The sequence below is a fragment of the Eulemur rufifrons genome, chromosome 9 (assembly GCF_041146395.1).
Source record: "Eulemur rufifrons isolate Redbay chromosome 9, OSU_ERuf_1, whole genome shotgun sequence".
NCBI classification, from domain to species: domain Eukaryota; kingdom Metazoa; phylum Chordata; class Mammalia; order Primates; family Lemuridae; genus Eulemur; species Eulemur rufifrons.
The window spans coordinates 12039200-12327557 of record NC_090991.1 but is presented as its reverse complement, the minus strand read 5'-3'; the positions used below and the strand labels follow the sequence as shown (position 1 = coordinate 12327557).

Genomic DNA, 288358 nt, shown 5'->3' with positions numbered 1-288358 from the left:
GAGAGGAGGGCCAGACAGGGAGGAGGGGGAACCCAGAGAGGGCTGGGGCGAGGGGTTCTTCTTTACAGGCCTCTCAAGCCTTCACGCCACATCACGAGAGCCTTTCTGTAAATAGTGGCCACCTGTGTGTAACTGGTGGGGCAGCTTCTCGGGAACACAACACTGTGGCTCCCTCCCCTCCCTCCCCTCCCAGCTCAGGCAACACCCACTCCCACCAAGGAGCTACAAAGCCCTCGGGGAGCATGAGGGTGAAGCTCCAGAGGCCAAAGTGCCTGGCAGATGGGACTCGAGGTGCGATGGCCATGGGGAGGCCGCCAGGGGAGGATGCCCTCTCTCCAGGGAGGAGCAGGAAGAACTAAAACCTGTAACTTACGCCCCGTCTGCATGCGTTTGGGGAGCAGCAGCTGTAACCAGTCACTGAGGGACAATGGGGACATACAAACAAAATTCACTAGGGGGAGGAAAGTGGGGGAAAGAGCTTGGAAAGTGGGATCAGAAGCTCCGGATTCGAGTCCCAACCCCAACACTTAATGCCTGCGTGTCCTGGGGCAAGTCATGGGACTTCTCTGGGCTCTGCTTTCTTATCAAGTGGGTCAGTCTGTGAAATGAGATAGTGAAAACCGTGCAAATGATGAATGTCTGTGCAAAGGTGAAGACAAGCTAATGACACTATTTTGGAGAATGTTCTGTGTGTTGTACTCTATATTTTTACCCATCTCGTTTAGTCCTTCCAATGGCCCCAGGTGGAGGCTGTTACTAACCATCCCCTTTGAAGCTGAGAGAGAACCGAGACACAAAGAGGGTAGTGACTCAACTGAGTTGCCCTGGCTAATAACAGCAGAGACTTAAAGGAGCAGCTGTCTCTGAGTCACTGTCCCGCACTCTTTCTACCCCATGAGCCTCTCTCCCAAAGGCTGGGGAACATCTGGTTATTGGGAAACTCCCGGGTGTTCAGCACTGAATAGACAAAGCAGTGCCTTTGTTTTCCATGTCTCATTCGGATGTTTTGTTGCCGGGTACACGTGGTCTTCATTTCCAGTGCTAAATTCTGTGCTAAAGGGCACCATCTGGGGAAATAATTTAGCTTGCCTGGGCCTTGGTTGCCCTAATAATTCTCACGGCCTCCCTTCTCTGGGCTCGCAAGAGTAATTACAAGGCCTCTTTGGGAACACAAAGCTCACCTACGGGGTCACAGAGCCTCCGACAGGATAAAGAACTGCTTAACCTCCAACACAGTGGCTCAGAGCTGATGGGAAGTATAGAATCACCTATTCCACTCGTCTCCCCTCTCAGGTGGGAAAACTGAGGCTCAGAGAGCGGAAGCAACCTGCTTAAAGTCACCCAGCAACAAAAACCAGACCAGAACTCAGTGAGGACACATCCCCCACCTCCCCACAGGACTGTCACCTGTGCATCTTTGGTTAAGATCATGGCATTAGATCTTTGGAGGTGACTGCAGCTTCGCAGTTCTCATGGTTAAAAAGGGCAGGTAACTCTTTTCTGTCAAGGGAGAGAGACTAAACAATTTAGATTTGCAGGCTATGAAATCTCTGTCATAGCGACTCATCTCTGCCCTTACTGTGCAAAAGAAGCCATAGCCAAAATGGAAATGAATGGGCACGACTCTGTGTCAATAAAACTTTATTTACAAAGACAACCAGTGGGCTAATGTGGCTGGCAGGCCATAGTTGGCCTATCCTCAGTTTAAAGATTAGAATTTTTCCTGGATCTGGAGCATCTGAAATGTTCACCTTTTGCCAAAATGGCAGGACCATGACTAGGCAATCAGGGGTGACAGAACCTCTGCCAAGAGAACCAGAGTCAATTTGTAAAGTGCTAGCCCATGCTGGGGCTGCCTTTGGCTACTTTGGGGCTTGCTTTTTATCGAGAGGACCCTTCATAGCATTAATTCTGCACAATGTGCATAGCAGGGAATCTATGGCAAAAGCAGGAGCAGGGCAGGGCTTCTCTGCTTGCCCACTCACTGCCAGGAGTTCCCTCAGTGCCCCACAGCCCCCTGGGCTTCCCCCTCTTAGACCCTGTCATGCCACCTTGGAATTGGCCATTTTCCTGTTCATCTCCATGGCTGGGCTGGGAGCCACTTGAGGGCTAAAGTGTTGTTGAATGAATGAACCAATGAATGAGTTAGTGAATTCCAGCCAGAGTAAGGAGGAGTCTAGAGGATCCAGGGTCCAATCTTTTGGTTGAAAGAGGTAGAAGTTTGCAGAGGTGACACTTGGCAGTGGAGAATCAGAAAGTCCGACAGCTGAAAACTTCTTCACCCAAAGCTCCTTGTTGCTGGGTTGTCTGGAGGGGTGTCGAGGAATTGGTGCCATTTGGATGCATAATGGCCAGGGATTGGGAGGCTTGAACCTGCCCTGACTGTCACCCCTCCTACCTGAGTGCTTCTGGAACACTGACAAGGAACACAACCAGAATGGGAATTAAAGACTGTTGTGGGCTGGAAAAAAAAAAAAAAAAAATATATATATATATATATATATATATATATATGTTTGTTGGAGTACTCTCTCCTAACCACCAGTACTTCAGAATATGACTTTATTTGAAATAGGCTCTTTATGGATGTAATGAAGTTAAAATGAGGTCATTAGGGAGGGCCCTAATCCAGTATTCCTGGTGTCCTTATAAAAAGGGGAACTATAACAGACACAGAGATGTGCATACAGAGTGAAGACACAAAGAGAAGACGGCATCACCAAGCCAAGGAGAGAGGCCTAAACACACCCTTCCCTCCCAGCCCTTAGTAGGAACCGGCCCTCTGACACCTTGATTTCAGACTTCGAGCCTCCAGAACTGAGACAATAAACGTCTGTTGTTTAAGCCATCCACTCCGGGGCACTTTGACATGGAAGCCCCAGCAAGCTAATACAAAGCCCTTACCATAAAAGTAGCAGCACGAGCAGCTCATATCCCATGCCCTGATGCAGAGCTCTGGCAAAGTTGGAGCACAGCACCAGGCTTGTATTGCTCTGCTGTTAAGGTATTCATTAGAAAAGAGTCTTCAAAGCACTGCCTGAAAGTGAAAGCGTGGCTCCATCTCTGTCAATGGTGAACCTACTCAGTGAGCTTTTGTTGCTTTTTTTTTTGTTCTGTCCCAGGTGCTGAAACTTCCTGGAGAGTGATGGGGTGAGGGGAGCCCAGAGGCTGGGAGCCCAGGGAAGGGGGCTGCGGCAAGGGCTCGCTGAGATGACAAGAGCTAGACCAGGGTGGGCTGTGTGGTGGAGAGGTTGGGGTGGAGGCAGGACACGTGGGAGAGGACAAGCCTCTCCCCTTTAACCTGGAGCCTGGCACTCCCCTTCCTTCCCTTCCTTCCTAATTAAAAGGAGGTGGCGCCGGCTTCATGTGCATTTCAGTCACAGTTATATTAATTTCACTGAGTTCCTAGGCCATGATGGCTCTATGAATCCTGCTTTTCCCGAGCTAATGGGGTGGCATAAATAACTCCGGGGAAGCATGCAGCCTGGCAGCTCCTAAGTCAGGCTGGAGTTAATCAATCCTCCGCTCGATGTGTGGCTGAAGGCTCCGATGTGAGGTCAGAGGTTGTGCCTGTCTAGGGCTAATTTCCTCCTAACAGATGCCACTCCAGGGAGCCTAGGTGCCCTTCTGGCAGAAGAAGGCAACCCTGGGAAGTGAGGGACCTGTCCTCTGATGTTCCCCTTGGCCCAGAGACAGAAGCAAGCCCAGCCAGCACACTAGTGAGCTGCGGAGGCCCTGACTCTGCACAGGTGGACCCACCAGTCTCCTGGGAGAGGCTGGTTCATCCTCCCATGGCAAGGGGGCCCTGCCAGAGGAGCACCTGTGCCGCCCATCTGTCCAGTGTCTGCGTGTCTCCCCAGGCGACAGCTCAGCTCCTCTAGCCTGTGTCTCTCCTGGGAAACCAGACACACAGGGTTTAGATCACGCCCCTGCAGCCAGACTGCTTCAGCTCAGATCTCGGCTCCATCTCTTAGTTACTCTGAGACCTTGAGCAAGTTACCCAACCCCTCTCATTCTCTGCTTCCTCACTGATAAGATGGGTGGGGAATGACGAGGGCAGTGATCTAGCCTGACCCTGTCCGACCATGGGGCTTCTGGTAAGGACTCAGTGAGTGACCTCATGGAAGGTCTGGGGCAGCACATGGCCCATCAGAAGTGCTCACTATTAGCTGTTATTAGATCTCTGTCCCTGGGGACTCCTCTGTCCTGGTTTCTTGAGAAGCACCCACGGAAGCTCATGGATGCCCTAGCCTTCCTCACGGCATCCTAAGGGAAGGGCAGGACTGAGAATTAGGGGCACAGGGACCCCACTGCTGGGGCCCTGAGGCTCCTCCAGCTTGACCGGTAATTTTCCAGGTCCCAGCACAGGGAGGGGGTCTACATTCAGCTCCTCAGATGCTCTGCTGACTGTGGGCCTCTGCCATCCTGCACAGTGGCAGGCAACGGCTTGAGCCATGGGGCCAGGTCATCTCTCAAACTGCCTGCTGGGCTCCATGCTTAGAGCACTCTGAAGACAGCAGAGAGGGGGTTGAAGCACTTCCTCATTGGTGCACAGCACTTTACAGTCTACAAAGCCCCCTTCCCCTTTTTTGAAATCTCTTTTGAACCTCTCAGAGCCCAGGGAGACTGGCGTTTCACAGATGGAGATGCCAAGATTTGTGGAGGCGTGTGGCTTGCCCAAGGGCACACAACGAGGGTAGCGGGACAGCCTGGCAGCTGCTCAGTTTAGGAGTGTCTCAGCTCTGGAGTGATGTGGCCCTGGACACTGCCTCCTAACCAGCCAGCTTCTCCCAGTGTGTGTGGTGTCTGCTCAGCCCCGGAGAGCTGGGCTCAGGCTGCTTGCTGGGGACGGGGAGCAGGAGACCCCTCCACAGACCGAGACGCAGTGTGCCCTCTCCCCCTAGCAGCTCCAAGTGGGAGCGGGAAGTCTGGTTCCAAAAGGCCCCATCACATATTTACTTTCAGAAGTCATTGGGATAAACCCAACTCCCAGAGATAGAGGCTCAATTCATTATGCTTAGATGATTAATTACAGGGCAATTAAATATTTGATTAAATTAATGCTAAGGTGTTTAAACATTGTTTTGCAAAGAATGTTTGCTCATTAATTAGAATGGCTAAATGCACGAATGAAGCCGGGATGGCGGCCGCAAGGGAGACGAGGAAGCCTGGAGCTCGCCCCGTCCGGGCTCTCCCCTGGAGAGGCAGCGTCGTCTCTGCCTGCAGCCTGCACACCTGCCCTTGGCGCCTCTCTGCTCTCGTCTGCCAGTGTGTCCGGGGAGGAGGGACTCTTGGAAGGGGCCGCGGCAGTGCTGGGTCAGCAAGAGCGAGATCTAGTCCTGACTCTTTCACTGGAACCCCGAGTGCCCTTGGGGGAGCCCCTGCCCTCTCAGTCTCTGGGTCTCCATCAGCACAGTTGGTGAGAGCAACCACTCTCTAGGGTTTCTTCTGGGTCTGCCCCTTGAGGATTTTTTCCCAGCTGGGTGGCCATTTCCATTGCTAACCAGGGAGGAGACAATAGGGCAGGAGAACATCTGCTCTGCTCCTGGTCTTTGTCTTTGTCACTTCCGTGCCATCTTCAGTGTGACCTCTCCCTCCAGTGGATGCTCAGCTCTGACGGAGCATCATGTGGCCTTCAAGCCTCCAGGTACCTTAGGACGCATTGCGTTTGATGCATGAACGCTCCCTCCCTCCCAAGTGGCCACCATTATTCACTTAGTAAACACTGATGCAACCCCTGCTACGTGCTGCGCTATCATGGGGATGAGGGGTGAACAGACTCGACATGTCTCCACCCTTGGGAGGTTAATGTCCAGGAGGGGAGATTGACATTGAACAGATAATTCCCCAGGGTCTTCTGTAATGGATATTACTTACACTGTCCCACACTTGGATGTGCAAACAGGAATTTTCTTAATTTCCAGGAATAAGTATAATCTCTGACTCTGTGCAGTCTGCGTGGTTACAGATGCCATATTCTACTTTATTACTGAGGGGACCCCAGAGAACAGTGCCCCCTAGAAGCTCTTTGGCCATGACGCAGGGAGGCAGCAGGGCTGACAGTCCTCAGCAAGCAGCCCAAACACCAGCTGACCCACCCATTCTTGGGTGGCATCAGAAAGGATTCCTTCCCCACACTCCTGCAGCCCTTGGGTTAGGCCCCTGAGTTTCAGGAGCTGGGGTGTCCAGCACTGAGCCATCATCTCCATGGCCTGGGGCAAAGAGATGCTGGACCAGAGAGATACAGCATGATGCTGCCCCGTCAAGGGACAGGTGTGAGGCTCGGCTACCCTATAGTGGAGTCAGATATGGCAGAAAGAACTGGGGTGGGGTCTGAGTCAACAGGGGGACATCGTGGATCTTCCTCCTTAGGGCAGTCCTAGGCTCTGCCTGGGCTGCAGCACCAGGTGACAAGTGACAGCAGGGGCTGCCAGCAGAGGGCCCCAGGACCAGGTGGGGAAGCTCCCCCAACCACCCACGGCTCAGGCATAGAAATGGGTCCTCCTTCCCCTGTGGAGGGGGCCAACGGCGGCTGGGCGCTGTTGAGAGGGCAGGAGGGGCGTTCCCAGACTGAATCGTTCATCTTGAATTGAGCTATGAAATCACTGGGCAGGGTGGGAAGAAAGCCCAGTGTAGACTTACCTGGGTGTGGGGGAGGCAGGACAGGGAGGGAAAAAGCCAGACAGGGGTCAGATTCCAGGTCCCAGCCTCAGCTGATCCCGCGGGGAGCTCCGGGGCATACACCACACTCAGAGCTGGCCTCTCTGCACAGCTGGGCTTTCTCACTCCTGCACCGGGGTTGCCTGCAGGCTGTCCCGGCAGGGCCGCAGACTCCCAGCCCATCTTCCTGTGCAGGCAGCGCTGCAGCCCCAGTAGTAGCCCGAGGGCAGGTCTTGGAAGAGTCTCGGCAGCTGGGGAGGACACAGCGTGGTGAAGGGCCCCGTCTACAGATCCTAACTTCGTCTCCCCCTCATTCCGAGCCACAGTATCTCCCTTGGTGTGAAGGAGAATCTTTGCAACTTGGAGTCTGGGTCTTCAGTTCCTTAAGTGCAGAGATGTATTGTTATCTTTTTGCCGCTGGATTCCCATACTTCCAGCATAGGATGGGGCGGTGCACACAGCTGGTGCTCAATGAACGCCAACTCCTGTCTGTTAAATTGCACAGCTGGGAAGACCCTGGGGCCTCGGCTGATGTGGTGGGTGCTGGCCTGTGTCTTGTTCCCATCCCAGTCTAGACAAGAGCAGGCTGCTCCAGGACACTGTTCTGCAGAGGTATCAGCTGGGATTTGTCCCCTGAACCACCTCTGGACCAGAGGTGTGTCTCCTATTTTGCAAAATCTGGCCCTGTGGCCCTGAGCCAGCCTGAGCCCATAAAGTCCCTGGTGAGGACCAGCAGGCCTGCCTCTGGCCTCCACACCTGTTGGAGTGCGTCCAGGCACCCAGAACGAGGACGTCCCCTTCTGCTAAGCCCCATGCTGCAGTTCCTGGTGGGCTTTAGACACAGGTGACTGAGAGACGCCACAGTCTACAACCATCCCAGCTCCTGAGAAAGGGGTCTGTGCATGGGCTGGAGGCTGAACTGTGGATGGTGACCCCTTCCCTGGGCCCGTGCAGGATGGGCCTGCTCAGGGAGCCCCTCCTCTCTCATTTGCAGCTCCCCTCACTCCCAGGCCCTCTGTTCTTCCGGTCTACTGAGAACAGAGGTAACCAGAAGTGGCCCCTGCCTTAGGGGTCTCTACTGGTGTGGGCAGAGGCAGGCACGTAAAGCAGCGGTGAAGCACTGCCCATGTTCGTTTATTTGGTTATTTATTGAGTGTCAGCTGGGTACGGAGAAAGCACAGCCCTTGCCTTCCCGGAACTTCCATTGGAGGAGACAGAATAAACAAGCACACAACTGCTAATGCGCATAAAGTGCAGATGCTTGTTAGCATCGTGGAGGTACACAGGGTACCATTTGCACAGGGTCAGGGAGGGCCTCTCTGGGAAGGTGACCTCTGAGAGCTGATGGAAGCCAGGGGACCAGAGGAAGGTCTGGAGCAGCCAGTGCAGAGGCCCTGGAAGGAGCTTGGTGTGGCCCAGGCCAAGGCGAGCAGGGCGAGGGAGCCCAGAGGCACGCCATGCCCACCAAGGAGCCGGGGAAGCAGCTGGAGCCAGACCCTGCAGGGCCTCCGCGGCCCGGAGAGGGAGCTTGGGTTTAATTCTGGGTGCAATGGGAAGGCACTGAAGCATTTTAAGCAGAGTTCGGTTTGTAATTATAAAATATGTTTTCTGGAAGGCATATTGAGAAGGGCTGACAATGACATGTGTGCGAGTAGGAACAGTTAGGAGGCAACTGGAACAGTTCCGGTGAGAGATTCTGGTTGGGGTGAGAGATTCTGGTTGGGGGCACGGGGAAAGAGAAGCACACAGGTAAGTCCTTATTTTGGAATTACTGATGGGAAAGAAAACCAAAGGTGAAAGGAGAACTCCCAGGTTTCTGGTTTATAATGGGGGCCATGGCGGAGCCATTCACGTGTGCATCATGGTGAAGAAGGGCCCAGAGTCTGGGGTTATAAGAGTTCACATCGGGCTTGGCGTGTCCATTAGACGTCCTCATAGAAATGTCAGGCCAACCTCAGGTGTGCAAACTGGGGGCTCAGAAGGGTGATATAATCATTAGAGAGCTGTCAACATAGATGCCAGGAAAGCCACAGGGAGGGGTGGGACCACCTGGAGAGAAAGCAGAGATGGCACAGGGGCTCCAACTCTGGGAGGGAAGCAGAGGGGAAAGCCAGGAGACAAACGTGGCAGGAGAAGGGCCAGAGGACGGGCGACAGCAGGAAGGAAGGGGGGCATTTCAGGCAGGAGGGTAACTGTGCCCACTGCTGTTGAGAGGTGGTGGCCATTGCATTGGACAACATGCTCATTACTTGGTGACCATGACACCAGGTAGAAAGGAAGACGATTGCAATAGGGAGAACACTCTGATCTCAGAAACCCGCGAGCGTCTCAAAGTCACACCGAAGGGTTTCTTTCACAGGGTGAAGGAGGGGCAAACAGAGACAGGGTCTTTAGTGGGGAAGCCGGACAAACCACAGGTCCCTCCCAGTGGGTCTGGGAAGTGTCCCATGTGCTCCGTGACTCCCAGGAGAGGCTGATGAGGGAGCTGGTGATGTTCACTTTCCTGTGCTCGCTCAGGCTTGGGGGCAAGCAGAGCTCAGGGGCCTTTTGGAGAGGGAGGAGCCTGAACAAGGCTTGGCGGAGCAAGGCAGAGGCCAGCACGGGCACCTGTGCACACTTGGTCAAGGGCACAGCGGTGTCAGTGGGGGTGGGGGTGGAAGCCCGGCCAGGTAGGCCAACGTGTGAGTGGGGGTGAGGAGTGGGGGCAGCCAGTGCAAGCTGCTCTTGTAAGTTTTATTGGGGGAGGGAGCAGGGGCATGCGCTGGTGGCTAGAGGGAGAGGTGGGGCCAAATTTATCTTTAAGATGAGAAACCATGGAGCGATTTTTATGCCGTGGCTAATGAGCCATCAGAGAGCAAGGCTGGGGCTCTGTCTGTAGGTGCTGGTGCAGTCTCTGCTTGCTTCTGTCTGTTGGATCCTCCTCCAGGGTACTTCCTCCTTTCTTGGGGTCCCTGGACAGCACCCACCCCAGGATGGGGACATCTGCAGGACTCTGGGGTGGGCATCCCTGGACTTGCTGAGCCTTTCAGAGGAGTCGCAGGGCACAATATTTCAGCCACTGAGGTGATGGAAAGAGCCTTGGGCTGGCGCCCTGGAGCACTGGGTCTTGTCCCCATGTGACCTGGGGCTGGTCACTTCTCCACTCTGGGCAGCAGCTTCCCCACAGGGAGGGAGCATCTCTGCACTGACATCTTGTGAACTAGCCCCCTCAGGGCCCGACTCTTCCTACTCCACCCGCTATAGTGTAATCCCCCACCCCCAACCATGCCCACAGCCCTCTGGCCTTCTTAATCCTCCCTCTGTGAAATCCTTCCCTTCCCTCCCCTAAGTCCAGCTTAGGTCCATGTCCCCCAGAGCTTCCCTGACAAGCTTCCAGGATGGCCCCACTCTGTGCCTACCCTTGACTCAGAATGAGCTCAGCGGGCATTTTCCTCTCCCCTCCTCACCTCCTCACCTGGTGAGGGACACTGAGCCCCGTTTTCCTTCTGGGCAGAGTTTGCACCTGGGTACCTGGGGTAGAGGGTGGGCCCAGAGTCCTTTCTGTATGGCTCATGGGTATAGGAACCTACATGCAAACTCCAGGCTTCCCCTGAGCATCCTGGGGACAGGGGAACAAATAAGCTTCAAAAGCCAATAGTTTCTACCTGTAGCACCAAAGCCTCCCACAAAGGCAAGCCTTGGTCATCCCTCCCCTCTCCTCCTCTGCCCCCCCTCTCCCCCGGCTCTGCTCAGCATTTGGGTCGCCAAGAGGATCAGAATGTTCAATCCGCTTTGTGAGAATTAAAACAGCTGGGCCAGCGACGGATTCCCTGTCCTCCCCCGCCCCCCACCTGCAGCAGCCTCTGCAAATTCCACATGCCTGGAAGCTTCCAGTTATTTAAAACAAATGCACACTTAACTCCCTCAATCGTAGATGTTTGAATTCTCTATTTCAAGCCTGAGAGGAGAGCGGATGGCCTCGCAGGAAGACGGTGCGCTGTGGTAGAAGGAACATGGGGTCTGGAATCACACCGGCCTTGACATTTTCCAGCTGTGTGAGTTCTAGGCAGTTCACTCATCCCCCCCGTGCCTCAGTTTCCATCTGTAAAATGGGGAATGTCAGTAACATCTGCCTACCTGCCTCACAGGTTTGAGATCGAAACCAGGTGAGATGTTTGTGGGACTGTCTGGGAACTGTGGCCCAGGGGACGGTGGGAGCGAGGTCACCATCTCCCGGAGCTGCTGCTGGCTTACTCGGGAGGTGGCGCCGCGCTGTGCAGGGGGGCTCGCTTTCCAGCCTGGATCCCAGCGAGGCGGTAGCTGTTCTGGCTAATTGGAGCAGAATAAAAGTGTCCCCCAGCGCAGCAGAAAGCAAGCAGCGAGGAGAGGAAGCGCCGCCGGTGGGGACGCACGGCCGTGGATGCGCAGAGGACCCGTGGTGAGGGGGCGGGGAGAGCGGACAGAGAGCCCCAAGGACCTGGGACAGGCTCTGAGGTTTTGCCGTGTTGGCCACAGGGAGAAAGTACTGGCAACGGATACCCACACGGGGGATTTACTTTGGCACGTGTACTTGGGTCTCAGATACATTTTAGTCAAAAGCATTTAGTTCTCTTTTCAAAGGGAGGTTTCAATCATTTCCAGTTAATCTTCCATTCTTTATAAGTTTTTAAAATTTGAGTCCCTCTCGCAGATGCTTGGTACTGCCTACTTCACGAATGCCATTAAAACCCAGGTGCCCTGAGAAGGGTTCGAGACAAATAATTCTGTCTAAACACACCTTTTATCTGCCTGTGTTTGTGGGTCGTCACACAACACTAAGCCACGTTCAAGTCTTTGGAAACTAAAACATATCTTCCAAAATGCCAGCTTCGTCAAGTAAGGTGACATTTGGAATTCCTACTCTGTCACTAGGGGGAAATTTGATTATTGATTCAGCGTTCATTGCACGTAGGATTGTGGACAGAAATGAAGACCAAAGTGAAAGGTGTTAAAGTCATCTTAATAATTACCCTGAAATAATTTTATAAAATTCAACCATTTTTTTAAAAATCGTAACTTACAAATTCAAGGATTCTCCAGCAAGATAAAGCATATCTATTTTAGACCAAAAATTCACAGTGGTGAAACACAAGTCCCTTTAAAATTAGGAACAAAAAGAAAGCCTGTTATCGCACTGATGAATAATTAAGGAGTTAACTTACACCCTACCAGGTTGCTGAAAAGATTTAAGGTAGTGCAACTTCATCTTGTCTGGACATCCCAGTCAATTCGGTAAGGCAAGATAAAATAAACTGGGGAAAAAAGGGGACGCTACGAGAACATTCATAGGCATAGTCCATACAAAAGAATCAGTAAAAATTCACAAATTAAAGAGTTTGAGGGAGAAAATGAATGCAAACTACTTACTTAAAAATTGATGTTCCTCCTAAACACCAGCAACAGCTAGAAAATGTAATGAAAGAAATCTATTTGTAACAGAAACAAGTGACTAACATACTTAGGAATAAACATACGCCTGACCTTTGTGAGGACAGTTGCAAACCCACCTGGGGTTGGGGCCGGGAGGGACAAGATGAGCGCACTTGGCGTTGTGCAAATGTCTCACGCACTTGGCGTTGTGCAAATGTCTCACGCACTTGGCGTTGTGCAAATGTCTCACGCACTTGGCGTTGTGCAAATGTCTCACGCACTTGGCGTTGTGCAAATGTCTCACGCACTTGGCGTTGTGCAAATGTCTCACGCACTTGGCGTTGTGCAAATGTCTCACGCACTTGGCATTGTGCAAATGTCTCACGCCTTAGGTTAATTGACAAACATAGCCGACTTCAGGTCCCTCCCCGCGGTATTCTTCCAAACACAACAGATTCTGGAAAAACACACAGATGAAGATTTCAAAGGACAGTCTAAGAAAAAAGAGTAAGTCACAAGGCCTAATCTGTGACACATTAGAATGTTTTATGAAATAATGATTTTAAAAAGTAGTTAAAAATGCATGACGTTGGGAGACTGGATAGCATGGAGGAATTTTAATTGCGAGCTCCCTCTTCCACCAACGTAGACGCTAGATGGATTAAAGAGATCAATATATTTTTAAAAATAGAAAAGGTGGCAGAAAATGAAATATTTATTATCTTTACAAAGAAAAGCCACTGTCAGCTTGGAAGCGAGAGAAGAAACCACAAAGGATAAGACTGACTGAAGATAGCAAAAACAAAATAAAAACTCCCATACTTAAAAAAAAAAAAAAGGCAACGAAGCAAGAAAATGCTAGAGGGAAACAGGTAGTCTCACCAACTTTGATATGCAAAGAGTTGATAGCTATGCCACAAAAAGAGCTCATTAAAATTTATAGGAGAAAAAAATTGCGACCCAATAGATAAGTAGGGAACACATTAAGCAGGGAATTCACACGAGGGACATCCAGTACGTTGACAAACACCTGGGAAAATGTTTAGCCTTGCTAGTAATCAGAGCAATTAAAATGAAGAAGTCTCGAGGTGCATCTGATACTTAACAAGCCATCAAAAAGCACCTCCCCAAAAATACTCACTTCTAATAATCCACCCTGGCAAGACTGGGGGGTGGGATATGGGTGAGGCACAAACTGGGGGACTCTGAGGTGAGTCCCCTCTTTAAGTGAGCAGAATGTGAAAATACTATGTCCTTTGTCCCTACTAGTTCATCTCTGGAAAGAAAAAAATCATCCCTTTGGAGATGTTCGATGCGGCACTATTCAGTAACAAAAATGTGGGAGTAACCTCTATACCCAGTAACAGGGGAATTGTTTAGTAAAGTATGGGGCATCTACACTATTTCATTTTATGCAGCTATTAAATTTGATTATAAAAGCCGTGTGGAAACATGAAAAATGTTAAGTGGACAAAAAAGCCCCACCTGTACACCAAATCACATACATATTAACATTGCAGCGAAAATGTGTGTTTCTGGGGACAAGGGCAGGAAGGAGATACATCAAAATGAAAGTAGCTTTGTTAGGGTGGGGATTTTCCAGTGCCTTGTTTTTATTGTTGTGTTAGTTTTAAAAATTGGGGGGAAAATCCCCAAGGCTTGTGGGATCCACATCATAAGTACTTTCCCAACCACAGTCCCTGCCCTGGCTGAAATGCACGTCCCCTGGTACATCCTGGGTGCCCAGTTCTCTGGGTCTGGGCTCTGCCTACTGCTATGAAACAAGGGCATGTCTGTACCCCTCTGAATGTGGACAACCGGGCCAGGAGCCTCCCAGGAGCCCCAGACACCAGCATTAGCCTCTGCCTTTGAGACCTTCGAGCTGGCCACTCCTGCAGCACCAGCCCCCAAGTAGCAGGACCTGACTGTCCTCCCAGATTAATTATTACTGCAGCACCCAAATTGACCAGTCTAGTTCCTGGGGCTGCTGGGACAGACATTTCAGCCATGGAGACTGAGACTGAACCCTAGAGCCAGCAGAGGAGCTTCCAGGACCCAGCCTAGAGTTTCTGACCCAGGCTGAGCTCCAGGCTGGGCTCTGAGGCCCCTCCACACTCCCACCCATCTTGAGAGCAGCTTAACTGTGTGTGCATGCATGTGAGTGTGTGTGCATTGGTACATGAGGATATGTGTGTGCATTGAATGTGCGTGTGAGTGTGCGTGCATGTGTACATGCGAATGTGTGTGTGCATGTGAGTGTGATGTGAGTGTGTGTGCACATAGATGGACTCCTCTTATTCCTTCTCTTCTGCACTTAGGGATTGTCTCCTCTGCTCTGGTTCCTGTGGGGACTGCCTTTGGGCCTTGACCATTAATCAGAGCTTGTGGCTCTTGTTATTCCTTCTCTGCAAGTCTGTTTACAGGACCTGAGCCCCCACTGTTATGAAGAATAATCATAAAGATAAGATAAGAGCCACCAGCGGTGGACGGCACTGGGCAGAATGCTTCTACGCAAGCTTGCCAGCTGTGGTCTCCTTCATTCCCGCAGGACAACCTCAGCGCTAAGCCCGTCTTACCGATGGAATCTGATCTGTCTCTGGTTGCCACAAAAAATTTTACCCCACCAATTATGTCATGATTTTTATAGGATTCCTAAAGATTTGCAAGAACATAGGAAGGAGTCACGCGGTATGGGGCATGGTATTTTGCTGGAAATTTCCCAGTAGACACATTTCTTTGTCCATAGCTCTTCTCTCTTCAGGCCTGAAGGGCCACTTCCACTCGGGTGCATGAATCAAAGCATTCGCCCTACCAAGGAGGGTCTCTTCCTGGCTGGGGTTCTTATGTCCCCTGCCAGGGCAATGTGGTTTGTTATCCCAGAAGCAAGGGGACATCATTTCATTTATACTGTCATAAAACTCCTATTGATTTTAATAAAATTGAAAAATCTCTTTGTGAATGGAAACCCTGGGGCCTCACCCCGTACCTGCTGACTCGCTGCATTTCCCCACGCCGCAGACACTGTGATTCATGTCTGGGCACCGTCGCGGTCAAGGGCTGATTTTCCCGGCAGAATAAATGTGAACTATAAAAAGTTGCACATTTGAGTACCTCCCAGGGGCTTTTGGTGAGTCCTCACTGGGAGGGAGGAGAGTTTTCCAGTGGGGTGATCAGAGCCGCCAGAACAGTGAGCAGACTGCTCAGGAAAGGTGCAGAGAGAGACGGTCATCACTCCATCCAGGACACCTCGGTCCCCAGCCCCTCTGTTTCTGCTCGAGCTCCATGTAGCTCATTCCACACCATCAATGACTTGTCGGGATCGCAGACTGCCTGTCTCAAACTGAACTCTTGGTCCCCGCAATCAGAACACCCCCTAGCAAGGTGCTCAAACTAAAAACCAACTGTCCTCCTCGACTGCCATTCCCAGTCTTTGAAGGAGCCACCATGCTGTCTGTCTCCCTGTGTCCCTTTGCGCTGCTGCGGCTTCTGTGCAAAATTGGGCAGCCCACCCTCTGTTCTCTCTACTCACTCCATTCACCCACCAGCTCCCTCTGCAAACAGGGCTCAGCCCTGGCGTTCACTGCTTCCTGCTCCGTGCGCTCCTGGGCCCCATGCAGACCTCTCTTTCTAGTTTGCAAAGTACCACTTACATCACAGGGACTGTGCATCTGCACGGTTTTAAGCACTTTATGCATTAACTCACTTAATCCTCCTAACACTATTGAGTAGGTACTCTTATTATGGCCTCTTTTATAGATAAGGAACAGGCCCAGAGAGGTTAAGGGATGTGCCAAAGGTCACACAGTGAGCAAGTGGCAGAGGCAGGGTTGGAACCCAGGCAGCCTGGCTTGAGTCTGGGCTGGCACCCACTCTGCCTCCATCAGAACCTTATCCTGCTCATTCCCTAGATGTGCGGTTGCCGGGGCCTGGGGTCCTCCAATCTCCTATCAACAGTGTCTACCCCAGGGTGGGGGTGCCGCAGGCTCTCAGCAGCCGGGGTGGGGCTGATGCCTTGCTTGGTCACATCCCGCCTTAGGGAGAATATTAACACTGTCCATGGGTTTCTCACCCATCACTGCCTGGAGGGGCAGGAGGGCTGGTGAAGAGCCAGGCACTTTGCCTACATTATTGGGTTGATCCTACGACACAGACAGGGTTTGTCCTGCGGGGCACAGAGAGGTGAGGACAGTGGAGTCACTGGTGTTCAGCACTGGGCAGCCCGGCTCCAAGGCTGAGGGTCTTGCCCCAGTGCCCGGCCGCCTCTCAGACCCGTCCTTTCTGTCCCCAGTCCGGGGCTGCTTCTAAACAGCAGCCTCCACCGGCAAAGGGTTTCCTTGAGAGAGGAAGGAAATAAAAAGTTATTTTCAAATCCCTCTCCTTCAGCAGGACGTAACACTCAGGCTGGATAAAAATAGTAGCGCAGGACCCAGTGCTGTTGTCACCAGGCTAGAGGTGGGGGTGGGGCTGCTGGACTGTGGTGGCGTCACTGTTGGTGTGGGTGCTCGGCCCATACCCCTTCTTGGTACACCCCCGCCTTGCCCAACATTCACAGGTGTGGGCTCTGGGCGGTCCTGTCCCATGTGGCTGCCTTCCTGCCCCAGTCACCTGGTCAAGGCTGGACCAGTCAGATGGTCTCCCAGGAAGGGGAACATTGCAGAGACGGTGGCCTGCCAGGCTGGGCCCCTGGGGTAACGTAAGGCCAAGGCTCAAGCAGACTGGAGATGAGAAGAGGTCGGGGGCTAGGGGGTGGCAGGGACAAAGAAGAGGGGAGGGAGGGGAGGGAGACACATCACACGTGCAGAAGGAAGCAGAGACCCTGGAGGGAGGGGGCAAGAGTGACCTCAACTCCAGGCAGCTCTTTGCTTCTTGGCTGTAGTTCCTTTTGGGGCCTCTGTGTTCCCTCTTATTTTGTATTCCAAGAGACGTCCCTGTATCTTTCCAATCACCCCCGCTTTTATTTGTATAAATCAGTTGCTGTGCATTTTTTTTAAATCTGCCACCAGGAGAACCTTGACTAAGACATTCGATTTCTGAATTGTCTTCCTTATGAATTCAGGCCTGGGAACAGCAGCACGTCGGAGCCTAGGAGCACTGAGAGAGGAATTTGCACCCTCCTCTCCCCTGGCTGGAGGCAGCGAAGGCGCCGGAGCCCATGGGGCACTGACTGATTTGCTCTTCATTTGAAGGAGAGGTACCCCAAGCTTCAGGCACCAGGGCGCGTGGCCGGTGTCCCTGCGTATCTGAGGGCTTTGTGGGATGTCTCGCAGGCCCTGGAAGGGTCAGAGGGAGAGGGTCTCTGCGTGAGAGATCTGCAAGAGGAAAGGTTAGCCCGTCAGCTCGGTCCCGGGAGGAGATGGGCTGCTTCGGGAGGCCTGGCAGAGCGGCCGCCAGCAGGGGTGGGCTGGGTCGTGTTTAAGCTCTCTTCGGGCTTGAGTGTCTCTGAGCTGGTGACTGCTTGCGGTATGACTTGGTCATTGGCGCTCTAATGACAGGCAGGTCAATTCTAGATGCTGGAGTCGGGGGTGTCAAGGGAGCACATGAATGACAGAAGCCTGAGCGAGGCTGGGCCAGTCAGATTCTCCCCCAGGAAAAGGACTGATACAGAGCCGATTGTCAGTTTCAACAGGGTCCTTGAATGGGTGGGACTTCAGGGAGCCCTCACTCCCACCCTCATGAACCCTCAGAGGCCCTCCCAAGACTGAGGAGCCCCTCTGTTGCCCACCCTGTGGCCCAGCACTGTGGAAGCCACTCACCACCCAAAGCTGGTGAAGGAAACCCGTGGCTGGGCCAGCACACACCGTGCTGTGGCCTGAGCCCTGCTCCTGGCACATGTCCTCTGTCATTCCCTACCTACCCCAGGGGAGACTAGGCCGAGGGGAGATGGCTTCCTTGGAATGCTGAGGGGTGGGCTGGGAGCTCTGGTGGAGTGAGCACTGGGTTTGGCCGGTTGCTAGAGAAATCCTCTCTTGGGCTGGCACCCAGTAGGAAGCCAGATATCCAGTGAGCCCTGGATTCATGTTCCAGAGGGGGCCGCTCTGCCCTTCCGGATCCCTCCAAGCATTGAGTGCAGGTGAATTGGGGAGGTGAAGCCCCACACCTCCTCCTGCCTGGCAGGTAGCTCTAGGTCAGTGGTCCCCAACTGGTTTCATGGAAGACAATTTTTCTACCAACTGGGTTGGGGGGATGATTTTGGGTTGATTCAAGTGCATTAAATTCATTGCATACTTTATTTCTATTATTATCATTAATACATTGTAATATATAATGAAATAATCATGCAACTCATCATAATGCAGAGACTAATGCCGCTGCTGACCTGACAGGAGGCAGAGCTCAGGTGGTGATGCGAGCGATGGGGAGCAGCTGTAAATGCAGATGAGGCTTTGCTCCCTTGCTCACCTGCCACTCACCTCCTGCTGTGCCACCCAGTTCCTAACAGGTCATGGTCTGGTCCAAGGCCCAGGGGTTGGGGACTGCAGTTCTAGGTAACACTGGGAGTTTGTCCTCTACAAAGCTTTTGGACGGTGGCCCTCTCCATCTGTCCTGCTCACCGTGTCCTGGAAGTCTCCCTCCCGAGGTCCAGGGCTACCCTGTCCTAGCTAATCCTGCTCACACGGCCACTCCCTGTCTGCTGCTCTTACTTTGACAATGACCCTCCTCACATTCCCCTTTCTGTTTCCCCCAAACCGCAGGGCCTCCCCTTCACCTACCCTCCTCTTGCACATCCCGCTCCCTCTGGAGTCCTCTCCTCTGTGCCACGCCTGCCTCGTGTATGTATGTGAGGCTGTATCTGCGTTGTGTGCAACCTCACCAGCCGGGTGCTTCCTGCATCCTCAGCTCAGGACAGCCCTGGGGGGGATTTGGAGGATGCTGGGACCTTCTTGAGGGTATTCACGCCCACGTTCACTGACTGCTGTCCCCTGCAAGCTCTGGGGGAGAGGGGTAATTACCACCTCTTTCCTGCTGTGATTTATAGGCTGCTGGGGCTTTGCGAGCTGAGGACATTTTAGAGTGTCCTGGCAGCGTTTCTCAGGAAGTGCCAGCTAACCTGGGAGTCTGTGGAAGGGGAATTGAAGGTCCTGGGCTTCAGACCAGATCTGGTCTCACATCTAGGACCTCCGACGAAACCCGGGGCTGTGGCTGAGTCTGGACTTAGGACTTGGGCCAAGAGCGGATCTGTGAGCCTGGCCTCTGCGGGACACTCAGTATCTGTTCATTATTCATTCAATGACCCCTTGCTTCATCTGCTCATCATTAATCTCTAATTTATTCATTATTCACTCATTTATTCCTCAGTTGTTAATTTTTAAATGTATACATCCATTCTTAATTTGTTTACTCGTTCATGTACTCTTTCATTTATTCTTTTTATCTCTGGCTTTATGGGGGTACAATGAGCAGCACACATTACAGAGCACAATTTCATAACTTTGAGATCTATCTATATCTATTAATATAATCTATATCTAATCATCTATTTTTGTGAGACCATCACCAGAATCAAGGTATTGAACACAGTCCTTGCCCCAGAAGTTCCCGCCTTCCCCTTCACGTGCTCCCGTCCCCAGGTAACCACTGAGCTGCTTTTTTTCACTGCGGACTAGTTAGCATTTTCTAGAGTCTTGTAGAAATGGAACATACAGCATGCACTCTTTTCTCCTCTGGCTTCTTTCATTTAGCATAAAAATCCCTCCATTCTGCAGCGTGTGTCAGTACTTCATTCCTTTTCGTGGTTGGGTACTTGTCTGTGGTACGGATGGACCACGGTTTGCCTATCCGTTCACCTGCTGATGGCCACTGGGACTGGTTCCAGTTTGGGGCTGTTACAGATAAAGCTGCTGTGAACAGCCACGCACAAGTCATGCCGGGGACGTGGCCTTCATTTCCCCGGGTAAATACTGAGGAGTAGAACAGCCAAACCTTACGGTAGGTGTATGCTTGTCTTTTTGTTTATTGAAATTTTCATTCAGATAATTGTAGCTTCACATGAAGTCTTACGAAATCATGCAGAGATCCTGTGTATCTTTTTTTTTTTTTAAAAAAAAGTTTCCTCCACATAATAACATTTTGCAAGGCTATGGTACAATATCACAAGCTGGATGGTGACACTGATACAACCTATCACTTATTCAGGTGTTTTACTTCTCCTGATTTGTGTGTGTGTGTTTAGTTATATATAATTTTATCACGTGGAGATTTGAGCATTCACCACTATAGTCTAGATACTGCACAGTTCTATCAGAATGACAATCTCTGTGTTTCCCTTTTATAACTATACATGTCCCCCTGCCGTCCTTGCCCCCATTCCTAACCCCAGGCAATCATGAATTTTTTTCTGCCTTCCTAAAACTTTGTCATTTCGAAAATGTCATATAAATGGAACCGTATAGTATGTACCCTCTGAGAAGCGGCTTTTTTCATTTGCCTTAATTTCCTGGAGATTCTTCCAAGGTGTTGCATATGTCAATTGTTCACTCCTTTTTGTTGTTGAGTGGCATTTCATGTTATAAATGCACCAGTTTGTGTAACCATTTCTCAGTTGAAGACCATGTGGTTCTGATTACAGTTTGGGGCTATTATGGATAAGGCTGCTATGAACACATGTGTACAGATTTCTGTGTGAACCACAAGTTTTCATTTCTCTGGAGTAAATGTCTAAGAGTGAGATTTCTAGGTTGTATGGTAATTGCATGTTTAGTTTTATAAGAAACTGCTAAACTGGTTTCTGGAGTGGCTATACTATTTTACTTTCCCACTAGCAATGTGTGAGTGATCTAGTTTCTTCACCCCCTTGCCAGCATTGGTGTTGTCATTATTTTTTTAAGAGATTAAAAAAATTAAAAAAAAATATTTATCTATCTATCTATCCACCTATTTATTTATTTATTTATTTATAGAGATGCGTCTCACTATGTTGTCCAGGCTGGTCTCAAACTTTTGGGCTCAAGGGATCTTCCTGCCTCAGCCTTTCACGTAGCTGGGACTTCAGGCATGTACCAGTGTGTCTGGCCTCTCTATTTTATTTTAACCATTTTGACGGATGTGTGATGATATGTCAATGTGGGTTTAATTTTTGTTTCCCTAATGGCTAATGCTGTTGGAACATCTCTTCACATGTTTATTTGCCATCTATATATCTTCTTTGATGAAATGTCTAATAATGTCTTTTGCTCATTTTCTAATTGGATTATTTGCTTTTTACAGTAGTTTTGAGAGGTCTTTACATATTATTATATATGTGTGTGTACATATATATAAAGATACCAGTCCTTTATCAAATATATGGTTTGAAAAATTTTCTCCCAGTATATAACTTGCCTTTTCTTCCTTTAAACAAAGTCTTTTGCAAAGCAAAAGTTTTCAATTTTGATGCAGTTCAACTTATCAGTTCTTCCTTTTGTGTATCTTCCTTTGGTATCAACTCTAAGAACTCTTTGCCTAGCCTTAGATTCTGAAGATTGTCTCCTGCATTGTTTTCTAAAAATCTAGTTGTTTTGCATTTTACAGTTAAGTCCATGGTCCCTTTTGAGTTTATTTTTGTATATTGTGAAGTCTAGGTTGAGGTTCAGTTTTTTTTGTCAATGGTTGTCTTTCCTTCACTGAATTGCTTTTGCACTTTTGTCGAAAATCAGCTGAGCATATCTTTTGTGCTTCTATTTCTATGTTCTCTGTTCTGTTCCATTGGTCTACGTGTCTATCCCCTCACCCATACCACATTGTCTTTATTATTATAACAATAATGTTGAAGAGTGATTTCTCCCACTCTATTCTTCTTCAACAATACTGTTTTAATTATTCTAGCATCTGTGCCTTCTCATATAAATTTTAGAATAAGCTTGTCCATGTCTACAAAAACCTTGCTGGGATTGTGATGGAAATTGCATTACACCTGTTGATCAGTCTGGGTGGGGAGAATTGATACCTTTAAGATTTTGAATCTTAAAGGTTTCAATGAACACAACATATCTCTCTCTTTATTTAGGTTTTCTTTGATGTCTTTCTTTAACAGTTTGTAATTTTCAACATACAGGTCCTGTGCATGTTTTGTTAAATATATACGTAAGCATTTCATTATCTTTGAAGCAGTTTTAAATGACATTGTGCTTTTAATTTCCATCTCTGCATGTTCATCGTTAATATGTGACAATCCTATCGATCTTTGTGTTGATCTTGTATCTTGCAAACATGCTGGATTCTTTTATTAGTTCTAGGAGTATTTTTTTGATTCCTTATGATTTTATCATCTCATTTGCAAACAGAGGCAGTTTTACTTCTTCCTTTCTAATCTGTATGCCTCTTATATATTTGTCCTGTTTTATTGTAGTATCTAGAACTTCTACTACTATGCTGAATCGGAGTACTAAGAACAGACATTCTTGTGTTGTTCCCAGTATTAGGGAGAAAGTATAATGTCTTTAACCATTAAGTATGTTAGCTGTAGTGTTTCTTTGTCCATGTTTTCATTAAGTTGAAGTAATTCCCTTCTACTCCTAACTTGCTGGGTTTTAAAATAATTATCAAGAGGTGTTGGATTTTATCAAATGCATTTTTCTGAATTAATTGATATGATTATATGATTTTTTCTTCTTTATCTTGTCAATATGGTAGATTATATTGATTAATATTCTGACTGTTGAACCAGTCTTGCATACGTGGAATAAATCCCACTTGGTCATGATATATAATGCCCCTTATACATCATTATTTTCACCTTGCTAATATTTTGTTGAAAATATTTTCATCTAAATTCATGAGAGGTATTAATTTCTCTCTCTCTTTTGTACTCTTTTTGCCTGGTTTTGGTGTCAGGGCAATACTGGCTTTATAAAATGAGTTGGCAAATTTCTCTTCTATTTTCTGGAAGAGAATGTGTAAAATTGAAGTAAATTATTAATAGTTTTTAAATGTTTGGTAGAATTCTTCAGTAAAACCATGTGGGCCTGGAGATTTCATTTATGGGAGTATTAAATTATGAATTAAATTTCTTTAATGGTTACAGGGCTATTCAGATTATGTATTTCATCTTGGTTGAGTTTTGGTAGTTTTTGGTTTTCTAGAAATTGGTCCATTTCTTCTAAGTTGTACTATGAGTGTAAGTTTGTGTGTAGTGTTCCCTTATTGTCCTTTTACTGGCTGCAGTATCTGTAGTGATATCCCCTATTTTTTAAAAAAAGCATTTAGTTATTTTTAATAAGTTCTATTTTTATTGATACATAATAATTGTATATATTTATGACATACATGTGATATTTTGATACATGCATGCAATGATCAAATCAGGGTAATTAGGATATCCATCACCTCAAATATTTATTATTTCTTTGTGTTGGGAACATTTCAAATTTTCTCTGCTAGTTATTTTGAAATATATAATAAATTACTGTTAACTGTAGTCACCCAACTATACTAGCAAACACTAGAACTTATTCCTTCTATATAACTATACGTTTGCACCCATTAACCAACCTCTATTCATCCATCCCATACCCTTCCCAGCCCCTGGTAACCATCATTTCTACTCTTTACTTCCATGAGATCAACTTTTTTAGCTCCAACATGTGAGCAAGAACATGCAGATATCCATATTTCATTCTTGATATTGGTGATTTGTGTCTTCTCTCTTTTTATTTTTGTCAGTCTTTCTAAAAGTTTTATTGATTATTTTTGTAGAACAAAATTTTTGTTTCATTGTTTTTCTCTTACCATTTTCCTATTTTTAATTTTATTGGTTTCTGCTCTAATCTTTCTTATTTCCTTCCTTCTCCCTGCTTTGAGTTTATTTTGCTCTTTTTTTTTTTTTGTTCCTAGTTTCTTGGAGTTGCAACCTATATTACTGATTTGAGACTTTTTTCTCATTTATAATGTAAGCATTTAGTGTTATAAAGTTTCGTCTCAGTGCTGCTTTAGCTGTATCCTACAAGTTTTGATAAGTTGTATTTTTATTTTCATTTAGTTCTATTATTTTTATTTCCCTTGAGATTCCTTTTTTGTACTAAATAGATTATTGAAGAGTTTATTTAATTTACATCTTCTTTAGAGATTTTCCTATTGCAATTTTCTTATTGATTTCTGGTTTGATTCCATTATGGTCTGAGAACATACTTTGTATGACTTCAATATTTTAAAAATTGTTGAGGTTTATTTCATGGTTCATCTTGATGAATGGTCTATCTTGGTGAATATTCTATAGGAACTTGAAAAAAAAATGTTTTTGGGTCTACATATGTCAATTGGAGCCTGTGGTTGACTGTATTGTTCAGATATTATACATCCTTACTAATTCTCTGTCCTGCAGTTCCTTCAGTTGCTTAGAGGTGCAGGACAAAGTCCTCAACTATAATGTAGATTTGTTATTTCTTCTTTCAGATCTGTTTTGGTTTCATGTATTTTAAGGCTCTGTTGTTTGTTGCACACATATTTAGAATCATTATGTCTTCCTGGTAGATCGATCCTTTTACCCATTATGTGATGCCCCTCTTTGGCTCTAGGAATTTTCTTTGCCCTGGAGTCTACTTTATTATCAGATATTAATAATAACCACTCCTACTTCTTCTTGATTAATGTTTGAATGGCATATCTTTTTCCATCCTTTTACTTTCAACCTACATATGTTGTTTAACTTATGTATTTCTTGTAAAACAGCATATAGTTGAGTACTTTTTTTTATATTATTTCAGCATATTATGGGGGTACAAAAGTTTAGGTTACGTATATTGCCCTTGCCCCCCCTGCCCACCTGAGTCAGAGCTTCAAGCATGTCCATTCCCCAGACAGTGCGCATCGCACTCATTATGTAAGTATACACCCTTCCCCTCCCCACCGCCACATCTGCCCGACGCCCAATTAGTGTTATTCCCAAATGTGCTCTTAGGTGATGATCAGTGAAACTAATTTGATGGTGAGTACATGTGGTGCTTATTTTTCCATTCTTGGGATACTTCACTTAGTAGAATGGGTTCCAACTCTAAAGATAAGATATTGAGTACTTTCTTTTACCCCACTTTGTTCATTGATATATTTAGACTGTTCATGCAACAGACTGTTTGTGTCCCCCCAAAATTCATATGCTGAATGTCCTAACACCTATAGGATAATATTAGAAGGCATTTGGGAAGAAATTAGATCACGAATGCCTGCACAGAGCCAATTGCCTTGTCGGGGACACAGACGTGCATCATGTATTTAAATACATGAATATAAGCTGCACAGACTGGGATGTTATGGGAAAATGGTCCATGATGCTTTAAGAGAATATAACCTGAGGGCCTGGCCTGATTTGTGGGTTCATAGAGTGACACTGAGCTGAGAAAGCAAGGAGGAACAGATGTGGGGTGTGGAAAAGGAGAAAACAACAAGTAGAGGAAACGGCAGGTGCAAAGGCCTTGTGGTCAAAGAAACAGAACAGCATGGCTAGTACACAGAGTGAGATTGAGACTGGACAAGTAGGCAGGGCCCAGACCACACAAGGTCCTGTTGGTCACAATAAAGATTTTATTCTTCATCTTAATGATTTTGAGAAGGAGAAGGTGACATGATCACATTTGTGTCTTGAAGGTGCCTGTGTGGAGAAAGGTTAGAGCAGGTAAGAGTGAAACTGCAAAGATAGGTTCGCAGGCTCATGCAGAAGCCTGGGTAAGATAGAAATATAATGCAGATACGTTCAATATAAGCTATATATCATAAAAATGAACCTATTTATGTGATTTAGGTATATTAGGTTTATGAATGTAGAATGGTGGTCACTAAATGCTTGACAGTGGTTTCTCGGGAGGAAGAAGTAGGAATGTGGGTGGTATGTAGAAGGAGATTCAAATTTTGCTCTGGAAACCTCTGCATTGTTTGAATCAGTCATAACAAGAATGTATTTTTGCATTAGCTGTGTAATAAAAAAATTCCAAAAACAAACAAACAAAAAAACCCAGAAAAGAGTTATCCAGCAATGGCTTCCATAAAAAGGCGGCCAGAGGAGACTGGCCACCTCTGCCCTGCCCCTCCTAGAGGTCATCCTGGGGACCAGCTGCTACACTCGGCTCCCATGTGCCCCTAATCCTGGTGGCCACAGGCTGTTCCCCACGGGGCGGGGTGGGAGCTGACAGCCTGCTGCGGGGGAGCTACCCGAGGGGCAGGTGCCCGGCATGTTTGCAGGCTCTGACCTCCTGTGTAAAAGCATGTTGACTCCCCCATTCATTCACATACCCTGGCAGAATATTCTGGAATAAATCATGAGCATGGCAGTTACATTCTCTAAACCACACTGGAAAAAGGATTATGGTATTTACTGTGGGGACAGCAAGATTGATTCTCACCTAGAAAATTCTGCCAGGTTCTTGATTTAGGGAGCTGGGGATCAGCACAGGTTAGCTCTGATTTATATTGGCTCGCCTCTCCCAGAGGTTCCTCTCCTGCTTCAGGGGACATTTTGGGTGGGATGGGTCTGGAGTAGCTACTGTCCTGCCAGTCCCTTCCAAGGTGGCCCATCACGGCCACAGATAAAGCAGAGCTCAATGCCCAGCAGCTGCCTCCTGCCACCCACTCAACCTTGTCCCTCCCAACCCAGACCCTGCTACTTGCTGCGTAAAGACCAGCTCCTTAGCCTAGAATTGCAAGACGTCCCCAACAAAGCCTCTGCTACCTCCCCGCCCATCACTTCCTGCTCATAGTGCACCTTGTACAAGGCCGACTCTTCCTGACGCCTGCAGAGAAAGCAGAGAGGGTCCCCCAGAAAGGATCCCCATCCTTGGGCAGCTCAGTGTCTGGTGCAGGACACGGATGCAGAGACCCTCAGTCCTGTGTGCCAAGTTCCCTGACGGGGTGGGCCAAGGGGGCAGGAAAGAGGGGGTACCCACACTGTTCCCCCAGCTCTCACCTCTGCTGAGCAGACTTCTGCACATTCTGTGGGCCAACAGTGTCCCTGGGTCACCTTTATCAAAACCCTTATCTCCCCTTCTCATCCTTGTCACCCTGCTCATCCTTCACTTATGCTGTTGCTATGTTTCCTCCATGCCTAGCACGAGGCCTGGGACGGCCTTGGACTCAATGAGCCTGGACTGAATTACCAGTTGTCTTTGTGCTAGACTCAGCCCATTCTTGGGTGTGAGCACTTAGCTAACTAGGGGCCACCAGGTACTTCTTGCAGGGCTCACTGAGGATCAGTGGGTGGTGTGATCAAGGCCACTCATCCTACAGGTCAGTGGGGTTGCAACTAGACAAGGCTATGCTCAGTGTTGCTCAGACACCAGCCTGCGACGTAGCCCGAGCACAGCCCCAACCTTCCCAATCTCCTCTTGGAACCCGCACTTCCAAAGCCACTTCCAGGCCTAGCTTCCCTAATCAGAGTCCATGCAGTTTGGACTTGATCTCTGGCTGCTTAGCCTTCCCCTCTCCCAATCACGGGGTGCTCTCAGTTCTGCTCCCGGTTCCCTGCTGCTTTTCTCCAGGCTCCACTCTGACTGTGGTCTCTCTTCTGCGGTAGATGTTGCCTGGATCTGCCGTAACCGCAGCTGGTAGCAAAGGCACTGCGGCACACTGAGAAGACAGTGCGGTTTGAGTCTTGCAGTAAAGTCTCATATCCTAACTCTACTACTTTCTGGCAGGGTGAGCTCGAGTCAATCCATTTACATCTCAAGTTTAGACGATAATAGCTCACCTCATAGGGTTGTTGTGAAGTAACCCGTGTCAAGGTACCTTGTGTGTCCTTGATGACAAGCTAAAGTCACACCTTGATTAAATACTCAGTCACCAGTGGCTGCAGACCCCTTCCTGCTGGAGCCCTGCTGTGTCTCGGAGTCCCTGCGATGCTAATTCACCGGCTTCCAAAGTCAGTTTCCTTGATTGTGCTGCAAACGCCTTGCCCCGCTATCTGCCCACTGCCCCCGTCTTCAAGCAAAACCCTAATCCACAGGCGTCTTCATCCGAAATGGCTCCATTCTAAGGGTGCTGATAATCCACCCAGTTCCCTTGTCCCACATGAGGTGAAACAGGTAACATCAGCATGTTCTCTCTGGGGTCAGTTTTTCCTCTCCCGTAAAGAACTCCCCAGAAAAGGACTCCCATTTCCCCGGGCCCAGCACCAGTTTGCAGCAAACTTTATACGGAAGCAAGTGGCGTTTCTGTGTAGCTTCTGCATCTACCTAAACGAGCGAGGGGACGAGGAAGTCTCAGCGCTGCCTGCCTGTGTGCACCAGTCCCCAACTTGTGCTGCCAGACAGAACTCTTAAGTTCTTAATTTAAAAGATTTGCATTCCGGTTAATGGTCATTTCACAGTTTTCTCCAAGAACAACTGGTGAGTCTTTGTGTTACTAAAAAGCACATCATGGTAATTTTCCTAAAATTAAGGAAGTGTTTACTCTCTAAGATGGATGTAAGATTCTTGGGAGGAATTATTAATGTGGAGACATTGCGACTTTTTCAATAGCAGCGTCCCCGCTCCCTGGCCCGGTGTGCTAAGTGTTCATGAATGTTTGTGCCCAGTGGCAAGAAGCCGGTGTGCTTCCTCCATTACCTCTCAGCCACCTTAGGAATGACAGATGCCCAGGTAGCAAGCGACCCTGGAATTGCCCCATCTGTCCCCAGGGGTCATTATCAGACGACCTCCCGGGTCTGGCTGTGTGCCTCTCATGACCGGAGCTCCCTCCCTGCTGGACGGGTCCATCAGCAGCCAGCTCCAGTGGTAGGACTGTCTTCCTTGGCTTCTGCCACTGGCTCCGTCCCAGCCCTGGGAGCCACACAGAAGTCTGCTGCTCTTCCCAGGACGTCACCCCACTGAGGTGCACGCTAAGAACATAGCCCTTGATCTGAGCTTCCCGGGGCCGAGCACTCTGGCTCCCAGCCCCACACTCCCGCCCTTCGGCCGCCAAGCCCAGGTCCACTGTGTTCTGTGATAGGAGGTCTCCAGTCCCTTCCCCACTCTGGCCTTCTCTGGGGGACATGGCCCATCTGCCTGGCTCCTTCCCATCGCCTGCCTCATGGGGACAGAGCATCAGAGCTGCTGCCCCAGTTCTGGAAAATACATTTCCAACTACAACAGATTTCCTTCTCATTAGCAATTTTTGGCACTTGTGTTAGGGGCTGGCTCGGCTAGACCTGAGAGGGGATAGATGCAGGGCTTGCAGCTACAGGTGTGAATATAGAGAAACGCTCTCACTTATGCCTTTGAGTCCACGAGTACAGTTCACCTGGTTTAAAACAGAAGCAGAAGGGCTCCAAAGACAACACAGAGAGAACTCTGGGAAGACGGCGGACCGAGCATCCGCCCCCACCTCCCCGTGTGCCAGCTGCCTCTCAGCGCCCTCTCCAGGGCAAGGCGGGGAAGGGCCTTGGTGAGCATCCTGGCAAAACTGGATTGCCAGCACTTTCTCGAGGGAGCAAACCAATTTGCCACAACAATTATGTCAACAGTGGTCAATTTGCCACACCATCCATTTGGCCGATGACCCATTTGCAAGCGATCTTTTAAATTTCGCTACGGCCATTTTGCCACGTTTTTCTTTGCCACTTGAAGCTGAGTGGTGCCCAGGTGTTGAGTGTGGGAGAGGGCTACCCCTGGCACAGATTCCCCTGGGAGCAGAGAGGCACCACCAGGTCCGTCCCTGCCAGCCAGAGCAACAGAAGCCTTGTCCCTCCCCACCCCCAGTTGGGCTGTGACAGCTGCCAAGGGTGCAGGATCCACGGGCAGGCAAAGAAAATAACCACAGCTGAAGACCCAGGACAGGGGTCTCCGTCTGAAATAGACCTGAGCAAGAGCCAGGAGACAACTTGGACAGAAGAAAAGGAGTGAGAGCTCTTAAAGAGATGCAAGAGATCCAAGCGGAGCAGAGTAAAGATTTTCCAAAACTTAAAAACACAGTAGTTCTTGAATTTCGAAGTATAGACATGAATTAGAAGATTGTCTCTACTGAGACTTAAAATAACGAAGAAGATCAGGGATTGAAGTATCTCAAAAACACTCTGGCTCGGCCCTGCCTCCTCTGCCTCATAAGGACAGAGGAAGATGATTCGGACTCACGCCTGTCGAACCCTGACAGCCACAATCAATGGTTTTTTTCTTCCTATGGGACTCACGAGGGCTTCTAGGGCCATCATGACTTCCTCACATCAAAAACATCCATAAGGAAGTGAGGCTCAACATGATTATAATAATCTAGTTCATAGGAGCCGGCGTCAAGGTAATGATAAAGTAATTCAATTCATTAAAAGTAAAACGCAGTTAAGCGAAAGGGATTTTGCAGCAGTTCATCGATAGCTCGGCTTAGCCGAGATGATGTATTAGACTAGATTTCTGCTTCTGGTAACAGTGTGTGAAGCTGAAATAAACTGAGCATTCTCTACTATCCACGGTAGTTCATACTTCTGATTTCATCACATCTAATACTTGTTGGTTTGTTAGGCGCGTTGTCCTGAATAAGCAATAACTATTGCCACCAAAAGAGGGTAGGGGCTCCCTGGCAGAGATGTACTGCAGATTCAAAAAGCGATGACCCATGTATACAATATTTAATGTGCCCGATTGATATCTAATTATCTTGATATTGAATTACTAATAAAACCTGAAAGGCTTTAAATATCTGATATTGATAAGAAAATCATTATCACTAAGCATTTCCTTACTTGCACCAATTTCAGTCAATTATATGACAATGAGATTTATTGCTTTTGAAACCCTCGGTCCTCTTCTAACCATTAATTGATATGTAATCAACACAGGTCACCTAGTTCAACTCCTCTGAAGGCCTTAGTCGGGAGATGGGGTTGGAGGTCCTCCACCCCACAGCGTTGCTTTCGTGTACCCAGGGGTACTTTATCCTAAGACTGGAGAGAAACTATGAATCACAGTGGTTCTCAAACTGGGCTGCCTAGTAGATAATCGCTCAGGGAGCTTTTAAAGATACATATATCCAGGCCAGGCTCAGTGGCTCACACCTGTAATCCCAGCACTTTGGGAGGCTGAGGTGGGAGGAACACTTGAGGCCAGGAGTTTGAGACCAGCCTGGACAACACAGTGAGACCCAGACTCTATAAAAAATAAAAAATTAGCCAGGCATGGTGGTGTGCCTGTAGTCCCAGCTACTCAGGAGGCTGAGGCTGAGCCAGGAGGATTGCTTGAGTTCAGGAGTTTAAGGTTAGCTGGCTCACTAGCTATGATCATGTCACTGCACTCCAGCCTGGGTGACAGAGCGAGACCTTGTTTCAAAAGCAACAAGAAATCCATCTGTGCAGGTTAGACGCAACCTACCCGTTCCTCCCCCCCCCCCCCAAAATTAAGACAGATTGTCTGGGAGTGGAACCCAGGGCTCGGTGTTATTTTAAACTCCGGGAGTAACTCCAGTGTGCATCCAGGTTGGCAGCAGGGGAGTTAGAGTTGAGATACAAGCTGGGCATCACCCCCCACCTCTGCCCTAAAGGGACTGTGGGGTGGGTGGTGCAAATCCCCTCTGCTGTCCCATAAGGGCTGAGGGTCAGCCGTGAGCACTGGCCCACACTCCTCACACTGGAGCTCTGCTCGGTCCCTCCCTACCCGCTGTCTCCACTCAGCATCTTGTGAGCATCTTCAGGGGCCACCCATGAAGGAAGACGCCTCCTCTCCCGCCCAGCCACGCCTGTCTGAGCCTGGTCTGGGGCTCCTCTCTGCTCTTCTCCCCACACCTCTCCTTTCCACATCGCCTTCCTTATTCTCCTACTTTCTCCACTGTGAGTGGGTGACTCGGTTCTTCACCCAGACCGGTAGTGCCTGAGGGCTTCCCCCTGGCCAGCCCCATAGCACAGGGCCAGCCCCCACCCTGGCTTGGGAGGGGATTCAGCTGCCCAGAGGCGGGGCCTGTGACTGCTTGGTCACCGCTGAGTTGGCAGTGCCCAGGAGAGTGGGCACTTCCTAAAGATTCATCGATTCATCAGATGAGCAAAGCTTTCGAGAATTGAGCAGGGTCTATGTGCTGAGGACCATGGGGACGCAGTCGCCTGTCATGTGGACTTTGAAAAGAGAAAGAGCTGCGTTGCTTTGCTGGAAGACTGTTGGGAGTCCATTCCACTGCTTAATGAACAAAATTACCCCGGAGGAGCAGCATGGACCGAGAGATCCAGGGAAGGGTGGGGGCGCACGAATGTCTTTGTGCGTGGGGGGAGGAGGGGCGTGGGGGGTCTGTGCGGGGGAAGGTGTGCGTGGGGGTGCGTGTTGGCGAGGACTTGCCGACATTGTGCGTGCACGTGTGAGTACCTCCAAATACCTCTTCCTTGTCTCCGTGGGATGACCCTACAGCGCGGTCGTCATGAGTGTTGCTTCTGTGGGCACGAGAGAGAACATACGGTGTGACTCCATTTACGTGAAATTCTAGACAGGGAAACCGCTCAGGAAGCAGAAGCGGAGATGCTCAGGGATCGGGGCAGAAGGGAGAGATTGTCAAGGGGCCCACGAGAACTTTTGGGGGTGCTAGATGTGCTCATTATGTCAATGGCACATATCAAAACTCATCCAACTGGACACCTTCAATGTGTGAAGTTTAGTATATGTTGATTATATATCAATAAAACTGTAAAAAAATTAATGAAATATGGTCAAAAAATAAAAAAGAATAAGGCTTCTGTCATCACTGTGGCTTCTATCCCTGGCTTCCCTGCTTCCTGGCTGGGGTGACCTTGGGTAAGTTACTTTAGAGGTCCATGCCTCAGTTTCTTCATCTATAAAATGGGGATAATAACCTGCTTACCTCAGACAGCTGTTGTGCAAATGAATAAGGTCATAGTTGAGATAAAAATATGCTAAGATTTTATGACAGTGCCTGACACATTTTCATGGCTCCATGAATGGTCCCTGTTATTATTGTTAGTGGACAGGCCTGGGGGCATGTGTACATGTTTGTGTGCACAGGTCTGTGTACTTCCGTGTCTTTGTGTGTCTGTGCCTGTTTACGCATGCAGGAGGGCGGGGTGCGAATTCGTGTGTCCACCTGTGTCTGGGCCGTGGGTTCGTGCTGGGCGTGGGTGGTGAGTGCAGGCCCGAGGCCTCCCTCCTCCTCGCCAGCCACCGCAGCCTTCTCCTCCCCCCACAACCAGATTGCAGGGGGATTGCTTTTTTTTTTTTTTACCAGTTACTAAACTGCGCCATTTACTGAGTCACTCAGTTTTTTATCATATCCAATAACACAGTGCGTTTTGGAAATCACGTTGCCTCGGTTCCTTCATGGCTTCTGCAAATCAAATTTATTTTATCATTGAAAATGTCAAAAGGATACAGCCAAAGGGAACCTGGAGCTTTCTGGGGTGTGGGACCCTGAAGCTGGCTCTCGGGCTGCAGGGAAGGAGGCTAAAGCTCCCCCTTTCCAAGTGGATGGGATTTGTGTGATTTCCCTAAAGTTAGGAGGGAGCCTCCAGGGGGAATAGAGCCTTCAGTCCTCTCTGGAGTGGGCTCACGTGGGAGGGGAGAGTTAGTGGAGGCCTTGGAGGGTCAACGTGGTGTCACCAGTTTGCACTTCCCTGAGCTGGGAGCAGGGTAAGAGGAGCCTCGGAGTCCTGGCCCTTGGGGAGGTCACAGATGAGAGGGGCAGAGGCCCAGACCTGCCCCTGGGCTCACAGGATGGCTCTGCAGGCCAGGTTTGCACACATGGAGCAGTGACTTGAGGACAGTGTTCACAGGGTGGACTTTGAGACTCCACTGCTCTGGGATTGAGTCCCAGCTCTGCCGCTCACCGGCTGTGCAGCCTTGTTTAGGGCACTCGACTTCTCTGAGCATCTCATCTGTGAAGTGGAGACGAGGGTATCTCACGCTGGGCTCCCACGGCGAGGTCTTCTATGATATATATGTTAAGTCTGAATTTGAATCTAGACCTAGTCAGGAGATTTGGACATTCTTTTTTCTTGTTGCTGTTTATTGATGTATAATAATTGTACATGTTCATGTGTGAGATTTCAGTGTATACATTGTATAGTGACCAAATCAGGGTGGTTAAAAAATACGGAACGCTTCACGAATTTGCTTGTTATCCTTGCACAGGGGCCGTGCTAACCTCCTCTGTCTTGTTCTAATTTTGGTATATGTGCTGCCAAAGCAAGCACTTGAGCATCGTATACAAGAACCATAGGTGTACAAGGCCATATGTCTCAGGTGCCAGAGGTGTTGGTTTTCCAGGTTTTCAGAGGAGAGAGGCATCTGTGTAGGGAGGATAAAGCTCAGAGTACCCTTATGGAGCACCTACTGTGTGCCAGGGCCTGTCCTCAAGACGCAAATGCGAATAGTCAAGTCCCTGACTTCCAGGAACTCACCACCTTATTGGGACATGGGCACGTGGGACTCTGAGGACTCCAGGGTCTGTGTTAGGGGACGGGCCAAGTGGGACAGAGCGTGAGGTAGAAACATCTGAGTTCCTGTAGAAGACGTCCCCCAGGGGGGCGTCCTGAGACGGGCACTGGCGAATGGATCACAGGTGCATACAGTGGTCGGTAATAGAGGCAGGAGTGTAGTCGGGCGTGGGCTGGGAGGTGGAGAACAGGAAAGGTGAGGCCGAGATGTCAGCCAGAGACAGCTCATGATGCTCCTGATGTCAAGCGAGGACGCGGGCTTTGCCCTGGAAGGATACCTGTGGGTGTTTTGAGCAGGGTGCATCTGGAGTCCCCAAGACTGTGCCTTGCAATGATTTGCCAGGAGGACTCATGGGGCTTAGCATGTAGTCGTGTTCACAGCTAAGATTTGTCACAGCGAAAGGATACACAGTACGAACAGCAGAGAGAAAAGGGGGCACAGGCGAAGCCTGGGGAAGACCAGGTGCAAGTTTGCAAGGGTCCTGTGTGGAGTCACACAGGACATGCTCAATGGTGGTGACCAGCCGTGGCTGGTGACAGCACAGGTGCGATGTTGTCTCCCAGGGAGGCTCATAAGAGACTCAGCGCCCAGGGATCTTACTGGGGGGCTGGTCATGTAGACAACTTTGGTCTAACACTTACCGAAATTCCAGACTCCCGAAAGCAAAGCAGGTGTTTGGCATAAACCATGTTGTTTGCACAGTTTAAGCACAGTAAGCCCTTCTCATCAGTTAGGGATGGGACCCTTCTGTCATCTCAGTCCCCAGACACCAGCCGAAAGCTAACTTGCAAGCAGGCCCTTTAAGGGTAGCAGTCGCAGGCCTGCTCTGCCAACCCCTCTCTGCACGCAGGGGACTAACGCAGTGAGGCCGGCGGGACGCACATGGGAAAGCTGGACTGGGGAGGGATCCAGGTCCCACGCAGGCGGGGGGACCAGTGAGACAGCCTAGGCAAACGTCTTCTAGAAAGAAGATGAGGCCTGGCCTAGGGAAGCTGTCTTAATTAGACTTTTGGTGGTAAGAACCCTTGTCAGAGTGGCTCAAGAAAATAAAGGAATATTTAGCACATGGAGTCACAAGTGTCTTGCAGAACTAACTCAAGGGCAAAACATTCCACTGAGCCACTCAGGAGACCAGAATTGGCACCTGCCACACCGCCGGGGAGGAGCACAGGCTTCTCTTGGCTTTCTCTCTCTGGGACCGGGGGATTTCTCTTTCTGCTCCTCTCAGGCGCAGCCTCTTCTGTCCCCTGTCCCTGCAGACTGACTTTCTTTTTGTCTTTGCACATTGCAAAGGCCTCGTGCCTCTCATATTTACATATTCTCTGTTCTTGTGAGTGCCTGGGACTGACACAAGCCTCTCTTAACTGCAACTGCGGTTTCCTGGGAGAGGGAATCTGACCGATGCACCTGGGGTCAGGTGTCCTCTCACTGCACTTAACCACGACTGGGGACAGGGCTGGCAGGGCTGCCCCGTGAGTGGGTACAGGAGGCGAGAAAGAGAATGGTCTCACGGTTCCTGGATCCCAAGTGGGGGCCAGTCATTTGAGACAAATCTGATGGCTCTGAATCCAGTTGGGGAGATACATAACAGAACTGGCAAACTGAGAGGGTGTGAATTTGACATCACATTAGTGGGAAAATTTTAGAAACATTTTCTTGTGCAGTGATCATAAAATCAAAGGTCGTTGTAACTGTGGTAGTGGGTTCTGCTGTCCAGGGAAACTCATTCTGCTACTTCTGTTCTGGTATCCCCCTCGCCATCACTGCATGACGCTTGTCTTAGTCTGTTTTGTGTTGCTACAAAGGAATACTTGAGGCTGGGTGATTTATAAAGAGAAGGGGTTTATCTGGCTCGAGGTTCTGCGGGCTGTACAGGCAGCATGGCACAGGAGTCTACCTCTGGTCGGGACTTCAGGGAGCTTCCACTCATGGCAAAAGGTGAAGGGAACAGGCACCCATGGGAGAGGAAGGAAGGGGGGAGGGAGGTGCCAGGTTCTTGTGAACAATCAGGTCTGTGGGAACTAAGGGAGGGAGAACTCACTCATCACCATGAGGATGGCAGCCAACCATCAGTAAAAATGGATCTAAGAAAAGACACAGGTGTGTAAATGGGATGATAACGGACTTAACAGAGGAGCATCAGTTAGGGTTTTTCAGTCGCAAGCAACAGAAATGAACTTTGGGTTACGTAAGCAAGAAAAAAAAGGAGTTAATTGGAAAGATATGGGGCAACTCATAGACTCAACGAGAAACTACAGGACCAGGCTTTGGACAGCTCGGGAAAGTGAGCAGCTCCGAGGATCCAGTGAGCAGGAGACAGTGGATGTTTCTTTAGGGCTCCAGTGTCAGAACAAGGATGGAGATGTCCCAACAGGATTGAGTGTCTACGTGTGTGTTTGTGTATGAGTCCCTGTGTGTGTGTGTGTGTGTGTGTGTGTGTAACCAGAGAGCACCATGGAAGTGTATCTTCAGCCTGATCGTTTTTGCCAAAACACAGAGCAATATTTTTGTTGTCAGTTAATTTAATTTCTTTTAGGTGAGAAGACATTATGCTCAATACCCTGGTGGCAGTTTCTGACAGGAAGAGGCTGTGCCAGACCTGGCCCTGTGGCTGGCGGCTCTATTCCCGGTGCCTTGGGACCCACCCAGCTGCTCACAGGGGAGTCACAACGTGTGTGAAGTTGGGTGAGGCCGTGGTTCCGGGGCTGCCTGGGGACCGTTCCACCTGCACTGGGAGGGGTCATCTGGTGGCGAATCGGTTCTGTGCTTGTCCACTGCTCTCGACTCCTTGGCTCGGTCTCCATCAGCCTCCTCTAGGGCTGTGAAAAGGCAGGACCTGGTCTGAGAACCTTACAATTACTATCTCCGTGCCCCGGGCATGCAAGCCAAGCCACTAGCAGATTCCTGGGAACATATTTCTAGTTCTAGGTTCAACCTTTCATCTCCTAGGATGAAGGGCATGGCTGAGACTAGGCCTGCCTGAGTGAGGACTCCTGTGTTTAGGCTGAAGTGGGAGGTACGTGAGTCTTTCTTGCAACAAAAGGAGCCCTCCAGGCAGCTGATAGGCAGGCCTGGCTGGATCTGGGCTCCAGGGGCGGAGCAGTCAGGAAGGAGGCTGCACACTCTCTGCCTTTGCCAGGCACTGCAAGGACCCATTGTGTGAATTCAACTCAATTCAACCAGCATTCAGTAACTCCGGCTCTCAGACTGCGGTTAGATGAGAGCCACATCCCACCTTCCCCATGTGCGTGTCCGCCAGCCAGAGACCACCAGAAACACACAGGGAGCTTAACAAAGTTGGGTTTGATTTCCCAACTGCAGGAAGGGACAACATCCATCCCAGGGAACTAGGAGACATCCCAGTAAGAGGGGTTAGGGAGGACTCTCAGGATTTGGGCTCATGATAGGTGATTTTCGGCAGGGTTCGAGGAAGTGGAGCTTTGCTCTGGGTTGGACGCTGGTGATGGTATTCTTTTATTTGGTATCTTAGTCATCCTTTTCTATAAGGTGAGAAGAACAGATGGTGGCTCAGGCTGTGATGGATAAAGAAGTAGTAGTCACTCACAGTAGCCAGGATTGGGCGGTATTTGGTGATTTTCATGGTTTGGACAAGGTTCACGCTCTGCCTGTGCTCAGACATGATTGCGAGGGGTCTGGTTTATGTCTGGGGGCATCTCCACGTCTAATGCTGATGCTCTGTGAACCGTCCATGCTCAGCAGGAAAGCACCAGGGCCTCTCTGAGAATGCCGGGCCAGCTCCGGGCTGCTGGGGCTGCTGTCCTCTTTCTCACCCTGGAAGCTTCCCTGACGTTTCACTTTGTCCTCTCTGTGCCATGTCCTGAGCACTGGGAGTCCAGGGAGGAAACAGCCAGAGTCACCACCCCAGAGAAGCTCTCAGTCTTAGAACAGAGTCAGACACATCTCTCTAGTACTGGTAATATTCTCAGTTCAGAAAATCAGCAGTCCCCAAAAATAAAATTCTATTTTTCTATAATTCAACCCAATTTCTGTTTTAAGCTTCCCATTCATCTGGGTGGTAGAAACTCACTATCAAGTGCTGTGGTCTGAATGTTTGTGTCCCCCCAAATTCATATGTTGAAATCCTAACCCCCAAGGCGATGGTATGAGGAGGTGATTAGGGTGGAGCCCTCTGAATGGGATTAGTGCCCTATAACAGAGGCCCAAAGAGCTGCCTGGCCCTTCCACCACGTGAAGACACAGCAAGAAGGCGCCATCTATTCAAATTAACCAGGAAGCAGGCCCTCACCGCACACGGAATCTTCCAGTGCTTTGATCTGGGACTTCCCAGCCTTCAGACTTGGGAGAAATAAATTTCTGTTGTTCATAAGCCACCCAGTTGATGGTAATTTGTTATGGAAGCCTGAGCAGACTAAGAAATCAGCCATTGTCTTCCTGGCTTTGTCCAGGGCTACATCTCTATGTTCAAGAAGATTGAGATAGTGGTGGGGTCAGGGCTGACAATTTGAAGTAAATATTCTAGGTGATGCTATCAAGGTGGGGAAGGGGGGAAAGAGGGTGGACAGTTAGAGGAAGTAAAATTATGCTGAGGTCTGGTCTTAGTCAAGCAGAGAGGTGTATTTACAGATTTATGCTGGGAAGTACTTTTAAAAGATATGTTTACTGATAATTTAAAGATATAGAAGCTAAAAATAGAAAATGTAACTTTCAGTCTAGTAAAGAGAAAAACATATCTACCATAACAACAAAAAACCTGATGAAGCCAATGGAAAACAAAGAAAGAAAAATTTAAAAAAAAATTATATTTAAAAAAAAAGAAAGTTGGGAAAACAAAATAAAATAGGAGGAATAAGTATAACTACATTATCAGTTATAATAATGCAAACATATTAAATTTAAAGAGAGTCAAATCAAAAGAGAATCTTAAATGTGAGTTTTAAAAAAGCAGCCATATACTATTTAAGAACAAAAGCACTAAAAGTAAATGATGCTAAAATAGTAACAATAAGGAGATCAAAACCAATAAAAGGCCTGTGAAAGAAACACAGTCATCTGTCACTTAACAGTAGGGATACATTTTGAGAAATGCATCGATTCCGTTCTGTCACTGTGTGAACATCATAGCATATACTCACACACAGCTAGATGGGGTGGCCAACTGACTATACACCTAGACCATGTAGTATATGGCCTATTGCTCCAGGATGCAAACCTGTATAGACCGTTAATGTGCTCAATACTGTAGGCAATTGTAACACAATGGTAAGTGTCTGTGTATCTAAACATACCTAAACATGGAAAAGGTGCAGCAAAAATACTGTAGAAGGATGGTACACCTGTGCAGGCACTTACCATGAATGAAGATTTCAATGAGGTTGCTCTGGGTGAGTCAGGGAGTGAGTGGTGAGTGAGTATGAAGCTCTAAGACATCACTGTACACTACTGTAGACTTCGTATCAGTGTATACTTAGGCTGCACTAAATGCATAAACTTTTTTTCTTAAATGATGAATTAACTTGAGCTTATTGTAACCTCTTTATCAACTTTAATTTTTTTTAACTTTTTGACTATTTCACAATAACACTTAACTTACGTTGTACAGCCATATAAAAATATTTTCTTTTTTTGTATCCTTATTCTATAAGTTTTTTTCTACTTTCAATTGTTTTTTAATGTTGTACTTTTTAAGGTTTTTTTCTTTTGAGACAGAGTCTCGCTCTGTTGTCCGGGCTAGAGTGAGTGCCGTGGCATCGGCCTAGCTCACAGCAACCTCAAACTCCTGGGCTTAAGCGATCCTTCTGCCTCAGCCTCCCGAGTAGCTGGGACTACAGGCATGCGCCACCATGCCTGGCTAATATTTTTTTCTATATATATTTTTAGTTGGTCAGATAATTTCTTTCTATTTTTAGTAGAGATGGGGGTCTCACTCTTGCTCAGGCTGGTCTCGAACTCTTGACCTCGAGCTATCCACCCGCCTCGGCCTCCCAGAGTACTAGGATTACAGGCGTGAGCCACCACGCTTGGCCTTAAGGTTTTTTTTAAACTAAGACATGAACACAGGGTCAGGATCATCCGTATCACTGTCTTCCACCTCCACATCTTGTCCCTCTGGAAGGTCTTCCGGGGCAGTAACAAGCATGGAGCTGTCATCTCCCAACAACGATGCCTTCTTCTGGAATAGCTCCTGAAGGACCTGCCTGAGGCTGCTTTATAGTCAACTTTTTTTTTTCTTAATATAAACAGAAAAGTACACTCTAAAATAATGATAAAAGCATAGTATAGTAAGTACATAAACCAGTCACATAGTTGTTCACTGTCATTACCAAGTATTATGTCCTATACATAACTGTATGTGCTAGACTTTTAAAGGACTGGCAGAGCAGTAGGTTTGTTTACGCCATCATCCCCACAAACACAGGAGTAATGTGTTGTGCTGTGACATTATGATGGCTATGATGTCACTAGGCAATAGGAATTTTTTAGCTTTATTACAATCTTATGGGACCACTGTCATATATGTGGTTTACTGTTGACCAAAATGTCATTATGCAGTGCATGACTTCGCTAATATTAGACAAAGCTGAATTTAAGGTGAAAGATGTTAAAAGTATCAGTGACAGGCATTTCCTTGTATGCACCCAACAACAGTAGCTCTGAAATATATAAAGCAAAAACTGAAATAATTAGATGGAAAGGTTAAGAAATCAGCAAGCATTGTGGGTGATTTTAACACATCTTTCTCAGAAGCTGATAGAAAAAAAATAATGTAGGATTATGTACATGTAAATATCACTTTGAATTTGACAAATAGATAATACATGTGGAAAAATGGGCTATGTACAGACCACAAAAGAAGTCTCGATGAATTCCAAGGAAACTTCATTAGTGACAGGATGCAATAAAATTAGCAATCAACAACAAAAAGATGGTCCAAGTATATGTTTGGAAATTAAAAAGCACGCTTCTAAATCATCTATGGGTTAAAAAAGAAAATCATAACAAAAATTAACAAGTATTTTGAATTGAAAATAAAGAAGGTACTATGTAGCCGAGCTTGTCTGATGCAGTTTCACTGGTTCTTAAGGGAGCAATTTACAGTCTTGAATGCATTTGTTCGGAAATTAGAACAGCTGCACCTACCCCACAGTCCAAGCAATCGACTCAAGAATCTAGAGAAAGAATAAAAGAAACTGGGAAGGAGGGAATAATAAAGGCAATGATTGAAATGAATAAACAATAAAATAAATGACAGAACATCCTCATAAAGAAAAGACATCAACAAAACTAAATGGAAGTTGCTTAGAAAGGGCGATACTGTGACAAAACTCGGTAAGACTGATCCAGAAAAAGACAGAGAAGGCACGGATGAACGATATTCAGAATAAAAAGAGAAAAGTCCACAGACAGACTAGAGATTTTTACCATTCGTGAATGCCAGGAACGGCCCTGTGCCAGTCTGTCTGGAAGTCTGGAGGGCCTGTCTCTTGCTCCATTTAGACTCTCAGGGCACATGGCACAGAGCTTCGAACAGCACAGGCTCTCGGCAGAGACTTGTCGCCTTGCAGAGCTGGATTAAAACTCCAGGGAAGAGCAGGCTTTTGTTATGTTGAGTCCCTCTGCTTCATTTTGGAAATGGAATTCAACCACGTGGCATTTGTTCCGACGTGATTCATGGAGCCAGGGGAGTCTGATCAGAGGAGGGGAGGTTAGAAGTAAGAGCGGGAAGAGGTTCCCAGGGCTCTGAAGCTAGAGATCAGCAGACGAGGAAGGTGGAGAACGTCACCCACTGCTGGGAGAACTGCAGTCAGCCAGACAAAGACCCAGGATGGGGACTGCTGGCCACTAGTACCTGTGTAACTTTTAGCAGGTCCCTTAACTGAGCTAAGACAAAGTATCCTCATCTTCAAGCTGAGGATAATCCTAGCGCCTGCCTCATGGAATTATGAAGACGAAACAAGGTAATGAATGTAAGGTTCCCGGTCCAGGGCCTGCCAGAGAGGCAGCACCCAGGAAATACAAGTGACAGTGGTGGCAGTGATGACAATGCTGAGTGTTAGCAGTACGGCAGCACAGGATGTGCGGGGCTGGAAGAGGAACGTGAGAAGACAAAAAGAAAGGCAAGTTCAAGTCAGATGCTGAAGAGCCGTAAATGCCACCCCAAAAGAGAGACCTCATTCCCCATCTGCCCAGGAGTCATCACAGGCTTTTGAGTTGGGACTTGCTGTATAAAATAGGGCACAGCCCAGGCAAAGGGGGGCGTACGTGAGAGTCAGCCACAGACAGGGAAGGAAACACTTTGAGGGGTCCCAATATATCATGGGTCTTACCACCACCTAAATCCCCACTTTTTAAAAATATTTCTGTCCCTTTTCAATGTCCCCAGCTGTGCGGCATCAGAGCGTGTGTGCATGTAAATATTGGAAGCCACTAAAAGCAGAAGAGTAGCTATACACAAATTCAACCTACGGCCGTGTTCATTAGCATCCATCTGTCCTCCACACAAGAGCCTGGTGGAAGAGTATTTGTCTAACTCGACTCATTAGAAAAGATCTTTCCCCGCGTGGCTAGAAGGCCAGGACAGGAGCGTATCTGGTGCTCTCCGGCATGTGCACTGAGGAGCTGGCTGGCCTTGGCTGCTTAAAAAGGCTTCCAAGTCTGCAGCTGCTGCCCTGAATTTCCCTGTCACTCTGCCTCCCGAACACACCGGCCGAACACATCAGAGGATGCAGAGACCTCCAGTCCTGATGAGTCTTAATAAAACGTGCTACAGAAAGTCAATACCCGGTAGAATAAGACCTGCCTGCTTCCTTCTGTTAAAATAACTTTTTTCAAAAAGCTAATTTGTAGCAAAATAGAGGGGCTGGTGGATGAGTCAGAACTGCAGCATCCACTGATCCACACCTTTGTCCACACTGCAGACCCTGCCGGCCTCCATGTTTGTGCTGGAGCCTCTCTTGCACGTACCCCTTTCCTCTTTCTGTGCCTGCCTGCATGCTTGGTGAGATGGGGCTGAATTAATTTATTTAACAAACACTGATGGAGCACTTGTGATGCTCCGGGTCTAACGCTGACCATGAATAATCTGTTGGTGGCTAAGATAGGGTCCTCAAGGGTCGGGTGGGGAAGGTAGGGGAACCCGAGTGCCGGTAGATTGTGATGTGTGCTTTCTAGATGGGTGAGAATATCCCGGGCAGAAAGGACGGCATGATCCAAGGCAGCGGCGCGAGGGGCCCTGGTGCCATTGGGTGACTTCAAGGAGGCCGTGACAGGAAAGACCCATTGCTCAGCCAAGAGTCTGCGTGGACCAGCTAGCCTGGAAGATGCCAGAACCATGAGCTGGAAGGTGTTTCCCTGGGGAAGCTGCTGGTGGGAAGCATCAGTGTCACCACCACTACCCACATCCTTGTCACCATCACCACCACCACCACCATGTCACCACCAGGACTACTCCAGCAGGAGCCACTTTCTCTCTCTCCCTACATTCTGCCAAGGCCCATTAAAGATGAAAACTAGAATTCAGCCTTCCTGGAAGTGCAGGCGAGTGGTTTTTGCCTCTTCCCCGGGGGAGAAGTGTCTTGAGTGGTGTGAGTTTCGGTTAAAGGACTCAGTCTGAGCAGCTTGGTTCCTCTGGACGTTTCTTTCTTGACTGGTGTTCTCTGGCTGCAGGCTGCCTTCTTCCTCCTCTCTATGTGATAATCTCACCCGGGTGGTCCTGGGTGGGTATTTTCCCTTTGGGTAGAAAGCCAGGTTTGGTTATAAGTTTCAAGTAGCATTTTCCAACCCAGTCTCACCAGGAAAAAAAAAAAAGATGTTTTGTTACCTGTCCTTTTCCTGTCTATATTACTCAATTGATTCAGAACCCCGAGGAGTATATCTATTATTTATTGCCACATAATACTGCATAACGTCACTACAAATCCTCAGTGGCTTACAACCATTGCATTTATTGCTCCTGGGTCTGAGGTCAGCTGCAGCAGGCCAGGCAGCTCTGTGGATCGTGGCTGGGCTGGTGCACGTGTTCGCCAGCAGGTGGGCTGCTGGCCCATCTGGAACGGCCTTGGCTTTCCTTCGTGTGAAACTCATTCTCCGCAGGCAAGCCCAGGCATGTTCTCAGGGTCACGGCGGAGTAGCAAGAAGAAAGTAGCAAGAAGCAAGGTCTGCCGAGCCCTTAGAACCTAGGAAGGTACATCTTGCTTCTGCTGCATTCTATTGAACACAGCAAGCTGCAAGCCCTGTTCGAATTCAGTGGGGGAATATAGACTCACGGTCTTTAGGAAGAGGAGCTTCAAAGGGCATGGATCCAGGAGGAGTGAAGAACCAGGAGAGTGGGCGTGCCCAGTATCTCAGAAACACACCGTTATCAACGGAAAAGAAGACCAACTCTGTAAAATAATTTAAGGAGGTTTATTTTGAGGACCATGGCCCGGAGCCACGCCCAAGAAGCCTTGAGCAAGTGGACCCACTGTGGCTGGGTTACAGTTTGGTTTTATACATCTCGGGGAGACAGGAATTACAGGTAAAGTCACAAATCAATACATGGAAGGCATACACTAGTTTGACCCAAAAAGGTGGGCTATCCCACAGTGGGGGCTTACAAGTCACAGGTGGGTTTCTTTAGTTGACAATTGGCTGAAAGAGTCAGGCTTTGTCCAGAAGACCAGGAATCAGAGGAAAGGAAGACTTGAGTTAAGATAAGGGTCTTCTATCCTTCGTGTGATGCTACACCAGAATCAGGTCAGGAAGTAAACCACATCATAAAATCCTGTTTACGGAGATTTTATCATTTGTAGGTGTGACTCACCAGACCCCCTTAGAAAGGAATTTTGGGGGGCAAAGAAAAGATCAGGGTTCAGTCCTCACCATGATGAACGTGGTGCTGTCACTGAGGTCAGCAGGCCCACCTCCATCACAGACCCTCTGTCCGTGAGACATTCGTCTCACAGTACGCCTGGTTCTTCCTCTGATGGATGTGAGCATGGCTCACAGACTCTCCATCTGGAATCTAATGTCAGATCTCGAGACAGGAAGGGACAGCATCACTTTTATATTCTCCATGAGGAAGCTAAAGCCCAGAGGTCGGCTGATCCAAGGTCGCACCGCTGGGCCGCAGGGAGGCCAGGCCCCTGTCCTCGCCGCACTGCTGAGTGAGAGACGTGCGTCCCCACCTGCATCAGCAGGATTGGGGGGGGGGGTCTGTCTTTTGCTTTCTCTTCATCTGCAAAACCAGAGGCTTCCTAAGGCAAAGCCTGTTCCAAGATCCGGCTGCTCCCTCGATCCCAGAGGCTGCCTGTCTCACCCCTAAAGCTTAATTAAAACGAAGATGAAGTGCTCTCCGTGACGGGTCACGCCCGGTGGCTCGGTGGCAGTCACTGTGCCAAGGACCCGGTGGGCCCGCTGATGTTGAGAATTCTTCTCCAGCTTCCGCTCCGGCAGCGGCTTCCTCCGGGAGCCTCATTATAATTCCTTTGGTAATTAAAACAACAGATGTTATAATTAAAAGTCTCCTCATTAAATCACAAATAACTGAAGCTTGAGGTGGGTCCTCACTGAACAGTGTCATCAAGTCACCTTTGGAAGGAATAAAAAGCCCGTGGAAGGGGAGGTGGCAGCCCAGCTTGGCCCTGCAAAAGGCGGCCAGGCCGGGGGCGTGTGTGAGGCGCTGGCAGCTGCAGCGGGACTGCCCGTGGGCCCGGGTCTGAGCGAAGGGATGTGTGGTGGGAGAGTGGAGAGACCCCCCAAAGGGCTCCAGGGGGCTGGTGTGCAGGAAACAGCCCAGGGGACGGGCCCCGGCGATGCCTTGTCTCGTTCTGTTGTACTCAGTGGCCAGGTCCACAGGGAGCTCCCAGGACCACGGAGACACTGAGAACCTGGCACATGGAAGGGCGGGAAAGCACAGACAAGGCCTCAGGAGACTCGGTCTCGTCCTGGCCGGGCCACCTGCTTCCTCCCAGTCCCAGAGCAAGCTGATCTCCGAGCCTCAGTGCCTTCGTCTGGGATGGGGACGGAATAGCACCTGGTTCTGAGCTCCCGGGCACGAGATGTTTGTGCATCCTCCAGCTCAGGGTCTGGGGTGGGGGGACCTGGAGGTGGGACCTGCAGGGGCCACTGTGAGGTGTTTCGGAAAGGTGCTTCCCCAAGGAGCTCCCGGACACGGCTGCGGCTGACGGCTGACCTGTGGCTTGCGTCCATGCAGGGGTGTGTGGGGAGCTGTCCAGGGAGGACTTTTCAGGAGTGTGGGTTGTGTGTGGGTGGCTGGGGTACTATGGCTGGGTCAGACCCCCATGGGGGGGAGCACTGCTATCTTCAGCCCCTCCCCCGCCACCCCGGCCATGCCGCTGAACTGCCGGGAGCTATGAACAGCCAGGGCGGTAACAGCATGTTGTTACTGAAAGAGCCGACCCCAGTCCTTCACCGCAGTGAGGAGGGGTGTGGCCCTGCCAGTCCTACGTGGCTTTCCATCCCTCCCACCTCTTCCCGACGTCCTCGGGCATCTCTCTCTCGGCCTGTTTCCTCGACTGTAAACCGAGGGCAACGATGCCCCCACACAAACCACCTTGAGCATTAAAGGATACAGTGGTGAAAGTAAATGCTCCTGCAGCGCCTACTGCATGCCAGGAACATTCTAGAACTTTACCTTCATTTACATTCAATTCATTGAATCCTCACAACAGCCCTGTGCGAGGGCAGGTGGCAGCGTGGTCAGATCAGCTGGGTGGGGTATAGAATTGCGGTGGCAGGTGAGTGGGGCCAGGCAGGGTGGGGCCGTGCAGGTGCCGCAGTAGAGCCTCCCCTGGCTCCGGCCCTGCCCAGCACCATCTTGAGCTTTCTTTGCTATCTCCGAGGCACCAGCTGCAGAGGGAGACAATGCTCTTCCTCCAGGTGGCCTGAGCCGGCTCAGAGAAGCGCCAGGTTAGGGCACAGTTGGGGAGGTGAGAAGGAAACAAGGCCGCAACTTCAAATATCAGAGCAGGAGAGGGAGAGCTATCTTGTCCCGAGAGCTCACTACTACGTCTCGAGTCTAGCAGTACGTCCAGCACATGGAAAACACTCAGTTAATATTGGATGATGGATGGAAGGAAGGATGGATGGATGGAGGGGCAGATGGACAGATAGAGAGATGGGTGCCCCCTGTAGCTACCATTTAGGAAGTACCTACTGTATGCTGGACACTACTTATTTCTTCTATTTCTCACAGCAACTTTGCAATGTAAGCTTACTAATTCCCATTTTACAGACAGAAAAATGCAGTTAAGTGGCTTGCCTAAGTGCACACTCCCAGAGAGTGACAGTGCCACCCTTGGAACCCTGATGCAAACATCTTCCCACTCTACCACTTAGGGCTTGTGGGGCCAGAGTTAAGGTACGTTCGCCAGCCTCATTTAGGTGGGTTCTGGCCCTCTCTCTACGTGTCCACACGATGCAGCCAAGCGGCATCCAGATGCCCCCCGCGCCAGGTCCTGTGCTGAGCACAGTGGGGAGTGCTGGGCTTGGGGGTGTGCAGGGACCCGGGGGCCCCGATGGAGGGGCAGATTGATTCCACCTGGCACTTCCCAGAGACTTTGGTATTTGAACTTGGTTTTGAAGGTAAAGTAGGAGTCAGACAGATTAAGGACAGAGGAGGAGAAAGGCACTCCAGGTAGCAAGAACAGCATTTGCAAAATCAAAGAGGCATGAAGGAAACTTAAAGTGTAGCCTTCTTGCTGGTGGAGGTGAAGGGGTGGGGTGACAGGGATAGGAGGCGAGGCAGAAAGGGGAGGTTGAGGCTAAACTAGGAAGGGCTTTGAATGTCAGGCCAGGAAATGAAAATCCATAGAGGTTTAAAGCTGGAGAATGTGGTGCTCACACATGCTGTATGAAAGTTCAATCAGCATTACGGATGAGGATGAGCAGAGGCTGGGAGACCTAACGCATAGGTGATTGCAGTTACTGTTATGAATCATAAAATTATGGTGGATTGGAGTGAAATGACTCTTGGAGACCATCTCCTCCCCTTCGCCCCGCATTGCATAGATGGTGAACCTGATGCCCAGAGAGGGATAGCAACTGGCTCAAGATCACACAGCAAGTTGGTAGCTGACCAGGACTGGAAGCTGTGGTTTGAGGAGAGCTGGATGTTCTTTCCCTTTGTCTTTTGCGACTCCAGCTGTTGAGCAGAAACTGAGTCGGTGGCTTCGTGAATTGCAGAATCCCAGCACGTCCGGGAGGTTTGTGTAAAATGATGCCGGCAATACATTTTTTCCCCTTGAGGACAATGAAATACAAAAAGAGGGGCGAGTGCTTGACAAGGGCTCTGATTAAAGCCAAATACAGACATTCTCAACAATAAAGGCCGCTGGTGCCACCAAGAAATGAATGACACAAAAGACAACAGCTCAAGGCCAGGCTGGGGAGAAGAGGGCCTCCGGGGCCACTGAGTCTGAGGCTGAGCTGGGGGCAAGGAAGACACCTGTGGCTGCGGGTCTCACATCTACCCTCTGAAGGAGAAATTCTGCCCCTCATACCCAGGCAGGCCCCCCACCCCGATGCCTACACCCCACACTCCTCTTGCCGGGCAATCCCGTGGCTTCCTGCATACCAGACAGCGTGACTATATTACAGATTGTGATCAAGGTATTTTTTGTATACAAATTTATTTTTAAAAAGTAACTCATTAAATTATCTTGCAGTGGTGTGTTTTTTCTTTTATTTTTTTAGACTGGCTTTAGCATTGTACTCTTCGAAAATAAATAAGAAATAGACACAATCCCACAGCCCAAAGGTGCAGCTCTCCCCTGGCTGCTCAGGTGACCCTCAAGCAGGGGGGTGAGTCCCGCCCTGGAGTGTTTTGTGCACACTTCCCGGCTGCTCCCAGCCTGCCCTGTACGCCGCATGCTTTCTTTGTACATGTCTTACACTCCAGGGGAAGAGGCCCGGTACCCCCTCCCTCTGCAACATGGCCATGCACAGTGTGCTCAGGAGAAGCCGGGCTCTCGTTACTCACAGCAGGGTGTCTGGGCCCTCGCTTCCATGGGCCTCAGTTTCCCTATCTGTCAAATAAAGGATTCTTCTGTATCACCTTTGAGTTTGCCTGAAGCACCAAAGACGGCTCTAGCAGTGACTTCTGCCAGTGACTCAGACGGGGTCTGACCCAGGGTACGCGTAGAGCCTGGTGCCTCTTGGAGGGGTACCTTAGTCCATTTGGGCTGCTATAACAAAAATGCCACAGACTGAGTGGCTTAAACAACAGGCATTTTACTTCTCTCAGTTCTGGAGGCTGGGAAGTACAAGACCAAGATGCCAGCCTGTTCGATTCCTGGTGAGGGCTCTCTTCCTGCTTTGCTGACAGCCGCCTTTTTGCTATATCCTCTCACACGTAGGAGGCAGAAATCAACTCTCTTGTGTCTCTTCTCAGAAGGGCACTAATCCCATTCATGGTGGCTCCACCCTCATAACCTAATTGCCTCCTAAAGGCCCCACCTCCAAATACTACCACACTGGGGACTGGGGCTTCAACAGGTGAATTTTGGAAGGGCACATTCAGTCCATAGGAGGGGTGGGGGGATCTTGAGCCTGCAGATGTATGGTCTGAGCACTGGCATGGAAGGGCCCTCACTGGGTTGGGTCCTGGGTCTGTCCTCCCCCCACAGGCACTGGCCATGGCATGCCCTGGTGACAGAGCACCCAGGGGCCCAGGAACCCAGTGGCCGTGGGCCCAGACACAGCCACTGACAAGCTGCCAACCCCTGCACAAGCCAGTTCCCCTCTCTGGGCTTCAGGTTTTTTACCTGCAAAGTGGAAACATGTACTGCCTTCCAGGCTGCTGCGAATAGAGAATGACATCACGTGTGGGCAAATGATTTTTTCTTTGTCTTTTATTATTATCATTAGTATTCAAAATTATACAAATCATATATGAATATACTGTTACTGTGAACATTGGGACAATGACATAAGAATGTAAGTAGAGCTTTACCATCTACCCCCTGCCCCAGACCTAGGCCCCTCATTGGAGGTAACTGCTGTTATCGTTTAATGTCTATTTATCTATGCCTTTTGTATTTACATTCATTTACAAGCACATGTGTAGGCACTTACAAAGATAAAGTTTTACTTTGCACTCTTTTCTTCTTTTTACATAACAAGATTGCACTAGCTGGGTCTTCTGCTCCGGGTCTCACAAGATTGCCATCAGGGTGTCCACCAGGCTGTGCTTGAATTGGGAAAAGTCCAAGCCAAGTTCATTAAGCTGCTGGCAGAATACATTCCCTTGAGGCCATATGGCTGAGGGGCCCAGATTTTTACTGGTCATTGGCTAGAGACAGGGCTTGGGTTGGGGCTAGAGGCTGCCCAAAGTCCCCTGCCACGTGGCCCTCTCCCTCTCCCTAGGCAGATGACTCATGACAGTTTGCTTTTTCAAAGCCAGTAAGAGACTCTCTCCAATCTGCTAGGGCAGAGTCTTATATAACGTAAGGTGATCATGGGAAGGACACTACATCAGCTTTGCATATTCTGTTGGTTGGAAGCAAGCCATGGGCCCCGCCCACAGCTAAGGGGAGGGGAGTGCACAAGGGTGGACTCATCCAGTTTGCCTTAGGGTATGTCTACCACAGGGCGGTAATAGCCGTCTTCCCAGCCCTGTGTTGGCACCAGAGTCCTACCGGCTCCCCCTGTACTTCCCTACTTCCACTCTTTGCCTAAATCTTTGTAAATAGTCTCTTCATTAAACTGTCCTTAAATTGCCCAGTCTGAACTTGCTAGCTATTTTTGTGTCTGAACTGTCATAGCGGCTGGTAGCCAGGGCATAGTTTTATGCACTGAATATGTGAAGGGCAAAATCCAGGGGGAAGGATGGAGGTGTGGGGAGCAAAGAGGAGCTTGCGAATTCTTTCCAAACCCAACCAGCCCACACACAGGCAGAAAGTCCAACTTTGTAAGTACGCAATAAGGAACAAACCCATCTTCCCCTGTCCTCTAGGCTCCATGAGGGAAGAGTCCCCTGAAGCACCTGCCCTTTCTCCTCACCTTCACTCCCCATCTGCTCCAGCCACAAGAGGAGTGACTTATTTCACTGGTGCATTTGGGACAAAGACCTGGGCCTCCTAACTCAGTTCCCCCTTCTGCTTCCTCTGTGAGCTCTACCTGCTGCAGAGTGTGTGTTCTGGGCTGCTGCTTCATGCTGGGAGTTTTCATGGGAAGGCCCCAGGCGAGGAGGCCAGGCAGGGTCCAGCCCTGCCTGCGACTGGTGCTAATTCTGGGGCCCAGAACATGGAAGCCCATGACTACAGGACATCCAAGCTGTTAGGGTGGGAGCTCGTATCATGGGATGAGAAAGAATTCTTTATGCAAAGGGTGAAGGGTTTGGGCTTTCTTTCTTGATCTTTTTGGCTTTTTATTGGGGTAAAGGATGGAGTGGTTACTGTTGCACAATGATAACAGAAGATGGCTGTGTTTATTTCTTTTTTCTCTGCTAGGCTGGCTTTATGAGTCTTCTCAGAATGTGTTCTGGCAGATGTGGAGGAGGGTTACACCCATGCTGTCTGCTCAGTATTATTCAAGTGCTGTAAAACAAGCTCTTAAAGACAAGTTAAGCCACAGGTGTTTAAGCAAACAATGGGGCAGTTGTGTGCTGTGATTTTTTTCCTTTTTTTCCCTCTCTGTTAGAAAGTTTATTAGCAATGCCACCCTTTCACAAGCCATATCCTCCACACCAGCTTTTAAAAGCACTGGAGCTGATATTTTTATCTTCATTTGCAAGGCTTCCTTGTGTCTGCCTATCAGATTACCACACACTAATAATAATCATAGGAATTCAAATTAAGTAAGATTTGGCATTTTACTTGTCATAATGGCAAAAAACTTAAAGTGTCAACACTCAGTGCTGGTGAAGTTGCAGTGAGATGAGCAACTCTATTGTTGTTAGGGGTATAAATTGGCACAAATATTTTGGAGTAAAATTCGGAATTGGACATGTCAGAAGCCCTAAAATGTTCATCATCAGTAATGTCATTTTAAGATTTGGATAAGAAAGTAATCTGAGATGCAAAGAAAGATTTATGCACAAAGATTAATTTCAGCATTATGAACAACAGCAAATCTTGAGGCGAGAACCGAAATGTTTATTAATTAGAAAAAGGTAAAGTCGACTATGGTACAGCCAGCTCACGAAATATTAGGTAACTGGTAAAATAATATTTTTAACAAGCATTTAATGATGGCAGAAAATGATTATGATATGGTATGAAGTGAAAAAGCAGAAGAGAAACTTCTTGAGCGTATGATGCCAACCGTAAAAATGTGGAGGAAAAGACTGGGTTGATTCTGTGTGATAGTTACGAGCTTTTCTTTCTTTTTTTCTGTTTCCCATGGATAACATACTTCTATTATAAACATGTATATTCCGCCCACCCACCCCCACACAGTTACGCAGGAAAAAAGAGACCCACGTACCATCCTCTTTCTAGGGGTCTTTGATGTCACCAAGGGGTCTTTGATTTCCAGAGCAGTGTGTGAGTTGCAAGATGTTTCTGCGAGAGCATCACTCCTCAGCTTTTCAAAACAGGATGCTGACTTCCGGGTAGGCTCCTCGCGGCTGTGTTGAAGGCGGCAGCCTGGCTGAGGAAACGCCCTCTGAATGTTCTTCCTCTGACCTCTCATCCTGTGGCTTCTCCCAAGAACTCTTGCCAGGTCTTTCTGAAGCAACGTTTCCCTCCATTCCCCGAGAGGACATTTGAAGGGCTTGTCCTCGTGCATGGACATTACACTCCTGACACCCACCGTCCCTGCACAGTCTGGCTTTAAGTGCTTCACTGGGAGGGACACACACCGGCGTGGACCTGCACACACAACCCTGGCGTTGCCCTTTGTGAACATGCAGAGTTGGGTGGCTACCCTGCCTTTTGGTCTGGTAGTGGGGCCTGCCCTGAAGAAATGACCCTGGTTTCGTGCTGTAGAGGAGTAACAGGAAGGTGCCTTAAAAATGGAGATGAAACAGACCGTCCTAAGCAGCCCCATCTGTTCAGCAGAAACTGGAAGGCTGGAATCCACAGAGAAGCTGGGTGGAGTTGCCGGGAAGAGGGAAAGCCCAAACCCTGGTCACCTTATCAGCAGGTGTCTGCCCCTGGGGCCTTGTCTGCTCGCTGCTAGGGCTGTGCTGGGCCAGGAGGTCTGGACAGACCAGGTAGAGGGAGAGTGTTTGGGCTCTTGGCCAGAGCCAGGTGGTACACTTTGGATGTTTCACCCCCCCAAAAAAATCTCATATTGAAATTTGGCCCCCAGGGTTGAAGGTGGGGCCTAATGGCAAGTGTTTGGGTCATGACGCGATCCCTCGTGAATGGCTTGTGTGATACTTGGGGTAATGAGTGAGTTCTCACTCTCTTAGCTCCTGTGGGAATTCTGAGAGAGCCAGTTGTTGGAGAGTCTATTGTTCCCCCCCAATACACACACACTCACTTCCTGTCTCGCCATGCAACACTGTGACACACCAGCCCCCCTTTGCCTTCCTCCGTGAGTAGAAGCAGCTTGAGGTCTCCCCAGATGCAGATGCCAGCACTGTGCTACTTGTGCAGCCTGCAGAACTGTGGGCCAAATAAACTTCCTTTCTTCACAAATTACCCAGCCTCAGGTATTTCTTTATAGCAACACAAAAGGGCTAAGACACTAGGCCCTACCAAGGAAGCTGTGTACTGTGAGCTTGTTATACTGTAGCCTTTTGATGAAAAGGAACACATCTCCTCTTATTTGAGACAGTCACTTTTTATTTCCACATCTTTTTAAAGTAGAAAAATTAACTCATATGGTCTGTGAGGGCAGGGAGTTGGCCAGACACTAGACAGGACCCTAATTCATTAGCAGCCGGGTGCACGGAAATGAGGGCTTGCGGAGGAGGGCACAGACCCCTGGCTGCCTCGGCAGTGGGGAGGGGTGTGCCAAGATCACACTCAATTGTGGCGCAGGCCAGGGGTCCACGCACAGGTGTTGGACTGTGTTAGAAGCTCGGTCTGGGGCTGAGATCAGCTTTAGACTTTGGCCTGGCTAGGCCTGTGTCCATGGATGGGGGGGTGGTTAATCTATGGCCATGATCACCCTCTAGTCAGTGACTGGGGTCTGTGGCCAGGTCAGTGACAGTGTCCCTCCCTTACTGTAGGAGACTCAATTGACTCAGCAGAAGAGGCACAAGGACTGGCTATCCGTGTCCTGGTTGCCACTGCCCTTCCCGCCTCCTCGTCTCCCAGGCCAGTCTCCCTTGCAGGGCCTCGTCTCCTGACGCACACTTTGTGAGCCCAGGCTTGCGTGTCACGGCAGAGTCTAGTGAGGAGGGTGTGTGATGTTTGCCAGGGGGCAGCTCACAATCTCATGGAGGACTGTACCCAGTGGGGATAAGAGCAGCTCCATAGGCTGTGGTCCTGATTAGGAGGCCCTTGTGCTCCAAGGAGGGGCAGCTCCAGGTAGCTGGAGCAGCCAGGGGAGACTTCCTGGAGGAGGTGGTGTTTGCATTGACTGGTAAGATTCTGGCAGGCAGTAAGGCCCGAACCCAATCCCATCAAGAGACATATAAAAACCTGGCAAAACTACCAAAAGCCTTTTCTAGATGTTACTTTACTTCAGACACAATATTTTGATAGTTTCCACATAAGATGAATAAGAAACATATGCATTAATTTCCTTTAAAAATATACACTGTTTTAGTTGGCAAAAGGCAGCATGGCATTTGACGAATGTAAGGCAGCTGAAGGATTGTATGGGATCCAAGACTGGGCAGTCTCAGAAGCTGGAGCATCTTGCAGCTGCTTCTCCAGTTCACATGTGGCAGGGGCCTGGGACAGTGTCACCTGGTGCCCTTCTGAGGACATCCTGGCACCTGCGAGCGTGAGCCCACAGTCAGGCCGGATTTCCACACATTCCTCTTATAGGGGATCCGGACACAAGCTGGGAAGCTCATGTCTCAGAAAAGACAATGAAGCTCAGATTCTCGGAATTTGTTTGGTAAACTTTGTTCTAATCTGACCTGCCCCTCTCCCCTCAAGTCTTTCCGATGCAGGCGGCCCTCACGTCTCACCCTGAGAGATGCTGTCTGCACCTGTGTTGATCTACATACAAAGACAGGTTTGTCACGATTAAGGTGTAGTGCTTCCTGACCCCACACTCGAGATGAAGCCAAAAACCCCTGTCACAGCTGGTGCGTCACCTTCCTTACCTTGGCATGAAGACAGTCCTTTGAGGTGGTGCCCTCAGATCTCAGTCACTCAGTGAGGGTCCTTCCCTGTGGGCAGGACAGTGCGGAGGAAGATGGTCATTCCTGCAAGCACGTGTTGGCTGAGCAATTCTCCAGAGCACAGATGCCACTAAAGTTTATTGATAAAGTGGATCTGGGGTGCAGGACGGGAGGGTTACCCCCAGCATTAGTCGCACACTGTGGATAATGAATTACTCCAAAGCTAATGACTTAGAACAACAATAAGCGTTTATGATCTGCCACAGTTTCTAGGGGTCAGGGTTTGGGAGCAGCTTGGCCGGGTGGTTTTGGCTCAGGGACTCTGCAGGGCAGGGGCTGCCGTCACCTGAAGGCTTCACTGGAGCCAGAGGTCCTGCTTCCATGTAACTCACTCACATGGCTGCAAAGTTGGTGCTTGGTACGGTCTGCATACTTGTCCCTCCCACCCCCCCCCCCCCCCCCGATCCATACGTTGAAATCCCAGCCCCCAAGATGATGGTATTAGGAAGTGGGGCTTTTGGCTCCACCCTCACGAGTGGGATTAGTGTCCTTGTAAAAGAGGCCTGAGGGAGACACCTGGTCCCTCTGCCGGGGGCGACTGCAGTGCTAGGGTGGCTGACTGTGAACCAGGAGAGGGCCCTCGCCAGACACCGCATCTGCTGACATCTTGATCTGGGACTTCCAGCCTCCAGAACTGTAGATATAAATTGCTATTTTGGCGTTTTGTTACAGCAGCCTGAATGCGCTGAGACCGCTGGCTGTGGCAGGAGGCTCTGCCGCGTCCGTGCGGCCCTGCCACGGGGCTGCTGGATCATCCTCACGCTGCGGTGGCTGATTCCCCCAGAGAGGGTGATTCAAGAGAGGGAGGTGGAAGCCACAATATCTTTTCTGACCTAGGCTTGGAAACCACATCCTGTTACCTCCGCTGGGTTCCAGTGGTCACATAGGCCAGCCCTGATGCGACGTGAGAGGGGAATACACAGGCTATGACACCAGGCAGTGGGGACCACTGGGAACCGTCTTAGAGGCAAGAGGTTCCGTTTCTAAGCCACTCACACCCATCCAGCCGGACATCCCACGGAGGCAGTAAATTGCCAAGATGCCCTCTGTCATCCCTGCTCAAGGCTTCTCTGCACGTGGCCTGCTCCACTGGGGTTGGGCGTCCACCCTGGGACCAACCCATGACTGACAGCAGGTCTTGTTACAATCACTAGTCTGAGCCTGGGTCACTAAGGGGATGCCCGAATGCTTGGTGTCAGTTGTTAATGGTCCATGATATTGAGGAGAAAAAAGGCAGAGAAGGGGCAATAGGGCAGAGTGATGGATCAGCCACTCAGGCAGCCAGTGGGCACTGCCCTTGGGCCTGCCGGAAGGGCACTCGCAGTTGGCAGGGGTCTGTGGGATGGCTAAGTAGGTGGTTCTGGAGTCAGATACCTGGTCACCTCCTCAATGACTGACTTACCATCTCTGAGCTCTGTCTCCTCGCACGGGCAGGGTGCCTGGCACACACGTGGGATTAATGAGAGCTGGCTGCGATTATTGGAGTGTTATTATTATGGTTCTACGAACCCAGCTCCCAGCTCAGGCCCTGGCCGTGTGTATTTCAGAAATTACCTTGCTAACTCTTCCAAATTTCCACTCCCACCATCATTGCCCACGGCCAGGCCACAGCTGACACAGCCGCAGCCACAGCCACAGGGACATGATCTGATTTCCATCTTTCAGAGCATGGGTATGGGTGCCAGGGGTGCAAGATTTGGTGAGGGGTGGGAACAATGCTGTCTCGTGTGGTTGCTGCTATTTTCTCTATGAATTACAGGTCAAGGTCATTAGCTGAGACAGGCTGTCCTCTGGGCCTGACAATTTGTCCTGGGCCAAGACCAGGGACAAAGGAAGCCCCCCTCTCTGGGATGTTATTTCTGTGCAAAGAACCTCTAAGGCAACACCCAAGTTGACAGTTTCATAGAAACTGCACTAGGACGGTCCCTGGGCTTCCCATGTTTTGGAACCAGGCTTGCAAAGTGCTTAGAATAGTGCCCGGTGTCTCATAAGTGCTACCTAAGGGTCCTCTGTGGTTGTCGCTGCCATTGCTGGTGTTGCTGCTGGCACCCCGACTATTCCTCTGGGCACCCCTCGGCCAAGACATGAGGACACGGTGGGGTGTGGTGAGCAGGCTGTGCCCAGCAGGTGGGGACCAACAGCAGTGGGGCTAGGAGCCACTGACCATACTTGGTCCGGCAGCAGCTTGGAAAGCCTGATCAGAGTCCCACCCTCAGCCGACAGTGCCAGGACTGTTCAGAAGCCGTCCACACAACCCAAGGTTTAGGATGTGAAACTGAGACCCAGTGAGAAGAAAGTGACTTGCCTGACACACCACACAAAGTCTGAAAGAACCAGGACTAAAACCCGGGGCACCTGACTCCCCTGACTGGGGCTTCCCTACCACTCTACACTGTTTTTTCTTCTATCTATTAACATCTATGTATTGATCTACCTACCTATCTATCTACCTATCTATCTTTCTGTATCCAGGTCGTCTTTGTGGAGCTCCCCTGACATTTAGCTTCTCCTTTGATTAATATCTTAGCTGTGGGCATGCTAGTCTGGGCCACAGCAGCCTCCATAGAAGTTGGAGTCTTATCCCTCCTTGAAGACACAATACAATCTAAGAGCTGCGCTCTGTGCTAAGTACAGGGTATTCCAAAACGAATGAGGCACCATCAGCCTTTATTTGAGAGGAGCCCGAAGAGCAGTACCTGGGACAGACAATGTTAGACAAGGTTAACAAACAAATAAATTACAACACCCAGAAATGAGGGCTGTAACAGGAGCACATATGCTGTGTGGCAGGAGCCAGGTGGGGCAGGTGATCATGCTATCTGGAGTCGGTGAAGGCTTGGCCAGGAGGTAACAACTGAGTCTTCAATGGGGAATAGACCGACCTTGTTAGATCTGTGACCTCACTTTGAGCAAGTTACCTAAGACCACAGTGCCTCAGTTTCCCTGGCTATAAAGCAAGAACTAACAACAGCATCCTCCTCCCAGTGCTATTATAAGGATTACAAAACACATATGAACTACTAAGCATGGGGCTAACACACAGTACCCACTCAACAAATTACGATTGTTGATGTTACCATTATTACGTAGATGTCAGCCACCACAGGCTCTTTCCATAGGCCAAGGGACCAATCGGAAGTGCTGGAGCAGGGAGTGCTTGGACATATTTGAGGAGAGAGGGAGCCTGATGGGTCTGAAGCGCAAAGCCAAGACCAGTGGAGGCAGAATCCATCTCAGGAAGAGCAGATTCATAATCACAGCTGGCCAGAGAGAGAACAGGGTCTCTCACAGGGTGGTGAGTTCCCTGTCATTGAAGGTATGCAAGCAGACGATGAGGAGTCACTTGGCAGAGATGTGGAATGTGAGTATGAATGTGTGAATGTGTATGTGATTTTTTCTTCCCCTGAATCTCAGCTGCTTGGGCCCCTCCATTCTTGAGGGTCTGTTGGTCTATTTCTAAGCCCCTGGGGTCTGGCACGGAAGAGCTAGGTTAAGCTGGGCTTCTGACTTTATCTCAGCCTCACACAAGAGCCACGCTCCTGCCAGCTTCACTGGGTAGGGGGCTGCAAAGCTCCGCGGGTAATCCACAGCTCTAGCTAACCAAGGGGCAGGTATTAATTAAAGTGCAGATTAACTGTCGGTCATGGCTATCAGCACCGGGGCTTAGAATTGCTTAATAAGAGGGTTTGTTACACCGTTTTGCCTTGAGAAGGCCATATTGATCAGGAATCCCTGGCCTGGAACTAATTGAATATTCACCCCCAAATTGCAGCGGCTGATGACTTAGAAGGTCATCTCTCTCGTTGTTACTTGGGAAATTGCAGATGGGATTGGGGAGCAGTGAACGAGAGAGGGAGGAAGCAGAGGAGGGAGGGAGACGGGACGAGAGGAGGGTGTGAGGGAGAGAAGGAAGAGAAAGGGAACGAGAGGGAAACAGGGACCTGGAAAATCTGATATGACAAGGCAGACAACGCCTTCATCTCGAAACTTCTTACCCCTTGGAGAGGGGCTTCCTTGTTGTCCAAGTTTACCAGGAAGTGTCGGCAGTACTGCAATGCTAATGAAGGATGCTTTCAGGATGTTAATCTTGAGAACAATCGAATATGAATTCATTCCTCTCTGAGCTGTCTTCCTCCCCATCCCCAGCGTGAGGCACGAGGATAATGTGCTTCTAATGGTGTCAGGGGAACGCTGCCGCTTCCAAGGGAGAGACGGGATCCCGGGACGACTGCAGGAGCTGAGATGGGAGGAAATGGGCCCTGAGAGTCCCAGGGCTCTGCAGTCCTCAGCTCTCGCAGTGTGGCCACGGGCAGGGCCTCTGTCTGGCTGCATGCTGGTGGCCTGCCTGCCCTCGCACCTCCAACCCAGACAAGGCTGGACACAGACTGCACATACGTGTGTGTCTTACGTGCTGGTGAGAGAATGAGGGGAGCGATGGAGAGCACACGGACCAGGTGACTCCGGCTGCAGGAGAGGTGTGCCCGATGCTCAGAGGCGATGGCTGCAAGCTCCACCCCATCTGGGCGTCGGCTCCGAGCAGGAGCATGAGGTCAGCTGGCAGAGGAGGGCGAAGGTGCTCCAGGGAGAAGGTGCACAAGAAACAGTGGTGTGTTCCAGAGACGCGAAGGCTCTGGGTGGAGCGCAGGCGGGTGTGGTTCAGCATGGAGCTGCGGGCTGGACCACAAAGAGGCTGGACGCTTAGACTTTGCCCTGAGGGCCTTGGGGAATCACCGATGCATCGCTGCAGGGGAATGATGGGGACAGACAGGTGTTATAGGAAGAGCACAGATTTGCAGGTTGGGGGAGGGATTGGAAGAAGACTCGAGCCAGGGGTACCCCCGAGAAGGTAGTTACAAGAACCCGAAGGTGAGCTGATGAAGATCTGAACCAAAGGACTGAGTTGGGGTGGCGGGAAGAGGGCTGTGCATGGAAGATTGAGTGAGTCTGAGTGGGTGGGGAGGTGAGAGGAAGGAAGAAGCCCAGGGTGACGTCCCGGACTTGGGCTACTTTACGGAGTGGATGGTGGAGCGGGGGAGGCTGGGACACAGGATCAGAAGCAAGCCTGGGGAGGAAGTGGCACGCTGAGTCTCAGCAGTGCAGCGTCTGAGATGTTGGGAGGTGCCCAGGGCAGCTGGATTCACAGCCTGGTGCTCAGGGGACAGGCGCAGACGTGGGGGTCATTGAGGCCAAGTGAGAGGAAGCCTTTGATGACCCGGGGGAGTGGGGAGAGTAGGAAGGGGACAGAAGATTGACCCCGTAGAAACAGCGACACTTAAGGCGAAGAAAAGGTCTCCGGTGACCGAAGAGCCACCACCCAAAGTCCAGGCTGCATCCAAGGAGTGCGCTTAATGAAAGACGACTCACTATTTTAACAAATTCTCGGTTCTACAGACTTAACAGCAGAGGGGAGGCCTGGATTTTAAGAGTAATTTATCTCAATGTAGGCTTTTAAACCTCAATTTATCATTGTCGCTGACAACACTCGGATTAATCTGTTGCTTGGTGTCTTTCTGGCTGCTGCGAATCCCAGAAGGATAAAAGGGAATTGATATACATAAAGAACTGAATTTCAATTAATACAAGCCCGTGCTAATTTTCCAACACATAACCCAGAAACATTCTCATTCATTACAATTTCGTTGCGGCTGATCCTCGAGGGGAAACACACTCACAGATTTATTTATTTTTCCTGGCATCGAATTCATCATCAAAGGCGTTGTGGGGGGAGGGGGTGCAGCTAGCCGGACTCCTCTCCCCTCCCCAGGAGGCCACACTTGGCTGAGGGGTGGAGAGCAGGTCCTGGAATTTGCCTGAAGTTTTTTGAGTGCTTTTAGTCGTTCTTCAACAGCTGGAAGTTTGGGTCCTGTGTGGTTGGCCGCGCGAAGGGGCTGGAGACAGAGGCAGATTCTGTTATCGTGAGACTGTCTCAGCTCCTGCCTACCCTTCAGGCTGGGGCTAGTTCCCGACTCCTCGGGGTGGGGAACCTCGGTGGTCCCCTGGTGCCTACTCTGCCCAGTGAGCTGCGCTGTGTGCACAGGTGTCTGCTGGAGGAGGGGATGCCATTTTCGTTGCCCTAAAGCACTTTGGCAACTATTGCATCCAAGGGAGTGTGTCTGCCCAGCGGGGCGGTTTTTTCTAATCTGTCCCCCCAGAGGGGTGGTCCTCATTCCAGATGACACAAAGGCACGCCGCACCCGCCTGCCCTAGGCTGCCCCAGCTGAGAACACTCCCTTACCATGACTCTGGGGGTGTGTCTGGGTGTGGGCGGCAGCCTCTGGGACGGTGCCCCCCTGCCAAGCCCAAACGCATCTCCCTCCCAGACAAGCTCATTGCAATTCCCTGCTCTCTCTGGGCCGCCCTGAGCTCTTCGGGAGCGGCAGGAACAAAGCCCTGTTCCAGTTGCCTTGGCCCAAACGCAGGTGAGAATCGAAAGGCTGACACCTGGGGCCCTCAATCTGGCCTCCCTCTCTGTGTGCACAGGAGCCTCCTGCTTAGCTCAGGGACAGCCCTGGGTCCAGCCTGACACTGGGACACTCCAGCCCAGGGGGAATCTGAGGTCCTCCCCTTCCCGGCCAGGAGGCCACTGCTCCACTCTTTGCAGAAGAACAATCCCTAGTGTTTTCCTTCCAGACAATTAAAGGGGCTGTGTTCTATGCCTGGGTCTTAATTTATAAAGGAAACTGAGAGAGGACACAGAGAGGTCAATGCCGTTGGGAGAAAAGTTTAGTGTTACTCACAGTCCCCCAGCGCAGCACGCAGGGCACAGCTTAGGGCTGGCTAGGCTGGAGAATTCTGGTGGGCTCTGGGCTCACGGGGCTCCCCGACTTGCCCAGAACTTGGCCTGGGGGCGATGTGGGACCAGGGGAGTGTTGGCTTGGTGCCTGCGAGTGAGAGGAGGCGACGGCTGGGGCTGAGGCTTGTAGATGGAAGGCATTGTCCCAGCCACACCCTCGCTCTCTCTAAGAATTGGGAGCCCTGGGAATTGGGACAGGGTAATCCGTCCCCCGATCTGTAAGATCCCCAAATGCCAGAGCATCAAGAATACAGAAAATAAGAAAATATAGCGAATATAATGGGCCCTGTGATGGATGGATGCCAAACAAACACAGGACCTAAGAATGCACAGTCAGAACAGGCTGCTCCAGTTACCTGTGGCTGTACTACAGTCTACCCCAACACTTAGTGCTTAAAACGGCACTGTTTTGTCTGCAGTTTGCACTGGGTTTGGTGGGGACGGCTTATCTCTCGCTGCCTCACAGGCTGCTGGCTGGGCTGCACGTGATGTGACTGGGCCGGGACTGCAGGAGCTTCTGGGGGTGCTGGGCCCCTCCCCCAAGTGACCTCTCCAGCAGATGGCCAGACTCCTTCCCACGGTGGCTCAGGGCTCTGTGAGGGTGACAGTGGAAGATTCCAAGTCTCTTGAGGCCCAGGCCTGGAACTGGCACTGGGTCACTTCCACAGTGTTGGCCAAAGTGAGTCACACAGCCAGCCCACGGGGAAATGGTCCACCCCTTCGCAGGAGGAGCAGCGTGTGCAGGCCGAGGTGGGAGGGACAGTTGGTGACACCTTGGCAAGCCGTGTCCCAGGAACGTTGGTCATGGGCTGCGGGGGGCAGGGTGGGGGCAGGAACACAGGAGGAGGAATTTGTGCTGTCTTCACAGGGAGCGGCGTAGTCCCACGGGCGGCAGACTCTGAAAGAGGAGCTTGTTTCTGTGTTCCCGGCACCTCAGTGGCCAGCGTGGGGGAGCAGTGTGGCCTGGCAGCAGGGGACAGCACAGGCTGCGGATACACACAGCCCTGGGCTCAAGCTCTTCTCTGCCATTTACTGGCTGTGTCATCTTGGGCCAGGGCCCTCGGCTGACATTGCATCACATTAACAATAAACGCCAAGGCCCTTATAAAGGCCTCTGGGCCGGATACCATGGGTCGCACTCCCTCACTGCCGTCACCTCCTCCAGCTGCCCTGCCTCCACCTGCTCCCCACAGTGGGCTTCCCACATCCTTCCAATGCAACTAGCCGGCACCTGCCGGGCCCTTTGAACTCACCGCAGCTTCTTCCTGGCACCTGCTTTCCCCAGACGGCCCTAGAGCTCGCTCCCCAATTCATTCAGGTCTCTTCTGCCCCCTCCTCAGACAGGGTTCCCTGGCTTCCTGGGTGAAGCCCACAGCCACACACTCACCCTGCCCCCTGCCTTTGTCTTGGTCTGTCTTTTGCTCTTGTCACCATCGGACTTTGTTCATTCATTGTCTGTCTCCACTGGGAGTAGTGGCTGGATTTGGTTTTATTTGCTGCTGTGCTCCCACAGCCTTCAAGAGTGACTGGCACATAGTAGGTGCTCGGTATTTATGTAATGAATGAATAAAAAATGAGGTTGAGCCTCAGTTTTCTTATTTATTTAATTAATTTATTTATTTATTTATTTATTTTTTGAGACAGAGTCTCTCTCTGTTGCTTGGGCTAGAGTGCCAGGGCGTCAGCCTAGCTCACAGCAACCTCAAACTCCTGGGCTCAAGTGATCCTCCTGCCTCAGCCTCCCGAGTAGCTGGGACTACAGGCATGCGTCACCATGCCCAGCTAATTTTTTCTATTTTTATTAGAGACAGGGTCTCGCTCTTGCTGAGGCTGGTCTCGAACTCCAGACCTCAAGCCATCCTCCCACCTCGGCCTCCCAGAGTGCTAGGATTACAGGCCTGAGCCACCACTCCCAGCCAAGTCTCAGTTTTCTTGCCTATAAAATGGACACAGCAACACTGACATGTCAAGACTTTTGGGAGGGATAAGTGAGGTGCTAAGCGGGAAGGCAGCTATTGCAGCTGCTGTCCCTCCAGGGCCTTCGGAGGACAGTAGCTCCCATCCCCTTGCCGACCCCTTCAGAGGACAGAAGCTCTGGTGTCGGCTCGGTTCAGCGGCTGAGTGGGGCTGTGCCGCTGGAAGCGCTCACCGCTCGAGCCGTGCCGCCCCAGCGCTGGCGTCCCACAGGTGCTGCCTTGTTTGCCTAAAACATTTCAGGGTGTAGCGGCAACACTCTGCAACGCGGGAGCACACTGTCTGCCATCTGAAGCTGAGCGTGAGCCGGGGCTTCTGAACACGTGCTCACGCAGAGAGTGTGCAGTCATTAGTATAATTATTAGTGGGTTAATGAAGCTGGGAGCAGCACATCGAGCGCACATTTAAACAGAAGCTTTTTAAAAAGTGGGTGGAAAAGTTTGCCTGCTTGACTTTCTCCTTTTTTTAGAACTGGGATTTCAGGGTTTGAACTCGACATGTTGGAAAATCAACTCACTATCTTCCCCCAACCCTCCCAACTCTTCGTCTGCAGGTGCCTGTTGGTGGCATCACCCTTCTAGGGTGAAATGCAGAATGTCTGAAATGCTCTCGCCATCTATACCCAGTCGGTGACCAAGGCTGTAATTCCACCTCCTCAGCATCTCCGGACTTGCCATCCTGTCCCCGGGCACTGCCACTGTCCAAGGCAGGGGCATCCACCTTCTCCCTGGACGACAGTGTCCCCTCCTTGCTGGCCCCCAGCCCACATCTTCCTGCCACCTTTCTCTTAGGTTTGGTTCTCCAGAAGCAGGTCCTGAGACGAAGATTCCTGTGACAGAGATGCATCGGGGGATGTTCCCAGGATAAACCAGGAGGTGAGTGGAGAAGACAGACTGGGAATGGAGGGAAAGAAAGAGAATGGGGCCAAGGAATAGACCACACCACTGGGGGTAACTTCAGTTCAGTCTAACAGGAGATTGGAGGTCATGCCCCAGTACTGTCCCCATCAGGGGGAGGGAGCTGAAGTATTTATACCCCCCGTGGCCCCAATTATGGGTTAGGCTATGGTTTCCAAACCATGTGCCAAGGTACCCCAGGTGCAGTGGAATACTTTAATTTTTCGAGACAAACACAGCAGCAGTTGCCAGACGCCACACCTGAGATAGTTCACAGTTTCAGCATGAGATTGTCCTACATTCCCTGGGGTGACAGAACGTCTTTGGGAAGCTGGGTGCTAGGCGTACTGCATGGCAATCGGGGGGAACAGGAAATGAGGGTGCGGGTGTCCATCCAATTCCAGGGATTGAGAAGCCGTGCAGTGCCCAGCAGGCTGGCTCAGCCCATGAATAAGTAATTGTGGTTATTTTTTAGTGAAATCAACATGTTCTTTCTGTTTTAATTTGTGTGTGTTGTATTTGTAAGCAGCTGCTAAGTTGTTAGAACATAAATACTAGTTAAGCTGTTTGGACCTTCCTACTTAATAATTAGTAGTAACTGTTAGGTATTGCTTTGGGTCTAGAAATGAGTGCTGTAAAAAAATTACCAAGACACCAAGGGCTCCATGGGCTGTGAAAGTTCTGGAACCTCTGGGTTAAGGGCTGCCCCCGGGGGGATGTACATTTCCAGCCCTCCGGCTCTCCATGCCCCAGGCAGAGGGGTCTGCAGCAAGCCGAGAGCAGCCCTCCAGCAAAGACCTGCAGGTGCAGGCTGCTGGGAGCATAGGTGGGGGAACCGGCAGAGGCCAGGGGACGGGTGGAGACAGGCTTTGCTTCACCAGCGCTTCTCAACCTGTCACATGCTCACTAACCACCTGGGGAATGTATTCCGTGCGGATTCTGACTCAGGGGTCCTGGGGGGGGGGGGGGGCAGAATCTGCATCCTTAACATGCCCCCGGGGGCTGCTCCTGCCGCTGGCCGGGTGCTGTCACCTGGAGCAGCCAGTGCTATACCCCGTTCTTCTCTGCTGTGGCTTGCTCAGCCTTCCGTATCCTCACATCCACTGCTTCCCTCACCGACTCTGATCTGAGCCTGATGCACGCTTCTTGGGGAGGCCCCAGACCCGGGCAGCCCTGAGCCTGGCGCAGACGGAGCAGTGCGGGCGAGCCCTGCATCCCGGCTGGAGGACTGAGCGATGGCCCGGCCCCTCCCCGCAGTCATCGTGCCTCCTAATCGCCCTGTTTTCTTTTTCCTTAGAATAGAAGTCTGAGGGCTCTGGAGATTGCGTGAAAAGGATAGATGAAGTTGGTGGTGGGGGCGGGGGGGGGGGGGGGCGGACAGAAGGCACCGCACAGCAAAACGTTGAGACTAGAGTGCCGCACTGGTGCACCGCCGGGGCAGCTGGGGGCTGCGCAGGCTCTCGGGCGTGCGCAGTAACCCAGGCCCGGAGGCGAGCACCAGAGCAGAGACTGACAACCAGGGCCTCAATCGCACACCCGGGACACTGGTTATTCCCTGTGGCTGTCACGTCCAGGGCAGGGTATCTTGAGTCCCAGATGTTGGAAGTGAACTGCCCAGATATTAACAGTAGTGTTGTCCGCACTATGGTTCCAGGTGTTGGAGTTCCCTGATCAGAGGTTGGGGTGCACTGCATAAAATATCGTGGGAACGCTGCCAGAATGTAGAAGGTACCCTGTCCCAGGTGTTAGGGCACATTCCTACCAGAAGCTGGGGGTGAGTAAGCAGTGGCAATAGCTCTGGGTGGATGAGGGCAAGTGTTGGTGCTAAATGTGGTTCCGAGGAAGGGGAGTCAGTTCCCTGCTCGGCTCCCCACCCAGTCCTCACAGGTCCCCAGCACACTCTGCCCTGCAAGCACCTGCTGGCACCGCGGGATGCACCAAGCGCCCTCGGCCCACGTGTTTTCTGAGGTCTGCTGACTCTTCCAGGCTTCTCCATGCCACCCACATCATGAGCCTGGAGCTCAGTCTGTCACCCACACAGGGTACAGAGGAAGGGAAGTGGGGTGATGGTGGGATCAGAGGGATCAGAAGGATCTTGGTTTGATCCAGGCTTCCCTTCTCACCTAGCTGTGTGTGTAAATCGTGTCCTCGCTGCCATTCGTTTACTCCTGGTATTAAAATGAGGCATCCGTGCCCTTTGCAATGAGACCCTACAAGACTTCTCAAGAGAAGGGGTGAAGTCCACTTCCCTTCCCCATCAATGAGATCCCGGCCAACAGACTGTTACGTAATTGTATGTCTGGGCTTGGAATTTTGGTCTTCTCCCATCTGCCAGGGAGGAATATGTTGGGTGACCACTGGTCCCAGGAGAATGAGGAGCATCTTGAAACAGACCAACCCACAGCCTGGAGCCACGCCCGTGGGAGCCACAGCTGTCAGTGAGAAGTAAATGCTTGGTGTCATCTCCTGAGTTCGCAGGCTATTTGTTGCACGGTGCTATTGCCACCATAACTGACTAATGGACTGTGGGACCTTTGGCTAGTTACTTATGTTCATCTCCGTGGGATGCAGTTTCCTCATCTATAAAAAATTGGGCAATAACACTTACCTTGCAGCTCTAGTGTGATGGTTTAATGGGCTATGACATAAGTAAAGCACATGGCACGGTGCCTGCTCCACAGAAGGCTCTCGATAAATGGTGGTTTGAAATAGAGGGAAGACTCATCCTATAAGAGCTTGACTTGACAACAGGGTGTTGAGTGCCCGTGATGGATGGCTCAGTGCCAGGCACCGTGGGGGATGGATTTAAACTCCTATTTCTGTTCTATGAATCATATTGGCCTCAGACAGGCTTGGGGCAGAATTCCAGACCAGACTAGGGGTGGGGCAGAGGGGGAATATGAAACCTCTCCTCCTAAATCTTGAACCTCACTACTAATAATGGAGCCTACATCCTCCCTTCCTGAGCATAGGCTGACTTTCTCTTTCATGAATTTCTTGGCAACAAAAGCAACTATACCAATCTCCTGTCACTTCCACAAGAGAGCAGTGATGACATATCATCTAAAGCAGCAGTCCCCAACCTTTTTGGCACCAGTGACCAGTTTCATGGAAGACAATTTTTCCACGGATAGGGTTGGGGATGGTTTAGGACAAATTCTCATAAGGAGTGCATGACCTTGATCCTTTGCATGAACCGTTCACCGTAGGGTTCACACTCCTAGGAGAATCTAATGCCATCGCTGATCTGACAGTAGGCAGAGCTCAGGCAGTGATGTGAGCAATGGGGAGCAGCTGTAAATACAGACGAAGGTTCGTTCGATTGCCCACCGCTCACCTTTTGCTATGCAGCCTGGTTCCTAACAGGTCACGGACCAGTACTGGTCTGTGGCCCCGAGGGTTGGGGACCACAGATCTAAAAGACACTGTACCAGGACAGTACTGCATGCACTGTGAAGAGTGTGACGTTGGCAAGTCAGAGTGCTCCCCAGGCCCCCTGGATGCTCCTCCTCCTTTCCTGTTGGGGTGTCCCACCCCTTCTCCGAAGGCCAAGGCCGTGTTCACCAGGTGATGTATGATGTTGAGCCTTGCTCCTGGGAAGTCCAGTCATTCTATGCATGGATCAGTTCAATAGTTTCTGCAAAAATGGCATGGAGAGGCCCTCCCAAAATGGCCCAGGCCCCACTCTCTGGGCCGTTGCTGGGGTTACTCTTCTAATGCCTGTGAGCAGGGGTTTGGGGGAGTCAGTTTCATTCTGACTCCTGGCAGGTCTGGGGTGGGCTGCCTGCCAGACTCGGTGACACCACAGGCTGGGACAGGTAGGAGGGTGTGGAGATGAGTCAGATCTCAGTGGGAGTGAGGTCTGGGCACTGGCTGAGCGATGCGTGGGTGGGTGTCGAATGTGGGTGTGAACTGGGAGCCAGGGGGCAGGGGGCACTTGGATCAGGCGTCCGCATCACAGAGGACATTGTCTTCCCCCAGGTGAAATTGCTTCCCCTGCTCAGACTAGGAAGCCAATATATGCTTAATTCAGAAACTTCAAATAACACAAAAATATATAAAAGAAGAAAATGCAAACAAAAAATTACCCCAAATATCATTACTCAGAAATAACCACTGTTAACAGTTTGGTGAACATAATACCAGACGGATTTTTCTTTATAGGGGGTGGGGGAGTGTGTGTGTGTGTGTGTGTGTATGTGTGTGTGTGTGTGTGTGTGTGTGTGTGTGAGCCGCACTGCTGTTTACAACCCCAGCTGCCACTGAAGGAGGGCAGGTGCTGTTCAGTGAAAGGACTGTCGGGAGCTGACCCTGAGCCCCTCGGTGGGTTTGGATACAGGCCAGAGTGGCCTAGATCCGAATTTGGGGGTGGGGCAGAAAAGAGACTGGATTGCTGTGCTTCATAAAGTGAGATGTGCTCCCAGGGCCAGTCAAGAACAGAGGGAGAGCAAGAGAGCTGAAAATAGAAAGGAAAATAAAGGAGCCCAGCACAGCCCCGCAGGAGGCTGGAGCCCCGGTACGCCAGTGGTCAAGGTACATTTGAGAAACAGGGACACCTAATTACAGAATTTCAAGTTGCTCGCTTTGCTGCTATGGAAAGCCTTCCTTGGGCTTCCACCAGCCGTGTTTACGACACACGCAGACTCAGCTCCACAGGGGACAGTAAGACACTCCTGACCTTGAGCTGATTCAGCAGAAGGGAGGGGTAGGAGGGGGTAGTGGGGAGAGGGAGAATCCAGATGTGACCCCATCAACGAAAGTCCTTTGGGAATTCATAGAGATTTGTGGATGGGAGGTTCAAGTCAACCTCTTCCAGATTTGAAGCTATAGGCTGGCCCTAGACATCTGGGGTGTGTATTTATGTATACAGGTTTTTTTTTAATCGGAATTTTATAGCACTTGCTGTTTGCTACCTCTTTTTACTCAGACCTGGGTCTTCTGCATCTTGATTTATCAGTAATGTATAACTAGCTCACTCTTCTTCATGTCTAGGTGGTAAATTATTGGAAAGGAATTAGCCATGTGCTCATAGGCATTTTGGCAATTTCCAGTACTTCTGTGGTAACATCCCTCTATTTATATCTTTGCACATTTGTTGAAATGGCCACTTTAAAACTGGTTTCAGTTTAGAATACCCCAAAGGCCCCCAAATCAACACACGTTGTTTATTTATTTTTTTATTCTATGGAGAATCAACTGTTCGAAGGCAACACCAGCATGCCCCAACGGTCCCTTCAGGTTGCAGATGGTGGTGGCGATGTTAGTGAGAGCCACTGATCCATCAGGCTGGTGATGGTGCAGCATCACACCCCTTTAGCCTGGGAGAGTCAAAGGAATGCACAACCCATCCTTCCCCTGACTTTGCAATTGGAACTGGGCCTGTTTGGGTCTTTAACACATATTCACTTTACAGTCATGACCTGTGACCCCCGCTGGGCAGAGGGCAAAGTCTACTGAAGAAAATGGATTTTGTGGCTGGCAGTGGTGGCTCAGGCCTGTAATCCTAGCACTTGAGGAAGCTGAGATAGGAGGACTGCTTAAGCCCAGGAGTTCAAGATAATAGTGGAACCCGGTCTCTACAAAAAATGAAATAAAATAAAAAATTAGCCAAGCATGGTGCTATTCACCTGTAGCCCCAGCTACTTGGGAAGCTGAAGCAGGAGGATCACTTAAACCCAGGAGTTTGAGGTTGCTATGAGCTACGATGACGCCGCGGCACTGTAGCCCAGGTGACAGAGCAAGAACCTGTCTCAAAAAAAGGAAAATGGATGTTGTGTCCCCGAGAAAACAAGTTCAGGCAAGAAGATGCCGATGGCAGGGAATGTCAGAGCTGGAAGCTTCCTTAGAGATTATTTGGTCTAGTGTCTTCATTTTACAAACAGGGGAAACTGAGGCCCATAATCACACAATTTGGAAAAAAAATAATAGAAGCCAAAGTTATTATTAGTGTTTTAAATATTTTTAAGTCTAAAATGTACCAGCCCCCCTGAGAGGTAGGCGTCTTTCTGTTCCCACTCTTCAGTGGAGGAAACAGGGAGGCGGGAGAGGGGACTTGAGACCCGGCAGTCTGGGGCCAGGGTCTGCACACTAAACCACTGCTGTCCCCTGGGACTGCAGGGGGCGGGGGTCCAGGGTCTCAGACCCCAAGTTCCCTGTTCTGCCCCCAGGATGAGGCTGCTCTTGGGCAGAGATGCCCACGCGTGGAGGGACCCACATGCCTCTCTGTCCAAGTGTCTGTCACAGCTGTAAGCCTGGGGGGACATTCTAGGTGGACGCTGCAAATGAATAATTCAATAAAAGTGAATAATTTCCATGGCAACCTTGCCAGCACGTGACCCTGCTCTGCTGCCTCCAAGGGCTGGGTTCACCCTAATAAAGAAACACATTTGTCAGACTACACAGAGTGAACTGGGATAACATTTTCTTTTAAGGAAACTGAAATAAAACTAGGTCAGCTGATGGCAGCCGGGCCAAGGCTTGTAGGAGCCTTGTTCAAACACACTGTCGGGAGGGCCGGGGGCTTGGGGAAGGCCCAGCATCCCTGCAGGGCTGGGAAAAGAACTGTCCTTTCTGGCAGGGGAGAGGCATGAAGATTGGTCCCCAAGCACTCCTCAATGTGAAACCCTACATTGTCCCACACTGTGCAAAGGACTCCCAGGCACTAGGTTGCAAAGCACTTATGTAAAAGTATTCCCTCTTGGTAAGAAAAGGAAATTGAGGTCCGGAAAAGTGCCTTTGAGGACATAGCGGGTAAGTGACAAAGCCTGGACTCAGGCCCAAGTGAAGTGGTCTTTCTACTGTGACCCTGAGGGTCTCAATAAACTGACCCCCCCCCCAGGCATACGACATGGAGGCTGAGCTCCCAGCGTGGGAGGGCTGAACTACACTGTTCACTTTCTCTGTCAGTTTTCCTGTTTAAACTAAAAATTAACATTTTCAGGCTGAATTAGGCTGAATTAGGTTGGGGGACGATCTGGGATCATTTGGGCAAATTATCCTACCTCTCTAAGCTACTATTTCTTCTGTTAAATGGGAATAATCAGAGTGCCTCCCCCAGAGAGTTATCCTGAGGTTTGATAATTCATTTGGACCCTGGAATAAATACTTAACAAATGATAATGGTGTCTGTTGTTGCTGTTACTATTATTTTCACAAAGGTGGTTTAGGCACCACCTAAAGTAACCAGAGAGTTACTAAGCTCCCTGATGAGATGTACTCCCTCAGTGTCAGCTGCCGGTTGGACACTTGGAGTCTAATGCTCCCTCGTCCTTCCAAGATGAAGATGGAAACTTGGAACTTTACTGAGGTGACCATATGTGACCAATCCTGGGAACACGGGGGCAGCAGGCAGCCTATGGACAGCAAGGTTGGATGCACCAGGCAAATGAAAGGGCTCATGACCCGGTATAAGCACGGTGTCTTTGCTCCTCCTTCCAGAGGATGAGACTCAGTGGCTGGCCCAAGGTCACCCGGCTTGCAAGTTGCAAAACCAGGATTCGAACTGGAACCTCCTGCCTCCCAGGCCTCAGTCTTTTCCTCTCCACTTGCCTGAGGCCTCTGGCAGCCGAGGGAATAAAAGCAGGAGAGGAGGAAAAGGAGGAGGGGAAGGATCGTGGAAGCTGCCTCCTCCACGGAGGGGCTTTCACTTCAGCGCTTTGGACGACAGCCACTGAAGAATAAAATGAAGTGACAATCTACAAGCGCAGTCTCTCTTTCTCCAATTCAACGACGTCTGCCCACAGCAAATATCATCATTTCAGGCTGTGGGAGGACTGCGGCTTTCGGGAACCTTTCACATCAATGTAAATCTCTCACCCTTTCCTCTGCCCTGGCGAAGACATTCCTTTAAATTACATTACACACACCCCGCCGCCCACCCGCATCCCGGGCATGTGTGCTTTACTTGACGGTGGCCATCAAGCACGCCCAGATCTGATTTGAGGTCCCTGCGGCCATTCAGAATAGATGCGTTGTGGGTCAGCTCCCCAGGCTGGGGAACAATAATAGTGAAAATAATCATAGCCGACCTTGACTGCATGCCGACCGCCCGGCACTCCGCTAATCTCTTCACATCTAATCTTTCATCTAATGCCTGTAATCACCAGATGAGTTTGATATTATTATTCCCACTTAATGGTACGGAAATGGAGACTCCGAAAATTCAATAATAGGGCTGGGACTCTCTCACGAGTGTCCTCGGCGCCAATGTCCATTCACTTACTGTGCTGCCCCCTTTCCTCCAGGGGCTGGGGGGTCTCCAAGCCTTCGCTGAGGGTCATCTGCCTGCAAGCCCCGCCCCTTCAGTCATGAAAACCAGATCTGCACCCAAACCCAGCTGCAGGCCCGGGTGTTCAGTACAGAGGCCCAGGTCCCAAAGGGCTGGCCTCGCTAGACCTAGGGCAGCAGTTCTCAACCGGGGCGATTTTGCTTCCCAGGAGACATTTGGCAATGTCTGGAGACTTTGAATTGCCATGGCTGCTGGGGCAGGGAGCAGGGAGCGGGGGTTCGGGGGGGGGCAGGTGCTATGGGCATCTAGTGAGTAGAGACCAGGGCTGTTAAATCCTGCAGAGCACAAGGCAGCCCCTAAAGCCAGGACTGTTCATTCCAAAACATCAGCAGCGTTGCAGTTGGGAAGCCCTGGCTGAGGGGAGGGAATGGGGCAGAGTGTGTGATTAGGGGAACGGGGCAACCAAATATTCTGCAGACATATGGTTATGAAAAATGCTTTCCTAGTGCTTACTGTGTTCAAGGTACTATTCTCAGTACTTTCCATACCTTCACTCATCCACCCCTTTGACTTCCAAAACAACTCAGCGTGGAAAGGACACCCCCATTTTACAGAGGCAGAGACTGAGGGCTGAGAGGTGAAGCGATTTGCCCCAATTCACACAGCTCGTGGCTGTCAGGGCTGGGTTAGAGCCCGGGCGGCCTGGCCCCCGGCTGCTGCTCTCAGCTTCCTCCCTACGCGGCTGCTGAAAGCCCAGGCTTTGGAGCCACCCACACCCTGTTCCAAGTCCTGGCTCTGACGCTTCTTATCTGCACGACTTTGACAAATTGCCCAATCGTTCTGAGACTCAGTTTCCTCAGCTGTTAATCAGGGATTTGGTACTGGTTTCCCAGGACTGCCACACAAATCACCACAAACGTGGTGGCTTAAACCAACAGAAATGTATTCTCTCCCAGGGCTGTAAGTTCAAAATCAAGGTGTTCTCAGGGTCACACTCTGTCTGGAGGCTCTAGAGGCGTTTGTTCCCGGCCTCTTCCAGTTCCTGGTGGCCCAGGTGTTCCTCGGCTGACGGCTGTGCAACTCCAACCTCTGCCTTCATCTTCACAGAGACTTCTCTGTGAATCTTACAAGGACACTTGTTATTGAATTTAGAGATACTACAGGATGATCTCATGCTGAGATCCTTAATTTAACTGCCTCTGCAAAGACTCTTTTTTTTTTTTTTTTTTCCAAATAAGGTCCCATTCACATGTTCTGGGGGTCAGGATGTGGACATACCTTTCCAGGGGCCACCATTCAACCCACCACAGATACGAATGCGCACATCTCTGAGTGGGATTATAACTGTAAAAGCCAAGCACTGCAGATCCTTAGTAAATCTTAGATGACTGTGGGAGACATAGGTCCCAGCATGTGGCAGGGCCTCGGTGATTATCTGCAGAGGAAACTGCATGAATGGCGTAGCTATGCCCCGTCCTAGGAGAGTGATGGATGCCTCGCGGTTTTGTTCTGTGCTTTGGATTCTGATCGTTTGTTTCTGTTTATGGTTCCTGGGTTCAGGCTGAGCATCTGAGCTTAGGAGCTGGTGTGGTTTCTTCCTCTTTGCCCCAGTCCCGCCTCCTCCTGCCTGAATATCCACCACATGAGCTTTTCTGGAACCCCAAGCAGGCACACACAGACCCCTCAGAGGCCAAAGGCACCAGGATTGCCTTTGGGGAGGCAGCTTTGCAGGCCTGTCTTTCAATACTATCCTTGAAAGAGGTGGTCATTGAGGCTGTTTGCCCAACAATCCAATTCTCACTGCTTGTGGGCACGCGGGAGGGCTGCACTTCTTAGTTCCTTTTGGTTGGGTTTTGCTGCATGACTGGTTGCACCCAAAGGGTTTGAATGGACATGACATGCTTCACATTGGGGTCGGAGGGTTTAAATGCTGGTGCAAGCCCCTCCAGAGCAGTCTTTCATATATGCAACGTTCCGGAAAGTGGCTGGCCCGTGAGTTTGAGGCTCAGGGGAGGAAGGTGTGGAGCAAGACGGCAAGATGAGCCCGAATGGACACAGTGCGTGAGTGAGATACACACCCTGGGGCTCCTCAGCCATTGAGGCCCCTGGGTTGCATGGCTTCACCTCTCCGGACTGAGACTTGGAGGAAGGTGCCCAGGAGTCAGCTGAGCGGAAATGCTGACCATGTAGGGACTCAGAATGAGATGTGACTCTCAGAGAAAACGCCGTGCTCTGCACCCCTCTGGGGCCTTGGTGACGCATGAAGGATTCCCAGCCCATGGGCCCAATGGAAACCTCTCCTTTGGGTCAGGGTTAGTCACAGAGGACCCCAGGGAAGGAATTGCAAAAACTGCACTAAGCATCAATTCCAAGCCCAAGGTATTGTGGATTTGATTTTGACTATTCAAGTTTCACAAATACCCTGGATTCAATCGTGGAACAGAAAATGTGAGCAGAGACATGGGAGAGCCAAATAAAAGCCTGTCGTTTAGTTAGCAGCTTTGTACCAATGTCAATGTCTCAGTTTTGGTAAATAGACCCAGATTATGTAAGGTGTTATTAATGTTAGAAAAGCTGGGTGACGGAGGCTCTCTGTTCTATCTTTACAACTGTTCTAGAAATCCCAAATGATATCAAAATGCAAAGTTTGAAAAACCATCTCTCACCGCTTAATTGATACAGAGTTTCCTTTGGTGGTGGTGCAAATGTTTTAGAAGCAGAGAGAGGGGCTGCTTGCACGACACTGCGACATGCACTAAATGCCAGTGAATCGCACACTTTGAAATGGTTGATTTTTATGTTGTGGGAATATGTCTTTGCTTTAAAAAAAATCATAAGGAGAAAAACAAGAACAAGACCAAAAATTTCTCATGGCCACAACAGAACAGCACTTAATACCACAGGTGCCTGGGGGCCGCGGGAGCCTCAGACTTGACGGCAGCTCCAAAGCCCTCTTCTTCATCCCCTGCCTTGCTCTGTTTCCCAGACACCACGCCCATCCTCCTCCCCACACCATTTCCATCCTTGGTGCAGGAGCTTTGCAAACCACCTTCCTCCTGTTCCTCTCCCTCCCAGCCCCGCCCACGTCTATCAGTCCTTCCCACAGAGTGAGGAAAATAGTAGTAAAGTCTCCACCCACCACGTCCCAGGCACTGTGCTAAGCTCTTTGCTTGTATCAGTAGATCCTTGTGAATAGCCTGTAAGTTAAGCACTGTTATTACCCCTATTTTATAGCTATAAACAGCAGGCAGGAGAGGTTAAGCCCCTTCAGGTCACCCAGGTGATGAGTGGTAGAGCTTGGTTTTGAACCCACGCCATCTCACTCTCGAGCCAGTGGTGTTACACACTGCAGGGAAATTCCGTAGAGATCACCCATGGGGGTACACATCCTCCTCCTGAAATGTTTCAGAGGTTCGGTTAGGGTCAAGCAATGACAGTTTCTCATTCACTACTTCACTCATTCATCGAGCATTTCTGGAATACTTACTGCGTTCCAGGCACTGGGGTTCCAGCGGGAACATGACCTTGTCTCTGACCTCGTGGAGCTACAGTCAAGTGGCAGAGAGTGGCAATAAGTAAACAAACTCAAGAGCATGTAGTGTAAGCTGTACTCTGTGCAAGGAAGGAAGAAATCCGGTGCTACAGTGGAGAACGATGGAGGGGACCTCATTTAGCTTAGGAGACCCGGCTGAGGAAGGGCAATGAGTTAGCCAGGTGCAGAAGGGGTGGTGGGTGGGCAGCGGGGAGTCTCAAGAAAGAGAACAGCCTGTGAGAAGGCCCCGGGATGGGCATGGGCTTGGCTCTTTTGAGGACCTGGATGAGTGGTATGGCTGGACCTGGAAAGTTCCAGAAAAAGATAGTGTTGACAGGGCAGGCAGGAGCCAGACCCTGCCTGGGAGGCTGAGATGAGCCGTCCGGACACTCCCTATCTCTGCAGCAGGTTATGGCCTGAGAGGGGTTTGGGAAGGTGAGGCTGAAGGAACTTGGAAGATGCCCAAAGACACTCCAGAGTGCCCCAGTTCATCCCCAGGGGGACACCGGCTCCCCTGCACCACCACCTTGTGGGGAGGCTCAGCACAGGGCCCGGAAGAGAGGCCCGTTATGACGGAGGCTTCAGGGGAGGAAAAGGGAGAGGAAAGGAGGAGTGGGAGGCCCAGAGGCCATCCTGGCATCTCTCCACTGCTGGGACTGGTGGTGCCATCGTGGAGACGAGCTCCAGGAGAAGGATCAGGTTCGGGAGAAGAAATGCGACTCTGGGGTGCCGGCGAGACGCCTGGTTCTGCAACCGTTGGGAGTGTGAGATCGGAGTTAGAGCAGGTCGGGATGGCAAGCAAGGAGAGGAGTCAGCGCCTAGAATGACGGCCACGCCCATGGGAATGAAGCATGGTGACGGAGTTTAGAGAAAGCGGGGAGAGCCACGAGGGTAGAAATTTGGAGAGTTTCTAGGCGCAGGTGCCTGAGGGAGAAGAGGAGCTGGTGAGGGAGGCAGAGGCAGCCCGTGAGGACAGGTGGGGAGAGGACCAGTCCTTGGTGACCTGGAATCCGAAGGCAGTGGAGGCAACCTGATGCTCTCAAACACTGCCGAGGCGTGGGGAGGGACGCGGGCAGAGAAGAGGCAACTGGACTTGCCAGTTGGATATTGGGGGGCAGATGGAGGAAGTGACGTTACTGCAGTGGTTGGGGGGACTGAGATTTCAAGGAATAGGGGAGTCAATGGGGTGCGAGGAAGAGGAGGCAGAGAAGGTGGAGCACTGTGCAAGGTGGGAGGGAGGCTGGCGAGAAAGGGCTCCTTTGGGCAGGGGCAGACCCGAGCGTGCTGGTCGGCACTAGGGGGAGGACAGAAGCAGCTGTGAGATGGGCGTGTAGGGTGCCAGTGGGGGGGCCAGGCACACTGAGGGGTCCGGGTAGCCAGTGGAGTGAACTCCTATCCAAGAGTCAAGGGCTTTGGGGCAAGGAGGGCACCTGCCAGAAACATCACCAGGCTCTGGCTGGGAGCTGGACACGAGTCGGGGGAGCGAGAGGCCTGCTCAGCCGGCGGGTTGGCAGGTGTGAGGACTGTCCCCAGCAAGGCTCTGTCACCGAGGTGTGGTTCAGGGGAAGCAGAATGTGGAGATTCTGGAACATGTGGGGATGAGGTTGTTACAGTCATTGCTGGGGGAGCCTGGCTTTGGGCATCTCCCCTCCCTGGGGAACAGCAGCCCATGCAGATCCCAGACTCTCAACCCCAGAAAGACCAAGGACTAGAGGCCCAGAGTAAAAAGAAATGGGGAGGGTTAGGAAAACCCTAATTTAGAGTTTGCTAAATTAGGCCCTGTGCTAAATATTTCCTGTAAGTCATCTCATGTTATCCTCCTAATACCTTTTTGAGGCAGATGAGAAAAAGGAGCATTAGTGAGATCAAATGGCTAAGCTGGGATTCACACCCAAGGAAGTCAGAACCCACAGCTCGTGCACATTCCCTGTGCGTGTTGCCTCCAGATCACAGACAGCTCCGGCTCGGGGAGTGTTTCAGCAGTGCCTGGTCACCTGTGAGTCTGGGTAGGACACGACATGCAGCTGACATGAAGGTGAGTTCTCTGAGGCTGGACAGGGCCAGCTTCTTACTCAGATGACCAGAAGGATAAATTAGTTCATCTCACTTTTACTGTTCTGCCTCTGGCTCCCAAAGACCAGTCAGCTTGGGGGAAACTGAGGCAGCATGGCTCTTGGTCCTTAAATCACAATGCGAACTTCTCGGAACATGCCCGAGTGTGCCATGCTGGCCAGACGGTGGTCGCCGTCTCTCCTGGCGGGAGCACCTGATGGGCCCTGGAAGCAGAAGGTGAAGCCCGACTTCAGGGCGAGTCAGCAGGGGAGTCAGTCCTCTTCCGATGGATGGATGGCATTAAACAATGAGAGCCTCATCTCCTAATCACATTACCTCACCCCAGGGGGTGTTTCCTGGCCCATTATCACATGGCGTGGTTGGCTGGATCTCCATTTGTCACAGCAAACATCAGGCATATGGTAATGGTCCCGTAAAACATGCCCTGTTGGGTCTTAATGTCTATTTAATGACACCTGCTATGAAGGCTCCCATAACGGAACTCGTAATGGGAGATGAGGGGATATTAGATTTTGGAGAAGGAGAGTTCTCTGAATGACAGGCTGCCTCTCCCCGGGAGGCCGGTGCTGGGCTAGGTTGGGTGGAGGTGGCTGGTACGAAACCACAGCGTTTAACTGCAGGAGCCACGCTCAGGGATGAGCTGGCCAGAGACCTTCTTTGTCCTAATGGGGCGGCTGAGGCCCTGAGGAAGGGGGGCAAAAATGGTTCCAGCAGGGAGACATGGAGCACCAAGCATTTCTTCTACTGCTCATGCTACATTCAAATCCCAGCCACTTCCTTCCCTCTTCAGGGTGGGGAAGAAAAACTGAGCTTGGTGGGAGCAGGAAATACCAACGTGGAGGAAGTTATTTCTCACCTTCTTAGGAGCTGGAAATCTTCCAATCCCGCTCCCTCCCCCCCCCCCCCCCCCCCCCCCCGTTGCACTTTCTGTATCTCTTGGCCTCAAGGATCATTCTCAGGTAGAGAGAGGCAGAGTGGGTCCTGGGGAAAAGGTTTTTGGAAAGCAGAGAGAAATTTCACTTTGCTTGCCTGTGAAAATCCTACCCTGGGAATGGCGACAGTTCTCAGAGCACTCAGGTCCCACCGATTCACCATACACTGGGTTAGAGGCTGAGCTGCTTACTGTGGCAGACGGCATTTTCCAAAGGGAACTGCGACAATAGCTTCCACCCCACATGCTCTTCTGTGATGTGACCCCATCGAGAGGGGGTGTCTAATCCCCACTCCTTGGCTCTGTGTTGGCCTTTGCCTCGCTTGCCACCAACAGGATGTGGCTGGGTGTGACACTGTATGACTACTGAAGCTGGGGCAGAAAAGGCCATGCAACGTCCCCCTGGTTCTCTTGGGACACTTGCTCTGGGGACAGCGGCTGCCTTAGTCAGTCTAACCAGAAAGGCTGCACATACACGCTCCAGTTGCCACACTTGAGCTCCCAGCTGCCAGCCAGCCTTTGCTGCCAGCTGTGGGCAGGAGCCGTCTGGGACTTTCCAGCCCGGTCGAGCCTTCAGACGACTGCAGCCCCCGCTGCCATGTGGCTGCAAACCGAGTGGGAGACTGCTCTGCCGAGCACTTCCTGGATTCTTGACCCACACGATTGTAAGCAAAATAAACTAATTGTTTTTCAAGCCTTTAGGTTTTGGGGTAATTTATTACACAATAGCAAATGGAAAACTTCAGTCATGAATCAAAGTCAGTCCTTGCCCCGGAAGGATTTCTTAATACAATTTAATCAGAAATTGGAGCCTCTTTTACCACTGCTCAGTCTATACCACAATGGGTGCTATAACATAGGAGCATGCGTAGGAGTTGGCCAGACAGCCAGGGAGGAAAGGTTGGCGTACGGAGAGGCAAGGAGACATCATGGGAGGCCAAGCCAGCACTGTCTTGATGCCGGGACAGGGAGCTCTGGGCTGCCCTCCGAGGTACGGAGCGGTATGCAAGAGGGTACTCAGAGCCACTGGTTAAAGATGAAGTATCTTCCTAGAACATGAATTAAGCCCATTAGGAAGTAATTCAACATTAGGAAGAAATTTAATATTTTCATATTAAAACTGGCAAGAATATATTATAAAAGAAAGACACAAAATTACATGATTTTTGAGAATTGAATTAGAAAAATTCAAATAAATTTTATGCCTTTTCAGGCCCTGCTGCAGCCTCCTCCGAGGTGCAGGTTTGCTGCTTAGGGACCCTTTGATGGGTCTGTGTAGGTGGGGGTCGCTCCCAGGAGGCTTTCCTCTGGGAGTGTGATGTGACCAGGCCTGTTAGAGGAAGATTTCCCTGGAAACAAAAATGGGACGTGGTCAGGGCAAGACTGAAGGTAGGAGGCCTGTTAGAGCTTGTTGGAGCATCCAAGGTAGAGGTTCCATGGAGTGGGAGGACCATGGAGAGGAGAAGAGGGGACAGTTTGAAAAGACCTTTCAAAGCTGGAATTGACAGTACCCCCACCCGACCTTCCAGGTCTCTGCTTTGATGTCTCTTTCTCCAAGAAGTTTTCATCTGCTATGGATTAGAATCCCTTCTAAAAGGTCTGACTGTCCCCTGTGTTTCCCTCGTCGTACCACCGACCACACTGCATGGTCACAACATCAACATCACTGACGGCATTTATTGAATGCTTTCTGTGTACCAGGCACTGACTTGTTTTCAGTTAGGAACAGATTCACACAGGTAGTACAGAACTGCCCCCACCCCAGTACCTCCTGCAAAGAGTGGCTTAAGCAAGAACTATTCCCCCCGTGACAAAGAGTCTGGCAGTTAGAGGAATGGAGCTCATGCAGGTGCCCAAGGATGTCATTTGGAAGTCAAGTTCCTTCCAGCTTCCTGCCCCACCATCCCAAGCATGTGGTTTCACCCTCACGGCCTCAAGTTGGCTAACTCTTCCATGCTTGTGTTTCTGGCAAGAATATATCAGTGTCTCTCATGAAGCTTTGTCCTTTTATTCAGGAAGGGATGTCCTCACCAAAAGTGCCATCCACTTCTCACTGGCCAGAATGGAGACATATGGCGGCCCATCCCTGGAAAGGTGAATATTTTTCAGGGTGCATTCCCACCCCAGTGAAATCTACGGCTATTGAGTAGGCAACTAGTTGTGCCTGACATAACATGTACTAACTTATTTCATTCTCCCAGCAGTCCTATGCTGTAGTTATTATTAATTTTATGGATTAGGGACTTGAAGGCAAGGATGTTAAGTACTTTTTTTTTAAGATTTCATAGTGAGTAGATAGAGGAGCTAGAGATGGCATGTTTATCTGTATCTCCTAGGAGACCATAAGCAGCCTGAGGGCAGGACCATGTATGCATATTTATTGTTTTATGTATATCCCTCTATCCCCATCACTTGGCATAGTAGGGCGAATTGGTTTGATGATTGATTGGATGGTTTATTGACAGCCTAGTAAAAATCTGTACCCATCCCATCACTGGCTTCCCTATCCTACCTACATCTCATGACAATGGAAAGAGGATCAGAAAGAGCCTCTACCCTGGCATGCCATTGCTCTTGGCTGAAGACAGCTTGGACTAAGTTCTGCCAACTGCCAGCCCAGCCATGCTTGGCTGAGCACACCAGGACTTAACAAGGTCTGAATTGTTTCAAGGAGTGTTTTTAACAAGTTGTAAACGTATTTCACCAAGTCCCTTTGCTGTTTATAATTGATGTAGCTGATGAAAAGCAATCATGATCCCGTGAATCATTTCTGCCTGTTTACAAGTGCATTTCATTCCCCGTCTTCCAGAAGGATGCACAAAGCACACTTTAAAAGAAAATATATTTGATATCGACATATGGTAAGACCGTCTTGCATTCCACTTTCACATATCACTGGCTCATGTGATATGTGAAATAGAAAAAGGCAAGCTTGTAATTACTATAGATTTTATTTTTTAAAATACCCACAGATAATTACTTTTTAAGTATAAACAAGGGCATTTACAAGAAAGATTATTTTGCCTTTACTTGATTTGCTTTAGGATGAGAAATATGGCAGGCACCTTGGGATGTAACTATTTGCACACACTTCTTTCGCTCTCACTTAAAAAGATGGGATGTGTCTCATTCCAATTTACAGACACCCCTTTCTTTCTCCAGTGCCTTTGCTAAGGCTTAGCACAAGCAGTCATTTGTTGAATGTATGAATAAATGAATGAATGAAGGAATAAGTTTTCTGGAAGAAATACAAAAAAATCTTGAAGGGGAAGTCTTCCTTGTTTATACTGATGATTGAGGTTGTCTAACAGTCTATGTGGCAGCTGAACTTAAAGGAATGAGAATACAAGACTCGAACTAGTGAGGTTGTATCAGTCAGCAGCAGTACTGATGCTGCATAACAAACCAACCCCAATCTCAGTGGTTTAAAATAATAAGTATTTATTCTCATAACTGTGGGTCTGCAGGTTGATTACAGTATGGCTGGTCTAGGCTGGGCTCAGCTGGGTGGCTGTGCTCAAAGCTACCGGATAGATTCAGGCCTATTTCACATTTCTTCCAGGGACCAGTCTGAAGTGGCAGCATCTACCTGGCACATAATCTTCACGTGGTGGATCCCTGGAGCACAGAAAGAGCAAACCCAATTGCACAAGAACATTTCCAGCCTCCAATTACATCACATTCACTAACATCTCATTGGCCCAAGCAAGTCATATGATTAACCCCAAAGTAAAGAAGGGTGGTATGTATACTCTGTAGACCATGAGGCTATGGAAAAGGCATGCCTGTAAAAATTCTATTACAAAGCAGTGAAGAGTTGGAACCAAAAATTCAGTCTTCAAAGGAAGCCATGGGATACAGAGGAGGGAACCGATAAGTGAGATGACAAATAGAATAAACAGAAACTGGGAGTGGAGAGAGAAGAGAAAGAATCCGTGCTACATCTTGGCAACTGAGTTGGGGATTTAGTCCCAGGAAAGGGCAGAAACCACCACAGGAGACTCATACGAAGGCATCACAAAGATCCTCCAGTGTAAAAGTGTCACAGTAGCCCATCAGTTACCTTATAAAAAAGAAGACAGACATAATTTCCTGGGAGTTGTCAGGTCTGTCCATGAGAGTAGAGAACACAAAGCTGAGCGGAGGTGCGGATGGCGGGCATGGACTAGGTCCCTGCACCAGCTGTGGGACTCCAGCCAGCCCGGGGCCAGCTCACACCCCACCCTCCTGCCCCCGACCTCTGGTCCCCGCTCTCACTGGTCAACAGTGACTTTCTCCAGGATAAATCCCACAGATGCTTACCAGACCTTCTCTTGTTTTATTTAGCAATTGCCTAGAGCCTGTGACACTGTCAACCTCTTCCTTCCTGAAGTTCCCCATTCTCTTGGATTCTGTTGTGCGATTCCCATCTGTATTCCCCTCCTATTTGCCTGAGCATTTCTCTCAGTCTTTTCCAGGCTCATTCAAATTTTCAAGGAGGAAAATTGTTGGCAAATGAACTAGGGAAAAGAAGTATTTGGCAGTGAGTGGTCCAAAAATCTTTTGCCTTGGAAGTGACGAGAGCCTCCTGCTAACAACGCCTGCTATGACATGGAATATGGATGATGAGCTCATCTGGGACCAGCTGCTACATTTGAACAGTGACCCTCTGCCTCCCGCCAATAAATACGGATACAAGTTCAAGCTTTTATTGGCCACATCATCATTTCTACCTCTCTTCTGAGTGGCTGGGGGTAGGCTCTGTGCCGAAATCATCTGGGTCCACTACACAACCCCAGCACGGGGGCCGGCAAGTAGCGGCTGTGCTATATTAATTGCATCCAGTTAATATTTATTGCACGTGCAGAGGGGAGGAGGGCATAGCCGTGCGCTAAAAAAATTTAAAATATGTTTTCCCCACTTCACAACAACCTTCAACCTATCTTTCCACTCCGTCTGTCACCATCCTTGCCCTGCCTGCATTCCGCTAAAATTGCTCCCATGTTAGCCTGAACGAACCTACCTCTGTGTCTTAGCTCCCCGAATGGCCATTCACTTCCCCTCCACCCATACCTTCATCATTCAAACTTCAGCTCAAAGGCCACCTCTTCCATGGAGCCTTCTCTGATTCCCCAGAAAGGAGCAACTATTTTGCCTCTGAACTCCTTTAGCTCTATCTTATGGAGCGTTTATTACTGTCCACCTTGTATCATCCTTATTTCTGCTTGCTGCTTCTATACTTCCTGACCACTGCCAGTTCCTTGCAGCAGGGAGTTTGTTTCAAGTTTTTACTTACCCCAGTAGTTAGTCGATGATTTGAATAGAGCAAGTTCTCAATAAATCAATAAACAGTTGAATAACAAACAAATTGGGGTGAGGGTAGCAAAATACGGGGAAAAATCTTATATGCTTTTAAAAACTCCTATCCCAAGTTTGTAGTTTTAGAAAATGGAAAAGTAAAATCAGTTTTTATTGAATCCATCCCCTCTTTGCAGAATTATTTTGTGGTCTCTTTGATTGGGCCAATTACATTTATGAAGATGAATTACGACAGGCAAGAACCCACTTGCATGGATTACTGTGTGCTAACTATGTAATTAGCGGCCAGCGACTACGAGGGGTGTTTATTTCCATAAGAGAAAAACACATTACGATCCATAAAAAACAATGAGCAATGATCATTTCATTTTTATTGGTCATTTAAAAACATTCACTGATAATTCTCCCCATGCTTAATAGGCATATGTTTGCTTCCTTCAAAATATACTCATAAACTTGTCGCAAAAAGCACTCTTACATAATCGTTCAGCCTCACTTCCATTATGAAAGCTAAATGAAAGACTTTCAAAGACAGAAAGTGCGGAGTTCATCAAGGGCATTGAAACAGGTGGTAGCAGTTGTCCTGAATCAGCAAATCTTTCCTGGGAACCTGGCTGGGCCAGGCCGGGTACAAACTACTGCATTGTTCTCAAGCCAAGGGACTTTCACACCTGAGAGAGTTTATTCTCTGATTTGCATTTGAATTAGAAAAGGGTGAGTCCTTGTAACCAGTATCCCATCCTTTCCATGGATAATCAAGAGGATGCTAGACGTCCTTTCAAGGGACCTGGACCCCAAGGCCAGGTCAGAGGCAGGCACACAGCAGGTGTCAATAAATTTTAACTACATGAATGACTGAATGAATGGTTAGTTGGATGGATGGATTCAGTTGGATTGGCTGGGATTTCTCACATCCTATCCCTCGAGGTTCTGGCAGAGACTACAGGCCCCAATGCCACTGGCTCTCAGCTCTTCTGGAAAGGGGACCAGATTCCTGGGCGCCTGGGGAGGTAGTTATTGCCTCCGGAGCCATCACTCAAGTTCAGAAAGGAAAACTCTTTCATGTGTTTCCAAAACCACTTTAGGAAATTATTTCAATCTTCCTAACTGGAGATTAAATTCTCTGCCTGAAATGCGTTTTCTTTTTCTCCTTGCTCCTTTTGGCTGTGTAACTCTGTTCACTGGCTCCTGACTGACCCCTGGCCCCAAAGTCTGCTTTCCTATTGTGTACAAGGCCAGAAAGCATCAAGGATGAACATAGAGATTAAGAAGCTAATGACGGCCCCTCGGAGGGAAGAGCCTAGCTCACAAGGCCTTCAGGACACACTGATTTCTTTCCAGAAACAAGATCTGTCAATTTACTTGTGCTTTGAAGAGCTTGGAAGCCTGCCTGACAAACTCTCAGTCTGGTGTTTGTGTTTATGTTTGAGACCAAAAGTGTGTGCATGTGTGTGTGTGCACACCTGTAGGTATGTGTATGCATGTGTGATTGCATGTATGTTTGTGTTTGTGTGTATATGGGAAAGTGTGTTCACACACATGTGTGTGTGTTTATGTGTGAGACCAAATGGGTGTGTATGTGCATCATGTCTGTATGTATGTGCACATGTGTACATATGTGTGTGCATGCATATGTGTGAATGTGTGTTTGTGTGTGTGTGAGAAAGTGTGTGTGCACATGTATATATATGTGTGTGTGAACGTGTGTGTGTTGTCATTGCGTGGCTGTGTGTTCCCATGTCTCCAGAATTCTCCTTGTGTGGGGCAACTGGGGAGAAGGGAGAGCAGGGCTTGCCCCTCCTTTGGAGCAGGTGGGCTGAGCCCGTGTGCTTGCCCCTGGCTGAGCCCTGGGTGATGTGGCCTCTCCCTGAGCTAAGCACCCAAGGCTTCTCTGGGACAGAGACACGGTTACCTCTCCCACATTCACATTCCTGCACCGGAGACCGTGGTTCTGCCAGCACCTGTGGTTCCCGCAGCTGCAGCCTGGCATCCGCACTGACCTGCTCACCACCTGCTCTTCCTCTTGTTTCCTACATCCCACCTGGCTTTCATCTGCTCCCCAAACGTTTCCAGCCTGTGCTGCTCCCTGACACTGAGGAGCAGCCTTACAGCCGGTATTTGTCGCAGGAGGATCATGCTGGGGGGTGTGATGAGCTGAGTCACCCAGCCCTGTTGGCCTGGATGCAACTCTAAGGTCCTGCCCTCCTGGGGATAGCCAGAGCACCATCCTGGACCCAAATGGATGGGACATTCTTCTCCACATCCCTTGGGAATGTGTTTGGAATGACACCCACTGATGTGGCTTTTGTAATAGATGTGTCTTTGGGATTTTCCCCAGCAGGTGGAGAGCAACCACTGGCTGAGAGAAGAGAACACTCACTGTCATCGCTTGGGTTCTAGGAAGTGCCTTGTTTAGTCATTGGAGTGGATGATTCTATATTTGTGTCACTTTCTCCCTTATTATTTGTTTATTCATTAATGAGTTTGCTTATTAATTCAACAAACATTTAATGAGCACTCGATGAAGCCAGTGGGTCAGAGTGATTAGCTCGGGAACTGGACACTGTGGGTTCAAATCCCAGTTCTGCCATTTCTGTGTGGCCTCTCTGAACCCCCTTTCCTTACCTGTTAAATAGGAGTCAAAATAGCACATGCCTCATGAGATTATTCTGAGCATTAAACAAAATCATGTTTTAAATCCTCTATCAATGTAGCTATTATAACTGTTGTTGATGTTGTCGTTGTTACTATTACTTTGAGCCAAGGAATGAGTGGGGTGCTGTAGAAACAGAGGTGAGTGACACGGCCCCTGCCCTATAGGAGGTCACAGTCCAGTTGCAAAGGCAGAATGAAAAAACATCAGTGATAATTAGAAACAGAATAATGGAAATGGACCAGTGGGGATTCCAGGGGAGAGACCCATTCATTCAGCCTGGGAGAACAGAGAAGGCTTCCTGAAGGAGGCAGTTTCATTCAAGTCAGACCTTGAAGGATATTTAAGACTTGAATAGTCAGAGAGGGGGAAGAGAGACATTCTCAGCAGATGTACGAGCTACCATCTAGAGTGGCTGGAACATCAATGGAAGGGATAGCAGGTGGGCTGCAGAGAGCCTTGAATGCCAAGCCAAGTGGGGCCTTTGGGTTTTACTCTCCTGGCCATGGGGAGTGGCTCCAACATCTTAAGCAAGGGAACAATTGGATCTGATCATTAGCAAGGGTAAAACTTGCCATTATAAAAGTAAATGCATTTGCCCATCAAAATATTGGCAGGAATAAGTGGCCAGATTTTAAATTCTTTGCCTGTGTGTGTTTGCTTCCTGTCACAGGCAAAGGGGCCAAGAAAAATGATGTCATAGGGGCCATGGGATGCTTCATGTCCAGAGCAGGCAGCCAACTTGCGCTTAGCAGGGACCACGAGGCAGGGGAGATGCAGAGGACATCTAGCACCACACCAAGCTTCCTCCCATCTCTACAGCTCCTGCAGGCACCTGCAGGTCTGGGGAAATTATAGACGGGAAACTGAGGCACAGAGGGACTAATAACAAAGCATGTTGGAGCCAGACGGACCTGAGTCTGAATCCTCTTTCTACCACTTAACTAGTCGTGTGACCTTGGGAACAAATTGCCTGACTTTTCTGAGGTCCCATGTCGTCCTCTGTAAAATGGGAATAATAATGGTGATTATTTCACAGGGCCACAGAGAAGACTCAGTAAAAGAATATATAGGAAGTTTCTGATAGATGCTGGGCAGGCACTAGGTGCCCACCAAATGGCAGCTGTCAGGAGAGCTCCGGAGACTTTGAAAAGGCCCGGCAGGTGGGCCTTCCTGACCTCTTGTCTCCCCTTCCTTTCCCAGTCCTTCCTACAGGTTGTACACTGACCAGACTGCCATCCACTCCAGGACTAGCTAGAGAAGAGCAGGTGCTTGCCTTGGAGAGTTTATAGTCAGAGAAACCCAGAGCATATCATGTATTTTTTACCACTTCTCCTAAGAGGGTAAGATATGCATCATACATCTTTTTTTTTTTCCCTAGGACCTTTAAAATTTTTAGCTATAAATGGTAAAACACATCAATGAATTTCCCCATGAATATTTATTGAAATGGTGCTTTTAATACAAAGCCATTTGAAAAGTGAACCTCCAAGGAAAATGCATTTTGTGCAGCCATTGATCTTAAAATATTTACTATGAATATGCTCATCCTAGAAATATTACACACTGCTTTTTATTATTTGTTCTGGATGAAATCACAGGGATTTGGCTTAGACGGTTTTTACAAGCTAAACAGCATTGGCAAGATGATCTTTTGGACCACGTTCAACTTTCTTTCTTTCCAGCCTTGATTTGTTGGTAGCTGGCAACTGTTTCAAAGATGTCTCTGGGATTCACAAACAGCTAGCGAACAGGAACTAAGCACACACCTGCACAGGTGATCTCTGCAAACAGATAATTAGAGAACCATGGATACCTGAGCCAGAAAGATCTTAGAGGTCATCTTGTCCGATTGCCCGCCCTCATACGTGACAGTGCTCTTAAGGACACTTTCAAACTGGATGCCATTCTCAACCCTCCCATTAGATTGGCAAAAGTTGAAAAGAATAATAACTCCCCAAATCTGCAAAGATGCAGGAAAATAAGCATTTTGTACTTTGTTGGTGGGAATGTGAATTGCTACAGACGTTTTGGAGAGCCGGCCACTAATATCGGTTAAAATGAAAACCCACACATAACCTTTGAGTCAGCAGTTTCACTTCTGGGAGTCTGTCCTATAGAACTAAAAGCGCCAGTGTATAAATGTCCGTGTAGAGTAACGCTCGTTGCAGCACAGTGTGTAGTGATGCTTGTTGCAGCGTCTGCAAACTGTCTGGATATCCATCGAAAGGGAAGTGTGTGAATAAATTGGCCCCTGGTTCTGTAGACTAGTGGCCTCTAAGCAGTGTTGATTGCTCCTTTAATGATAACAAGTGCCTCCAAAATATGGATATTTATTTGCATGTATGAATATCTTCAGTGTAGGATAAACAAACAGAAAATAGAAATTTTAAAGACATGAGATCAAAATAAATAGAGGTAAAAATCTGAACATTTTTTTCTCTGTGCTAGTACAGTGTAAGCACTCTGTTCTGGAGATTCCCTACTAGAGAACATTAGGTTACCTTCTAAAGGAATGAATATAATGCATCAGTTAGTGGAAAATTTTAAAAAGCACAGAAAAATCTGTATTATATTTTTGCAAAAACAAATGATGGCTCCCTAAGTTTTATATCTATATCCGTAGACATGTAGATGTAGACATAGCTATATACGTACACGCGCTTTTATGTATGTATGTGAGAAGTGAGAACAGTGTGGATAGATAATACCAGGCTGTCACTGCTATATCAGGGGGCTGAACAGGAAAGTGGGAAAAGGAGAGAAATTGGGGAAAAATAAGATACTAAAAAGAATATAGAAAAATGGGAAATTATTCATGACATAATGTTAAATAAAAAATCAAAGTCTATGTCTTAATGTTAGTTCATACAGGTAAAAATTAAATTATCAGGAAACGGACTAGAAAACAACAGACAAATGCAAGGATGGATTTGATTAGGTGTACAATTTTTATCTCGGGTTCTCGTTGTCATTGTAATATTAACAGATACCATCTCAGCCTCTCTCTGGGTCATTTACTTCCTGGTTCTCCTTTGCGCAGCGCAATGAGGCCATTCGTTGCTCTCGCTGCAGAGACCACGCGTGTGCTCACGTGCACGCTCAGTGGGGCCCACAGTCACGTGTCTCCATTTCACACACCCAGTAGACAGGCTGGGGTCTCTCAGACCCACGTTCAAGTGACCAAAAGAGAGAATCCGATTGCCCGACTGTGGTCGGGGGGCCCCCAATGGTCCCATGAGCTCTGGCCAGGAGACAAGGTCATGAGGTCAAACCCAGATGCCAGCTCCCTGGCTGCGTTGGAGTGATAGTTCTCAGGGGAGGTGACAGAGTCTCCCAAAGACGCATGGCCAGTCACAGGTAGGGCCAGCTCTAGAGCCCGAGGCCCTGGATCCCAGGTCTAGAGAGCTTTCCACTCTTTAGAGCTGCCTCATTCTCCACATCCAAACACTGGGGAGCCTGAGAAAGACTTGCTCAGTGATTTATGGGATTAGGACAAGTAAGAGGCATCAAAATGGGGCGTTTCTGTGGGAAAATGGCAGAGTGACTCACAGAGCAGAATGCAGCTTTTTAAAGGAGTGAGAATAGGTGAGGGTGTGACTGGCTTATTTCCACCTGCTGTTCTTCTGCAACTGAAGATGTGCATAAAGCAGTTTGCTTATGGTGTCCACCGGCCAGCACAGCTCTCAGACCAGAGGGTTTGCTGGCTTCCTGCATGTCAAACAGCCTCTTCCTAGACCCGTGCCTTGGTCTGACTCTGAGCAGATGAACAAGGCTCAGTTCACTGAGAGAGAAGGAAAGATAGAGAGAGAAGGGGGAGAGAGGGAGAGAGCCCTGCTGTTACCTGAGAGCTCGGGTTGGGATAAGCCCTGCTCGGTGCTCAGCAGGGAAGGAGACTGCATCAGGTCCAGGCTACTTCCTTGATCAGAGCTCAATGGTGCCAGAGATGGCCCCACTGCCCTTGGTTACTGGGCCATTTGAGGGGAAAATTGAATTATAATCCTAACACCCTTTGTACATCTAGAAATTTGTCATAGTAATTAAATGCTAATAAGGCAAGGGAGATTAAATGGATAGTTTCCTTAAAGATTACACTCCACCACCCAAGGTCAGGTAGAAATTATAAGTAATGTAGTGGTGTAGTCAGATCACTCTGGCTGAATAAGTGTCGTGACGAAAGCAAGGAGTCATTCCGTTTTCTATATTTGAACATCTCATTAGAGTCTGTGTCATGCAAAGACATATTAGGTGGCAGAAAGGTGACATTTAAGGTCTCTCATGGAAAGCCAAGCCCTTAATTATCTGATGGAGGTTAATGTGGCCGTGGAACAGGGGAAGGCTGGGCAGAACAGGGAATGATGGATCATGCTAAGAGCAGGTTTCATGGGCGGGATCATGGAGTGGGCCTTCCCACTAGGATGTCTGGCCAGAGCTTTTCTTCCTTGCTGATTCCCTACCAGGCTGAATGTGAGGACTAGGAGAGTTCTGCTTGATATGCAGAAGTGGTGGCTGTGGTTTTAAGGAAGCAGACTGCAGAAAATGATCTCTCAGCCCCAACAATGATGTAGGCAGGAGCCCAGCCAGCCTGTGGCCCTGGAGAAGTTTTACTGAGGATGCCGAAGACTGTGAGGTGGCTGTGTGCAGAGGCGAGGCCAAGTGCAGGCAGCAGCAGGGAGGCCCTCCATGGGAGTGTGACAGGCAGCTATGGAAATGGCTCCCAATGTTCCCTGTCCTCTGTAGTCCCCTCCCCTGGATGTGGGATGGACCTAGCAACTTGCTTCTAACAAATGCAATATGGTAAAGGTGATAGGATGTCACTTCCAAGATTAGGTTACAAAAGACTGTGACTTCTATCTTGCTCACACTCTCTCTAGCTCTTCTCACTTGCTCACACTGATGAAGCCAGCTGCCGTGTTGTGACCTGTGCTATGGAGAGGCCCAAATGGCAAGGAACTGAGGGTGGGCTCCTACCAACAGCCAGCAAGAGAGTGAGATGCTCAATCTGATGGCCCTCAAGGAGTTGAATCCTGTGATTATGCTACACAGTGAGCTTGGAAGTGAGTCCTCCCGGAGTTGAGCCTTCGGGTGAGACCGCAGCCCAGACCAGCTTCTCGCTTGCAGCCTCACGCGACTCACTGAGCCAGAGAGGACTCAGCCAAGCTGTGCCTTGATTCTGGACCCATAGAGACTCTGAGTTAATAAATGTTTGTTTTAAGTCATGGCTCTAAGTTGTGACTAAGTTTCGGAGTAATTTGTTACATGGCAGCAGATAAGTAACACAGTGAGCTTCAGACTTTAAGATGCTACGAGGTGGGAGGCCCTGGGTTGACCAGGGGAAGATTCTCCTTGCTGTGTCTCTGCGTTCCCACCCTTGCCCCAGCCCGTGCAGAGAAGGTTCTACCTGCACCTAACCTGGGAGGGGGATCTTTGGGTTATACCTTGGGGCCTACAATAGAAGGGAGGTTCATACTAAAAGAAGTTTTGCTATAGGTTTAGCGACTAGCTGTAGTTAATGAGCTGCAGAACTGGAGGAGGCAGAGAAGCTGCCGTTCCCCACCTGCCCCAAGGCAAACAAGAACAGACGAGACTCTAAACGGAAGCAGAGGCATGGGTTGCACCATTAGACTATCTTTCTGAGTGTCCATGAATGGGAATTTTGACAGACATCCTGCCAATTTCTTTCCCATTCTCCAAGAGTTGGTAACACACCGTTGACCAAGAGCTGGTGACGTAGCTCAGAACGACCCCCTAGCAGAATTTGGTGGCTGCCATATTTCTTCATCTTTCATACCCACAAGCACTGAACGACGATAGCTCAGCTCAGTTCCTGAGTTTCTCTACAAACAGCTGGCAGAAAAATTCAGCCAAGTATCTTTAGCAACATTTCTCCAGTGTGTAAATAGGAAAAGCAAGGTATTATTTTCCAGGGAGATATTATTTTCTTGGAAAACTCTAAAAGCCAGGTGATTTAGACTTTTCATCCATCCCTCCTTCCATTCCACTAGCATTTCCTGTGCCTCCCGCACACTAGTCCTGTGCTAGGGGCTGAGCTTACAGAGATAAATACAAAATGCGACATTGTCCCTGCCTTCACTGGCTTAAACATATATTGAGGGAAATATACAAATATAGATTTACAAGTGAATAAATAATGTTGGAGAATTGTCTATTGAATCAAAAACAAACAAACAAAAAAAAAACAAAGAATGGAAGCAATAAATAAAATTATCTGTGTGGCATTTTATTTTTCCCAGGGTATTATCCATTTTTAGGGAGAGACCTGACAAAGATTAGGAAGCCAATCTCCGTGAAGCGAGAGTTTGCTGTGATAGCATTGGTGAGGTTCGGTGTTTTCAGCAGGTACGAAAATCCTGCCTTCTCATGAGACAATGGGGGTGAGATAGACGGAATTTTAGAACGCCCAAGCTGGATGAGGATGTAGACAATTCTTATTTCAAACTTCTAACTTTTTCAGTGAAGAAATTGAGATTGAGAGAGGGGAAGATACTTGCCCAAGATCACATGTTGAGTACATTTTACTTCTAGATTAGAGCACAGGTCTTTCCTCTCAAAGTCAGCACTTTTTTATGATGCTTTTAGGTCACCTGAGAGATAGTGAGCATCAGGGACCTAGATTAAGCACCAAGGATCTGGTTTTCATGATGGTAGGTTTAGAAAGCCCTTGCTTTGTTCCCTGAACCAAACTATACAATAACATAGCCATGCTTAAAAATGGGGTACCAGAGTGGACCAAGAACAGAGCAAACTCTGAAAGACAGAAAGCAGATGGGGGAGCTTAGAAGGAAGTCAGAGCCCAGGACACAGCTGGGGATTCTGCCTCAGAAATACTGGTGCTTCCAAGGAGAGTTGGTGGAATTCGGGAGCAGGAGGAGGCCTTGGGGTAATTAACAGGGTCATTAGTTAAGGCACCTAACCTGTGACAACCAGGATGGTTGACACCTGCACAATTCTCTCCGTTCATGAACACACAATCATCAAATTTTGGTAAAAACCCAACCATGAAAGAGACAGCAAAATCCACACATAAAAAAAAATTACTTCCAAGAAAATAGAGTTCATAGAGCAAGTACAGAGCACTTATACGAGTATATTTAATGACCTCAGAGGGAGATGGAAGGGTATCATGTCCGTGAAAAAGGTTCAGGTTGTTATGAAAAATCAACTAGAGGTCTCAGGAATAAAAAACAACATAACTTTAGAAATCAACAAGGGGGTTGAAAAGCAGACTAGACACAGTGAAGAGCAAATTATATTTTTTGTCTATCAAAGCGAAGAATTCTCTCAGAACCCAGCACAATGGAACTGAGAGATGGAAAGTATGGAAAAAAGGAGCTGAGTGTGGAAACTGGATTCTTGGAGTTCCGACATCAGTGCCAGAACGAGAGATTAAAGGAGGAAACAGATGGCAATATTCAAAGAAAGAGTAGTTAATAATGTCCTAAAATTAAAGAAAGAAATCCAGACATTGAAAGGTACACTATGTGCTGAGCAGAATGAATGTCAACAACATAATATAGATCTGGCCAGTATGAATTGGGGATGTTCTTTCAGCTTCACAAATAGATGATTCTGTTAATGCCGGTGAGGCAGACTGGGGACCTTAGCTGAACTCAGTTTTATGACCTGTATCCACCTGATGCTCTTGGATGATGCTTCAAAATCTCCACTATGTTCGATACAATCCAAAAGTCAGCGGTGCGCTATTGACTATGAGGAATGCTCCGATTCTTTACTGGTGTTGGTGGACAGACCCAATGATCCCTACCTCCTGGTGCTCCTCCCTCTGTGTAATCCCCTCCCCTTGGGTGCAGCCAAGTCTTATGACTTGCTTCTAACTAGTGGATGTGGCCAAGGCGAAGGGATGTCATTCCTGTGATTATGTTGTGAACATACGGCTCTGTCTCACCCTCCGGTTGGCCTTGAAGAAACAACAGCCACGTCTTGAACTGCCTGTGGAGACGCCCGCATGTTGGGGAGCAGCCGGCAGCCCGTAGAAGCTGAGGGCCTCAGCCCTACAACCACGTGCAGCTCAGTTCTGCCAACAGTCTGAGCGAGCGTGGAAGCGACTGTTCCTCGGTTATCTCCACATGATTGCAGCCTAGTGAGATCCCGAAGCAGAGAACTCAGCTGAGCCGTGCCCAGACTCCTAACCCACAGAAGCCGCGGGATGATGAATGTGTGTTGTTTTAAGCTGTTCCGTTTGTGATCATTTGTTTCACAGGAATAGAAAACTAATACAGGTGATCCTGGTGAGGTATGATTTCAACCTTTGGCAGGTCCCAAGGCACCGCTGCATGGCTGAGGCTGTAAGTATCTGTATTAGCACCACTCCCCTGCTCTCCCGGGCTTCCCCCCAGACACCTGACATACTAAATGTGTGCCTTGCCTTCCAAAGCGGGGGTAGATCATTCTGTCATCAGGATACAGTAACTCTGACAGTGGGAGGCAGAGTTATCCAAGGGAGTTGATGCCAAAGCCCAGGTGACCAGGCTCTTGCCACTTGCAATGTTCATGTGGTGCAAAGGGGCCGTTGTCTGTCAGCAAATGGAGCTCACACCCGCTTGCACACACAAACACACACACACGCGCACACACGCGCGCGTGCGCACAACACACACACACTGCTGGGTTCAAGCCCACCAAAGCTTCTTGCTTATTAATATCTTGCATTAACAGGGATTCTCTGCTGCATGAGGTGTTTGTGAGTTAGGATGAGCACTCTGGGCTCCTATGTCATGGCAAGTTGTGGTCCAACTCTCTGACCTCCCTTCTTCAGAAAGGGATGCTTCCTTTGTGTGGCTTTTCAAGTACTAGGATTGCTTGATAAATGGCCCTTGAAAGTGAACTCAGGTGTCCACCAGACAGTATTTTGGCAAAGAATTAGCAGTGAAATTAATGAACTCACTTCCACATGAGCTGTATGTGCACACTTGTCTCATTTCTGGCAACTTCTTGAAAAACACTAGGGTTGTAACATGGGGGCCAATCTGGTGGTTTAGTGGAAAGAGCCTGCATTCCTGTTCCAGTGACACCACTCATTGTCACAGCATAACCTTGTACAAGACCCTGCCCCAGTTCCAGTCTCATTTTTCTCTTCCGTAAAAGACAGGGGTTAGACTTTGGCCAACTCAAACTCAGAAACTAAATTTTCTCTCCCCCTGCCCCCGAATCATAATGTCCACATCACAGAGGCACAGGAAAGATGATGTCTGAGGGCCTCTGTGACCCTAAGAACACTTTTTACTATTATTGATCACCATTGGCCACAGCTTCAAGCCATGGATCTGTCACAGCTGATGTCTGAACCTGAAAAAAAAAAGTCTTACGTACTGAAGACACCTTGGAAAGTTAATGAATTCAGCTCAAGCTTACACTTACAACATCAACTGGAATTCTTTTTATTTGTGCTTGACATCAAGATTCCTCTTTTGATTTTTAAGCAATTATGCTTATGATTTAGGCTGGATCTGCTCATATTTCCCGTGGCAGGGACCTGAATTTCTGCAATGTTTCCCAGGAAGGACCCCAAATCTATCTTCAGTTGCAAAGGGAGCACTGTGGAGAAACATATGCACATTGATTTCCTGGGATCCTGGCCTTTTTCTGTGTTTTGCACAGACCTCCACCGTGAAATACTGTATAACAGTCAGACATTCCAAGAGGAGCCTGAAGATAGGTGTCACAGATAACTCCCTTTGTCCCTCCAATTTCTGGCACACAGTAGGGTTAAAGAGAGGAGGACAGAGGAGGGAATTCTCTGTGGCACCACCCACTATCCTCCAACAGCAGCAATTCCGCCCTGCCTCAAGCTTGCATGTCCCACTTAGCAAAAGGGTTAACGGTACTTACCCTCCTTAGAAAGGAGTTTACAGTCTATCTGCCACTACTCAAACATGTTTCTTGGAGGGGGTCTCAGCCCCAATCCAAGTAGCTTATCAAAGAATTGCCTCCAACACCACATCGTATACTCCATGAAAGGAGTTATGGTTATCACAAAAGGGTCATACTTTACCACCATTACAAATTGGAATCTCAATCCTCTCACTTGCCAAGCAGAGATAGTAATCAAATAATAACCACACCAAAGGGTTGATTAAGGATTAACTGAGACAACTGATGGATTAGGTTGGGCACGCAAAAGTAATTATTTTCTGAGGATATGTGGGTGATCTCACCAAGTACTGACTTAAAAAATGCAACTCCTCTCGGCTGACTGAGCACAGCTTCCTACCGAGCATTTCACACTCAGCTCGATTCCTGATTCCTGTGAAAAGTCACCTCCCAGTGCTACCAGCTCATGCTGGTCTGACTTTCAGTTTTTATCTACATCAGCCACAGAGCCAGAGAATGTCAGAGCCCCAGGGCCTTTCAACCCAAGCCCTTTGCACCACGCTCTGAGTTGTAAGTAAAAGAAACCCAACTCAACCCAACTTAAACAATCAAGAGAATTTATTAGCTCATGTAACAAAAAATTCCAGAGGTAGGGCCAATCTCAGGCAAAGCTTGACCCTGTACTTGAACAGTGTCACCAAGAACCTGATGGCTTCCTACCTCTTGACTCTCCCTTCAGTGGTGTTGGATTCTCACTGAGTGATCCTAGTCGTGATCCCAGGGTGGCTGCCATCAAGCCCCACGGTTACCTCCTTTCTCCTCTACATCTATCCAGCAGGGGAGTTAAAAGAGTTTCTACTCAACATTCCCAGAAAGTCTTGAAATTCCCTCATGCTGCATTGCCTTGTCGATCATGATCACACCTGAACTGATATCAGAACTGATCTGATCTGTAGCCAGAGAGATGGAATGTGTGGTCAGCTTGGCCCAGGATGTGTGTTCCACCCCTGGGGGTGAGGACAGAGGCAGCCCTGGCAGATCATAAGAATCCCTGAACAGAAACGAGGGGCTGCTGGGAAAAGAAATCGGGGAGTGGATGTTGGGGATACAACCAAATACATCCACCACAGCTCTGATGTTATTATGGATGGGAGACCAAAATCAGAGATGGGAAAGGCCTTGCCCAAGTTGACAGCAGAGTTAGGGCCACAACTGGCTGTCCTCTGGGGACTTCATATTAGTCCTACCTCTTTCAGGCCAACACACCCAATATTGAGTGGTGATCGATGTGAGGTCAGACCAATCAATTTCTCCCTAAACCTAATTAACCCCCTTTGGAGTCGTCGAATTTCAAACACTTCCAACGAGTTTCCAAGTGAGTACAAAGAAAACAAACCTGTGCCCCAAGAATTCTTGCAGCCACAAGATCAATGTCAGCCCTTCTTCCTCCCTTCTTGGGGCTCCCTAAGAACCAAGTAGCTCTTGCTACTTTTAAGGGGAAAAATGCATTCTGATGTGCAAACATTATCGCATATTCATGCAGTCAAAATCTAATTTTAGCTGCAAGAGGCTTCATTATAAAATGTTCACATAATTAAGCAGCTTTCTTCCCAGGGTTTGGAAGCCTGTCTATTCTTCTCTCATTTACACATCACTGGGATTATCAGAATGTGTTTTAGTGTTTTAAAATTATATATTTTGGTTTTGCCAAATTGATCCACAACGGGAGATGAAATCCATGGAAATTACATGTTTTAACACAGGTTTGTGTAGCTCCATAGTCTTGCTATTGAAGTTGGAGTCCGTAGACAGCCAGGGTTCTGCTGTTCTGTTCTGACTGGTTCCTGATGCATCTGTCACACTTCTGTCCTACGTGCCGATCCACGTTCTGCGTGGCTGGTGGGGACAGGGTCCTCTTTACTGAGACGCTGTGAGCTGTGGGAGGAGACCTAACGCGGAGAGGGACAAATGGACTTTCCCCAAAGGATAGACAGACCTCCCTTCCTGTTTCTGATGAGGTCTCCTGTGTCGGCAGACCTAGGATGAGAGCTGCTGAGGACCAGTAGCCAGGCCTTTCCACCTCCTTGCCCATCCGGGAGCACCTGCCCCGTGCCAGGTGCCTCGCCATGTGGAGTGACTCGCTGTGAACCAGATGGACTCTGACTCCATTACTCTACCTGCCTGCGCTCCTAGCTAAGGTTCACAGTAATCTACAAGGCCAAGTAAGCAGGCAGCACTCCACCTGCAAGGAGATGAGGGCCCAGGGGACCTGGCGGCAGTGAATGTCCCAAACCAGCTACCAGGAGGCACAGTCTGGTGCTGTGCTCTCCCAGACCCCTGGGGAGTGGTAAGGGAAGTGCAGGGTCATGCCCTGGCTCCAGTGCAAGTCAGTCCTCTCTCCGTGGTTTTGCCCTTCCCGACCTCCATGGTTTCTGGGTCTTCACCCCTGAGGCCCGTCTGGATGGCCCCAGCAGAGCAAGGAACAGAGCTGGGGAGCCAATTGCGGGACAAGGCTGGCTTCTTCATTCTCCTTCGGTCTGGTGTCTGCTGTGTCTTTTGGGACTCTGGTTTTGCTCTGGGATGCAGGTCTGCCCTGGCCCCCCTTCCATGGCAATGTGGAAATTCCCGATAGCTCTCAACTGCTCCCACAGCTCGGGAGAAAGCTTCACCAGAGGCCTTCACACATGGGACCCTGCAGCCATCCTGAGCCAATGAATGTTTACAAAGACCTTGGTGTTTCTGCTTTGAGGTGAAATGAGTGATGCTGTGGGCAGGTTGAGAGCAGCCTCGCCTCAGTGTGGGTTTGGGGGACTCCCAGGAAGGACCTGGAGGCCACCCGGAGCACAGCTGCCTAAACCCACCCAGCGGCCAGACTGCCACTCTGAGGAAGGGCAGCAGGGCAGCTCTCCGGGGCCCTCCACCCCTGCGTGTGCTCATGGGTGGCTCTCAGCTCCCCATCACCTGGCCAGGGGGCAGAGGGTCAGGGCATTCCAACGCCTAGCTCTCCCTGACCCCTTATCCTGTTTTCTCCTCCTGATGCAGCTTGGGGAGGTCTCCCGGTCTCCCAGATGGCCACCCCAGAGTGGGAACAAGGGGTCCAGCCAGAGTTACCCCAGGCCTGGAGAAGCCACAGAAAGGCTGCCTGAATTCAGACTCACCCACCTTCACCCTGGCACGGGTCAGTGTGCACCTGATCATCCCCAAGTCCTCCTGGTGTCTGGGCCACCCTGAGCCTCGCTCCCGAGTTGCACCCCCACCCACCACACCCGAGCCTCTCAGCCTCCACAGCCTCCTTTCTGAGCCCAAGATGTGCAGCAGAGAGGACCCAAGAGGGTCAGTAGCATCAGCACCTCTCTCCATCCCCAACTAAGCACCACATAGGTCTCATGACCCCAGCATGGGATCCACAGACAGCAGGGGCCTGTCAATATTGGGGGGTGCCAGTCCCAGTGATCTCCAAGACACACCCCTTAGGGTCTCTCTACGCTGGCCCCCAATCCTTTTCCTGCTGGCATATGGACCCCTTGGGGTCCCGCACTCCCCTGGAAACCCCCCCGACCATCCTCACACCCTGCTTCTGGGGCATGGCATGAATCCCCGGCTTCCGGGGGGACAGTTGGAGGGAGAAGCCAGGCAAGGAGGCCCCACGCCGAGGAGCTCTGTTACAGGATGAGTCAGAGGGGCGGCAGGCGGTGCACAGACTTGACGCAGCTGGTCCCGAGGTTGGTGTGTGTATTGGGGTGGGGGCTCCACTCTGCCCACCATGCTGCCAGCCCACCCACAGAGAAGAGAGAGGCAGGGCTGGCGAGTCTGGGGTGCCTGGAAGCCACACCACACACATTTATGGGATGTCAGACACGTGGTCAGGGCCACACAGCCCAGCAGCAGCAGCGGTCTCTGCCCACCTCTACCCCCACGGTCCTTGCTGCTCAGAGCAGGGACACCCACCCAGCCCCGCACCCCAGAGTCTAGGACCCCGGCAAACAAGTCTATGCCAGGTGTGGACACAGGAACCCTAGGGTCTCAGAGAGCCTGGGGTGCATGTGTGTGCGAGAGACAGGCAGCGCACAACCTGGCATCTGAGTGTCGCATCTGTGCGTGGCTGCGTCTGCATCTGGGAGCGCCTGGCACACCCTGGGCGGGTGGCATAGCTGCGTCGATACAGGCGAGCGTGGAGTGGTGTCTGAGAAGGTGTGGGTGTCTGGCTAGGAATGTGTGTCCATTGCGTCTGTCCCGTGATGTGCGTGTGTCTGTGACCAGGTCCCCAGCGGCTTCCCTGCCGACTGTGCGTCCCAGCGAGGCCACAGGCCTGGGCATCGGAGTGGGTGCGCAGCCCTGCGGTGACTCTGTGCCGCTCAGCAGGGGTGGGTGGCGAGGGGCGGGGCCTATCATCTGGGCACATACTCCCGGGGCAGCCCAGTCCAGTTGTGGTCACGCAGGGCCTTGTCCACTGTCCGGATGTAGCCATTGATCAAGTCCTTCATCTCTGGGGTGAAGGGCTCGGGGTCGTGGGGGCGCCGGCCACGCCGCCGGAAGCTGCCCTCCTTGTTGTTCTCCACGCAGAGCAGCCGCTCCTCGCTCACGGACACATTGAGGAAGGCCACCATCTGGCGCAGCGTGGGCACCAGGCTGCGCCGCAGCTCCTCGTAGTGCACCACCAGCAGCCGCTTCCCGTACTTGAGCCAGTCCAGCACGTGCGAGGACCACCACGAGGAGTAGCTGTTGACGAAGTCCGGCCACTCTGGGGCGGGGAGAGAAGGGACGCAGGGTCAGGGGGTGGTCCCGTCAGCCTGCTCAGGAGAGGGAAACAGCTGGGACGTTCCACTGCCCGCCGCCTGGGGCCAACCTGCCTGGAGTCCCCACCCCCCGCCCGAAGACCTTTTCGGTGACCGTGCAGTGTGTGTGCTGTGGGCTGCTGGGCCTCCTGGAGAGATGAAGGCGCCGTGGGGGCTCCATTGCCTGGCCCGGGGGTTCCCGTAAAGCTAAGCTGACGTGGTGCTTGCTGGGTGCTTACGGTGCCCTGTGTTTGTTCAGACTCGTGAAACTGCCGCGCAGTAGGACACACGATGAAGCCACAGACAGGGGTGGCTCCGACTTTTGCAGGTGATCTACTCCACGAGATTTCTTTTCCAGAAAATTAGGAAATTATTATTTTTTTGGAGGCGGGTGGGGGTACAGAGGTCAGAAATCATCCCTACAAAAATAGTTTCCATAGTTGGGCTATTAATATACCTCAAATACCACGCAAAGGGGCTGCTTTCTCTCATCTTCACAATGGCCCTACGAGACAGGGACTGTCCTTGTTTTTAAGATGAGAAAACTGAGTCTCTGGGGGGCAGACAGCTTAGAAGAGGCAGAGGAGGGCTGTGGGCTCAGCCTGCCTGACTTGGGAGGGGGCTGGTCTGGGAGGAGGGTGACAGGGGAAGGGAAGTACTGGACGCCAGCGAGGCCACCCATAGGCCTCTGTGGATCCAGAGACACAGGCAGATGGAAGCACAGGCCTGGCCAGGAGGTCCTCAGCATCTCCTCTCACCAGCACCCTGCCGGGTCACAGCTTTACTTCTGGGTGACTTAATTTCACGTCACTCACCATCCAGACTCGCATCTCTGTTATCCATCGCCCAGAGGCCAGACTGTGTGTGCCTCCAGGACAGAGAACCCGATGCCAGTAGCCTGGGCCCCGGTGCCTTGCCCTGTACCTGGCACACAGTAGGACTTCAGTACGTGTGGGTCAGTGGACTGACTCCATGAGTAAAGCTGCGCTGGGGAACAAGCCAATCTGACCCCGAATCAGGAAATTCGGGCGTTATGGACTGAATGTTGTATTCCTGCAAAATTCATATGTTGAAGCCCTGCCCTCAATATGACGGCATTTGAGACGGGGCCTTTGGGAGGAAATTAGAGTTAGATGAGGTCAGGAGGGTGGGGCCCTCGTAAGAAGAAACACCAGAGCTTTCCACATCACGTGAGGAGACAGCGAGAAGGTGGCTGTCCGTAAGCCAAGACGAGGGCCCTCACGGGAAACCAGACACTTTGATCTTGGAATTCCAGCCCCCAGAACTACGAGAAATAAATGTCTGCTGCGTAAGCCTCCAGGCTGGTGTTTTGCTGTGGCAGCCACAACTGACTGAGACATCGGGTTTGCATCCCAGTTCTGTCACCCGCCACCTAGGCCACCTGGGCAGTCCTGCAGCCATGTTCTCTGGGCTCATGTGATTCCCCTACGGGACAGTGTGAGGGGTCAGCGAGAGGCAGCTTAGGAGGGAACTGACACGCTGAGTCCTGACCCCAGGCAGGGCACACATGTCATCCCACTGCTCCTTGAAAGCCCCATGACATGCAGGCTACCGTGTCATTTGATAAAGGAGGACCCTGGTTCTGGATGCAGAGGAGGGTGCAAACCAGGTCCACACACATCCCAAACCAGTGCTCTTCCCCCCGCTCCGTGTGAGCTCCTGGGTATGAGCAGGGATAGAAAGGAGATGTAGACTACCCTGTTATCCCACTTGTGGGGGGCAGAAGAGGTTCCTGGCAATCGAGCTGGTATCTAGGTATCCCACAATGCACGGACCTGAGCAGGCGCAGAGGAGACGGGCAGGAGGTGAGCTCAAGCCCAGGCACGGCAGCAGCAGGTCCCCACGAAGATGGGTTTGAGTGGCTACCTGTGTGTGCATACTAATCCTGCGTCCCAACGGGCAGCCTGCCCGCACGGATAAGCAGCCCCTGCCCAGCCCCGTTTACCTTTGCTCTTCCAGTTGCGGTCAGCGGCATAGCCCAGGTGCCCGGCACATTTCCTGTTGAATTCGGCTACCAGGGACCTGTACGGGTTCCGGATCAGCAGGATGGCCGAGTCGAACATCTCAATCTCCCTCCTACCGCTCTCGTGGGTTTTCACGCAGATGGTGCGCCGGCTCCGCCAGTGGTCCTTCTCGCCCTTGAACCCTGCCGGAAGAAATGAGAGGGCCCCCGTGCAGGAAGGTGTCCGTGGGGCCCCCTCCTACAGCAGCAGACAGGTCTGAACGCTAACCTGCGCTGGTATCATGGGTGGCACAGCAGAGGGCACTGGGAGGACCTACAGGTGGTGATAGGAGTGGCTGCCACAGGAGGGACCCCTGTCCAAGGGAAAGTGAGAGCAGGAGGCATCTCAGAGCAGGCCCCCAGGGAGGGAGGGCCCGAGCATGTCCTCTTTATGTGTGGAGATGTGGACATACATTTTTGGCATTTTCATGGAGATATTTTACGCGAGCGTCACAAATAACCTTGTGATTTAACCACAGCTGCAGCATAGCCAGATGAAGAGACTGAGGCTCAGAGTGAGTGTGTGACTTGCCCAAGAGCACACAGCACCATGGAAATACCAACAGGGCTCTCTGCACATGGCTTTGTGTGTCCCTGTGAGGTCCCCAGCTTCCACCCCCCTCCCCGCAGTGGGGGCAGGCTCTCCACCAACAGGCTCAATGGCTGTAAGCAGGTGCAGCCCCACCCTCTGACCTTATGCCACAGTCATACAACAGAGGCCCAGCCTTGCATACATGCACGTCCTTCACCTTGGATGCCCCCAGAGTAGCTCTGGTAAAAGTCTCAACCATGACGTTTGAGCCCAGCCTTGAAGAACTCAGGACCTCATTTTTATAAATGGAGACTTGCTCACATTGCCCAGCCTCCCTGGGGCCTGTCCCTTTCCTTGGCCCCCTGGTACAGCACTGGGGACTGAATGACTACTGGCCGAGAAGGACAGACTCCACCCCTCCATCCAGAGCCACACATTTATCAACAGAGGTTACTGTGAGCTCACTGTGTACACTTGATGTTGGGGTTAAAGGGATAAGACTCAGACCCTGTCTTTAGACTTATATTCTAATAGCGGAAGTAGCCCAAGTGCAGAGCATAGGAGCTTATGGCAACAAAGAGCAGGGGGTACCAAATAGCCGGATGTCACAGAGAACCTCCTGGAAAGATGTCTCCTGAACCTAATCTGCGGCCACACCCCAACGTAGCCATGCCATCCAGCTCTGGAACACGCTCCATACATGCTCATGGGCTCTTGGAAACAAAATGAGTCCTACCACCTGCATTTGTATCTACAGTGAGCAGTGAAAGATTCTCTGATGCCTGGAACATGCAAGTCTCTTTTGAATCTGGAAGTCTGGGTTTACCCTTTGAAACTCAACAAGCTTCAAAGTCATCCCGGCCATGGGCCAAACACCAAAAACCCTTGCTTTGATTCACTCTGTCAAATGGCTAAGAATTGCCATGAAAGGAAGAGTCAAACCGTGGACTGAATAAATGCAAAATCTGATTTTTAACAACCTTGAGACCGGGGTGCCTTTCACGCTGCCTCAGCTATTCCAATAACAGCCACTCTGTGTTGCAGCTCAGGCCACACTCACCTACCACAATGGGGTTGGCATTTCGGTGCTGGACATGCCTTGTGAGTTTTGCGTGTGTGTGTGTCATCACCTCATCCGTGCTCTGAGGCCAGTGGCTACGTCTAACAGTCCCATAAGGTTCAAAGATGCATCTAAGGCATGTTCAAGGCAGTGTCATCCCAACCTTTATGGCTGGCTATTCAATCATTGGGCCACTGAGCCACGTGTAGACCAATGAGCCAGCTGCTTGAATAAGGTAAAGGCCGTCTAGGCGAACAAGGTGGGTAACTGCAGCCTGGGCACAGTGGGCGATTCCTGGGGGCTAGGCCAGGTGGGCAGGATCACATGCTTATCTGGCCAATTCCTCCCTCATCTGAAGGTGCCCATAACACTCAAGGCTCTCAAAGATGACAGGGCTGGCATATATATATATGCACAACCTTGGCTTTTCCCCAACCAGACCGAGATTGTTGTGAGTGAGTCCAGAACTCACTGCACTGCCAAGCCCAGGAAGCTTCTGTTTCTCTAGGATGTTACTCATAGCATCATCTTTTCCCAAACCAAATTCTGGTTAAGAAACCCAGAAAAAATGTTATAACACTTGACAATGGAGAAATAAATTTTGCCAAATTTAGATGCCATTGGACTTGTTTGAAGTTCTTCATTCTTAAACAGCACACAGACTTGAGCCCTTTAATTAATTTTCTTGGCATAATGACGCCTCTTATTTTTACAAGGAGAAGATTAGAAATCATAAAACTGTTGAAGATTTTTGGACCTATTTTTCAAAAATTGCATTTTGATCAACTACCCTTTGCTTGCCTCAAAAAAAAAAAAAAAAACCCAAAACAAACAAACAAACAAACAAAAACCAGGAATAAGCAGATGATGCCTAATTATTGAGAGTTTTAAACATTAAGGAAAATTCAAGAAATGTTTATAGAGGGGAATTTCAAACTGCTAGTGTTTTCCTTTGAATCCAGAGCAGGCACTACCTCACAAAGTTCCCCTCAAAGTGAGGTTCCAGGGCTGCCTGCATCAGCATTACCTGGGGACTTGTTAGAAATGAAAATTCCCAGGCCCCACCTCAGACCACCTGCATCAGACTCGTTGCAGGTGTGGGCCGGAATCCATGTTTTAACAAGCCCTCCAAGTGATTCTTTTTTTTTTAACTTAAAAATATGTTTTATTATTATTTCTAGTTGATATGTAATAACTGTACATTTTTATAGGGTACAGTGTGATACTTTGATGCATGTATACAATGTGTAATGACCAAATCAGGGTAATTAGCATATCCATTGCATCAAACATTTATCATTTCTTTGTGTTGGAAACATTCAAAATCCTTTCTTGTGGTTATCTGAAAATATACAATAAATTATTGTAAACTATAGTTATCCTACAGTGCTGAACATGCTAGAACTTATTCCTCCTATCTAGCTGTAATTTTGTATCCGTTAACTAACCTCTCCCTATCCCCACCCCTCTACCCTTCCCGGCCCCTACTGACCACTATTCTACTCTCAACTTCTAGGAGATGAACGTTTTCAGCTTTGACACGAGTGAGAACATGTGGCATTTATCTTTTTGTGCCTGGTTTATTTCACTTAACATAACATCCTCCAGGCTCATCCGTGTTTCCATGAATGATGGGGATTTTTTTTTTTTAATGGCTGAATAGCATTCCTTTGTGTATACATGTGACATTTTCGTCATCCATTCATCTGTTGACAGACACTTAGGTTGATTCCATATCTTGACTGTTGTGAATAGTGCTGCAACAGGCCCAGGAATGCAGACACCTCTTTGACATATCAATTTCCTTTTCTTTGGATATAAACCCAGGAGTGGGATTGCTGGATCATATGGTAGTTCTATTTTTCTTTAAGGAATCTCCATACTGTTTTCCATAACAGCTTTACTAATTTACATTCCCACCAACAGTAGAGAAGAGTTCCCTTTTCTCCACATCCTTGCCAGCATTTATTTTTTGTTTTTTTTTTGATAACAGCCATTCTAACTAGGGTGTGATGATGTCTCAGTGTGATTTTGATTTGCATCTGCCTGATAATTAGTGACGATGTGCATTTTTTCATATACCTGTTGGCCCTTTGGATGTCTTCTTTTGAGAAATGTCTATTCACATCGCTTGCCAATTTTAAAATCAGACTATTTGTTTCTTGCTGTTGAGTTCCTTGTATACTCTGGATATAAATCTCTTGGCACATGAATAGCTTGAAAATATTCTCTCCCATTCTGCAGGCTGTCTCTTCACTCTGTTGATTGTTTCCTTTGCTGTGCAGGAGTTTTTTAGTTTGACATAATCTCCTTCATCTATTTTTGCTTTTGTTGCCTGTGCTTTTATGGTCTTATCCAAAAAAATCTTTACCCAGACCAATACCTTGAGGCATTTCTCTTATGTTTTCTACTAATTTCACAGATTTTGGTCTTGCATTTAAGTCTTTAATATATTTTGAATTGATTTTTTTTTTGTATATAACAGAGATAGATGTCTAGTTTCATTCTTCTGCATACGGATGTCCAGTTTTCCCAGCATCATTTATTGAAGGGACTCTGCCTCCCCCAGTGTATGTTCTTGATGCCTTGGTCAAAAATAAGTTGGCTATAAATGCATGGATTTATTTCTAGGTTCTCTGTTCCATTGGTCTCTATGTCTGTGTTTATGCCAGTATCACACTGTTTTGGTTACTAAAGCTTTGTAATATATTTTGAAGTAGTGTGGTGCCTCTAGCTTTGTTTATTTATTATTTTTTGCTCATGATTGTTTTAGCTCTTCGCTGTCTTCTGGGGTTCCATATGAATTTGGGGATTGCTTTTTCTATTTCTGTGAAGAAAGTTATTGGTATTTTTATAGGGATTGCATTGAATCTGTAGATCTCTTTTGGTAGTATGGTCATTTTCACAATATTAATTCTTCCAATCCATAAATATGGGATGTTTTCCCATTTTTTGTGTCGTTTTCAATTTCTTTCATCAGCATTTTATAATTTTCCCTGTAGAGATTTTTCACTTCCTTGGTTAAATTTGTTCCTAGGTATTTTTGTTTTGTAGCTATTGTACATGGGATTGCTTTCTTAATTTCTTTTTCAGCTAGTTCTCTATTGGTGTATAGTAATGCTACTGATTTTTTTATGTTGGTTTCGTATATTACAGCTTTACTGATAAAGTTCATTTATCAGTTCTGAGAGTTTCTGGGTGAAGTAGTTAGGTATTTCTATGTATAAGATCATGTCAGGCTGGGTGTGATGGCTCACACCTGTAATCCTAGCACTTTGGGAAGCCAAGGTGGGAGGATCACTTGAGGTCAGGAGTTTGAGAACAGCCTGAGCAAGAGTGAGACCCCATCTCTACAAAAAACAGAAAAATTTGCCAGGCATGGTGGCACATGCCTGTAGTCCTAGCTACCTGGGAGGCTGAGGCAGGAGAATTTCTTGAGCCCAGGAGTTTGAGGTTGCAGTGAGCTCTGATGATGCCACTGCACTCTAGCCTGGGCAACAGAGCAAGACTCTGACTCAAAAAAAAAAAAAAAAAAAAAAAAATCATGTCATCTGCAAACAGGGATGATTTTATTCCCTCCTTTTCAATTTAAATGCTCTTTATATCCTTCTCTTGCCTAACTGCTCTGGCTAGGACTTCCAGTACTATGTTGACTAGAAGTGGTGAAAGTGGGCATCCCTGTCCTGTTTCAGCTCTTAGAGGAAAAGTTTTCAACTTTTCCCTGTTCAATATGATGTTAGCTGTGGGTTTGTCATATATGGCATTCATTGTGTGGAGGTATATTCTTTCTACACCTAATTTGTTGAGAGCTTTTGCCATGAAGGGATGTTGAATTTTGTCAAATGCTTTTTCTCCATCTATTGAGATGATCACATGGGTTTTTGACTTTCATTCTGTTGATGTGATGTATCACATTGATTTGCATATGTTGAGCCATCCTTGCATCCCTGGGATGAATTCCCCTTGATAGTGGTATATGATCTTTTTGCTGTTAGATTTGGTTTGCTAGTATTTTGTTAAGGATTTTTGCATTTATGTTCATCAGGGATATTGGCCTATAGTTTTCTTTTTTATTGTGTCCTTGGTTTTGATATCAGGATAATACTGGCCTTATAAAATGAGTTTGGAAGAATTTCTTCCCCTTCAAATTTTTGGAATAGTTTGAGAAAAACTAGTGTTAGTTCTTCTTTAAAAGTTGTTGGAATTCAGCAGTGAAGCTGTCTGGTCCTGAGTTTTTTCTTAGTTGGGAGACTTTCTATTACTGATTCAATCTCATTATTCATTATCTTTCTGTTCAAGTTTTCTATTTTTTCCTGGTTCAATCTTGGTAGGCATGTGTCCAAGAATTTATCTATTTCCTCTAGATTTTTCAATTTGTTAATATAGAGTTGTTCATAATAGTCTCTAATGATCCTTGGTATTTTTGTGTTATCAATTGTAATGTATTCTTATTCATTTCTTATTTTATTTGAGTCTTTTATCTTTTTTTTTTTTTTTTAGTCTAGCTAATGGTTTGTCAATTTTGTTTATCTTTTCAAAAAATCAACTTTTTTCCATGGATCTTTTGTAATTTTGGTAATCTCTATTTCATTTATCTCTACTCTGATCTTTATCATTTCTTTCCTTCTACTAATTTTGGGTTGGTTTATTCTCATTTTTCTAGTTTCTTGAGGTGCATAATTAGGTTGTTTATTTGAAATCTTTCTACTTTTTTGATGTAGGCATTTATTGCTATAAATCTCACTCTTAGTACTTCTTTTACTATATCCCATACGTTTTGGTATGTTGTGTTTCTGTTTTCATTTGTTTCAAGAAATTTTTAAATTTCTTTCCTAGTTTCTTCCTTGACCCATTGGGCATTTAAAAATGTATTTTTTTAGAGACAGGGTTTCGCTATGTTCCCCAGGCTGGATTCGAACTCCTGGATTCAATTCTCCCACCTGAGTCTCCCAAATAGCTGGGACTATAGGTGTGTGCCAGCTTGCCTGGATATTTAATTTTGATGTATTTGTACAGTTTCCAAAGTTCTTCTGGTTATTGATTTCTAGTTTTATTCCATTATGGACATAAAAAATACTTGATATTATTTTTATTTTTAAAAATGTGTTGAGACACGTTTTGTGAACTCACATATCCTGGAGAATGTTCCATGTGCTGTATTCTGCACCTGTTGGATGAAATGTTCTGTAAATGTCTCTGAGGTCCATTTGGTCTATAGTGCAGTTTAATCTGATGTTTCTTTGTTGATTTTCTCTCTAAATGATCTGTATGATGTTGACAGTGGGATGCTGAAGTTCCTAACTATTATTATATTGGTGTTTATCTCTCCCTTTAGATCTAACACTATTTGCTTTACATATCTGGGTACTCTGGCGTTGCATATATGATTGTTATATCTTCTTGCTGAATTGATCCCTTTATCATTATATGCAATGACCCTTCTTTGTTTTTCTGCAGCTTTTGACTTAAATTCTATTTTCTCTGATGTAAGTATAGCTACTCCTGTTCACTTTGGGTTTCCATTTGCGTACAATATCTTTTTCCATCCCTTCACTTTCAGTCTATGTGTGTCTTTAAAGGTGAGTTGAGTTTCTTGCAGGCAGCAAATAGTTTGGTCTTGATTTTTCACCCATTCAGCCAGTTTATATTTTTTCAATTGGGTAATCTAATCAATTCAAGTTTGTTATGATAGTGAGGACTTACTTCTGTTATTTTATTAATTGTTTTCTGGTTATTTTGTATACCTTATGTTCCTTTATTCCTCTCTTATTATTTATCTTTGTGGTTTCATGGTTTTCTGTAGTGATAAACTTTAATTCCTTTCTATTTTTCACTTGTATATCTGTTTTACTACTGTATTTTATACTTTGATGTGTTTTCATGATGGTGGTTGTCATTCTTTTGCTTACAAATGTAGGACGTCCTTAAGCATTTTTTGTAAGGCCAGTCTGGTAGTGACTAATTACCTCATTTTTGCTTGTCTAGGAAAGACTTTATTTCTCTTTCATTTCTGAAGGGATAGTTTTATTGGGTATAGTATTCTTGGCTGACAGTTTTCTTCTTTCAGCTCTTTGAACGTATCTTCCCATTCTCTTATGGCCTATAAGGTTTCTGAAGAGAAATCTGCTGTTAGTCTAATGTGACTAATTATATGTGACTTAATTTCTTTTGCTGTTTTTAGAAGTCTGTCCTTGACTTTTGATGTTTGACTACATTATGCTTTGGAGAGGACCTTTTTGGGTTGAAACTATTTGGGAATCTTTGAGCTTCCTGGATCTGGATGTCTATATCTCTCCTAAGATTTGGGAAGTTTTCAGCTATTATTTATTAAATAGTTTTTCTAGGCCTCTTCCCGTCTATTTACCTTCTCAAAAGCCCACAGTGCAGATATTTGTTCACATAATGGTGCCCTATAAGTTCCATAGGTTTTCTTCATTCTTTTTAATTATTTTTTGTTGTTTTTTGTCTCACTGGATTATTTCAAAATACCTGTCTTCAAGTTCAGAAATTCCTTCTTCTACTTGATCTAGTCTATTACTGAAGCTCTCAATTGTGTGTGTGTTTTTTTATTTCATTCACTTAATTCTTCAGCTCTCAGATATGTTTGGTTCTTTTTGATATCTATCTCTGTTGAGTTGCTCATTCAGATCAGGAATTGTTTTCCTGATTTCATTGAATTCTCTATCTTTATTCTCTTGTATCTTGCTTGTATCTTGTGTCATTATTTTAAATTACTTTTCAGACATTTCACAGATTTCCTTTGCTTTGGGTCTGTTCCTGGAGAATTATTGTGTTCCTTTGGAAGTGTCGTGTTTTCTTGCTCTTTCCTGTTTCTTGTGTACCTATGTTGATATCTGTACATCTGGTGGAACAGTCACTTCTTCCAATTTTATGGAGTAGCTTTCATAGGGAAAGACTTTTTCCTGTAGATGTGTCCTATAGTGTTGGTTTGGCTTTGGTTCTGGGTGGGTGCAGTAGTGTAGTCGCCATGTAATTTCTTTAGCTGTAATAAACATCAGTGGTGTCTGCAAGTGCTTCAATAGCCCAGACAGTGGGTGTCTGTGGAGGCAGTGGCATAGGTTTGCTATGGATGGGGACCACCAGGCAGGCTGGTCCTTGGTCCCTGAGGGGTGAGTGTAGCACACAGTGGCTCCATATACAGGTGGTTTTTATGCATACTCAAGTTTAAGATATACTGCTCTAGTGCTCTGAGGAGCTCAGCTGGCAAGGTAACAGTTTGGCCACTGGGAGCTGCCTTCTACCCTCCCTTGCAGCTCTGACTTACCTTTGTTATAGAGGGTTCCATCAAAGTAGTAGCTCCCTGTATAGAAGCCAGTAGCATGCTCAATGAGGTGCCGTGCCCATGTGTTTCCAGCTCCTGGGAAGCTTGACAAAGCTACAAACACTTTGGATTTGTTGGGCAGGAACCTTCTGTCTGTGCACCGAGTGTCTGAAAGTCCAGAAGTATCAGAGGGTTACTCACTTCCATTTTGATTGACAGATTCACCACTGGATTCCCCTAGACACGGACTGATGATCCAAGACTCCCATTTAATAGGTGGGGAAACCAAGTCCCAAAGAGGGAAAGAGATTTTCCACCTGTACCTTGGCTGCAAACCCCATGACACCCCAGTGCAAGAGTGGGTGGGAATCAGGCACCCTATGGGTCTTTGACCCTCGCTCTGTCTCCATAGCCACAGCCAAAGCCTTGCTCCCAGCATAGCGTAGGTAACTCCAGATTATGCTAGGGAGGTACACAGGGGTTGTGGCTAGACTGAGCAATGCCCACACCCAGGTACAGCCAACAACAAACCAGGGTTGGACTAATTTCAGGCAAGCAACTCTGCATCTCATCCTCAGGGCTGCTGCAAGGAACACATGAAATCACCAGGGGAAAGGCCCAAAGCCTCCAGGGCTGTGCTGGGTCACAGTAGGCACTTGATAAAGGTGGTAACATCCCTCTTCACCTGCACTTCCTCTCATCAGTTCCTAAGGTCAGTCCTGATACTCATACCAAAGAGGATGCCCAGGTCCTGGAGGCACCAGAGGTCCCTGTGGCCCCTGGGAGCCCATTCTTACCATGCCTCCCAACCCCACCACCTCGCTATTGCTTCCCCTCTGGTCCCTGCCTCATTTTGCTCTTTCTCTCTTCCTCATAGCACTGTTGTTTCCAGAGAGACTCAGATAAAGAGTACGATGTTCTTCAATGTGAGTCCAGGATTTAGCCTCCAGGGAGGGTGGAGGCCTCATCCTTCCCATTATCTCCATTACCCATTAAGATGCTGGGGTCCCCAGGACTGCACACTCAGCCATGAATGGCATCTCCAAACCGTGGAAGCTCTCTGTAACCCCCAGACCAAATACCAAATGCTACAACCAGTGGTGGGTACAGAGCTCACCTTGCACAGGTGTCTGGTAGACCTCGCAGTAATCTGCCAGCCTCTGGACCTCAGGGTCCTGGTCACATAGCGAGCTGTCCATGGCATCCCGCAGGCTGAACTGAGGGGTAGGGTAAGCACAGTAGCATTTCCAGCCCCTGAGGACGGCCAAAGGGAATTCCTGCCAGGGAAGAGTAAGAAAGGATGAGAAGCACATTTGAGTGAATGTGAGAACTGTGCCTCCCACAGCTCAGGAACTGAGATGAACATGTGGGACGTACCACCAGCTGCACGGGGTCCACAGGGATGGCCACCTTCCTTCTATCACCAGGCTGTGTGCCCAAACCCAGGGGACACAAAGCTCAAAAGGATGTGATTTTTCCCTGGGCCTTTGAGATGCTGTGGCATTTGTCAGGAGTGACAGGGAGGGAAAGGTCACTCTGGGCAGTATATCCACATGAGTGGACATCTGTGTGGGACAGAGTGGGACAGACAGATTAGCTGACACAGGACAGCTCCAGGGCTCAACATGTTACACTGTCAACCAACGGACCTTGAGCCCTGAGAGAGGACTGGAATTCCTTCTGGCCCTTGTTGGCCAGCCACCTCCCTGGAAAGACACCAAAGCCAACTCTCGTGCCTGACGTCCCACTGTAGGGTGGGGACAGATTCCTGTACAGTCATTTTTCCAATGATGGACTGGCTTGGGAAGAGCAGACCTTGTTCCCACTCAAGGTGCTTAGCCTAGCGGGAGCTTCCTGAAAACGGAAGGGCCCTGCCAGGGTTAGGAGAAGGGAGGGGACTTGCTCTGTGGGCCAAGTCAGCTCCCAGTAGTCTCTTAAGTGAGCTCTTATTCTCCTTGGGGCAGGCAGCACCACGCAATGGGGAGAGCTGGGGTGCTGGCATCCTGAAGACCTGAGTGTGAATTCCAGCTCACTTACTGGGCACCCTCGAGCAAGGTGCTTAACCTCTCCGAATTTCATCATTGAAAATGGTAATAAAATCCACCTTGTATGTTTATGACAAGGGCTAGATAAGACAGGTCCAAATGGCCCAGCACTGGGCCTGGAACAGAGTAGGTTCTTCCACAGAGGTATGGGCCATCCTCAGCCTCCCTAGCCCTTAGGGCATCGGCCATGGCTTGCTCAAAAATGCATCCACCCACCTCTCTCACATGTATTTTCTGAGCACCTACTCCGTCCTGGGCACGAGGTAGGACACTTAGCCCCATGTCATCCCGGCCCTCCCTGCATCCCACAGCCAGGAGACGCAGGACTGCTGGAGCGGAGAGAGATGAGAGAGTCGTCTGCGAGTATGTGCACCGGGGAGCGAGGCAGTGGGTGGAGAAAACTTCTCCCTGCCAAGGGAAGCGCTGCACAAACCTTTTTATTTTTTGCTCACAGCAAAAATCTCATAAATAAATAAGTAAAAGAAAATCAATAGCATTTTCTGAGCACGGCCAGGTCAAGCTGAAGATCTCGGCACTCATAAAAGACAATAGACAGTGTCCAGGCCCAGGGTGGGCGACGCAGGCCGGCGGGGCGGGGGGAGATGTGGGCAGATGTTGCCCCCAGCGTCAGGCTGCTTTTGTAGGCACAGGCCGGACCCTCTCCTAGGTGCCTGGCAGTGCCCAGAGAAGACCCTCCCCGCTCCCTCGTCCGTCTTCAAGCTGAGAAGCCGCTGCGAGTGAGTGCACAGCAGGCTGACGGGCCCCGCCAGCACCTCCAGCGAGACTCCGTCGGGCCACTTCTCTATAGAATGCGAGATCTGAGGCCAGACCCTGGAGCAGAACATGGACGGCTTTTCTGGAAGCAAGTTTTCCTGCTGACGTGAGTTTGGGAAAAGTGATCCCAAGAACTGCCACCTCTGGTCTCTGCGCTCCATCCATCCTCCCTCACAGAGCACTCATCCCACTTTGTCCCATGTCAGCACCTTCATGGTGGGGAGCCGCAGAGGCCAGCAGCCGGGCATCTGCGGCCCAGCAGGGCAGCACGCGGCGGCCTGTGTCTGCAGCACACCTGTCCGCGATGACTGCGCTGGGCTGAACTTGTCCCCACAAACCCATATGTTGACGTTTCCACCACCACCTCAGAACGTGACCTTATTTGGAAGCAGGGTCTTTACAGGGATAATTAAAATGAGACTGCTAGGGTTGGGCCCTCATCCAATATGACGGAGGGTCCTTATAGGAAGAGGTTAGGACACAGACAACACACAGACCACGGACGACCACGTGCAGACACAGCAAGAAGGCTGCCGTCTGTAGGCCAAAGAGAGCGGCCTCAGGAGAAAATAAACCTGCTGACACCTTGATCTCGGACTTCCAGTCTCCAGAACTGTGAGAAAATAAACGTCTTTTGTTTAAGCACCCCAGTCTGTGGCACTCTGTCATGGCAGCCCGAGCTGACTGACACAATGCCTTCATTTCTTGCAGTTCCTTGGCCACCCTAGTTATGCTCCCACCTCAGGGCCTTTGCACGTGCTGTTCCCTCTTCCTGGAATGTCCTTTCCCCAGATACCCTCATGGCTCTCCCCCACTTTCTTCAAGTCACCTTCTCCATGGGGCCTTCCCTGGCCACCCCCTTTTCAAGCTTCAACACGCCTCTCACCGTCACCACACACCCTACTCCTATTAATTTTATTTAATGACCTACCTAGATGAAAGGCTCTGGCCCCGGCGTGCCGAGCACTCGGTGTGGACAAGTGCGTATGCAGACAAGCAGCACGCCCATGACCCCGTGCCTGCTCACAGCCATCCCACCTCCCCCAGAGCAGCCATGCTTCTGATTTCCATCACCACGGGTCAGTTTTGTCTATTCTATAATAGAACATCACATAAATAGAATCACTCAGTACACCTTTTTGCATGCCTGGTTTCTTCCGTTCAGAAAAGTATCTGTTAAAGCCAACCATATTGTTCTACGTGTCCACACACTGTTCCTTTTCATGGCTATGTAGCATTCCATGGGTGCACGTGCCAGTTTGCCGAGTCACTCCCTCACGTAGGGACATCTGGCTGTTCACGCATTTTAGGTGGTGCGAATAAAGCAGCACTGGACATTCTTGTACATGACATTTAGTCAAATACATGTTTTCATTTCTCATGGGTAAACATCTACGACTCCTGCCCCATTTTTCTCCACGGACTGATCACCATACAACATATTGTCTATTTTACTTATCCACTTGGTTGGCCGCCTGCCTCTGTCCAGGAGAAGGCCAGCAGGATTGCTGTGTGTTCCGTGCGCTTTGCTGCATCCGCAGTACCTGGAACAGTGTCTCGGACGCAGTGGATGTGCAGTAAATGTGCGACGAATGAACAGATGAATGAATGAACAGAGGAACATCCTTTCCAAATCCTGACCCCACCAAAAGCTGCTTGAAACCAACTCGGGTCTGATCTTTCTGCACGGCGGGTGTGAGGGAGGAGAAAGCCCGCTACATCTAAGCAAATCCTCCTCCCACCAGGGACCCCAGGGGGGCTCTGCTGTCCTGGGATTCCTGTTTGGAGGGAGCAAGTTCCACCAGCATGTAGACCTGCTGGGCGCGCCGGCTCTCTCTCCCTCCCTGCCCGGCGGTAACGGCGCTGCTGACGCTGATGCTCACAATCTTATATCCCAGGGCTGCAGGACGGGCTGCCCCCACTGGTGACCCGAACCTCTTTGCTTCCTTGAGTGGATTAAACTGTCAAGTTTCCGGGTGTTTGCAGAGCGACGGGAGAGCTGCAGACAGTAATGTGGTTTTATTTACAACATAACCGCTTCAGCAACATCACTGGATTCTGAAAACACAGAACAATTTTCAGCCCCTTGGGGATTTCTAGGACATGATTTCCATAAAAATTAAATATTGATGAATCTTTTCTCTCTGCCAACTTCCCTGCTTCCCCCACCCCTACCCTAAGCTTCAGTGAGAGAGAGAGAGAAAGAGGGAACAGACAGAGAGAAGGGGAGAAAAGGATCGGAGAGAGCAATGCAGAAAAAGTGAGAACAGAGATTTGGGATTGTTTCAATCAAACAGATGAGGGGTTAAACAGGCAGCCACTCAGCTGTGTCTGGGGACAGATTGGCAGGGGGTCGGGGGTCCACATCCTAGCCTGATAATTGCATCTACAGCCTGAGCCTGGGCTCAGCCTGGGCCTGCAGTGTGCATGGGCGTCCAGCCTGGAGCCAGGTCATGACACGGCTAGGGCATGGCTCTGTGGGTGGCAGGGATCCACGTGCAAAGGCCTGGTCTGTGGCCAAGGGGTCAAGGCGTGGACATTCCCCCAGGAAAGGAGCAAGGCCCCAGGCAGGACCCCTGTAAAAAACTGGCCCATCTGGACCTCATCTCCTCCACCTTCATTCCTCCTCGAACACCGGTCTCAGGATCTCCAGGATTACACAGAATCATAGAGAGGGGGAAACTGAGGCTTGGAGGCAGGCGCTGAACAGCCCAAGATGTCCACCCATCAGGTGAGCAGGAACAGACACCAGCCTTCTGGACTCCAAGTCCAGGGCTCTGCTACACACCATGGTAGGTCAGGCCTTGGAGGCAGACACACGAGTGCGATGGATTTCCCGTGAAATCCGAGACCCAATGCGGAAGTTGGCTCTGCCAGTCTCTTGCCTCCGGGGCAGTTCCCTTCACTCCAGAGGCAGATGTGGACATTCAAGATACAAAAAGGAAAGAAGACGCCCATAGAGGTGGCTTCAGGGATGGAGGATGATATGGTTGGGATGTTGGTCCCTTCCAAACCTCATGCTGAAACTTGAGCCCCAGTGTGGGAGGTGGGGCCTGGTGGTAGGTGCTTGGGTCATGAGGGAAGATCCCTTACAAACGGCTTGGTGCCCTCCCCATGGTAACAAGAGAGTTTTTGCTCTATTAGTTCAGGGGAGAGCTGGCTGTTTCAAAGAGCCCAGCCCCTCCTTCCTCTCTCACCCTGTGACACACCTGCTTCCCCCTTCACCTTCTGCCTTGATTGGAAGCTCCCTGAAGCCCTCGCCAGAGCAGATGCTGGCGTGATCCTTCTTGTACAGTCTGCAGAACCGTGAGCCACAAAAACCTCTTTTCTTTATAAATTACCCAGCCTTGGGCATTTCCTTTATAGCAATGCAAATGAACTAATTTAGAGGGCAAAGGGGCCGACTTTTGCTTTCAGGCAAATGTCAGGCTGACTGAAAACTCGTCCAATGATGCTGTAACTGAAAATAGCGGCTGTGTGACTTGAGAGGCAGGTCCTGGGAGGGGGAAGCAGCCCCAGGCTCGTGGTAAGGAACCGGCTTTGAACCCCACTTGCGGGCTGCTGGCTGGCTACTGCATCTCTGCACCTTGGTTTCCTCGTGTGAAAGCGGCACAGTTTAATGATTACGGGCTCTGGAGTCCGTAGGTATGGATTTAAATGATTGAGTCTTGGTCTCTCCATCCATATGGGGGATCTGGGGATTGAAATACTCTCGAGGGAACTTTCAGAGGGAGAGTGACAGACACTCAGCAAACCTGGATGGGCTGAGTCCAGGTGAAGCCAAATGCATGTGGGCATCACCCCTGCCCCACCCACCCCCAGCATCTCCTGTTCCCCACGTAAAGGGCCAACTCACCAGTCCCTATCTATGTATCCAGCCTTGAGGAGCTGGCAGCTCTAACACACGCTCTACAGACATTGGAATATCGTGCTTTGGACATGAGAATAAGCCAAGCATGATTGTTTGGGGCCAAAGTCAGCGTGTCTCCAGGGGACCCTATGGACTGTCTCCATGGGCATCATGGCTTTCTGAAGACTTGAGCCTCCGACAGCGACCTACCTAACCCACCAACCCACCCCCACACAACAACCCCCCTGCCAAACCTCCACCACACAGAAGAGCCTGTAAAGTGTGGCATGACTAGAACTACCAAACCAGCAGGATCTCAAGGTGCTTGGATTTTCACCAACTTGGGAAAGGACCAGCTCCTCATCTTAGATAGTTCCTCAAACACACCCCACACAGCAAGAGAACTATGGGGAAGCTGAATAATAGTGATGACCATAATCTCCATCTGGAACACTCAATGCTCTAGAGATATCCCAAAACACAAACCACAACTCTGGCCATGTCCACACAGTCGATGAATCCTCATTACAACATGGTGAGGCATTTTTACCTCCACCCCTCCCACTGAACAGATGAGAAAACTGAGGCTCAGGTCCTGTGATCCAGCCAGGACCATGAAACAAGAAAGTGGCAGAGAAGGGACATGAACCCGGGATACTATGACTCTAAAGCCTTCTTTCTACCAGCTTAAGAAGGATAAGGCTAGAAGACACACTCCCCAAAATGCATCAAAAGTCTAAAACACACAAAATGTACACACCCGTGGCCCCAGAAATTCTTTATCTCCTTTTAGCCCAGTGAAATAATTATGAATATGCTCAAAGATTTATCTTTAAGGATGTTTGTGGTGGTATTGTTTATGATAGCAAAAATGAAAAAGAAAACAAAAGGAAACGGCCTACATGTCCACCAGGAGAGGATGGATGCCAACGAGCCCTGAAAGGCACAGCACAGCAAAGGAAACCTTTGCACCATAGTAAATGAGAAAAGGGAACAAGTGTACGAAGGAAAGACTCAATGTTCATAAAACAAATGAAGTATGTATACGCCTAGAATAAAAGACCAAAAGGATGGAAAATGTCATTAGTTGTTTTCTCTGATGTGGTAAGTTACAGGTGAGTTTTTTTTTTTTTGATTTTTGCACTTCCAAATTTTCTAAAATAGATATGCATTACTTTTGTAACCCTCCATAAACAAACAATAAATGTTCTTAGAAACACACACAAAAAACAATATCAACAGGTTTACTATAGACTTCTATAAGAAATTAAAAGCAACATCACATCAGTCACTTACTGGAATGACTACAGCATTTTGACAAAGGGAAAATTCTTATTACCAAGGTTCAACAAAACCCAGACTCGTGCAGACCCAACGCAGGGTAAAGACATGAAATTGGGGACCCCACGGAGACCATGAGTCTACCTAGGGTAGATGCATCTGTCGGGATCCAAGTGCATTTAGCAAGAGCAGCTGTCCAGAGGGGATCAGAGAGGCTGCACGTGAATGCACACCTTTCCATTTCACAGACGGCCAGGTTAGCACCACCATTAACAAAAAGAAAGAAAAGAAAAAGAGAAACAATCACCTTAGAAGAAATGTCAATGGGAAAACATCCAGTGATTAATATTCTGCAGAAAGAACTTCGATACTCAAAAGAGGCTAAAACAGGGGGAAAAAGAAAGGGCAACACCTCTCCTATCCTCTCCCCTCAATTCCTGTATCAGTAGGGCCACTAGCAGCTGCTGGGGGGACAAACCTCAGATCACAAGGCATAATAGCTGGTGGAGCATCACACATTAGTGACCTATTTGCAGATGGTGTTAGACTTCATTCATCAGCCCCATTTTGGAACAGTCCCACGAATGGTCTCTCTGCTTAAGTGCAAATATCGAACTTCAAATTTAATTACCGCAGATCCAAATTGGTAGCAATGCAAATATCGAAGCTGCCACCTCATTCTCTTTCTCACCTTGCGTCTTCTCGAAGGAGGCGTAGGATCCTGCAGACTGCTGAGAGCGAGCAGGTTTCCCTCCATCTCCAATACGATCACAGGAAATTAGACAAGCTCATTTTACTGGGCTTTAAAAACACATTACATTGGTCAAGTCCCTCTTGCTGGCAGAGACTCAGATCATTGAGATGCTGATATTGCCCGAAATGTTCTTTTTCTGTCAAACTACACTCTTGGAGCTCCCCAGATCCATTTTCACTAACTAGCAAAAAACAGTAGAGATTTTTATCTGGGGCCACAAATAAGCCTCAGATGGTGCTCAAAAGTGGTGGCGCTGCAAGGAGCCTCGCCGCTTTTCCTGTTTCCAAGCCCCACCTCTCCCATCTGCTGCTCTGGCCCCACTGCCCAGCCAGCCCTCATTAAGCCCCTCGCCCCCCAGCCCCAGGCTCAGCTCTGCCCCATTTAACATTCTACTGTGAGCATTTTCCATCATAAAAGTCTTTGAAAACATTTTCAATGGCTGTATTATAGTCCACTGTACGGCTGTGGCATAATTTAACCATTCCCACATCATAGGGCATTGGAGCTTGTTTTTCAGCCAAATTAGGATGAGATAAAGCTGCCACTGGGACGGCCCTGCAGCCTCCGCACCACCCGCCTTTCCGGAGGGGACGTGCTTGGCACTTCAGAACAGGAAATTACAGCTGGGCATCCCCGAATTCACCTCTCTCACTACCCTGGCCTTCAGGAGAGAAGGGAGGAAACCATTCCCTGGTTTCCTGGGTAAGTCCCTGGGCTCTGCAGGCCGTGGCAGATGAACTTCCTGCGGATTTCACATCCTCCAGACCTCGGTGCTGGAGGCAGCATTTGCTTCTTCCTCACCAGACAGTTGGCCACCAGGATTCAGCCCCCTGGGGAATGTGGCCCCACCGGGGCATTGCTGCCTGGGCATTGCCACCCAACATATTCAGGAGGGCTCTCTAGGGTCATGGTTCTCAACCAGGGGAGATTTTGCCTTCCAGGGGACTTCTGGCAATGTCTGGGGACAGTCTGGTTACAGCTGGGTGTGGGTGGGGAGGTGCTACTGGCAACCAGTGGGTAGAAGCCAGGGATGCTGCTGAATGTACAGGCAGACCCTAAAACAAAGCACTATCCAACCCAAATGTCAACGGTTCCAAGGTTGAAAAACTCTATTCTATGGGGAAGCCGGGATTCCAGCAGAACCCCCACCAGGCACCTGCAGAGCTGAGGGGCCAACAGCACAGAAGGCCCAAGTCCAAGTTATACCAATATCCAAGGGCGAGACAAGGGTGATGGACAGACAGTCTGGGAACCAAAGGCTCACTGTCGGGCAGACGGTGGTCTTAGCCCAATGCACGGCATAGGGGCATCGCTCCTGCCCTGCTGGAATCCCTGACTCCAGAACCAGGTCACAGGTTGACTTCCCATCTCTGAGGGTGGCCTGAGGCACGCTGCCTCCCGGGAACTCCCCTCCCCCTTCTCTGCAATAGCCCCGCCCATCCCTCACCCTCACCCTCCTCCGGTGGTTCCCACTTTTCCTTCCTGTGTGTCCCCACATCCCCTCGTGTGGATTCTGTCCCTGCGTGTCTCTCACATGTGCTCCCTCCTTCATCAGCTCGCACGCTCTCCCTGCTCCCTCCCTGCAGCTACAAAGTGTCGTGCCAGCCATGCCACCCTCCCGGCCACGGAAAAGGGGCAGGCCTCCAAGGCCCTCTGCAGTTTGTCCCCACCTGACCTTTGACGACACCCCAAGTCACCCTCCACTCTGGGCCAACTGGGCTGCTTTTCCACCACCCTCTTCCTGCTAAGCAGCTGCCTCCCTTGCAGTGCACTCTTCATCCCCCTCAGCTGCCCTGCACCCTCCAGCTCCACCCCTTCCCAAAGCTGCAACCCTCTGCCCTTCTCGGCCTCCCTCCAAGCTTTCTTCGCCCTCTTCAGGCACTGACCTCACTCTGCCACGTGTCGGGGCGCCCCACACATGGCTTTACCACTGTACGTGTCAGCATACGTGTTTTGCAAATCCCACTCATTGTGTTCTGCCAAGACCCGCTTTCAACTTTACTGCCGGAGATGGTGACTGTTCTCACAGCTGCAGAATCCTGCAGCTCCCAACACGGGACTTGAGGACACGCCCCCATCCGACAATACAGGGGCGGCCAGGAGGAGGAGCAAGTGTCAGCACAGATTCCAGCTGTGAGTTCTGAGGGCAAAGGCCATTTCTGAGAACCCCGGCTGCCCTTCCTGTGTTATCTGACCTGAACGGTTCCCAGCTGCACCAGCCAGAGCCGAGCAGGTAACCTGTCCTCGAAACGCATCGTGAGGGGCCACGGGCAAGGTGCTAAGGGTGCAAAACGGCACAGATACCGAGAGCCTGCAGGGATGTTCTGGCACCTGCTCCAATGTGAAATTGCAGCAACCTGGATTTGTGCCAGTAAATATGAAGAAAGGCTGAAAATAGAAGTTGAAGAGTTTTAAATCTTTAAATTCTTGTCTGTAAGCACAAGGCAGAACTCTCTGGGCCCTAATGGGCTGCCCGGGAGGAGGCTCCGCAGAATACTGGGGCGTCAGCCTAGGATGCAGCTTTGAACCCCTCCCTCCAAAAAAGGAGGATTACAAGGGTGGCTTGTCTCTTCCCACGTCACTGAGAGGGCTACAGAATTAGTGTAATACAACCTTTGCCAAGGACGGCTGGACAAACTTTACCAAAAACGACAAAGACACATCCTCTTTGATCCAGCATTGCTGAGCTATTTTTTTCTCACAGATTCTCTCTACGAACACACAAGGGTAGTCATTGCAGCGTTGTTTGTAAAAGCAAAAGACTGGAAACAACCTGAATGCTTAGCAGTAGGGAAGTGGTTAAATAAATTATAGGACGTCTGTGCAGCGGGAAAACAAAATGATACGGCACCTTCTGCACTGACGTGGAACAATCTCTGAGATCGTCCAGCGAAGGGTTCAGGGCAGAAGCGCGTGTGTAGCTCATTACTGTCTGTGGGTTTACACGGGAGCAGACAAGGACGCAATTGCCTGAATCGTCAGAGGCTCTCTGGAAGCGGACACAAGAAGCCAGGACCATCAGCTGCCTCCAAGAAAGAAAATCGGGTGGCGAAGACATGGAGTGAGAGGAAGGCTTCCCCTCGGTGCCCTTGGTATGATTCTATTGTGCTCCATGCGTATGCATTATCCACTCAGAACTAATCTGCATCGCTAAGGGCACATGGCTGTGACAGCCGCCCCTTTCCTTTTCCCTTCTTTCTTCTCCTCTCTTCTGTCTCTCCCCTCCTCTGTCACACGACAGGCAGCAGCACGTGAAAGCACAGGCTGTAAAGCCACTCGGTCGCTCTGTGCCTGTGTGAAGGTTCCCACCTCTGCAAACCTGCTCTGCCTCTTCAGATCCCACACAGGGGATCTGAACATCTCCCCTCTGGGAGCCACCAGGAGGATGACAAAAGACAGCCTTCGGGACAGCCCCGGCCCAGCGCCCAGCACACAGCAGGACTCCCCCAGGGACCGAGGGAGGCCTGCCTACGCCTGGACCAGCGGAGTTCCTTTGATTCTGATGAGGGGTCTCTCCAGGGAACTGCTCTGAGCTGCAGGTGCGAGGGAAGCCCTGGGAAGATGGCTGCCCCCCTGCGCACACGAGTAGGGCCCGGCAGCTGAGCGGGCATCCCTGCTGCCTCTACCCAGAGCTGCTCCCACGAGGCGGAGAGAGGAAGAAGAGGTCCCCAGGCCAGATGTCTGCAAATCAATAAACTGTTTCTTGGCTCACATTCTGTCACAGGAGCCCTGACACCCAAGCATCCTTGGCAGTGGCTTTGGAAATGCTGGTGACGCAGGAGAGCCACTTCAAAGGATGCACTTGGGCGAGAAGAAAGCACATACAAAATGCTTTGTTCCCCACCCCCCTCAGAGGGCAGCATCCCAGAGCGCAGAGCAGCATGGGAAGGAGCAGGAGGGGCTGGGCAGCTGCAGAGGATGCCTGGCTCCTGCAGGTCCAACCACAGCTGCCCTCATGGAAGCCCACCCAGCCCCTGTGCCTTTCAAACCCCCTGCAGGCTATGGGGCTGGCTGAGTTCACATCCCAGTTCCACCACTCGCTGGCTGTGTGACCTCGGGCAGACTGCTCGAGCTCTCTGCCTCAGTTTCCTCACCTGCAAAATGCAGATGATCATGGTACCTCTGATTGCTATGAGGATGAAATGAGTTAACATATGTAAGGTGCTTGGGCCAGTACCTGGCATGGAATAAATGGTCAATAAATGTTAGTTTCTGTTGATATCACCACCACCACCACCACCACCACCACCACCATCATCACCATCACAAGGCCCTGCTCTCTCCTTAGCCCTGTTTTATTACATTGCCAAGTATCACAGCCAAGTCAAGGCTACTGCACCCCAGCACGTGGGCAACAGCCCCAGCCCCCAGCCTACAGCAACCGAGGGCCATTTCTAGAGCCACAGCAGCCACCTCAATCTGCAGACTGCTTCACTCTTGCCCGAGACCTTTTGGACACAGTCTTCTGAGTCACCCCACCCTTGCTTCACACTCTCCTGGCCCTGCCTTTTGCAAGCTCCATTCGGCCTTGACCAACTTCCCCACCCCAGAGCTAACAGGCAGGCAGGGACAGTGGCCTTTGGTGCCCAGCCCAGCCCTTGCACAGAGCCACACTCCACTCCTCAGCCCAGGTGGAACCAAAGGTGCAGGTGTGACTACAGCCCCTGCAGTCAGATTCACGGCTCAACACTGTCAGCGCAAATAACAGAAAATCCATCAGCTGTCCCCAGGTCCCGAGCCAGCATCTTCTTGCTTCCAAACCAAGTCAATTTAACATCTGACACTTATGCCAACAGCTCGCATCCAGAAAGCCATGCTCCTTTCAGCATTACAACCTCTGCTGACAACTCACCACCCAGCCTTGACTCGCTGATGCAGCCGTCAGGCTCGCTCCTGGCACCCTCCATAACGGCAGCGTATGGTCTACCTCGCTCCCACACCTCCACGCTCAGCTCCCACCCGGGCTTCCGGAGTGGACACGCACAGCCCGGCCCAGGCACCCAGCCCCCAGGCACCCAGTCCCCTGGGGGGACCACCACACACACAGGATTGTTCAAGGAAAGGGTTGTGAAATTGTCACGGGTCTTACTTTCTGGGAACAAAATCCTGAGCATGTCTCCACGGTCACGTTGGCCTGTGCCAGGGAGTCAGCGAAGGCGTGTGTGACGTTCTCTGGCAGTCGGAAGCACCCGCGGTAGGTGGCGGTCCGCCCTGGGGGGAGGGAAAAGGGTTTCTGGTGAGAAGAGGTGGCGCCAGTTCTGGTACCTGTCACCAGGGAAAATGCCGGTTCTGGATGCTGAGATAGGCAAATGTACTCGGAGGGGCAGATTTCACACCAGGGAGGGAAGCTGCCCTGGGTAGGGAGCAGTCAAGCCAAGCTCCAGAGGGAATCCAGGCAATGGGACCTGACCACTCGGGGTCACCAACAGGGACCACTTGGCTGAAACTGCTAAGCTCAGCTCTTGCTTCTCCTGCCAGGTCTCTGGGCGTGGTGTCCTCCCTTCCTTGCTCTCTCCCTTCCTGTGATTAATCTTACTTATGCATTTGCTACGTGCCAGATTCCCCAACAGGTGACTTGAGAGGCTGATGTTCTGGAAAATTCTATGTCCTCCCAGAGCACGTATTAAAAGAAAAGTTGACATGGAAATCTGAACTCCTGCCATGTTCCCTCTCGCTGTACCATCCGAGTCACGCCACGGCCCTGTTGCTTTGCAAGGTTCGCCTCCCTCTGATCCTGAGCTCCCACCGAGTTCCAGGGACACTCCTCAAGCCCATGGTACAAAGGCAGCCTCCTGCCAAGGTGCTCTCTAGACCTTTGGGGGGAAAGTCTAGCTCCCCGGCCGACTGCCTTGGTGCTACACAAACCTCCTGGAATGTTCTGGCACCAACTGCTCATATTTCTTCCAGACTTGCCTGAGTGTCTCTAGATGGCATTGTGTTTATATGCCCTGCTCCTTGCAACACCAGGTCTCCAGGACTCAGCTCTGCCCCGGCTCTCTCCACCTGCCATACTAGCTGGTGACAGCAGGAGCCCTCTCACCAGCCTGGGTCTGCCAAGCAGGACCAAACCCTGGATCTGGAAGCCCGTCCCGAATGGCCACAGCACCAGTGGTCCACACGTCGGGGCATGACCTATTAGGGCTGAGACACAGGAAAGCAGCTCGGTGTGGGGACACAGCTGGGGCTTGGGGTCTCAGGTGCTGGGTGCAAGTCCAGGCACTGGCAGTGACTAGCTCTGCATGTCGTGGACTCAGAGACTCCCCCTTTCCTCGCCTGCACGCAGCCTTGCTCCCAGAGCTGTAATGAGGAGCAGTGTGCACCCACGTGCCACCCCCAATGGGCTGTGTCTCCCCAGCATCACGTGCCTGCACTGGCCTCCAGTGACCAGGCCGAGGTGACGGCCAGTGCTGGGCTCACTAAACTCCTTCCTGTCCTGTGGCATGATTGGGCCCCCAAAGAGCACACGTTTGGATGGACCGGGCTCTCTCCTCAGCCAGCTCCACCGGGTGGGACAGACGCTGGAGGAGAGCAGAGGACCAATGTTCCAGTGAGTCCCAGGCCACAGGGAAGCACAGAGAGGGGCCACGAGCCCTCCAGACAGAGCTCCTGGGGGAGACTATATATGGATCAGCCCTGTGTCCCTGCACACAGTAGGTGCCCAATACGTGCTGAGTAAATGAATGAGCTGAACGAGATACAGTACATGAGGGCACTGCACAGCCTGCAACAGGTGAGCAACAGGTGAGCCGCTAGAGGAGGTGGCACCAGCTGCCTCTCGACTTCTCTGCTGCCACTGTCAGGGAACAGGTTTTTGCCGAGTGCAGTCTGTTCCACATCCTTCTCCCTGGCTCCCCAGGTGAGAGCCCGAGTGCCACTTAGGGCAGAACGACACCTCCAAGGTGAAGACATTGACAAATTGCTCAGAACCAACCTCGGATTCCGGCCTGGGGAGCACACTGTGGGTCTTACTCCTCGTGAATGTTCCTCACAAGCCAGAACCTGCAATTTGTGCCGGTGTCACCTGGTCACCTCTTGACAGAGATCCTGTCAGCTCTTCCCCTCGAGGAGGGAGCAAGAAGGCAGAGGTCACACGCACAGGGTGGGCTCCACAGCCTGCCCAAACGGTGGTGATGGCACCGTTTTCCACGCTAAGCATGACAGCAGGTCTAGTGGACTCAAGGTCTGGGGCTGGCTTGAAAGACGGGCCATCTGTCCCTTAATCAATGGGCAAACCGAAGCAAAACAACTGTCTCCAAGAATCCATCACGGAGCCGGCAGAAGGGGCTGGCAGGGCAGTCCAGAGTCCACATACAGGCCTGGGCCTGGTGGGAGCAGGGATGTTGTTTGAACCCAAAGAATAAAAGACCCAAGAAGGCAGCGCAGAGCAGTTTGGTCCTCAAGAAGCCCACCTGGGTGTCCAGGTGACAGGGCAGGACTGTGTCTGTGCACCACAGCAAACCTCTGTGCCAGGTCAGGGCCTGGTGCCGAGCAGGTGCTGATGAGTATCTGCTGAGTTAATGACCTCAGAGAATCTTTAGGCTAGAGTGTGCCGTCAGTGTCTTCACCCCGTCCCCGTTGCCCCGTCTGACCCCGGCTCCCAGACATCCTGTCTGAATGCAAGAAGTGGCTAAGAAGCCCCAGTGGGCTGGGGCTGAACACAGAGCTGCCTTCCCTGGCACTGTGGCCCCACAGACGGTGGCCAGCCAGGCTTGGCCTTTAGGCTCAACCACAGTTCTCAAGGCTGGGCTTCTGTGCTGCTTGGAAAACTCACTCACTGCTAGGACAGTCGTCCTAGAAAGCCCTCTGAAGTCTCAGAGTTGACCTGATACCTCTTTACCTGAGCTCTGCCCAATTCCGGAACTAATCCATCTCTTCTATAAAGGAGCCTTCTGTGACCAGATTAAGTAGACCTGGGCTCATTATCTCGCAATGAAGACAGACCTGAGTTTCAAACTCATCTAGCTGGGCCCCTGCAGGTGCCATCTCCATCTGACGGCACCCTTGGTTGAACTTCTTGAGGGTCCAGTCCTGCTGTCTGACGTATCCGCTTTCTCTCCCTCATGGTTGTTTATTTCCTCCGAGTTCTATCCCTGTGCACCGCAAGCTCGGCGTTCAGTGAGAATTCACCGGGGAGGGACCTTCATACCTGGGCGGAGGGCACAGCTCCCAAGGGGGATTTGGCATCTGCCTGTGTCGGGTACCTCCAGATGGCCCACAGCCACCTTTTATGTTGGAGCTTGCAGGCAGGTAACACAAATTGGAATCCCACCATTCACACAAATGCAAGCCTGCGGTTATAAGTTCTTAGGAAGATTTTTTTTTTTTCTCACCTGAAGCCTAGGTCAAAACAGACTTTGTTTCTATCTCCCTGAACTGGTGGGTTTTTAATCTAACTTTCACTGATTTGTACTTCAGTAAAATTGAAGCCCACTTTAGATAGAAGTTTCCATCAAGTCATTGCCCTGAGAGGCCCAAGGCTTCCTTTCCCATCCTGCTTGGACATTGAAACCCAAACCTAGTGGCCACCCAGACTGGCAGTGGCCCTCTGTTGACACAGGGCTGTACAGAGTCATCTCCAACTCTCCCCACTGGAGTTCTGCATTCCCTCTTCATTTCTCGGCCCAGGGATTGCCTGGCTTTCCTGACAAACATTTAGAATGATGTTTGTTAAATTTTTTCCAGCATTTCTAGGTGCTTTATAGCTAGAGAACTTTCAGATTATCTGGTCCACACCAGTGCTAGAAATCTAGGTCTGCCTCTGCAGTTTACAGAACAGACTGGAACCCAGAGAAGGAAAGTGAGCTGCCTGAGGCCACACAGCATGTCGGAGGCATACTCGGGCCTGCTACTCAGTTTCTCCCTCATGTAAGGGACAAGGAAAGATGTGGCCCAGTCATGAACTCAAGCCATGGGGTCTTTGATCGGCCCTGGCCCTCCTCACCACGCCAGGAGCCTGCCCAGTGAAGGTGGTAGGGAAGCGGGGGCACAGGTTCTGCCCCCCGTGGTTTGGACCAGGGACTGCGGATAAGGGGCAACTGGAGCACACAGGAAAGGCAGAGCTCGGGTGAGGCTGGCACACTCACGCTTCCTGGAGCCCAGCTGCAGCTCGTCCACGCGGTACACGGAGAGCCGGCCCACAGCCCCGCACACGGAGCCCTTTTCCCCCTTGCACTCCAGGTTACACTCCTCCGGCCTGATGCTCATCGCTGGGAGCCGGTTCCCGCAGTAGCACTCTGCACCGGCCTCCAGGCCGGCGTAGACATAGGACCTGCAGGGAGACAGGACTGGGTGAGTCTGGGTCTTGGCCCAGAGCAAGCTCTGGGGTCCGAACTGCAGAGTGGTCGGGTCAGGCAATGGCAGTTGGGTCTGGGACCAGGATAAAGGCTGGACTTGAAGCTGGGCTTAGGTCTGGGTGAGGAGGCAGGGGCCACAGCTGTCAGCCTCCAGCCAGACTGAACCATCATCTGGCCGAGTCCAGGGAACCATTTTTCCTTTGTGATAAATGAACCAACCCATTGGTCTCTCATCAGCCCTGAGCTTTGCCCAAAGGTGCCATCCCTGGTTACAGGTTACACTGGCTCTGACTGAGTGGTGTGCATGAGTAGTTCTCAGCATGGGATGGGGACAGCCTTGATTTGTAGCATTTGCCCATTTCTGCGGTGTAAATAGTCCTGCTGTAGATGGTTTCAAGTTACCCACGGTTTGCAATGAGCTCACGACAATCCTAAAGATGTAACCATTTGCCCTTGTCAGCCAGCACGAGCTCCAGCCACACACCCCACTGGTTGGCAGAGCCTGCCACATGTCACCTCTTGTTCAAATGCAGGGGGGCCCATCTCCACAGCCACTTCTTCACCTATTTTTACCTAGTTGTTAACACCGTAGGTAAAAAAAGATTAGAAATGGAACCTATACTGTGTCACCCAGGACTGTAATTATAAAAAGTGGTCCACGTTTTCCAACTCCCTTCTCAGTGGCTCTAGATGTAAAAAGCCCAGGCTGAAAACCCACACACAAGCTTCTAGTCCTCGTCTGGCCACTAGGAAGTGGGGCCCTGAGCATCACTTAATGTCTCTGCATCTTAGCTTCCCTGATGGCTTGAAGACTAAAATGAGACTGTGTCGCCCTGAGTTTCAGCTTTATCTAGACTATAAAGTCTGATCAAGTAAGGGCCTTGTCCTTTCTTTCTCTGGCCTCGGCTTCTCCATCTGTACAATGGGGACAATTAACTGCTAGCCAGCAGGGCGTGTGAGGATTTACATGACATAACAACGGTGAAAGAACCCAAAGCGACAGAAATGAATGCAGAGTCCGGTCTGCGATTCTGTTTTGTTCATCTGTCTCACACGCACGTGTGTGCTCCTGCACAAACACAGTCAGCTGTGACTGCCTGGGCCTTAGGGGCCCTTCCCTGGCACATGACAAGTGTCCGGGAACTACTGGGCGAGCTGGCAGTATCAGAAAAAGCAAATCTTGTTATAAACACAAGATAGAAATACTTTTCCTAATACGGCTGAAAAGGTCCTCAGAGAAATCTAAGTTAAAGCTTTTTATTTTATTTGAAACATATGCATAAACTGAGGCTCAGGGAAGGAAAAGAATGCACCAAAGTCACGCAGCATCCCTGGTATGGCTGGACTAGAAGCCACGTCTCCTGACACCCGCTGGTGCCCAGGCCACCTGCCAACAAATGTTCTTTCTTCTGGACAACTGGGATCTGATCAATGCGGGCTAATTATGCTGTGACGGCCAACTGGCAGCCAGGTGCCACCTCCTTCTGGGACTGTCTCCCGACCTTACTCAGCAGGGTCAGCAGGCCAGGGCCCCAGCACCTACCGCTCCGCACATGCGTCCTGGCAGTGGGAGACGGTCATCTTTCTCAAGTCGTAAAACACAGCTCCCTTCAGAGTCCTCTCCTGGCCATCGTCGCTGAAGCATCCAACGTACGTACCTGCAGGGAAGGACACAAGGCTGAGATCAGAGCCCTGGGAGACAGAGGGAAGGATCCCAGTCGTGGGCCCACCCTTAGGAAAAGGCAAGGGAACCTCTCCCGTCCTGGCCAAGGCCGCTCTCAGAGAAGCCCAGGGGATGAGGGCTGTGGTCCGACCTTCCCCTCAGTGTTGAGCCTCCCTCTTGTTCATTTCCTGCCCCTTTTTGTAGCTGATGACCCACTGTCCACCTGGACAGCCCTGCCAGGAGCCTGGTGTCAGCCTGACCAACTCTTTCTTCCACCACCCCCAGTGCACAAGTCTGGATGCCTGAATTATCTCCCATGGACTCCAGCCCTCCCTACCCCGCTGCCCTCCCAGGCTCATGCCCTTAGAGACAGGTTCTGTTGACTCTGTATGAGCCAGAGGGAAGACATTAGTTAGGGCAAGTCTGATTTTAGCTAATTTGAGGAAGATCTTTCAAATAGAGAGAACTATTCCAAGAAAAATATTTGCTGTCCCAGGAGGGATTAAGTCTCCATTGCTGGAGTGTGTGTGCAAAATCTGTGAGTGTAAGAGAGGTGTCCCATGCAGGAATCAACAGGACCAAGTGACTGGGGAGGCCCCTCCAGGCCAGTTACCTCGGGCGTCCCTGGAAGGGGACACTGGGGGATGTGACTCTATGAAGCAGACCTAACCAAACAGGCGCCAGTGGGGGTCTGTCACAGCCCTGCCTTGTCCCGAGGGAGGGAGATGTCTCCCAGAGATGCACGGAGAAGCTTGGAGAACACAAGCACAGTGCAGATGCGGCATCAGGCATGTAAATGTCACGCGCACCAGTGTTTTGAAGGAGCGGCTTGTTGGGAATTTGCAAACACGCCATCGCAGTCCCCAAGCTGTGAACGCACACCCACAATAGCTGTGCTGAGATCTGGATTGGGCACCTGTGATAAAGACACATCTCCCTGGGACTGTCTGCATTCAGCGCCTCAATGTCACCTGTGGAGCGTGCCGCAGCCTCTGGAGAAATTAGGCCGTCTCCGGGAAGCACCGTGCCCAAGGCCTCCCAGCAGCCTGCCGGCTCCCGAAGGAGGCGAGTCCTGACGGTCCCCAGTCCGGGAGCTTCCCGAGGGAAAGGGAGGCTCAGCCTTTACTCCTGCCGAGAGTCCGGCCCACGGCAGCAGCTCGGGCCACCTGGGTCTGCCAAGCATTCGCTTCTGGGGCCCGGATCAGGGAGTGACTTTTCTGTCTGTGAACACTACACTTCATTTCGCCTCTGACCTCAGCTAAGTCACTTCACCTGTCTGTGCCTTAATTTCCTCAGCTGTCAAATGGGTACAAGCCCACCCTCCTCTCTGCTTCACTGTGCTCAAGGTTATTTATTTTGTCCCACATTTGGAACTGTCCCTGCTCCCCACTAAGGCCACCCTCTGCCTCCTACCTGTCCTTGGAGGCTTTGATCTCTGAGCCTGATCACGCCAGCTGGCCAGGGCCTCCCCTTTCTCTGAATTCTTTTATGTTGTGCCTGAAAAACTTGTCCGTTAGCCAAACCCTTGTCATCAACTGTTGTTTAAAACCTTGTGTATCTGTGTGTCCTGTCTCTGCAACATGACTTCAGACCCCTGGAGGGCAGGGATCACATTTTCACCATAGTAGTGACCCCCCAGTGACTCCCCAGGGTTAGGCACAAGGTCAGTGTCAACACCTCACTGTGGACAGTTGGTTACAGCTCCTAAAAACCATACTGGTGTGCTTGAGGTGCAAAACGAGGAGCAGAAAGCACACATGCAAGGAGAGAATGGTCTTACGGAATCCACCAAGGTGCAATTCCCAGGGCCCTCGTTTAAGAAAGGCAGAGCGGAGAACGGCCAAGATGGTGGGAGACTGGACTTCCCACCACACCAAGACCCAGGGGACCTGGAGACCCTCAGATCACAGAACACCTGGGCTGAGGGGGGAGCAACGGCCACCTTCTTCAATGTCTGCCAAAGGGCCAGGCCCCTGCCAGGCTCTGAGCCTCTTGGGGCCACCTCCGCCCAGGGGTGCCCATCAGCACAGGTGGCCACACCAGTGTGCTGTCCACAGGCATGTGCTACACCTGCCTGCTGAGGATCGCTGCCCGGTACCCAGCCCCGCAAGCCGCCTCCCCTCTGTCAGGCTCAGGACCCCTAGGCCAGCATGGACCACGGCAGGAAGCTCCCACCCAGGTCAGGCTGCCTGCCTGCTTAGTAAAAGAGCACTAATAGCTGAGAAATTTCTGATGTGCTGCTCAACAAAGAAGAAATTCCATTCTAGCTTTCAATTGAACATCCAAAGCACAAGCTCAGGGATTGGTAAACATTTGTCACTGTAGACGGGAAATTAGCCACAAGGTTCTAAAGGTGTCCAGGCTTAAGACCTGCCAAGGCTGACACTGGCACGTACCCACATCTGGGGAAGTGGACGGAAACAGCCTTTGAGAACAGGCTGACTCAGGTTCAAATCCTGTCTCTACCACTAACTGGCAGTGCTGCCTCTCTGAGCCTCTGCTTCCGCATCTGCAAAATGGGTATACGGTGCCAATTCCATGGGGGTATTTGTGAGAATGCCGTATGATAACACACGTAAAACGCCTAAGGCAAGGCTTGGCGTGTAGTAAGTACTCAGTAGTGACTGTTTTTATTGTTAATGCATTGTTATTAATAACGAACATTTTTAAATTACTTTACTTCCCTGAAACTCAAATTCTTCATCATTAAAATGGTGATAGTACCACTTACATCATAAGCTGTTTGAAGATTAAATTAAATGAGATAACAGATGTACATCGATACAAAACAATGCGTGGCCCATAACAGATGTTCAGATAAGTAACAGCTATTATTATTCTGATCCTACACTCTAACCTGGGACATGTGATGGATGGATCAGTAAATATTAGCTGAATAACTAACACTAACTAATAAAAGAGAGAAAAAGGATGGTCTCAAGCAGTCAGGCTCCGGTTCTTCTGAAAACAAGGAGTGGCTGCCCCATGACCAGCTGGCCATTCGATGGCGCTGACCGGCGTGGACAGGAAGCCCATGCCTGGCCAGCCCCATCTCCGTGTGTGTGGCAGGGGCCTGAGACACAGATGGCCCCTCCAGTTGGGAGGAGGAGGAGATGAGCTCTTTTATCTGGAAACAGAATGAATGGCTTTTCTAACTCCCTGACAGAGGCGAGAATGTGCAGGAAAGAAAGAACTTCCGAGGGATACGCTGGGACACATTCCGAGGCGGATTTATTACTTTCGGCTGAAATGGAGGCATTGCATTATTGTCTGTGACTCCGCATCTGTTCATTTGCACATCAAAATGGACATGCCGTGAGGCTATTAACGATGGCTTTGAAGATATTGGAATGTCTTTGGAAATTACTATCAATAAAAAACAAACTGGCTATGGAGAAGTTACTATTTTTCCCCTAGTAAACTTACTGACATTTTATTCCATTATGGATGTTGTCCAAGGTATAATGAAATGCTCAGTGATTGATGGGGCCTCCTGCAGCTTCCACGCCTTGCAGGATCCCCTTTCAGGAGGATGGCGGGCTGCCCGGCCACAAAGAGACGCCTGCTTTGTCTGCAACCCCGGCAGCTGGCCCGAGGGCTGAGCTGTGGGCTACCCTCCACCAGCAAGGCCCACCTGGCCATGCAGGACCCGCGGAGCCCCAGGAGGGGAAGGGACCCCCAGGGAGCTTCCAGGCTGGCACTTGCCTTCCTCTGTCCTCTGCCAACTGACCTCCAGCCATGAGACAACACAGCCTCCCCCAGACTTGGTTTGCATATTGGGCAGGGACAGCAAATTCTTCCTTAAATCTTGGGGCACGGGTCAAAATATTTAACAATCTATGGGGGACACTGACCATTCAGAATTCCACCATTCAGCACTGGAATCATGTTAACCCTTTCCTTGCTGGGTCATGGGGAAGTTTGGGGGTCACTGGGGAGGCAAAGTGTAGAGGGCACCCCAGGGGTCCAGGGCAGGGACCATTTATCAACAGACATGGAGGCATTTCAATATTTTTAACAACTTTTAAGACCATACTGGTTTATAAAGTTGAGTATCAGTCCTGCTTACATCTAACTGGCTTCTACTACAGCGCCTTCCACTAATGCTTTAAGTCACCGGGGGTAACTTACAGTAAAAGGGTGCCCATTGGTTCTCTTAGACATAAATACTCCACACCCAGGGCTGTACCTGGGTCACCCTGAGCCCTCCCCTCTGCTGGTCACACCCCTTGCACATGCCTCTAGCACATCTCCGTCATGCTTTGTAGGAGCCACTGGGGTGCGTATGTCTGAGTCCATCACCAGCTTGAGGTCCTCAAGGGCACCGTGAAGAGCACGCAAGGAGACTCATGCAGTGGATGCTCAGTCAGTGTGGGATGATAGAAATGAAGAAAGGAATTGAGGCAGGTGAATTTACCCAAGACCACAGGGCCAGCAATTGGCAATGGCAAGATAGGCATCCATGCCTGTTTTCAAAACTTGTGCTCTTTATATAGCCTCCCCTCAAGAAATCCATGTTGACTTTCATTAGTCATCTACACTTTAGTCTAAATAAGTGGCACTGGTGTAACCTTCACAGAGATCCAGTTTCTTGGTGTGTTGGAGAGAGTTTACAGCAATCACACCTGTGTAAAATGAGCTGCAGCATCAGTTCCTCATTTCTCCCTTTTTCCATGAAAGCCTCCCTGAGGAATCCTACAGCAAGGGCTATGACCTAGATGGTTTCTAAAGAAACTTCCTTCCATGGAGACAAGAGGCCACAGCCCTCCAGTTTTCATTTTACTGGGCTACCAGTCATCCTCCTAAGGTAAGGGCAGCTTGGGCTCCTTTCTCTTCCCTGGAACCTTCTCATCATGCTCAGAATAAAGCTAAACTCCCAGGCCTGGCACTCGTGGCCCTCCCTAACCCAGGCCCTGACACCCTCTTGCTTCATCTACTTTCATATTCTGCCACTTGGTACTCTACGCTCCAACCACACTTATCACAGTCGAGAGAGCAGTTGCTCTCGTGACTTGGGGTACAGGGCCAAGCAGGGTGGCGACAGGGATGCTGAGAAGCTGACTGAGCTCAATCACCACCCAACAACTTAACACTTCCTGGGTGCTCACCAAGCACCAGTCACATTTGCTGGCCCTGCACAGAGAGTCTGCGTGATTCCGTGTAAAGAGCGCCCAGCCGGAGCCAGACGTCCCCACACTGGAACCCAGCAGTGTGACTACGGTGGATGCTGTCATGCCCCCGTCCACGTCCCCCCGGCCTGCCACTTCCAGCTTGCTCTCTGCGATGTGTGTTCCACTCCAGCTCCGAGGCCCCTGCTGGATTAAACTCCGGGTGCCGGGTGGCGACCTGCTCAATAACGCACCTTTCGTGGCTGCCCTCCTCTCCGTCCCACTTCCTGCTCCCTGACCAGGGTTCCCTGGAATCACATCCCAGACACACTTGGTACCCTTGAGTCTTTTTTCAGAGTTTGCTTCTAGGGAACTCAAGCTAAGAGAATGAGCTAGGCAATTTATTTAACTTCTCTGTGCCTCAGTTTCTTCGCCTGTAAAACTGGGATATACTAACACCTGCAAATATAGACTTACGGGTACACAGTCAATACTATATGAGTTAACCACTTCTGTTAAGTAACGCTAGGTGCCAGTTAGAGTGCCAAGTAATACACCGGGTGCCCCAGAGGTTCTCAGCTTCAGCGTGCAGCCGAAGCGCCTGGAGAGGCATCCATACACAGACCGCAGGCCCCAGCCCAGCGCGCCTGAGGTGGTAAGTCTGGGAGAACCTGAGAATCTGCACTGATAACCGGTTCCTGCACTGATGCTGACACTGCTGGTCCCGCCCCCACTCTGTGAACCGCTGCTCTATGTCACCACGCTTACTCCTCACGATAACCCTGCGGTGGGTGTCTCTACCTCCATTTCAGAGGGACCCGGGGAAGCTAAGTGACATGCCCAAGGTCACCCAACAAGGTTGTGGCTGAGCCAGGACTCAAGGCGAGGTCTGTCTAAATCCACAGCCGGAGCTCTAAGTGACCCGCTCACACATCGTGGCCTGGAGCCATGTGGAATTCCAGCTGGTCAGGGAGCAAAACTCCAAAGGCCTTGACGTCTCAGGCCCTTCCTGCCTCCTGCAGAGAAGGGGAGAAACAACCTGCGAAGGCCACGGCCCTGCAGTGCCTACTTCTCCTGCTGCTGCAGGGCCAGGGAGAACGGGGACACCAACCCGTGACCCGGAGCAGGGCGCGTGGGAGCAGCTCCCGAATACGCAGAGGAACACCTACCTCGGCTGCGGGTGGCTGGCCTGGGGGGAGCCTCGAGGACCATGGCGGGTGGCCCCGGGGGGTCAGTCATGAAGTGGTGGAACCAGCGGCGCCGCAGCTGGCGCAGCTCCGAGTTGCGGCTCCGGAGCCAGCGGGGGCCGGGCCTGGCCCTGGCCAGGGGGTTCCGCAGCACGTCCACACCGAGCAGCAGCTCTGGGCTGACGCGGGCGTCCTGCAGGGCTCTGCTGTCCAGCAGGCCCACGCCCAGCGCCACCGCGGCCACTGGCAAGGTCTGCAGGGGGCTGGGCGCCCGGGGGCCCTGTGGGAGGGCCACTCGGGCCCGCTGCAGCAGCAGCAGGCTGCCGGTCATCAAGTAGGCGGCCGTGAGGAAGAACAGCAGGAACTGCGTTCGGCGGAGAAACTTCTGGAGTCGGAAGAAAGGTTTGGCCATGCCCCTGGGCGGCAGGGCTCCCAGGTGGAGCCCGGGGATGGCTCCTAACACCCGGGTCGGGGGGAGGCCGGGGCCTCCGGAGCCGTCATCCCCGCATCCTGAATCCTGGCACCTGCCTAGGTTCTCCTGGGGTCACTGCTCCTGCTCGGCTGGCAGGGGTGTTCTGGTGGCATCATCACTCATCTCCAGCAGCCGCTGGGCCCTGCAGCTGCAGCTCCACCCGGGTGTCACAGGCTTCTCCATCCCTGGGCTTTCCCGACCCTCATCTCCCGGCTCAGAAATCTGGAAAGGTGGAGAAACAGCACTTAGATTTAATGGGAGGGTCCACCACCCCTACCCCAGGACACCCCTGGACCCCGTGCTCGATTTGTCAAAGGGGCCAGCTGTATTGTGGTAGCACTGGACAGATCTGGGCTCAAATCCCAGCTCTGCCACAGGCAGGCTGTGCGACATGTACAGGGAGTTTAACCTCCTGGGCCTCAGCTTCCTAATCTGTAAAATGGGGCTAACAGCCCTCCCGGAGTAGCAGTGAGGATCCAGTGATGACAGCAATAGAATCGAGGAGGAGAGAAAGCAGCGGCTCTGTCCTGAGTCCCTACTATGTGCCAGTCTCTCAGCTGAACACTGTACATATCATGCCATGTAACCCTCACACCAACCAAAGTGGTAGAGACTATAGTATCGCCTGTTTACAGCGGGGGAAACCGTGGCAAAAGGAGGCAAATTAATTTTCCCCAAGGCACGCAGTTGGCAAACAGAAGAGCCAAGGTTTTGACCAGGCTGTATTTGGAGATCGTACTCCCAACTACTACACGGCCCAGCCTATAATGAGACGCCACCCCACGTACGTGCACCTAGCCCAGGCAGGAGTACACAGCAGGTGCTCCATACACGCATGCAATCAGCTAACTCCCAGGGATGCACTGGGACAGTGAGCCACGTTTTGGAAGGAGCTTCTGCAGAGGGTGGTCTCTGGCTTTCACACAGGAGGAGGACGAGGAAGGGAGGGGCTCTCGTGGTCTTCCCAGGCCTCCTGGACTCGAGGAACAGGCCAGTGCCTGGGCCGTGCCCCTGAAAACGGAGGCTGGTGCGGGGAAGGCGGAAGGCGCCCTGAGCGGCCCCCCACGGGCCCCTCCGCTCCCCGGGAATCAGCTCTCACTCTGAGCTTTGGTTCCCATCGGCGGGCCTGTCAAATATGCAGTTAGGGTTGGCAGGGGGCTCTGCAGCTGCCGCGAGCCAGGCTGCTGTGCGAGGGAAGCCCTGAGCACAAGGGCAGGCTTGTCCGAGGAGAAAAAGACCCCTAGAAGCGTGACTAAGCCATTGCCCATAACTAACTTGGCGGGACCCTCGCCAGGCCTGTGCAGCCGCTCAATAGCTGCTCTGTGTGCTGGGGACAGACAGCTGGTGTGAGCGGAAAGACAATGTTTGGGCTCCGGGGGTCTGGCATGGCAGGCCCCCAGGGAGGTTCGAGAGGCTTGTGACAAAGATCCAAAGGGGTCCAGACCAGCACGACCCACTCTGATTAAATGCTGAGGGCTGCCAGGTTCCGAGGTGTTCAGGGAGGGCAGAGATCTGAAAATACTGGACCCCAGTCATTTGGGCTACAGTTGGGGGTGGCAGGCTCAGTAATTAGTAAATGAAGGTGGAATTAAACTCTGAGTCGGGAAGCCATTTCAGACGGGTCTCTTTTAGTTTCTAAGCTGCTGTTTCTGTCAACCCCCCAGCCCCGCCCCCGGCCCCAGCCTCAACAGATTTGTAAAACCACAGAGAAAATCCCAAGAAAGCCTAACTGATCTCTCTGCCTGCAGCTCTGGACCTCCAATCCACCTTCCACAGGGCTACCAGGGTGATCCTCCTAATACACAAATCTGATCACGGCGCTCCCCTGCTTAAAATCCCTTTCAATAGCTCACCGCGGCTACTGGGATAAACTCCAAGCTCCTTAGCATGACATGCAAGGCCCCTTCGTGATCCAGCCTCATCTCTTACCAGGCCCCGGCCTTCAGCTTCTCCATCTCACACGCACACACACTCTCCACGTTCCCGCAGAGCCACCTGTCGCTCGGCACATCTGCCTCAGTGCCTTTGCACATGCTACCTTTTATACCTTTTCCTCTGTCTTCACTTGGCAAATTCCTCTATATCCTCCAAAGCTCAGCCCAGGTGTCAGAGCCTCCACCGAGAAGCTCTCCCTGCCCACCAGCCACATGCTGGTGAAGATTCCTCAGTCTTCCCACAGCACGTGCTGGCCCCATCCCAGCACGCACCACCACCCTGGGCTGATCTTAATTGTCCATCCACTTGCCAGCCGTCCTTGGAGGACTGTGACCTCCTCAGGCTACAGGACACACCGGATTCATTTTCTTAACTCTGGCCCCAGCAGGAGGCCTGGCACAGTGAGCAATCTTTGTTTCCCAACACATTTTAAAAAATGAACAAGAGGACAGATAAACTGATCGGCAAATCCTGATATCAGAAACCTGCTCCCGGGGGTCAGGGAAGTGAAATCTCACATTCTACCTACCCAGAGCTATGGATGAGCCTGAAAGGCGGGAGAGATGGAGCAGTGCGCGGGCATAGGCCCCAGGCAGCCAGAGGATGCAGCTGAACAGAGTCGAGGGCTTTCCAATACACGGAAGTCAACAGGAGCACCTGGGCTTCATATGCCATCCTTTCTGTGTTGTAATTCTACAAAGAGGGGTTTCCAGGTGCTCACAAAGGGGTTCTGGTTACAGGGTTGGGATCTTATCAGTGAAAAATCCTATACAACTATAACAAAAGGAGAGAGGCCAGCACTCCTGCTGTGGAAAGAAAGTTTCTAATGAGATGGAGCAGGACGGTGGGCAATGGCTCAACAGCTCACAATCTCGAAGGCAGGATGTGGTGGGAATTCCACATACATGTTATAGGGAGGATTTGGACACATGATGCATGTAGGGGAGGAGTGGGGAGAGGTCAGGGCTAATGAATCAGGATTCAACCCATCTCACCAGGCTCCCTCCAAAGTCCTCCGAAGTGCTCTCTGGTGCTCCTCCGTTCTGGAGGGCCTCCCTCGGTCTGGGGAGGAGGGTGCTGGGTGTGGACACAGCAGACAGCCATGTGCAGCCCAGAGCTCCACGACCCAGGTCTCCTAGGAAGCAGGCTGCCACTCCCAACTTTTAAAATCACAAAGCAGATTCCCAACCCAGAACACTCATTGCAGGTGGGCTGGGGGGCATGGGGCGTGCCCAGAAGTGTCAGGAACTTGTCCCCCTGCCCTAGACTTCCACGACACTTCACTGCCAACATCGCATTTGCCAGTCATCCCCCACTTTCAGCCACGCTCACCTCTCCTCGAGGGAGGCAGTCCCTCCAGGGCATGGATCACACCTGATTCATCTCCATGGCCCCAGACCCCAACACACAGCTAGCAGGGCAGTGACGATAAATGTTTGTTGCGTCACTGAACCCGAAAGAGGCCTGCGGTGGGCTAGGAAACTGGGAGCATCTGCACAATGGCTCGCGGCTGTGCCCACTGCACCCCCGAAGCCAGCAGGCCCTCCGTTATAGCAAATCCACCTTGGGCAAAGCATTGCACAGAGCAGGGCCTCGGGCTCCTTGTCTATTAAATGGGGGTAAATGGGCCTATGGGATCCCATCGGAGCGGATGCGAAACTTCGCACCTACAGACTGCGGCGTGCGCTGGTTACGGATGCAAGCAAGGAAAGGCTGGAGCACGGGCCTGCAGCAGCTGCGCCACTGGTGAAATCAGACCCAAGGGCCCCCCTTCCTCAGCCCCCCACTCCCCAGGGTGTGCCCAGGATCACACTCTTGCGTGAAGCTAATCCTCGTGCTAAGACTGCTGTTAGCAGTTGCTTTATTTTTCAAAGCCACCATTTATTAAGCACTCCCAGCGTTAATAAATAGGTTAGACCGGGTTGTGTGCTTTACCTGCACCGTCTCATTTACTCTGCATAAGCCACCGAGCGCATGCCCTGCTTACTGCGCTTGGGAGCCGAGCTGGGTGCAGCCTGCTGCCCACAGTCAGACAAATCAGGGACAGCGCTCAGACCAGGTCACGTGCTCCCAAAGCCCACCTTGCGCCCCCTAAGCTTCCTGCCTCTCCCCACCCCCGCTCTGGCTTCACACGAGGCAAGATTTATTCTTGAAAGGAGTTTAGTGTGCCTCGGTCAGCAACCTTTTGAAGTCACGCCAGGCCTAAGCTCCTGGAGAGGATGCCACACATGGCGACCCCTGAGCCAGACCTTCCAGACGCTGCCCTGTCGGTAAGTGATCTGGCTTCCTGGAGGGGCCGGGAGGCAGCCTCAGCCCCTCCCCTCCTCTGAAATCTGGAGAATTTTCCCCAAGGCCTCCCACAGGCACCTCCTGTCTCAGAATCCTGTGAAGTGCTTTAGGGGAGCCTGGTGGGCTCCACCCCTGCCCCAGGCTCGGCTTGGCTTTCGTGGGAGGGGGCACCAGGGCTGAACAAAGGGATACACCTGCTGCCTTGCCCAGTGGCCTTCCGAGCCCTGGGGTCACCCCAGAGGAGAGGAGGGCCAGGGAGAGAGACCCTGAGCTCCCTCTCTGGAAGGAGAGCAGAATAATACAACAAAAGGGCTTCTGGAAGTCTCGGGAGAGAGCAGGAACTCTGAGCACGTGGAGCCTCAGACAACCTGAACCTTTGTCTGTTACTTGGTTGCCATCGGGGGGGCCCCCGGGGAGCAGCAGTTTGAGCCTGAAGGAGGGGTAGGGTGGGCTGGCCAGATGGCCACCTCTTGGCCAGGCTGGGGGTCCAGAGACCAAAGGGTAGCAGTGGGGAGGGCTGGGGGGGTGGTGGCAAGGGTAGAGGAGGCAGTTCCTGGGGCTGGGGCTAGAGGACAGAACTCAGAGCTGGCCCAGGCCTGACCAGAGGCCACTGGGGTTCACTCATGTGACTCTACCTCCCTACCACCCCTCCCCCCAGCCAAACAGGACAGGCAGTGGGAGCTGAAGACAGAATGACTCCAGACACCCCCAGAGGGATCTCAGCCACTGTAGCCACTGCACCAAGGGCTGCGAACCTCTGGGGACTCAGAGCTGTGAGCTCTTAGCAGAGCAAGAGCCCTAAAGACAAAAGAATAGGGCCCAGCATGTTCCTTTCCAGACAAGAAGGCAATGGGCACCTGTGTGTGTCCCAGGGACTCGGACCACAGCCCCAGGCTCAGTGACTGGCAGCTGGGGGCTCAGCCTCAGGACCCTGGCTTAGTGCATGAAGGAGCCTCCAGCTGGGTGCAGTTTCTGGATTCCCCTCCCCTGACCTTCCCTATCCTCTTCCTGCTGCCTTTGCCCTGCTCAGGCTCAGCGCTTAGCATCTGGACCCCATCCCCCTCCTAGAGGCTGTCCCCTTCCAGCAGCCTTAGAAAGTGTTCTTTCTAAATAAAGAACTCATGACACTACAGCCTGCAATGTCTCCCCAGGGCTCAGACGACCAAGGCCCAGCTCCTTAGCACGGCATTCATGGCCCTTCTTGGTGCAATCTCCCAGACCCTCTGTCTTAATAGTCCTTCCAGAGCCCTGTAACCCACCAGGCCAGTGTGAGATGCTTCACACACCCTCAAGCATGCTCTTCTGCCAGCCAGGGATGGCTGTGCCCCATCTCATGGCTTGGAAAGACTTCAGGCTACCAAGGCTCAGCTCCAAGGCCACCTCTTCCATGAAGCCTCCCTGATCCCCAGAAAGAGTTGCTTCCCAGCCCTAGACAGCGAGGCTGGATGCTGCAGAGAACTGTGCCTGAGTGGTGTGTTGTCTTGAGTCAGGGCTGCCGGCTCATGTCCCTACTTCTCCCAGGCACAGTCAGTGCCTCTGCCCACTTCTGGGTGGGCACAGGGCAGGCCCCAGGAAATGAGTGCCCGCTGGACACCCTCCCTGCTCAGGGCCTGCTGCCCTCACTCCCAGGTCCCACACCTCTGGGGTTTGGAGGCTGAGAAAGGGAGCAAGGGACCCACTAAACATAAACCTTCTGGGCCCCTGGTGAGAACAAAGTCTGGGAAATAGGAGTGGGTGGAGTCCCTGCCTTTGATCAGGCAAATCTCTTGATATTTTGAACTTCAGAGAAAAAGTTCAAAATTAAAAAAAAAACTTGCTAAAAGGCATAAAACATAACAATAAGGTAAGGTCAAAATGCTATTCAATGCAAAGAGAGGAAACCGTTCAGTAAACCCACTGTTAGGGTTCATACAACTAAGAATAATTTTTAATATCCCATGTTAGAAATTTCAAGGTACTTTCACAGCCTATCAAGTGCACTGAATGAATGACCAGATGAACAAATGAATGAGTGATTCTTCCCACAAACTTGTGAGGTTGAAATCATTATCATCCCCATTATATAGATGCAGAATTCGAGATGGAGAGAGGGCTAGTTAACTTGCACAAAGACAGACATTACTAGACCGAACTCTCTGATTCCAAGTGTGTGTCGCCTTCATATCATATGGCCTTCATTTGTTCCATACCAGAGACAGAGGTCCTTCCAAGCACCATTCCAGGGGGTGGGGCTGCAAAGACAGGACACCACCTTGGGGGCTGACATCCCCCCTTTCCAGCTGGTTAATCTGGAGTCCATCCCACTCTTGAAAGGGCCAATCACAACCTCTTCCGGGCTATCTCTGGGCTACCTCTTTTATCGAGCTCTATTTTGTTCATCTGTTTATGTGTTTTTTCCATCTAGCGGTGAACCCTTGACAGTTGTCTTGGTCCTATCTCAGAGTCTGACAGGTAAACAGGTGTTCAAACCTCAGAGTGACTTGGCTACATCTAGACGAGTAGAGTACCCAACCAAAGTCACACCTGACGTTCTCTCGCTTGATACTCGCCACTGGGATGGGGACTCAAGCTATGGGAGAGGGTCCAAGATACCCTGTGCATTTCTGTCCTCAGAACACTCATTGTCCCCTCATGCCAAGGGAGCCACCTCTGGGAGGGGGCTCAAATCCCCTGTGGCTTCCAGCTGGGGGAAGGGAAGCAGTGTGAACAGGAGGGTACTTAACAGCTACCAATAGGTGCACCGTATCTTGTAGCTTACAAAATTAATCCAGCCCATTCTTCCATCCACACCAGGAGGCCGCACACAGGTAGAGCTCCTCCCTGACCATGTTCTCCAAAAGTGGCACACTTCTGATAATTTTCCAGGCCATATGTCAACATGGTTATCATCAAAGCCACGATGAGGAGAGATTAAAGGAAGTAGTGTGAAGGCAAGACCGTGAGCCCAGGGAAAAGGCAGTGGAAGGCCACGATCACTCACTCATTCCCCAAATGAGCAGGGCAGGGCGAGCCTCCAGCCCAGCTTGGCCCCAGGTGTTAGGGCCCAGCTCTGCCTCTGCTGTGTGATTATCCCTTGCACCTGAAGGATGAAGACCTTGAAGGCCTAAACACTGAGTTGCCCCAGAGTCCCTGGCCTTGACCCCACTGTGTCTCCAGAGGAAGAGTTGGGGAGCTCGCCTCACTAAGGCTGACTGGGGTCTGAGCCGGATGGGAGTACAAAGAGAAAGAGAAACGCCTTTCCCAGAGGCCCTGCTCAAAGGTGGTTCTATCAGGGCCTGGAAACTCTGGATTCTGAGGCCCTGAGCCACCTGCTCAGGATGACTCCACAAGGAACCAGCTCTGGGACTCACTCCCCAGTGCTCCAGCTGAACTGACCAGGCTGGAGGCTCAAGCCTTAGCAGCAGACCAACTGGTGGCCCAGAACGTCCACTTCTGCCTAGTTAGGGAGACAGGAGGGAGGGACGGGAGTCGGCATACTGCCTGATCCCAGCTTCTCTTCACTTCCGACCAGACATGACACAAGCCACAGGACAGCACCACATAGGGCTCCCACACCTACTGAAGAGAGGGATCCCCTCACCCCCAAAACAAGGCTGCAGGTGAGGGCCAGGGGGCTTCTGGTGGGGGAGGTGAGGCCATCAGGCTCAGCTCACCAGACCAGTCGCCCACCCAGCCACTGTGCCCAGGAGAGCTCCTGCTCTTCCTCGTAGAAACCCTGGCTCTAGCAGCCCACCTGCCGCAGCACCTTCTCCAGGGGGATTCTGAGAGCCCCGCTAAGTGTGTGTGTGAGGGGAGCATGCTTGAGAGAAACAAACCTCATTCTTCCACACCCGCAGGAAACCCTCTCATTCCTCTCCCCAGCACTCGCAGCCTCAAGAAGGGGGTCCTGAGACAGGGCAGGTGAGCCAGCGTCATGTGTCCTCTAACTCTGTCACTCCCCACCAGCCCTCCCTGCCTGCGCCCCGCTGTGAGATAACCCAGGCAATTCAAAGGAAAAAAAGGCCCCCCATTCCTGATCCTAACCATGGGGTCCCAAAGTGGGTTGACCCAAGTACCTCCATAAACCGAAGCAACAAGAGGGATGATGGCATCTAATCTTAGAAAAGAATAGCAGAGTCCGGAGTCTGTCCATCCTGAGAGCAGCTGAGGACAGGGCGAGAGCTGTGGGGCTGGAACCCCTGTATCAGCCTTCCTACTGCTCAGCAGGGACAGAGGTCCCCTCCCCGGGGCAAGCCAACACCCAGCAGGTATCATCCTGAGCCCAGATGCCCAGGAAAATGCCCAGCCTGGGACGCTTCTGAGTATGAAAGAAAAACGCAATTGGAAGCCTCCAGTCCGGAGTGTCCGTCCACACCTAGAAAGACGCAAACATCCACTGGGGGTAATTTTCTGGACAAAATACATCCGTTTCGCTTTTGCCTCAGCCTGCGTTCAAGTTCACCAAGAGCCTGGAGAAAACCCTCCGCTGACCGGAAGCCTGGCTCGGTGGCGGAACGAGAGGGAGCTGCCTCTGGCTAAACGTCTTGGCCTCGGAGGGAGGCTGTGCGCACCCCAAACCCTGCCCTCGCCCCGTCCCCGCCCGACTGCGGCGCCCCCCCGGAAACGGACGGTCTCCCAGGACTCCGGAGGAGGACGCGGCTCCCGCAACTCCCGCCGGCGCCGAGGCGCTCCCCGCACCTGCACCCGCTCGCACTCCCCTTCCCCGGCGAGGTGCCCCCCGCACGCCCGCCCCGAAGCCGGAGCAGGTGCAGCCCCGCCGCGCGCCTAGCAGCGTCTACACAAACTTGTTTGCCCGCGGCGGGGGAAAACCCTGCTCGCAGCCCGCGCTGGGGTCCCGGCTGGGGCACCCAGGAGACAGGACTCACCCCGCGATCGCGGCCGGCTGGGGCGCCGGCGGCCACACGCCCGCCTCCCCGGGGCGCAGAGCCCGCAGCCCCGCAGTGCCCCGAGCCCCGGCGCCCCGGGCGCCCGCACGTCCCCGGCCGCCCGCGGCGAGCGGACCGACGCGCCCTGGGACAGGGCGCCGCCGCCGGGCTCCCCGGGCTGCGGACCGGCGGGCGGAGCGGCGGCGGCGGAGCGCGCGGGTGCGGAGCTGGAGGCGGGCGGCGGACGGCGGGCGGCGAGCGGGCGAGCGGGCGAGCGGGCGCCCGGCTCTGCACATGCTCACTCGCGCGGCCCGGCGACAGCGGCCGGCCGCCACCGGGTCCTAGAGGCGCCGGCGCGCGCCTCCCGCTGCCCGGGGGAGGGGTCGCGGCTTCACCCGCGAGGACCTGCACCCTGCCCTGGCCCGGGACACACGCACGCGGGGCGGGCCACGCACCACTGCCAAGCACAGACGCTGCCACCCACTCTGGGTGGCACACACACACACACACACAGCCACAGCGTTGCATCGGAGCCTCACTGGCTCTCATCACACACCATGGCGCTCACACCCCCACGCAGACACACAGACACACTGGGCACTGCCACACCGAGGAGCACGCCGCACACTCACTCTGATGCAGACACACAGTGACAGAGGCACACTGCCTGATACAAATACACACTGAGTCACCGTGTCACAGACACACTGACACCCACACTCACACACACACACTCTCTCTCTGGGCTCTGCCCCACTCACCTAGAAACACACTGGGCCACTGTGACAGGTGCACACATACACACACAGCCACACGGTTTGTAGCACTCTGATACAAATGCACGGGCACACACTGTGTCACCGTCCCATGCAGAGCTGGATACTGACAATCACACCTTCGGGCACACACACTCTCAGAGGCAAGCACGTGCTGGAACACACACACACTATCTGGGACAGTCCTACACAAATACACTGACACCGTCTCCCGTGCTTGCACACTCAGGGCTCTGCTACCAGCTCAGGGCACCTCTCCACACCGGCACACAGTGACAGACCCACGCCTCGCTGTAGTCGCCCACAGAAGCAACACCACACACCGGAGTCCACAGACACAGGCTTCTATAGAGGGGTATACTGGGCACTGACACACAGGCTGTCTCTCTCACACACACAAGCACACACACGCACCAAGGTGGACATTTGCTCAACAGTCACAAGTCTATACACAATCCCCCTGTTTAAATAAAGGCTGGATCCCAACCTAAGAATTTCCTCTCTGAGCAGCCCCGCCCCTGCTCCTCAGAAGCTCCCAAGCCACAGTGTCCACCCTGCCCTGCCAGATACACCAGTGGGCCCTGTCCTCACCCAGGGCTGGCTGCTAAGATGCTCCCGGAGGCTGAGGACAGCTGAGGCAGCAGGAGCAGGTGGCGGTGGCTCTAACCCAGTCTTCCTGAAAGGGAGTTTATGCCTCTGACTCCCACTAGGGGCAGAGCTGCCCGGCCAGGCTCAGCGGAGGTGGCTTTCAACAGGTGCAGGACGGCAGGAGGAGAATTCGGCCTGAGGACCAAGCTGAGCCTGGCTTTATGCAAATCGCTTAAGTGGCGCCCAGAGGGGGAAGGGACTTGCCGAAGTTTGCACAGCCTGTCGGAGCACGTGCAGAATTAGAACAGAGTCCAAACCCAGGAATGAAGGTTGAGTGCTCTGGAGCCCTGGGGGCCCCGGGTGAGGACACAGGGACTGAGAGGCAAGCCCCATGCTGCCTCAGCCTTCCAGCCTTCCAGAAAAGCCCCTCCACGTACAGATCCTTTACAGCATGTGAATGTTTGTGTTATTGTTATTATTAACACTAGTTACCCACTGTGTAGTTTTACAATGCATTTTGGTTTTCAAAGCCTTCTACATAATTTGAAGGGCCCCAAATGAAAATGTGGACCCCTTGTTCAAAACTTACCAAAAATTTCAAGAGATGGGAGCAGGACATTAAACCAAGTGTAGGGCCTTTCTGAGCACAGGAGGTTCATGAAGCCAGCCCTGGCCCTCTTATATGCGTTGTCCCACTTAAAACTCATGATAAATCTGTGGTGCCTTCACGTGCCCCTGGTAGCTGAGATCCAAAGGTAGACAATCACCGAGCCTCACAGTCAGCATAGCCCAGGGGACCTCCAGCCGGGGTCCTCTGGGAGGCCATGCACTGCCCTGCCGCTGCCACTCTGGAGGAGTGGCCGTCTTGAGCGACAGCCCCTTGGGACAGAGAGCTCAGCTGAGGAATTGATGTAGCTGCCACCAGGGAAGGAGAGGTGCCTCAAGGAAAGAGAAGAAAAAGCTGCTGTCCCCAATGCCACAGTGCACCTGCTCTGCAACACTGCCCCTCCCTCTCCCGGGGGAGCGTCACATGGCCTCTGTGTGGGAAGACACCTGCTGAGGCCAGGGAGAGATGCTGAGAAAGGACGTGCATGAAAGAACCAGGAAGTAGCTGAGAGGGGCTTGAGAAATGCATCTTGGTTGTCAAAATGGCCAGGAGTATTTCAGCATTGAGGCAAAGCCCTTCTCCCTAGCAATGGTGACAGACAAGAGGGGATGAGGAAGCTGCCCAGACTAGGCCTGATGACAGTCACTCCCAACCACAGTGCAACTCCCTGCCCCACAGCTCTTCTCTCCACATGGCTGGGACCATTCAGTAGTTATCTGCACATCATCCCTGCCCATATTCCAAAAGCAATTGGTCCCACAATGGTGCTGGCGTATGGCCAGTTACTGCTGAGTAATGCACTCCTCCCTGCCTCTGCTGCAAGTCTGGGACTAAGAATCAGACCAGTCTGATCTCACTTTAATCCCATCTCTGCGTGTTTGGCTCTTGACTCCATCTGCTCCTCTCTTTGCAGACCTCAATTATTGGATCCAAAGTATTTACATTGCCTCCTAACTTCATGCCATCTGCTGGCTTAGCCTTTCCTTTCACTCCCTCCCTCCCTCCCTTCCTTCCTTCCTGCCATCCTTTCATTTATTCACTGAGCAAGGCACCTATTGTGTCTTAGAATTTGTGCTGAACATTGGAGACTCTTTGACAAAAGGCTCGGTCCCCTCAAGGGGTTTCCGTTGTGAAGAATTGGACAAGAAAACAGACCCAAGTGAAAACATACCACAAAGGCAGAACTTTGCTGTATCAGTCAGGATGCCTGCAGCCTTAAGCAACAAACACCAAAGTGAAAGTGGTGTCAACTGAAGGGTTTATGATCCCAGACAGCAAGAAGCCTGGAGATGGGCAATTCCCAGGTTAAGTGATTCAGCAGCTCCATGATGCCGGGTCTGGGGTGGCCTCGCTGCCACTCCCTGGACCTCCCCCTCCTGACTGCAAGATGGCTACTGCAGCACTATTTATGACTTCCAAAAATGACAGTGCTCAAAGGCAAGAAGGAAGGGGACATTTCTCCCTATGAGTTTCCTTTTTTATTGGGGAAGAAAAACTTTCCCAGACCCTCCTCCTGGCAGGTCCCATGGGCCAGAACTGGACTCTATGTGTACCACTAAGCCAGTACCTGGCTAAGGGGAATGAGTTTGGCTAATTATGATTCAGCCTCTGGGGAAAGGCCAGTCTTCTCTGAGCACATTACCACTTAATCAAAATTGTCCCTCTGTTAGCAAAGAACAAGCAGGGCGATGGCTGTTGGGAAGGCAACTAGGCGTGTGTGCCGTATATATACATGGTGCGTTGAAAACCAGATGACTCACAACATCAGTTTGGAGGGATTCATAGAAGCCTTCATGAAGGAGATGACATGTACACTGTCTCTTAGAGGAGAAGTAGGTACCATTTGGGTCACTAGGTGCAGGGGCCATTCCAGAGAAGGATGGGGGAGGCATTCTTTGCAAAGGCAGAGAAGTGGGAAACAGGTAATGTGTTGCAGAAATTACCAGTAACTTAGTATAGCTGGTGCAAAGTCAGGGCTGGTTGGAGAGAGAGGCTGGCCAGAGACTGGCCACTGAGCCTCACTGAGATCATTGACACCAGTGCACAAGGCAGGGCTGGACCAAGCCTGGGCCATCACCACGAGGACCTCCCTTCAAACAGTGATCCCCTAGTCATCATCAGGCTTTGGAAACAGTCATTCCACAAGTTATGAATTGTCAATCCCACATTTCCGTGTGGTGTTGACAAAGACAGCCTGAACAGTCATGAGAACGGGATGACAAGCCCAGGCAGGGCATGGGAGTGGGGGTCCAAACCCAGCTCCATATCTCTCTGTCACCTTGAGCAAGTCACACTCTCTCTGAGCCTCAATGTCTTCATCTGCAAATTAGAGAAAATGCACTCATTACTGGGTACCTGTAAGGATCAAATAAAATGCCTGCCAAATGCATACGTGAAACAGAGTTTGCCACAGAATAAGCACATAACACATTTGAGTAAATATTACATGAAGGGGTTTTTCCAAGGCTTTGCTAAAATCCAGAAATGCCACACATGCAATGTTCTCCTGATCCACCAGGCCTGCGGTGCTTTCCCTTCCCACAAATGCCACCTCCCCGGAGAGGTCTGCCCTGACATTCCAGCTGCTGCACACTCCTGCCTCGCTGTCCGGTTCCCAGTCTTAAAACTCATTTCCCCATCATCTCCTTGTGTATTTATTGGTTTGTGTTGTGTCTTTTCCTCCCCAAGCCTCACAGCCCCCAGAACTAGAATTTAAGCCCCGACACAGCCAGGAAACTTTCTGTCTCATTCAGAATTGCATCCTTAGCGCCAAGCTTAATTCTTGGCACATAGGCATGCTCACTAAATATTTATTAAATAAATAATTGGTTTTTTAAAATGCGATGTGTCTAGCATGACATATTTTTAATGAACCCAAGAAGGTTCCCAATGGTCCCCACGTTTCTCCCCAAGAATTCAAGAGACTGCTCCCTCTTGCTCTGCTCACAGACTGGCCCCCATTTGTATCCAGTCGGTGGGATTCTTCTGCCCACGGGGGAGCCCCGGAGGAGAGTGTGGATGGCTCACTTCACCGCATCCTCCCGCCAGGGTCCTGGGGTGGGGTGACGAATCAGGTATCCTGTCAACGCCCAGGGCCACCTGCACCTGAGCTTTCCCTTCCTTTACCCGCGCAGCTCTTGGCTGCCGCTCCATCAATACCCTGGCCCACAGGGTGACACAGGCGTGACCATTCCAGAGCAGCCTGTGAAGGTGGCCTTTCGCTCCTGTGGAACATTGCATCATCTGAAAAAGCATCCTTCAGAGACTGAAAAAACCTTTGGCAACATCTCAAAAGGGGAGATGCAGTTTTTTTTTTCTTTCTGTGCTTCTTTTCCATAGTGCTGTGAACTATCGGATGCCCACTCCGTGCAGCCAGGCCTGAGGCTGGGTTCAGCACTTTGCTGCACTGTGTATCTACTTGCTTTCTCCTGTGCATGCCGCAGCGACTTAAATATGCCTCCGTAAAGATGCCAGTGACACAGATGGTAATGGTACCCCCTGCTGAGCTGCGCCTGCAGCCATGCGGAGTGGGGGGTGGAAGGCAGGGAGTCTGTACCTGTCTGGGAAGGGAGAAGCCTCCCTGGGCACCGGTCGGGTCTGGAAGCAGCTGGACTTCCTAGGCATTGGCCTTGGGTGCCCAGAAAGCTTTAGGAATTCAGAGATGGCAGTGAGAAAACCTCAGTTCCTTTTCCGGCCAGACCTGAAACTTACCTCTCTGTAAAATGGGCAGGTTGTCTAGTGGTGATTGAAGAGCTTTTCTTTAAGGGAGTCAGGGGAATAAGATGAGAGTGCTTTGGGCCAGTTCGGCTTTTCTAGTTGGCCAAATTACGTTATTTCTCCCAGATGTAGTTTTTTAGTCTGCAAAGCGGGGAAAGTGTTCCATTTCAGGTGCATAGTCGGCACAGGGGACATAGTCAGTAAATGACAGGTAGGATGATTCTTCCAGCTCTAGCCGGCCCTGGTGTGGGGTTTGACATGGCAGGTGCTGGAATAAGGGTTGTTGGATTGGGGTTTATAACTGCCTAAGCCCATCCCACTCTCATTACTAGCACAGAGGCAGCAGCTGGGTGAGTCTGAGGGACAGAAAGCATTGAAGGACCAGAGTGCAGAAGTTGGTAGGAGCAGATGTAGAGCCTCCGGGATGGCAAGGATGGCTGGGGTGGCAAGAAAATCCTGTTGAAAGAGGATGGAAAAAGTGACCATTGCTTTCCTCCTCCTGCCTGGCTGGTGTGTACCAGCCAGCAAATGCAATAGAGGAAGCATCTCATCTTTGTCCTATTTTTATGAATTTCCCTGTAAGTCACTCATCAAAGGCCATGAACTTGCAAGTAGTCTTCTACATTAAGCTGCTGGAGCACCTCATTCTTACAATGGCATTGATAAGAGAAGACATGGGTCCACTTTAATAAATTTATCATTTTGGAATAATTTTAAATGTAGACATGTTGGAAAGAGAACAGAGTTCTCATGTGTTCCTCACTAGTTTTCCCCATTGTTAATATCATATATTGCTATAGTCCTTTTGTCAGAATGAAGGCATGAGTTGATATTGGCACATTGCTGTTAACTAAACTTCAGACTTTATTTGGATTTCACCAGTTTTTCCATTAATGTCCTCTTTCTGTTCCCGGATCCAATCCTGGGCACCATGTTGCATTGCATCGTCCTGTCTCCCCAGTCTCTTTGGGTCTGTGTTGGTCCCTCATTCCTTCCATGCTTTTTGTGATCTTGACAGTCTTGAGTGGTACTGGCCAGGGAGAATATCCAGTGGGCTCATTTCAAACAACCAGACATCACAAACTAGAGGATTTTTTGAAGCTGGTGGCATCTGTGACCATTGATGCTGTCTTGGGGCATGAGGCCTATTGGCCATGCCCCAGTAAAGGACAGCTGGTCAATGTCCAGGGGAAAGACAGGGGCAGGAGGGGCTGCCATGGGAGAAATTCTAACAGAATTGGGGCTGGCAGGTTGCTGGTGGCTGCAATGAAATTCTGGAGGAAACATGACATCAGGTTCCGAATGCACAGCTGACAGATCCCCCGAGCACACCTGGGTCTGCAGTGTCTGCTCATTCATTCCGTGCCCCTCATCATGCCAGGTGCCCCTGCAGCAGAGGAAGGGTCACCCGAGAGGAAGAGCTGCTCCTCCCAGCCTCCACCTCCAGCCCCACCCCTTCACCCACATGGACAGATTCATCCACTGAAGCGTCTGGCCACCTCCCGCCATTACTTCAGCCTCGCAGAAAACAGCACACTGCTGTCAGGGGGTGCAAGAAATGCTCCGGAGCATCCCTTTCCCAATCCTTTGTTTAGAAATATTTTTAAGAAAGGAAATTTTTAGTCCTTTTTAATTCCTTTCCCTGCCCTCTCCTTTTTAGGACTTTCTGTTGTGGCACCTAAGAGTCAGCTGCATTGCTCTTCTCTGTGCCATCTTGGGACCATGAAGTGACAAGCCAGCCCTCTAAGGGAGAAGAGCACAAAGGAAAAAGTAGCCCAGGTCCTCTGTGGCACACCAGAGCTGCTATACCAACAGAAGACCCCTTATCTCTGAACCCATGTCAGAAAAATAAGGTCTATTTGTATAGGGGAAAAAATTCTGCTCAGTTAGGTACTTTTATGTGGTTTCTTCCCTCCAAGTTAGGAGCCCACAGCTTCCAGCATAGGATCAGTGAATTCCTAACAAATGCCTGCTGACCAAGAGAGTGGAACACTTGGAAAGTCAGGCTTCCATATTCTGAGTCTTCTACCTTGTGGAAGGATGGGTGTGCAAGCCAGTGGATGAATGGGAGATGGGTGAAGGGGCTGGAGGTGTCCAAATGGGCCAAGCGGTGATGGACAGAGCCCAGAGGTGCTATGCAGGTGAGTGGAAAGGTGTGAATATATAGACTGTATGCTCCCTGAGAGCAGGGAGCCTGTTTGTCTTCATGTTTACTGCTGTCACCCCAGCTCCTAGAAGAAGTCTGGCATGTAGCAGAGTCTCAATAAATATTTTTTGATTGAATTAAGGACTATTTAGGTTGATAGCCAAGAAGGTAGAAGTGTGGATGGTGGGTGGATGACGAGGTAAATGGTAGAGTGGGTGAAACATGGATCAGATTTGCGGGTGAATATTTGGGTGTTGTATTAATTTCCTGTTGCTGCATAAGAAATGACCACAATCTTAGTGGCTTAAAACAACATGCATTTGTTGCTTCGTAGTCTCTGTACATCAGAATTCTGGGCATGCTTAGCTGGTCTTCTGTTCAGGGGCTCGTCAGGCTGTAATCAAGGTGTCAGCGGAGCTGTGTTTTCACCTGAAGGCTCAACTGGGGAAGAATCAGCTTCCAAGTTCTTTTGGATTTTTGTAGCATTCACTTCCTTGCAGCTGTATGATTGACAGCCCTGGTTTCTTACCGCCGGGGGGCCGGGGCTGCCTTCGGTTCTTCAGTTCCTGGAGGTCATCCACAGTTCCCTACAGCCTGTGCTTTGCTTCCTTGGGGTGCAGAATCTCTCACTCCAGGAGGCTAAGACAGAATCTTATATAACGTAGCAAAATCACAAGAGTGCCTCCTACCACTTTTGCCTTATACTGGTGGTAAAAAGCAAGCACAGGCTCTTCCTGCACTCAAGGGGGATGGGGATGACATGAGGATGGGCTCACTGGGGCCACTTTAGGCTGTGCGTGACACGGGGTTTAAAGGTCCACACCAGGCTCTTGTAGAAATGCCTCACCTGATGCTGGCAGCCCCATAAAGGCTCCAGGCTCCCCGTGTGCCCCGAGTCCAGCTCAAGAGACTGGTGTTCCTCTTGTGCACCTTGGGTGTAGCCTCACAGGAGTGAGCAGAACATACAGGGGGTCACCAAACTCAAATGGGTGGCAGGAGGAATGTCCCCACCCTTCAGCCTGCCTTGTCTTTGAGGTCCAAATAACACTGAGCATCTAGCCCTCCCAGAATGTTCTGGGCTCCTCAGTTGGATGTCCGGAGTCTGCCCTGAGCAGACCCTTCCTGATGCCCACAATCTTCATCCCAGCCGATCGGCCTGGCTCTGCTCTGAATTCTGCCCGGTGTGTGTTCACATGTCAGTGTGTCACAGGCCAAGTGCCTCCCCACTCCGCTCCAATCCCCCCTCCCTGTCCTTTCCTGCAACCCGCCCCTGAGAGAAGACTGAACTTCCACGTCTCCGGTGTTACGGAAAAGGCCAGTGTGCCCAGAACTCTCCTCTGCCCTCATCTCTGTGCCTTCCGCCCTCCTGTGCCCACCCCTCTCTCAGGAAGAACCCTTCCCCTCCGCTCCCTGCGAGGCTGGACCCCACCAGTCATCTCTTTCCAGCCACTTCTGTCTTTCTCTCTCCCTCCTCTCCCCCTGCTCCTCCTTGAGTCCTCAACGGGGGAGTCTCCCCCGCCACACCTGTCCAGGTCACCCTCTCACCCCTCGCACCCCCCTCTCTCAGCACCCAGGTGTGCTCAGCCGCCTCCACCCTCCACCACCCTCGCTTTGTCTGTCGCAGTCTGTCTGCCTCTCGCCCGCACCACTTGCCTGAAAGAGTCCCCCCATCCCCAGATGTCAGCAAGACCCTCCTGACTGTCAAATCCAGGGGCTACTTCCCCATCCCCACCTGCCCTGCCCTCTGCTGCCATGGTTCCCTCCCTCTGCCGCCCCCAAGGCACCAACCTCCTGTGTTCCCTCTACCTCCTCTATCTCTTGTTCTCCTAGCTCATCCCCAGGCTCCTCTTTTCCCGCTTGCCTCTTAAGCAAAGATGTTCCTGAAAGTTCTGTCTCCAAGCTTCTTCTCTGCCTGTTTTACCCTCTGCACTCTGCTTGTTCTCTGCTCTGCCCTCTGCCCTCTGCCCCAGCTGTCTGCCCAGCCCTCCCCGTGGATGACCCGCCAGCAGCCGAGGACCACTTGTCCCCCACTGGGCCGCCCATCTCCTCTCTAATCTCCCGAGCTTCTCCTGTCCCCCGCTCCCTCCCCCGTTAATGGTGCCACCAGCCAGCCTAGACCTGAGCTAGAAATCCTGAGCTCGAAACCGGAGCATCAGCCTCAGGACTGCGCCTCTCTCACCCTGCCCCCTCTCATTGCTACGCCTCGTCCATTCCACATCCCTAAACCTTGCCCGAATGACTCTCATCTGCTCCGGCCTGACCTGCTCGTGTCTGCTCCAGGCCCTCCCCGCAGAGCCCCCCATCTGTCCTGGCACCGGCTGGTCTGACAGTGTGCATGTGGCCCTGACGCGTTCTCCTCACCACCCTTCTCGATGTTCCCACGGCCTGCAGAGTGAGCTCGAATTCTGGAGCCTGGCGTCCGAGGCCCTTCACTCCTGACCCATCCTCCTTTGCTTCCTGGCTCCTGGTGTTGCCATGTTCTTTGTCTTTCTCTCCAGTCAGCCTGCGCCAGCCCATTACTGGAGTTTGCCCATTCTGTTCCCTCTGCCTGGAACACCCTCTCCCTCTCAGCCCTTTATCTCTGAGGCTGCCATTTTTCAGGGCCCAGGACAGACTCTGCCTCCTCCCCAAAGCCTTCCCAGATTCCACATCTGAACTGTAGCTTCCCCCTCCCCACCAGGTCCCGATAGCTTTGTGCTTGGGATAAGAGCCAGGATGGAGAAAAACAGGGTCAAAGCAAGGGGAAAGGGCTGTATGTGTTTGTGGTGTAGACCTGTTGAGATCTTTACTGCCCTAGAAAGAATTTATGATTCCTGTCTGTTCCCTGCTTCAGACAGCAATGTTGCTGGGTCCTGTGCTAAGCATTCCACGTGTTATTTTGTGTAACTAACCCTCCTCACAACCTCACACAATGTGTACTGTTTTAGTCCTGTTTTGCAGATGGGAAAACTGAGGCTCAGAGGAGTTGATCACACACCTAGAAAGTGAGGAAGCTGCAGTTGGAGCCCAGGTCTACTTGGCCTCAAGGCCACGGGCACACGGGGGCAGCTGCAGCTCCTCCATTGGACAAGCCCTGGCCTCCTGCCCCCCATACAGTCATCTTGCAGCCCCCCCACACAGGCTTGTCCTCCACCTCCCAGATGAGGAGGGACATTCCATGGAGAAGGTGCCACTGGGCTCTTGCTAACAGAGGACACAGCCAATGTCACTGCCACTGCCCAGGGGACTGCGAAGGGAGGAAAGACTGCTATTCTCTTTGAGGTCCTTGAGCTGGACCAAGGGAGAGAGGGGGAGAGCATGGGACAGGAATTCCCAGCCCCCTTGTACCCCCTCCAGCGCCAGCCCCCCTGGGCCTGTTGGCTCACAGGCAGGAGAAGTCCATTCTATAACAGGACAGCAGCAGGAAGGGAGGGCGAAGTTGCTCGAATAAATACGGTGCCCATCCACCTTCTGTCTGTTTCCTTCTGTTTCCTCTTATGTGTTCTCCCCGGCAGGAGCTGAGGGACAAGGTGTGACAGGGAACAGAAGTGCAGTGGACGAAGAACTCACCAGTCCCCGGACGCCCAGCAGACCCCGGCCGACCCTGCCACTGGCCAATCACGTGACTGCGTGTCCTCCAGCAAGTCCCCGCACCTCACGGAGCCTCATCTGAAATGCGGAGATCGTGAGGGTTAAAGACGAGAAGGCCTGTTGGGTCCTTAGCACTGTGCCTCGCACCTCACAGGCACGACTTTACGTATTTCTTTTTTTCCAGATATTTTATCCCAGTTTGTAGTTATAGTCTCATAGCGTCTGCCTCCGACGCCAGCCTTACTGCAGGTGGGGGCTGCTGCCTGCCCAGAGCCCAGGACAACGTCCGCCCGGGGCAGGGCTCAGGGAAGACGTGCTCAGCGGAGGGTGCTCACTCTCCCTTCTGGGCCCACCCATCCCCTCTGTCCCTGCCCAGGACCCTGTGCTGAGCTGGGTGCCCAGAGCCGCTGGAAGTTCTTCAGAAGTGGGTGCAAGCCACGGCATGGAGAAGGGAGTGGTGGTGCGTCCTGACCATCACCCCCGGCCTGCTGTTGCCATGGTGACCAGTGGTGGGACACATGGAGAAGGGCTTTTTTATTTATGGATGAGTCTGACCCTTAGAATCTCGGGCTGAGTTTAGGACAAAGAAGTGGGGCCACCTGCTCCCTTTCAGGGTCCCCAGGTGAGGAAGCAGTTTCAGCAACTGCCGATGCTCCTGTTCCCTCTCCCAGCAAGCAGAGCCCTGGGCTGCAGGCCCAGCGCCCCTCCTGGGCCCTCACTCCTGAGGGCTGATGGGGCTCAGGTGTGCGTCAGGCTCTCTGACCAGCCTCCACCCTGTTCCCACCAAGCTGGGAAGAGCAGGGAAATGGGAAGTGACAGCAAGTGCCAGGAGTCACTAAGTCTGTGTCACCTCGATTTCCAGGCAGACGGAGCTGGCACTGAGCAAAAGCGGCACTTTAGAGACACCCCTGCCCCTGCACTATCTGGCTGGGACAGCTGTGGCCTCGCCTCCAAGCCTCCCCTGCACCTCTGGGCCCCGCCACCCCCACCCACCCCCTCTGCAGATCAGGCTGCACAGCCGCAGCCCCCAGGGGCCCGCCCTCCATGCGTGGTCAGAATCCTCTTTTATCTTTCAGGAAGGCAGGTCTGGGTCTGCCACACCTAAGCCACAGGCACCTCTCCCCAAGTGCAGGACCCGCCTCTCAGAGCAAACAGCCTCTCATGGCCTTCTCAAGATAACCCTGAAAGGTTTGCCTACAATGACATCTGAAAACGGTGGGGTCAGACTCCCAGGAATAATTAATCACTCTGTCTGTATTCAATTTCTTTGTCTCTTTTTATTTTTACCAACAGATTAAGGGGGTTTCAGGCTACCGTGACTGTCTCCAAACAGTACTGCTTTTTAAAATAATCTAGATCAGGGGTCCCCAACCTATGGTGAGTTGTATAATTATTTCATTATATATTACAATGTAATAATAATAGAAATAAAGTGCACAATACATGCAATGCACTTAAATCATCCTGAAACCATCCCCCCCTCAGTCTGTGGAAAAATTGTCTTCCATGAAAACAGCCCCCGGTGCCAAAAGGTTGGGGACCACTGATTTCCAGACAATGCCCTGTTTGTTACATGTCAGAATTTGGGAGGAATCTTTCCTGAGGGAAAAATTGGAGAAAAATAATTTCATCTCATATGCAGGCATTTATGGCATCTAAATGCAGGTCTGGCCTTGTGGTCCTTCAAGGCCCTGCAAGATCAGGTCGCAGCCCCTTAACCAGCCCCTTCTCGAACAGCCGCTCTCACCGCCCACGTCCTGCCAGCCTTGCCCGAGGCTTTACCCTCAGCCCTGGATTAAATTCTCTGACTCCCCCAGACTGAGTTAGGTGCCTCCAATCCAATCACAGACACACATATGCACACACACATATGTACACATGCACACATATGTGCATGAGCATAAATTCACATGTATACGGCACTGACATAAACACACATAAAGAACACATGTGTAATACTATATAGCACATCCACATGGACACATGGGCACATGCACACACACAGATGCATCTGTATGCACATTTGTACCACGTGTGCATAAAGATGTACATGCACACACATACACACACAAGTGCTTTCGTGTGTGTGTGTGTGTGTGTGTTTGTTTTAATCATGGCACTGATACATTGTACTTGCCAGGGTGTCTTTGGGTCCTCTGGTACCTGTCTGTCCCTCCTTGGCTCAACTGGCCCTCAGGGAGGCGGCAGTCCTGGTACCTGGTGCGAGGCCAGGCAGGAGGCTCCGGCCCTGCCCTGCTGTAGGACGGTGGACGGTCCCCTGCCCCTCTCTGAGGCTCAGTCTCCCACAGGGACAATGGGTGTGGCCTGGCTAGCCTGGGTCCTGCCGTCTCTTGGCCCACGTGGCCCAGGAGGGAGCAGGCCCCATGTCACTAGTGGGGGCAGCCGGAGACCACTCTATAATTCCCCAGCGCAGCCGGCACAGTCTCCCAGCCCAGCTTATTTACGATGCTTTTAGCTCCAAGCAGACCCATTTCTGAACTCCTCTCCGAGATATAAATTATCTTAAAGGGCTGATTTGTATCACTGTGGTTGGACAATGCCTAACCAGAAAGCACTCCTGCCTTTCAACAATTTCAAGCCAGGGAGAGCTATGGATTTTTTTTCACCCTAATTGAGCACTTCAAAAAGAGGGGTTGAAAACCTTCAATAGGTTTCATTTTTAGGGAAAGCAATTTTGACTTATTAGGCACTGTTGGCTTCAGAAATATGCTCACTAATGACTTCTATTTAAATATTTTCCTCCAGCTGAGACTTATTTTTTTAAATACTGTGTTAATGGATTCAACATCCCCTAAATGAGTATTTTCCCACTGCAGCCTCTGAACTTTCTTGGCTGGATCCGCTCACGTGAGCAAGAGGTCCCACGCAGGCTGTGCTAAGAAGGCCCCTGTCAGAATCGCCTGCAGGAATGACGACTGCGGCCCACCCAGCCCCTCTTTTTTGTGTTTCCGGGGATCTGAGACTGGAAGCACAATCTTAGGCGGGATCACTGGTTTCTCAAAACCTTTCACGGGCTCCCCAACCCCTACAGGTTTAAATTCAAACCGCCTGGTCTCGCAGAGAAGGCCCACGCTGCCCTCATCGGAAACCACAAAGCCCACCACGTTCCCTCTTGAGCCCCGTACAGGGAACAGGGGTGGCTGGTTGCCCAAACGTGGGCTGTCTGCCTGGCTGTGGGACCCGCACAGGCTCCCGGGGCCCAGCATCTGGAAAGGCCCACATCTGGTTCAACATCCTGCTGTTGCCATCTTGAAACTCTTAGGAATTCTCACTCTGCGCTGGGCCCTGCAAATTATGTAGCTGATCACGCCCAGGTCTGCCTGGGCCACGCTGTTTCCTCCACACAAAGCGTCAGCCCCAGCCCACTCCTGCCTGCCCCTTGTGCACGTGGCAAGCCGTGGGGAGGGATGCAGTGGGTGGGGGGACAGAAAAGCCCCGAGGTTGAACAACCTCAAGGGCCAGAGTGCGACTCTCAGCTCCACCACTTTTGAGCTGCATGATCTTAGGCAAGTGACTTAGTCTTTCCAAGTCTTAATCTTCCCATCTGAAAAATGGGATCACCTCATCCCTACTTCCTAGGTTGTTGCAAAGAATAATTTACAGGTTATCACTGAGCACTTAGAAGAGTATCTGGCACAGAGTGACTGGTTCATGATGTTGGTCACTATTATTTTTCCTTCTTGACTGTGATTGAATATTGATCCTTTTATGAAGGCTTCCCTCACTGGCCTGACTTCCTTTGCCTGAAGTTAGAGGTCCCCTGGTTCATGCTCCTGCAGCCTCCTCTTCTGTCTGTATTAAAGTTCTGCCAGTATATCACGACTGTCTGTCATAATAGTTGACAAACACTTTTGTTTGCAAGCGTCAGGAGCTCACCCAAGCTGGCTTTGACAAAAAGATGAGCCGGTTATGAGAATATGGGGTGTCTCACAGAAACCCGAGGGCAAGAACACCACTGGGTTTCCATAAGGCCTGGATATAAACTTGGGAAGCCTCTAGACATACAGCAAGGGCTCAAATTCCCCCTTTTACTTCTGCTTTCTGAGCATTGGCCTCATCACCCCACCCCCGCTGCAGACAAGCATCCTCCTCAACTCAGCCACAAGGTTGAAGAGTGTCACCTCACAGCCTTCTAACTGCACCTTATGGTTTTAGCCACTGGAAAGTTGGACAGTTCCTGACTCAGTTGCCAAGTGCTGCAGAATGAGGCCTGATTGGCCCCTCCAGACTCAGGTGCCCATTGGCAGAGCTCAAGCTATGGGGTGACCTTACGCTCCAGACTAGCTCCGTCCCTCTGCACCTGTCTCTTTCCCTAAAGGGCCATACAGGACCCCTACAGCATCACACACTTCTCATCTTTGCCTGTACCTGTGCCTAGCCCAGTGCCTGGAAGGTAAATTGCTGTTGAACAAAGGGAGGAATGGACGATGGAGAAGGGCTTGAGTTTCCAACCCCAGCACCTGTGGTCTCCCAGCTGTTCTGTCCCCTGCAGGAATCCAGTGAGGGAGCCTGTCCTAGAACCAAAAGCCTCCGAGGCAGCAGCTCGTCTGCAGAGTGCCCACCCCTGCGCCTTCACATTCAGGCCGGGCTTTGCTGGCCCCTCAGCCTGCATCCCCAGCAGCTCCTGTTCACCTCTCCTGCTGGCGCCCCAAACAAATCAGCGCCCAGTCTTCCTGTGTGTGCAGCGTGCAGCTTCAGGATTTAAGTTGATTTCTGCAGAAAGGAACCTGCTCACTCAACAGAATCTATACTCTCAGAAATTATTAAAGGAACAGAATTAAATTCACTGGGGTCAGAGGTCAAGGGATGCTGGAAAGGAGGCAATCCCAGCAGAACCTTAGCTAATTGCCGCAGCTGAACACGCTGGAGGAGCAGAAACGCTCCTGAATTATTTACCTGGGCCCGAATACCAAAGCAAATAACGAGAACCTGTTCCAGGCTCGTGGCATGGTGGTGGTCAGGGAGTCTCAGCACCTAAGGTGTTTTTAGAACCAGCCACTACTGACCCTTCCTGCCCCTCTCCAGCTCCTTTTCAGAGCAGGCCAGGACCAGGAGAGGATGCAAAGGAAAGAAAAGCGTGTGCCTGGTTAGAATTTCTCAGACTAAGTAAACCCAATACGCCGACTGTTGAATTTATAGCTGTCACAAAGGGCTCTGTGAGTTGGCCGGCTCCTGCCAGCAATCCAACTTAATGCTCTTCGTCCTGATCTCCCATCTCGAGGAACAGTAAGAGAAGGGAATGCCTTCTCCCCTTTCCTGGTTTCCAAGCAGAAGGCACTTCCAAAGCCCCCTTCTGGTCTCTTGTTTGTCCCTCCATCCTCTCAGGAGTGAGTGGCCACAGGACGGGAGCATCACCTTGCTCCACCCCTGCAGGGGGATGGCCTGGCCTGGTCCAGGTGGCAGAACTAAGTCAGTCCGTCTGCCTGGGCTTGATGCAGTAATGAAAGAAAATCCGGAGTCTTCTATCTTTATTTTTGGTTTGTTCAACTTGCTCAAACCCCAAGTGGGGAATAGAGGTGCTGTTTGTTGTCAAGGGTGCTTAGAGACCCCAATTTTTGCTGCATGGATCAAAAGCCACAGTCACCAACCAAAGTTAATATACCACTCAGCCTGAGGCATAACCTTCCTGCCCACATCAGAACTATTAAAAATCAACCACACCACTATAAAAGAAATGTATCCAAGCTTCTAGAAACCACAAAGGTCAAAATGCCCTGCCCAGGGTCACAGCTGCAGACTCATGCTGCACCCCCAAAATGATTCTGTGTGCAGATTTGGCTTCCTGAATTCCAGTTTTGTTTTTTATTCCCTAATGCACCAAATATTAAGTATCCATGAGGAAATCCCTAGTCAATGGCACCCTGATGCCTCTTCCAGGTTTTAAATAAGTTGTAAAATAAGAAGTAAAGATAAAGGCCAAAATATCAGGTTTATTACTGCTAGAAACCAGGTGGAAAGTGTGGCATTAGGACTATGAGACAAGTGGCTTGCTAGTGCTAACCCCCCAAACCTGGCGGAGGTGTCCATGCCGTCTCAGGCAGCGACAGACCGAGGCAGGCTTCCTGCATGGAGGTCCTGCCCAAGTGAGACTTATGTCTTAGAGGAGCAGAGGAGAACTTTTGCCCTTGGAAGTCAGACTTGACCCTAGGAAGGACAAAGCAGGACATGCAGAGTTATCTTTCCCAAGTTTACCCATCAGAGGAGTCGGTGTGGGGAAAGGTGGAGAGAAGCCATGTGTGCTCAGCGTAAATCCTTCAGTGGGAAAAAGGGGCTCCTTTCTAACAATGAGCAACTCTGTTTGCCCCATTGCCCAGACCAGAAACTAGGACATCATTCTCTCCTCTTCCCTGTCCACCTCACACATGTAAACAGTTACCAATTCCTGTTGATCCCAAATTTGCTTTCTAAGTGCACTTCAAATCTGTCAATTTCTCCCCACCACCACTGCCGACACGCTGGTCCTAGTCACGTCTCTCCTTGGCAATGGCAGTAACGTCCTATCTTGTCTCTTTGTTTCGATTCTTCCTCCTCCCCAGTCCATTCTTCCTCTGTCAGAGTAGGCCTATTAGAATGGATGTCTCGTCATGTGGATTCCCTTCTTAGAATCTGTCAGCTCGGTACATCCCTGCCTTCATCTCCAATCTTATCTCTCCCTCACTCCTCATTCTGTGTTTCCGTGATGTTGGCCATCTCTCTGTGCTGCCAGCACATCCTGCCCAGTCATGCCCCAGGGCCTTTGCACGTGCAGTTTGCACTGCTGATTTGTTCCTCTGCTCCCTCTTTACTTTTCCATCTGGATAAATTTTAATTGCCTTTTAAGTCACAAGATGTGGTTAGAGAAATACACAATGTTCATGGACAGGCAGTTTTAATATCATAAAGAGGCCCAGATCCAATAAACTTCCAATCAAAATTCCAAAGTGCTAAAATTTTAATGGCCTTTTCCAAAATGATTCTAAATTTGTATGTAGGAGTAAAGTGCCTGGAATAGCCAGGATGCTTCTGATAAAGAAGAGCTAAGAGGAATGATTTATCCTGCCAAACACCAGGACTTATTCTGATGCCAGGGTAATTCAGTCAGTTACGGAACTGTTGCAGGGACAGACAGTTCTAATGGAGTCCAGAGAGCCATACATACACAGTAGACTCTCATGTTAAGACAATAGAACAGTGAAGCAGGTTTTGTTTTGTTTTGTTTTGTCTCTTGTTTTAAAATAAATAGTGCTGTTTCAATTGGATATCCATATAGGAAGAAATACATCCTGATGCCTATACTCCATACCTTACTCAATGAGGAAAGTTACAGCTGGAAGAAGATCTAATACACACAAGGATTAGTATCAACACATAAAGAACTACAACTGCAACTTAGAGTAGGCAAATAATTTATAATTAATTAATAAATAATGCAATTAGGTCACACATGGAGTAAAGATGAAAGTGTATTATGAGCTGTATTAGTCTGCTCAGGCTGCCATAACAGAATACCAAACACTGGGTGGCTTAAACCATGGACATTTATTTTCTCACGGTTCTGGGGGCTGGAAGTCCAAGATCAAGGTGTCAGCAGGGGTGGTTTCTGAAGGGCTCTCTTCCTGGCTTGCAGATGGCTGTCATTTTGCTGTGTTTGTATGTGGCTTAGTCTCTGTGTACCAGAACTCCTGGTGACTCTTTCTCTTATTATAACAACTCTCATTTTATTGGATCAGGGCCCCACCCTTATGACCTTTATGACCTCATTTAACCTTCATTATCTCCTTAAAGGCCCCATCTCCAAATACAGTCACACTGGGGGTCAGGGATTCAACATGCGATTCGGAGGGGCAGGGGTCACAATTCAGTCTATTAACATGAATCAAGGATTGTGCCTAATCCAATTCTGTGCACCTAAAGTTAAAAAATAAAGTGAAAAGACCACATATCCAAAAGATTTGAAAATAGGGACTAAGCAGATGCTCACAATGAACACAAAGGTTCATAGCAGCATTCACAACAGCCCAAAGGTGGAAACAACCAAAGTGTTCATCAACAGACGAATGGATAAACAAAATGTGGTCTATCCATACAGTGGGATATTATTCTGCCATAACAAGGAATTAAACTCCGATACATGTAACAACACGGATGAACCTTGAAAATATTATGTTCAGTAAAAGAAGCAGTCACAAAAGGACAAATTTTGTATTGTTTCATTTACACAAAATATCTGGAGCAGGAAAATTTATAGAAACAGAAAATAGATTAGAGGCTACCATGGTTTGGGGGAGGAGGGAATAGGGAGTTATAGTTTAATGGACACAGTTTCTGTCTGGGGTGATGAAAAATTTCTGGAAATAGATAGCAATGATTGTTACACAACATTGTGAATGTAATTAATGTCACTGAATTGTATACTTAAAAATGATTAAGATGGCAAATTTTATGTTGTATACATTTTACCAGAATAATAAAATAAAATAAAAAGATCAGGGCAGGTCTCAGCCATAGGCTGCCATAGCACCTGCACACCTTCATAGTATTTATGCCGGTAGTTCCGTATTGTCTGACTTCATGCCTGGCTTACACATATTAGATGCTCAATAAATTGATAATCATTAAATAGTTGAATTAATAAACCAGAGCTACATCGGTCTTCTGCTGCATCTAAACTTCTTGCAGGATGATTGACACAATTAAATATTTCTGGATTCAATGAATTGGCATAGCAATGCATGAACGAATCAACAAAGGGCAGGGGCCTTGTCTATTGCTGGGTTTATGACCGTGTTCTTTGTTCCTAGCAAAGTGCCTGATACTCGGTCGGGACTCAGCGAATGAACATGTGAATGAATGAATGAATGAATAGATGCAGAGAGAGGCAGGTGAGAGTCCTGTCCACCCTGATATGGTCAGAGGTAACTTCCGAGTTTGGTCCACATGTTAAGAGCAAGTACGGAGGAAGTGAACATTAGATAGATTTCTATAAATGTTGAAGGCACTGGAAGAGATGTGACACTCTGTCTTTTAATGTGTCTTTAAACATCTGCCAGCCTGTCATGGGGAGGAGGAGACAGACATATTCTGGGGTCCCCAAGGGATCAGTGGAGGAAGCTTTAGTAAGGCAGATTAGGGCACCATTTAAAAATGAAACCCCGCACACTCTGTGCACCAACCACGCATTAACATACATTCAGTTACATTTCACACCTCTCTGAAGCAGGCATGATATCCCCACACTTTATACCTGAAAGATGAGGTGGCTTGCTCAAGGTTACAGTTGCCAGAGGACGAGCCAGGATGTAAACTCACGACCAGCTAACTCCATTGCCTACAGTTTAGAGCTGACTGAAAAAAGTGTAGGCTGCCTTGTAAGGTAGTGAGCTCCCCATCACTGGAGCTGGTCAAGTAGAGGCTTGGTGGATCACTCAGTTAAGATAAGAGAGCACACGATGTAGCTGAAACGACAGACTGAACTGAAATGTCCGTGGTTCCCTGGCTGTGGGTTCACCCACTCTTGCATTGAGTGCACCCAAGCATCATAATGGCTTTTGAGACAATGGCTTTGGTCTAGTGAGCTAGCTTAAACAAAATCTCCCTGTCCTCTAAGCCACACCTACATGACTTGTAGACACACCTGACTTTAGGTGCAAGGATGGCAAATAGATTTTATTTTATGCTTTGATTTGATTCAATTGTTGGTGCCTGTCTGGAGTGCTGCTTTAAAAATAATTCTAAAACTTTGTTTAGCCTCCATGGGAAACGATGCTTTAATTTATTAGTGATGTCTGTCGTGGGTGCGGGGGTAGTAGCTGGCAGACATTGCTACATATTTGCCATCCTTGCTCCAGGACATGCATTTTAACTCTGGAGAGTCCCATTGGATAATAGTGGTAAAACCACATTCATCTAAGAAAATACCAAAGTGCATCTTCTTAGAGCCAGAAAAGGGATTAGTCTTCAGCATGGAGATTTGCAGCAGTCCAGATTCCAATTCCTAAACATTACTCAAGCTGCCTCTTTGTGGGCTTGTCCTTTAATTAGAAGGCTCTGCAAACACTTCAGAGCTGAGCGGTTTCTGGCCATCCCAGCCCAGTGCCTGTCCTGCCAGCTCCCCAATCCACCCCCTCCCCCATCTCCTCCTCAAGCACCAGCCTGGGTTTTGATCAAGCAAATTGAAATGTACGTTTCCCGCTGTGAAGTAAATAGCCATCCCCCAACCACATCTTTATCCCCGAAGCCAATTAGAGGCATGGCTGCCTTCCCAAGCAGAATGGGAGAGGATCTCTGGCTCAGCCCTTCCTTGGACGTTTGGGGAATTCTGTCACCCCACATCGCAGCCTGTCTAGGCCTCCAGAAAATCTGGGAGCCTTCCTTGGACAAGTGTCCTAAGGAAGTTACTTCACCAGCCCTGCCTATCCAGTGAGCATACACCTTCTCACAGGTGCGTCAGTGGTTAAGAGTGTGGGGTTTGGAGCCTGGCAGACTTGGGTTCAAATCTTGATTCTGCCATGTACGTGCTGTGTTATTTTGGGCAAGTCACTTAAGTTCTCTGAGCTTTACTTTCCTCATTTTTGAAGTGGGAAGAATGTTATAAACTGCATGGTGCTTTATTCATTGCACTGTCACTTATGAATATCCCTTACATGCATCTGTCCCATGCCACCGCCACATTTGCATTCAAGCCTTATCTGCTCTTCCCTGGCTAAGATTTGTACCTGGTTAGGCAGAATTTATTGTTTTTTTTAAAGCCAGAGAAGCTGCTATTTGGATTTTTCAATGTCTTCTCTGCCTGTGTAGGGACATTAAGTCATCTTGGAGTAGATTTTCTCTTTCCTGGGAGCAACTCCTTGGTAACAGAATGGTGGTGGGTGGGGGCAACAAGGAGCTCACTATCCTAGAAGGGAGGAATGAAGGGAGCTCTTCTGATGTCTGACCAGGGCTGCACCTCCCAACATGCCACAGCTGGTGACTGGGAAGGAACTTTGCAAAGCAGGGACCTCTTGGGAAGAAAAGTTTCAAGAGCCCAACTTCTTCCTTGCTTCTGAGGTTCAGGGACACAGCTTGAGTTGGTTCCAAATCAGGTCTTCTGGAAGCCCAAAGAGAACATACCTTGAGGGAAGGTGGTGAGCTGGGCTCAACCTTCGAGCCTGGGCCGTGGGTTTGACTGGCGTAGACGTGGCTCCTTCCCAAGCCCCTTTTCTCAGGGGATGTGCTCTGGGGAAAATATTGCAGCTGGAGAGTGCAAACTAAGGAGCTTATCTTGAGGAACGAGAAAGAGGAATCCTTGAAGCCTGCTGGGAAGGCAGGTCTGCTCCGTTCACACAGCAGCCATTAGCCAGCCACATGTGGCTATCCAAGATTAAAATTAAATTAATCAAAATGAAATAAACTTGAAACTTTAGCTCCCAAGTCACAACTAGCCACATTTCAAGGGCTCAATTGCCACATGTGGTTAGTGGTTACATTAGACAGTGCGGAATGATAGAACATTTCCATCACTGCAAAGCGTCCTATTTGGACAGCGCTGATCCAGAAAAGGTTTCTCAACGTAGGCGCTGCTGATGTTTGGGGTCTGATAATTCCTTGCCCTGGGGGGCTTCCCTGTGCACTGTAGGATATTAGCAGCATCACTGGCCTTTACCCACTAGATGCCAGTAGTACTTCAACCTCAGTTGTGACAACCAAAATATCTCCAGACATGGCCAAATGTCCCTTAGGAGTGGGGGATTGGGGGGCAAAATTACCCCCAGTTGAGAAACACTGAGAGAAACCATATAGACTACCATGGGCATTGGTCAGGAGTAGACAAACATACAGCTGAGCTGGGTCAATTTTCTTCAGGTCCCAGGATAGTAGCAACAGGGTGCACGGCAGTTCCCATCTGGGTGAACTAAGCAAGTGTCCAGAACTTTTGGCCACTCAGAAGGCTGGAAAAGTGGGGGAGGGCTGGAAAGGAGGCCAGAAGGAACACGTGGTCCGGCAGTCACATTTGCATCCCTGCAGAGCCCCCTGCAAGGCTTCCCAGCCCCCCGTTTCTGCCCCGCAATTAGCCCTACACACTTGCTGCTAGAGGGATCATCGCAGCAGATATATTCTTGCCAGTGTTTCCCTTTGCTCATAAGATAAAATCCAGACACCTTGGCCTTGCAGCCTGGTTCCTCTGAACTTTCTCAGGTTCACCAGCACCTCTCTTTAGTTTCCTGCAGGTTACACCGTTCCCTGCCCAGCCACACCCTTCCATGCTTCTATGAGTTTGCATATGTTGTTCCCTATACCTGGAATTCCCTCTCTTTTTGCTCTGCCCATTAAAATCTCATTCTCTTTTCTGTTTTAGGGGATCCCTGAGACCACCCACATGCTCGATGACTCACTAGAACTCAGGGCACTCAGCATACCCTTGACCTCATGGACCTCATGGCTATAGTTTATAGGATACACAACAAGATCTATAAGGGGAAAAGACATCAGATGGACTCTGGAGAAATCCATGCACAGGCTTCCTATGCTCTCCTTCCCATGACACACTCGGGGAGGGACACACTGAGCATGGTCTTTTCTCCAGCAGGAAAAACTGCAGCAACATGTGTGTAATGTTTTTCTGCCTGGGGAAGCCTGTTTGAGACTCAGAGTTTAGGGTTTTTATTGGGAGTTGGTCACATAAGCACTCTTTACCTAGTAACTATCAAAATTTCAGATTCCCCTAGGGAAAACAGATGTGCTACATAAAATATGTTGTGCACACAGTATAGGCACAGCAAAATTACTTTATCAGTTAGGGAATGTTTCAAAAGCCAAGTTCCTTGACTCCAGCCAAGGGCCAACCTTGCAAGCAAACTCTTTTAAAGATAACAGCATCAAGCTTACTGTGTTCATTCTTTTCTGCACTTTTCTTTTCTAAAATCAAAGGCCACATTCTTTGTGAAGCCTTCCTTGCCTCCACAGTAAAGCTGATTTGTGGCCTCTGGGTCCTTAGTTTTCTATGACTCCCTGTATCAGGAGAGAAACTATGAGGCCCTTGCAATTGCCTGTGTGTTTTCCCCTCCAGGCAGTAAGCACGTTGAAGGCAGGGACCAGCATTGTGTCTTGGTGCTCCCAGGGCCACCACCCCAAGGGCAGGTCTGCTGGTCCATCAGACAGGAGAGCCAACAGCCCCCTGAGCCCACATTCCCCTCCCCCTGCCCCTTGCCCTGCTGTCAACTGAGGAGACCATACTCTCCCCGGGTGGCTCACTGGCTAAGAACATCAGGTGTAGAGTACTGATAGCCAAGCTGGCCATTTGGCAAAGCACCTTGAGGTGCCCGTGTGGGCCAAGTAAGGGAGAGAGATCTCACTAGGTAAAGAGTTATGCTCAGCATCAGCCTGAGAGACGGACACTAGTAAGATGCTACTGGGGACAGGTGAGGCAGCATAGGGGCTGCCCTCAAAGTTCTAGGTCCCTTTAGTTGAAAAACGGAGTCTATACCCCACTCCCTGGACTTTAGAGTCCAGGTGACCTAGGTCGGAATTCCAGCTTCACCATTTTCTGAGAGATCTGGCAAGTGCCTTAGCTTCCCTGAGCCTCAGTTGCCTCATCTGTAACCTGGGAATAATACCTCCTTCCTGAGGCTGTTGTGAGGGTCAACTGAAATACATCATATAGAGCACCTAGCATAGTGCCTGCCCAGGAGGTGGCTGTGACTGCCATCATCACTGAATGATATTGTTGGGATGTGGGGCTTGATTTGCCCTGCGCCCTTGAGTGATGAGCAGAGGACAGCCCTCCCCTGGGTGTCAGGCCCTGTCCGGCCTGGCCCATCCTTCGGGCAGTGGCTCCAGCTGCCAGGGGAGTGTTTGGCATGGACCCCACAGCTCTCCACGTTCTACAGGCCACTTTGATCAGTTTGGGTCACCCTGGGAAAACATTTACCATCTCTTGTCAAATGAGACACAGTTCCAGAGACTTTGGGAGTAACCATGGCAACTGATTTCTGAGCAGGATTATTGTTACTTTATCAGAAAGTTCTCTTTTCCTCCAGCTTTCTTGAATGCTCCAAAGTTCACTGAATTTTTAAGTGGGGTTTTATTATATCTTGGAGCTAAATCTTTATGCAATAGAAACCCTTCCCCAAATCAGTAATGAAAGCCTGCAGGAAAGAGTCTGCAAGTCTGTGCCAAAGACAACTTTCCCCCACCCCAGTTGCCCATAACCGCTGTCTGCTTTTACCCCTAGTGAACATAATCATGGTAGTCAATGTCCTCTTGCTGTGAATGACCAGTTTCCTCACTCAGGTCCCCTCCGAGCTTCTCCACCCATGCAGCCCAGGGGGAGCAGACATTGTGGGCTCTTCAGAGCAGGGACCTGCCAGATTCAGTTCTGCAGCTGAGCTCCTGGGGCAACACACGGAGATGAATGGTGAGTAGCTCAAGCCTGTCTCAGCTCTCCTGGCAATGAGGCTGTAGGTGAGACCTTTTACCCCCTGGAGCCCCCGTTTTCTTACTGTAAAAGGGCTCATGACACTCAGTCCAGCACATTGCCTTGCAGTCCAAGCGCTCTGTAACTGAATGAGTGAACAGTTTAACTAATTAATTCCTTGCTGTGCTTCTTGCAAGTTTCAAATAAAGAAATGGTTATGGAAGTTCATTATAAGCTGCGAAGTGCTCCTAAGTGCTTGGGAGCATTGCTAGGGTCGCTATGGTTAATAACGAGAACACCACCAGCAGCTGGCCCACGCTGCGGGCAGAATTACCTCCTGCAAACCCCTCGCAGCTCCGGCCGGTATCCTCACACCCTGCCTCGTAACCCGCACTCCGCACAGAGGGCAGCCCACCATCCTGGCCTTGAGCGTTGACACCCCATGGCCTGGTTCCGCCCTTTCTTCCTGGTGTCCTTCCATCTTTGGCCTGTCAGGGTTCTGACTGACCCACAGCCTTCAGGGGAGGACAAAGGAGGGAAGGTAAATGCCAAAGCCCAGATGTGGGGACTGTGGTTTGTGCCACTCTATCCTGTTGCTATCAAGGGAGAAATACGATCTTAGGGGTCTCTCTGTGAATTAACCCGTCCTCAGAAACACGCCTGTGCTGGCCCCTCAAGTTCAGGGCCTGCACAGAGGATGTTTGTTTCCCAACTGCTTTGTGGTGAGTGAGTCCTTGGACAGCTGAGGGGAGGAAGGAGGCGCCTGAGCTCAGACGGGAGGCCCGGCCTGGCCCTGGCACAGAAGCTCCACAGACTGCTCACCGTGGCCCAGGCGGCTCGGGGCCGTTTCCAGAAAACCATGGAGACAGTGGGATTCAATCGGTGTTGCTGTGCTCCACAGCTATTCGGGGGGGTTCACCCTGCCCGGAGAAGCAAGGAGCCAGCTCCTGTCCTCAGCCAGTGTCCCCCACACATGCTGCGCCCTGCCTGGCCTGGTGACCCCTCAGATGCCATCCTGAGTGCTGGGGGTTCTGGGGGCCCCTCTGGCTCTGCCCTGTCTGGAAAGCCCTTGCCAAGCTTCCAGCCCAGTCTTAGAGGAGGGCGGCTGTGGTGAAGGTCGGAGCATGCTGGGAAATGGGACGGTGCTGAAGTGGTCTGGGAAAGGCCAGGGGGTGGGTGAGGTCACCTGGGGGGTCGATGTCCAGACAGAAGAGAGCCTGGGCCGGGAACCTGGGGACGACTACTTTGGAAGCGGCACCTCCTCTGTGCTGACTCAACAAGGACAGGCTACTTACACGTACACCCTCGATGCCCAGGCCGGCAACACTCGCTCCGCCCATGAGTGACGCTCTCTTGGCCAGCGCACTTGGCAGGCAGCTCTGGTGAGGTCGCCTTCTACCCTATTATCCTGCTGGTGTTAGTGTCTAAAATTAGCTGGTTGATACTGTAAATACTGCTGGAAGGTCAGGCCTCCTGCAGCCTGTGGCAGGGAAGGTCTCAGCACTGGGTGACTTTGATGCAGCAAGAGAGTGTGCAGCTGTTTAACACTTTAGAGCTGGCCTGGGAAGACCTGGGGGTGGACTGTCTAAGAGTCCTCCCTTTCTCAGCTATCTACGACGAATGCCACCAATTTCTGCTTATTCTACCGCAGGAACGGCCCTTGTGCCGTCAGCCCACTCCCTGCCTCAGCCCTGGGCACCCCACGCCCACCCAGACGACTGCTCAGCCCCCCTGCTTCCTGGCCTCCCTGGCTCTCCATCCAGCCCTTCACATTAGCCCCATGACTCTGCCTAAAGTACACATTATTAAGTTATGTGAACATTTACTGAGGAATTAATATACACCAAGCCCAGCACCGAGCACCTTTTATGTATTAATTCACTCATTCTCAAAATGACAAGGCTGCTGTTATCTCCCTGCTATGATCTGAATGTGTCCCCCAAAACTCATGTGTGGTAGACTCAATCCCCACTGCAACAGGGCCTGGGAGTGGGGTCTTTTGAGAGGTGTTTATGTCATGAGGGGTCCCCCCTCATGAATGGGTTAAGGCCACTATGAAAAGGGCTGGCGGGAATGGCCTTGCTCTTCCGCCTTCTGCCATCTGAGGACACAGCGACAGGGCCCACACCTGACGCTGACAACTTGATCTTGGATTTCTTTACCTCCAGAGCCACAAGAGGATAAATTCCTGTTGCCCAGTAGTAAGTATTCTGTCCTAGTAGCACAAAACAGACTAAGACAATTCCCATTTTACAGATGGGGAAACCGAGGGTCAGAGCAGTTGAGCAAATTGTTTAAGGGCCACAGCTACTCAGCAGGAGATCTGGGTTCCAACCCAGACCTGTCTGGCTCACACCACAGCCCTTGCTCCTACCCTCTGTGTCACACGGAGTGCCCTTGTGCCAGAGACCAGTCAGGCACGGCCCCCTCGGGGCTCAAGGCCTGAGAGACAAACAGGCACGGAGAGAGCCTACGGTGCCACGAGGCAGAGGCTGTTCACCATGAAAAAAGTGCGGTCAGAGATGGCACATTTGCCCAGCTGGGCAGCTGGAGGGGGGCCCCCCGCCGTGCCGAGGACTTGGAGGGAGGAGTCAGGACGGGCATTTTGTGCAGAGGGAGCAGCATGGTGGGAGATTTCGGCAGATTGGGTAAAACCCAGAGTTATGGCCTGGGTGGCAGAAGAAGGAACAGAGATGAAGTCGGGACAACCGGGATGACTAATGAGCGTCTCACACTGAATCTGCCCTGAGTGCGCGCTGCCCCCACGCCAGCTCCTGCCACGGCCTTTCTTATCTCAGTTCCCGGCAGCTCCGTTGTCCAGATGCTCAGACCGAGTATCTTCAGCCTTGACCCCTTTCTTTCTCTCACGTCCCACGTCCGGCCATTGGCCAATTCACTCGACTCTCCTTTCCAACTGCATCCAGCATCAGATCACCTCTCACCACCCGCCCTGCCCACTCCTGGGCCGAGCTGAGCCCCCGTGACCTCTCGCCCGGACGATTGCTGCAGCCTCCGGACTTGTCCTCGCCCCTGCAGTCTGTTTTTCACGGTGGCCAGAGTGATCCTTTTTAAAAGTAAGTCAGATCATGTCACTTTCCTGCTCAAACCCTCCGAGGCCTCCATCAGAGTGAGTCAGAGTAAAAGCCTCACGGTGACCAGCAGGCCCACCCGGAGGCTCTGAGCTCTCCCTCCAGAGTCTTTGCTCTCGCCTCTCTGCCACACTGGCTGCCAGCTGCTCCTGGGAACTCTGGAATGTTCTCCCTCAAGTCCCTGTGTTATTGTTCCTCTTGCCTGGGAGCCACGAGACTCCCCTTCTTACTTCAAGTGGGCGTCCACTCACGCCACCTTCCCACAGGGGCTTCTCTGGCCATCCTCTCTAAGATGTCAACCTTCCCCATTACGATATTTCACATCCCTCTTCCCTGATTGATTTTTTGTTTTTGGCACTATTTCCTACCACAATTTAACATACTAGATATTTGACTGACTGCAAATTGTCTGCGTCCACCACTAAAAGGTAAACTGCATGAGAATAGGTACATTTTACTTTATTTTATTTTGTCACTCGGGGCTGACAGGGAGACAAAGAAACTAAGTTGGTGGCCAGGAATTCTGAGCCCCTTGACATTCCCAAGGGGAGCCGTTCTGGGGTGTGACGAGGCCGAGGAGGGAAGGACTAGTTGGAGCCCTGGTTCTGCCACCGACTCACCTCTCTGAGCCTCAGTTTCCCCATTGCAAAATGGGGATGAAAATGTCTAATTTGTAAGGTTCCTGTAGGAATTGAATTGCAAGAGATGCCAAAAGCAAACTGCTTAGCAGAATATACAACCCGCGCGCGGTGCTGGGCAAATGGAGGCTTTCATCACTCGCCTCCCCGCGTCTCCCTGCCTTCATCTGTAAGTTGGGTCTGGCGATGCCGAGCACGGGCTTGTCACAGGATTCAGCGAGAGCAGGCTGATGAAAATGTTTGCAAACAAATCTGGAACCATGAGAGCTACACCGTGCAACACTAATCCACCCACGCTTTCCTGAACAGACTTTCTCCCTTCATGCCCCCTGAGCCTTTGATCAGGCCGTCTCTCTGCCTGGAAGTCCTCTCTCCCCGGGTCGCTCTGCCTGGCCTGGCCTCGCTCAAGGCCCAGCTCTGCTCTCACCCTCTCCAAGAAGCCATCCCTTCGAGAGCAACCCCTGAGAGCCCTGCCCTCCGCTCAGTCTGCTTAGCGCCAGAGCCAGCTCTTAGTCTATCAGCCTTCCTCTGTTTGCCCATTAGACTGTGAGCTCTTGTGGGCACAGAGGGGGCTCCCCACACCAGGGGGGCTGCAGCTCCCTGCCCAAAGCTGCACCACGGCAGCACTTGATAAATGTCGATTTAGCTGGATTTGAGTAAAAGAATCGAGGGGAGCAGCCATCTCTCCCTCAACTCCTCTTCCAATCACATGTCTAACTGCTTCTCTAGGATAGGAATTAATCGAATCAAGGGCCATTTTCCTTGGAAAAAAGAAGCTAATTTATGATTTTAAAAATAATTGCAGTTCTGTGTTACGTCCCATTTGGGGGAGAAGAGGGGACTCGGATAAACAAACTCACAGCAAGCAGGCAGAGGTGGCACCGTTTCTTTTAATAAAGGATGCACTTCATCTCTCAGGATCACTTGCAAAGTGCCCTCCCACCAGCTGAGATGCCTCCAAATGCTTACACACCCCGACCCGCCCTGCACGGGGTTTCAGAGCGGAGCCACAGGTCCCGTGGCCTCACATCAAGTCCCGGCTGCCTGCGCACTGGTCAGCGTGGTGTCTGCCCAGCCCTCGGGGACTCCAGGCGCTGCAGGCCAGCAGCCAGTGTCCGCCCCTCCTTCAAAGTCTGTCCTCTGCAGGCCTCCGTGTCCTTCCAGCCTAGACCATTACATCAGCCACCTCGCCGGTCTCCCTGCCTCCCCAGGCCCCCTCCAACCATTAACAATCCCTATGCTCTAGTTTAAGCCGCCATCCTCCGCCTCACAGTGACTTAGAGGCCCTTTTGGAGCAGGTGATGTGACACCCTGTGTACCTACAGGAGGCCCAGAGCAGTGACTCTGGTGTCCCATCTGGGGCCTGACTTTGCCCAGCTCCGGCTGGAGGCGGCCAGCCGGGTCTGCGGGTTCCCAGAGGTGGGTTTTCGGAGCATGTCGCTGGGAAGTAGCGACACCAAATTCTGAGCAGTGATTATCTCCGGCTGATGGGCTTTCGGGAGAGTTTAACAGTCTCCCTAACATTGGCAGTATATCCAGGATATTTTAATTACCAGAAAATGCAGCGACAAACGCTGTCTGTGCGTGTAAAGAGAAATATCACGAGAGTGCTGCCGAGCCGACGTGGGGCAGCACGGTTGCTGGAAAAGACTTACGAGATGATTCGGATTCTGGAAGGCTGGCGCGAGGTGAGCGCAGGGGAAGTGCCACACACACGGCTGTCACAGAAGGGCGGGGCCCCCTGTGAAGAGCCCTGACTGCCGGGGGAGACACAGAACCTGGTCCTGTAGGAGCCCAGGTCAGTGCTGTGCCCTGATGGACCGCCCTGGTTGCAGTGACCAATGGGAAGATGGCTGTCACGGCCTGGGGGAGGTGGCAGGGGACAGGGAGCCGCAGTGGCAGGGGCTGGAGGAGACAGACAAGACAGGCAGTGCAGGATTCTGTGGGGCAAATGTTCCAAGCCTGAGAGGGGAGTCCCATTTGAAGGACTGGGATGCTCGAGAGGCAAAGTGGAGGGGTACAAGCAGGGGTAACATGTCCCCGCCGTCCTAGGTGGACCTCTCTACATCCCTCCTGCTGCAGGCGTGGTGTAAGTCCCCGTGAGTTCCCTCCTGACTGTGCCACTGTGTTCCCTGCGGCTCCCTGCCATCCATCTCCAAGAACAGCCCATGGGAACTCGGTGGAGCAGGGCCCCCCCAAATGCGGAGCTGCACCCAAGCTGCTGCAGGATCCTGTCAAGAGGCAGGTTCTGCCTCAGTGGTCCAGGGGGAGGGGGAACGTCTGCATTTCCAGCAAGCTCCCCGGTGGCGGCCATGCTAGTCCTTGGACCACACTTTGAATAGCAAGATTCCAAAACCCAAGTCTGAACACAGGACTGTCCTGCACATAATGCTTCAGTGACATCCTGTGGCCCAACTGATTGAGGCCAAAATACTTCACAAGGCTTCCAAGACCTCCGGGATACAGCTCCTGCCCACGCCCGCGGCCTCTTCCCAGACCACTCTGCTCCCAGTCTGTCTTCTCTCCAGGTGTGTGAACTTCTCTTCTGCACCCGTGAGCTATTTTCTGATCTCTAGAACCTCCTTCATGTTGTTCTTGCTGCCTGGGATACCTTGCCCCTGCCACCACCTTCACACGCACGCACACACACACACGCACACACACGTACACACATGCACACGTCTTTGCCTGTGGAAGCCTTTCTCATCCTCACCCCTCAGCCTGTGCCCACTTTGTAGCATTTACTTCTTTTGTAATTTCATGTTCCAAGTCTTTCCCCACAGTGGTCCATGGTAGGTACTCAGCACGTTTGTTGAACAGGTCTGAGCTCAATATTCAAACCTAGTCTGTGTGACTCTACGACGAGTGACGTTTCCTGAAACCACATTTCCCCTCTTTTCAAGTAGAACTCAAGAAGTCCACCCGAGCAAGGGATGCCCTCCCCCCACACACATCCAAACATCCAAACGGCCTCTAGAATCTGATTTCAGGACTCTGATCAAGGTTGGCAATCCCGCCCAGGAGTTGAAGCCACCCACAGGGTCTGCTCTGCTCCAGCCCTGGGACAGGTCCTGAGTCAGGATCTCAGGGGATGCTGCTCTTGCTCTGACCTGGCTCCTGGTGTCTTCTGAGAGTCAGCACCATCTTAACCCGCAGTTCAGTCCTCTCTGCCTACACGCTGCTTGAAGAGTCCATCGGGGCTTTGGGTCTGGGCTCTGCCATCTGTTTGCCCTGGCGCTGGAGTCTATGACTGGAGTCTTGTTCCCACCACCTCCCCGCACCCCAATCTCCTAGATACTATCACCTGAGCTCTGCCAAACACTCTGTCACCACCAGGTGGACTACCTCGGCGCTTTTTGGGCAGCAGGGTGATCACCATCTTCTCCAGAGTCAATATCAACAAGCCAGCCCCCAACTCCCCCTTTAATGACAGTTGGGCATTTCCCAGCCCTTACCCCATCCCCCAAACTATGCCTAGCTTAGGTCAAGATCCTGACCTTTTTTTATCATCTCCAATCTACTGATGCAATTTATATTTCTATGCCCAGCAGGCAGCTCACACGTGATTCTCAGCAGCTAAGTTGAGGACTCTCATCCAGACCTCTCCTATCAGGCTGTGCAACTCCCTTGTGTCATCCATGTGAGTGGGGCCCACTGGAGCTGTGCACATGGCAGCCCTGCATCCTGACCCTTGGCCAGGGATCTTCCATACTCAAAGACCAGGAGACCCATATGTGGGTCACATGGAGTCAACCCTGTGCTCTCAAGAATTCTAGTGAAAGGTCTTCAGGATAAAATATCAACCAAGGGAATTCCCTTTTGCCTCCATACATCATGGAGAGTTTTAAAGTTTTATCATTTACTGAGGCCACAGACCAAATGCAGGTGACCTATCTTGAGTCTGGGAAGGTCATGAGAAGGGAGGAGCCATCATTAGGGAAGCTGATGAGGAGCTGATTACTGCTAAACACGCTGGATTCTCCTGCTAAATTATTCATACACACAAGTTTAGATGTGTGTGTCCAGGCAGCCATCTAAAAACTAAATGAGCTGATGCAGTTAGAAACAATTGCTCTGTTGGAAACACCAAAACTGAATTTGACAACTGATTACCACTCTATGAATGAATTTATTCTGTTTTCAGTATTTCAACTAGACTTTTCCAAGCTTGTAATGGAAGAAGGGGACAGTCTGTGTTCTGTTGTGCTTTAACCCTGTGCTACTCTGACCTGCATTGTGGGCCTGCTTACTCCTATGGCTCTGAGCCTCAGCCCTTAGGATTTCCCTAAGGCTGAAGTCTTGCCCTTAAGCCATGGGGACTGGGTTCTCTGAAGCCCTATTGGTGGAATGTGCCAGAATCTTACATGAGACCCATCAAAGAGGACTTTCATAAAGTGTAGGTGAGATAAAATTGAAACATTCCAGAGTCATACTCACATTTGGGAGTTTATTCTACAGAGGTAAATCACAGGTGCAATAAGATAAAGGCAAAAGCATTATCTAAAATAGCTAATGGTCTCATAGGGTTTGGGGAACAAAATTTGGAATTCAGCTTCCTCCAAAGAGGAGAGGTCCTCATAAATATCCCAGGCTTTTAGCTGGGATATCTGAGGGCCACATTGAAAGAGCAATGGCTAACCAGAAATTGACCAGGTTTTGAATAAGGAAAGCCTGGGTTCAAACTGACATGTTAATGGGAGAAAAGTTATATCATCATCTCAATAGAGGCAAAAATGCATATAAAAATTCAATATTCATTTATGATTAAGAATTTATAGAAAAGAATAGAAAGGGATTTCCTTAATTTGATAAACCTATAGCAATATTATATTTAACAGCAAAATATTAAGTTTTCCCTAGAGTTTGGGAATAGTTTGCTATCAAATTCTTTTCTGTATTGTATTAGAGATCCTTGCCAGTGCAATAAGGAAAGACAGTTTTTACAATGTGTAGGATTAGAAAGAAAAATATTGCATTGTCATTTTTTACCAATGACATGATTGCATATATAGAAAATCTAAAACAGTCTATAGATAAATTATTAGCATAAATGTGTGAATTTAGCCAGGTCATGGAATATAATAAGATCAATATGTAAAAATCAACCATATTTCTATATGGTAGCAACAAACAAAAAAATTTTTTTTGAAGTATGCTACATACACTACCATAAAAAAACAAATACTTAGAAATAAGTCTAATAGAATATTTGTGAGACCTCTACCTGGAAAACTATAAAACACTATGGACTTAAATGAAGCCCTAAATAAATGGGGCGGAGGGGGAATATACTGTGTTTATGGACTGGAGACTCAATATTATAATATCAATTCTCCCCAAATGGATCTATAGGTTCAATGTTATACCAATTAAAATCCCAGAAGGTGCTATATGTAGAAGTTGATGATTCTAAAATTTATATAAAATGAAAACGGCTGAGAACAACCAAGATAATCTTTACCAAGTATCAAGATTTTTTTTTAATAAAGGTACAGGAATTAAGATAGCATGGTATTGGTACAAGGATAAGCAAATAGAGAAGCCATAAAATGACCCACATATGTGTGTGTATGTGTACACACACAACTGATCTCTGACATGATGGCACTGCACAAGAGTGGGGAAGGGATAGTCTTCTCATTAACTAGTGACAGGTCAACTACTGGATAACCATATATGAAAAATAAATGCTGATCTTTACCTCACACCATACATAAAAATTAATTCCAGTTGGACTATAGATTTAAATATAAAAGGCAAAACAACAAAGCTTCTAGAAAATAATAAAGGAAACTAACTTTGGGGTAAACAAACATTTCTTTTTTTTATTTTTATTTTTTTGAGACAGAGTCTCACTTTGTCACTGTGGGTAGAGTGCAGTGGTGTCATCATAGCTCTCTGCAACCTCAAACTCCTGAGATCAAGTGATCCTCTTGCCTCAGCCTCCTGAGTGGCTGGGACTATAGGCATACACCACAACATCCAGCTAATTTTTCTATTTTTAGTAGAGATGGGGTCTCACTCTTGCTGAGGCTACAAAGATTTCTTAAATAGGACACAAGAGCACTAAACTTAAAAGAAATGATAAATCGGACAACATTAACATTAAGAACTTTGTGTGTCAAATAATACCATTAAGAGAGTAAAAAGGCAAACCAATGTGGGAAAAGATATTTCCAATACATATAACTAACCAAATACTAACATATTAATAGAATATACTTAGAACACCTACACATAAATAAGAGAAAAAGATAACAGAAAACTAGGCAAAATATTTCAACAACATTTTACATAAGATGATATTTAAATGGCCAACAAACTATAAAAATATGGTCAAAACCATCGGTAATCAGGAAAACACATATGAAAACCACAATGAGATACGCTGGACCATCTAAAACAAAAAAAGACTTTAAGCATGGACAAAGATGTGGACACTGGAGCTCTCTTACTCTGTGGCAGTGTGAGTTTGTACAATCATTTTGGAAAAGAGTTTCTACCAAAAGTTGAAAAGATGCATCTCTTATGACCTGCAGTTCAAAGCCTGGGCATATGACCAACAGAGTGCCCACCTGTGTCTATAACAGACAGGTATGAACATGCCCATAACAATGCTACTTGTGATAGGCAAAAACTGGAAACAGTTCAAATGTCCATTAAAATAGAATGGGCAAATAAATTGTGGCCTATTCATAGAGTGAAATATTACACAACAAGGAAAATGAATGAGCAACGTTGAATGAAAAGCAAGACACAGAAAAGCATATACACCATGATCCCATTTATAAAAAATTTGAAATTTGGCAAAACTAACTCATGGCGATGGGAGTCAAGATAATGATCACCACTGGGGAAGATCGGCCAGGATGGGGCACAGGTGGGCTTCTAGGGGTCTGACAGTGTTATGTTTCATGATCTGGGTAGAACTTATACGTGAGGCATTTCAACAAACCGTTAACCTCTAATTGATGTACTTTCCTGACCATGTGTTAGACTTCAATAAAACAGATTTGTTCTTTAAAAAAAGAATATACTGGAGGCAAGGCAAGGAGTAGAGAAAGGAATTTTGTTGTGCTTCTCAGATATTACATTTCTTACAAATTGAAGGCTTGTGGCAACCCTGCATCGAGCAAGTCTAAGGGCAAAATTTTTCCAGCAGCACGTGCTCACTTCAAGCATGTTTTAGCAATAAGGTTTTAATTAACGTGTGTGCACTGTTTTTAGACATAATGCTACACAACGGACTACAATATAGTGCAAACATAGCTTGTATACGTCCTGGGAAACCGGAACTGTGTGTGACTCCCTCTGTCGCGGTACTCGTCTTACCGTGGCGGTTTGGAGCAGAACCTGCAGTATCCCCAGGACAGGCCTGCACCCCTGGGGGGGCTAGAAAGGGAGAGGAGGGGGAGGAGACGTTTTAGCGTCTCCCACCTTTTCCTCTAAATTCTAGGAGATGAAATTGTCAGCCAGGCTCCCACTCGACTGATATTTGCCGCGGATCCTTAATAACTTGTTCTTTGGTGAGAATAAACTTATTCGTCTCGGTGAATTGATGATGATTTTATAGCCTTGGGAGTTGAGGGGGTTGTTTCTTGTTTTCTGCTTCCTTAGCTAAATGTTTCGCCGCACTGTAGTCAAAACACAGCTACTGCTGAAGAGGAGGAAAAAAATCAATAGAGGACTTGAGTTTATTGGTTTTATCTCATGGCTTTTCCATTGTGAAATAATTTCTAAAATTGGAATCCAGAAAGTGAAGCAAATCACTGAGCACACAGAGATTTTGTAATATCTTTGCTCACCACCCCAACCCCTGACCCACCCTGCCTAGGATTCTGAACTCTGGGTCTTTGTCAACATTGTGCCAACACACGCACGGGCACTCGCGCGCGCACACACACACACACACACACACACTGGGGCTTCCTGTCCCTCAGCCCACACTCTTTCTATTATTTCTTGCTTCCTCTTGGGACATTCCTTTACAGAGTGAAAAATTGCAGCCATGATCTTGGCCTTGGTTTCCCACCTGCACAATAAAAGGGCTGGATGGGCTTATCTCTGATCCCATCTGGCTCAGACCCCGGACCGTGGTTCTCTGATTCCCCTGCCTCTTTTGGAAGCAAACACGTGGGCACAGGGCAAACACAGGAAAAGCTGAAAACCCTTTGATCCTGTTAAGCACTCAGTAAGTTGAACTCTGGGTCTAGAAGCATCGGCTTGGGCCCCTATGTGGCCCCAGTGTGGACTCACAATTTCAGCTGCATCCTACATGCAAAGTCGGGAGTTTCTCTTGTCTGCAGAAGGGGACGTGGAATGGGTCAGTCAGACCTCTGACACACCTGCTCTTCCCCATCCCCCCCACCACCAGTGCCAGGGCTGTGCACCACCCCCAAGGTGGTCTTCCTGCCTCTAGACTGCCTGCTTCATGCCCTCATTCACTCACTCATTCATTCATCTTTGATTAATTCATATATTCCATGCCACACTGACAAGTCCTGGAGCTTGAAAAGATGCCCCAAAGTCATCAGCTACACGTCCCCACCTTAGCACAAGTCTAACCATTGACCATTGGAATTTGCCATTTCCTTGGCAATATCCATGGCCCGGGAGTGCACAGTTGACCTGCAGAGCAACCCCAAATGTGAGTGCCCCCGTGGGTCAGGAAGGGCTGCCTGACCCCTGAGGTCACTGGAGTGTCCAGCACTCATGGTTGTCTAGCTCAGTAGTCACCTCTGCTGCTGCCAGTGGCTCCTACCACTCCCTCTCCCAGGAATCAGAGAAGCTGGAGTGTGAAGAGCGCACCCCCTCTGGGCCAGCCGCCAGAACGATGTAGAGCCCAATTCAGGCCTGAGGGCTCCGTGGCAGCCCAGGGGTTGGTGTGGCCGCTGCCAGCATCCACAAGATTCTCACGGCCAGCTGCATTAATGCCGCTCTTGGCCTTAGTTCATCACATTACCTGGCTTCCTTTCAGCACAGAGGCTGCTCAGTGAAGGGTGTAATTTCCTGACTCTAATGCATGACAAGGTTTCACTTAAAGGATAAAATAAAATCATCCTGGGAGGCAGACACTGGGAAGTCATAGATACCACTTGGTCTGCAGCGCTACTCAGGGCCAGGCAGGTTGGAGAGAGCACACAGGAGTCCCAGGTGCCAATAACAACACAGCTTCCCTGTGACTCTCAGTTCCTAGTTCCATGTCCAGGGTTGGGACTCAGTGGGGCCAGGGATTGGAGCATAGTCTGGCTGGAGTCAGGACTCTCTCTGTGGCCATGGAGTTGACTGTCCTGAATCTCATTGGCTTTCATTATTGGACCCAGTGACCATGGGTACTGTCACCCTGTGCTGTAACCACTGGCTCCTCAGGCCACCTTTGCTTCCAAAAGGGACCCCGCACAAAGGTTGGAAGCATCACCAGTTGTGCATATGGGCATACGGAAGCCTACGACAGCCCACTTAGTTACACAGAACAGTGTGGGGCCAAGAGCTGAGAGGGGCTGGGACTTGCTCAAGGTTATCGGGTGAGTCACTGACTAGAACAGAGTTCTTGAAGTAAGAGGACAAGGGCACCACACCGATGAGGAGGAAGGGATCCCACCTTCCACCCTGACCACCATCGCACACCATCCTGATGGATAAAGGAAGCAGAAAGGACGAGGGTGAAAGGAGTGGCAGGACCCATGAAGGCAGCTCCCGCATGAGGTGGCCCCACGTAGACACCAGCCCTCCTGGGAGACACAGCCCAGGCCAGAGCATTCCTTGGCTGCACCTGCAGAACTTTGATGAAATCTCCCTCCAGGAAGACGTGGAAGCATCCCTGCCACCCCTCTCCTGCCCTCCTTCTTGACAGAGTGACTAAAGCAAAGCTCAAGCCCAAATGTCCAAGAAGATGCTGGGAAGAACGGGACGTCCTCTGCTCCAGCCTCAGGAGAAGCTCAGCAGATCCTGCCTGAGACCCACGCACAGATACACTCCATCAGGGATGAACGAGCTCAGGCTCCCAGCCCCTCAGCCTGCAGCAGGCACCAGGAGCATTGAGGATGGCTCTTCAGCAGCCCATCTGTGCTCCAGGTCATAGCCAGAGCTCCCTTCTTCCCAGAAGAACGCAGAGGCACTAGATTCTAGGTGCCTAGAACCTTTCTCCACTTCTGTCTGAGGCTGGGGAGAGCTCAGATTTCTGGAATTTCCTTCAGGCTGGGAGTAAGGAGGATCTAGATGACAAGAGTTGGCTCTCACTGAAGGACTTCAGCCCAGGGATCCAGGTGCATTTAGCACCTTCTCCCACAAGAGCTCCCTGCAGGGCCCTCTGGCCACACTGCCACTGTCCCTCAACCACCTGACCTTGCTTTTAGGTAAGGACAGAAGCACTAATGTGCAGGGATGAGCTTTGATTAGCGGCAGGGGCCCAGTTCATACTCCGCTGACTATAAAATTGGGAGGGGTTGAGATCCACAGCAGAGAGACAGCTTGGACAGTGGGTGAGGGTCAGAAGACCCCAGCTTGGCCACAGACTCCTCGGGAAGCTATGCACGGTGTCGTTCCTCCCTCTGAACTTTCACTTGTAAAATAGAGATGACCTCCGCAAGATTTTCTTCTCCAAGACACTGGCTAAGAACCCAGTAAACACGGGCTATAAAAACAGATCTGTAGAAAATTTAGACTAACAGAATCTGTTTCCTCTACTTCCTGGCCAATTCGCCAGAGCTTCAGAGTTTTCAGGCTTTAACTGAAAGTGTCTGTTCAGAGCTGACTGGCTGCACTTGAACTATTCTGTCACTCACACACATGACAGGTCTCTTTGGGGGGACCGCAGCTTGGGCCAAGGCAGTCTTCAAATATGCAGCACCAGTTATTTTGAATATTCATGGAGAGCATTCCATTCGGGTGGGGAGGGGGGGCTCGGTGCTAAGCATAACAGCTGGACGCGCAGGTTGCAAAGAGACCTAATTTTAGAGTTGTTTTGACATTTTTCCAGGGTTTAGTCACTGGTGCCTGGGATAAGAGGAGCCAAAAAGTATGCTGCTTCTTAAAATGTGTGTCTGTCCAGTTATTTCTGAAGGAAGGAGACGTTCCTAGCTAGAAGGGGACAGGAGCCACATTGGAAAACTCCTTGCCAATTTCTTTACAAGTTTAACATACATCTCTCCTATGAACTTGATATTTCCTTCCTAGGTACTTATCCAAGAGAAATAAAAACTATGTCCACAAAAAGCCTTGTACAAGATTGTTCATAGCTTTTTCATGATAGTTAAAAATAGGAAACAACCCGGATGTCCATCCTCAGGAGCATGGAGACATTATGACAGAGCCCCACAGTGGAATACTGTTCAGCAATAGTTAAAAGGAACAAGGTCTGTTGAAACATGGTACAGCATCGATGAATCTCAAAACATAGAGTATGGAATGGAAGAACCCAAACACAAAAGGGTAGATACAGTATCATTCCATTCCTACGACATTCTGGAATAGGTAAACCCACCTGTGGAGACGGAAATCAGATCAGAGGCTGTTTTGGGGTGGGGGTGGGGCTGATGGGGAATGGGCACAGGGGAACGTCTAGGCTGAGGACAATGTCCTGCCTTGGATCCATCACACTTCCTCCCCTCCATGCCTTCTGTTCAAGTAAAACAGTGATTTCCTGTCCTTGGGCTTCCAGCCTTCTGTTTTAGTTCATGTCATTCTCTGCCCCTGGAAACCCTTCCATAGCCAATCTCTGCAGGCTCAGAACTTTCTACCACCAGGAGCTAATTAAAACATCACCTTCTCCAAGAAGCCTTCCCGGCTCTACCCCTACTTATCAGGAGTCGCCCTGTCCTTCCAAGCACTGACCCTAGAGGGTTTTTTTCCTATCTTTCTTTAAGTTCAAATTACTCTTTGAGTCTTTCGTTAACAGTTGATGGTGACTATGTATTAATTCCTTTGCTACATTTTGTCCTCACTGAGGTGAGGGCTGTGTGGATTTCAGCCACCTCAACCCCTAACAAGGGTCCCACAGTAGATGCTCAACACAGACATGGGGAATGAAAGAATGAATGAAGTGCGAACCTTCCTTTTCGTTTCTGCCAGACACTGCATTGCATTGTGCTCCAACTCCTTTGTTTTTTCAGCCATGGAAGATGCAAGCCACACTGAGCTTTGCAGGAGCATCCTCTGGGCCCCCAGAGAGGGCTGGGCTGCCAACTTCTTATGGAGTAATTAAATGACAAATTACCTGCAGGCTCTCAGCTGGAAAACCTGTAGGAGCACAGCCTTTCCATATTCATAGGGTTTAATCAAAGCTGAACGCTTGGAAGGACCTTCACAGCCTTTGTTCTAAGGGTCTTTATTTATAGGTGGGGAAACTGAGACTCAAAGCAAGACAGTGACTAATTCAAGGATGTACAGGGCTTTTGTGGGGTGGAATGTTTCCATGGTGAGAGGGAGCTTCCATTCCACTTCCCAGGAAGGAATGGGATTGGAGGAATGTTTCCCATCCTTCGTTCCAGCCCCTACCCCCAAGAGAAGAGGAAATGTTTATCTGAGGGAGAGGGTGGTGTGAAGAAAGACCAAGCATCACCCACCTTCTCTCAAGGCCCAGAGTCTCCTCCCAGGTATGCAGTGGGCTCAGGCGCAGGGTTCCCGCACCCACCAGACAGACACCCCCGGGGGGAAGCCCAGATTCTCCGGGCACTCCAGCCCTCCCTGGGTGGTAAAGCAAAATCAGGAGAAAAGGACATGTGTGCTGTATTTGGGGCTCAGTCCCTGCTGAGTTCCCCAGTCCACCTCTATTGCAATAAAGTTGATATGATCTTTGTATGATTTCTTGTGTCTGTTCTCCGAGTTGTGACCAATTATCACCTCACACTCCACATGGGGACAAGTGGCAATGCCATGGAATAGCCAGGCCTCCTGTGCCACCCCTACCAGGCAAATCCCCTAGAAGCAAGGTAGGAACTGGGGGAGAAGCCTCAGGGATGGTGCCTCAGTTTCTTGTTTGGGTGACCAGATGGATGGGGAAGTTACTCTCTTCTAAAAAAAGGATGATGGGGGAGGGAAAGGCTCAGGGAGGAGAGAGGGAGTCCAGCTTTGGCCGTGCAGTCTGAGGAGGCTGCGCAGCATCCAGGTGGAGTGTCCAGGAGGTGGGGGCAGACCTGACAACCTGGATCTCCCGGGAGAGCTGCTGGGCTGGAGACGGAGGAGCCATCAGGGCACATGGCGTGGGTATGTGCAGGTGGAGAGTGAGCAGAGCGAGACGGGGACTTAGACAGGGCCCTTGGCAGCTCCAGGTTTGAGTGGTGGATGGAGAAGGAGAAAAGCAGCAGGAGGAAGGAGCAGGAGCAGAGTTGAGCTGGGAGTGTGCAGTATCTCCGGAACGAAGGGCAGAAAGGCTTTCAAGGACTGGACATCAGAGAGTGACAGGTGCATGCTTTATAGTTCCCAGTGTCGAGCGGAGGTTCTCCAAGCGTGGTCCAAGGCCTAACAGCATCAGCATCACCTGACAAGATGTGCAAATTCTTCAGTCACACCCCAAGCCCACTGAGTCAGGAACTCTGGGCTTGAGACCCAGCAGTCTGTATTTTAATAAACTCTTTGGGTAATTCTGATGCATATTAAAGTCTAAGAATCTCTGCTGTTAGAGACTGCCTTGTTATACATCTTTAATTAGATTTATTTCTAGGTATTTTCTAGGCATTCGATGGGTTTTGATGTTATGATAAATGCTATTTTTAAATTTATTTTTTTAGTTTATTGCTAGTACATAGAAATACAATTTTTAATCCAGTAGCTTTGTAAAATTCACTTGTTAATTCTAATTCATAGAATTTCAATTAATAACATTCAGAGTTATTCCTTCGGATTTCCTAGGTGACTGGCGAAGGATACCGGATGATGGCAGAGAAGAGCCCATAGGTTTGGAGATCAATAAAACATCGGTGAACTTAATAAGAGCTGTTTTATGGGAAAAAGGGGTCCCAAGTTAGACTGAAAGGCATTTTGCTGTGTGCTGCATGAATGTGTGAACACACAGGCACAGAGAACCTTCCAGATATCATGCATGTGAGGTACAGACTGGATTGCAGACAAGACAGAATTTCCTCTTGGGTCCCATTGTGACTGTCATTCTTCTCTTAGGAACCAAAGTTGGAAGTTGGCCCAGGTTACTAAATTCAGTATATTTTCCAGGTAAGCGAAGGTGGATTTCTCAGATCTGATCAGGATCCTATGCCCACTGTGGCCAACCATCCTGGTTTTCCTGGGACTGAGGGGTTTCCTGGGATGCAGAACTTTCAGGACTAAAACCTGGACAGTCCCAGACAAGCCAGGCTGGTTGGTTACCCAATCCTCTCACTTGGCCTCCATGGAGCAGTGTGGCCTGGTGATCCAAAACACCCCAACACCACCATGAGAGTGACGCCCAACCCCAGACACTTGTGAAGATTATGTCCAAGCTACAGTCCTTCAGTTTTTTCAGTCCTACAATCTTGCAGCTTATCCAACCAAAGGGCCTGCTTCGTTGAGCTGTCCTCTCTGGATAATGGGCAGAATGGGGGTCGGGGGGTTGTCACCAGAGTTCTCCCAGAATCTTTTAGCAGTCAGTACCTTGGAGGTTTTTGGCCACTGATCATCAGCATCCAAGGAATGGGAAAATACGACATATCCAGGGCCCATCCATTGAGATGTCAGTTCTTTGTCACGTTCTGCCTTAATGCTCAAGACAGACAAATTCTCATGAGTAATTCCCATCCCACAGCCAAAAATTCACCACCTTCCACGCAAGAAAGCAAATCTTTCTTGCAAGTGAGTGAGACTATTATAGGGATAACCTTGAATTCTCTTTTTCAGTTTTTTAAAAGATGAACTCATTTGCAAATGCCAGTAATGTATTGTTAGTAACAGATTACTAGCAACGTGGCGCATATGCACACCGGCGCATTGAGATAATTCCTTGATGAGCACCATATTTGAACTAAGTCCCTTGGGGTAAAAGGACACCTGTGTGTGGACAGGCGGTGGCTGAATGTTAGAAGTGATCAAAGGTACCAGCCATGACAATAAGTTCTGATTCACCAGCCCAGACAGAAATCCAGACACTACAGTCCCAGATTCCTGCTTGTGATGGTACCATGGCCAACAGCTGTAGTGAGTCATGGACGTCACTCACCACCCCCTTGCTCCATCATTTCTCCCTATTTTACTTTTTCTTTGCAGAAGCCTATGTCCCCAGGGAGGCTTAAATCTTCACAGCCCTCTCCCAGACAGACAGGATGTTGAAGATCCAGGTGTCATGGCATCTGGTCCTGCCGGGATACTGCCGTGCCCCACCATCCACAGGTAGAGGGCTCAGAAGCAGGCTTCCTTGCAGTAGAGAGAAGTGGAAACAGTCTAAACATTGAGTCAGGAAGCCCCATGCTTGGGTCCTAGCTTATCTCCCCGAACCTTAGCGTCTTCATCTCAAATATCTCCAAATCTGCATCTCAAAATCACCATTTTGCAGCCAAGAGTGGCATAGTAAGAGCTAGGCAAAAATCATCAATGGACACTAAAACCACTGGGTGAGATGATGTTGGAGAATTGGATATTCACACGGTCTCCAAGTGTCATCCCACAGTTTCTTGGTAATTCCAAAAAAGAAAATGTACTTCTGCTATAGGGAGGGGAGTGGATACCTCCTTAACCAGGTGATGAAACTTAACATCACCTAGAGTGGGACAGACGGACAATACGCATCTCCTGAGATGGTGCAGTGGGAAGTGCATGGCATCATTTATGTGCTATTCTCGTCAAAACTTTAATCTAGATCTAATCATGAGGAAATACTTAGCATATTCTGATGGTGTGGACACTTCAAAAATGGCAATATCATTATATATGTACATATAAAGATTTAAAGTTGGCAAACTATTTTGGAGTAAAAGAGACTAAAGAGAATTGACAATCAAACGCAATGTGATTGACAAATCCTTGATTGATCCTAGATTTAAAAAATGGGGGAAGGGATATAAAGGACATAGCATTGGACACCTTTTCTGTGCCTTTAACTCTCTTGGCCCCACGTCTCTCTCAGCCACGGCTTCAGCAAGCATTCCGTGCTGGTTTTGATCAGCCATACGCAGGAGCAGCCTCACAAAGTCTCTATTCAGACTTGAGCTGCTACGGGCCCCTTGATTTCAGCCCCAGTGCTTCTCTGGCCCCCCAGTATGGAAATCCCCTGCCCAAGCTGGAAACGCAAGGCTGCTAATGCCCCTGGGGCCACCCTTGACCACAAGAGACAGGGGCCAATGCACATGTTCTCAAGCTCATTTTTTGGAGGAGCCTAGGCTAGGAGAGACAGTTTTGGTGCAGTTTAAAAACTGTTTGAATACAGTTTCAATATGGACTGTGTAGTAGATGATGTTATTGTGTGAATGATGAGTTAATTTGTTCGATAATGGTGCTGTGGCTTCGTCAGAGAAAGTTCTCGTTCTTAGGAGGCACGTGCTGAAGTGCTTAGGAGGTGAAATGTCATCATGTCTGCAATTTATTTTCAAATAAATTGGCAAAAAAAGTGTATGTGCACACTGCCCCCCCTCCCCAAAGAATGTTAAATTTGAAAGACAGGTGTACCCATGACACCTGAGGGGCAGGTGCCAGCCTCACTTTCTGTGACTGTCCAGGAGGAAGGGCTCGTGGCACCACTGCTGGCAGCCACGTGTGTGACTCAACTTTCTGTGTGTTCTTGAGTGAGCTTAGCCTGAGCCACATAGTAGCACAGGGAACAGCTATGAACCCCAAACCGGCACTCGTTTGGTGTTCCTTTGCATCAGTTACCTATTGTGACATAAAAATGACCCTAAAACTTAGTGGCAAAAACCCACAAATATTTATTTCCTCAGTTTCTGTAGGTCAGGAATCTGCAGGAGCTTCGCTGGGGTGTTCTGACTCAGTCTCTTGTAAGGCTGCAATGATGGTATCAGCTGAGCCTGACTGAGGCTGGAGGAATCTCTTCCAAATTCACGCACGTGGCTGTCGGAAGAAGCTTTCAGTTCCTCATCACGTGGGCTTCTCTATAGAGATGGCAGCTGGCTTCCCCCACAGTGAGTGATGGTGGGGGAGGGAGAGAGAGAGAGAGAGAGAGGGAGGGAGAAAGAGTGACAGAGAGCAAGATCAAAGCCTCAGTGAATCTGCAAGATTCTATTGGTCACAGACCAACCCTGGTACAACGTGAGAGGGAACTACACAAAGGTTGAATATCAGGGGGCAGAGGTCAAGGGTGCCATCCTGGAGGCTGTCTACCACATCTCTGAACAATCTCCTCTTCCCTTAATGTGTGACTTCTGAAATCTGCTAAGGCACAGTTTGGGAGGCCCCAGGAGTTCCAAAGATGCACATACCTGCATACACACACACACACACACACACACACACACACACTCCTAAAACAGATTAAAGATCCTGCCTTCCTGGGTCACCCTTGGTGTGATGATTTTGAGCAATGTTCGGTTGCCTGGGTAGAGACACCTAGAAGATGGGTGCTGGCTCAATCAGGGTTTAGGTTTCGTTAGACAAGAGGACAAGGAAAAAAGGCAAAGAGGAGATGGTTGTTATGACAGAGAAGGATGAGGAGGGAAGTGAAGTCAGGAGGAGATGAATAGTTAACAAGTGGGTCGGCACTGACTGGAGGTTTCCATGGGGCTTTAGAACTAAATTGAAACAGTTTTTAGTGTTGGGGATGACAACAATGGAGCATGAATTTGGGAATGACTGGGGTGCGGGTGGGTGGGAAATGTGGTTGTAGGACAGTTAGGTAAGGAAACTGGTTATGTTAATTTTCTCTACATCCACTGTTTTTTTTTTTTTTTTTAGACATAGCTCACTGCAACCTCAAACTCCTGGGCTCAAGTGATCCTCCTGTCTCAGCCTCCCAAGTAGCTGGGACTACAGGTGCATGCCACAAAGCCTGGATAATTTTTAAATTTTTTATAGAGATGGGGTCTTGCTATGTTCCTCAGGCTGGTCTCAAACTCCTAGGCTCAAGCAAGCCTCCCACTTTGGCCTCCCAAAGTCCTAGGATTATAGGCACGAGCCACCACGCCCAGCTCCACTGTTATTTCTATTGCCTCATCTTATCTTTGGAGATTTCTCCTACTCTCATTCCTAATTTAACGTATTTGTGGATTTCCTTTTTTTAATTTTCTTAATTAGGTTAGCTAATGGTTTCCTTGTTCCATTGCTTCCCACCCCCCCGAAGTACTAGATCTTATATTTATTTATTAGTTCCACTGTTTTTAATTCATTAATTTCTGTCCTTCTTCTCTTTGGCAGTTCCTTCTTTTATTCTGTTTAAGCTTATTTTGGTCTTCTTGTTTTCCCTAACTTTTGGAACTGAGCCCTTAATTCATTTATTTCCTTTCTTAAAATTAATAACATAAGTACTTAAGATTGTGACTTTTCTTTTCAGCACTGCTCTGGTTGTAGTCCATCAGATTAGGTAGATAGCATTTTAATTGATCTTATTTTTTAAATATTCTACAATTTTGCTTTGGATTTCCTGACATGACAGTGACAGTTTTGGGGGTTTGTTTTTTTTTGTTTGTTTAAGTAACAAGTTTTTTGTTGTGGTTAAATTTTATTGTTATTACCTGTTGCTGTCAAACTATAGAGAGCGTCTTCCTTATTTCTACTCTTTGGAATGTATTGAGATTTATTTTGTGGTCTAAACATTCTATATGGCCAATTTGATAATGTTCCAGCAGGTGCTTCAGGGGTAGAGAGAGTATGTTATCCATTGTTAAGGTGTAGTTATATAATTTTACTTTATTAATTATAATTTATTCATTTTACTTTATTAGTTACTTTATTACTTTTTAGGTCCCCTTTTTTATTTATTTGATCTATCATGGGCTGAGAAATAAAGTTAACTATTACTATTGTGTTTTTCTCTCTTTTATTATACTTTTTTTTTTTTTTAAATGAATTTGTTGCCATGTATGGATAAAAAAGTATTCAGGACAGATCATTAAAATTTGTACCCATTACAGTATAAAGGTCTATTCTTGGCCTTTTGCTTAGCGTTTTTCACCTTGAATTCAACCTTGGCAGACACTGAGACTTTGACTTCTGCTTGCCTTTCGCCGCATTTGCCGGGTATGGGCTGAACCGTCTATTTTTCCATCTCTCTTTGTCCCTTGCTTTATATGCTCTCATCTACAGCACGTAATTTGCCTTTGCTTTTTGGTGCAGTCTGAGAGCCTTTTCCTTTAGTAGGAGTGTTCATCTCATTTGAAGCTACGTACAAACACAACACTCGTGTCTGTTCTTAGTCTGATCATCTTGTTTATGTTCTTTTTTATTTTTAAGGTGTCTTTTTTGTTGACGTTTTAAAAAATGTTTCATCCTAGAGCTTGCTTTCATTCTTTTCTTCCAAATGTTTTCCTTGCGAAAATCTGAAAAGCTTATAACTTATGTTTATTTCTCTCAATAGTTACATTTTATACTTTATATGGTATGATTGTATTAGCCAACTCGTCTCTTGTTCCAGCCATCACTGGGGCGACCAGATCCGTGTCACCTCTGCATGGCCCGGTTGGAGCAGGCACAACCGGACGGGGCGTGTCTCAGGTGGGAGCCCCCCCCTCCTGCCTCCCTCCCGGGGCTGTCCTACGGAGACTGAGTCGCGGGACAGGACATAAGGGGACCCGTGCGGCATCCACACACATGCGACCTGGAAGCTCGGCGTCTGATCCCCTGTGAAGTGAGGCGTTAGCCAGGGGGAGATGGGCATTTGTGGATAAATTCTTCCCGCCTCCTCTCCGTGTACACACGGGCCTGAAGCACCGGGTACTCCCACCCACTTTTATCCTCCCCTCTTGCTTCAGCCTCTTCCTGGAGCGTTTGTACGGAGAACTCCAAACCCCTTATTTTTACCTGCTTCTTGGCATGATCTTTCTGGACCTCTTCATCTACCTCTTGGCCACTATCATCCTGCCTCCTTTTACTCTTCTGCACGGATGCTGGTTTCTTTTTGGTCATTGTTCCTCCTTCAGTTCCCGGGGTGTAGTTCTTCCTTAGTGGTCTTTGTCTGAAGGGACAGTTTGAGGCCTGGCAGCGAGCTGAGTGTCAGGCAAACTGGGGTTTGGTCGCTCTTCCACTTTCTCATAAATTCTCACCCCTGGGCTGTGGCGGTGGGTGCTCTGCGCTAACGGAGTCCCCGCAGTGCGTGTCTCCCACGTGGGTGTGGGCCTCTGTTGGTTTACTCTGTATTCCTCCACCGCTCGTCAAAACTGCTTGCCAGCCGCAGCCCCTCTGCCGTTCTGCAGCCTGCTTATTGGAAGGGTGGTGTCCCTTGCTTTCCTTGTTGGGCCCTGCCTCTGAGGTCACGTCATAGTGTAAACCAGGACACGCGAGGCTCTCACCGCCTGCCCACTGCCCTTCCTGGCCAGGCGCCATGAACTTTCACCCTTAGGGTCCTGCTTTGCCATCCTTCCACCCTGGTCAAATTTCCACTGCACTCGCAGTCAAGTCCCGCACATTGCAATTTAGGGTTATGGGCATTTCTGAATTTCATCACAAATAAAATATACTTTTCAGCTTCGAGAGAGAGGGGCAGAGATAGAATTTTTCCAGCTTTAACCAAAGCCCCACCCACTTACAGTCTTGGACCAGGAAGAAGACGTGGCTTTTTGATCCTGGAAGGGTAGAGACTGTGGCCAGCATGCCCACCCCGTGCTATGAGCATGGAGAACAAAGTCACCCACTCCTCAGCAGGGTCCATACTGCACATGAGGGCTGAAAACTCAGGAGACGTTCTTGGAGCTACCCTCTGCCATCAGAGACTTTGCAGCATAATGTGTAGTGGCACATCAAAGCACGCCACTGAGGAGGTGATTAAAGGAATTTAGATTCTGGGATCCCTGGGGCTGGGGACAGAGTGGTGCTCACTGCCCCTTGTGAAACAGCAGCTGGTGTTGAGGTCTGCGCTTGGCTTCACACCCTGGCCTGGAGAAGGGAGGAAATAATGGCTCAATCTCTTCTCTTTCTTCCTATTTCCGTGCTCCTTCTCCTTCTTCTCCTTCTCCTCCTTTCCAACTCCCATCCCCTCTATGAAACACAGGCCACAGGGAGTCAGGCAGAAGTCTGGTGGGTGCTGAGCCACAGGTGGAGGGAATGGGCATGGCCTGCAAGTCCAGGCCATGGGGACACTGTCACAGGTGACCAGCAGAAGAGGGAGGGAGGAGACATTTTTAAATTTAGGTCACAGTTTTGGGTCAGAAGTTAGGAGTGTTTTGTAGCCGGGAAAGAGAAGGAAAACCTGAATTTGGGGGACAGAGCTAACTGGACTCCATTGTCAGCTGCACTGATGACTCGGAAGGACCCAGGCAAAGTGATTCCCCTTCCTGACTCACGATTGCTTAATCGATTAAATGGAAACAATAGTACATCTATTTTAGAAAACTGTTATAAAGACTAATGGGACACTTACGGCTCTGGAAGACAGACTAAATTTATACCAAGTCCCTCCATCTACAAAGACTTAGAAATACAAAATAAATGCAAAATAATTGTTTTTAGATACAGAACTCAGGAAAAAAAAAAAAAAAAAAAAAAAGGAAAAGTCCCCGGAAACAAAAGCAGTAAATGTGTAAACTCAACAACACAACAGTCCTAGTTACACGTGCTCCCCAGAAATATAGAAGAATGTCCATAGCAGCATGTTTCTTAATGGCCCCTAAGCTGGAAACAGCCCAGATTTTCAGCATAAGTAGAATAGATAAATAGCGATGTATTCAAATAATGGACCATTGTAGACAATTACAGAAAAAGAAACTACAGTTACACACACCAGAATGTTGTTTGCAAACAGTATTAAATGAAAGAAATTGAAGAATGGAAAAATAAGCACCACATGTACTCACCATCAAATTGGATTCACTGATCATCACCTAAGAGCACATTTAGGAATAACATTGATCGGCTGCCAGGCAGATGTGGGAGGGGAGGGGATGGGTGTATACATACATAATGAGTGCAATGCCCACTGTCTAGGGGATGGACATGCTTGAAGCTCTGACTCGGGGGGGGGGGGGGAGACAAGGGCAATACACGTAACCTAAACTTTTGTACCCCCACAGTATGCTGAAATAATAAAAAAAATAAATGAAAGAAACAAGACAGAAAGGGGCACACGCAATGTGAATCTGTGTATACAAAGTTCAAACACAGATTCGAAAAAAATTGTTCTGTCTGAAACTGGGGTTGTGGGTACATAACTCTATGCATTTTTCAAAATGAATGAACTTTAATATATACAAATTTTTTTAAAAAAATCAACCAGGATTCTAGGGGATCCCAAAACATAATGAAGTCTAGTAAATAAATCTAACAGTGTCACAAATCTAACAGTGTCACAGTTTAGTCAGGCATAACCTAACTATAGGGACGTATGTGTGTGAGGAGGGTGATGTAACAGACTTTAGAAAACTATGTTTTGACTGAGAACTGTAAGGCTAAAGGCAGCAAGAACTGTACCTAGGGATTGTGATCTAGTTGGGGAATTTGTTTCTCGGAGGGGCACAAGCTCACAATTCTGAAATTACATTATATGAATCCTAGGGTTGAGCAAATCAGTTAATAATGGCAGGTCATGGTGGAGCACCTTATAGTGCCAGAAAGTGAGAAAGTGCACAAGGAAGGAAAAAAAAAGGATAGGGCACGTCAAACGGACACAGAAGTCAATTTCGAAAACTGAAAGCTCCCAGTGGTCAAAGTTGGGACAATTTGAGCAACAAAATAAATAGCGCAGTATTTGTGTAAAACCCTTGGTATAAAACAAATATGCACAAGTCCACATTGATATAAAGAAATGGTTTAACAAATAAATAAAGGGGTAGAAAAGATACATTTTGTCTACAAAAGAATTATAAATAATATAAATAGATACTCCCTTCCCAGGGTTCCCCAGCCCACCCCTTATTAGTGAGGGCTGGATTTAGTGACTTGCTTCCAAAAAGTAGAGTATGAAAAGGGAAAGATAGCAATTTAACAGGGGTGAAACGTGGCAAACATCACTTAACCGAGTGATAAAAGCTCACGTGGCCAGGGGTAAGTGGTGTGGGTGTCATCCCACCCCGACGTGGGGAGAAGGCGCTTCCCCTCTGTGGTGTTCTTTCCAAAGCCCATCACCCCTGTCTTACCAAGGAGAAAAATATCAGACAAACCCAGATTGAGGGACGTTCCACAAAATATGGGACCAGTGCTCTTCAAAACTGTCTAGGTCATTGAAAGCGAGGAAAGTCTGAGAAGCCATCCGGCACAAGAGAAGACTGAGGAGACACGATGACGGAATGTGATGTGGTGTCCCGAATGGCATCCTGGACCAGAAAAGCACATTAGAAACTCATGAAACCTAAAGCATGTCCAGAGATTAGTTAGCAAGAATGGGCTGATGCGGGTTCTCCGTTCTAACCGCCGTACTGTGGTTATGAAAGATGTTAACGGCAGGGGAAACTGGGAAAAGGGTGTGTGAGAATTCTCTGTACTGTCTTTGAAACTTTTCTGTAAATCTAAAATTATTCCCAAAAAAACTTATTAGATGTAGCAATCACCTTCCCAAGTATTTTCCCCACTGATTTAAAAACCTTATGTTCACACAAAAACCTGCACAGAAATGTTAAAAGCAACTGTATTCATAATTGGCAAAAACTGGAAGCTACAAGATGTCCTTCAATAGATACGTGAGTGCTGAGACACAGTAGTTCACCCTTATCTGTGATTTTACTTTCTCCAGTTTCAGTTACCAACAGTCAACCTCGGTCCAAAAATATTAAATGGAAAATTCCAGAAATAAACATTTCATGAGTTGTAAATTGCATGCTGTGCTACATAGTGATGAAATCTCCAGCCATTTCACTCCATCCTGCCTGGGACGTGAACCTTGCCTTTGTCCAGGGCATCCATGCTTTGTACACTCCCAGCCCCCTCGTTACTTAGCAGCTGTCTTGGTTATCAAATCGACTGTCACAGTATTGCAGTGCTTATGTTCAAGTAATCTTGGTCCCAAAGAGCAAGAGTAGCAATGCAGTCATATCATTATAGTTGTTCTATTTTATTATTAGTTATTAATAATCACTTACTGTGCCCAATTTATAAATTAAACTTTATCATAGGTATGTATGGATTAGAAAAAACATAGCACATGTAGGGTTCAGTAGTACTATTTGCAGTTTGAGGCATGCACTGCGGGGGGGCTTGGAACATATCCCCCAAGCATAAGAAGGGACTGCTGTATATCCACACATTGGAATACTAAGCTTTGAGAAAAAGAATGAGTTATCAAGCCTCACATACACACACACACACACACACACACACACACAAAAGATGAACCTTAAATGCATATTGCTAAGTCAAAGAAGCCAGTCTGGAAAGGTTATATATTGTATGATTCCAAATATATAACATTCTGGAGAAGGAAAAACTGGAGACATTCAGTAAACCAAAATCAGTGATTGCCAGGGGGAGGGTTGAATAGATGAAATACAAGGGAGTTTTTAACATAATGAAACTGCTCCCTATGATACTCTAGTGAGGAATATATGGCATTAAGCATATGTCAAAACCCATAGAACTCTACAGCACAATGAGTGAATCTTAATGTCCACAGAGTTTTTGAACAGTACATTTAGGAGGTTGGGGGATCTCAGGGTGGAATGCAGAAGATGAGAAAGATCTAATTATGTTATGGATGTATGAAGCAACCTCACCTCATAAAGGAGGTGGGGAGAGGTGCTGACCTAAGTAGCCTCGGGCATGGGTGGAGTCTGCAATACTGAAGGCCAAGGAAACTATACATGAACACTCTGCTTTAATTGATAAAGCTGTTTCCCTGGGGTGTGGGCTGTCAGTTTTGAAACCATTATGCTTGTACATGGAACCTGAACAGTGACGTGAGTAGATGTCTGGTGATGGGAACCAGTGTTCTCACTGTCAGTGGGAGGTCACAGGCGAGCAAGTGGTGGATTGGCATTGTGGACATCAGCATGGATTCATGTTCAGCTTAAGAGAGACACAGAAGTTTGCAAATAGAAATAAATACAGGTATGTTTACATACATTGGTCAGTATGCCCAGATATATTTTATTGCTCGGTTAGCTAAGAAGGCCGAGGAGCAACTACATCCCAATAGCAATGAACACACCTGGCACCCAGATCTTGGTTTCTATTACCATGCCCAGATAATAGAACCCCTTAGAGAAAGGGTTGATTCTAGGGCCAGGGCAGGAAATATACAAGATAAACCTGGAGCATCTTGTAGTGCCCGAAAGGAGGTGTTCAAAACACACACACACACACACACACACACAAACACACACACTCTCACAACGATGGGGGTGTGTCGAAGAGACAGAGAGAACCTCCAATGGCCAAAGCTGAATCAATTTTGAGCCTCAAAATAAAGAAATACTATTGGATTAAAGCACAAAGCATAAAATAAATGTCCATGTGTTCATACTGATATAAATGAATGATTAAATAAACAAATAAATTGTGGAGAAGAGATAAATCTCTCTTGCAGAAGAATTCCAAATAATTTATATAGATACTCCACCCTCAAGGAAATGGAGCACAACTCCCCACTCCTTAATATAATGATTTTGTTCCAAAGAGTACAATATTGGAAGCAAGGAGGGTAAATAGTAACTTTACAGCACAGAAACGTGGCAAACACCACCTGAAGCCAGTGATCAAGGTTGACATCAACAGTGATATGTCACATTGATAATATGTACCCTTGATGTGATTTGATGAGAATGGCACTTGGAATTTAGTGAATAATAAGGTAATAATCAATATTGGTTTGTATATTGTGACAAATGTACCATAATGATGTATGATGTTAACAATAGCAAAAACTGAGTATGAGATATACACGGATTCTCTGTACTATATTTATTATCATTCCGTAAATCCAAAACTATTCTAAAATAAATAATCAACAGAGCAAATAGACAACTTACAGAATGGGAGAAAATATTCACAAACTGCACATCCAATAAAGGGCTAATACCCAGAATCTACAAAGAACTCAAACAAATCAATAAGGAAAAATCAACCCACCCCATTAAAAAGTGGGCAAAAGATATGAACAGAAGTTTTTCAAAAGAAAATAGACAAAAGACCAACAAAATATGGAAAAACACTCAACATCACTAATCATCAGGGAAATGCAAATTAAAACCACAATGAGATATCACCTTGCTCCTTTTAGAATGGCTTTTATTAAAAAGTCTAAAAACAATAGTTGCTGGTGTGGATACAGAGAGAAAGGAATGCTTCTACTCTGTTGGTGGGACTGCAAATTAGTACCACCTTTATGGAAACAGTATGGAGATTCCTCAAAGAACTAAAAGGAGATCTACCATGTGATCCAGCAATCCCACTACTGGGCATCTACTCAAAGGAAAAGAAGTCATTTTACCAAAAAGACACCTGTACTCAAATGTTTACTGCAGTACAATTCACAATTGCAAAGATATGTAATCAACCCAAGTGCCATCAATTCATGAGTGGATTTAAAAAATGTGGTGTATGTATACCATGGAGTACTACTCAGCCATAAAAAGGATGAATTACTGCCTTTTATAGCAATTTGGAAGGAATTGGAGACCATTATCCTAAGTGAAATATCTCAAGAATGGAAAAACAAATACCACATGTACTCGCCAATAAACTGGAACTAACCAATGGGCACACAAGTGCACAGAAGGAAGTAAAAGTCATTGGAAATCAAGCAGGGAGGAGGAGAAGAAGGGGAGGGGCAAAACCCCACCTAATGGTTACAAGAACATTATTCAGGTGATGGCCACATTTATAACCCTGACTCAAGCCATGTAACAAAAACATTTGTAGCCCCTTAATATTTTGAAAATAAAAAGTTTTCTTAAAAAAACTGAATAACCCTCAAAAAAGTAACTCCCATACTAACAGTGCAGAAAAATGTTTACTAAGGAAAAAAAAAGATATTCATGATCCTGAGTTAATTGATCTTAGAGAATGACAGAATGTTGGATAAAAGGTTGTTTAGGAAAACAAAACCAAATACACACATGCAAACTGATAAAATTAAACCTTGGCATTTAGTGGTGTATCCTTGGGTGGTAAAACTATACAAAACATCCATAAGTAATTATCATACAAGTCAAGATGGTGATTAATTTTGGTGGGGAGAGGGCTTGAGTGCGGTTTCTGGGGTGCTGGCAATGCTCTATTTCTCGACCTGGGGGGTGGTTACACGGGTGATAAATTTGTGATACATTTGCAATAAATTATGGAGCTATACTTTTTTTGTTTTGTGAACCTTTCTATATGTGCACTAGAGTTCGAAACAAAGGTTGGGAAAAGAAACCAAACACACGAGAGAGAATGCCTCAGAAAATGTTCCATGATTGATGAAAAGCATGAATCCTCAAATTGAAGAATCCTGAAACTGATAAAAAGTTCTTTAAAAAGAGTAAATCCACACACAGGCATAAGATACCAAAGAGAAGAAGAAAAAGCAAATATAACAGAGTGTTAACTTTCTATTAGATCTGGGAATTGGATTCATGGGGATTGTATTATTTTCTGTGCTTTTCTGAAGATATGAAATATCTTATAATTAGCTTTTTTTAATCCAAAAGAGCTGGTGAGATAATATAGAAACATATACACGTATCTATTTAGGTAAATCAGAATAGTGGTTACCCCAAAGAAGAGATTGTGGAACTGGCCAGAAAGTAGCACAAAGTTACCTTCCGGGGGCTGGAAGTATTTCTGTCTTGATCTGGTCAGTGGTTGCATGGTGGACACACAGTCTATCTAGCTGTGCCTGTAAGATGAATGCACTTTACATACTCGAATGCATGTGTGCTAAACATCAATGGAAAAGTGTAAAGAAGCTTAAAAGCAAATTCCTATGGCAGGGCCTGGCACACAGATAGCATTAATAGAATATATGCATGTTCTGGGCCTATAGGAGTTGGATAGGATTTTTCCTTGACATGAACAAAGACCCCTGGAGGCTGAGTAAAAAGGGAGTCTATCAGAGGACACAGGAATAACCTGCAGAACACATGGGTAGGGCACATGTGGGCCTCAGGACCCAGGGATGGCTGGGAGGGGACTACTGCCTGCCTAGACTCTCCTCCCATCTCTTCTCAGGGCTCCTATCTGTCCATCTTCACGTTTCTCTGTCCCAGATGCCTTGTCTCTCTGTTCCCCAGGCCACGAGATAGAATAGGACATAGGTTGTATAACTGCTGGGTTGAATTCTGCTTTATTCAAGGGGTAGGATGTCTTCCAGATTCCAAGGGAGGGTACCTGGCTTCAGCGCCCAACCCTGAGCTAACCATGCTGATCAGGGCAGTGGACGCTGTGGATAGGACCATAACCAGTGCAGGCTGGATCAGGCACTCATCAGCTGAGGCCAAGGGGACAGTGTGAGCTCATCCAGGTTGGCTGCTGTGAGCAAGAGGAATCATGGGACAGGTGTGGGGCTGGCAATCCAATAGGTGCCCTCTACACCCTGGCAATGGACTGCACGCTCAGCAAGGACGTGACACTCACCCCTTAGGACAGCGTTTTCTACCTTTTGAGGCACTTTCACACTCCTGATTACGTTTTAGCCTTTGTATATTCTTGGGACTTTAATGTTGAACCCAATTTACAGACAAGGAGATGGGTTCCTGGAAGACAAGTGACCTTCCCGGGATCATGCAGTGAGTCTGCAGCTAAGCCAGAGCTTGGATCCAGGGATGCGCCTTGATGTGGCACTTGGGCCTGGGCATGCCAGCCTGCTCCTCCCTAGTGACACACCTGGAGCTGGAGTGGCTCATGGTGGAGCCAGGGCCTGGATTGTGGGTACACACAGGCGGCTCCCACATCCCTGTGGCCAGGACCTACACAGGGCACGCTGCAAACCCCTTTGCCCATGAAAGAAGTTGGCACTGCAAGGAGGCCCACTGCCGGATCACAGACACCTCCCCAGCCCCACCCACCCTGCAGGGCTTTGGCTGGACATGGGGCCTGTACACCCTGTTCCATGAGAATGGAAAATGCCAAGTGTGTGTGGAATGGCAGGGAAAGTGAGTGGGCCTGGAGTCAGGGTCTGTGAGCATCAGTCTCTTCATTATTGCCTGCCCCTCCCCACCCTAAAGAAGGCCTCACTCTCTGGGATACTTCTGAATAGCATGTCCCAATTCACAAGAACACTCTGGTGCCCATTTGTTAACACAATTGATCCTCTTACCCACTCTGGGAGGGCTAGTATGAGACCAGGGGCTCCTCAGGGTTTCTGGCCCAGCTGAGATTCCAACCCAGGTCTCCGGCCCCTGAGCCCCAGGCTCTCCTCACAGCCCCGTGCTGCTCCCTGCAAACACGGGACAGTTGGAGAGCACAGGACGAAGCAAGACGCAAAGTGAGCGATTGCAATGCCAAGAGCTGTGAGAGAATTAAGAGACTGTCTTCATGCTTTATAGAAAAAATGGGGACCCTTTAGGAAATCATAAATACTCCTCGGTTCCCATTTTCTCCACTGTACCCCATCCTAAAAAGTGAAGTCACACAATCTTTTCTGCTTTTAAAAGAAGCTCACAGCAAGAAAAGAAAAGGGGCAGAGTCCAACACTTTAAGGCTGGAAGATATAAACTTTTTATTAAGGCAGATTCTGCTTTTATCGTTAGCATGTAATGAATTATTCTCAGCTTTCAATGCCTTGGTAATTGTCTCCAAAGAATCTCATTAAACATTGCTGGATACTTTTGATCATTTTTAATGAAAGTGATAACTTGGAAGACTCTTGCGTTTCTAGTTTCTTGGTTGAGGCTGCAAACCTGAAGCATTACCATAGATAATTAATGACAGGTGGAAATCTCCAGGGACAACCACCAGAGGTGTCTGTCTTTGTTCTTCCCAGCAGGACTTCTCTAGGTCAGGGGAAAAGTTTGCCAAACATGTTAAACTGTCTATCAGACCAGTGGCTTGAACTACTGCTCCATCACTTCCTGGCTGTGGGTCTGTGGACACATTTCTTAAATTTTCTGAGCATCTGGTTTTTTTTTTTTTCATCTGGGTTGTTTTAACTATTAGTGAGAGAATAAACTTCAAGGCTGGAAACATAGAAGATGCTCACAAAATGCCAAGTTCTATTATTATTAGCCAAGAAGTATGTACTCGTGTATTTTTATTCAAAGCTCAAAATTGTGAAATTTTATTTAAAAGCTCCTAAACTAGCCAGCACTAGTTCATTGCAGCCCCTTTGAATCAAGATTCCTCTCCGCTATAGCATACTATTACATATGAATAACATGTCTTATGTGTTTACTAGATGCCAGGCACTATACTAAGGCCTTTAATATGAATTATCTCATTCAGTACTTATGACAATTCTAAGCAGTAGGAACCATTATCTCCATTTTACAGATGGGGAACATAAGGTCAGAGAGGTTATTTAACTTGTCCAGAGTCACTCAGGTAAGAAGCAGTGCAGCTGGGATTCGAACCGTGCAATCTACCTCTGGCACCAGTGTGCTCTACCATCTTCTCATCTTCTGGAGTTCCAAGCCACCTTTATGAAAGCAGAGAACTAATGGCTGTGGAGTCTATCCATCCTATCTCCAAAATTCTCTCATATCAATCAAAGAAGATTCTAAGATTTCCCAGTGGATTTTTCTCATATCTAGACAACGTCCAGTCCTTACAAGCCTGCTTCTCAATCTTAGTTGTGATGCAGATTACATTTTCCAAAAACAGCCCATCACTATCTCCAATCCCATATGTTCTTCTTATAATCTGATTTTGACACTCATGCTGCTCTGAGGTGGGACCCATGTTTCCCCTCTTTAGCTCTGGGAGGGTTTGTTGCTGCGAGACTTCTAAGGGCAGGTCATACAAGATGATAGAGCTTCCACAGGATTCTCTTGGGACGCTTGCTGTTGTAACTCACCCCACGCTGCCAGGAAGCACACATACTCTGCAAAGAGACCTGTGAGAAGAGGCTCACATGGAAAGAGAGATTCCCCCACCCCAGCCCTCAGGCCTTGCTGAGGTCCCAGCCAAATGCGGGGGCCAAGCTGGCAGCTCTGTGGGTGAATACACGACACTCCAGGTGGACCTCCAAACTGCCTGCTGCTACAGAGAGCACAAGCAAAACTTTCCCACCAAACTCCATCTAAACTGCAGATTCATGAGTGAAATAACATTGTTGTGGGCTACTGTGTTTTGGGGTAGTTTGTTATGTAGCAGTAGGTAAACTGGAACAAGTTCCAACCTCTTTTGTTTTCCAGATGCATATATTCAACCATCTCCTGCACACATTCACTTGAATGTCCTCGAATCACTTTAGACTTAATGTGCTTAGGGAGTTCCAGTTCCACTTTGGATATAGAAATCCTCCTAGAAATGTCATTCCCATCCTCACTATGAGGAAAAAGCCAGATAATCTACAAAATGTTTTTGAGCCATTCAGAGAGCTGAGTTCTGAAGCATGGCAAACTCCTTTGAGGAGGGAGGGGCCACGTGAAATGTTTCATCATTGACAAAGCATGGGGAAAAGATGTGGCCACCGTAAAAGTAAGTAAGACAAAATCAGCTAAAACCATAATGGATCCTTAGAGGTTGAGTATAGGCCACTGCAGCAGTACAGAAAATTGAGAGCCCCAGATACAAGGGAAGTTTACACTCACTTGAAAGCTCTTTGCCAGAGGTCTTGCCTGTGTGCTCATGAGAAAGACCAGAAGCAGGACAGGAGACAGGAGAAGGCTCAAATCCATGGTGCAGGCATGCAGAGGATGTTCAGCTGCAGCTGGGTCCCGAGCACAAAACCCCTCGCATTTCCCCCAGAGCATTCTCTCCCAGAGTAAAAACCTTAAGCTACTAGGAGAAGGAATAGAAAACTCTCCTTCTCCCAGGGCTTAAGCAAAGACACTCTACTTTGGGGGAAGAGGTAGAAGCCAAACCATTTGATTCTGGGGGAGAGGGAGAAGCAAAAGCCTTCTGCCATTAGGAAAGGGGCAGGAAACATTCTCAGACCCAGGATCTTAAACTTATACAAAGTATAGGTCTGTTGCTTCTGGGAGAAGGGCCCCATGCAAACCATAGACACAAGAGGTATTTGGCTGCCACAGAGGGGAGAAGCAAGACTATCAATAAAATCCCATCCCTGTGGCCTGGATGTGCAAGGTCTGCCTAAGACTGAAGATAGACAAGGAGAAGTGAGAAAAACTCCCGTACCATCGGAGCTTCACACTGAGTACAGCAACAGCAAGCTACTGCTGGGGGAGATGCAAGAGCACGGAGAAAGACTCCAGCTGTGGTACAGGTGTTTGGGGCTGCTGAAAGCTGAGGGTGAAGCAGAAAGACCAAGAAAACTTTCATGGTACTCCAGACCCAATACTAAGCACAAAATAATAGCAGACTACCTATAGAGAAACTTAAACCCTGCAGTACTCTGAAAGAAAGGATAGTAACAAAATACTTTAACCCAGCTCAACCCCTTGTTAGATTAACATGGCCTCTGTACTAAGAATCTGAGAGAAGAAGTGTGATTACTCCCAAGAGTAAAGATCATTGACCTCAGCCTCTACTATTCTTCTATGCACAATGTCTGGCATTCAATAAAAAACTGTAAGGCACACACAAAAAAGAAGAAGTAAACAATCCATTATCAAGAGGAAAAGCAGTCAACAGAACCAGACTCAGAGATGATACAAATGTTGGAAATGTCAGGCTGGGACTTTCAAATAACTGCAATTAATATGATAAAGTACCTGGTGTGGAAAGGTGGAAAAGATACATGAACTGATGGAGAATTACAGCAAATAAATGGAAACTTTTTTATAAATAGAATTAAAATGCTATAAATATAAAAGTATGATGTCAGAAATGAAGAATTCCTTTGACAGGCTTCCTAGTAGAATGGACACAGCTGAGGGAGAACTGGTGAACATGAATACGTCAATAGAAATTTTCCAAACTAAAACTCAAAATGAAAAAGAAAATAGAGGATCTAAGAGCTATAGGACAATATAAAAGTCTAACATACATGAAATTGGAATCCAAGAAGGAAGAGAAAGTGAAGAAAAATATTTGGAGGGGTTATGACTAAGAATTTTCCAAAATTAATGAAATACAGTAAAGCATAGTTCCAAGAAGTTCAGAGAACCTCAAGCAGAATACAGTATGCAGGCACAGACACACTTGCACACACATACCTAGACACAAAATTGTCAAACTGTTAAAGCCTAAAAACCAAAATCTTGAAGGTAGTAAGAGGAAAAAAAATTACATACAGAAAAACAAATATAAGAAATAAGCAGACTTCTGGGAAAAAATGATGCAAGCCAGAAGCAAATGAAGTGACACTTTTAAAGTACTAAAAGAAAAAGCTGTTAATCTAGAATTCCATATGAAGCAAAAATATCTTTCAGAAATGAAAGTAAAATAAAGATTTTTTCCAGACAAACAGAATTCAAAACAATGCATTGGTAGCAGAACTGCACTGCCAGAAATGTTAAGGGAAATTCCCCAGATGGAAATGTAGATCTATACAAAGAAATGAAGTACACTAAAAAGTGTAAAAATGTAGGTAAATATAAAAGACATTTTAAAACTAATTTTTAAATTGCTTTAAAATATAATTGACTGTCTAAAGCCAAAAAAAGTAATAATGTATCTGGAGTTTATAGCATATGAGAAGTAAAATATATGTCTGCTATAGCACCAAAAAATGGGAGTGAGGAAAGGGAAATATAGTGCTTTAAGTTTCTTACATTATATCTGAAGTGGTATAATGTTATATGATGAAATACTGTGATGAGTTAAAGGTATACATTCTAAACCCTACAATAATCACTAAAAAGTTAAAAAGAGATATAACAAATAAGCGAACAGTGCAGATAAAAATGAATTATGAAAAATGTCCCACTGATCCCAAAAAAAGAAAAAAGGCAGAAAAGGAGACTGAAGAAAACAACAAATGTAACAAATAGCAAACAACAATTAAGATTAATAAGAAGATCACTTTTTTCCTTCATCCTTTTCCTCTCGAGCCTGGTATAATATTTAAGTGAAAGTGCAGCATTCTTTGTGAGCCTCTGTCTCCATCAGCATCCAGCGTTGTGTGGACTATTTCTGAAGGTACCAGAACCTTCTTCCTTCGTCCATTAGCTCTCAGTCACAGAAAATGTTAGGTTCTAAAGAATCTTTAGAAAAGATTATTGATTTTAACAAGGTGGATCAGAGTCAGGCCTGTTATCTGAAGATAAGCCTCTGCAGAGTTTCTTAGTCAGTGAAACATCACCAGGGAAACAAAAACCTCCAGGTCCTCCCTCCTCCTCTATGTGTAGTTTCTGCACCTCCTCTCAGAGTCTCCACATGTTTGTTTTTTAGGCTGAAATGGAATTTTAAGTGTTAAGATGCTTTTAGAATAAAATCAGGTGGTTTTTTTTTAAAGTAAAAGAAGAAAAAAGAAAAGCAACTAGCAAAATCATATATTTAAATATGTATATTAAATTCAAGAAGATTAATAATCAAATTAAATAGAAATGGCCTGGGCAACTCAATTAAAAAACAGAATTGTCAGGTTTGATTAACAAAAATCAAGACCCAACTTTATCTACCAAAAAATTCACTTTAAATATAAAGTCATAGATAGATTAAAAGGAAAAGAATGAAAAGATGAAAACTAATCAAAAGAAAGCTGGAATGGCTATGTCAATGTCAAACCAAGTAGATTTGGGAACAAAGACTATTACCAGAGATAAAGAGAGACTTATATAACCCCAAACCATAACAATCCTAAATGTATATGCACCTAACAACAGAACTTCAAAGCAAAAATTGATAGAACTGTAAGGGGAAATAGACAAATCCACAATGATAGTTGGAGATTCACCACTCTCTCAGCAATCAATAGAACATAGAGACAGAAAATCAGGAAGGATATAAACAACCTAAACAACAGGATCAGAGACCATGAATGTAAACTCTCTTCTAGAAAATAGAAGCACAGGGGAAACTTTACAACTCATTTTATGAAGCAACATTACCTTAATACTTAAGTCAGTCAAAGAAATCACAAGAAAAGAAAACTATATGTCAATGTCCCTCATTCACATAGATGCAAAAACCCTTAACAAAATATTAGCAAACTGAATTAAAAATATATTAAAATAAGAATATGACACAATTAAGTGGTAGTTATCCCAGGAATTTGAGATTGATTTAAGACTCACCCAATGTAATACGATAGACTGAAAAAGAAAAGGTATATGATTATTTCAATAAATGCTGAAAAAGAACTTGGCAATATTCAATATCAATATATGATATCTTTAAAATCATTCACAATCTAGAATAGTGAAACCTTCACAATTAAAAAAAAAAGACTGCTATGAAAAAACTTGCAGTTAAACATTCATGCCCAATGATGATAGACTAAATATTTTCCCTCAAAGATTAGGAATAAGCCAATGATGTCTTCCACTCCTATTCCATATAGTACTGGAAGTACTATCAGTACAAAAGGCAAGAAAAAGAAATAAAAGGCATACAGATTAGAAAGAGAAAACTATAACTCTATATTATCAGATGGCATGATTGTCTATATAGAAAATCTCAAAAATCTGCAAAAAAGTTAATTGAAATATTAAGTGAACTCAGCAAGATTGGTTGCAGAATACTCTGAAGCCTTCAAAACATTGCTGAGAAAAAATAAAGAGAACCTAAATAAATGGAAAAATATAGCATGTTCATGGATCAAAAGATATAATATTGTTAAGATGTCAATTTCCTCCAAATTCATCACAGTTATAATTAAAATCTCAGGAGGACTTTTTGTAAAAATTAACAAGTTGACTATAAAATGTATGTGGAAAAATTTATATAGAAAATTGCCAAAGCAATATTTTAAAACAACAATGTTGGAAAACACACTACCTGATTTCAAGACTTACTATAAAATTATAGTACTCAAGACAATGTATATTGCCATAAGGAGAGATATATATAGCAGTGGAACAGAAGAATAAAAAACTTCAAAATAGATGTATATATGTGCAGTACATTAATTTCCAGTGAAGGTGCCAAGGAAATTCAACTGGGGGAAATACCTTTTCCAACAAAAAATGCTGGAAATATTGGGTAAAATATGCAAAATAATGAACCTCAACCTCTAATTCACATCCATATATAAAAATTAACTTGAAATGGATTATAGACCTAACACTTTAAAACTTCTAGAAGAAAACATAGAAAAACTCTTTATGACTTTGGGTTAGGCAACGATTTCTTAGGACACAAAAAGCACAAACCATTAAAAAATTGATAACTAGGATTTCATAAAAGTTAAAAACCTTTGGGCTTTGAAAGACATCTTTAAGAAAATTTACTGCTGGAAGATATTTACAGAACACCTATCTAATAAAGGGCTTGTGTCTAGTACATGTAAAGAACTCTTAACAACTAAATAAGAAGAAAATAAACAACACAACAAAAAGTAGGCAAAAGATTCAAACACACATTTCACCAAGGAAGATGTATAAATGGCAAATAAGCACATGAAAAGATGTTCCACAACATTAATTATTATCATAGGGAAATGCAAGCTAAAAACAAAATAAAATATCACTCTGTACTCACTAAAATAACCAAACTTTTAAAAACTGACAATAGCAAGTGCTAGTGAGGATGCAGATGAACTAAAATTCTCATTTATTGCAGGTGGCAGTGCAAAATGACATAGCCACTTTTGGATAACAGTTTGGTGGTTTCTTATGATGTTAAACATACATTTACCATATGACCTATAAGGCCACTCTTAAGTATCTACTTAAAGGGAATGACAATACATTCACATAAAGATGTGTATATGAGTGCTCATAGCAGCTTTGTTCATAATAGCCAAAACTGTAACCAACCTGTATGTCTTCCATTCGGTGAATGGATACACAAATTGTAGCACATCCATATAACATACTGTCCAGCAAATGAAAGGAATAAAATACTGGCACATAAAATAACATGAATGCCTCTCAAAACCTTATTCTAAGTGAAAGAAGCACACACAACAGGCTATATACTGCATTATTCATTTCATGTTACCTTCTGGAAAAGTCAAAGCTATAGAGACAAATCAGGTCAGTGTTTGCCAGGGCTGTGTGTAGGTACAGGGTATTGACTATGAAGGGGCAAAAGAGAACTATGTGGGGTGATGAAATTGTTCTGTATCTCGATGACAGTTGTGGTTACACGACTGTATACATTTGCCAAAGCTCATCCAAAGAAGATACATTTGAGTGTATATAATTTTGCTTTCAATAAACCTGACTTTAAAATAAACTATAGTATGTCCAGGCCAAACTCATCATGTTCCTTCTCCACAAAGTTCCCCTGCCCATGGTGGCAACCAGTAGCCCAAGCCTGAAAGTTATTCACAAGCTCCCTTTCCTCCTTTCCTTCCCATTTCCAATCATTAAATCCCACTGATTCTACCATCTGAGTATTTTCCCTCCCCTCCTCTTGCTTTCTTTCCCTATTTCTGCTCCTTCATCATTTCCCACTGGGGCATCCGCCTCCAGTCCACCCACACTTGGTGCCTCCCTGACCATATCTCTGTTCTACTTCAATCTCTTCCCTGGCTCCTCATTGCCCCCGAGGGCACATTCCAAACACCTCAGCAAGCCTTTTGTAATCCGGTACCTGGTGACTAGAAGAACCACTTATGTACATACCCCATGTTCCAGGCATGGTGATTAGCCTCACTCCATGAGCTGTTCCCTTTGCCTGTGATGCCCTAGTGCTAGTTTATGTAGACTCTGGGTGATGGAGAGGAAGAACAACCTACTTGTTAAGAGATCACAGAACTTGTTAAGAGATCACACTCTGGAGCCGCACTGCCTGGGTTTGAATTGAGGCTCCAGCACCTATGTACTGTTTAATGTTGAGTAAGTTAATTGACTTTTCTGTGCCTGTTTCATCCCTAAAATAGGGATACTAAACTGCCTCTGTAATTATGGAGACTATATATCCTGGCCTGCCCTATTGTCCTTGCTCCCTTTTTTACCACAAAGTTGTCTTGGTTTGGATGATAAATATGTGGTCTCCCTATTTACAGAATTCTTAGGGAGGTTAAATGAATTAATATGGGTAGAGTCCTTGAAAAGTGCCTGGCATATGTTAAATGCTATGAAAATGTTTCAGAAAAAGTTAATCCAGTGAATGAAGGAAGTGGGAGAAGAGAGAAGAAAGGAAAAGAGGGAGGGAGGGAGAGAGGAAGAGAGAAGGAGCAAGGAGGGAAAGATGAGTAAAGCAGGCTACACTCTGTTTACAAACCACCTGCCAACTTGGGATGATTTTTCCTTGAATAAAGGACACAAAATTCAGGCTTTCCACTAGCACGTCATTTGCACACAAGGATAGGTCCCAGAATGCCCCACGTCTTTCAGAGACACACTTTGTCCCACATTGTTTGTGAGTAGCTATCTCTTGTTTCCTTGCCAGTGGAAAATGCAGGAGCTGCCAGGCATCCAGAGGGAGGCTGGTCTCCATTGTCCCACTGCAAAGAAGGGCAGCCTGATTCCTAGTTTCTGATGCAGAAGCAAGCAGAGCATCTGAGCTGGGTTTTTATTAAAGAAGGTCATTGAATACTGTAGGAAGCCACATGTCTTATTCTGTGTTGCTATAAAGGAACACCTCAGGCTGGATAATTTATTTGGCTCACAGTTCTGCAGGCTGTACAAGAAGCATGGCACCAGCATCTGCTGCTGGTGAGGGCTTCAGGCTGTTTCCACTCATGGCAGGAGGTGAGGTGGAGCTGGCATGTGTGGAGATCACATGATGTGGGGGAGAGAGAGAGGGAAAGAGAAGGGAGGTGCCAGGCTTTTTTTTTAAAACAAAAAGCTCTTGCAGAAACCAATAGAGCAAGAACTCACTCATTGCTGTGAGGACGGCACCAAGCCATTCATGAGGGACCTGTCTCCATGACCCAAACACCTCCCATCAGGCCCTACCTCCAACATTGGGGATCAAATTTCAACATGAACTTTGGTGGTACAAACATCCAAATTACAGCATCACACTTCTTCCACAGTGGGGATTTGTTAGAAAAGGTGCTGTATGCCTCTAGGTACTTGAGCAATCCTTGACTGATATCCACGGGGCTTGTGTGGGTGGGGACGTCAGACCAGGTGGGGAAGCCAGGTTCCCATCTGGTTCTCAGAACTCAACTTCCCCCACCATGATCTCATTATATTGCTGTTTTACTCCTCTATTGAGAAGCCCATCAATAGCTTCTCATTGCCTTATGGATGAAGTCCAGCCATAGATCCAGTAGGTCTCAAACTTGAGTGAACATCAGAAACACCTGGAAACTTTGTTAACGTGCAAGTTGCTGGTCTCCACCCCCAGAGTTTCTGATTCAGTAGGTCTGTGATAGGGTCCAAGAATTTACATTTCTAACAAATTCCTAAGAGCTTCTGAGGCTGTTAGTGCAGAAACCATACTTTGAAGACCAGTGTCTTAGATTAAACTCAGTCTGTTCGATCTTTCCTGGCCATTCCTACCTCCAAGTCTTTGTTTAAGTTTTAACTCCTACTAGATAATAGTTTTTTACTTTTTTACAATGCTTTTATTTCAAGATTTAACTCTAGCTTCACCAGGATGCTTGACTACTTCAGTCCTGGCTGACAGTTTCCTTTACTGAAGTTGGGTTGTGGAAGGAGTATCCAGGCCCTTGATGACTTGCTGTTTGTACTGACATTTTATCATTTCAAGCACATTTACAGTTGTGAACTAAAAAAGGATTTCTTGAAACCTACTATGTGTTCTAGGCATAAGGGTGGCAGTGGCTTTAAGACAATGAAAAGACAAAATTTCTGCCACTGCTAACCTTATAGACCTGTTGGTAAGGCAAAGTCCAATAGGAATACAGTGTGAGTCACATATGTAATTGTGAATTTACTCATAGCCATGTTTTAAAAAGCAAAAAGAAACAAATGACATTAATTTTAATAATATAGTTTATTTACCCAAATGTATCCAAAATATTGTCATTTCAACATGGAATCAATATAAAATGTTAATGAGATAATTTGCATTCTTATTTTCTTACAAAATCTTTAAGTAATTATGTTATATTTTCAGCACATCTCAATTCTACTTAGCCACTTTTCAAGTGTTCAGAAAACACATGTGGCTACTGGCTACTGCATTAAACAAAGTAGATAGGCATCAAAAGATAATTCACAGAATTTAGCAGAATTCGACTGGGAACTACATGGGACGAGCTTGAGAGGAGTTCTAGACTCAGTTCTGCCCCGAATGTCAGATGCAGTGGGGAGAATCGGTAGTTTACAGTTTGGGAACAGAGCCAAAGACCATGTGTGGTACAGGGAGAAATGCTGAGTGAGGAGCTGTAAGTTTGAGACCCGGGTTTTCCACGGAGTCGCTGCAAAATCTTATGCCAGTCACTTACCTTCTCTGATTCTTCATCTCCTCATCTGTGCAAGGAGGGCTCGAGGTGCCTACTCTAAACAGGTTGCTGTCAGGGTGCTATGAGTGTTTCAGTGTGCTCGGGCTACCATAACAATATGCCACAGACTGGGTGGAATTCAGTTTCTCACAATTCTGGAGACTCAAAGTCCAAAATCAAGGTGCTGGCAGGGTCAGCTTCTCCTGATGCCTCTCTCCTTGGATTGCAGATTACAGATTACAGCCACCCTCCTGCCACCTCTTTACATAATCATCTTGTGTTAGACAGCCTGGTGTCTTCTGTGAGTCCAAATTTCCTCTCCTTGTGAGGATGTCATTTAGATTGGATAAAGGCCCACCCTAATGTCTTCATTTCATTTTAACTTAAGCGTCCCTTCAAAGTTTCTCCAAACATAGTCTGTGGTACTAGACTTTGATATAGTTTGGATATTTGTTCCTTCCAAATCTCATGTTGAAATTTGATCCCCAATGTTGGAGATAGGGCCTGGTGGGAGGTGTTAGGGTCACGGAGATGGAGCCCTCATGAGTGGCTTGGTGCTCTCCCTGTGGTAATGCGTGAGTTGTCACCCTATTAGGTCATCCGAGAGCTAGTTGTTTAGAACAGTATGGGCACACCCTCCTCTCTCTCTTGCTCCTTCTCTCACCATGTGACACACCTGCTCCCCCTTGGCCTTCAGCCTTCATTGGAAGCTCCCTGAAGCCCTCGCCAGAAGCACATGCCGATGCTACGCTTCTTGTACAGCTTGCAGAATTGTGAGCCAAATAAACCTATATATTTATAAATTATCTAGTCTCAGGTATTCCTTTAGAACAACACAAACAGACTAAGACAGACTGCAACATTTGAATTTGTGGGGGAGATGATTCAATCTATAACAGTGTGTTAAGAGAAGCAGATGCCCTTTGGGTTGTACAAAAGGCGGGAAGAGTTATTACTATGGGTTGAAGCCATGGGCCAACCAGAAGACCATTGCAGTGTCATGGATGTCGAGTTCCCCGGCAGAGGGCTGCAGGGAGCCAGAGGACAGTTGCTGAATCCGCTGTCCCAGGTGCTGACTTCCAGCAAACTGCCTTAGGGCTACTGTTTCATTGCATCTCATCATTTCAGTATCCAGGGATGTAAGAAAAAGAGAAAGCAAAGAAACAAATTGAGACCAAAGAGTACAACAAAAACAACAAATTTCTATTCCAACCTCATCTTCACTACAGCCTTCTTTAACCTTATGCTCCAGAGGCTCATGCTATATATTCTAAGGCTAGTGGTTCTCAAACTTGTTGGTCTCAGGATTACTTTATACTTTTGAAGATATTTTCATTATGTAGATCATATTTATTAATATTCATCATATCAGAAATTAGAGCAGAAATTATTAAGGTATTCATTTTTAAATAACAACAATAAACTCATTACAGGCTAACATAACATTTTAAAAATAAAAGCTAATTATATTCTCAAACAAAGACTAGTTAGAAGAGTGGCATTGTCTTCTGTCTTTGCAAGTCTCTATCTAGTTTAATAGGGGAAGGATGGATTCTTATATCCATTTCTATTATACATTCATTCTATTCTATTGTAATATGCTGTTTGTGTTAAAAATATGAAGAAAATCAAGCCTCACACAGATATGTAGTTGGAAAAGGGAGAATGTTTTAATAATATTTTAAGATAATTGTGGGTGTTCTCCTTTGATAATATCATCCTTCTTAAAAATTAGACACAATGTGGGATCTGAAACCATATGAACGAACATTTTTGTACTCTGTTATATTGAAAATCATTGGTCTATCTTGAACTTTGAATGAAACTTTTACCCATGCATAATTTTGTAACATCATGTATTGGTCATTCGGAAAATATTGGTCCACTGAGCTATGCAGATATTTCAAATGTTGACACATTCCATTATCCAATACCAGAAATTCACATTTGTTAATATCATCATGGACCTCATCATGTAAGTCTTTAAATATTGAGAGCTGTTAGGCTCATTGTGCCAGTTCCAAGATCTTCAAAATTCTAATTTTCATTTGAAAACATGATTTTTATCATTGGCAACAAATACTGTCAGTTATTTCTCTTGAAATTAACAGGTTTACTTTGTTCCTTTTCAATAAGTATCTGAAAAATACCTAAGTTTGAATAACCATAGCTTGACTATCAGTCATTCTTTCAAGTAAAAATGGCATTCATTCCATGAGAAAAGGGAATAATTCAGCTCACAACTGAAATAATCACACAAGAACTTTTCCTGGAGACAACCATTGTGCTCCTGTAAGCAGCAGAAGTGCTTTGTGTGTACTTCCCATTTCATCACATTGAATGTTACAAACATGTGTACTCAAGAGTTGAGAGCTAATAAAATTAGTGATATTTATTGCTCTATTAAAAACATTCCTAAGCGACACTGATGCTTTTTTTCTGCATGTGTTTGGCAGTGAAGAATGCAACGACCCCTGGTACAGTCTGGTGCCATTACCTTGATTTATGCTAATCAATTTTACCCACCAGTGCTTTGGCAACATCAGTGCAAATATCTCACAGTGGAAAAGACAAATAACATATCATTATTATTATGAAAATCGTTTTGACCTTATGGATCCTCTGAAATGTCTCAGAGACCTCCAAGAGCCCCAGACCACACCTGGAAATTTGCTCTTCTGAATTTTGAAATCTGAAATTTGGCTCATTTGCATGGGCTATTCTGTCTGCTTGAGATGCCCATCTGACCTCCTCCACTTATCCTTCTTTCAGACCCTGTTTGAACTGCACCTCACCAGTTGTCCACATTTCACTCACTCCCTCCTGGCCCAGGGCTGGAGTTAGCCTTGAAGGAGCTGTCCAGGGAGCTGTCAGCAGAAAGGAGAAAGTAAGTGGGAACAGCCTCAAAAGATTCCTCAGGAGGGCTTTGCATACTCACAGGTGCATAGGTATGTATTTCTGGAGTTCGTAACCTGAGAGAAGAAAGCACAGATTTGGAAAACTGAAAGTTCAAAGGAGACAGTAGCAAGACTGCAACCAGGAGACAGAGCTAAGGGTCAGGGCAAAGCAGTTGGGATCAAGTGGGCAGAATTGACCAGAAAAGAAGTTACAAGGAGTAGTTAGCAGAAATTCAGTCTATGAAATCAGTGAATTCTTGAGAACATGGACAGATCTCTAAAACATTTCAGAGAAACATAAAACCAAGAGGGGAAAATTGCAGAACATCTATATTCTTTGGACCAAACACATGAGGTGAGCCAGTGTTTGACCAAGTAGGATGAAGATTTCAGAGAGGGCTGCATTGTTTCCCTACCACTTCCTGCTGACCTTGTCAATGAAGCCCCTCTCCAGGGTATTAACATCATAATGAGGAAAAAACCTGCATATACATGAAGCTAACAATAAATGTTGTCTGATTGGCTCCATCTTGGGGGAAGATCGGGGAATAATTGCAGTGAAGAGAGTGGAGTTGTTCTTAGATAAATAACAAAGTTATTCCCTAACAGGGAAGGAATGTGCATTCAGTGGAGAGATTAACTGAGCCTAAGTAACTAAGGGAGGGTGTCTGGGTGTACCCGTTGTGTCTGCCCCCGACATTTGTCGAAGTTGGGGTAGGTTGAATATCATGTGGTCACAGAATTGCATTGTTTTGCCCCGTCTGCTCATCAGCAGTGCTGCCTGGAGGAAACTTTGAAGGGAGCCAAGCTTTTAAGTGAGCAAGCTGCCCGCCATGTGCTTTTTGTGCTTCCCATGGCCCAAGAGGGTAGAACTGTGAGCCAAAACTCCAGAGAGGGCTTGATGGTTTTAGATAACCGCTTTGAACACTGGTTAGCAGACAGGGATGGTGGGGGAAGACTTGTTGACATAGTAACAGGACTCTGAGGGTCTACCTCCTGAGTATGTCAGTTTAGGGCAGGGCAATGTTATTGGGGGTAACAGTGGAGGCTCAGCACTTAGGACTGGGAAAGCCCCCGAGGCTGGGCTAGTAATTAGAAATTGGTAAGGATGGAGAAGAGCCAGTGGAAGGCTCAACCACGCAAAACATGGCGACCCGAGCACAAGGATAATAGAAATCAGAAGCGTGTTAGGAGCAGTGGTGGTCACGTTGACCCTGTGTTAGTTTCCTAGGTGGCTTAAAACAACAGAAATTTATTCTTTCACAGGCTCTGGAGGTTAGAAGTCCAGAATCAAAGTGTCAGCAAGGTTTGTTCCTTCTGGGGGCTCCAAGGGAGAGGCTGTTCCCTGCCTTTGTCTTAGTTTCTGGTGTTGCCTACAATCCTTGGCGTGCCCTGACTTGTAGCTGCATCACTCCCGTCTCTGCCTCCACCGTCACATGGTGAGCTCCCTGTGCACCTCTCTCTCTCTGTCTCTTCTCCTCCTCTTATAAGGGTACCGGTCATTTTGGATTGGGGCCTACTCTAATGACCTTATCTCAATCCGATTATATCTGCTAAGACTCTATTTCCAGATAAGGTCACATTCACAAGTAGACAGTATTAGAGCTTTAACATATCTTTGAGGGTGGGAGGGACACAATTCAACCTATAACAGGTCCCAACTTCAAAGAGTGGTTAACCCAACAAGCAGATGGAGCCTCGCCGGGAGGCAGCTGAGTGGGTCCTGACAGGTGTTGGCACCACCAACGATGCTCAACCCCAGTCCTGTGTGTTGTGGGCTCTGGTGAGCAAGACTGGAAAGCCCAAAGCAGGACATTCTAGACCCTAGTATGCCAGAGTATGGGGCGGATCTTCAAGGCTGGACACTCAGGAACAAGGCACAGGGTCTAGGTCAGGGTGGGGCCAGCAGCAGGGCTATTTCTGGACTGAGTCCCTTCCTCAGGGCTTTTGAGCTGGGCCTGTCTAATCTTGCAGGTGTCAGGCAAGAGATCTCTGCTATGAGGAGAGAAGGTCCAGAGGTCCAGGGCAGGCAAGGCTGACAGTGACCCCCAGGGGACGAGCTCTTGGGGGGAAGTTACCCCTTTATGATGTGCCCTCCTGAGCCCAATTTTGCCTGTAGAACTAGAGCAGGTTCCATCCATGCTGCACTGCACGCCCTCTGTCGTCTGGTCCCCTTCGCAGTGACTCACTGGTCTGAGCACATCTCTCCCCACATCAGGGATGGGAGGCACGGAGAAGCCCGTGGTCCAGCACCCTCTGAAGTCATTGGCGACCGTGACGGAAGTAGTTGGGGGTCGACCGTAAAGTTAGGGGCTAAAATTATGCAAGCTCTTAAAATGGGATAATAAGGTAACTTTCCTCCTCCTGGTATGAGCTCATTTAATTGTAAAGATCTTAATAAATTCAGCCTGATTAACTCCAACCTTGTGGGGGAAGGTTATTCAGTGTTGTGGAATTAATTTTAAACAGAAGCCAAAAAAAAAAAAAAAAAAAAAATTAGAGCGAGAAGAGAGAAAACCTTCAGTGCAGGCTAAGGGGGGAGGGAGGTGGATGTGCAGGAAGTTGGTGCTGGGGAGCGCTGTGGTGGGGCCTGCCTGCTCCTGGCATCCCACCGGGGCCTTGGAAGAATAATTTGCCTTCTCCAACTTGGTGGCGCCTCAGGCAGCTCCCCCAGGCCCAGGCCCAGCCTCACTTGTGCACACCCCAGGGAAAAGCGTGAACCCCTCAGGGGTCTGCAGGATTGTCCAGGACCTCTGTCCTGCTCAGTCCCCACCTGTCCTCCCCTGGCCTTGTGTCCTCTCGCCCTTGAGTGGTTTCTGTGTCCCTGTGTCCACCATGCTCAGGAACCAGGCAGCCGTGACTTTTTGCACTCCATCTCCCCTACTTACCTAAACTTAGAGAGAACTCATCATTTTGAACTTGAGTTGCCTAAGAGGGCCATACTCTCCTTTGAGGACTAGAGACACAGGGAGTGCTCAGCCCAGTACGAGAAGCTGCCGCCAGCTGTTGCCACTATTGCTGCCCTGTGGTTTGGTCCCCACCCGTGTTGCCCCCATGGACGCTGGCTGAGATGCACCCCTGGCTCTCCCCATTTCATACCTTTCTGGTCAGCTGCTTGAGTCTCTGACACTAACCTTGACCTACAGGCCAGCCTGAGCCATCTGAAAGAGGAGTCCATTCACCAAAATAGCATTCACGTGGGCCAGGCACTGTGCTCTGCACATGACAGGCATCACAGCTAAACCCCAGGGCAGCCCCAGAATCCTGTTTTACAGAACGGGGGCGAGGAGAGTTTGGAGAGGTTTACTGGTTTGTGTTTGAGGCTGAGGCAGTCTAATGAATTACCCACACCCACACCCATACCCCCTACGGTTTCCAACCAATTTGAAAAATGAAAATAAGCACTATTAAAACAGTCTCTGCGCTGTTGCTCCAACCCAGCATTACAAAGGCTCCCTGCCGCTGAGATCTCCCTCCCCAACCTCTGGCTCAGACTGCGGGGCCCGTGCACCACCCCAGCATAAATATTCCTGGAATGTCCCATGTTCTCCTCTCCCACCATCATCCCCACCACCATCTCTTTCCTGGAGGGCTGCCACCCACGGTCATTTGGGTCATGCCCTGCTTGAGGACATCAGACCAGAGGGTGAGTGGGGCTGCAATCCAGCCACACGAGGTCGTCCTGGACGAGCCCTGCATCTGCTGAGGAAGGGTTCCCTTCACTCCTTGGTCTCTGCACAGGGGGCACCCATTAATATTTTTAATTAACATCACACTTGCTCATGATAGCGCCGGCCAAGTGGTCTCCCTGCATCCAACCTTGCATCTCCTGCTCCCCCATCCCATCTACTGTGCCCCAAATCATTCTCCCCGCAGCAGGACAGTCTTTCAGAAAGTCTTAACCTGACCATGTCACTCCCCTGCTTAAAATCCTTTGAGAACCTCTCATTGCCTTCAGCGTGCATTCTGAACTCTTCAGTGGCTTTGTGAAGTCCCCACACCTGCCCCCCACCTCTCAGCCCCTCCCTCACCCTCTTCCCCAACAGTCGTGCCCCAGCTGAGCTGAACTTTTAGCTTCTCCGTGTGCCAGATGCTGCTTTCTCAGCCTCCCCTCCGGCGTTTGCACGTGCTGTTTTCTCTACCTGTGAGTCTCAGCTTATACGCCCCCTTCTCAGGAGGTCTCGCCCCAACAAGGTTAATGCAGATTTTTAAAAATCACCATTTAGTTCACTGTTGTTGTTTTAACCAAGGGTTATATATAACCCATTAGCAATCAGGGAATTAACTTTATTGGGTTGTAACAAGCATTTTTTTTTAAATAGAAATTGAATAAAGTAGAATAGAAAACATGAGAGTGAATTTCACTCAGGGAAGGTAAATATAGTTTGGCGAAACTGTTGAAATTGCGTGTGCACACACGCGTGTACCTGGGTGGTGATCTGTTAATACAATGTGTTTCCAAAACTTTGAAAGCCACGGCTGGAGGTGCCTGTGCTGCTGCCAGCCAGACCGAGACTGATTGCTTTAGTTTTTCAGGGCTCATAGAGTCCTGGAACCGTTGACTGGAGTAAATGGTCAGAGGACAGGAAGGAAGGAAGGCGGCTGCTCTCATTCTTCTGGGCTCTGAATGATGGCTGCCGCCAAAGTGCTCAGGTGACACGTCGTCGTCATTGTCGTGTTTCTGAGGCTTCTGCCTCCCTAGACAGCCGCCACCCGCAGGTTCTCAGCCCTCCCTCCACATACCTAGCCTATAGGATTTGTTTATTGGATGCTAGTGGCCAGATGTGTGTCTGTTGGCTGGTGGGCTTCTCACAAGTACATCACAGGGCAACTGCCTTCAAAAATGGGCTGACTCTCAGATGGTGATGATAGAAGCTGCCGTTGGCTGCCAGATCTCATTGTACCCCAACTGTGAAACTCTTGTGGGATCTACTCTTGGCAGGTGGCACGTACTTGGCCTTCATGTCCCCTCTGTAGCCTGTGGCTGAGAGCAAGTGTTGGGGGCCAACCCGAGCGATACCTTGCTCGGAGCCCGGTCCTCTGGCTCCCGGAGAGCAGCACTTAGCAGACTTCCACAAACAAGGACATTCATCTTTGTCAACCCTAATGAACCACATTTGTCAGACAGAAACCAGAGAGCAGCTGTGTTGGAGGGAGACAAATCACTTAATCCAAGTCTCCTGATGTGGCAGCCCCTGGTGCGGAGGAGACGGTGGCACATAACTACAGAGGGGCCCAGAGGACCCACGCGGGGGAGAGCTGGCTCCCTCGACTGCTCCTATCAGGAGGGAGTGTGCGAGCTGGCAAACGCGGTGTGTGTATTGGCTGGTGCTTCTCTCCTCGAAGCCGCACCTGGCTCTGGGGTGTGCACCCCGCAGATGCCTGGGCAGGAAGAGAGAGACGGGAGGCGGCAGCGTCTGTTCCCAGCATGACGCAGGCCCAGAAAAAATGACTGTGCTCAGAGTCATTGCTTCTGGTCCCACCAACTTGCTGTCGTTGAAGTGGATTTAGAAAGACTCTTGGCTGCAAGGAACAGAAACCCATCTCAAATGAGCTCAGGCGAAAGGGAATGTATTGACTGAAGGGCTTCAAGGTTGAACAGCTGTGCTGCAAGCAAGGCAGAGATGCAGCTGGGCTTCATGAGCAAGTGCATGCAGGAGCTCAAACACATTCAGGTGCCTCTGCCACCTCTCCACGCCTCTCTCGGCGTTCTGGCCCTGTTCTCTCTCCCCGTAGACAGGCTTCCTCCATCGGGAGGCAGATTTTGACACTGACAGCTCTCAAGTTTTACCTCTCAGGACTCCCACCACTGAAAAGGGGCTGATAGAAGCTTTCTCTGGGCCCAATTTGAAGAGAGGAAAAATGAAAAACCTGCAGGAAAGAGCTGACTGGCCATTTCGGGTCTACAGCCGATGCAATGGTACGAGGGATGGAGTCACCTACGGCAGCTCCCATGGGAACCACTTGGCTGGAAGCAGAGAGGAAAATGTGGGAGTCTAGAGCAGACAGGATAGCACATGCCCACCTTGATGGTCTTTGGTCCTGACTTCCCCCCCCCCCCAAGCCACATCCAATCAACTTCTTTTCCTCTGTTCCTACTTTCAGGTCAAGAGAGAGAAAACCACTCTTTCCCCTGAAGACACTCAGGGAATAAGAACAGGGAGGACAGGTGGGATTTTATGATGCTGCTTCTTACTAATCCAATTTTCAGGGCTAGATGTGACATTCAAAAGCAGTACCAGGACAAATGCTGGGCTTGCTGGGCAGATTTACTTTGTTGATTTTGACAGTCAAATAACCCTGAGGCCATGATCCTGGCGGACTTTGCATATTTACTGAGCCACTCCTCATCTGTGCCAGCGGTGGGCTCTCAGACATACCCAACAGAATAAAGATTGCATTTTTCAATGACAGGCCACTAACACAGTCAGCAAAAGCACTTCACATTCATTTTCTCAGTCGCTTTCAAATTTTTTTGACCATGAACCTCAGTAAAAAAATACATCTTAAGAACAAAACAGTATATTTCACATGGTGATCCAGTGTACACAAATATTTTTATAAGCCTAAGACAAGTTTCAAAAAACTGTACTTATCCGTACTATACATGATACACCCTGATGTTTTTTAATTATGCTCTTTCCTTTTCTATTCTATTTTTATAATGTCACTAAAATGTTTTCATGACCCCAAAATGAGACTAAACCTACATTTTGGTAAACATGCACAACCTTACTTATTCTTTCCTCATTATTGTCCTCAGTAAGCAACCATCTTTATAGCAAGAGCTCCATGAAGAGTGTAACTTTGCACGTCAGACCCTAGTCTGGGATTTTTATATGTATTCTTACTTAATCCTCCCAATAATCCTGTAAGGTAGGAGCTATTGTTTTTATTTCACAGATAAGGATCAGTTGTTAGATTCAGATGTTAACCAAATTCTGAGTTAAGTAGCAACCCTAAAACCTAGGCCATCAGACTAGGAAACTCTTTCTATCATCACCTAGCCTCTGTAAGACCTGTAGCCACAGAGCAGAATTGTGTGCCAGGTAGATTAAAGATGACTGCAAGGTTTTGGTTACTCCTCCCATGAAAGGTGGAGTCTAATCCTCCCCGTCTTAAATCTGGGCTGGCTTTCATGATCTGCTTGACCAACAGAATGAGATAGAAGGGACATTCTACAACTGCTTAGGATAAGTCAGAATAAACCTTGCATCATCTGCCTAGGTCTCTTGGATACTCTCTAGTGCCCTGGGCCACTATGTGAAAAATCCAATTATCCCAGGATCACCATTCTGAAGAGGCCACATGTCACCTTAGGTGCTCTTGTCAATAGACCCAGCTGAGTCCAGCCTTCAGGCCATTCCAGAAAGGAGCCAGACATGTTAGTAAAGATGTCTTGGCCACAACAGACTAACCCAAGTGGAGCAGAAGAATCACCCAGCTGAGCCTTGTCCTAATTCCTAATGTAGACAATTATGAAACTTAATACATTAGTTACTTGACTTAAGCCACCAAGTTTTGGATATTTTGCTATACAGCAACAGATTGCTTGAACACGAGCTTCAGCAGCTCCAGACCACCATTAGCTTCCAGCAGAAAGGCTCTTGGGTGCCTCTGTCTCCTCTCCCTACAACTCAAGGTGGGTTGGCTGAGGCCTCAAACCCAGCATGTGGATTCTACTGAGAATGTGCTAACACCAGCTCCCACCACTTTCCCTCCCCTTTCGTGGCTAGGGCTCCATGACTCTAGGCACAGAATCTCTACCTATGAGCCAGCCTGATGCACCCAGTGAAGCCTTTGCGGTCCTCCCCAGCCCTATCTATGCTAAATCTGCCCAGTGGGTCACTGGCTCCCACAGGTACCTTTCACTGGTGGCAAATCAGAGAGAGGAAGGCTGCCAACTGAGAGGACAAATGCACTGGGCATGGAAATGGGTATGAATAATAGAAAAGCATTTCCTTGCATTTCTACCTGAGTCTCAGGGCACCCTGACTGACAACAGAGGTAAGAGAAAAACAGCCCTGAAATCAAAAAGATTTTCTTCTTGAAAGGAGGCTTTGTGGTACTCAGATGCAACACCATACAACGAAGGATAAAGAAACCCCAGGCAACGCCTCCATCCCCCAGGAGAATGTACTATATGGAATGGTGTGGGGGAGGTAGAGAGAGGGTGGGGGGGAGGAGGTGTGGGAACTGTTTGTTAATATTTACCCAAATTAATAAGATGTTGAGCAACAGCCTCTACATAAAAGCCACAGTTAAAATTAGTAAGTAGTTCATCCTGTTCTAACAATATGGAATAATTAATTTCCACACTTGGTGTTTTTTTTTTTTTTCCATAAGCAGTAATTAAAGAGAAATATTATATAGCTGCACCTGTTTTTCACTTTCGGCTTACCACAGTGAGTAAACCCAATCTTTTATTGATGAGAAGAGACGCATGTTGGGAACCCATAGGAAGAGCATCAAAATCCCTCCAGCCTTCCCTTGAGACGTGTAAGAAATCTCAAATTATTAAACCATATGGAGGCCATACTGCGAGCGGGCTGTTCCCGCTGCGGGGATGAGCCTGATTTCTAATCTCCGTCTGACTTTCAGCTCCTCGGGAGGTTTCCGGGCCGTTGGAGGAGTGAGGGTTGTGTGCAGAGTAAGGAGACCCAGGTCAGTTGGTTACCCTCCTGAGGACAAGAACAGAGCTGATTTCTGCATCTCCTCTCGGCTCCTTTCTGACTGGGCCTGGATTCTCCACCCCCAAGTGAGTGACCCAGAAGTGGCCCCGAGGGACAGCAGAAGGAGTGCAAGTTCAGAGGCTCCTGGTGGCTTTCCAGTCTGTGTCCAGCCAGCGTACCCCTCCCCAAAGGGCTTCAGCCACACCGTCAAGGGGAAGCCAGAGCGGGAAGAGGCGGGAGAGCTAATATTTGTGCAGCACTTCACAGTTTATTTTTTACAGCTCCCACGCTCATTATGCAAAGTTATTTTGTTCTCCAGCTAAATCCCAGCAGGGATCCTGCCACAGCTGCCACTTAGAAATTCTGGCTTCTGCCTTTGGTCTCTGATGCTGCCCTGCAGCCCAGCTACCTCGGACACACAGACGCCTTGTGAGGGACGGCCTGCCCTGCCTTGAACTCCAGCGAGTTTCATTCCTGGAAATGGACCATGCGTCAAAATAATGTGGGCAGCTGCTGATTTTTCACTCGGGCAGGAACAAAGGTAATTGGAGGCAACAGGCCCTGATCGGGGACTTGGAGTATGACATTTTGTAGACACAGACATGAACCTCATTTACTCAGCTCCAAAAGATACCACTTGGGCTGCGAGTAAATACACATCCCAGGAGCCCCACAGTGATGGGTTGTGCAGCACCTGCCACACTGGTGTGCAAGATAATTTACTGTCTACAACCCCCCCACCCACATGAGCTGGCTGAGGCCAGGAGACCATCTCACTCACTGTCAGATGCCTTGCACCAGGGCATGGGAGAGACGCCCTGCAATGATTTGGTAAATTAACAACTGGGGGTTTGAGTGATTCCTTGGAAGAAAGGCTCGTGTCAGGCAGGAGACAGCTGCCGAAAAACCAGGACCAGAGAGCACCTTCTTTCTGAGCTGGAGCATTTGGTAGTAGGACCTCCTTGTGACTTCTACTGTCCCCACTCCTACTCCTGCCCAAGCCTCCCAGGTGACTGCAGGCGGAGGAGACCAAGCTAAGCCCAGGGTGCTCGACTACTGGGAATTCTCACTCGGTCACCAGGAGCATCCCTCCACCTGCTGACACACTACCCAACCCCCCAATTCCCTGTCCATGGTGCCTGATTCCTGGGATTTCCTCCCAAGCTGCAACGTCAAGAAGGATTACAGAGGAGACAAGGTAAGCCCCTGCGTGGTCTACTACTTACAGTAACTAGACCAGGGTTGGAGGGAGAAGCACCAGGTCCCTAGAACCGTGGGGGTGTCAGCTAAAGTTGCCCCGTGTACTTGCACTCTTCTTCCTAATGACATCATTCTTTGTGGCACCCTCTTTCCCAAACTCCGTAAAGTCTCACTGTCTTGACTCAAGTCTGGCAGACCATGGTTTTCATCTGACTTCATTAGCTTAACTCCTTGATGTTCCTTGTTTCAAAATTCTTATTTGAACTTTTTATTTTTAGGAAACTGTAGAACCACATGTAATTATAAGAAACAATACAGAGAGATTCTGTGTACCATTTTCCCCAATGGTAACATCTTGCCACACTGCGATACTACAGTGCACTATTGTAACCAGGATATTGGTGTTGATACAATCAAGATGCAAAACATTTCTATCACCACAAGGATACTTTTTTATTCTTATTTATTTATTTATTTATTTTTACTGATACATGTTAGATGTATACATGTTTGGGGCAGGTACATGTGATAATTTGATACATTCATATAATGACAGGGTGGTGGCACTCACCAAGGATAGCAAGTGGCATTCACCGAAACCTTTCCCCTTGGTACCCTGTCCAGTCCTGCATACCTGGCTTTGTGACCTTCACAGTATAATTGTGGTCCATAGACTCACATAGCCAGCACTTGGAATATCACCAGGCCCTGGGAAGAAGAATATGGTCCCTTTGGCTATGGACACTGCAGTCATAGGAGCACATTGTTGCCCCCAAGGCTGTGACCCAGGCAAAAGAGCCTGCATGCAATCACACAGGGCTGGGTCAGCATCCTTGTCCTCTTCCTACTGGTGTCCAAGGGTGACATAGGCCTTCTATGCTGGCTGTGGCTACTATGCAGAGCATCTTGGGGCTGGGTCCCTTATGTGTAGGGTGGGTCTGGGACTTGTCCTATTGCACTCCAAGGAAGCAGGACAAGTTGGAAGAGGGCAAGCAGGGGTGGACAGATGCTGGGCCATACTTGGGTTGGGCTACACAGATACTTCAGGCAGCCAGAGTAGGCAAAGCCAGGAGCAAGGCCTGAGAGATTACTGGGGACCACAGCTGAGGAAACAAGTGCTATTGGCAAGTCCAAAGGACTTAGGTAACTTAGGGCAGGACCAAGGAGGTAGGAAAGAATGAAATAAAAGAGTCCTAAGGTATAGCTGTGAAGGAGCTTGGAGAGACTGGACCCATGTTAAGCCTTTGTTCTGAGAATGAGTCCCTCTCTCCTGTGCAGATTCTGCCTGTGGCCTGTATGCTACCCAAACCCATTAGCAAGACAGCCCAGTGACATATCTTTTGCCTGCACGGAACCAATCAATGCACATGCTCAGTCAATGACTGAAGTGTTGACTCCAACTGATGTTGACCAGTTTACCCACCTCCTACCACAGAACTGAAACCTTTTGGACTTTTTGTCATTATGAATACTCATGCATGACTAGTAGGAGCATTTTGGCAACATGTGTTAATAACTTCAGAAATACTCAAATCTTTTGAATCCCTTGGAGAACCTAGCCTAAGGGTAGGACAGAGATGTGGACAAAGTCTTGCACAAAGATGTTCATCACAACATAATTTAGAGTAGAAAACAACCACCAAGACTTCTGATTTCCAGTCTGGCAAGGAAGGGGCTTAGAAGTTGCCACTATGTCCTAACAATAGGTAAAAAGCTGGACAAACTGAAAAACAAAAACAAAACAAAACAAAAAACCCAGCTCTTCTTAGATCTATAAGAGCAGTGAGGTCGCAGGGCAGTTCACTGCCCCTAAACTTGGAAAGACCAACAGGAGAACACAGAGAACCACAATTTACTGGAGCAGAAACCCATGAGATGAAACCTCCGGAGGAACCAATGCCAGGTTAGGGAAAATCTGAACTGTAATTGACAAATTGCTGGAGGCTCAGTGTGGACAAGTGTGAGAGAGAAAAGCTCGGGGGGGGGGGGGGGAGTAGTTTTAGGAGGGTCGCCCATACTTTTGTGAATTTTGCCTCCAGGAGCTCAACTCTGACAGTGAATATCAGAGAAAAATCCCCACATGCCAGAGAACTCTGTTCTTCATAACAAGGCCTGCCCTTAGGAGAAACTGTTCAACAGAACCTAGGTAACCTGGGGAAAGGGAAATATCTAACTGCAGCTGGCTCTAGCTTTGCACATGGGGAAGGAAAATACCTCACTCCAGCTCACTGCGGCCACTCTGTCCCACCTAAGGGAGGGGCAGAAACTGAGTAGATTGTTGTGTGAAGTTCACAGTGCAGAGGCACAGGCTCACTAAAAGACTGAGGCCTCATCATAGGACTGTAGAACATTTCCTACACACACACACACACACACACCCCCCCCTTACCATGCCATTATTAAAGGCCTTACAACAGTTCCTTTTACCCAATACATCATGTCCAGCTATCAAGGAAAAAAATTACAAGACATACTGAAAGGCAAAAAACACCGTTTGGAGAGACAGAGCAAGCATCAGAACCAAATGCAGATATGGTGAAGATGTTGGAATTATCAGACTGAGAGTTTAAAACAACTGTGATTAATATGCTATGGGCTCTAATGCGTAGATTAGACAGCATGCAAAAACAGACAAGCAATGTTAGCAGAGAGATGTGAAATCTAAGAAAGAACCAAAAAGAAATGCTAGAGATCAAAAACTTTGTAACAGAAACAAAACATGCCTTTGATGGGCTTATTACTAGACTGGTCATGGAGGAGCAAAGAATCTCTGAGTTTGAAGCTGTCTCAATAGTGACCTCCAAAACTGAAAAAGCAAACAAAAGAGGAAAAAAAAAAAAAACAGAACAACTACAAAAGTTATAACATATGTGCAAGGGGAATAATAGAAGAAGAAAAACGAGAGAAAAGAACAGAAGAAATATTTGAAACAACAATGAACTGAGAATTTCCCCATATTAATGTCAGGCACCAAATCACAGATCCAGAAAGCTTGGAAAACACTGAGTGGGATAACTGATGAAAAACTACACCTAGGCATATTATTTTTAAGTTACAGAAAATCAAAGATTAAAAAATACCCTGAAAGAAACCAGAAGAAAAAAAGAATCTTACCAAAGATAAGAATTATTAATGCATTTGATTTTCTCCTCAGAAACCATAAATGCAAGAAGAGACAGAAATAAAATATTTAAAGTGTTAGGAAAAACACTAAACTAGAATTCTATACCCTGAGGAATTATCCTTCAAAAGTGAAGGAGAATTAAAGCCTTCCTCAGACAAACAAACATTGAGGGAATTTGTTGCCAGTAGACCTGACTTGCATGAAATGTTAAAAGAAACTCTTTAGAGAGAAGGAAAATGATAAAAGTCAGAAACTCTAATCTATGTAATGAAAAGAAGAGCATTGCATAAGGAATAAGTGAAGGTAAAATGAAAACTTTCCCTTTTTCTTAATTGATCTAACAGTTTGTTCAAAATAACAATATATTCAATATGTATATGCTTATGTGTGCTTATTTATAGGCAAAATTAATGACAGCAATAATACAAGGGACAGGAAGGAGGAATTAGGATTATTTTGTTATAACATTGGTACAGGCACTACCTATGAAATGGTATATAGCATTATTTGAAAGTGAATTGGATTAGTTGTACATGTATATTGCAAATTCTAGGGCAACCACTAAAAAAGTTTTTTAAAAAAAGAAGTGAAAGTAATATGCTAAGAGAAAAGAGAACATGGAATCACATAAAATGCTCAATTAAAACCACAAAAGGCAGAAAAAGAGTGGGAGAAAAAATAGGAACAAAGAACAAGGGCAACAAATTTTAAAAAGTAACAAATACGGTAGATATTAATCCAACTATATCAATAATGACTTTAAATGTCAGTAGTCTGAATGCACCAACTAAAAGACAGAGATAGAGTGGATCAAAAAACGAAACTCAAGTATGTTTTCTGTAAGAAATTCACTTTAACTATAAAGATATATATCTTATATGTCTCAAGATGTATAACTATAAAGACATATATAGATTAAAAGTAAATAGATGGAGAGGGATATGCCATGCTAATGGTAATTAAAAGAAAGCAGGAATAGCTATATCAATTACAGACAGAGCAGACTTTAGAACAAGGAAAGTTATTGAGGATAAACAGGAACATTAAATGATGATAAAAATGTCAATCCTCCCAGAAGACATAGCAATTCTTAACATGTATGTGCCTAACAAGAAAGCATCAAAATACATGAGGCAAAAACTGATAGAACTGCAAATAGAAATAGATGGGTCCACTATTATAGTTGGAGACTTCAACACTCTCTATCAGAAATGACAGATCCAGCAGGCAGAAAATTAGTTGAACTTAACAACACCATCAATCCACTGGATATATTAATAAAAGACATCTGACATCTATAGACTTCATACAACAAAAGCAGAATACACATTTTTTCTCAAGCTAACATGGAACATTCACCAAGATAGATCACATTCTAAGCATTAAAACACACCTTAACAAATTTGAAAGAATAGAAGTTATACAATGTTTGTCCTCAGATCACAATATAATTAAACTAGAAATCAAAAACAGAAAGATAGCTGGAAAATCCCCAAATACTTGGAAATTAAACAATATACTTCTAAATAACACATGAGTTAAAGTATAACTCTCAAGGAAATTTTAAAATATTTTGAACTGAATATGAAAACTTATCAAAAGTTATGGGATGCAGCAAAAGCAATAATTAGAGGGAAATTTATAGCATTGAATGTATATCTTATAAAAGAAGAAAGATCTAAAATCAATTAATTGAGCTTTCACCTTAGGAAACTAGGAAAAAAGGTACAAATTAAATACAAGTTAAGAAAAATAAGAGAAATAAAATTAGATCAGAAATCAATGAAATTGAAAGCAGAAAATCAATAAAACCAAAACTTGTTCTTTAAAAAAAATCAATGGAATTGATAGGTCTTTAGCCAGGCTAAGAAAAAAATGAGAGAGGACATAAATAACTAATATCAGAAATAAAAAAAGGGAGTCACTACAAATTTCATGTTCATTAAAGAGACAAAAAACAGATAGGAACAATGTTATTCCCTCAAATTTGATAGCCTAGATGAAATGGAACAATTTCCTAAAAGACATAATCTGCCAAAACTCATACAGAAAGAAATAGACAATCTGATAGTCCTATGTCTATTAAAGAAATTAAATAAATGATTAATAACCTTCCAAAATATAAAGCACCAGACCAGACTGATTCACTGGTGAACTCTACCAAACATCTAAGAGGAAATTATACCAATTCTCTACAATCTTTATCATAAGATGGAAGCAATGAGACTACTTCTTAATTCATTTTATGAGGCCAGCATTACCCAAATACCAAAACCAGACAAAGATGTTGTAAGAAAAGCAAACTACAGACCAATCTCTCAAGGACATAGATCCCAAAATCCTTGACAAAATATTAGGAAGTCAAATCCAACAATGTATAAAAATAATTATACAACACAACCAAGTGGGATTTATACAAGGCTGGTACAACCTTTGAAAATCAACTGATGCAATCCATCACATAAACAGGATAAAGAAAAATCACATGATCATATCAATAGATGCATAAAAAGCATTTGATGAAACCCAACACAGATTCATGACAAAAAAAAAAAACAAAACTCTCAGTAAACTAGAAATAGAGGGAAACGTCTCAACTTGATAAAGAATAACTATAAAAACATCTACAGGTAACATATTTAATGATGAGAGACTCAAAGCTTTCCCACCAAGATCAGGAACAAGACAAAGATGTCCCTTCTCACCTCACCACTACTTTTCAACATCATACTGGAAGTCCTACCTAATGCAATAAAACAAGAAAAATAAATAAAAGGTATACAGCTTGTGAAAGAAGAAATAAAACTGTCTTTGTTCACAGATGACCTGATCATCTATGTAGAAAATCCAAAGGAATGGACAAAAAATTCCTGGAACTAATAAGCAATTATAGCAAGGATACAAGGTCAATTTGCAGAAGTTAACCACTTTCCTAAATGTCAGCAATGAACAAGTGGAATTTGAATTTGGAAACACACACCATTTATATTAGCATCCTCCCAAAAATGAAATACTTAGGTATAAATCTAACAAAATAAGTACAAGATTTATATGAGGAAAATTGCAAAACTCTGATGAAAAATAATCAGAGAAGAACTAAATAAATGGAGAGATATGCCATATTCATGGATAGAAACATTCAATATTATCAAGATGTCTGTTCTTCCCAACTTGATCTATAGATTCAATTCAATTCCAATCAAAATCCCAGCAGTTGTTTTGTGAATATCAACAAATTAATTCTAAAGTTAACACAGAGGCAAAAGACTCAGAATAACTACACAATATTGAAAAAGAACAAAGTTGGAGGACTAACACAGCTGACTTCAAAACATGTATAAAACTATAGTAGTCAAAACAGTGTGGTATTGGTGAAATAATACACAAATAGATCAATAGAACAGAATAGAGAGCCCAGAAATAGACCCACATAAATATAGTCAACTGATCTTTGATAAAGAGGCAAAGGCAAGACAATAGAGGAAAAATAGTCTTTTCAACAAATAGTGTTGGAACAACTGGACATCCATGTGCAAAAACGACAAAATGAATTTAGACACAGACCTTACAACTTTTATGGAAATTATCTCAAAATGGATCATAGACCTAAATGTAAAACACCAAACTAAAAAATTCTTAGAAAATAACATTTTTCTTTAGAAAAATCTAGATAATCTTGGGTTTGGTGATGACTTTTTTAGATACACCCAAGGCACAAACCATGAAAGAAAGAATTGATAAGTTAGATTTCATTAAAATTTAAAGTTTCTGTTATATAAAACAAACTTAAGGAGAATGAAAAGACAAGGCATAGACTGGAGGAAAATATTTGCAAGAGACATATCTGATAAAGAACTGTTATCCAAAATATACAATAACTCTTAAAACTCAACTGTAAGAAAACAATCTGATTAAAAAGTGGGTCAAAGACCTTAACAACACCTCACCAAGGAAGATAAACAGATGAAAAATAATCATGTGAAAAGATGCTCCACATCACATATCATCAAGGAAATGCAAACTAAAACAGCAATGAGATACCACTACACACCCCAACAACACCAAATGCTAGTGGGGATGTGAGAATGCAAAATGGTGCTGCAGTCTAGCAACTGTGCCCCTTGGTATTTACTCAAAGGAGTTGAAACCTATGTACACACAAAAACCTGCACATGAATGTTTATACCAGCTTTATTCATAATTGCCAAAACTTGTAAGTAACTAAAATGCTCTTCAGCAGGTGAATGGATAAACTGTGGTAGTACATCCAGACGATGGAATGTTATTCAACACTAAAAAGAAATGAGCTACGAAGCCATGAAAAGACACAGAGTAAACATAAATGTGTATTACTAAGTGAAAAAAAGCCAATCTGAAAAATGCTACACACTGTACAATTCCAACTATATGACATTCTGGAAAAGGCAAAACTATAGACATAGTAAAAAAAATTTAACAGTTGCCAGGGTTTGGGGAGGAAGGTGGGATGAATAGGCAGAACACAGATTTTTAGGGCAGTGAAACTACTCTGTGTGATACTAAGATGGTGGATATGTCACGATAAATTTGTCCAAACCCATATCATGTACAACACTAATGTAAACTATGGACTCTGGGTAATAATGATGTGTCAATGGAGGTTCATCACTTGTAACAAATGTACCACTCTGGTGGGGATGTCGATAAACGTCGCGGTAGTGGGGGCCATATGGGAAATCTCTGTATCTTCCTCTCAGTTTTGCTGTGAACCTAAAACTGCTCTAAAAAATAAAGTCTATTAAAAAAAAAAAAAAGAAAGAAAACAACTGACATATTACTTAAATGTTCAGCAAAAGAAAATGGTTATATATAGAAAATCTCCGCGGCAAAATGCTATGCAGCCACTGAAGGAGATTACAAAGACATTATTTGGGTGGCAAAATGGCTTTGATGTAAAATGGCATATCCAGAATGATTGAAAGCCAGTACATTAAAAAAAAATAAATAAAGAATACCTGAACTGAGGAATTTGGATGTTTGCTACTTTTTTGTTGTTGTTGTTATACATTTCTACATTTTCTAAAATTTCCACAGTGCTTAACAACTACTTTTAGAATCAGAAGAAAAAGATGTGCTGTCTTCGGGTACTTGAAGAGTTGGTTTCCTGAAACCCGTGTCCCTCATTAACCCGGATGAGGTCTATGAAGCCGGCTCCAACGCCCTCCTTGTCAGCCCTTGCCTGGCACAGCCCAGCGGGAAAGGTGTCTGGCTCTAATTCCAAATTCCAATAAAAACCCTGCAGCTGCTGCTGGTTGGAGCTTTTCTTCTGAATTCCTAAGAGAGCAGATGCAAAACCTTCCCCACACCTTTGATTCTCTTCTGCACTGTCATTCTCTCTTTTCACGCAAACACTAAATGTATTTTCAGGAATCTAGATTGTTGCTGATGCAATTAATCCAAGACTGGGATACTCTGGGCACTGTCAGCCGGGTTTCTGTACTCACAAGTCTTCACAAAAGGGTGGACATAAATCCAGTCCAGTCTTGAGAATTGTCTCAGTTCAGAATGGAAATCTAATTCAACGTCGCTTTAACACTAAACAGAATTTATTGTCTCATCAAAATGAAAATCCCAGGGGTAGGGAGGTTTCAGACAATTAGATCCAGCAGTTCACGGAGGCTCAGGGCTTTGGTGCTGCTCTGTCTGCTGTGTTCTGGACTCAGTTTCATCCTCAGTCTGGCTTCCCTGGGGGCTGCAGCAAGCCCGTGGGTTGGCATCTTGTCCACACAGTGCCCCATTCAGAAGGGAGGATGCCACTGTCCCAACATCCCCAGCAGGAGTACTATTCGCTCCAATTGGGCCAGCTGCAGTCACGCTCCAGACCCTAAGCTGTGATCAGAGGGAGGGACTGGGCGAGGGTGAGACCCTCGGACAGGGTGAGACCCATCAAGGGCCCCCACCATAGCTGGCAGTGCAGTCAGCTCCCCCAGGACCACACGGATCCCCAAACAGAAATCACAGCTGCCGGAAAGAGGAAAGTGGATGCTGGGGAGGTGACCACAAATGTCCCCGTGGGAATACTGCTCTTTGGTATTCCTTTTTGGGACCGTATCTAAAAAGTTGCTTTTGTTAACCACAGAAACATTTGTGGATGTTCAGCTCTAGTGCTTCATGCAGAAAATGTTTACCATCCATTTACAAATCTAGTTAAATAAAATATCTTAATATGTATAAGTTAATATTTTAATAAAACCATTTTATTTCATTGTTTCTGGCACTTCAAGGAAATTAATGTCTAAAGAACATTGATTAAAAATATTTCAATAGCCCAAGGAAACAAGGATTAGAAACCTACTCGTAGCTTTTCTTTTGGGAAAGAAAAGGAAAGAAAAGTTTAATAAATAAACCAATAAAAACCTCTCCATGAGGATAGACTCCTTCCTGGGGGCCTTATCAGCCTTTACTCAAGTTCTCCCCTCTGTCCCCAGATGCCCTTCCCTCTTCCGTCTTTGCTAAAAATTCCTATTCACACATCTACAGCCCTCTCAAACCCCTTCCTCTGGGAAGCCTTCCCAACCCTCACTTAGCAGAATCGGCGGTGCTCTCCCGCGGCCCCCACCTCAGTGGCTCGCCTCCCACGGAATGCTCACTCTGACATTTGATTACTGAGTGTTGCGCTCCTGTCTGCTGCCCTGCAGCGCATCAGAACTTCAGGCAGCAGGACCTTGGGCAAGGAAGGGCGGTGTGGGAGGATGACGGGTGGAAGGAAATGCTGGTGGCCAAGATGGCCGAAGGATTTTTAAGCGCAAATTTTCAACAAATCCTACCACGCGAAACTCTTTCTGGTGAACATTCTGGAGAAATGCAGGAAAAGAAGCCATGGTCCAAGTGCATATCGATGTGGCATAAAAGCAAGGTGGGTAAGAGAGTCCAGGCAGAAAGTAGAACCAAAAGCGAGTGGGGGACATGTAATTCCTCTGCGAATCCCAGAGGGTTGGACGTGGGCCCTGGGATGTCCACCACGTGGATGTGGTAGAAGTCCCAGCTAATAGGTCCTTCCCATCATCACGGATCATACAACAGGATGGGTGACCAGGGAGTATTTAAATACCTGACAACCAGATTATCTTTTGGTAAAAAAAAAAAGAAAAAGAAAAAGAAAGAAAGAAAGAAATTGCACTTCTTTTTTTAATCCCCTATGCTCAGTGTCCAAAGATTTCGTACCACTCTGAGGACATCAACAAATGCTTTTTGAGCAGAATTATCTGTCTCAATTCAGAAAACAACTCTCTCTCTCTTCCGCCACACCCTGCTCTCCACCCCCCTACACACACCATCCCCATCACTAAGAAGAGGTTGCTCACACCTAGGCTGGGGAGAGGCCGCCCTCCACTGCTACCCTGGGCCCCCCTCCTGCTCTGTGTCCTGTGAAAGCTGCTCTGGGGACCTTCCATTGCCACCTCCCAGCCCAGACCGAGGGTCCTGCAAACTACCCCCGAGGATGAAATCCAGCCTCCCACCTACTCTGGTAGGACCCATGAAGATGGCTTATACATTTTTAAATGGTTAGGAGAAAAAAACCCAAAAGATGAATGATATTTCATGACATGTGAAAATTATATGAAATTCAGATTTCAGCATCCATAAAGTGTCCAATAAAAATGTATTGTCACACAGCCATCCTCATCCATTTACATATTATCTGCAGCTGCTGTCTTGCTACAATGGCAGAGCTGAACAGTTTCAACAGATGTGGTCTGACCCAAAAAGACAAAACTATTTACTCCCTGACCCATTGCAGAAAAGGTTTGCTGACTCCTGCTTTGGATCTTCAAGCTTGGCTCTGCTCTAAGAAATCTGACCATATCCGTGACCTTCCTCTCACTCCAGCCTTACCAGGGACAACTTCACTGTGGCAGAGGAAACAAAAAAGACCCACTTTCTAATGCTGATATTCAGCCTCCCTAACTCGCCTTTGATGAGGTGTGTCTGCCAACCTAGCGCCAGGTTAGGAGACTTTCACCTTGACACGACTCTTTCCCATGAAGGACAGAGGGGCCAGAAACCGGTCCATATGCCCAGGGACCCTACCCTCCTGGTCCAAACTGCCCATCAACCTCTCCTCTCAGGAAGCAGAAAATTGTCCTTCCCCCTACCCCCCTCTCTCCTCCTCCCCAAAAAGTAAGTGTTGTCCCCTGTTGGCCAGTCTGACCCAACTCTTTACAGCTCTTGGACAGCAAACGTACTCTGACCACCCAAGGGAGACACCAGCTTTTGAAAACGCATTTGAAATTGAAAAATGCTGATAAAATCACAGCTTTTCTTTCTTACCAAATAAGGCAGAAAGTTGAAGTTTCTATTCAATCCAGAATGTTCCCTTTTATCGTTCACGTGAGGAGAGGAAATGGTATAAAGTGTGTTCTTGAAAGCCAGTCAAACCCGGAAGTTCCCAGCCCTGCCGTTTGAACGTTCATGGCAAGAGGTTTGAAATGTATCCTGGAGACCCAGCGACTGGGAGGCTCAGCAGTGGCTTTGGAGCAGTTTTCAAAGCTGGTGAGTCTGGGGCCTTGTGAGGTGTCCTCAGACGTGAGCTCACTTTGCTGCCTCCCAGCCAATCCCAGGACCACACCAGGGAGGGGCCTGCATTGGCTCGGATGTGGCCCCTCCGGCAAGCCACACGGACTGGGGTGTGACCCCCACTTTGAGCCAGGAGAATTTGGAAAAGTAACTCTTCTCTCTGGGCCAGGCGTTCTTCCTCTCCGGAATGAGAATGTTCATAGTGTACTTGAGAGGAATTTGGGAGGATTAAGTAAGTGATGTGATGTTGGTGAGCACACTGCTCTGGCACATCACAGGACGTGCTTAACCCAAGTGAAAACAGCCGTGACAGGCAGCACCTTGTTTCCCTGGGAATTTGAGCCCCTGGAAATAGAAAAGCGAACTTTGTGTTTTCTCAGCACCTTTGCTTAAAAGCTCATGAAGACCATCTGCTGTGCCTCCCCCAACAGACACTAACAACAACAGCAACAATACATAACCGTGATGGGTTTGGAGTACGGACCAGGTGCCAGGGCATGTGCTTTACATATTAATTCATTAAAATCTCATAGAAACTCGACGAGGCAGGTATTAGTACTGTATTCTCCCCCTTTACAGGCTTCGTCTGCCAGTACCACACTCTCAATAAAGCATGCTACATCGACTATGCCTTGGGCGGGGAGGTGCTTTTTGAGAGATGGAGAAATTCTGGAAAAGGCACTAAACTTCATGTTTGCATCCATGTTAAGGAGAAGGAAGAGGACAGGCACAGGCGGTGAGATGCCAATGAGATTGAGCTTCCCACAGGAACAGGACCCTGACGTGACCATGAGAAGGTAAGACACTCATGCAGAGAAATTCACAGCAACAGAGGAATTGTATCCACGCCTTCCACAGCCCACCCCCAGCCTCAGAGAACAGAGAGGCTGCAGCTAAGACATGGGTCAATCAAGGAACACTGTGCTTTTAAAGAAAGCACCCCATGAGGCATCTGTTCTCAGTTGTCCCAAGCCAAGGATGTGTGTCTGACCTCAGGACCGAAGGTTAAGTGACCTGCCTAGAAATTATTCTGCCCACATAAAATCTCCCCAAAGAGAGGATTTGATTGGATCTGCCAGCCATCACTCAGTGTAGAGCAAAACTGATGCCACGTCACCTTTAGAAGGCTTGGATTCCTTCTGTTTTGTCCCCATCCAGCTGCTTCTGATGTGTGAACCTATTCTTATGCAATTCCCTCCAGCTGGGGAGATCCCTTGCTCTCACTAACTGGCATATTCTTTTTTTTTTTTTTTGAGACAGAGTCTTGCTCTGTTGCCTGGGCTAGAGTGCAGTGGCGTTATCCTAGCTCACAGCAACCTCAAATTCCTGGGCTCAAGCGATCCTCCTGCCTCAGCCTCCCGAGTATCTGGGACCACAGGTGCACACCACCATGTCTGGCTAATTTTTTCTATTTTTAGTAGAGACGGGTCTCAATCTCCTGAGGTCAAGCAATCCTCCTACCTCGGCCTCCCAGAGTGCTAGGATTACAGGCGTGAGCCACCATGCCCAGCAACTAACCAGTGTATTTTTTAGCTGGGGCAACTATAATAGAAGTGGCTTGTGGGGAGAAGGGTGGATGGGGCCTCTCTCTTCAAAGGGTGGCTGTAAGACTCCCTGGGCAATTACAGTAGGTTAAAATACAACCATAAATTGGGGAAAGAATTTCAGCTGAAGCTCAGCACATGGCGTGTAAATTAGACCATGCCACCCCCCTGCTTAAAACCCTCCAATGGCATCTCAGTCTGAATAGAAGAAAATCCACACTTCACCATGACCCGCAGGCCTTGCTGGATCTGGCCCCTGCCTACCTAGGTAACCTTCCCCCTCCCCGTCTTGCCTCTGTGCCTCAGACACGACGTCATTCCTGCCACAGTGCCTTTGCGTTTGCTGGTCCCTGGGTCAAGATTATTCCTCACCCAGATCTTTGCATGAATGATACATTGGACAAGCCCCATATGTAAGATGTGATCAAGATACTACTTTATTTTTTGATAACTGTGCACCTTTCAAATATATTCGGTGCTGGTCATCCTCACCTGTTCTTCGATGGAAACTCAGACAGATCCTTGACTTTTCTGTGAACCCTTAGGCAATGGGCAGTCCTGGGGTCATTTTCAGTCATAAAACACTATTAGATTCAATGATATGAATGTGTCCAGCCTAAAATATCGATTAGTGCTTCAATGGTCCCCTGTCCCTTCACACCTAGACTCACGTCTGGAGCACCATCTTTGAGGAATGGATGTGGTCAACTCCTTTTCCCTCTCTGCCCTGCTCTTCCACTTGCCAGCTGCTATTTCAGATCCTGTTAGAATTAAAACTGGCTGAAGGTGTGGGGAGGAAAGGGTGGAACAGTTCTTATTTAGCTGGGTGGCTTGCCACTCTCTGAGCCTGGCAGCTGATTAGAGCCAACTGTCACCTGCAGGTGCTTTTGTGGATTTTGCTGGAGCCCCATCCTCACAGCTGAGGACCTCCTACTGCAATGCTCATGCCCTAGGCAAAGCAATGCATTCGTTGGGCAGGCTGTCCCCCTGCCGGGAGCACCCCTCTTCCCGGATGGTCCACTCCTCCCACATAGACACTGAGAGTTGGAGCCCCTCCTTCTCTTAGTCCTTTGAGCCCAGACTTTAAAACTATATCCTGAATCCAACCACTTCTCCCTTCTCTACGCCTATGCTCTGAGTTCAAGCCACCATCATCTTTTGCCTGGTGTGAAAGGCAGAATTCTAGTATGCATCCTGGATTCCTGCCCCTGGTGCCCTGTGTGGTAATAATCCCCCCCGCTGAGTGTGGGTGGGATCTATGACTAATAGACATCTCTCCTGTGATTAGGTTACATTATATGGTGGAGGTAAAGGGATTTTGCAGATGGAATTAAGGCCCTAAGTTTTCTGACTTTGAGTTAATCAAAAGGGTTATTTTCAAGGTGGATCTGATCTACGCTTTCAAGGCGAGCCCTTTAAAAGAAGGCCAAAAAGCCAGGGGCTCTCTCTCCTGCTGGCCTTGAAGAAGGAAGGCACCATGAGTCCCACAGATGCAAGGAAATAAATTCTGCCAACAACCACATGAGCTTGGAAGACAACTCTGGCCTCAGATGAGACCCCAGTCCCAGCTGACACCTTTGACCAAAGCCTTGTGAGATCCGGAACAGAGGTCCCAGTTAAGCCTTGCCCAGACTCCTGACCCATGGAAACTGAGATAATAAATGTATATTGCTTTATGCTGCTAAATTTGTGCTGATTTATTACACAGCAATAGAAAACCAATGCACTTGGATTATTGTAACAGCCATCTAATTCTCATCCTGCTCTGTTCTTGCCCTTCTTGAGCTTACCGTCAACTCACGAGTGATCCAAATTCAGCAATGCCCTCCAACTTCTGCCACTACAGCCTCCTCACCCCTGGCCTTACCCCAACCCCCATAATGCTATATGCCACACTCTATTATTTTTCATACTATCTGAAGTTACCCCTGCTCAGAAATGGCAGAGGCCATTGATGGCAAGCCGTGGAGCTGGAAGATTACCTGATCTACCACCTCTGCAGCCCTTCCCCAAGCTTCAAGCTTCTGGCAACATCACCTCCTCCCATTTGTTTCTCCAGCCCCTGGGGAAGTAACTGCTTCCTGCAGTTACTAGTGTCTGGGCTAACTCAGTGTCCCCCTTTTTCCTCTTTCCATTTTCCCATATGCATGTAACCAATTTCCTACATTCAATCACCCTTGTCTGAAATACCTGCTGTGGTTTCTGTTTGCCTGACGGCCTCACCACTCTTACTGAGTCAGCCTGAGTGAGTCTCAGTTCCTTGCAACCCAAAGGTCTTTGACCATGACAGAGAGGATTTGAGATTTGTCCACAGACAGTAATAGATGGCAGTGGAAATTTGAATCCTGGTCATCTCTCTCCAGTACACCCCTGTGGGATCATACAGATTAAAAAAAAAAAAAAGTTTTGTGGAATGAATAAATGAAAGTGAGAACAACCACAAGCACCGTATACTCTGACTTCCTTCCCTTAGACCAGTCATGGATTAACACTTTGTTACCTGAAGGATTTTAAATCACCTATCCATCCACAAAACACTCAGACATTAGGCTCTTGTCCAAACTCCTCTCACATCCCAGACTGCAATTTCCTCTGAATAAAGTGATTGCACTATCCTTTTACAGGGGAAGATTAGTCTTCCCAGTCGGGCGACAGGAGCCAAATGGGAGATGAAGCATTCTGCCTCCTCTCCACCATCTGCTAACATAACCCCAAGCCATCCTCAGGTTTGTGCTGTCCTGGCTTGGCTTGCTCTGGACAGGGCTGTGGATGCCTTGATTGCCTTGCTGTCAGTGTGTGCACTCTCTGAGTGCATCCTGCGTTTCCACTTGCCCCTCCTGCCTCTTCAGAGGAAGCATCCAATGTCACATGCATCTGCCAGCTGAGCTCTAGTCCAGGAAGGACCACAGCAAGGATAGGAGACCAGAATCAGTGTCAGAGCTGGTTTTTGCACATTTAGGTCTCTTTGCTTTTCATTACTTTGTGGGCTTCTGTTTACATGTTATTCTCAGTCTCGGATGCCATGAATATAGAGCCCATTGGGGTTGAGTTGAATTCAACAAAACCAGCCATTATTGCTACAAAAATGTGACCTGCCAAATTCAACATACATCTCATAATGGAATGGGGTCCAACATCTGAGTCAAACATTTCCCTTTGGATCTGCTTAGGAAAGAAGGACGAGGGACGAGGACAGTGACCCACACTGCCCACGACACTGGCACCATTTCCTTTATGCATTTCCTGATAAAAGTGAAATGGGCATCACCGTCCATGGCAATCACTTCTTTTCAAATCATTTTACACCACTGACTTGACAAGAGCCAAGAGAGTCAGGAAATTCAATCCTTTCTGATGTCTGCACAGAAGATTAACCACCTCAAAGAAATTAGGAAAGTGTCTTCATAACCGTGACTTGAAGACATTGCTATTCAGTATGTTAATGAAAAATCCATTGATGTTTGGCATTTATCAGGTGTCAAAAATTAAATTTAGCTGTCCTGTGATTTTAATTAGTGTTAACCCAGTTAAGCCAGCAGGTAGCTGCCGTGATTCAAGCAGACACCTTCATCTGCATATCTTTTATTGGCAAACACGCAGAGAAAGGAGTGGGTGCATGCAGGAGCTTCGTGAGAAGGTGATGTTTTGAACTGGACTTTGAAGGAGTTTGACAACTGTTCAAAGGGGAGACGCTCATTCCAGGAAGAATGAACGGAACGTGCAAAGGGGTAGAGACTTAAAAGAACAAGACACATTCCCAGAATAGCAAACAGTGCGGTTTGCCTGGAGAGTGATGAGGAGATGAGAGGGGAGAGGCAGGCAGAGGCCTGGTGGTGAAGATCTCAAAGCTAGAGCCGAAATCATCTTATAGAAACTGGGAGTTATTAAAAGCTTTGGGGCAAAATGTGACTTGATTATATCTGAGTTTTAGAAAGAGAACTCCAGGAGCAGGGGGCGGCATGCAGGCTGGAAGACTGGGTGGAAGGCTTTGGGAAATATTTCAGGGGCTTCTTGTAGGTTCTGCACCTTTATTCCAAACATCCTAAGGTCAGAGAGATCAGAGTGAGCTTCTGTGCCATTTCTGCTATAGATGTGTAAAGTATGATCACATCACTAGGTCCTTGGGGTACAAATAGAGGTAAGGGTTTTACATCAGTTCGACAATACATGCAGAAGTAGATTTTGTGCCGCTGTGATCTTTGGAAAAGTCCAAGGGTGTAGCATTAGAGCCCAGAGCAGTAAAGGGTGATGCTAACGGAGTTAAGGTGATGGGACCAAGTGCCCAGAGCCTCATCAACCCCAGGGAGGGAAGCGAGACTTCTTGAGGGGTGGGGTGTAGAGGTACCGTGGGTGTAGGGAAAGGTAATGGACAGTTTGCATAACCACCTGAGCACAGCATCTTTGAAAAGAATACAAGCTCTAGAGTCAGAGAGTCTGTGTGATGGTTTTAAAATATGTCTACAAATTCTTCAACATTTCTCCCTTCAAAAGGCAGCCTAAATCCTTTCCCTTAAGTGTGGGATGGATGTGGTTACTCTCTTCTAATGAATTGAACATGGTGGAATTGGTGGTGTGTCACTTTCAAACAAGGTCATAAGAGACTTGATAGCCTCGTTTTTGCTCTTTCTCAGATCACTCACTCCAGAGGAAGCCACTGCCCTGTCCTAAGGATGCTCCAGCAACCGTATGGTAAGGAACTGAGCCCTCCTGCCAATAGCCAGTGAGGAATAAGGCCTCCAGCCACCAGCCCTGTGAGCTGAGCACACCATCTCTGAAGCAGATCCTCCAGCTCCAGCCAAGCCTTTGGATGACTGCAGCCCCAGCCAACATCTGGGCTAAAACCTCATGAAAGACCCTCAATTACAACCCAGCTAAGCCACTCCTGAATTCCTGGCCCAGAGAAACTGCAAGATAACATGTTTGTTATTTTAAGCTGCTAAGTTTTGGGTAACAGATAACTGATACATCCTGGGTTCAAATCCACTCTCCATCATACACAAATTAAATAATGTGAAGCCTTCGTTTCCGAAACCATAAAATAAGGACAATAGAACACACATTTCAGAGTTGATGTGAGGATCATGTAAGATGAAATATTTGTAAAGTATTCCCCTGATCTGCCAGGTATGGCTGACGGTCCAAAAATCTGTCCAGTTATAAGCACAGCAAATAATTATCAAGTGCAGCTAACCATTGGCACCCAGTCTGGGCTGGAAAGTATGAGTGCAGCTCTGGATGTGTGAACGGGACATAGAAGTGCCTTAATTACCAGGGTCCCCAGTTGACCTCCAGCCTGACTATGGTTTCCTGGAATTCTGGGAAGATGTAGTAAAAACAGAGGTCTCAAAGACTATTGACTTCAGAGTGACCGCAACTGTCATAAAAGGAGGAAACATGACAACTCAGGACCAGCCTTTCACAAGGAATAAATTTTTAGTGTCTTTGCTATCACCGTATCAACCTATAGACCATAAGTAGACAGGAGGAGCATCTATTAATATCTGGGATTTTATCTAGTGGTTTTATCTTCTTGGGGCCTCTTGAGAGCATCCACCCTGAGTGTTAGGACAGGGATGTGGGTACATCCAACATCTTGGCTCCAACCCTCCCAAATGACCTATAAGCACTAACATTACCTTTTATTTAAATCCTAAGAATACAATCTTAGGATTGACATGATTCAACTTGGCATCTGGCATTTTCACCGTGGAGTATGTTTTTAAAGGGGAATATTCAAAGGGAATTGCCAAGAAAATGTAGCTTATTTCTTTCTCTACAACTGATCTAATCTTCCTCACCATCCTGCCTCCCTCTGGCTTACTAAAAGGCGGGAGGAGGTGGGAAATGGACAAACATTAAACTTTCCAATCAATAGTGTCTTGATCTCTGACAGTTTGATGGTCTCTTCTGAATAATTCAGTCCCTTTGTGATACAATCTCCAGCTCTCAGATTTCTTCCTTCTGCCTCTGCTTCTCTCTGAGATGGAGTCTGAGTGGCTGGGAGCTTCCGTGCCTTCGTGGCTGAGAAGAGAAGGGGTCTTCTGGTCTTGGTCTCCCACAGTAGTGAGGCACATTATCTCATCTTTGAGGGAGTTATGTTGATATCCCCTTGGAGTCCAGGGTTCCAACCATGCAGACGCTGGACCTTCATCCTCATCCCATGCACTGGTGTGTCCTCTGCACCTCCAGGACTTCTGGCTCCCTGCACAGCATGGCACGCACAGTACGGGGGCTGGGGTGCCTCTAGGGGGTTATCTACCAGGCCTCACCCCCAGCCAAAGCTGTCCCTTCCCTCTTGGTCTGTAGTGACCTGTCTCTGAGCCAGAGGCTTGGCTGCTCCTTCAGAACTAGATCCCCACTGCGTGCCCAGAGGAATGGTCCGCACCCTTTACCTTTTTAAGCGCATCAATATCTCTGTGGATTTTTCTTCATCTTTGCCAGGTTAGGTGCATATGACCCGGCCTGGCTCTCTTAGTACATAAACTCTGGGACACCCCAAACTAGGAATTACTGAGGATGAAAAAAATGCAACAGTTAACAATGAAAAACATTTTCCCTATTGCACAAATTCTGGAATGGATTATTCATTTGGGAAGCTAAGATCTGCATGTTCCCTGACCCGTGGAGACCTGGCTGTGCTGTGGGAATATGGGCTGATAGAGACCCACAGCAGTTTGAATAGCAGTGAGCAGGAAATGGTTAGAAGGTCAGTGCGTAATTCTCATGTGCCCTAGTGACAATTATTACCTTTGTTTTTAGCATCCCCAAAATAAGGATGTGAACCCACATGCTCTGATACAAGGGAGCAAGGTATCAAATAGTGATGTCTAGGAAGGCAGAGTAGCAATCCCAAAAGCTTTTCCCACCGCACAGTGTGAGCATGCCCTGTACCTGCACACACACACACACACACACACACACCCTCGGGCGCTCCTGGCCCTCGCCTTCGGCGGACCAACACAGCACATCCATCCTTCCCTTGGCCTTAAGCGGTGGGTTTCTCCAAACAGAACACCAGCTCTGCTTCTCAGCCCAACAGTGTAAGGGGCTGTCTCTCAGGAAAGGGAAGGAAGAGACTGTTGTTCCCCCTAGACATCCTTGTGCAGTTCTTATCTCTACTCCCCAGTACCGCCCTCGTTTCCATGCCATTTGTGACACCCGCCGGAAGTGCAATTTTGGCAGCAATCAATCCTAATCTTTCCTGCATGCTGGAAGTCCAGCAGGCGGCTGGGGCACAGCCCCCGCTACACTTCAGCAGAGCAATGGGGTCCGGGCTGAATAGCAAGGGGCTGTTTTGAATGTCAGCATCCTGTACTTGGACACCATCAAACCAAGCTGTGAAGAGACCGGGTCAGAAGCAACCCCGAGGACCGAAGCCATCACCTCCCCAGCCTCTGAGACTCTGTCCTGTCTGTACTCCAGAGAGACCCAGTAAGCCTGTCAGCGGCAGCAACAAAGGGCCCCTTGTTTATTCGGGGGTGTGGTAAGAGAGTGACCTAGGATGGCAGTGGAGCAGCTGGGACCCTGCCTATGGCTTTTAAGTCTAATTTACCTGTGGTAACGGAGGTTCTTTTGGTTAAAAGTAATTAATCTCTTCTTGAAGTGGCAGGTGGTTGGAACAGTTTCTTTTACTTTCAGCAAACCCGCACAAGGCACAAGAAGCCTCATGAACAGAAGAAAGGAATTAGTCAAACGCAACAATTGGGACCTGATTCCTTAGCAGCCAAACAGGAATCAGGAAAAGAGACTCAGGCTGTTTGAAGAATCTCTTTTATGCTTCCAGCACACATATCTCACGTCAAGTTTATTGCTTTCAATTGCAAGGGACAGAAAACCCAGGATAAACTCATTAAGACAAAAATAAAATTCATGACCATATTATAATCGAAGAGTCTGAAGCTAGCATCAGGCATGGACTGATCCAGGGTTTGAATTGTGTCACCAGTAACTAACTTTCTCTCTCTCTCTCTCCCTCTCTCTGTCTCTCTTCCTCTCTCTGTATGTCTTCGTTTTGCTCTCTCTGTTGACTCCTTTCTCACCTGAGCTCTGCTCCCATGGCTGAAAAATGGCCGCCAGCAGCTCTTGGGGCTATCTGCAAATCCAGTGGGCAGGAGGGAGTGGAAGCCATCTTTGTCCTGACAGTCATAGCAAAATCATGATACTCTCTCTGATTGGACACGCTTCAGTCAGGAGACATCCATGAACCAATCGTCGAGGTCCAGAGCAGGTAGTGTGCTAACTGGTGCTAGCCTGGGTGGCATGGCCCCTCCTGGCACGTGGCTGAGCCTGAGGGAGGGCAATCCATAAACGAGATTGGAGCTGTTGCCAGGAGACCAGGGAGGGAATGTGCAGGTGCTGAAGAGGAAAACAGCCATTGTCCTCTACAATTACTGACATTTAATGAGCTCCAGCTATGTGCAGAGGGCTTCCCGCGCCATCTCTCATCTACCCTCTCAACACCACCGTTCCTGCTTTATAGACAACACAACCAAGGTCAATGCAACTGAAAAACTTGCCCGATGGTAGCCAGCTCACGAGTGGCAAAGGAAGGATTTAAAACTGGGACCCCAAGCCCATGCTTTTAACAGTTCCAGCCTCTGTGCAGGCTCTTTGAGCTCCACCATGGAGACCGTCTGAGAGGCCCTGAGCCAGGACCCATCCGCAACATGATCAGCCCATGCCAGCGCCTTACTCTGGACACTGCAATCATACGACAATGAGTTTTTGTTCATCTAATAAGTTTAGTCTGGATTTTCTATCACTTGAAATGGAGAGAGCCCTAATCACTGCCAGTACAGCTGGTCTGTTTTCGGAAAGTGAACTTGCACTGAATCCTTGAGGACTGAGCTTCTGCAAGTGAGAATTCAGCTTCTGCAAAAAGAGAACAATTCATGTATTCTGGTATCTTAATGCCACCAGTTGTGGACATCTTTGGAAGTTCAAATTCATCTTCAGAAATAACCAGTCCTTTTCCAAGTGAATCACTTTTACCCCCATCCCCAAGTCCTTCCCACAAATCACAGCCAAGACTTGCTATTGCTTTCCTTGCTGTTCCTGTGCTGAATCAGGAAGCTCCTTATCTTATCTGGACCAGATACAGCCCCTCCAGGGAGCCATCAGGCATTGCAAGGCAGAACGTCTCTTCTGCAGAGAACACCCAAAGCTGAGTGCCCCAAAGCATCCATCTTCAGGATGAGCTGACTGGGGGAGATCAATGCAGGACAAAGATAAGCTTCCAGGTGAGCAGTGGGAACTGCCGACAGCTGATAGGGCTGCTTCAAATGTCCACAGTTTAGGTTGACAAAGCCAAGGGGAGAAACGTGCAAGCCATGAGTTTAGCAGTTCCGCCTGCAGCTAGAACACAAGTGCAGCCTGTCCTGGGGCTCCACTTGGTGGCTCTTCCATCCCCTCCAAGGTCGGAGCTTCCCCTGCTTGCTCGGGCCCCACCCAGCGTCCCGCTCAGCTGCCCTGTGCAGGCATTTAGAGGGAGAGCAAAGCTTTCCACTCTTCACACTGTGCTTTGGTAGATGTATTTCCTCTCTTGAACTCATTATCTGCCCCCCACAGCCTTCCCTCCCTCCACTTCCAATATAGTCTCTTTTTTTGGTTAATGGTTTTAAATAAGCTAAATTATTATTAACATTTTAGTGCCCCCACCAAATCCCGCAATCTGGTCACTATCTACATGGGTGGTTCTCCGCCTTAGCTACACATTAGTTTCACATGTGAGTCTTGTTTTTGATACAGATGCCTCCCTCCGCCCCATCTCTGTCAGGACAGTTTAAACTTTTTCAACTATGACCGGCAGGAAGAAATACATTTTGTATCAGAGCTCAGAACACTCCTCTAAATGTAGGAAACCACCCATACCCTCGCTGTGTGGGGGGGACTCCGCTATCCCCCAGCACCTTGCTTTTAGTCCAGTGAGACTCAGTTCAGACTTCTGACCTATGGAGCTGTAAGATAATAAATATGCATTGTTTTAAGCCACGAAATTTATGGTAATTTGATATCGCAGCAATAGAAAACCAGTGCAAGACCTTTTCCATGCTCGGGAGTCGGTTCAGGTGGTGCTAAAGACCGATACACAGGTAGGTCAAGACAGGGCAGGCAGTGTAGGTCTTACACCGCCAAAATACCAAGAGACCCTCCAAGATGTGCTCCTCGCGGATTCCATCGTGATAACTCAACAACAGCAACACCCATCTCTGAGTTTGGTTTCGGCAATCCCAGCCCTATGGCTGCAAGTGGAAAGAGATTCTTTTGGTGTAGTCACATTATTTCCCATTCCTGGTGGTCAGGTGTGTGTGTGTGTGTGTGTGTGTGTGTGTGTGTGTGACGCAACAGAAGCTACTCTAACTTAAGCCAGAAAGGAATCTATTGGAAGATGCTGAGCGGCTGTGGGGTGAACGCAGAGTTGAACCACAAGGCCCCCAGAGGGGCAGGAGCTACTTCTGTTCCTTTGAACAACAAAATCTTTTGCTTCACAGGGCTATTTTGAGGATCAAATGAGAGCCTAGAATGGAGAAAAAAGTGTCCAGGAGATTGTGAAACCCTGCACACATGCTCTTGCTGCCACTTTCATTGGGATCTTTCATTAAGACCTGACGTGGGAGTATCCTTGTGGGTAGAACTTGGGAATTCAGACCGAGGCTCAGAGCTCACCTTTTCCAAAAAGCCCCACCAGACTCAGATGTCTCCTTCCCTCTGCCAGAACCCTCCCCACCCTCCCCAGGGCCATACAGCAGACTCCCTAGTGCCCTGGACGTTTGGTTTGCTGGTCAGAAAACTGCTTATTCCTGCCTAGCACTCTCCAAACTGGTAAGACCAAGATACACAGTTGGGGGAAGAACGAGAGGTTAAGGCTCCAGGGCAAGATTGGCCTTCAGGGCAGCTATCAATAATCCAAAGGATGTTATGAAGAGAAACTGAGGCAGGACAGACATGCACTCAAGCACTGGATTTGCTACTCCACTGAAATTTCCCCAAACACACTGCTCAAGCAATTGTTGAGTATTTCAGTAAGCCAGCTCTGTGCTAAGCTCTACCTGGACCATCTCACTTACGGCTGCAACAACTCTGTAGGATATCAGGCCCACATCAGAGATGAGAACCAGCTTCAGAGAGAAGCCACTTGCCCAAGGGTACACGGTCTGCAGATGTCAGAGCTGGGGCCTGAACCCTCACCACGCCAGGCTCGATGGTGCGAGATGCCTCACCCACCGGGGCACTACTTCTTTGCACGGTTTCCACATCAGCCGTGGCTTTCTCTGCTGCTCCCCTCTCTCCTGGGACTGAGAGCTTCCAGCTCAAGTGCCAATCCCCCAGGAGCAGCCTTGCTGGCTGTTGATAATTAGCAGGTACTTAACATCTAGGAGTCACTAATGCACCGGATGTAGACCGCAAATACAGCACTAAACCCCTGGCAAGGCCAGCCTCCCTATGAGGCTGAAGCCTCTTCACCTGCCATCTCACTGACTTCTTAGCAAGTCATGGCTTTCTTATCCCTGCCTTTCCATCCACTGAGACATGCAGGGGACAAAAAAGTCCATCTGTGTCCTCTGGCTTTCATTTTCTTTGCCCAAGGCAGTTCTGCACTGTCAAGGGCTAATTCCACAGTGGATAGATCCTTACATGTAAATGGGCCCAGCTGGAGGCTGAGCCATGACCCTGGCCCCACTCAAGGCTGCCTCCCCAGCCTGCGCATGTCGTGTATCAGGGAAGGGAGGATACCTTGTGTATTCTCGCTGCTCCTCCCCCAGGTAGGTGGTTGGATGGTGGAAGAGGCGGCTCAGAGGCACAAGATGAGCTTTTGAGAGCTCAGGGCTCTCCCCTGCAGGGAACCCCAGTCCCCCGCACTCTCTCCTCTGAATGCCGGGGGCCCCGTGCTCAGTGGCTAGCGAAGCAGCAGCAGACAGCACCCGCCTCCCTCCGGCCCCACAGGGAGTGTGAAAATCCTCCCCAGCACACAGGGAAAAAGCTAAAGAAATTTCCTCCCAAGTTTCTGACTGTCTCAACCCACTCAGGTCTCCTTCACCACCTGGGCACATCTAGAGGTTTGGCATCGCGATGAGAGTAGATCTTGAGGGACTGCCTACACTTTTTTTTAGGTGGAAATTTATATAACATAAAAGTAACCATTTTAAAGTGTACCATTCCATGGCTCTGAATACATTTATGATGTTGTGTGACTCTCGCCTCTGTCTAGAGCCAAAATGTTTCTATCATCCCCAAAGGAAACGTCGTAGCCATTGTCTTAGTCTGTTTTCGCTGCTAGGACAGAATGTCAGAGATGGGAGAATTTATAATGAAAAGGAATTTATTTGGCTAATGGTTCTGGAGGCTGGGAAGTCAAGGATCAAGGGGCTGGCATCTAGCGAGGGCCTTCTTGCCGCGTCATCCGGTGGAGGAATGGGGAAGGCAGAAGGGCAAGAGAGCACAGGGAAGAGCAAGAAAGAGGGCGGAATGCATCCTTTTATCAGGAATCCACCCCCACAAAAACTAACGCTCTCCCCATATGACAGCGTTAATCCATTCATGAGGTCAGAGCCGCATGACCTAATCACCTCCTAAAGGTCCCACCTCTCATCACTGTTGCAATGGGGATTAAGTTTCCAACACGTGACCTTTGGAGGACACCTTCAGACCATAGCACACACCAAGGAGTCACTCACCCTTCTCCCCTCCCCTATCCCCGAGCAGCCACTAAACATTTTCTTGTCTCTTTAAATTTACCTATTTTGAACATTTCACACAAATGGAATCATCCAGGATGTGACACTTTTGTGCCTGGATTCTTTCATATAAGCCGATGCTGCCAAGGTTCATCCACGTCGCGGCACCAGGCACACACTTGCACACCAACATTCGAAGCAGCACTATTCACAGTAGCCAAAAAGTGGATATGACCCAAGTGCCTACCAGTGGACGGACAGATACCCAGAACGTGGTATATCCATACAGTGGAATACTATTCAGCCGTAAAAAGAAAGGAAGTTTCATAGAGGCAGAAAGTAGAATGGCAGTGACCAGGGGCTGGAGGGAGGGGAGAACGGGAGTTAGTGTTTAACAGGTACAGAGTTTCAGCTGGGGAATATGACAAATGTCTGGAGCTGGATGGTGGTGAGGGTTGTACAGCAGTGTGATGTACTTAATGCTACTCAAAAACAATTAAAATGTTCAGTTTCATTATGTGTATTTTACCACAATTAAAAAAACACAAAGTAATGATGTACCTGTATACACTGCAACATGGGTGGAAAAACGTTGTCCATTCAAAGCATGTAACCCGCAACATAATAATGAAAACCGTATGACCTTGAAGACATCATGCCTGCGTCCCCACCCTCCCCTGCCTTTGTGGCATGTCTGTTGTTATATAAAATGAGCCTTTAAAACAACTTCCTTCCAAACAACTCCAGGAAAAACCTGTAGGAGACTTTGATTTATTCACTTAATAAGCTGCATCTAAAAGCGACATCGATACGTGAGCTCATCAGATTCAAATGTAACGTGCATTTACAGAGCTTCCGTTCTGAGCAGGTCTGGACTGAAACCCCACGTCGTTGCCCTAGTCGTTCTCACAAATACACGCCGTGAGCGTCACAACCACCATCATTCTCATTTAACACGTAAGAACATGGATATAAGTAAAAATTTCTAGAGTTTCGGTTTTGCAAGATAAAAAGAGTCTGGAGGTGGGTCATGGTGACAGCTGCACAGCGACGTGATGGACTTCACGCCCCTGACCTGGACGTTTTGTGTATGTCACCACAACTAAGGAAACAAAGCTCATGAGCCAATTTCATGAAGTCCCACAGTGGCAGGGATGGGCACAGACACACGGAAGATGGGGGACAGTCTTCAGATGGCCAGAGCAAGTCCAGAACAGCGGGAGAGCTCTGGGTTGGGAGTCCAGGGACTAGGCTATGGTCCAGGCCCCACCAACAGGCCCTCAGCACAATCCCAGGCAAAGTTTTTTTCATTCACTGGCTCCAAAAACAGGCAAACAAAAACCTTCAGATTCTCTGCTTCCGAGTCTGTGTCTGTGGACACAGAACACCATTAAAGATGCCAAGAGCAGCCTCACACGGGGAAGAGTAAACTCCCTCATTCCTGGCCGGGCATCAGATAGAGAGAATGAGCTACTAATTCCGACAGAGGCGCCAGGTGCCAAGAGGCGCCCAAGGTACTCCCCGCCTGCAGAGACAATAATGGTTTATGACTCTGAACTCACCGGAAGGTGAGCTGGGTCAAAGCCGCAACTTGAATGTTTGTTTAAATCTCTGTCCAAGAATCTCTCAACTTGCCGCTGGAAGATAATGAGTTCTGAGCCACACCAGAGTCAGGCGCTCCGTGAGTTCCATGCAATCTGCTCTTTGATGAGAAATCCATGCATATTAATCACTAAAAAGGAAAAAAAATTAGAAAACCACCATCATTTACTCAGAAAATATTTACTGAACACAACTGTATGCTGGACACTGTCCTGGGCCCTGGAGATAAATAACAGAGAGAAATGGAAGAGACAAGTCTCTGTCCTCCAGGAGTTTGCATGTTGGTGGTGGGTCCTGCCCAGCTTGGATGGGAGAGTCAGGGAGGAAGACAGCGCAGGGAAGGGGTGAAGGGGGCGGAGAGCGCAGCTGCAGAAAGGGCAGCCGGGAAGGGAAGGGAAGGGAAGTTGGTGCTGTCTGAGCCGGGGCCTGCAGGGCGGGCAGAAGCGAGCATGCAAGTAGCTGCAGAACGAGCGTGCAGAGCAGAGGAAGGACAAGGGCAGGCACCTCAGGGTGGAACTGGCCTGCATCAGCGCCTTCCTCTGGTAAAGTCTCCAGGGAACACCGATGGCCCTGAGCGGAGAGGTCTGGGAGAGCACCTCTGTGCAAACCTTAGGACAGAACCCAGCCCGCACACTCAGGAGAGAGCTGATGGCTAGAAATTTGAGACAGGAGGATCAGAAAGAAGAGAAAGAGAAGAGGGGCAAAAAGAGGAGAAAGAGAGAGGGAGGGCAGAAAAGAGGGAAGAGGGTGAAAGAGGAAAAGAGAAACAGAGAGAGAGAGACACTGGGTCCCTGCCCTTAAGGATCTCACAGACTGTGGAGGGGACAGACATGCAAACAAATGATCACAGTGAAGTACAATATGTGCTCAGGTACAAACAGTACAGACAGCAGAATGGTTATGTCTGCAGCAAGTCAAGGAGTTCTTCTGAGAGGTGGTGTCATGAGAGCTGGTTTTGAAGCATGAGTAGGAGTTCTCCAGAGAGACATATTGGGATGACTTTTGCAGGGAGAGGCAACTACATTTGGAAAAGCCAAAGGGAGTGAAACAACACGGGGTTGTCAGACAAGTACATCTGATGTGTTATTGGCATAGAACAGGCAATTGGAGAGGACCGAAAGAAAACATAACTGCAAAAGGCAGCAGGGCCATGTTGGAAAGGCCTTGAATGCCAGACCTAGAGGCTTGGACTTGATGCTGTAGCTGACCAGGGAACAACCAAAGAGTTATGCAGGTGAGAGACTTGGGGTTAGATGTGAGTGGGAAAGAGTGCTCCCGCGGCGGGGTGAAGGGTCATCCAGTAGAGGCATCCTGGCCTAATAGGGAGGCTGTTTACGAATGGTCAAGGCAAGAAATGACGTCTTTGCTAGTGATGGTGGACAGAAAAGGGGGGTTCCAGAGATGTTTCAGGGGCACAGGGACAGGGTTTGGTGATCTAATATGGGGGAGAGCAGGTGAGGGAGAAGGGAGATGTAGGGAAACTCCTGTGTTTCCAGCTTAGGGGCAGCAGGGCCACCTCTGAGCCGAGAGCCGGGGACAGGAGCAGGCTTGGGCCAAGGTGATGAGCTCCTTATGACGTGTAGAGTGTGAGGATCTGTGGCATGTACTGGGGGGGTGTCCAGGAAATGAGTGCTGAACAGGCGCAGAAGGGAGGGGCTCCAGAGGGCCCCTCGGGCTGCGGGACAGGGAGGGCTGACCTGGACACCAACAAGACATGCTGAAGAGACAAGGACCCGTCAGCTCCTGCTTCAGCAGGAGAATCGCAGGGACCTGCACCTCCCGTCCTTCTCTTTTTTGGTCAAAAAATTCCACAACTCTCTATCCACATGGACTTAGAGAGGGCTAGTCCTTTCTCTGCCTCTAGAGAGACTCTAGTATGTGACCCCAGTCCCCTTCTGTGGGTGTAGAGCGGTGTCCTGCTTCCCTTTGCAGACGGAGTGTTCCTCAGAACACGGTGCTCAGGGCTCCTGCAGACAGTCACGGGGCCACATCTCCTTCCCTCTTCCCCATCCTGAAGCCTCTTCTTCCTGTGACCAGGTACAGGTGTTGCTGACGTGCTCAGGTGTTGATGAGGGGCATGTCTCATAGGCCAGTTTTTCCAGGCTCCACCCCGTCTTCCAATTCTATGTCCCAGGCATGTGTGGGGCTTCTGGCCAGCCCTTGCAGGGCCTTGATGCCACTAGAAACAAGAGCTGCTGGAACACCAGCTTCCTTCCCTTCCCCTTTCCAGGGACCCACACTCTATCCCCCACTCAACTCCAGTCTTCCCCCACTTGAATCCTGGCCCCTTTGAAGACTTCTCTGCAGTGCCACTGCCTCCAAGAAGACTTCCATGATGCTCGAGGGCTTGCATCTCTGATCACACCCTGGCCTTATGGTTCTGTGGGTGCTTATCTCATCTCCCCACCCCCAGAGCCCTGGGACTTTGTCTGGTTCATGAGCACAAGATCACGACCACCACAGCCCCGTGCCCAGGGCAGGGCTCACAGTAGCCTTTGATAAAGGACCAACTGTTGATTGACCCAGCCGGAGAGCAGAGGGATCCATGAGCCCTGCCAGCTCCCTCGTACATTTAACAGGTCTTGTAAATCACATAAAATTTTATAATTCGTATAAATTACCTTTTTATGAAGCATGCAAATCACCTGTAAGACACCACCTGTGGATGCAGGCAACCCCCAGAGAAAGCTCGGTTATTCCAATACAGATGAGCATTCTGCAACTCAGGGGACACCCCCATCCTGCCAGGGACCAGCACTCTCCTTTCAGGTGGAGAAAAAGGAGGCATTTACGTGGTAAATGACTGGGCTGGGAACACAACACAGGGTTAAAATTCCAGGTCTGCCCTAAACTGGCTGAGCCCTTGAGTGAGACATATAAACCCCCTAACCCTCAGCTTCCTCTTCTACAGAATAGAAATAGCAACACCTAATTCACAGACCTGCTGTGAAGATTGAAAGTCCTTTGTCAATTATAAAGGGCTACATACATTTTATGACCATGATTTCATTGATTCCCAGCCTCCTTAGGGAGGTTACCCGTGACTTTGACCCAGGCCTCACCCTGGAGAACCAAGAAAAGGTCATGGAGAAACCTGGACTTTGGAGCAGACCAAGCCTGACTGTGTGACCTTGGGCAGCTGTCCTGATCTTTCCGAGACTCTGTGCCGTCCACTATAAAATGAGGCTAAACAATTGTCACTGAAAGGACTCAAATGAGACACGGCAGTGCAGGCAAGTGCTCAGCACATTCCTGACATACAGAAGAAGCCCAAACACTATTAGTTCCTCTTTGCTTCTAATTATAGGTTTCCATTTCTATTAGTAAACTAAGATGATCGGATGAGCTAGCCATGAAAATGGGGCTTTCGCCAGGATGTGAGTTCAAAGGAGGTGACAGGCAAGAAAGACTTTGAGGGAGGAAGTGCTGGGTGTGCCTACAAAAACCATTGTTCCAGCCAGGCGTGGGGGGTCAGGCCTGGAGTCCTAGCACTCTGGGAGGCTGAGGCAGGAGGATCCCTGGAGCCCAGGAGTTTGAGGTTGCTGTGAGCTATGATGACGCCACTACACTGTAGCCAGGGCAACAGAGCAAGACTCTGTCTCAAACGAAACAAAACAAAACTATTGTTCCAATCTTTCTGAACAATTGACTTGACTGTCCCAGGAGATGAAGGGGGATGACTCACGCAAAGAAAAAGGGACACAACCGGAGAAGCCTGGCAGATGCCACCTTCACCAAGGTACGCTGACTTCACACGCCTCCTGACAGGATGCACTCAGAGGGACACAATATCACTTCTGCAGAATTCTCGTCGAAAAGGCAATCCTCACTCTAATTGTGAGGCAACATCAGACAAACCCGAGTGGAGAGACAGTCCGCAAAATGACTGGCCAGTATTTTTCAAAAGTGTCCAAGCCATGAAAAGACAGACTGAGGACTGCCCCAGACAGTCAAAATAGGAGGAGACAAAATAGGGTGACAACTGAATGCGATGTGGACCATGAGTAGACAATTGGCCAAATTTGAATAAGCCCTGTAGAGTGGTCAACAGTATTGTGTCAATGCTAATTTCCTCCTTTTGACCAGGATCCCATGGGTGTGGAAGGTGTTAACATTTGGAGAAGCTGGGTGAAGGTACAAGAGAACTCAGTACTGCTTTTGAAACCTTTTTGTAAATCTAAAATTATTTTAAAATATTTTAATTTTTTTTTAAAAAAGAGATCTATTCAAGTGAAGAGCAGTGACTCACACCTCCCAGTATCAGGCATCAACGTGCCCAGGACTCTCTCCCTCCACAACTCCATGAGGATCTGGGGCCGTGGGGTGGGCTTCTCCAAGGTATGGGTTTTACTACTGGTTGGAGTGAGAAGAGGCTCTCCCCGTAACGGTCTGCAGAATCTCTCCCTCACCTCCCTCATCAGACACCGCACAAGGCTCTTCCAAGAAGGTCTTCAGGCTTCAGTGCTCTTCGACTCCTTTCCAGAGTCCTACGAGAGCAGAGAGAAGATCGTGTCATCTTCCTCCATCACTCGCAACAACCGTCTGGAGCCTGCCTGTGTTCTCAAAAGGGAAGGCCACATTTCATCCTCCCTGGGGAGGTCTTGGGTCCTGCTCTCTGGATGAGAGGTCCAGAAACCTACCCATCCATTCCAGCTCCCTTGTCATACAGACAGGGAAACTGAGGCCCAGAGAGGGGAAAGAGCTTATCCAAAGTCAAAGAGCCACTCAGAGGCAAAGCCAGGGCTCTGGAGGCCCAGTGCAGAGTGGGACAGCCATGGGTGGCTACAGACTCCAAACACTGTTAGAATAACATTCAAAGGGGGATCGCTCTCAATCTCACCACCTTGCCCCAAAACAAGTCTCATTGTTCCCCGGAGGGAACACACACCGAGTTGAACCCCTGAGCATCAACCCACACAGACCTGAATTTGAATCCTGGCCCTATCACTTTATACTGTACAGCTTCGAGCAAGTGAATGAACCTCCGAGCTTCAGATACTGCATCTGTAAAACAACTCACGGTGTTCAGAAGGCAGAAAAGCGCAGTGATTCGGTCCAGCAGGCTCGGGTTTGGGTCAGGGCTGCCCCACTCATGTCCGTGTGGCATGAGCAAGTCCCTTGACCTCTCTGGCCCTCCATTTCCCAGCCCGTAAGTCTTTTCTGTGCAGAATAAGACATCGTTTCTTTACAACATTATATCTAAGCACATCTGCATATTAATCACCTTTAATGGCTACAGAACATTCTATTCAGAGTCTGAGTGTGCATGTGTGTGTAATGGTTAAAAACACACATATTTATTTAATATATAATGGCTAAATAAATGAAAACATACATAGTGAATAAAAATATTAAGGTAATATTAAGATAATATTAATGGCTTAACCATTATCTGTATTTTCATTCAACAGTATTTACACTGTTTACCCGCCTGCATACTGGGCATGTCATGGAACCGAGGCGACAGCAGTGAACAACGCCCACTGGGCCCTGACCTCAGGGACTATACACCCCACCTTTGCTGTTCCCTACTCAGTCACTGCCAGCCCCCGTCCCCAGCTCTCTGGAACTTCTCTTCCCAGCCACCCTCAAGCTGAATGCGTCAGAGCGTGCATCCCAATTTTGGGCTCTGAAACTGGGGCCCGGTGAGCACACGTGACACTGCCAACAACAGTCAGCAAACGTCCTTCTTCCTTTGGTAATTTCCTTTGGACAAATTCCCAGGAGTGGGATCACTGCACCAAAGGCTGTGAGCTTTTTAATGACTCTTGATACGTATTATCAAATTACTTTCCAAAGGGGTTGCACCTAATTTGCACACTGCCACCGGCAATGCGTGGGTGCCACAGTTAGACCATGACTGTGTCAGCCCTGGGTATGATAATTGTATTTCTTAATTTGTGCTAATTTAATAGGTGTAAAATTGCATCTCATTTTAATTTTCTTTGATAGTTATGGAGGTCGAACATTTTCTCTAATAAATATACACTTGGATTGCTTCATTCATTTATTGATTCATCTAAAGCATTGTACATTAATCCCGTACTGTATGCCAGACACCGCAGAGTGCCAAAGACTCAGAGAAAGGTAGAGCAGAGACAGACCCTGCCTTCAGGGATCTTGTGTATCCCGTGAGGAAAGCAAGCACGTAGGCCGACAGTCCCAGTGTGGTGGAACAGATCATATGCTAGCGAGCGGCCCAGGGGACATGTTGGGGGAAAAGGAGGGAAAAGGAGGGAAAGAGGGAGGTGACGCGGACGAGGGCACCTGCTCTGGACCAGCCCCTGACAGCCAATGGGCAGACGGGCAAGGACTCTCCCTGCTTGTGTTTATTCATTTGCTTCTCCTGCTGTGCGATGTCTCTGTGTGTGTACGTGCGTGTGCATCTGTGTGTCCAGGTGTGGTCTATGTGCATCTGCTGTGTGAGGGACATACCTGTGTGACATGTGCTGTGCCTTTGGATATGCACCTGGGTGTCTTCGTGTTTGAGCTGTATCGGGCGTGTGCCAAGAGTGGCCTCTGTGTGCGATGGACCAGGGTGTTAGGCTGTGGGCTCTGCGGTTCTGCGTCAGGAGGATGAGCCCAGACGGGCCTGGTTCCTGCGGTGGGGGCTGCGGTGATCTGCAAGGGGCTTCTGCTGGCAGAGGTGCCCAGCTGCGCCCTGCCCCAGCCAGCCTTGGCTGCAGTCCCTGCTCTGTCTACAGGGAGGCACGGAGGGCCGTCCTGGCCTCTCTGGGGTGGGCTCTGTCGTGCCAGGCAGACTTCACATCCTCTCCGAGTTTCAGTCCTCTCTCTGTCGGCTGAATCCCGGCTGAGCCCAGCACCTCCCCTTCTTGCCATGCTCTCTGGCACAAGGGATCCCCAGCAGTGCGTAAACCAGAAAGAGCTCGTTCTCTGCCTTGAATCCCTGGAGGCTTTACGAGAGCACAGGAGAAGCCACCGGCCCTCCAGGAGCCCTGACTGTCCCTGACCCCCAGAGGACAGTAGAAGTGGCATTAGTCACCCTGCACATGCACTGCCACCCCCAGCCTCGGATCACCTATGGAGGAACAGCCATTGGCCCCAGAGCGGGATAAAGGTGTAGGATTGACACACCTGCTTCGTCAAAGGGCCGGGTGTCCCGCAGCCGGCTGCCTTAAATGCCTCTGTGGAAAGCCTATAAATCACCCTGTTTTGCCACCTGAAATAAATCACCAGGACGAGGCAAGAGCTTCATTCCTCCCTCCTCACCTGGCGGCACCCCCAGATGTAAACACTGTTAGCGATTCTCAAAAACTAGTTTATGGAGATGTAATTCACATGCCGTGCAGCACACCCATTTAAAGTGCGCACGGTGCAGTGGGTTTTAGTATATTCACAGAGTTGCACAACCATCACTACAATCTAGTTTTAGTACACTTTCATCACCCCAGAAAGAAACTCTCTGTCATCAGAATCACGCTTCATTCCACCCTCTCTCCCACCCTAACCCTAAGCAACCCTATCTGATATCTGTCTCTGTAGGTTTCCTTATTATAGACATTTCATATAAACTGAATTATACAACATGACTGGCTTCTTCGACTTAGTGACCTCACTGGATATAATGTTTCCCAAGTGTGTCCATGTCATAGCATGTATTAGTACTTCAATCCTTTTTACTGCCAAATAATATTCTACTGTACAGTTACACCAAGTTTACTCATAGATTCATCAATTGATGGACATTTGTGTTGTTTCCACTTTTTGACTATTGTCGACAATGCTGCTGTGAACATTCATGTACAAGTTTGTATGTAGATGCATGGTTTCTTTTTTGCTTAAATATATATCTAGGATGTATAGTCATATGGTAATTCTATGTTTAACTTTTTGAGGAACTGCCAAACTGTTTTCCAAAGTGGCTGCACCATTTGGCATTCCCATCAGCAATGAATGAAGATTCTGATTTTTCCACATCCTCATCAACACTTATTCCCATTTTTTAAAATAATAGCCATTCTAATGGGTATAAAGTGTTATCTTGTTGTGGTTTTTATTATCAGTTCCCTAATGATTAATTGTTAGCAATTTTATATGTATTCTTTTTCTATATATTTTCATATCTTTAACTCATATGCATGTATAGGTGTGAAACTTTGTTGTTGTTTTTTAAATATGTATACACATGAGTTCATTCCCTAACGTATTATCTGCAACTTGCTTTTTCCCCTAATATGTCTTGGAAATCTATCCACATTAGTACAACCATATAAATTATTCCACAGTATAGATCTACCCCAGTTTTATTGGCAATCTGCTGTGGCTATCCATGGAAATTGCTTCAAATTTTCACTATCACAGCTAATGCTTCAATGTAAACATCCTTGGACATGTGTCTTCGTGTATGAATGTGAGTGACACAGATTTCCTAGAAGTGGAATTGTTAAATCGAAGGAGTAGAATATTTTAAATTATAGTAATTGTGGTAGAACTCACCAGACTGATGTTCAATGAGGCTGTAAGCATTTACACCACCAATAATAGCATCTGAAAGTGTGGACAATTTTGACTGCTAGATCTACACACAGTTGGAATAAGCTTTCTCTGGAGGTAGTATATTCCCTTTCATAGGCAGGATAGAAACAGAGAATGAACTTGGTGGGGTGTTCTGGAAAATCAAGTTCAAATGGGGAGGGGGTAAATCTAGACGGTTTTTAAGATCTGCTCCCAATCTGAGAGCTCACGAGTCTATGCAATGCCCGCGCCAGATGGTGAAGGGTTTCCCGGCTCACACCCGCTGTCGTTTCCACACAACCCCCGCTTAACAGCGCATTCCAGATAGAACTGGGGTCCCACATGGATCAGCGCAGGATCAATTCAAAGAATCTGTAGTCTGACAGAAAAACACAGAGCTGAAAGCAACTGTAATATATGCTCACCTCGCAAGAAAGCTCTAAAGGGGAAGCCTGCGTGTGTGTGCGCGGAGGGTGGGGCATGTTCCCAACGCACAGCAAAGTACCTTACAGATTCCTTCTCCTTCATCTGCCACTCTCAGTATGCACACATCTGGCAGCCGTTCCTCAAATATGGTTTTCTTCTCCCCACTCTCAATCCCAGTCCAAAATTTTCCTTCCCACCCTCTTTCTCTCCCCTTTTATTCTTTTCTCCTTGGACCAACTGTCTTCTTTCCAATGCAAATCTCCTAGCTTCCCTTCTTTAGCCCCCAGCCTTTCTACCAGTGTCCAAGTCTGAGGGTCTGAGCTGGCAAAGGCAGCAAAGGGTCCCCAGGAGACCGAACGGGCCAAGAAGGAATTCTCTTCCCGTAGAGGAGGAAGGGAGTGGGAATGAGAATGGCCCATGGCAGAGTAGGCCCAGCTCTAAGCACACAAATCTGTTTGAGGGGGAAAATGAGCCTGGTTAAATTCAAGTAACATGCAATTTGGGAAACAACCAGTCATTATGGGTTATTACTGTGTTTGACGGAAGGCAGCCCCACTGTTGCTTGGGTGGCCTTGTGTGAATGTGTGTGCAGACACAGACAGAGGGGGACTAGAAAGTCCTCAGGGCTCACTGATTTTACCCTTGAATAGAGAGAGAAGTGGAGAGGCAGAGACCAAGATCTGCCCAGCAAGGCAGTCGTCCAGACAGAGACGGGTTTAGAGCCTGGGACCCCCACCGAGGACTGGCTACATCAATTGTGGGGCCCAGGACCGAGTGAAAATGTGAGGCAGGTCCCATCCCTTGTTGAAAAATGGTTCAGAATTTCAAGATCACTACAGCAGAGCACTCAACCGAGCGTGGGATCCTCTAGGTGCACAGTCCTGAGTGACTGACCAGGTCCCACATCTGTGACGCTGGCCCTGAACCTAAGTCCCAGCCCTGGAGTTCTCTCCTTACACCAGCACAGCTCACCTTTGCTGAAAACTAGGGAGGGAGGAAGGATGACCCAGGCATGCAGCGCACCCCAAGAGGTTCACAGTCTAAACCGGGAGTTCTCAAACTTTGCTGCATGGTGGATCACCAGGGAGCTTGTCAAAGTCCCAGTGCTGCTCCCAGGTAAATTAAACCAGAATCTCTGTGGGTAGGATAAGGCATCAGTGTTTTTTTTTTTTTTAATTCCCCAAGTGATAATTCCCCAAGTGATTCCCATATGCAGCCAAGTTTGGGAACCCGTATTCGCAGAGGCATAAACTTGAAGGAGCAGCATCATGAGTGTGGGAGACCACAAAGCTCTGGCTGTCGGGCCCTAATCCCATCCCTGGAGCAGGGATCAGCGCAAGTGCAATCTAATTATTGTCTCTTCTTGTTCACGCCGGCATCACCCACACCCCAGATATGACTGAATACATAAATAAATAGGTCTAAGCCCTTCTTAGCTTCTTCAGGTTTTCCTGATAAATATGTATTCAGGGAAGTTTCTAAAAATCATAATATTGTGTCTCTTCAGAGTTGTTCGGGTCTATTGGGAGAAGGAATATTGAACCATCAGATGGGTTCTGCTTGCTCGGCAGTCAAGAAAGGCTTTGATGGCAGCCTTGTCTTTGGTGGCAGTGGTGTCCTGCCACCATTGAGGAAAGGTGTCAGAGGAAAAGGGAGTCTTCACCATCACCCTGCCCGACACACCGCCTCCTAGTGGGAGGGACACAGGCTGGCTGGAAAGGACACCCCTCTGCCCGCTTCCTGGGCTCTGGGCACCACGTGGTCAGAGGAGCGTCAGCCTCCATCTGGTTCCAGCGGTTGATCCCAGCCTCCCAACTGAGTAGCTGGGCGACCTTGGGAAGATGCTTGCCCTCTCTGAATCTTGGAGATCACAAGAGACCTCCTCTTGGTCTCTTGGGGGTCACATACCCTCCCAGGGCAGCCCACTCCTCTCTGGCCAGCTCAGACTTCTAGAAAGTTCTGCTTGACTGTGCTGGCCTCTGCTTGCCGGTTGTTTGTGTTGGCCAGCAGGGCCCAGTGGCACCTGCTCCCTTGACCCAGAGAGGGCCCTGGTGAGTTCCACAGGCGGAGCCTGGGTCTTGCCCTCTGCTCTCCAGTTTCAGCCCCCAGACCCCTGGACACCCACTACAGGAAAGAGTTTTGCCTCCCCTCCCACCCCCTGGCTGCCTCCGAAGTTGACATAGTACCATCTCTAAAAGTATCTTCTGTTGACAATAAAGGAAAAGTTTAATAGCTCACATTTAGAGAAATTGGCCAGAAAATTTGATCCACAGACTCTTCCAGACGTGGACATACAAACATAATTTGCACGAACATCATGATTTTATTTTTGCCCATAGCGTAATAAAATAGGGAGAGGGCTGTTAAGCGATCAGGGGAGAAGTGCTCCAAACATCACGGCCTGTCCCCGTCGCCGTCTAGCGAATCAGAATCATTTATTGCCCAAACCTAATGGGGGTCGAGGAAGCAGAGGCACAGGGGCCCATGTGGTGCAGTTTGCAGTTTGACACACGCCCAGTTAGCCAGCGCCCCAGCCCACGGCCTCTTCCCTGGGCCATGTGGAACATTGGGTTGATTTTAGCACAGCCTGGGATGGAAGTGCAAGATTCCGAGAGGGTCACCCTGGAAGACTGGCACCAGGCTATGCTGCTGGCAGTGAGGGCACGGGTGTAAGAAATGTCTCCAATGCTGACACACACCTGGAGAAAGGGCCCCTTCTCAGAATGAGGAGTCATCCCTCACCCAGAGTCCTCCAGCCTCATCCAAGAAAAGCCAGAAGAGAAGAAATCACTGGGCTTAAAATCTGTTCACTTTAGAGATGGAGAAACTGAGGTCCAGGAAGTGTGACATGCCAAGGACCATGCAGCAGTCAGTGCTGGAAGCTTGATTTAAACTCGGGCTCCATGGCTACAGCTGGGACTTGATTTTGACCTGGCAGTGGACAGGAAATACTTGCTCAGGATCCCGTATCAGCGATCTGTTGCTGCTTACAAACCTCCCAGCACTCGATGGTATAAAGCAATAAGGATGTTTTATTTCTCCTGACTCTGAGGGCAGGTGGGCTCGCCAGGCAGTTCTGCTCCACATGGTTTAGCGGAGGTTACCGTGTGGCTGCACCCAGTGGAGAGCTCGGGGGCGGCTGGGGTGTCCCAGGGGCTTCTCAGCCTCCCTCCGGGCAGCCTCTCTCCACATGGGCTCTCCTCAGTCCATCGTCTGAGTCAAGCTTCTCTACGTGGAGGCTGGCTTCAAGGGTGCAAAAGCAGAAGGTGCTAGACCTCATGTAGGCAAGTCTTGAGCTAGTGTAGCATCACTTCCGACTCATTCTCTTGGTTGACGAAAGTCACATGGTCAAACCCAGAGTCTGGGTGGAAGGGACTACACCAAAATGTGAGAGCCAGGAGGCAGGGTGCAGTGGGTCAGCCAGTCCACTGTAGCCTCCTGGGCACTGCCCTACCCTGAGTCCAGCTGCAGCCCAAGCACTCACGTGGTCCCACACTGACCACTGACCGCTGACCACAAACTGAGCCTGGGTCCTGGCCCCAGGATGAGCAGTGTGCATGGGCTGCCATGGAGACCTATCCTACCCAGTCCCTCAAGAGTAGAAGGAGGGTGAATAATTGGAATACATGGGAAAATGGGTTGGTTTCATAAGATAAAGGACTTTCTGTTGGAAGTAGTCAAAGAGGAAGCAGGCTGGCTTGTCACTGTAATGTCCTTGTCACTGGAGATATATAAGGAGAGCTAGAAGCACCACTTAGCAGAGCTCTGTGAGTATGTATGTGTTGGGGTGAAGAACATGGGGACCTATAGACCTTGCACAGATCCTGACAGGGCAGAGGAACCCGTAACATGACATTCCTGCCACACGCCTGAGCTATAGGCCAAAAGAAACAGACAGGGGGCCTGGAGACCAGGGGTCTAGACAGCTGGGACAAGGGAGGCACTAGACCAGTTCTCACCCAGACTCTGCCCCTGAATCACCATGCTTGCGGGTCTTCCACGCACAGTCAGTACCCACAGAGCAATAATCAATGAACAATGATCAATTTCCCACACCAGAGTCATAAAAATTTAAAAATACAAATCACTTGCTTAAAATGCTCTGATGGCTCCCCATCTTCCCCATAGCAAATCCCAAACTTCTCAGCTCTTCCCAGACTGCTGTGGCCCCTGTCCTGCTTTCCTTCCCCTCTCACTGCCCCTCACCCCTGGGCTCCAGTCACAAGGTGTGGAATTAACATTCTCCAAACCCTGAAGCTCCCCTTGTGTTACCAGCATCTACACATTGCTAATTCCTGGGAGGGTCTTTCTCACTTTCTAGGCAGGGTAGACTCTCATTCAACCTTCAAGGCCCAAAGTGGGTGGGAAGCAGGATGGCAGAGCCCATAGTAGGGGATCAAACTCCTTGGGGAGTCCAGGAAGGCAGCACAGGGTAGCTCATAATTATAGTAAATCCTGACTTTCACCAAGTTCTCACTACATACCAGACATTGTTCTAAGATCTTTATGTGCAGTATTTAACGTAATCCACATGATAACCTTATGAGGTAGGAACTATTTTCATTTCCATTTTATGGGTAGGAAAACTGGGACTCAGAGAGACGAAGGAACTTGCCACACTCAAACACTGAGCGCACATACAGCCCAGCCCTTTCAGCTTCCTGTCTCTTTCACCCAAGGGAGTGTGTACTGTGATGGACAACTCTTTATATCTTCTCTCTCCTCACACTAGCTGTAACTCTTTCTTCACTCTCTCATTTAACCGAGTCTCTCCAATTTTCTCCCCTCCACTGAAAAAATATTTATTATTTTTTTCCTTCATTCAAAAAATTTATTGAGTATCTATTACATTTTCTTTTATGTAGGATCACTCCTGACTCACCTCCGACTTGCATCATCAAGTACCGACCTCGAACAAAGTGAGAGTTTGGTAGGAGTTTTCTGGATGGATAAAGAGATAGATGGATGATGATAGATGGATGAATAATTGAATAGATGAATGCCCGAATGGGTGGATGGATAGATGGATAGTTGGATAGAGGATGGATGGATGGATGGTTGAAGGATGGATGGACAGATGGATAGATGGATGGTTGCATGGAGGATGGATGGATGGTGGAAGGATAGATGGATGGATAGATGGATGAATGGGAAGATGGAAAGAAGGATGAATGGATGGAGGATGGATGGATAGATGGATGAATGGATGGATGGATGGATGTCTTCATGAAATCCTAGTTTGGTTATACTGATTGGGAAACCAAGCTTTAATGCCCAGGACCCCTCAGCTGAGCCCAGCCCAGCCCCTAGCAGCTTTTTCCTGTGTTCCAAGAATAGATGGGATTTTCTCTGCTCATCGCCAAGTTCCCACAGCGGCCATTTGTTTTAAGTGTCCAGGGCAGCTCTGTGGTGGTACAATTAGTCCTTGTTAGCAGCCACTGTAACCGGACTGTAATTTCCAGGCTGTTGGATGGTAATTGCACACGAACAGCTCAGCGAGGCTCTGCACCTGTAATGACAAGCAGAGAGCCTTTTCCCCTCTCCACGCTGCTCCAAATGCCAACTAGCAGGTGAGCTCCTGATGCCATATTAGCGCATGGTGATTTTCATTACTAAATGACTCCAGGGCCATCCAAATGAGGAGAGCAATTAGGCCGATCAGGGGAAGACAAAGCATCTCTTGATGAGTGTATTGATGACACAGGCAGAATCTCTCTGGCCTGGGGCTGAGTGTGAAATCAGAGCCCAGGACTCTACTGTGATGCAAATCAGCCACCCTGGGCCCCTCGGCCTAGAGCCTGGGCTGCCACTACTGCCCCCAGGGCCTCAGCCTCCATAGAGAAGAAACAACCAGTGTTTCCACACAATTAGAAGAAATTACATATCCAATACCCCTTACTGAGATTAGCATTTATGGGGTGGACTCTTTCCAAGAAAAATGTTAGTCATTGAAGAGGAGTTAAATAACTGAGAATTACTTGCTAGAAAGTTCCTGCTCCTTAGCACAGCAGTTAAGGTCCTCCTTGATCTCATTTCTGCCTCATGCTTCAGCCATCAAATACCACAACTTTTGCCAAGACACCACCTACTATCATGCCTCTAGGTGTTTGCTCATTGCTGGTCCATCTGCCTGGAGTATCCTTCGCCTCATCCGCCAAAACCTGGCTCAGGTGTCACCCACTGACACTTGGCCTGACCATCAAAGTCCCCCAGATCCCCTCTGCATTGCTGCTGTACCTTGTGCACTCTTCAAACTTTTTCTACCTTTTCTACTTTTCACACTGCATTGTAATTTTTGGTTCACAAGCATGCCTCCCCTATTAGACTGTGACGTATATCTATGTCTCCAGCAACCAGAAATCTGAGATTATCCAGGGCAAAGGGTCACAAAGTATGGCCCATGGGCAAAATCCAGACTATCCCTTGTTTTTGTAAATAAAGTTTTTTGAGACACAGCCATGCCCATTTGTTTACCTCTTGTCTATGGCTGCTTTTGCACTACAAAGGCAGGATTGAGTCATTGCAACAGAGACCATGAGGCCTGCAAAGCATAAAGTATTTGCCCATCTGGTCCTTTACAGAACAAGTTTTCTGCCCCCTGGTCCAGGGTGAGAGACCCAAAGAGGTCTCCCAGGCCAAACCCTCACTGTACAGGTGCAACCTTGAGCAGAGGTGAGAAATGGCTTCCCAAGGCCACGCAGCTGGATTGAGGCAAAGCTGGGGCCAGATCCCATGTCTCTAGCCCTCTTGCCAATGCAACACCAACCCCCCCCCCCCACCCCCGGGCCTGGGAACGAAAAGCACTACTTCCCCTTGACTGGGGAATGAACTTGGAAAACCCTGAGACCAACACAGAGGAAATCCCATGGAAATATGTCAAGGCTGGCAGGCCTTGGCTCTCATAGGCCCAGGGAAGCCCATAAACAAAGGCTCTCGGCACAAAACAGCCAGCCATGAGCAGCTGGGGAAGGCACACAGGACTGGACAGTGAGAATCTGGACTCCAGGTTACTAAGGACAAGAGAATTTAACTTCTCCAAACCTCAGCTGACTCATCTGTAGAATGAGGATGAAAACAGCTCCCTTGTAGGGTGTTGGTGCAAGATTAGAGAGAGGGTTAGGTATGAGGCATGTGAAGAACCCAGCAAAGTGTGTTCTCAGGGCTGCTTCCTCTATAGTGTCGAATTGAAGGGACTCTGCTTTAGCCTGTCCCTGCTTCCTGTCCTGTGCACTATGACCTTTTGACTGCCCTGAGTTCCTGGCTTCTGACCCACCATGTAATGAGCTTGTGCCACACAGGTCTGTCTGTCCAGCTCACAGCCAGTGCCCCTCTGGGTCTCTGGGCCTCACTGTCCCCCGCCTATCCCAGCCTCAGGGCAGCTTCTGAGTGGAGACTACCCGTGTGGCAACATCTTGCCAGGGTTGATAGAACCCAGTTAGATTCGTTTCTCAAGGCTCTTCCCCTGACAGATTTCTGGCCATCCCCATGTAGGGTGGCCTTCACTCTACGAAGAATCTTACATACACCTGGGTTCAAACCACTGGCCCTGCCTCTTACTAACTGGGTAAATTTGAGCAAGTTATTTAACCTCTCTGAGCCCCCAGCGTCCTCATCTATAAAACAGGGACAATACAATCCAACGCTGGGCCACTCTGAGGATGAAGGGAGCTCATGGATGCAAAGTGGCTGGCTCAGAATGGCCTCTCCATTAATGGCCTTATTATTGTCAGTGCAATTGGCTGCTTTGCCCACAGGCAAACAGCTGGGAGCAACACCTGCATCCCCCTCATTCTCAGCCCTCTTCTCCCAGTCCTGTTGAGAAACATGTTTTTCTTCCTGCTGCCCTGATTTTGTTCACCGTTGAGCTGAATGCTAATGGACCCAGGCTCAGCCTCAGCCTGGAGCCCTTTGGGAATGGCTGGTCCAGTCCCGCTGGGCATCCTTACAGGAAGGGAGCAGGAGGGTGATGCTACAGGAGCTCAGGAAGAGAAGGTCTGGGTCTAGCCTTGACCATGAGATGTCCTGGCCTTCCTCTGAGATTCTCTTAGATGAACAGAGCCGCTGTGACCAAAAGAGCTGGTCTCACCCTGTTTTGGGGCTTCAGTCTCCCCTTCTGTCAAATGTCCAACTTGGACCTTCTGGCTCCAAGATGCTGCTCATCTCAGCCCGAGCCCTCTCTCACGCCCCTACATGCTGGCTTCTGATTCCCAGTCCAGTGCTCTTGTCTACACTCACTGCTCCTTTCTGCCCCAGCATGTGATTGGAAGGCTGGCATTGGTTTGGAGGTCATGTTTACATTAAAGATGAATTGATAAAAGATGGTCTCCCTCAACCAATTCACCCAGGAGATGTACCCACTGGAAAACTCTCATGCAGATCCTACGACTAAGGGTTTCTTTTCAGTGGCAGTCAGCGAGGCCCAGTCCCGGCCACCAGCCCCAGGCTCCTGCCATCTCCTGCCCACCCCTGCTTTCTGGGAGTGGCTGGTGGAGGATCTATAAGCAGAAATGCACAGAAGCCTCTGGTTCTGCCCCCGGGACCCACAGCCAAGGCCTGCCCACCCTGGGAATTCCTCAGACCCCACTCTCTGAGATGGGCACCACCTGCACTGGCTTCCCTGGCTCTGCCACAGATGCCTCGCCTGCCCTCAGTCCCTCTTCCAGGACCCCTGCCCCTGCCCACCCATGGCAGGACACACCCTTCCTCTTTCCTCTGCCTTCTCCGGGTGGAACCTCTTTGCACACCGGTTCCTCATGTTTGAGTGTGTGCCTCTCCCTCCACATGCCTCCGCATGGTCGAAAGTGTGTGACAACTGAGCATCTCTGTGTGTATCTGTGTGCTCACCAAATGTGGGAGAGGGGAGGTCTATGAACATATGTGTCCATGTGAACATGTGTGTACACGTGCACCTGTGTCTTTCTGTGTGTGCACGTGTATGTGTGTGGCTCTCCATGTGCCCATGTGAGCAAGTTGTAGATACACATATCTGTGTGTTTGCATGGATGAATGTGTGACTGTAATGTCCATGTGTTCCATGGTCATGTTTGTGTCTGTGACCATATGTGACTGTGGTTGGTAAACTGTCAGGTATTCAGATAGCCAGGTCATTATATCTGATAATTCAGATTGGGAGTCTCAAAATTGTTGTAGGTAGTCTAGATAGATCCTTAAGATTGCATTGAATCCACAGATTTGGAGAGAATGAACACCTTAATAAAATTGGATTTTCCTATCTACAAATATGGTATAACTCTCCATTTATTTAAATCATCTTTAAATAATTGTTCAGGCCTTGTACGTATTTTGCTAAATTTATTCCTAAGTACTTTTTCTTCATTGACTCTATTGAAATGGTATTTTTAAAATTTCATTTTCCAATTGTTTGTGCCAGTATGGAGAAATAAAATAGATTTTTAAAATTTGATGTTATATCCTACAATCTTCCTCTCTATTTATATTTAGTGTAATTATTGATATCATTGGATTTAAGTCTATCATCTGTTTTTCCTTTGTTCTCTTTGTTCCTTGTTCTTCAATTGCCCCTTCATTGTCTTCTTTCAGGTTAATCAAATATTTATTAATATTTTATTTGGTATTCTCTATTGAATTTTTAACTGTATCTCTTGTTATTATATGTCTTAGTGTACTCTAAAGCTTATAATATGCATCCTTAGTCAATTCTATACACTTCCCACAGATATTTCGTAGTTCCCTTTCCTATTTCTCACTTTACAAATATAATAACCTTATAACAATGTAATTATATTATTATACTAACACCCTCCATTCTTCCTGCTCTTGTTGTCATATCTTTTGCTTTTTACATACGTTTTAAATCATAGCTTATAATATTAGTTTTGGGTTTAAACAGTCAATTGGCTTTTTTATAAATTATGAGAGAAAAACAGAGTTGTCGTCTTTGCTTGCTGGGGATGCAAGTTTCCATCAGGTATCATTTTTTTTTAGCCTGGAGAACATCCTTTGGCAGTTCTTGCTGTGCAGGTCTGCTGCCAGCTCATTCTCTCAAGCTTTCATTTGTCTGAAAGTGACTCTATTTCACCTTCCATTTTGAAGGATGTTTTTACTGTATACAGACAGTAAAATTACCTAGTTAACACATTTTTTTCCCTCGTTAATCACTTCAAAGATGTTACTTCTTTGTCTTTTGGCCTCCACTGGTCCTAAGAAGTCAGTGGTAATTCTTACCATTGTTATCTTATGTATAATATGTCTTTTTTCTCTGGCTCTTTTCAAGATTTTTCTCTATATTTTGTTTTTAGCAGTTTGACTATTGTAGATATAAATTCTTGAGAGTCTCTGAAACTTTGGAACTGTAAGTCTATATTTATTTTATTAAATTTTGAGAATTTTCAATGATTTATTTCTTTACATATTTCTGATCTATTGTCATTCTTTATTATGACCTATATTTTTATAATTTTTATATGTTATGTTGTGATCACATATACACATTTATATGATGCTTAAATTTTCCTTCTAGGACTTTTATTACATGTACATTAGGCTATTTGATACTGTCCCGTGAATTTCTGAGGCTCTGATCATTTTTCTTCAATCTTTTCTTGCCGGCTTTCTTCCTATTGAATTATTTCTAGTGATCTGTCTTCAAATTCACTCATTCATTCTTCTGTACCCTCTAATCTGCTATGAAGCCCATACAGTGTATTTTTTATTTCAATTATAATTTTCAATTCTAGAATTGCCATTTGATTCTTTTTAGTTTCCATTTCTCTGCTGAAATTCCCTGTTTATTCATTAAGAACTGTATTTTCCTTTAGGCCTTTGAATATATTTACAAAGCTGCTTTAAAGGCAGCTTAATCTATGATCTGGGCTATCTCAGGGTAAGTTTCTATTGACTGTTTTTTTTCCTTGACTAGATGTCGCATTTCCTTGTTTCCTTGAGAGTGAATTCCTGGCCCACAGTGTCAGTAGACTGAGGACCTCACAGTTTCAGCCCCAGAACACCAGTATCTCTATTTCATTTTTAGTCTACATAAATTATTCCTTTGTTTTTTAATATGATTAATCCTACCAAAAACACAATAAAATTATACTTGCACTTGTATGGCATCTATATTTGTATTATTTGCATGTGATTGAAGCACAGCAGGGAGATTTCAGCACGTGCTCACTCCAACATGGAGACCAGAAGTCTGAAGCATTTTTTAATACTTAGAGCTATTAAGAGAAAACAGCACGAGCTGTTAGAGTTAGGGAGTTGTTCTTACTGCAAGTGTTCAAAGAAAGCCTCTAGGCCCATCTGTTGGGGATGCTGCAGAGGGAATTCCTACATGATGAAGGGGCTGGAGCAGATAAACCCAGTTTGGATGTGTCCAAACAGGTTACCTTCAAATACGAAAGTGCCCAGCACGGAGCCAGCTGTGATAGACACTGCAAAGTGCGTGCTGTGATTATTACAGCCAAGTTCCCTTCGTCGCAGCCCCCTGTGTTGTGGCCTCTCCTCTGGGTAATATTTACAGAGCAGCGAAGAGCTTCAGTCTCAGTGCCCAGGCCTGAGAATTCCTCCGACCATTTCAGGATAGAAAAGAAAATGCTTCTCTGCTGAAAACCACATTTGCTGGTTATGAAAATGATTCAGAGCATTTTTTCACATTTCTATATTGATTCCCAGCCTTCTTGTTTTATTGTACAATAACAGGCCCCGGGACAGAGAATATATTACTGCACAAACGTAAAAGAATCTCTTTCCAGGGAGTTGTCTGCATACCAAACGCTGCGCCTTACTCAGATCTCTAGTTTGAAACAAAGGCAGCAGGCTGCCAAGAGAGCATCCGGGTTCTTGGTCTCCGTGGCTGGTGCACCGGAGCCCAGAAAGCCCAAACGGACCACACGTGAGGTCTGGCTTCTCGTCTAACCACGGCAGGGTTGGCTGTGAGTGGTGTCAGCCCAGGCCCTGCCCTGGGGAGGAACAGGTGCACCTCCAATCTGATTGGAGCCAATGGGAGGGATGTGGTCATCATCACCACCTAATGGGACTCATCTGTCCACTGCACACCCCCTCTCCCATGGCAGGCACTAGGGAAGGGTCCTAACTGTCTTATTGGTGACACCTCACATTCCCCCTCCCAGCACAACTAAATGACTGAGTAATGGCTCCATAAATGGCCATCTGATTAGCCTGATCCCAAGGGGAGGAATACATAGACCGGCAGTGTGTGGGGGGACCGTGCGCAGGGAGCCCCATCCATCTCTGTCACCCGAGGTGCCCACATTCATTTGTCAGGCCCTGACAGGAGCTGCTAGTCAGTGGCAAAGGGAGTAACAAGGGCCTGGATTCCTGCCACACGCGTGAAAGGTCCGGGTCCCCTCCTTTCTCCTGCCCACAGGGAGGGGGGTGCAGCACAGCAAGGTGGGGTCTCTAGGTGAAAGGAGGCATGGGTTTCAGAAAGGACAGGGGCATGGAAACTTGGGAACAGAAGGAGGCCACATTGAGGCAGGGGACAGCAATGAGGAGTTCCTGAGAGCAGGACCCTCCTGTAGTCCAATTTGTATTACAAAAGGGTATAATTGCCTGCTCCCATCCACCCCTGGGTCATGGAGAGAGCAGCCCATGACCCCTCCCCAGCCACGGGCACAGTGATGCCAAGAGGGAGAGGGAAGAGCAGGAAGAGGGGCCCTCCTGTGTTTATTCTGCAGAGGTGGGCACATTGGACCCTGGCATGAGCCCGAACTGTCCCTCGGCCCCAGTCATTGTTCCCAGGAGCCCACTGCCATACCAGCGTTTAACGGTGCTGGGCACCGCTGCCCCGTGGGGCAGTGATCGGGCTGCTTTGAGCAAAGGTTGCCACTGCCCTCCAGAGACCCAAGAAGCCTGCTCCCTACCCCTCTCCCCAAACTTCCCTGGAGGGAGCTGCCTGTCTTCCTTGCAGGGGCAGAAAACCCACTCTGCCATGATTTTTCTCAATATGGAATCCCACTTCAGTGTCTTTCTCCATTCATGGAGACTGACCCGTCCCTCTCTCTCTGGAACGTATTTTCACTTTGTGTAGCTTCCTTCTTTACTTTCATTCTTTCTTTTATGTGATAAACCGTTTGTATGAAATTGCTCTGTGTTTGTGATCATGCCGTCATTGGCTCGACTCGGTACCAGAACCCACTCTTACCACTGGGAACCGGGCGCTTGGGGAACATCTAGATGAACCTAACAAGACTGACCACTCATGGACTGGGCTGGGACCCTGTTCCCATTCCTGACTTTTGATTGACATCTGACCCGGGGTACAGTTGAGCCCTGATCCTGGTCATGGACAGAATACTGTGTCTGCCCATCTGACTCCCCAAACCTGCTTCTGCCCCCACAGGCCTGGATGAGGATGTGAACAGTCCTGTGAAGCCCATTCCTTGCAGGGGAGAGGACAGGCATAAACATTTTAAAAACCCAGAAGTCCTTGTCCCACATCCCATATGCCAGAGTGCAAGACAACAACCCCACTCTGTCCCCTTATTAGCTCCCATCTTATAGCTGCCATAGATATTTGTTTATATTTGCAATTAGAGTAAGAACAGCCCATCTGACAGAGGAGGGCAGACCCTGGCTGTGGCCAGAATCCACGGGCTTCCATGCACAGTCCTGTCTCACGACAAGAAGAGCCGTGTCCATTTCACTTTTTTGTTTTTTTTCGAGTATAATTCGCTTTTTAATTAGAACGACATGTGTAAATGACAGAACACCACAGCCTTGCGCAGACGGCGGCCACAGAATACGCGTCAAATTCATTCTGCCCAAGGAGGGAGGGAGGGAGGACGCGGAGGGGCAGGTGGGCTGGTGGCCCCGCCCCTTGGTCCTGCGAACGATGGGGTCACCGACTGCCAGCCTGCACATGCCTCTACCGTGAGCAGAGGTCGAGCACAGCAGCAACACTGGGTTAAGTCCCTCCTTGCGTAAAACATCTGAATTAATTCATTGAAGGTATCAAAAATATACCCTGTAAACCAATACATCTGGGACCCCCATGTTCCCAGAGATGCCCTGGTCACAGAGAACCCTTCAGACCACCTTCGTGAACACTGTTCTGGACATGCTTCTCCTCCAGACTTGGTCACCATTTATAATTCCCCCGACTCCTCCAGCCTCTGCCCACCCTGACCCTGAGCCACTCTGAACAGGGAGCTAACTTCCTCCCTTTCTCTCTGCCAGGGAGAGTTGGATACAGATGCCTATCAGTCTCTCTCGAGTCCCACTGGCCACGTGCAGTGTCCTGACCATCTCTGGCGGGCCGGGCTGGCTGACCTGGACCTTCATGGACTAGACTTTCCCACCCCAGTGTCTGTCACTGAGCCGACCATCCCAGAGTGGCTCAAATCATCCCAGAGTGCAGGACAGGGAGGAAACACCTTTCTCCTTGGTCCAACTGCAGTTGGGTCAAGTGACAGTCAAGTTGGTTTCCAGGAGTGCCTCTCCCAGAGGCCCAAGAGGTGACCAAGGGACCCAGTGCAGGGACTCCAGAAGGCAGGCTGCAACCATAGTTGGGTTCCAAAGCCAGATTGGGAGTGGAACAGAAACAGGATTAGAGTGAAAGCAGGCTGATGACAAGAAGAGCCGTGTCCATTTCACTTGCTGTGGCTATCAGAGAGGTGGGCGTTCCACAGTAGGCCTGGCACCTGCAGGAATAACAGGTACCCGGTGAGTGATCCCGGCCCCCAGCCAGGTTTGGCGTGACTGTGTCAGACTCAGCTGAGGGCTGTTGGGACACTCAGGCTCTCCTCGAGGGCCACAGCTCCAGGCTCCCTCAGGATCCTAAGTGGCACCTGAATTTGCTGCTCCCCTTTTATCTACAGAGAACAGACAAGGTTTCACACCAGACTTCTCCCAGATTCTAGGTGCCTGCATCCAGCTGCCTCCCTGACATCTCTGCTCAGGGGCCTGAGGGTCCTGTCACCCCAGCAGATCCCAGACTGGCTCCTGCCACACCCCTCCCCATCTCCACGGATGGTGACACCAGCCCTCCAGGGGCCCTGTCCAGTCACCAGCAGTCACTCTCGTTTCCCTTTTTCTCTTACACCCCACACTTACCCCAGCAAATCCATGGGCTCTGCCTGGGAAATACAGCCAAAAGCAGCCATTTCTCACCCTCCTCACTGTCCCTGCAGCCCCTACCACCTCTTTCCCTGCCCCACTCCCGTCTCCCTGCCTCCACCGTCACTGCGCCATAGTCTCAGCCCAGTGTTCAGAACATCGGTCAGCCTGTATACACCCTGCTCCCATCCTCCTGCAACCCCTGTTTCACTCAGAGAGAAAGCCAAGGTCTTTACAATGGTCTGTGAGGTCTACAGGCCCTGGCCCTCGTGCATGGCTCTGACCTTGCTCTGACCACTGACCCTCCTTATGCTGCGCCAGCCACACCAACCTCCTCACCACTCCCTAGACACGCCAGGCCTTGCCCGTGTAGGGACTACGTGCGGGGTTTGCCTTCAGCCTGGCTCACTCCTCCCCAGCCATGCACGTGCTGACTCCCTTGCCTTCCTCGAGAGTTTGTTCAAGTGTCACCTTTTCACACAAGTCTCCCCAGACCACCTGCACCTGTAAGCCAAGATACTCCCAGCCCTGAAACCTCTGGGCACTCCTGATGCCTCCTTACTCTGATCAACTCCTTTTTTCCCCAAAGCACTTGGCATCCTAGTGTACTACATGGTGTGTTCATTTATTATGTTTATCTGTTGTTGATCTCCTCTGACAGAATGTGAGCTTCACCGATGTATATAGGTGACTGGTGCATGGCAGTCACTTAATAAATATTTTTTTTTTTTTTTTTTTGAGACAGAGTCTCACTCTGTTGCCCGGGCTAGAGTGAGTGCCGTGGCGTCAGTCTAGCTCACAGCAACCTCAAACTCCTGGGCTTAAGCGATCCTACTGCCTCAGCCTCCCGAGTAGCTGGGACTACAGGCATGCACCACCATGCCCGGCTAATTTTTTGTATATATATATTTTAGTTGTCCATATAATTTCTTTCTATTTTTAGTAGAGACAGGGTCTCACTCTTGCTCAGGCTGGTCTCGAACTCCTGACCTCGAGCGATCCACCCGCCTCGGCCTCCCAGAGTGCTAGGATTACAGGCGTGAGCCACCACGCCCGGCCAATAAATATTGATTGAATAAATGAACCAGCATGGGCTCTGGAGTCAGACAAATTGAAGTTCAAATCCTATCTCTGCAATTTGTGACTCTGTGACTTTGGTTTATTCACTTCCTGCCACTGAACCTCAGTTAGGTTTCCACACCTGTAGAATGGGAACTGTGTTATCTACTGCCACCAGCCTGTGGCCAGGACCCCTGAGACAACGGTAGCTGTTGTCACGATGACTGTTTATTAATGCCTGCCAAAGCCAGCAGGACGTGTGGATACAGCCATAGCCACAGCATTCAGAGGAGCCCGGCTGGCGATCGGCCACCTGTGCCCACATACGGAGCAGTCAGGGCTCTGGCAGGGGCACTGTGGAGTCTGTGAAATGCTGCCAGGGAGGAACAGGGATGTTTAGACATCACAGGCTGTGATTCCGGCACGTGAGGCTAGATTCTAAGGCTGGCATTCAGAAGCACCGGTTCCACATGAATGGACTCTCCACAGAGAGGAAATGATTTTAATCAGCTGAAGGAACACGAAGGCCATCCATCTCCCACTGTTTAAGGGAAGAATTAATCTTGGGAGTGGGGCGGTGGAGGTGGTGAAGAAAGGAAAGCTGGGCAGATTGAAATAATAAAGAGAGAATTCTCCATAAAGCAACTGAACAAGAGGGCATGCAGGCATTGGGCTGTGCATCCTAATAATTCTTCATGTGCACTACTCGGCAGCTGGAACGGAGGTAATGGTAAAAATTATAACAACAACCTTCACAGATTACACAACACTTCCATCTCCACGGTCTCATTTAATTTTCATGGAAACTACTTGAGGTTGGCATTACTCACTCTGTGTACGGATGGGGAGACGAGGAGTCACAGACACCGTGAAAATGGCCTTCGACATGGTACAGAATCTTTCATTCACTTGTTTACTATAGTTTCATGTCTCTGTAGTTCTTTTCAACCTTTTTATCGGTGAATAGCATCCATACAGAAAAGCACCCAGATATATAATGAATTATGTATTTCACAAAGGGGACACACCCACACCAGGAAACAGAACATTGCCAACAACCCTACATCCCTCCCACCCCACACTTCTTCCCAGGCATGACCCCCTCCTTTTCCCCAAAGGTAACCTGACATCTGTCACCATATATTGGTGCTTTGACGTTCTGTAAATGCAGCCACTCAGGATGTATTCTTTTGCTCAACATTACGCTTGTCTTGTGTAACTGGAGTTCATCTCTATTGCTGTATATTCCATTGCCTGAATATAAAAAAATAATTTATCCATAGCACTGTTGGCAGACATTTGAGTTAAGTTCGCTATACATCTAGGAGTGGACTTTCTGTGTCACAGTGTGTGCATTTTGTTTAAATTTCGTGTTCCAAGTAGTTCGGAAAGTAGCTTTCCATTTTCCAGAGTAGTTGTACAAATTTACGCTCCCACCAGAGTAGAAGAGATTCAGTTGCTCCACATCTTTGTCAACACTTTATATTGTCAGCCTCTTAAGTTTTAGCCATTCTGGTGGATGTGTAAAGGTACCTACCTGTGGTTTTAATTTGCATTTCCCTAACTAACAAGGCCGAGCTCCTTTTCCAAGGCTTATCGACCACTTGAATAGCCTCATCTGCGAGACGGCTGTTCCAACGTTGTAGTCATCTTTTCATTGATTGTCTCTTTTCTTATTGATTAATATGAGTTATTTATGTATTCAGAAAATGAATCCTTTGTTTGAAATATAAATTTCAAATATGAGGGCTGACAAAGATTTCTTTTTTCCAGATGGCTAGAGAATTGTCCCATGAAATTCTACCTTTACTGTAAATGAAATTCTTCCATGTACTTGGGTTTATTTCTGGATTCTCTATTGTTTTCATGACCTGCGTACTTTTTCTTCAGCATCAAACTGCTTTAATGCTGAGTTTTAGATGTTTTAGTATCTAGTCAGGCTGGACCCATTTCAGTAGGGTTTTTTTTTTTTTCCTCAGAATTTTCAGAGTTATTTTTACAAGCTTTTGTCCAGATAAACTTTGGTTTTATTTCATCAGATTCCCCCCGCCAAAAAAAAATCTGTGAAATATCACCTGGAATTGATCAGCTAATTTTGAGACCATGCCCATCTCTGTGAGGCGGGATATCACTGTCCAACAGCAAGGTCCAGCTTCTCATTTGAAGCAGCCTCTGTATGTCTCTAATAGAAGTTAAAAGTCTTCTTCACAGAGGTAATGAACTGCTCTGGCTAAATTGATACCCAAATGTTGTCTGCTTCTCAATATTTTCCATAATATTTTCTAACGGGCTATTTTTAGCATAGAGCAAAACTATTAGTCTTGAATATTAATGTTGGAATCCACCACCTTACTGAATTCTCTCTCTCTTTTTTTAACAGTTCGTCAATTGGCTCTCTTAGAATCAGCAAGTACACAGTGACATCATTTTCGATCATGATACTTGGCCTCGTCCTTTTCAACATTTTTGTCTCTCATCTAATCTCATTGATGGGTGCCGTGAGAACAATGTAAACTACAGTGAGGTCACCCACGAGACCACAGAAGGAATTGTGGCCATGAACCAGCAAAACTGAGAGGATACAGGCAAGGTTTCTCAACCTCTGCATTACTGACGTCTTGGGCCAGATAATTCCTTATTGTGGGGGGGGCTGTCCTGCACATCAGAGGAAGCTGAGGAGTATCCCTGGCCTCTACCCACTAGATGCCAAGAACACTTCCCCCAAGTTGCGACAACCGTAAATGTCTGCAGACATTCCCGAACGTCCCCTGGGAGGGAAAATCACCCAGAGCTGAAAACCACGGGTCTCAGGGAAAGTAGCTGGATCCCCTGACCCTTGAGCTGATTTTGAGCGAATCACCTTAGGGCATCTATCTTCTCTGATCTCCTCATTTTGGAGTCCCTGGGGTTATCAGGCCATTTCAATGTCACCTTTATTCCATCACTCTGTGACCTCATACTCCAGAAAACCAGGGTTTTTCCCAGACCATCCTTTGCAGGTGCTGTGCTCATCTTGCATGCCCTGAATTTGATCAGCATGCTTCTAGTCTTCCACCATTGTTTTGAGTTGAGCTAAACTTTTTAAATTATGCTAAGAAAATATCAGCCTGAATCAGTATGTTTTCAGTTGCAAGTAATAGAAAACCAACTCAAATTGGCTCACACAATAAAGAAAATTTATTAGCTTGTGTAAAAATACCCCAGTGGTAGTTAAGCTTCAGGCACAGCTTGGCCAGGGCTCCGGTTTCTACTCCCTGTGATGCTTTGACCTTCTGTCCTCTTCTGTTGTCCAGTTGGTTTCCTTTTAGCAAAAAAAAAAAAAAAAGAGCTGCCCTGTTCCAGACCTGACATTTACATACCATCCGACCCAGAAGAGAAGAAAGCTGCTCTTCCTCAAAGCTTTGAAGAAAAAAGAAAAGTCCTGATGGTTACTCTGATTGGAGCATCCTAGGACTCTTTATTCATATCTGAACCAATCACTGGTCAAGAAAATATCTTGCGGAGCCATTGTCCATCGTTAGCTATTCACTGTGGCCGTGGTATTACACTAACCAACTTGGGGCTGTCAGAAACCCCCACTTAAAGCAGGGGTTAGGGGCAGTTCAACCCAAACCCCTGGCTACTGACAATGGGGGAGGAATGGGTGACACTGGGAAGTACACCGTCTATTGCCATTATGCCGGGTTAGTTAATTGGTTTGTTTTAAATGAATAGTGAATATTGAATCTAGTTAAAATTCCTTTTTGGCACCTATTGAGTTGATCCTCTGGTGTTTTTCCCTTTGATACATTAATATAATATATGACATTAATAGCTTTTATAATTTTGAAAGGCCTTTGAATTGGGGGAAGAATCCCACTTGAATGTGGCCTTTTATTTTTTTTAATATGCTGTGGAAATTTCCGCCATCGTTTCATTTAAATTGGTTCTTATGGTGGTTATGAGATTGGTCTGAAGTTTTCTTTTTTGTGCTAACTTTGTCAGTTTCTGGTATGCTGGTTTTATAAAAGGAATTTGGAAGACATCCTTATTTCTCTAGGCTCTAGAAGGGTTTAAATAGTATCAGAATCATCTGTTACTTGAACTTCCGAAAGAATTTAC

At 48.5% G+C, this 288358-nt stretch overlaps 1 protein-coding gene and 1 non-coding gene across 2 annotated transcripts; both read right to left on the bottom strand.

The window, feature by feature from the left end:
• Positions 1 to 33986: 33986 nt before the first annotated feature.
• On the bottom strand, positions 33987 to 34093 carry LOC138392720 (U6 spliceosomal RNA). The gene has a single exon (XR_011235005.1). It is a non-coding gene; the product is annotated as a U6 spliceosomal RNA (small nuclear RNA).
• A 67455-nt stretch (positions 34094 to 101548) lies between these two features.
• On the bottom strand, positions 101549 to 259342 carry WSCD1 (WSC domain containing 1). The gene is made up of 10 exons (XM_069482099.1): positions 259198 to 259342; positions 160367 to 160465; positions 139405 to 140116; positions 133008 to 133122; positions 131255 to 131439; positions 127261 to 127382; positions 114585 to 114744; positions 113471 to 113635; positions 104537 to 104737; positions 101549 to 102536 (listed from the first exon to the last, which is right to left on the bottom strand). The coding sequence occupies exons 3-10, from the start codon at positions 139832 to 139834 to the stop codon at positions 102184 to 102186; spliced, it is 1731 nt and encodes a 576-aa protein (XP_069338200.1). The 5' UTR covers positions 139835 to 140116; positions 160367 to 160465; positions 259198 to 259342; the 3' UTR covers positions 101549 to 102183.
• Positions 259343 to 288358: the final 29016 nt, after the last annotated feature.

What these genes read in the sequence shown, in the direction of transcription:
- WSCD1 (XM_069482099.1), bottom strand. Translation starts at nt 139,834, where the DNA reads ATGGCCAAACCTTTCTTCCGACTCCAGAAGTTTCTCCGCCGAACGCAG. An exon ending in GCCAGCCACCCGCAGCCGAG is followed by an intron (nt 133,123 to 139,404) that starts GTAGGTGTTCCT and finishes CCTTCCCTGCAG; the next exon opens with GTACGTACGTTGGATGCTTC. An exon ending in TGGAACCCTCTATAACAAAG is followed by an intron (nt 104,738 to 113,470) that starts GTAAGTCAGAGC and finishes TTCTTCCGGCAG; the next exon opens with GGTTCAAGGGCGAGAAGGAC.